This window comes from Chelonia mydas, chromosome 1 (genome assembly GCF_015237465.2).
Source record: "Chelonia mydas isolate rCheMyd1 chromosome 1, rCheMyd1.pri.v2, whole genome shotgun sequence".
Taxonomy (NCBI): domain Eukaryota; kingdom Metazoa; phylum Chordata; order Testudines; family Cheloniidae; genus Chelonia; species Chelonia mydas.
The window spans coordinates 223,598,212-223,870,858 of record NC_057849.1 but is presented as its reverse complement, the minus strand read 5'-3'; the positions used below and the strand labels follow the sequence as shown (position 1 = coordinate 223,870,858).

Here is a 272,647-nt window from a genome sequence, read left to right as displayed (position 1 = left end):
AATATAAAGGGAAAGGTAACCACCTTTCTGTATACAGCACCACACGGACAGAGAGAACCCTTTGCCCCCCCGCCCCTTCCAGCTTTGAAAGTATCTTGTCTCCTCATTGGTCATTTTGGTCAGGTGCCAGCTAGGTTATCTTAGCTTCTTAACCCTTCACAGGTGAAAGGGTTTTTCCTCTGGCCAGGAGGGATTTAAAGGTGTTTACCCTTCCCTTTATATTTATGACACGCCCCCCCCAAATCACAGATAGGGTGAAATGCTGGCTGTGATTTCTTCCTGGAGCTCTAGGAGAAAACGGAGTTAATAAGACACATGCACCTCTAAATATACTACCAAGTATATAAAGACTAACAATATTTTCCACATCTCAAGGACGATTTTAACCAGTTGATTCTGGGAAACTTTCACGGGAGAAAGCCACTTTGTTAGAAGCTCCTGAGATGTGTTGTATGTCGAAATCAAAATCTTGGAGAGCTAAACTCCACTGAATACGTTTTTTGTTATTTCCCGTGGCGGTATGAAGTCACTGTAGCGCAGCATGGTCGGTTTTCAGGTGGAAATGCTGTCTCCAAACTTATGGGCGTAGCTTTTCCAGAGCGTAGACAATGGTGTAACATTCCTTTTCACTGATTGACCAGTGGCTTTCCCTCTCAGATAGCTTCTGTATACAGTGCTATAAAATCTCTCCTGACCAGAGGCAAAATCCTTTCACCTGTAAAGGGTTAAGAAGTTAAGGTAACCCCACTGGCAGCTGACCCAAAATGGCCAATGAGGGGACAAGATTCTTTCAAACCTGGAGGGAGGGAACAAAGGGTTTGGGCTGTGTGTGTGATGCTTTTGCCAGGAACAGATCAGGAATGCAGCCTTACTAACTTCTGTAAAGTTAGTAAGTAATCTAGCTCGAAAATGCATTAGATTTTCTTTTGTTTAATGGCTTGTAAAATAAGCTGTGCTGGAGGGAATGTATATTCCTGGTTTTGTGTCTTTTTGTAACTTAAGGTTTTGCCTAGAGGGATACTCTATGTTTTGAATCTGATTACCCTGTAAGATATTTACCATACTGATTTTACAGAGGTGATTCTTTTACCTTTTCTTTAATTAAAATTCTTCTTTTAAGAACCTGATTGATTTTTCATTGTTCTTAAAATCCAAGGGTTGGGTCTGTGTTCACCTGTACCAATTGGTGAGGATTATATCAAGCCTTCCCCAGGAAAGGGGGTGTAGGGCTTGGGGGGGATATTTTGGGGGAAGACGTCTCCAAGTGGTCTCTTTCCCTGTTCTTTGTTTAGAACGCTTGGTGGTGGCAGCATACGGTTCAAGAACAAGGGAAAGTTTTTACCTTGGGGAATTTTTTAACTGAAGCTGGTAAGAATAAGCGTAGGTAGTTTTTCATGCAGGTCCCCACATCTGTACCTTAGAATTCAGAATGGGGAAGGAACCTTGGTCTAAATTAGCTGTTGCCACTCGAGAAAGTGATCTTGGAGTCATTGTGGATAGTTCTCTGAAAACATCTGTTGACTGCCACTGCACATTCAGAAAAGCTAACAATGTTAGGAACCATTAGGAAAGGTAATACCATGATCCCACTACATGAATAGAAAATACCATGATCCCACTACATGAATCTATGATGCACCCACACTTTGAATAGTGTGTGCATTTCCCATCTCCCCATCTGAAAAAAGATATATTAGAATTGGAAAGGGTACAGAGAAGGGCAACAAAAATTATTAAGGGTATGGAACAACTTGTATATGAGGAAAGGTTAAAAAGACTGGTATGGTTCAGCTTGAAAAAGAGATGACTGAGGGAGGATATGAAAGTGGTTTATAAAATCATGACTGATGTGGAGAAAGTGAATAAGGTTAAGGAAGTGGTGTTTACTCTTTCACATAACACAAGTACCAGAGGTAAAACAAACAAAAGGAAGTACTTCACACAACACACAATAAACCTGTGGAACTCTTTGCCAGAGGATGTTGTGAGGGCCAAAACTATAACAGGGTTCAAAAAAGAACTAGATAAGTTCATGGAGGACAGGTCCCTCAATGGCTATTAGACAAGATAGTCAGGGATGCAACCCCATGCATTCAGTGTCCCTAGCCAGAAGCTGGGAGTGGATGACGGGATGACTCACTTGATGTTGCCTGCTCTGTTCATTCCCTTTGAAGCACCTAGCATTAGTCACTATTGGAATCCAGGATACTGGGCTAGATCGACATTGGTCTGACCCAGTATGGCATTTCTTTTGTTCTTGAAGGTGCTTTGATGCAACATCTATGGATGAAAAGTTCAATGTAATAGTTAAGTCATTTCGCTGTTAAAAGTAAATAAGACAAGCTGAATCAGGGATGGGGGTAAAACAGATTTAAACCATTTGAATAGTCTGAACAAAAACATTTAGATAATGGGAGAGAGGAATGCAAAAAGATGCATGCAGATATAAAAAAAAAAATACAGAATGGAGGGGGAGAGAGAGTGTAAGGAAAACCTCCTTGGGAGCAATAATAAATTGTTGGGGGAGAAGAAGGGTTTAGAAAGTTTTGTTTATTTAACATTTTCTATCTCTAAACAAAGGGGAAAATTGAGTTTTTCCTAGCATTTGTGGAGGGGGCAATATCCTCTATCTGATCCCACCCCTTTCTTGACCACGCTCCCTTTGCATATCACATACCACTCTCACTTGTGTTGGAAAAGTTGAGAAAGATGCTGGCTGACTTCAAGTGAGTTCATCAATGCACCCATAGTACCGGATGTGCCCAAGTGAAAGCACTGAGGAGTGGAGAAGAGAAGGTCAAAAATACAGGAGTAAAGAAGCTGGGGCCATTTTCCACATTGTCCCCCCTCCTGTCCACTTCCTTACTCTACCTACATTTCCAGCCTTGCCTACCCATTTGTCAACTTCTCATACAATCATCATGATGGCTTCTTCCACAAGGCTTGCATGGTGCAATTATCCCAAGCTCATCTGCAAGGCCCATCCCTCCTATAGATCCAATTCTAACATGCTGCTTACAGTGAATCAAGTTGATTGGTATATAAATTGAGTATTGCTGCTCCCCTTCCCCTAACCGCCCCCTCTATGTCTGTCCTTAAATTAGTAAGCTCATTAGAGAAGGAACTTCCCCTTCTTTGTCAAAATGTTTCATTTGAAATGCTTTTTTTTAATGAAAAAACATTAAAGTGGAAATTTCTGCAGGAAAGGTACATTTTAAATTAATGTTTTCATTAACCCACTTCCCTTCCCTCCCTAACCCATCCCCAGCATTTTTCAACTTTAAGGTTTTTTTTATTTTTATTTTATATTTTTTATTTTATATTCCCCCCTTCCCCTCCCAATAAAAACAGAACGTTTGAAGAAACATCTTAACTGAAACAATTTTTTTCCTATTTTCATCTAATTTTTTCACTGGAACAAAAAGCATTTCCCAACTAGCTCTATTGGAATGTACTGGGCATTTTGTGAGCTCTGCCTTAAATAAAGAATAATGGTGTGGGAAAGCCCCACCTCCTGCCAGTAATAACTTTCTGATTTCACTAACATCTGTGAGAAATATCATTCCAGAAGCTACTCAAAGCTTGGCAGCTAGGCCAGCATACTGGACCATTTAATTTTTACAATTTAAAAATGGCAGACTGTGTGTATGTAACATCATTAGGAGTCACCAGATCGTGTCACACATTGTTTATATGAAACTGTGAAGGAGTTACGTTTTGGAAAGATGCTTATTGCTAGCTGTGGTGCAGTTCTTTTTAGACACAGAATATATTGCCAGAAAAGTCTGTTCTGCCTGAGTGTGTCTCTCTGTGACTGATATTACTTCCTTAGGTGTAGCGCTGCTGCCTACTCTACAAGCTGTAGTCTCACAAGCAAGCAGATATTACATGGTGCCAAAACTTTACAAGGGAGTCTATATGTCATAGCTGTTACCCCTACTCTGTGTCTGCCTTATCTGTTTGGACTGTACGATCTTTGAGGCAGGGAGTCGTAGCTGTTCTGTTTATGTAGTGCCTAGTGCAATAAGGACTCCATCTCCGTTAGGCCATAGGCACAGCTCTAATCAAGTGATTAATTTTATCTGCATGCATTTTAAAATTATATTGTAAAAAAAAAAATCTTCCCAAAACATATTCAAAAGCCATGGCCTAGTCAACTATTTAACATTAACAGAATGTGTGTAAGTAAAAGAAAATCCATTTTCCCGCAATCTGTATATTCTGCATTGCCAATATGCCAGTGTGGAGTCATTCAGTGTAATAGAGTACTCCAGGGGTTAACGCATGTATTTTGATATCAGAACAGGCTTTCTTTATATTTTCTTTCGTTCTTTATTTTTTCCCTCCCACCCTGTTTGGAGCTTTAAGCTTTCTAGTTAAGCTATTGTGGTGACTGTTAAACAGGTGCGTGCTTTACAGAGGGCCTTATTCTGTGGTTTCCATTGCAGTCTGTGGCCTTCTGAACTCCCCTTTGCTGCCTCCTTCCCCCTCAATAATTTTTTATGAATGATAGCTTTTCAGCACCCTGGGAAAAGCTTGTTGGGAAAAACACTCTTCATGGGGTGCAGTCAAATCCTACACATTTCTTCAAGGGAATTTTATGAAAGGAGTAGCACTGTGCTGCAGGTATGACGTATGTTTGGAGCCTTTCTCCTCCTCCTCTCCTGCCTTTATGATTCACTGTGATAAATCTTCTTTTTCATTAATGCCAACAGACTGTCTGTCTCTCTGCAGGTGCTTCTCAATTAAACTCTAGTTTGTTTAAAAACTTGAGCTTGTTTAGCTGAGCCCCTGTTGAGAGTTGTCAGATCCCAGAATAGGTGACAAAAATAGACTGTTGGAGCTTTAGTGTCGTATTGAAAATACTATTCTTCCAGCTGGCAAAGGGCAGTGACATCTCTTATAGCAAATCTGTAATGTTTGAGAAGTTCTGGGTGGAATGCTTGGGAGTTGTAGCTTGCAGTTCGGGGCTTTGTTTAATTTGCCTCTGGGGGGATTGTTTGTTTGTTTGTTTGTTTGTTTGTTTTCTTCCCCTTCAGTGCAGTAAAGAGAGAGATTCATTTATTAAAGTTTGCTTATTCTTAAAAATCCCCCCCCCCTCTCATTAGTACCCTAAAGTTGTATCTAAGAAATAAATTAAGACCGCAAAAAGGGCCTTTTTATATGCAAACCAAGCTTTATCTTATTTTACTGGGAAAAATTTATTGTCAGTGAAGATTGAGTCCTGTTTGTGATTCTTTTTTTTTTTTTTTTTTTTTTTCCTTTCAAACAGCAAAAAGGGAGGGAGGGGAAATTTACTTTTGGGTGATCTGATTTTTATCCTGCCCTCCAAAATATGTATTTTTAGCATTTTGAACACATGTAATGTCTGGAAATTGCTTTTAGATATTGCTTACCACAGCATTTTATATAACTGTAGAGGGTGGACTGGATGACTCAGGGGACCGATAATTGGATATGGAGCCTTTTCACCTCCAAGTCACTGGTTTCAATCTAACCCAAGTTGCTAGCGACCTAGTGGTTACCCTCAGATGGCTGTTTAGTGGCCTATCTGAAGTGAGTTGGTGGTCTCAGTCCAGCTCTGAGCGAACGGCTGTCCACATCACAGAAACCACTGTCACAGTTAGTACTAATTAGCAGCCTTGTTGGCAGTATCGGTGGTGAGGCTAAGAATTGAATTGGCCACTGAACTGTCTTCTTGCTCTAGAGGTGGTCTCTCCAAAATGGAGTTGAGGCATACCACTATCAAGGTATTGCAGCAGAAACTTGTGTTTGACCCTGTCTGGGTTGTACATTTTTTGTGGGTTTAAAAAAAGTTTGTCTTCCTCATTGTCAGTCTGGCACCAGTCCCTGTTTGTCCTTCTTTCTTCGCTGTAATCTGTTCTTCTCTGTGTTCTGTGGCCCTTACCTCACCTGAGGAGGTGGGACTTTCATTAGTGCCTACCAATCCCAGTTAGGCTGGCCTCTTTACACCAATACTAAATACATTTAGAAGAGATTTTTATTTTATTTTTTTTATTTTAGCAGCTGCACCATTTTGTAGTTAAGGTTGCTGCAAAACAATGTCCATTCTAGCCTGCTGTTTTTATACAAACAACTTTCTGAAGCATTTACTTTTTGGGTTGACACTTTCCATGTTTGATCTCTGCTGGAAGAAGAATTTTTTGTCAAACTTTAAATACGTGACTGTTTTGGAGGTGTAAAACAAAAAAAAATTTTTTAACCTTGTATTAAATAACCCTGCAGGAATCACTGTAACTAAAACATGGCTGAACTTCAAAATTACATCCAGATCTGTACATAGATGCATCTTTAGGCCTAGAAAGAATCCTACAGATATTAATGGGCCTCTGCACTCAGGTGGAAAAGTCTGTTGGCAACAATCCAGTTGCAGGATCAGGGCCTTTGTAGGTAAGTAGGCTGTAATGAACATGATTTGCTACATATGAAAAAAATTGCCTTGAAATATGGGACTACCCATGCATAGCTGAAAAAAATCCTACTTAAAAGAATAGTGTCGACACCAATCTAGCCCAAATGTAGATTTTTTTTTAATGTCACTTTTACCAAACTAAGCCCAACGGAAAAGTCTCTGGATTTTTTTAGGTTTCAATGAAAACAGCTTTTTCTAAAGAAACATCCATTTCCCTTCAGTATTTGGTGCCCAAATATGAAAAGTGAAACTGACTATAAACAAAGTTGACTTATCTAATTTTCATTGGCTAGCCTGAGAGAAATGCAAAAAGAAATGAGACAGATTTGGCAATTACCTGCAATATCTTTGGGAGACCTTACTGTATTAAGTCTCTGTATCATTGTAAGCCAGGGATTGTATGTAATTCCAAGGTGGACAGTAAGCACAGTCCCTCCAGGAACTGAGAACAGTGGGGCGTGATTAGCCAGTGGTTCTCAAACCTTTGTATTGGTGACCCCTTTCACATAGCAAACCTCTGAGTGCAACCCCCTTATAAATTAAAAACACACTTTTTTATATTGAATACTATTGTAAATGCTGGAGGCGAAGCGGGGTTTGTGGGTGGAAGCTGATAGCTTATGACCCCCACGTAATAACCTCACGACCCCCTGAGGAATGTCAACCCCCAGTTTGTGAACCGCTGGCTTAGGCAAATTCAGCTTATAACATCTCCAGAGAGGTACCATATACTAGTGCCAGAGATGGTTCTCCTATACTAGTTCATACTAGATTCTCCAGAGGCCAACAGACCAAGACAGGACTTTTGGATAAACAGCCTGAGTTTAAATGGACGCAGGGCCTTCATCCTGATCCAGCAGACAGGACCTTCTGTCCAAGGGAGGTGACGGCAATCCTTAGGGAAGAGTTGGAAAGACTGTCATCAACCAGGCCCCTTGTGGAGATGTGGGAGGGGGAGTGATCTCTAATCAGTTTATTAGCATGCTTGTAGGTTATTTTATTGTTTTAATATGTTTTCTCTGTCACGCTTTTATGTTTCAAATAAATGTGCTTGCTTAGAAAGAGCTGTGTGGTAACTTAAAACCGTGGACAATTATGTTGTTTATCGCCTCTTAGGAGAAAAGAAAAGCAGGCCTGTTTAGGCAGTGTGACTTGCTTACTTACAGTGTAGGTAGGGAACTGTGCAGCCAGGAAGAACGCTGGTCAGGATGGGGAGACTCAAGAGAGGTGACAGCTGAAGAGCCAGGAGCCTAGAGTGGGTGTCCTGGCTGAACCACAGAGAGGAAATACAGGTGCAGTTCCCCTGAACTGTGACAAATGTCATAAAGAATGAAAAGTACAGTGGATTTTTAACACTTTCAATTTTAGTAATCTGTGGCCGTGGTGGCCAAACTGTGGCTCGCGAGCCACGTGTGGCTCTTTTACCATTAAAGTGCAGCTCGTGGAGCTCCCCCTATTTCCCCCCCTTTCTCCACCTACCAGACTGGAAAGGGTGAGCTCGGGACCTCTGCCTTGCAGCAGGGTGGTTGGGTAGGGGCTTATGCCAGGTGGGGAGGGAGGTCTCAGGGCTCCAGCCCCACATGGAGCGTCTGCCGGGGCTCAGGCCTTCAGCAGGAGCATGGCTGAAGCCCCAGCAGGTGTGTCCCGGCTCTTGCACTTCTGAAGATTGTCGTATGTGGCTCAGATAGCCAGTAAGTTTGGCCACCCCGATTTAAGGTGTTGGTAGCAGGATAAAGAAATATTTTTGCAGTGTATGATTTATCAATTGACAGTTGCCTTTTAAGCTGTTGATGTAGTCTCATTATGTGAGCACACAAATGTGAGGGTGGCACACATGTAAGGCAGTTAATGGCTTGATTATGTAGTTACAGGAATATTCAGGCTGTCATTCACATAGAGGCAAACTGAAAGTTCGAGAGTCATAATAGCATCAGAACAAAAGATGATGGCTGGGTGTTCTGGGGGAAAAGTGGGAGAACTGGAGAGGAGGATGGACCATAGTGAGTAGGGGGCACAATTTGGGAAGAAAAAGAAGAAACAGAGTTCCCTGGGAACACTTTAGGACAACACTTTAAGGATGAGGGACAACAGAGAACCTAGGGAGAGGAGATGGGAGAACTTTTGGGATAAGGGAAATGAGGATCGGGGGGGGGGGCAAGAAGTAAAGGTAGGTCTTCGAGTAATTGCTCATGTGTATTCCACAATAGGTGTGCGTGCACCGGTGCCAGAAGTTTTTCCCCTAGCAGTACCCATAGGGGAGCGCTGCTGGTGACGTCTGGAGTGGCACCTCCATGGCGCGGTATAAGGGGTGCTGCATGCTACCCCCTCCCTCAGTTCCTTCTTGCCGCCAATGAAGGTGCGTCGAAACTGCTTTGCTCCAGCCTTGCTGTAGCTCATCCCCAGAACGGCTTGTTCGTTCAGTGTTGCTACCTGTAGGTAGTTAGTTTAGTTTAGCTAGAGTGCCTGGGCTGGGGCATGCCCTGTGTCCTGGGTTTTAAGTCGTGTGACGCTTGTAGGCAATCTATGCCCATGAGTGATCCGCACGCGGGCTGTTTACACTGTTTGGGGAAACCCATCTCAGCTATCGCTGCAAGATTTGCAAGTTGTTTAAGCCTCGGACCAAGAGAGAAAGGGATATTAGGCTCCGGGCTATTCTGATGGAGTCGGCTTTGACCCCGGCTCTGGCATACCGCTCCAAGTCGGCACTGGGCACCACGGTGTTGGTGTGCGGCGACCCTTCAGCGCCATCAACTAGTTGGCACTGCTCCCCATCCATGGGACATGCCAAGAAGGCTAGGAAGAGGCCTTCTTCACCACGGCACCAAAGTAAACCTGGGACAGAGGCTAGACCCATGTCGGGCAGCCCTCGATCCCCACCAGCCTCTAGGCCTCCGACTCAAGTTGAGCAGAGTAGCCAAACCCATTCAGAGCAGGCCTCCCCGGATGTCTGGATGCCCTCCATGCCAGAGGCTCTGCAGGCGGCCAGGGATGTTATGTCCATGCCGGTACCAGGAGCACCACCGATGTCGGCCCCGCACTACAGAGGCAAGCTGCTGCTGGGATCTCTGCAGTCGCCCCCGGCTCTGAACTGGTCTCGGTCGAGGGAACATTCCTGATGCTGTTCGCCAACCAGAGACTGTTCAGGTCAAAGTCCATGTGGATCTCCCTCGATGCCCACCAGGCTGTCTAGTTGGGTTCTGTCTGATCGGGACTGTCAGCAGTGCTCCACCTTGAGGAGCGAACACCGGTGGGACTGAGGCAGACGATGCCAAAGGTCCTCACCTAGGAGGGGCTATCACAGCTGGTCCTGGCACAAACATTGACATCGTTCCTGTTCGTTGTCCCGCTCCAGGACCCTGCCTTGGCACCGCCGTCACGGGTCCGCCCGCCAGAGCTGATCACGGAGCAGCTGTTACCAACAGTACTGGTTCTCCACGATCGCGGTCCCGTGGTCAACACTGCTCCTGGTGCCGCTGCTCCTCCCAGTCTGGGAACAGCAGCAGGTCGTATGTCAGCCCGGCTTCCCTTCGTAGTCATCCGTTGATGGGCTGGGCCAGCCAGGCCAAGCAGCCAGCTCTGCTGGTGCCACAGCAGGTGCAGTGGCACTGGGCCCCGTAGCTGACCCAATGGTTCCAGTGGGCGCCATGGCTCCCAACGCAGCCCCCAGTGGGGGCTCGCTTGGTGGCCGGAGCCTCGGAAGGACCATCGGCCTCCCTCTCCAGACCCTCGAGGAAGGAGTCGGTGGGACGTACATCCTTGGCACCATGCCCGGAGACCGACCAGGTGGTGGACCCTCCGGTGCCGGTGGACACGCAAAGTACCACGCCGGCCTCCTCACCCTCCCCAGATGAGGTGATTACGGCCCTTCATCCTGCAGGAGGACTTTAGGAGAACTCTTAAAAAGGGTGGCATCAAGCCTCCACCTCCAAGCAGAGGAGATGGAGGAACCCTCGGACTTCCTGTTTAATGTGCTGTCCTCCTTGGCACTGGGCAGGGTAGCCTTGCCTCTCCACGAAGGGGTGGCAAAAAATTCAAATGCCCTATGGCAAACCCCGCCTCTTTGGCCCCCATCTCTAAGAGAGCGGAACACAAGTATTTTGTACCAGCCAAGGGGCATGAATACTTATACACCCACCTTGCTCCCAACTCCCTGGTGGTCGAGTCAGTCAACCACAGGGAATGGCAGGGCCAACCACCCCCTACCCCGAAAAATAAAGATTCAAGGAGGCTGGACTCATTTGGAAGGAAAATGTATTCATCCTTGAGCTTCCAGTTATTGGTGGCAACCATAACTCCTGGGCCATTATGAGTTCAATCTGTGGGGCTCCCTGCTCAAGTTTGAGGACTCCCTCCAGGAGCGTGATAGGAAGGAGTTCAAAGCGCTGGTGGAGGAGGGCACAGCGGCTGCCAAGGCAACCCTGCAGACAGCTTCGGATGCAGCGGACATAGCCACGTGGTCCATGACCTCCACGGTGTCCATGAGACTGGCATCGTGGCTTCTGCTCTCTGGGCTGTCCAATGAGGTGCAGACCTCCCATTTGACGGCAAAGCTCTGTTTGTGGAACAAACAGATACAAAGCTGCATGGCCTGAAAGACTCCCACCCGACCCTCCAGACTCTGAGTCTCTATGTTCTGGCTCCGGCTAAACCTAAGTTCAAGCCGCAACAGACTCCCACTCAGGCCACCCACTCAAAATATGAGACTGCTTATAAGAAATCACGGGACTATAAGAGGCGCCCACAGAGGCAGTCTCGGCCTGCCCCCCAGCCTGGGTCCTCCAAGGGCAAGCAGGCAGGGAAAAGGTGGTTTTGACAGGTTGCCTGGGGTCGCCCTGCCAGTTCTCATCAGAGATTCACCCTCAATAAAGCTTCCCTTCTCCGATCGGTTGTGTGCTTTCATCCTGGAGTGGTCGTGGCTGACCTTGGATCAACGGGTCCTCAACACCATCTCCCAGGGCTACACCCTCCAGTTTACTTCCCCCCAGCCCAACCACCCCCCCACCCCCATCCCTCCGTGGGGGACCCTTCACATGAGGCTCTGCTCGAGCAGGAGGTGGGGTGGCTCCTGGGCCTAGGAGCAGAGGAAGTGGTACCGGGGGAGTTCAAAGGCAAGGGGTACTACTCCCACTATTTCCTTATCCTGAAGACCAAAGGGGGGCTAAGGCCCATCTTGGACCTCCGAGGCCTGAACCAGTACATGGTGAAACTCAAGTTCCATGTGGTCACCTTAGCCTTCATCATCCCTCACTGGATCCTGGGGACTGGTACACCATCCTCCATCTGCAGATTCCACATTCATATATTCGAGGGACACAAATGCTTCCTCCATGTCACGGTGGGGCAGGAACACTACCAATTTATGGTCCTCTTGTTTGGTCTCTCCACTGCCCCCAGGGTATTCACGAAATACATGTTGGTGTTGGCGGCCTACCTCAGACACTGGGGGTCCAGATCTTCCCCATCCAGATGACTGGTTGGTCAAGGGCAGGTCCCGGTCGCAGGTGTGGGATCATGTGGCGCTCCTTCTGTCCACACCACTTTGTGCCCCACTTTGGGCCTGTTGGTAAACAACACCAAGTCCATGTTAGTCCTGGTACAGTGCATAGAGTTTATCGGGGCGGTCCTGGACGCCTCGTCGGCCGGGGCCTCCCTCCCACCGGATAGGTTTGAGACCCTGAAGGGGCTCATGAACACAGTCATGAGGTTTCCGGTGACAACAGCCAGAGTGTGCCTCCAGCTCTTGGGTCACATGTCGACTTGCACGTATGTGGTCCGTCACACCAGACTCAGAATGAGGCCCCTCCAGCTCTGGTTGGCCTCGGAATTCTCCCAGGCCAGGGACAGGATGGACAAAGTCCTCATGGTGCCCAAGCCAGTGATCACCTCCCTAAGGTGAAGGGAGCTGTAGCTCACGAAAGCTCATGCTCAAATAAACTGGTTAGTCTCTAAGGTGCCACAAGTACTCCTTCCCTAAGGTGGTGGTCCTCCCCGAGAAATATGCTCCAAGGGGTCCCATTCAGGGGCAGGGTCCCGTCGCTGGAACTGGAGTCTGATGCGTTGGACCTGGGATGGGGGTCCCATGTGGGGAATGTTCAGACCCAAGGTCTGTGGTCAGCTCAGGATCTGACCCTCCACATAAATGTCAAGGAGCTCAGGGAGGTACTGCTGGTGTGCATAGCCTTCCGCTCGCACCTGGAGGGCTGGGTGGTCAGGGTCCTCATGGACAATGCGACCTCGATGTTCTACATCAACAGGAAAGGCAGGGCCAGATCCTCTGCCCTCTGCCATGAAGCCCTCAGGCTGTGGGACTTTTGTATAGCCCACGACATCTGCCTACAGGTCTTCCATCTGCCGGGTGCCTGGGAGGATCACTTGAGCAGGGACTTCTCCTCTCAGCATGAGTGGTCTCTCCACCCAGAGGTGGTGCGTAGACTTTTCCAAGTGTGGACCTGTTTGCGACTTGTCAGAACTGTCGCTGTCCCCGGTTCTGCTCCGGGGCAGGGGGGGGGGGAGGCGAGACGCTGATCGGCAGTGTCCTGGAAAAGATAAAGACAGACAAGGCCTGGGTCCTTCTGATTGCCCTGGCATGGCCCAGGCAGCATTGGTACGGGACCCTCCTGGGCCTGGCGGTCGCCCTGCCGTGGCCATTGCCATCCCACTCAGACCTGTTCTCCCAGGACCAGGGCCGCCTCCTCCACACTAACCTAGTGGCACTCTACCTCGGCATGGCTGCTCAATAGGTAGGGAGGAAAGGAAATGCTCGGAAGGGGTTCAGCACATCCTTCTAGAAAGCAGGCGGCCCTCCACACGCCGAGCCTACTTGGGAAAGTGGTCTCATTTTTCCAGATGGGCGGAAGAGAAGGGAGTTTCCCCAGTGGCTGCCCTGATCCAGTTTATTCTGGACTACCTCCTTCACTTTAGAGCCCAGGGCCTGGTGCCCTCATTAGTCAAAGTGCACTTAGCAGCCATTATCAGCCTTCCATCCACCGGTGCAGACCACATGGTATTCTCCCATGCTATGACCAGCTGATTCCTTAAGGGGTTGGAAAATCTCATCTGCTAGTCCCCCAGACCCACAGTGGGACCTAAACCTGGTGTTGGCCTGACTCACAGGCCCCCATTTGAGCCGCTAGCCACGTGCTCCTGGTCTCACCTGTCGTGGAAGGTGGCCTTCCTGATTATGATCATGTCAGCTACGCCAGTCTCGGAACACAGGGCCCTGACCTCCGAGCCCCCATACACGGTGTTTCATAAAGATAAGGTCCAGCTCCGCCCACACCCTTCGTTCCTCCCGAAAGTGGTCTCCACCTATCACATGCATCAGGACATTTTTCTGCCGGTCCTCTGCCCCAAGCCCCATGCGTCCAGTGAGGAGCGCTGCCTCCACAAGCTGGATGTGAGACGGGATCTGGCTTTTTACCTAGAGCGGAATAAGCCATTCAGGAAGTCCTTGTTCATCGCCTTGGCCGAGTGCATGAAAGGTCGGCTGATCTCCACTCAGTAGCTCTCCAACTGGATCACCTCTTGCATCCGTACCTGTTATGACCTGGCAGGACTCCCTCTGCCACCAATTGTGAGGGTGCACTCGACTAGGGCGCAGGCCTCATCGGCTACTTTTTTGGCCCATGTCCCCATTCAGGACATTTGTAGGACTGCCACATGGTCTTCAGTTCACATGTTCACCTTGCATTATGCGATCATCTCCCAGACCAGGGAGGATGCCGGGTTCGTCAGGGCTGTACTCCGTCCCGAGAGTTTGTGAACTCCTACCCATCTCCAACAGATATAGCTTGGAATCACCTATTGTGGAATAGACTTGAGCAACACATCTCGAAGAGCACCAGGAACGGAAAAGGTAACTGTCTTATCTTTGGAGGGGAGCAGGAATGGGCCAAAGAGAGAGGATGTAAGGGGGAAAGGAGAAGGGAGATTCTGTGGGGATGCATGGGGATAAAGTGTGGCTTTGGGGAAAGACAGGAAATACTAGAGGAGAAGATTAACAAGGGTGTGAGGGACGAGGACATTGGGAGGTGACAGAAAGGGAATGTGTTAAGATGTAGAGCTCTCCAAGGGCTTGCACAAGGAGAGGAGCCTGGAGGAACGAAGGAGATTTAAAAATAAACTGAAGGGCAAACTCAGCGCATACTCTGAAAAATGCTGCCAGGAAGCACATGACTGGAGCCATGGTCTTGTGGAATCAATGGGACTTTTCATGGTAGCAGGGATTCAAATCACAGCATCAGGGGGTTTAGATAAGATTTTCAGGACAGGGATCATACCTCATGATCTCTTAATGCTTGGGGTTAATGATACTGGGGGGTGAGTATGTCAAAATATATATGTGCATGTGTGTGTATATATAATAAATAAAGTCCCCCGCACTCCCCCGCTAAAACTAGCCAGTTTTGGATACTTACACTTTTTAATACCGCCTCACACTTGGTGTCCTTGCAATGCATCCCAGCCACTGGTTTTCCCCTGTCTTCTCACCAACCACAAGGGAGGATTAGGAGCTCACAGAGGATGTTCTAAGGTTGCTAGATCAGAGGGCAATGTAAACGGTAGGAAGAAAGTGGGAGAATGCCACAGGCAGGAAGGCAGTGCTCTCAGACAGGAAGCAGGACCAGTGCAAATAAGCAGTGAGGGAAGGGTACAGGTGATAACCTCCTCTCTTTCCTGCCTTTGGTGGGTGATTTGACCCTGGCCCAGAATGCTCCTTTCTAAGACACTAAGCTGAGAGTTTTCAGAGTAACAGCCGTGTTAGTCTGTATTCGTAAAAAGAAAAGGAGTACTTGTGGCACCTTAGAGACTAACCAGTTTATTTGAGCATGAGCTTTCGTGAGCTACAGCTCACTTCATCGGATGCATAGCATATCGTGGAAACTGCAGAAGACCAAGCTGAGAGTGGACTAAGCTGAGAGTGGAGGGCTTGTGGAACCCTGCATTGCCAGATGGCCAGGGCAGCCTGAAAAACCACACAGGTAGAGGTAATTATTTTTCACAAGTTGGAAATACAGAATTAAATCTAAAGGTTGTTTTGAGGTGGTTGTGTCAGCAAAGTAACAGAGACACTGCTGATCTTGAATTAGGTACAGCAAGGGAGGAGTTTCACTGTTGTTCCGTATAACACAGGCAGAAGGAGCAACTCTCTGCCTAGCTCATGGCTGTCTGTAAGGAGCTACCTCTAAATTGACAGAGCCAGGGGAGGCACATAGGAATGTCACTGAGGGGCCAGACTGTAAAAGAGACCCACCCAGAAGGGTATCCACAAATAACCGTTCACTGTGGAGGTAGCTTGGCGAAGATTAAGGTTTGTGGATAATGATAATTTGATTGAATGCACTCATGAGCCACCATTTCAGTACATTTCTCTATCGCAAAGGGGGAAAACTTGAAATGGAGGGAACTAGCCAGGCTGGTTCTAGTGCTAAAGTTGTTATGGATGGAAGGAAGAGGAGATCTTCAAGTAAATCCCAGTCCCCACCATTTTTCCTTATCCCTGTTTAAAGTATTACCAAATATGTATTTTGAACTTAGTATTGTAACCGCAGAATGACAGTGCAATGATAAGCGGAAACCAATATCCTTCTTTCCTTCCACTTAAAATAATTTTTGTCAAGCCATGAATCAAACCTCCTCTGTAACTTGCCATTTATTGGAATAAAATGGCATAAATGTACACACATCCCCCTGGAAAAATAAATAGTGAAAAAATACGAGTATTTGAGTTGGCAATTCCAGCACAATAATGATTTAATATGTAAAATCATCAAGTGAATGTTATGATTTTATCCTTGCTTTATTTACATAGTTCTTTCTCAGAAGCTTTATTCTGTCTCTCTCATCTTTAGGATAATATGCGGTATAAAACTACCGGACAAGGCCAAAATGCTTATTGCAAAATTATGCAGGTAGAAAAGTAAGGGCCAGTTTCTCAGCCGGCGTAAGTTGACATGGTTTACTGAAATCAATGGAGCTACTGATTTATACCAACTGAGGGTCTCTCCCTACATCTGCAACCATGCAGCCCTCTCCTTAATCGGACAAAATTTCCAGTGATTCCAATAGGAGATTTGACAATCAAGGGCTTCAGGGAAGGGCCCTTAGCAACAATCTTATCAAAATAAGTATGCCAAGAACAATCTAAATGAGATGCTTAGGAATGAAGGTAGCAGTAGGTATACAGTGTAAGGATAGTTAATTTCTAAAGAGCTTTTCCTCTCAGCAGTGGGAAAAGGGGTGAATTGCTAGATGTTCTACCAACTGTTTGAACCCTCTTTTGTTTAGTTTGGAGGAACCTTCAGATATCTGAAAAAGCTTTTATGTGATGTGTTGATATCAGCTGTTAACTGAGAAGTTACGTCTGGCAATTAAATGTCAATACCCACCAATGTAGTCAATAAATTCAGAGCACTGCACCAGTCTTTAAAGTTCTGTGCTTGAAATATTGGCACTAATGCCGTATTTATAGTTTTTTTCCCCCTTGGATATCTCTTTTTGGTATGAGCTACTCAACAGAAAAGGACCTACATCTGTCTGTTTACACCACCCTTGAAATTTCTGCAGGCAATCAAAAAAGTCAACCACAAATAACTGCCCGATAACAAACATAGTGTTCGGAGAGCCACTTACCCACCTGCCATTGCAGACTCTTCTTCAAGTGCTTGCTCATGTCCATTCCCTTAGTGGTATCTGTGCAGCTGGCTCTAGTGCCCTCTGAAGTCGCGTACATATGTGCCAATACAAGAGGCTCCGCCGGCCCTGAACCCTCTCAGTTCCTTCTTATTGCCTATAATGGTTGCTGGAATGATCCTTCTTGCTGTGGCAAGGCTTCTTTCCCATTGGATTGGACTCTTCTCTGTTCATATTTTGTGTAGTTGTTCTAGTTAGTGTATATAGTTCCTAGTTAGAGTTAGTGTATATAGCTGTGTAAATAAGTTATCCTGTTGCTGAGAGACTTTTCATCTCAGGGTCTGGGCATGCCCCAGTCCCTGGGCTTCAAACCATGTGCCTCTTGCGGCAAGCTGATGCCAGTGAGTGACCTGCACTCCAGCTGTCGAAAGTGCCTGGGGGAAACTCACGTTAAAGATAAATGCCAGATCTGCAGGGACTTTAGACCTTGTACTTGGAAGGACAGGGACATTTGGCAGAAGGCCATTCTCGTGGAGACTTCCCTTAGACCAGTCTCGGAGTCATGCCACTCCAAATCAACACCAAGCACTTCAATAGCCTTGCAGAGCGCTCCCCTGGCGCCATGCTCTCCATCTCTGGTGCCAAGGAAGAAGCATAAAAAGCAGCACACCGAGAGAGGGTGCTCTTCGGTGCAGAAGAGGGACAACGGAGAATGACCAACACAGTGAAACCCATCTCAGGCCACTCATCCTCCCCCAAGCCACTGATGGCACTGCCAACTCCAGCTAGAGCACTGAGTCTGCTTCATGATCCACCACCTCTCAGAAGCAGCCATAGTGCCAGGCATTAGCTGGTTCCTTTAACCCGGGAGGCTTTCCAAGTAGCAAAGGACCCGCTGTCTCTCCGGATCTGATTGACTGCATGAGGACCCCTATCAGCCAAGGCAACCACGGACAGGAGAGAACAAGGAGCGTTGAGCTCCTGCCCAGCACTGACCACTTCGGCACCGTCTAGGGACAAGCCCTCCATGATCCAGACATAGTGGTCACTGATCTGCTGCCAGTCCCCAGATCTCCAGCACCACCCGGAAGCAGAAGCAACTGCTCCGCCATGGTCTCCAATGGAAGAATCTTCTTCGGAGTACCAGTACCCAGTCTACACTCCACCAGACTTTGGTACCAGCCCTCTTGCTGGCACCTGGCCAGCAGGCCACTGGCCCATGCAGTGGCCATACTGGAATCCCTGGGGGTTTTCCCCCGGTCTGGGCCCACCGCTCCTACATGGTGGGTTCAGAAAGGCAGGCTGCTGGCCCTTCCTGTTCAGCACCAGAAACCGACTCCAATACCAACCTCAATACCGATGTCCAGGAGGTGGCCTCAGTGGATGTGGTGGAAGCAGAGAAAGAGGAGGAAGCACCACTCCGGTGCAAGCCACCACCTCCTCATACCCAGATGACGTGATTGCAGGACCTCGTAACCTGCTACCTTAGGATGATTTCAGGGCCCAACAGGACCTCCTGAAAAGAATTACCATGAACCTGGGTCTGGAGGTTGAGGAACTTAAGGAATCAGTACACAGCCTGATCAATATCCTGGCTTCAGCTGCTTCCTCCAAAGTGGCCTGGCCCATCAATGAAGCTGTGATGGGATCCATCAAAAGGCTGTGGCAGACTCCTCCTTCTCTGACCCCCCCACCCCAACCTCAAAGAGGGCAGAGAAGAAATACTATGTACTGGCAAGTTGGGTTCAAATACCTTTATTCTCATTCCCCCTCCCCCCCAGGATCCCTGGTAGTATTGGCAGCAAATGAGCAGGACGGGTAGGGGCAGTTGAGCACTACCCTCCCCCACCCCGCCCCCAAGAATAAAGATGCTAAGAGACTAGGCCTTTTTGGATGAAAGGTTTATTTGATGGGTAGCCTCCAGATAGGTATCTCCAACCAGCAGGCTTTATTGGGGAGGTACGATTTTAATCTATGGGACTCATTGTCCACATTTAAAGACTCCTTTCCACAGGAGTCGAGGAAGGAGTTCGTGACCATCCTGGAGAAGGGCAAGAGTGGGGCCAGGACCACTGGATGTGGCCAACTCAGCAGCCAGGACTATGGCATCTGCAATCACCATGATGTGTTGTTCATGGCTCCAGACCTCTGGCCTTCCTCACGAAGTTCAACAGTCTGTCTGGGAACTCTCCTTTGAAGGCAACTCCATGTTTTCAGAGTAGAATGACTCAAAATTTCACAGCCTCAAGGACTCAAGAGCCACCATTCATTCCTTAGGCCTTTACATACCACCAACTTCCAGGAAGCAATTTAGGACCCAGCAGCCTTCTTGGTTCACAGTGCCTCCCAGGCAGAAGCCCTGCAAAAGAAAGGGAGAAGGGTTACAAATGATGCCAACCTCTTCCTTCCACCTCAGCCTCCCAGTTGGGCTCTCACAGATACTCCTGTGTGTCTGAGGGCTTTATACCAGTCTCCACTCCAGACCCTCTCCCTCCTTTTGTTTTCGGACTGTCTGCCACTTTTCAGTCCAGCGTGGTCATATATAATGTCAGACCGTTGGGCCTGAGTACAGTAACAGTCGGTTACACCCTCCATTTTTTATGCACCCTGCCCTCCCACTTCCATCCCTGTTCAGGAACACTTCTCATGAGCATCTCCTTGCCCAGGAGGTGAAATCTTTCTTATGTGTGTGGGCCGAAGAGGAAGTTCCCCGAGACTTGAGAGGGAAGGGGTTTTACTCCTGGTATTTCCTAATCCCGAAGGCCAAAGGGGACCTACAGCCCATCGTGGACAAGTATCACCTCAACAGATATCTCAAGAAACTGAGGTTACGCATGGCCTCCATAATTCCTTCCCTAGATGCAAGAGACTGGTACGCTGCCCTCGACCTAAAGGACATTTATTTTCACATCTCCATCCTCCATGGCCACAGAAAATGTCTCAGGTTTATAGTGGGTGAATGCCACTACAAATTGACCACGCTCCCCTTTGGTCTATCGGCAGCTGCACAGGTCTTCACGAAGAGTATGGCAGTAGCAGCCTTCCTTGAGTGCAGAGGTCTGCAAGTATACCCATACCTTAATGACTGGCTGATCAAACGACTGGCTCAGGTACAGCACAGCATCATACAGTCCAGGCCACCTTCCTGGTAGAAAGCCTTCCACCAGTGCAATCTACTCGTTCAAGTGGAAACGTTTCACTTGGGCCTCCAAACGGAATCTCTCTCCATCTCTATCTTCTCTGCAGTCTATCTTGGACTGTATAGTCCACCTAAAGCAGCAAGGTTTAGCACTCTTATCTATTAAGGTTCATTTGGGAGCCATCTCAGCCTTCCACCCTCCAGTGAATGGCAGGTCAGTGTTCTCCCATGAGATGAGTCTGGTTTCTCAAGGTTCACTCTGACTCCCCACCCTCATGGGACTTAAACCTGGTCCTGTTGAGGCTCATGGGGGGTCCCCCTTGAGCCATTAGCATTGTGCTCCATACTGCTTCTCTCTTGGAAGGTTGCCTTCCTGGTGGCAATCACCTCGGTCAGAAGGGTCTCTAAGATCAAAGCCAAAATGTTAGAACCTCCTTATATGGTGTTCTTCAAGGACAAGGGCCAACTGAGCCCCCCATCTGGCCTTTCTACCAAAGGTGGTGTCGCACAACTAGGTCATTTTTCTTCCTGTCTTCTTTGCAAAACCTCACAAAAGCTCTGAGGAACAATGGCTTCATACATAGGAGGTTAGGCAGGCCCTCACCTTTTATATTGAGAGGACTAAACCCTTCCACAAATCCACACAACTCTTTGTAGCAATAGCGGAAAGGATGAAAGGGCTACCTGTGTCAAAGAATCTTGTCCTGGATAATCACCTGTATCTGAGTTTGCTATGAGCAGGTGAATGTCCTGACTACGACCAACATGACTGCTCATTCCACAAGAGCCCAGGCTTCGTCAGCAGTGTTCCTCACACAGGTACCAATCCAGGACATCTGCAGAGTTGCAACCTGATCATCGGTTCATACCTTCACATCGCACTACGCTATCACCCAACAGGCCCAAGATAACGCCAGTTTTGGGAGAGCAGTGTTACAGTCAGCACATCTGTGAACTCAGAGCCCATCTCCAGGGATACTGCTTGTGAGTCCCCTAGCATGGAATGGACATGAGTAAGCGCTCAAAGAAGAAAAAATGGTTACTAACCTTTTGTAAGTGTTGTTCTTTGAGATGTGTTGCTCACGTCCATTCCATTACCCGCCCTCCTACTCCTCTGTTGGAGTTACCGCCAAGAAGGAACTGACACTGTGTGGAGCCAACAGCACCCCTTATGCCAGTGCATATGCACGTGACTAGAGAGGGCACTAGAGCTGGCCCTATGGATACTACCAAGAGAAAAATCTCCGGCAACAGTGCATGCTGTGCTCACACACCTAGCATGGAATGGACGTGAGCAACATATCTTGAAGAACAATAGTTATGAAAGGCTAGTAACCATTTTTTTTTAAATCTTGTTTTGAAACCAAAAAAAATGAGAGAGAGAGTGTCTCATCTGAAAACTAACCTGAAAGAAGTAGTAGTAGTAGTAATACCTGGTATATCTATAGTACCTTTCATCCAGTGGGTCTCCATGTACTTTAGAAACGTTAAGGTCCTGGTTATCAGAGATGCTGAGCAGTCAAAGCTCCCATTGGTTTAAATTAGAGCTGTCGCTGCTCGGCACTTCTGAAAATCAGGCCCTAACTAAGACCCTAGCAAGGAACGTAAGCATGTACCTAACTTTAAATGTTTGAGTAGTCCCATCAAAATCAATGGGATTATATACTTGCTTAAATTAGGCGTATGTTTAAGTACCTTGCTGAATCAGGTCCAATGACGCTCAGCATTGTTGTGAACTACATAAGGAATATAATACATCTTCAGGTAAATATAGTGCTTGGGCTCCTGGCAAGTTACCAATACAGTTCTCAAATGAATTAAATCCTTCCTAAATGCATACTGATACATTAATGAGTAATTCCATTCTCTTATGGCAGTAAACTCCTTATGTTAGATACCCAGTGGCATCATGCACGACAAATGCACATTTGAACTCCTTTGCATCAACAGGAAGAACTGTCCATTCTCAAAGGAAGAACTTTTACAATTTAAAAACAATACTGCCTGATAATTAGGTCCATTTATTCCACTCTTCTATTTCAAGCAGCATAATGTTTATTATTAAATCTTTTTATTAAAATTGCCACACAAAGAACAAGGCATACACGTAAGAGTAGAGTTATTATTTAATGAAATATATACCGATAAATAGTTTTTCTTGGGGAGAAGAACTTAACTTAGGCTCAATACTGGCCGCCTAACTGAAGTTAGGACCATAAGTTTGGATTTACAGCTAGAACTACTGTTGTTTTTTCCTGACTGTGAAAAGGTACTTTTTCCATCAACAGGGATATTTATGACTTAGATTACTGAACATCCACAGATTCACATTTTTAAAGAATAAAGTGCTGTATTTGTATAACAAAAGATACAGTTATGTTGCATCGCGGATTGGGAGCTTCCTAAATACATATTGACACGCAATAGAATAGTCTGTTGGGTCTTTTTTCTCCATTTTTAATGCTGTTTCCAATAAAGTTTGAAAACTTCCTGAGTGGAAGATGTTGCAAAATAACCCAAGGCTAGCCAGGGATTTTAGTAGGGTGGCACAAATTGTTAACAAAATGATACTGTGCTATAGACCTGGGCTTGGATGACTATTTGGTTTAGGCAATCCGTTAACGCTTTTTCTTGGGCTTGAGAGAGAGAGTGTGTGTGTGATGTATCACCAGACGTTATTTAGAAATATGATGTATTCTAGGTTTAAGTACTGTCATTGAAAAAGAAATTTGGGTTGATACTCCACGAAACTACATTGAGTAGTTTGGTACCTACACTGTACAATGACTAATTCCCTATAAATGTCTAAAATAGAAGAGGCTCAGAAGAAAATTGAAGGTATTGAAATCTCAATTAAGAATGGAGCTATTTTAATGGGCTAGATGATTGTGAAAGCTTTAAGAACTCGTGTTGCCCTCAGATAACAAATATAAAGAACATCAGGTGGTTTGGGGGTCTCTGAGACAGGGGAAGCCAAACATTCTTTTCTGCCTGGATTACCAAAAGACTGGAGATGGATAATACTGGATGCTCTGCAACATGCAGTGGTATATTTTAATCTGAGTGTGTGGCCAAACAGAAGTTGTTTCCCATGGAATTTACATTGCTGCATAGAGACAGAACAGAAATCTCAGTATGCTTTTCAAGATTTTAAAATATTATTCAGTCTAGATGACTGACTGCCCTTTGGTTTGTCATCAGAGAATATTTATGACTGTCAAAGCAGGGCTGAGTTCCTGGAGACTGGATAACACGTGGCTTTATCCTGCCAGACAGAGAGTTCCTTTCAGTGGTCACATCAATGTTTTTTTTTTCATACTCCCACGGACACCACAACTTTTTTGGAAGAGGAAGAAGATGATGGAACACAGATGAGGGAAAGAAATGGCCTCAGAGAACTTGGATACATGGGAGTATTTTTACCCTTTGGGGTTTTTTTCTTCCTGAATTTCAATGAGTGACTTATTGGAAACTTCTCTGGGTTTGAAGCGTGTTGTTTTTATTCCACACACTAAAAGCTATATTGGGTTGTTTTGTTTGCTTTTGTTTACAATGAGGTAAGTTTAGGGCGACCATATAGTTTTAAAATAGAAAACTGATGCCTTCTGAGGGAGTGGGGGATGCCGGAGGACTTTACGAGCTGGAAATGTGGGTCATGCCAAGGACATTTTGTTACTGTGGGGAATGTGTGTGTTGGGGGAAAGGAAGGAGAGCAGATGGAAGCTGGTGAGAAGGTCAGCTTGGGGATGCTTTCCCTGAGTGTACAGTTTACTTGTGAGTCACTCTCTGGGCTTCCAGCCATTAGACCCCATGTCTTATTCCACTACAGCCATGTACCTGCTTTTATTTATTGTGACACATCTCACCTCCTCTCCCCACCTCCCTCCCTCCCCCCCACCGCCATGGAGAAAAAACAGTCTCTCACTCTCACACACATGGTATCAACTAGACAATGAAATGCACAAGATACAAACCCTCCACCCTTGCATTATCCTCCTGCAAATAGATGGGTTTTGTAGGATGCCTTGTGGGTCAACAAATTCAGGCTATTTAAGACCAGAGAGTGGAGGAATGAATTCCTGTATCAAGAACGCTTCATGGAAAATGCCCAATCTCTTGTCCCCTCCCATTTCAAAAAGTTGAACTTGGTCCCCAGCTGTGACTGTACTGTGTGTTGGTCGAGACTTTCGCCATTGAATTGTTGCAGTAGTGTCTGGAAGGCTCTCCGTTTAGGAACATGCTACTTTGGGATATAACAGATCCCAAAATCCATTGTGCATGGTGTGCCTGACGCTTTCATGAGTATATCACAGGATATGCTGTGGAACTGGGGATAGTCCATCACCAGGAAACGGTCAGTCTCCATTCCTTGAAAAGAACAGTAATGGTGCGGAGCCTTGTTGGATGATAGCTAGAGATCAGTGAGCAGGCTGACGGCACCTATAGGTTTTCGTACTAGACCTGTTTGCCTCCATGATTTCAGCCTTTAGAAGAAGAGTCCTGCAATCATTCACTGAAGATAGAGTGCCTCCAGCACTGGATTCCTAGATCAGTACCACCCTGGACAGTGCTACAACACCTGACAAACATTGGCATGTCTTCCGTGTTATGGCATGCCTCCTAGGAGCTTGCTATAGTAGCACCAGGTAAGGCATTTCTTTCTCAGATTAGGAAAGTGGGGGGGCTCTGTGGTTATCTTTAAAACTTCTCAGTTGTCTCAAATTAACATGACTTTAGCATTTGCCATATTACCTACACTATGTACACACAAATGGTCAGGTAATATTTTCCAGCAATGAAAGCCAAAACTACTATTTATGGATGATCACTATAAGGTGAAAGTAACTGCTTAATGATAATTCTATTTTTCTTAATTCTGCCCTATTCATCCCACAACTGCCTTGTCTTTTGCTGGAGACAGATCAAATTGCGAGGAAAAAAGCAGTACTGCTTGAAGCTCTGCCCACAAAATAAGCTCCATTCACTTGAGATACCAGAATGAGACACTGGTGTTGGTGGATTGTGGAGATATTCAAAATATGATCATGCATGGACACTGGTAGTCTTCAGCTTGGTTTCCCCTTGGCGGATTTTGGACACACAAACAGACTCTGCTAATTTGGCACTGCTGGGCTTCTTGGGTTTAGCTCCTTGGCCGTGGGGGGAGGAGTGTGTGTGGAAAGTGGTGTTATTCCCTAAGCCTACCCACATGTGGCACCTAAATGACCTGTCACTCAAGAGTAGACTGTGTAGATCTTCATAACATACTGTGCTTTCTTCCAAGCTTGACTCAGCAGTGAAATACTTAATAATGTAGATAGCTCAGATGCCACTGATGAAACTTGAACTAACATCTGAGGTAGAAATATTGCCATGTTGGTTAGACTCAGGTCACTTTTTAAGGGGTTTACCACACCCATAACTGCTGAAAACTTACTTTTTCTTTTGAAGTAACAACTGAGATTCTGGAGAGAAAAAAGGGAGTTTGGGAAAGGTGCTGTATTCTATAGCACTGTGTACAGGCCCAGTTTAAGATGTATGTGGATGGTGAGAAAGCTGGAAATAACCTTTGTGATAGACCCAGGCCAGCTGGGTACAGCAGAGCAGTGCTGTTGGGATCCAGGAAGTGGGCGGGCAGAGTCCACCCAGTACTAAAGGACCTCCCCCAGCCGAAGGGGAGGATCCACAGGTCTGGGATTCCAAATAATTGCGGGGGACAACTAATGAGATAATGGGAGTGGGGTCACAGGGCTAAACAAAGGGAACCAGACGGGGACACCGAGCAGAGAATCCCGGACAGTGCCCACTGCTCCTCGAAGGTGTCAAGGGAGCCAGCGGATGCCACCCAAAGGAACTCTGCCCGGATGCGTGAACGGACTGAGGAGCAGAAATAGGCCCCACAGTTGCAGGAAACCCTATCGGGCAACCTCCTCTCCCTGGTTTTGTAGATGGCCATTTTGGCCAGGGCTAGGAGGAAGTTGACAAGGAGTTCCCATAACTTTGTGGGGCCACAGATGGGGAGTGTGTAGATGAACAGGTGAGGGGAAAGTGCAACCAAAAATGTAATAGGATATCCAAGAGGAGCCAGAATAGGGGCTGCAACCTGGCACACTCCAGGTACACGTGTGCCAGGGTCTCTCTCATGGCACAAAAGGGGCAGGGGTCTGGGAGGGGAGTGAACCGCGCCAAGTACACACCTGTGCTCACGGCTCCATGAAGGATCCACCAGCTGACATCCCCAGTGGGTCTTGGGACCAGGGTGGAATATAGGCTGGCCCACCAGGGCTCCTCACCATCCAGAGGTGGCAAGAGGTCCTGTCACTTCATGTCAGGGTGGGACATGAGGGTGAGGATGTGAAGAGTGTGGAGCATAAGCATGTATAGGTGTTTTGTTGGTGTGGTCCGGAAACGAACCGGCTGCAAGTCGTGCAGCTGGCTCGCAGTAAAGGGGTGGGACGGCCTGGCAGGTACATGGGGCAGGGGCCCAATGGAAAGGTCCGGAGGGCCTGGGGTGGAGGGTGGGTGGAGCGTGCCCTCTCGCTGGACCTGGTCAAGGTAAACCCGAGCAGCGGGCAGCAAAGCTGCCCTCACCTCCTGAAGTACGTGCCGGGGAGTGGAAGGCCTGGAGAGCCCCATGCGCCGAGTGAGTGTCAGGGGATGCAGCCAGTCTCCCCAGTCATAGTCCAGGAGGTCTCCGACTCCCGTGACTTCTGCCAGGACCAACCTCTGGTGCACCGCGGGGGACTCCGCCACCTGCACACGGAGTTGGGGGTTGTGTAGCAGGGGCTCCACGACGAGATCCACCCCCTCGGCAGATGCCACAGACCTGGTGGCCGAAACCAGTTTCCAGGTCTGCAGGAGGTCCTGGTAGAAGACTGGCAGCCTGGAGAGGTCTTGTGGAAGACCCCTCGGATGGAGATAAAGGAGTTGCTGGTCATATCTGAACACTTGGAAGTGGAACAGGAAGGCGTGCAACAGTACACTCCACACTGGACTACCTGCACCAGAAAGGAGCCTCTGCAGGGCCTGGAGATGGAAAACGTGGACCTGAGCGCTCAGGCACTTCAGGCCCTGTCCTCCCTCCTCTAGGGACAGGTGACCAAGTGCAGTCCTGGCCAGAAGAACTCCAGAACTGACTTCCGGAGGTTGGCCGGAAGATCAGGGGCCGGGACCAGGATGTTGAGACAGTGCCGGAGCATGGACAGGACTAGCTGATTGAACACCACTGCCCTCCCTCAGAGGGAGAGGCACTGGAGTAATCCTGCCCATCTCTGGAGCCACTCTACCACCCTGCCCTCTAAACCTTGCCAGTTCTCCAGCAGAGACGGATGCGTGGCAGAAAAGTAAACGCCAAGATAAAGCAGCGGACCCGTACTCCACCGGATGGCCTGAAGCGCAGGTGGGAGGGAGCTCGCCTGCCATCTGTCCTCAACCACCAGGCCAGAGCTCTTGACCCAGTTGACCCAGGCAGAAGAGGCCACCAAGTAGATGGCCTGGCAAGCCTCCACCTGCACCAAGTCGCCCTGGTCCCAGATCATGAGGAGTATGTCATCAGCGTACACCAAGAGGACCAGTTCCCGCAGCACCAAGCCCATCAGCCTCCGGTGGAGGAGACAGAGGAAGGGCTTAATTTCCAGAGCATACAGCTGGCCTGAGAGGGTGCACCCCTGCCATACTCCCTGCCCAAAGCTGACCGGGTCAGTCAGGGTCCAGGTGAGCCTGACCCAGATGCTCCGCAGTGGCATACAGAACCTGGAGAAAACCCACAAACTGGGGTCCGAAGCCGAACGCTTGCAGAGTGCCCAGGAGATACCCGTGGTCCACCCTGTCGAATGCCTTGTCCTGATCTAGGGACAGAAGGGTGAATGACAGACTATCCCTACACCCGAGCTCCAAGAGATCCCAGACCAAATAGAGATTATCAAAGATGGTACGGCCTGGGACATTGTAGGTCTGGTCGGGGTGGACCACATCTGTTAGCACAGACCCCAGATGCAGCGAGATGGCCTTCACTACAACTTTGTAGTCTATGCTGAGGAGCAAGATGGGACGCAAATTCTGAAGGTCACGGGGGTCCCCTTTCTTTGGGAGGAAGGCGAACATGGCTCACCTGCACGACAGGGGGAGGACCCCGCTCTCCAAGGACTTAGCCCAGACGGTGACAAGGTCTGGGCCAAGGACATCCCAGAACACGTGGTAGAACTCCACGGTCAGCCCTTCCATGCCCAGAGATTTATTGGTGGGCATGCGCCAGAGGGCTTCCGAGAACTTGGCCAGAGTGCGAGGCAGCTCTAGCTGGTTCCAGTCGCCCGTGCTGACCGTCGGGAGTCTGTCCTAGAGTACTCTGCAAGCAGTAGGATCAGACGGATCTGGGGAGAAAAGGCCTTTGTAGAAGGTCCTGGCCCTCCTGCACATCTTCGCCGGATCCATGAGGGGGGTGCTGTCCTCTGCCAGGAGGCAGCTGATGTCCTTCTTGGCCCCCCTCTTTTTCTCCAGGGTGTAGAAGAAGTGGGAGCCATGATCCATCTCCCCAAGGAGGCGGATGTAGGGTTGAACAAAGGCACCCTGGGCCCGATGGCCCTTCAGGGCCTGTAGCTCCTCCTGCTTCTCCTGGCATGCTCCGCAGAGGGATGGCCCTCTGGGCTGGCAGCCCGATGCCTCTCCAGCTCTAAGACCTACCGTTCCAACTGCTCTGTCATCGCATCCCTCTGTCGGCTGGCGCCCTGGGTGTAGTTGCAGCAGAAGAGCCAGGCGCTCACTTTCCCGACGTCCCACCACTGCTGTGCTGAGGCAAAGGTGCGCCTCTGCCCTCGCCAGGCCAGCCAGAACTCCTGGAAGGAAATCACGAAGCCCATATCCTCCAACAAGCTGTTATTAAAGTGCCAATAGGATGGCCCCAGCCTCTCCACACAGAGAGAGGCCGTCACGGTTGTCAGGTGATGATCTGAGAACAGGGCTGGCCGGATGCTGGAGGAGTGGGTCTGTGAAAGGTGGAAGCGTGACAAGTAGATGCGGTCCAACCGGGAGTGGTGCAACCGATGGGCCTCCACCTGGACGAAGGTGAATGTCGAGACATTGTCCGGGTGGTGGTCGTGCCAGACGTCCACCAGGGAGTGATGGTCAACAGTCTCCTGGAGGACGTCTGTGGTAGCCAGGCACTGCTCGGTCCCTGAGTGATCCTGCTCCTCGAGGGTGGTCATAAAGTCCCCACCCAGGACCAGGCACTCGTGAGGATCCAACGAGCCGAGGAAGGCAAACACCCGCTGATAAAAGCGCAACTGTTCCAGGCCTGATGTTGAGGTGTAAACGTTGACAAGGTTGACCCCCTATCTCCTCCATACGGACCTGGAGGTGCAGCAGGTGGCCTGGCACAGCCTCGGCGACCCCCAGCACCTCGTGCTATAGGTCGAGGGAGAACAGTAGCCACTCCAGCGGTACAAACTGTGAGGTAGTTAAAATAGATCCTGTCCCCCCACTCCAGCCGCCAACTTGCTTCGGTGGCTGGATCTGTATGGGTCTCCTGCAGGGAAGCCACCGAGTATCCCCCCTCCCGAAGGAAGGAGAGCAGCTGGCACCTGTGGAGACTCATCCTACAGCCCCAGCTGTTTAATGTTGCAAAGATGATGGGTGCTAAGGGAGGGTTGGGGGGGGATCCTCACTAGCAGGGAAACTCACGGTCCCTGTTGGGCCATGCAGCAAACTGACACCTACCCTGTAGGTGAACAAAGAGTCACGGAAGCCACGGGCCCGCTGGTAGGCCAAAGCGGCCTGCCTCCCGGTCCCTTTACCCTCCCCCAGAATGGCCCTTATGGCCTGGAGGATTTGATAAAAGTCCCCCCAGAGCTGGAGAGTGAGCTGCACCTTGTGCCGGGACCCAAGGCGGGCCTGGAGAAACTGTTGTAGCTCCTCTGGCAGCCTATCAGGGGGGCAGGGTTACAGACCCCTGGCCGTCCTCTAGTGTGGCCCCTGTCAAAGTCCTGTGGGCTACCAAGACGGGCAGGCAGGAGGCGGACCCCTGACGTGGCTCCTGATATGCTGGTGCCACGCAGTCTGCCTCAGACCCTGGCTCTGGGCAGTGGAGGGAAAATAGCAGCCCTTAGGGGGTCAGGACAGGGAAACGCGAAGGCCGCTCCCTGGGGGTCATCTTCCGGGAAGGGGAAGGCGACGGCCCCAGGGGTGTCAGAAGCAGCACGGAAGGGGAGGGGGCTGGGGTCAGCATCAGGGGCAGGACAGAGGTCAGGAGCAGGGTCGGCGAGAGGGGCAGAAGTGGGATCATGGGCCCCAGCAGCCAAGCCACTGTGGGGCTGCATCTCTCGGCAGGGCTCAGGGGTCTGTGGAGTGGGAAGGGGGCCCTCGACGATACCGGGCTCGCACTCCAAGGCAGATGTTGTGGCCATGGCATCAATAGATGGGGAAGCAGCAGTGGGGCCCCTACCCAGGAAGGAGGATACCAGGCAGCAGACAGAGGGGGATGCCCCTGGTGACTCAGGTCCTGGCTATGTGGCACTGGCTGTCACCTCACTAGGCTTGGTGGCTGTTAGCAGGGGGCCATCTGCGGCAGCGCTGGTGGAAGAGTCCAGGGGTTCCTCGGAGGCAGGCGCAGAAGCAGCGGTTAGGGGGATGGAGCAAGGGAAGAGAGGGGCCGGGGTGAGATCACCCCGATCCAGTCCTGAGTGACTGGGGTCAGACCTAGGGCCTTGATCTCCGAACATGCAGGGGAAATCACCCCCACGCCGGGGACCTCCTTGCTGGGGCCCGAAGCGACACTTGCCTTGGAACAAGCAGGGAGTTCAGGGGGCAGGAGGGGTTCCAGCGGGGGGCCCCCCCCAGGGAGGGACTCCGGAGGAGGGGCATAGTGCTACCTTCCATTGCTGCCATGTCATCCCCAGCCAGCTCTAGCAGATGGGATGTACCGGGGGAAAGGCAGAAGGCTCGATGTTGGTGGTCCCCTTCCTTGTCTTTCAGGGGGCCTCCACATCAGATGGAAGGGGCAGAGCTCGAGCCTTCCGCTTGTCCTGCTTCCCCTGTACTTGGACCCAGCCCTCCATGGCATCACCTGTGGGCTGTCCAGAAGGGGTCGGGTCAGGGGGCAAGGGCGATGGCATGGGAAGGTAGCGGTGGGGTGGCATGAGGGAGGGAAAATTCCCCCTGGGTCGGGCCCTCTCCCACGCCCGGCAGTAATCCTGCCCCACCCTCCTCCATAGGCCCCCCCCCCCGAGACTGCACGCAGCGGGGGTGGGGCTCTCCCGCTCATTTGGGCATAGTGGGGGAGGTACCCCTAGGGCCCGAGTGAGAGCAGTGGTGGGCTGGGAAGGAGGAGGGGCGTCTCTGGGCACCAGGCAGCCAGGGGTGCCAGCGATGACGGGGCCGGTGTCCTGCCTGGGCTCGGGGGTCCCAGATGCTCTTCTGTGCCAGGCCAAGGGGCAGACCCTCCGGACATGCTCCATCGTCTCACAGAGGTAGCACCGGGCCTCCCCCGTAGAGTAATGTACCTGGTAGCAGGCCGCTTGGTAGGGGACCAGAAAGGACTCGTCGAGCTCCTTTCCGCCACGTGCCGCTGGCGGCAGTTGAAGCTGCATCTGCCGGTGGAACGAGAGGACATGATGGACGGTTTCCTCAATCTCAGCCAAGAGCTCTGGGACATTTTGGGTACGTCTACACAGCAATTACACACCCACAGCTGGCCTGGGTCAGTTGACGCTCATGGGGTTCGGGCTGCAGGGATGTAAACATGGCACAGATGTTTGGGCTTGGGCTGGAGCCCGCAGTCTGGGACCCCACAAGCAGAGCCCCAACATCTACACAGCAGCATTTATGATGGAGGGTGGGGTCTTTGCAGCCCAGTGAGAGAGGGCTGACAACTGACAGCGGTTTCCTCAAGGCAGAGCAGGAGGGTAACAGGGCAGCATTCGGGAGGAATGGAGGTCAGGAACAACCGGACGCCCAGGTCCTCCAGCAGGATGAACACGCCCCCCACTGCCAGGCCCTTCTCCGACGCCAGGAAAAAGACCACCTTCCCATACGTTTTGGAGGCTGCCATGATGGCCGTGGGCCCCACCGCCCGCACGTAGTCTCCACGTGGGGCGAGGCAGGCACCTGGAGGCAATGGACGCCATTCTTCCTGGTCAAGGTGGGGAAAGGGCCCCCAGCTGCCAGAGGTGGTAGCAGAGGTGGTGGCCAGGAGAGATGATGTAGTGGCAGGCGGGGGAGCCGTCGCCACCTGGGCTTATGCCCTGGGAGCTGGGAGGGGGCACCCGCAGAGCTGGTGGCGGGAGTAACGGGGAGGGATGCGGTTGCAGGTGGTGGGGCCACAGCAGAGGGGGCAGTCCTTGCCATGGAGGGCCTAGCTTTTTTGGTGGGGCCCTTACCCTTCTTTTTTCCCTGGCCTTTCCTGCCAGCTGGGGGGCTTCCCAGAGTTGGAGGGGGCAAGGAGCGCGGCAGCAGTGGAGTTCACCCTGTTGTCTGCCGGTGCCCTGGCGGGGGCAGTAGCAGGTAGTTTGGCAGCGGCAGTTGAGGTGAGAGCCACAGGGGATGATGGGGGGCACAGGTGGAGGAGGGGCAGTGGGAGCTGCCTGAGGGATCCCACCCACCTTGTCCCCTGCCATAATGAGCATGGATGGCGAACAAACACCGGAGGGGGGGTAGGGAAGGGGGAAAACAGGGCAACCACTCCTCCCCACTAGACTGCAGGGAGGAGAGGAGGGTGCCAGGAGGAGAGGGCTGGATGGGGGGGGGGGCTATCAAGGAGGGGGTTGGACTAGATGATCTCCTGAGGTCCCTTCCAACCCTGATATTCTGTGATTCTGTGACTTGTGGGGGTTCAGTCACTGACACAGGATGGGATTCCAGCTCCTCTAGCTGCAATAGGGGAGGGGGAGGTTATAATAGCATTGGGGGAGTGCAATGACACAGGGGTTCAAAAGAAACAGGGGAGGGGCACAAGTGCATGGGAGGGGGGCATGGGCACATGAAGCAAGGGGTTAATCAGGGCAGGGAGGAAGGGGGGAACAACAAGGCTAGAGGTAGGATAGGGAAACCAAGGGGCTAGCTACAGAGGCTGGGGTGGGACAAACAAACTGCAGAGGGAAAAGGGCGGGGCAGGCAAACAAACTAAAGCTGCTGAGGGCCTGAGGCAAAAGTGGGGGCAAAGGACTGCAAGGGGAGAGGGAGAGACTACTGCGGGGGATGTCAGTCCAAGGGGGGGGGTGGCGGCACGTGTGCCCACATGCACTTGCAAAAAAAAAAAAGGCAATGGTTGCTGGCTGTTGCTTCAGGCCCAAATGGTGAAAACAGGGCATGGCAAGCTAGGTAAGCAGCTGAGTCCCAGAGGCAGGAGCTGAGGGAGATGGTATTAGCCAGTGGGGATGGTGGAGGGAAGAGCAATGTTGGTGGTGGGGGAGGGGAGACACAGAGATGGACCAGGGGGTAGGCTCCACACCACAAGGACACCACCGCCCTGTGTCCCCACAAACAAAGTCAAGACCCCCACCACAAGAGCACAGTTCAAAAGTTACTCAGTCTATAGAAGGCCCCCTCCACAGTGGTCTGCAGAGACTCTGCATGCTCCCCCAGCAGCAGATGGTCCCCTTCTTCCTCCTCCTCAAGGCGCCAGCAGCTCCCAGGCAGCAACAACAGCTCCAGCAGGCAGTCTGATGGCCAGGCAGGAAGGACCCCTCGCAGGTGGTGGTGGTGGTGGTGTCCACAGCAGCAGTAGCAACCGCTGGGGCTGGGGTCCCTCACTCCCTTCCTGTGGGGAGCGGGCCAGCAGGAAGCCCCCAAGGGGCTGCAGCAGGAGCAGCAACAACCGGGGGGTGTCCAGTAGCCAGGTAGCAGAGAAGGGGAGGGTTGTCTGGCCTAGCCAGGGGAGTAGCCGCAGCAGCAACAGCGAAAGCCCAGGGCCTAGCACCACCAGCACCAGCTGGAACAGCAGCCTCCCGCCTCCCTCCAAGCCAGAGGGCTATAGGAGAGGAGTCAAGGGCTGATCTCCTGGCTACTGGAGAAGCAGCAGGTTGCTGTTCCCTGACTGACCAGAGCAGGGGCTGCTCCAGGGTAGGGTGGACACATGACTCCAATTAACCTCCAAAGCGTCAGATGAGGCTGTTAAGCTAATGTGAACACCTGACTCTAATTAGGGCCCCTCTGATACTATAAAAGGGCTGACTTCAGGTAGATCAAGGAGAGCTGGGGAGTCAGAGATGAGGAAGTGCAGCTGAAGGGCTGGCTAATGAAGACATTCTCAAGCCACTGGAAAGAGAGCCTTAAGGTAAGGGTTAAGAAGGCTTTAAGAGAGAGAGAGGTGGGGGAGCTGTGGGGAAGTGGCTAAGGGGCTAAGGGAAATGTAGCAACTCTGGCAGTGAAAGGTTGGCTGCTAACAGCTGCTGCCATTAGGGTCCCTTGGTCGGAACCCAGAGTAGAGGGCGGGCCCGGGTTGCCCCCAACCTGCCCCTACAGAATCCTTTCCTGGGAGGGGAAGAAAGGCCCCTGTTAGGACAGGAGGATAAACTATTCTGGAAAAAGTCCGTATGGACAACAGAGACTGTGGGAGTTCTCTCGCCAACCTCCTTGCTAGCTTATGATGAAAAGGGCTCAGTAAACTGTACCATGGCCCCAGAGAGAGAAGGGCTCCGTGGAGGGTTGCAGTGAGCCTCTGAGGCTAGCATAAACTGCTTGGAAGCATGGGACCCATGGGGACAAGGTCAGAATTCTGCCACACCTTGTATCGGGCTATCTGAGTGTCATTCATTTAACTTTTCCTTTCTGTATGGTGTAATGAGCCCTCTTTCAGGAAGGAGGGGTGCACTATGAAATCCAGAATAAGTAATGTTTCCATTGTTACTCAGCAAACTCTTAACTCTAGGAACTGGTTTTTTATCTGAGTTGTCTGCTACCCCTTGAATGAAGAACGGTATCCTGCTTTGAATTGTCAATCCAATGTATGTCATCCAACCTAACTAACAGAAACAAATCTCAATGAACTGGTGCAATGTTGACTTAAATATAGAATGACAAACCTGTGTGTGTGTTTGTGAAAATTAAAGAATTTAAAAGAGGGCTGATGGTGAAATAATCAGTTCTAAAGTGACTCTCCATTTTATTTAGATTTCCATGTTCATTTATGTTGTTTTCATGCATTTGGGGAGGAAGGGAGGGTTCCTCAGAAGTTTGTATTTCATTTCTGATTTTTTGGCAAGTTAATGGAGCTGGCTTTCAGAGCTCCTGAACCTCAGCAAATTTTATTTGGTTTAGGGCTGTCAAGCGATTGAAAAAAATTAATTGCAATTAATCGCACTGTTAAACAACAATAGAATACCATTTATTTCAATATTTTTGGATGTTTTCAAATATATTGATTTCAGTTACAACACAGAATACAAAGTGTACAGTGCTCACTTTATATTTATTTTTGATTACAAGTATTTGCACTGTATAAAAACAAAAGAAATAGTATTTTTCAATTTCATCTAATTCAAGTACTGTAGTGCAATCTGTTTATCATGAAAGTTGAGTTTACAATTGGTGTGTGTGTTTTTTACATAATTTACAATGTAAAATTTTAGAGTCTGCAAGTCCACCCAGTCCTACTTCTTGTTCGGCCAATAGCTCAGGCAAACAAGTTTGTTTACATTTGCAGAACATAATGCTGCCCGCTTCTTGTTTACAATGTCACCTGAAAGAGAGAACAGGCGTTTTCATGGCACTGTTGTAGCCGGTGTTGCAAGATATTTACGTGCCAGATGCGCTAAAGATTCATATGTCCCTTCATGCTTCAGCCACCATTCCAGGGGACACGCATCCATGCTGATGACGGGTTCTGCTTGATAGCAATCCAAAGCAGTGTGGACCAACGCATGTTCATTTTCATTATCTGAGTCAGATGCCACCAGCAGAAGGTTGATTTTCTTTTCTGGTGGTTCGGGTGCTGTAGTGTCTGTATAGGAGTGTTGCTCTTTTAAGACTTCTGAAAGCATGCTCCACACCTCATCCCTGTCAGCTTTTGGAAGGTACTTCAGATTCTTAAACCTTGGGTTGAGCGCTGTAGCTATCTTTAGAAATCTCACATTGGTACCTTCTTTGTGTTTTGTCAGATCTTCAGTGAAAGTGTTCTTAAAATGAACAACATGTGTTAGGTCATCATTTGAGACTGATATAACATGAAATATGTGACAGAATGCAGGGGACATACAGTTCTTCCCCACGGAGTTCAGTCACAAATTTAATTCACGCATTATTTTTTTAATGAGCATCATCAGCATGGAAACATGTCCTCTGGAATGGTGGCCTAAGCATGAAGGGGCATATGAATGTTTAGCATATCTGGCACGTAAATTCCTTGCAATGCCAGCTACAAAAGTGCCATGCAAATGCCTATTCTCACTTTTTGGTAACATTGTAAATAATAAGTGGGCAGCATTATCTCCGGTAAATGTAAACAAACTTGTTTGTCTTAGCGATTGGCTGAACAAGAAGTAGGACTGAGTGGACTTGTAGGCTCTGAAGTTTTACATTGTTTTGGTTTTGAGTGAAGTTATGTAACAAAACAACTACATTTGTAAATTGCACTTTCATGACAAAGAGATTGCACTACAGTACTTGTATGAGGTGAATTGAAAAATACAATTTCTTTTATAATTTTTACAGTGCAAATATTTGTAATAAACAATATTCAATTTGATTTCAGTTACAACACAGAATACTATATGAAAATGTAGAAAAACATCCAAAATATTTAATCAATTTCAATTGGTATTCTGTTGTTTAACAGTGCTATGAAAACGGCGATTAATCATGATTAATGGTTTTAATTGCGATTAATTTTTTTGAGTTGAGTTAACTGAGATTATTTGACAGCCCTAATTTGGTTTAAACCAAGAGTGCCTAACAATTTAATGTCAGAATCTCCTGTCTGACAGAGTGAACTGTGATCCAGTGGTATGAACACAGAACATGAAACTCTTGCTTGCTCTCTAGTCACAGCTCTTTCTTTGTGGCCAAGGACAAGTTACATGGGGGCGATTTTCACAGTTAGGTGCTCAACTCCCATTTTGAGTCAGTGGCAGCTAGGTGACTGCCATTTGTGCCCCTGAGAATTTCTCCCTTAAACTCTGTTACTCAGTTTCTGTATGTGTAATGTGATGCGGGGGAGAGGGGGCGCAATTAATAACTGAAGGGTTGTGGTGAGAATCCTGTTTATAAAGCACTTGAAGGATAAACAGCACTGCCTGGGTGCTAAATACAATTTGTTGGAAAAGGAGGGATAGTCTTGTGATACAGCCATTATTGGAAACAGAAGATTTGGGTTCAGTTCCTGGCCTTGGTACAGATTTCCTGTGTGACCGTAGGCCAGTCACTTAATTTCTGTGTGCTTGGAATAGCTTAGGTCTATGAAAGCATGTAAGTATGCAGCCTACTTTAAAAGCTAAATATTATGGAACTGTTACATTATTCTTAGGGTAATAATGTGCTGTGTCTGTTCTAGACTGATCTTTGTTCTTTTGCTCTTAGCTTTTTTTTTTCTGAAAGATAATGTATTTTAAAAACTACTTAAAATATTTAAAAGGAGAAACTCACAGACATAAACTATAAGGGAATCACAGTTCACATGACATGTCTGACATTGAAATAGGAATTGCACAATTGAACAGAACCTGAAAGATTCCAGAGCTGAGAGCTGGATTTAAAGTTTGGCACTGGTTTGAATGTCAAAAGCCCCCACTAAAAACAATATAAGATACTGTCATTTTGTTAGGTATCAGTTTCTCAAATGTATCGAAACATTAATTAGCCTGTGTAAAAAATGTAAAATGTCATCCTGCTCTTATAGAAAAAGCTGCTTGTAATTCTTTGTTTTGATTTCAATTAAAAATGTGTCAAGGAGGGAAATTTAGATAAGATCAAATTTCAAACATGTTCCTTCAAGGAAGGAGTAAAGAGTGATACTGACTATTACCATCTTTATATGTATAACTTCCAATGCCTAGTAAAATAATGGAACAAATGCTAAGATGAAAAATAACACTGTATTTGGAGAATAACACCATCAGCAGAAAGCACTGTCTTTATAAATAAATCGTTAGGCAAATATTTACTTTTTTGATAGAAATGCAAAATTAGTTAGTGAGGACATCCAGGGTGCATGAGTTTGTGGATAAATACCAGAGAAAGCAAAGATAGATAAGTAATTACATAAATAAGCATACTGTAGTGATGACTGACTATATAGACAATTGGGGAAGATATATATTGAGGTCCTGCAGGGATCAATGGTAAGAATGTAAAAACTGGCATATTGGGTCAGATCAATGGTCCATCTACCCCCCATCCTGTCTTCAGACAGTGACCAGTGCCAGAGGCTTCAGGGGGAGTGAACAGAACAGGGCAATTTAAATGAGTGATCCATCCCCTGTCATCCAGTCCCAGCTTCTGGCAGTCAGAGGTTTAGGGACACCCAGAGAATGAGGTTGCATCCTTGACCATCTTGACTAATAGCCAATGATGAATCTATCCTCCATATAACTTATTTAATTCTTTTTGAAACCGGGTATGCTTTTGGTCTTCTCAGTATTCCCTTGCAGTGAGTTAGGTCGAGTTACCCAGGCCTAACTTTGTAGTGTAAATAATGTATGGGTCTTCACTGTCCAGTCCCTTCTGCCAACCTAAAGGGCTTGTAAAGTCGACTTCTGTACTCCACCTCCCCGAGAGACGTAGCGCTTCAGGCGACATCCATGCGTCAACATGGGGATAGTGTAGACCCTGAGCTGCATAATTCGAATGAATTGGCCTCCAGGAGGTGTCTGGAGAGTACTTTCAACTCCACTTCACTTCAGCCAGGTACACAGGGAACAGCCGCCCCCCTGTTAAAGCCCCGGGAACTTTTGAATTTTCATTTCCTGTTTGATCGGCGTGGTGAGTTTGTCAGCACAGCTGACCATGTATGCTCAAGGTCACAAATGTGCTCCAACATGGAGCACACAGGAGGTAGTGGATCTTATTGCTGTGTGGGGAGAAGAGTTTGTGCAGGCAGAGCTCCAAATCAGCAGAAGAAACACTAACATCTATGCCAAAATTGCACAGGACATGGGGGAGAAGGGCTACACCAGGAACACATCAGTGCCATGTGAAAATAAAGGAGCTTTGGCAAGCATACCAGCAGACAAGGAGGTGAACAGTTGCTCTGGTTCTGAGCCACAGATATGCTGCTTGTATGAGGAAATGCATGCAATTCTAGGCAGCAACCCCATCACTACCCCAAAACATTCCATGGATACCTCCCAGGAGCTCCGGGTGACCTCGGGCAACAAGGAGGACATTGACGAGGAGGAGGAGAATGTGCAGCAGGAAAGCGGAGGATCCATTCTCCCCAACAGCCAAGAACTTTTTTTAACTCTGGAGCCCATCCCCCCAAGGACCACTTGTTGGCAGAGTGTGACGCTGGGGGAGGCACCTGTGGTGAGTACACATTTTCAATCAAACTGTAGGGCTTTCATGCTGCTATTTTTAATGTTGAGTCTGAATTAAAAAATTGGGATAGAAGTTAGCAGCAGCCACTCCAGCTATGCAGAAGGTGCTCTCCAAAAAAGACTGTTTATGTATCCACGGATGGCTCAGGAATCCTCCCTTGAGATCTCTAGGAAGCTTTCATGGAGGCACTCTGCAATCCTTTGCAGAAGGTTTCTGGGAAGGGCTGCCTTATTTCGTCCACCACAGTAGGCCACTTTCCTGTGCTACTCCAGTATTAACTTTTCTGGCATCATTGTGGCACGCAGCATTACAGCATAAGGACCAGGTCTGTACCCAGATGCCTGCAGCATCTGCTCCTTTTCTGCCTCTGTTACCCTCAGGAGAGTGATATTGCATACGGTCACCAGGGAAAACAGGGGAAATTTAAATGCTAGCCCTTAAACTGAAAGCAATTTGATAAGTAATCTGCCCCTGTTTGGTGAATTCTGGGTCACACAACCACACTTTCCCAAGTGTGCCAGGGTTGTGGTTGGAACGGATCACTGCATATTGCAGCCAGCATTTTAAAAAGGGGGCATGACACTTCCCTATTTCTCTCCCTTTTCCCCCCAAACCTGGTGCCGCTTTTGTAACAATCAAACTATTTGTGGAGCTTTACACTGGTGCCTGCCCTCAAGCACCATCCAGGTTGCTATGGGAAAGGGGGCTGTGCTGAGGTTGCAGCCATTGGTCCCAAGGATGTCTTAACAAAAGCTGCAGCACAAGACCCCTTGCCCATGCCCTGTGGCCTCACTCACCATGGCTGTAGCATCAAACCGACTCTTGCAGTAGCCAGTGGTTCTGCTTAAGTTGTGGCTCGCAGGGAAGTGCATTGAGGGGGTGTTTCTTTTATAAAAAGATGTAACCTTGCACCAGAAACAATGTTTGCACTGTCAATGCTTGTGCTTTGTATTTTTTGCAGCTGAAATCTTGTACGTAGGCACATCCTCCACGCCAGGACAGAGACTTCCCCAGATTAGAAGGTGGAAAAAGAAGACTCGGGAGGACATGTTCAATGAGTTGAGGTGCGCCTCCAAGAGTGACAAGATGGCGCTCAGTGCATGGAGGATTGCACTGTCGGAGAGCCTGCACAACGACTGCAAGGACAGGGGAGCATGCAGGGAACATGAGCGTGACATGCAGGACAAGATGGTGCAGATTATGAGAGAGAAAGCAGACATGTTGAGGCATCTGTTTGAGGTTCAAGAAAGGCATCTGGATGCTAGAGTCCCTCTGCAGCCTATGCTGAACCTGCTACCATCGTCGACAAGTTCCACATCTTCCTCCCAAAGACATCCTAGGATGCGGGGCAGAAAGTCCGGTATCCCTTGCACTCAACTCCAGGGGAGGGTACAAGGACCAGAAGGTGCCCATTCCCACACCTTTGATTGTTACTGCAGTGCAATTGTAAGCGAGCTGGCCTTGTCTCTCTTCCCCCCCGCCACTCAATGTTATCAACCCTTTTGCCCCAGGTTCTCTTACTTTTCTTTGCTGTCTCTCAGTGTTTGGGAGCATAATGAAAATTAATAGATTAAGGAGAAAAGGCTCTTTATTCATTCAGCACACAGCTGTTAGTGGGGGTGTAGTTTACAGGGGAGTACATGCAATGAAGGGGACAGCTAGGTAAGGAACAACACACAAGTATCACATCACTGTAGGTCATTGATGAAACTAGTTTTCAAAGCCTCATGGAGACACAGTGTGCCTTGATGTGCTCTTCTTATTGCCCTGGTGTCTGGATGCTCAAAATTGGCTGCCACGCAATCTGCCTCCACCCTTGACCCCACCGAAATCTTTTCTCCCTTTGTTTCACAGATATTATGGAGTACACAACATGCAGCATCAACAATGGGGGATAGTGCTTTCACTGAGGTCTAACCTAGTAAGCACACTACACCAACGGGCTTTTAAATATCCAAAGGCACATTCCAGCACCATTCTGCACGTGCTCAGCCAATGGTTGAACCGCTCCTTACTGGTGTCCAGGCTGCCTGTGTACACCTTCATGAGCCAGTGTACAGCTGAGCGGGGTCCATGCTTGCATGGCATCTGTGCGGGTAACCCAGGTTTAGGGGAAAAAAGTGCAAAAAAGGCTTGGTTTGTTTGCCGTTGACTTCAGGGAGGGAGAGAGGAAGGAGCATCATGGGAGATTAATGCCATGTTCCCATAACCACCCATGCACATGTTTTGGTCCCATGAGGCACTGCAAGCCCAACCCAACATTCCACTCTGCTCCATGCACTATGGGATAGCTACCCCCAATGCAGTGCTCCGTAAGTCGATGAAAGCCCTGCTAGTGAGGATGCGCTCCGCCAACACAATGTGTATAGTGGGGACATGCAGAATCTACTTGCTTAAATTAGAGGCTCAATATTGACTTAAATAAAATCAGCCTAAATTTGTAGTGTAGACCAGTCAACTGTGTTGTGTGACATGCTTCCATATGCCTGTTTTAAACCTGCTGCCTATTAATCTCATTAGGTGAAGGTGACCCCTGGTTTGTGTGTTTATGTGAAGAGGTCAATAACATGTCCTTATTTGCTTTCTCCACACCAGTCTTGATTTTAAAGACCTCTGTCATCTCATTTCCAAGTTGAACAGTCTGTCTTTTTAATCCCTCCTCATATGGAAGCTCTTCCATACCCCTAATTATTTTTCATTGCCCTTCTCTGTACCTTTTTCCAGTTCTAATCTATCATATCTTTTTTGAGATGTGGTGACCAGAACTTCATGCGATATTCAAGGTGTGGGCATACCATGGATTTATATAGTGGCATTATGGTATTTTCTGACTTATCTATCCCTTCCCTAATGGTTGCTAACATTGTTAGCTTTTTTGACTGCTGCTGCACACTGAGTAAATGTTTTCTGAGAACTATCCACAATGACTCCAAGATTTTTCTTGAGCAGTAACAGCTAATTTAGACCCCATCATTTTTATGTCTAGTTGGGATTATGTTTTCCAATATACATTACTTTGCATTTATCCATATTGAATTTTATCTGCCATTTTGTTGCCCAGTCACCCAGTTTTGAGAGATCCCTTTGTAACTCTTTGCAGTCAGCTTTGGACTTAATTATCTTAAGTAATGTTGTACTATCTGCAAACTTTGCCACCTCACTGTTTACCCCTTTTCCCAGATCATTTATTCATATTTTGAACAGCACAGGTCCCTTATAGAACCCTGGGGGACCCTGCTATTTACCTCTCTCCATTCTGAACAGTGATTTATTCTTACCCTTTGTTTCCCATCTTTTAATCGGTTTCGGAGCCATAAGAGGACTTTCCCTCTTATCCCATGACTCCTTACTTTGATTAAGACCCTTTGGTGAGGAACCTTGCCAAAGGCTTTGTGAAAATCCAGGTACGCACTAGATCAAACTTATCCACATGTTGATATGTTTATAGAAATCTAATAGATTGGTGAGGCATGATTTCCCTCTATAAAAGCCATGTTGACTCTTCCCCAACATATCATGTCCCTCTGTGTCTGATAAGTTTATTCTTTACTATAGTTTCAACCAGTTTGCCTGACACTGAAATTAGGTTTACTGGCCTGTAATTGCCAGGGTGGCCTTTGGAGCCTTTGTTAAAAATCAGCATCACTTTAGCTTTTTCCTTAATTATAGTCAGGGGTGAAAGTAAGTTGAGTGACTTACGCTGGGGCCAGCTCTGGCCCCAGGAAGGGGCAGGGCCTAGGGCGGAAGAGGTGGGGCTGAGGGGGTCAGAGCCAGCCTCAGTCCACCCTGTAAGGTAAGTGCCCCCACTCCCCCACCGGGGTAGCAGCAGCCCGGGGCTCCGGGGGCTATTTAAAGGGCCTGGGACTCCCCTGCTTCTACTGCCTGTCCTTTAATTAGCTGCTGGAGCCCTGGGGAAGCAGCAGGGCTCCAGCAGTTATTTAAAGGACTGGGGTGGCAGAGGCAGCTGGAGCCCCAGCGCTTTAAATAGCCCCCACTACCCCAGGGCTCTGGGGGCTATTTACAGGGCCCATGGCTCCCCTGCTTCTGCTGCCCTGGTCCTTTAAATAGCCACCAGAGCCCCACACCTGCTACCTCAGGGCTCCAGCAGCGGGGCTCTGGAGGCAATTTAAAGGGCCTTGAATAAAGTGGCAAGTTCCCAGCCTGCAGTCCTGTGAGTAGAGAGTTTGTTTTTGTTTGCTCTGAGTGGGCCCTTTACAGAAGGCTGACTCTGCTACGGTTATTCTAGTTAGTTAGTTACCTTACTTCACACACTGTTGCATTGACTTCAGTGGGGCTGTTTGCAAAATAAGGAGTTTACTCAGTGGAGTGGAGTGGAGCAGGAAGAACCTGTCCCTGCATGAATGAAATTTGAGGCTGAAACTAAAGCAGAAGGTGCAGTGAACACCAGTTCACAGAAATGATGCCAAAGGGCCTGAGGAGATTTAGAACATTGGTGCAGGAGAAGTTTGGGAAACTTTTCCGCTATTATACCAGGTGAGAAATAATCTGAAATAGATATTCAGTGGGCAGGAGACACCTGAAAAGCAGGAATAAGTTGAAATTAATGAAGGGAAAACTTAGAGTGAACATCTGGAAAACCTGCCTGACAGAGCTCTATGAGATTCCAATCCCGCAATTGGATCTGAATGGGCAGAGTCATGCGAAGCCCTGCTGGTATAAATGTGTCGCCACACAGATCCACCTGCATAACAGGTTAGACAAACACCTGTTAAGGATGGTCTAGATAATACTTGATCCTGTCTCAGTGCAGGGGGATGGATGAGGTCCCTTCGAGCCCTATATTTCTATGACTTTACGAATCCAGTTACTCAACATGGGCCTTAGACTGTGCAACAACCTTCCAAAGGAAGTCGCGGAAAGTCACTGCTTGGGATGTTTGTCTAGACTACACATAGCAGTAGTGTGGTATACTTCGGAGAACCATTCTGCACTGGACTGTAAATGACTTAATAGGTCCTTCCCCTTTGTTTTCTCTGATCTCCATGTCTTATGACTCTAAATCCATGCATTACTTGTTCAAAGCTCGAACAGCCACTGTGCTTGATAGCGTCTATAACAGTGGAGGTCAACAGAACATTTTAATTAAAATCTGAAACAAAGCACAAACTGTGAACATTATCTCAGCAAAACCACAAATGTCTTCCCTAAAGCTTCAGGATTTGTCCCCCCCCCGCCCTCCAAAAAAGCCAGTACAGTAATAAATGTAAGATGCTTTCCAGCTTGAAAGCTTTAGACAATAAGAAGTTACCAGAATATGGTTTTCAATGGCAATATCGTGAGGTGCATCATCATTTAGAAACCTAGCCAGCAGGCAACAGATTCATCATTTTTATCATAGGATGCTGGCAGTACTGCTCTCCAGATGTACCATTTGGCACATTAAGCAATTCTTTTCTTAGAAGGGGAACCTATGGTTTTGCCATGTACTGCAAAACACCAATGGAATCACTACATAAGCAAAATGCCAGTAATGGTATAGTGGTCCAGCCACAAGGATTGGTATGTTAATTTTGTTTTATTTTTTCCCAGCGTGTCATCTGTAGTACTGGATTTTGTGTCAGAATCATGGCTGGGCTGTCTAGTATCATATTTTTAAGTGCATTTTCAGCTGGAGGTTTAAGCTGGGGAACTAATGATTTTTGATGCAAAAATGCGCTGTGCTTAGGTCCATATTATCATTTTACCCTGATGTTAGACACTGGGCCAAATTCTGCCCTCAATTCCACCCATGAAACCCCTGGCCCAACATATGCAACTTTGGAAATGGTATCCAAACACCTCTGAAAGCCAATAGTTCACACTAAGACTGTGGCTTATACTTCTTGTTACTTCCTAAGAGCAACTAAGTCTTAAAATAAAGCTTTGGCTTATTTGTAAGTAAGAAGATAAAAATAATCACAGTATGCTGCATTTGCATTTGGAAGGCAATGATTGGATTCTCAGTTTCTCCATACTTTAACTCTAATGGATTATCAGCTGGTTTGACCTTGAAAATGCAGACTTCAAACCCTTTATTACTTACTTCATATCTACTGTATATCAGACTAGTTGCTGGACTTCGATTTGCCCATGTGGTGCCAATGTTGCAATGAGAAGGCTGAGAAAACTATTGTTGTTCTTTGAGCTGTGTTGCATTTATTATCTCTGGTTCACACTCAGGACATGTTTTCGTCATGTTGGCAGGAAAAATTGGGGAGTAGAGAGAGGAATCATGTGGTGCTTCTTCCTAGGACCATGCCTTGTGGCTGTACATATAAACAGAGGGGGAATGTTTTTTGGACTTACATCTTGAATTGCTTTGTTTTTTGGAGATGGAGAAGAAGGCAGAACTGCAGCTAGCAATTTATTAATTCTATTGTGCTGGTGCTCAGCCAAAATAGGGGCCTCATTGTGTTGGCACGGTACACGCGTAATGAGAGACAGTCCCTGCCCTAAAGAGCTTACAATCTAAATAGAAATAAAAAAGAGAGGAAAAAGTGTGGGAGGGGAAACAGGCACCACAAAATGATTCACAAGTCACATAGCCAGTGAGCAGGTTTTCTGAATCCCAGCCCATTGCCTCATCTACTAGAACATCACGCCTCTCAAATTTACATGTTTATGCCAGCTGTCCATTGTCCTATTCTCCCCCCATCCTGATCCACTCACCTGTATTACCTGAGGACTTGTTCAATTCTCATGGTGGCTTTCCACTGGTGTAACCCCATTAATGTCAGCAGAATTACTCCAGTGTAAGCGAGAGGAGAATTGTACCCATACTCTTCCAGTTAGGCACAAGAGGGAAAATCCTGGGACTTAGGATTGCACATGCCACTCACTCACAAGTTAAACCAGCTCTTCACTGTGCTGATCAATCCTGAGTGTAGAACGGGGTTTGGAGAGAGGGTGAGGATCTCAAATAAATGAACCTCTGTCTACCTCCCTGATACATTTTATAGCACCCTAACTTTACGTGATGTTTCAGAGCTTAAAAAGGCAGTGAGAAATGTGGTGCTGGTGGGTCAGATCCAAGGAGTTTGAACTTCATCCAGAAAGAGACAGGGAACCCATGGAGTGTTGCTTCCTGTCATAGATTCCTCTTGCTCTCTTTCTTCCTCCAGAGGTTGCAAGGGTTACTGCAGCCCACGGCTCTTGTAAGTGCATTAGAACAAAGAGTGTACTTCAGGAGGAGACTAGTGGGATCTGTCTCCACCCTTGTCAATGATCATATACATTCAGGTTTGTGTAGACTGATGTGGACAGCCAATCCATCTTCATGCTGATGGGCCCACCCTCTCCCTGCTGACAGCTCTGTTTTATAGGAGTTATCTAGGAGCTACCTCTGCACATCTCACAACCCATTCAATCTTCAGTTCCCTCTGTTAGGAAAAGGCAGAGCCTCCCATGAGATTATCTTTACTGCCCTAGCTGCCATATAGGGCAGCCACGAGGACCAGCATCCTAAACTGTGCCCCTAGGGGAAGGAAGAGAAAAGAGTTTGGTGGCTATGAAGTAAGTAATAAGTAATATGAAGTAAGAAAGAAGTAAGAAAGCACCCTGTAGCAGGGGCTCTCCTTCAGGATGAGGGCAAGACTGCTGTCTTGGGAGTGTCACTGAACTACCCAGCTCTGTGCGACTCCATTCTTTGTAGAAGCTAACAGCCAGAATTTGGCTCATTACGATGTTCATAGCAAGCGTAGCTAGCAGTGTTTTAATAAAAGGCTGGATAAAGATCTAAAACAAAATAAATTCCTGCATTGTGCAATTTAACCCTTGGATTTGTGACCCTAAATTGGTTAAATTATTATTTTTGTTATAAAATAATGAATACTCTGTATTGGGGAAACTTTCCACATGCTGATCAAGCTTTGCTCAATACAGTTGCAGCGGAGAGGGGGTTTCATTCTATTTTATGTAATATTTGAATATTTTAAAACAGTTCCTGCCACTTACCATAAATATCATCCCCCTAAAATTAAATGCGTATGTCATGGCACAGGCCCATCCATACATCATGAAAGTGAGAGCTAGTATTTAATGACATGTACTCATCAGCAAAAACTACCTTTAAAAAAAAATGGTGTAAATCCAAGTTTCTGCTTAATTGGTTTATATATGGCCTCTGCAGTTTGATTAACTGTGCAATTAATAATGACTAGGTTTGGCATGTTAGGTACTTTGTGCTGTTTTCTCTGTTCCATGAATTCTGAGAAAGAATGCAGAAACACTGTTTGTTGTGAGAATTCTCTCCCTCTCCTGTTGGTTTCAGTTCCTAAAGTATAGTTATGCTTTAAACGCCCAGGAGCAGGAACAACCAAAGCTTTGTTTTTCTTTGGGCCAGTAGAGTTATCTAAAACACTGGGAGTTTCTGAAGGGAGGCTAATCCCTGTTCCTGGGTGGCTGCAGGGGTACAAAAGGCACCCAGTGCCCATTTTTTTTAAAGCAAGGGAACCCCAGGGAAACAACGGTCGCCAGGGATTAATAAAAATGGGAGTTCCAAGTGGGAGAAAGAGTCATCGCAACTGGTTCCAAGCGAACTGCTGCTATGAGCTTTGGCATGCTGTTTACCTTAGAATGTGGGAACGGAATGAAGGTTTAATAAAGGTAAATCGCATGTTAAAAGTTACTTTCTAACTTTTTACTAGTTGAGTTGCTGAATGTATTTTTTTTTCCTTTTAGTTTAAATTCTGAAATTTGGGGTTACCCTGTTGAGGTTTCATAAACAGTATTTAAAATGTGTGTCAATATTTAGAAACCGGATAGGGTTTTCATATTTCTGTTTTGTATTATGTAAAGCCAGCATATCCCCAGTTGCAGGATTTAGGAGAAGTTGTTTTGTTTTTAGAGGAAGACTGGGGAGCTTAATAGAACTTTTGTGGGAAGAATTCACCTTTTGATGCAAACACATTAAATGTGATTCATGTTCAGACTGAAATGCTAATACAGTACACATGAGGCAGTTAATGAGGCAATGCCATTGGTACACTTTGGTTCATCAGAATCCTAGCATTAAAAATGCACTCATAGAATAAATTGTGTGTAGGTAATCTGCCAATATATGATTTCTCCATACAGTACAGCCTGCACGGGTTTATTCACTATATTTGTATAACACTCAAACAAAGAACCTTCCTCATTCTTCTCTTGGGACACTTTTCCACTGTATAAGACCTCTCAATATATGGAGGCTTTTCCTGATAGCTTAAGTTTTTCCTGTCTGAATTTCATCCCTGTCCTACTTTGTCACTGTTTCTAAGTGAATTTTAAAACCTAATAAAATGTGTCTTTAATAATAAGTCTGTAAAAACAGCAAGATCGGGTAGGTGGTGATTTCTATGCAATCTGAAAATAAATTGAAATACCAAAAAGAACAGGAGTACTTGTGGCACTTTAGAGACTAACAAATTTATTTGAGCATTAGCTTTCGTGAACTACAGCTCACTTCATCAGATGCATTCCTATGAATGCATTCTGATGAAGTGAGCTGTATCTCACGAAAGCTAATGCTCAAATAAATTTGTTAGTCTCTAAGGTGCCACAAGTACTCCTGTTCTTTTTGCGAATACAGACTAACATGGCTGCTACTCTGAAACCTGAAATACCAAAATAATTTGTTATGGTCTAGGACAACTAGTAGAACTGTTGCATCTACCGTACTCTATCACTGTGATACCTCCATAAAAGTTTACAAGCTATTCCAGTCAAAGCTAGTATTAAATGGACGTATTGGAAAATGCAGAAGTGCAAATGCTGAAACGAACCATGCCGTGAAGCATCCATGCTAAGCCATTCTATAAAGCCCATGGAAGGATATTTGATGCTGGTGTAATCTAGCTGTTTATGCTTCCCTTAGCTTGCTCTTCTGGCCCACAGGGGTATTGTGCTTAATAATCAAGAGAAAGGTTGATGAATCTTGCCTTACTCTCTCCTCAAATCTGACATCACATTGTATTCCCTAAAAGTAGCTAAAACAATAGCAGTACCCACCTTTCGTCTCTCCACAGGTCACCTGAGCGTCTGATTAGTCGTTTCCATCTAAGCTTTCAAACCTCTGTTTTTAAAAACAGTGATTCTATCTTGAGAGGTTTCTCCTGAGCCCACAAGGAGAGCTTCTGAAGTTTTTCCTCTCTGTTGACACCTGTGAAAGTTTTTTCCCACTACAGCTCAAACAGCTTCTGGCTAAAAGTCATTATCACCTGTTGGCTGTTCAGAGGCTTATGTAAGAGGCTCTCTTAGATAGCCTTCGTCCTGCTGTGAGAGGATGATTGTCCATATCATAAAGTCCAATGCCTTCATTTTCAGCAGAAAGTCCAAGAACTTAATGGTTGTGTTCTCTATTTCTTAAATATTTGAGAAGTCTGTCCAGAATACATACTGGGCATACAGTAGAACCTCAGAATTACAAACACCTTGGGAATGGAGGTTGTTTGTAACTCTGAACTGTTTGTAATTCTGAACAGAACTTTATGGTTCTTTCAAAAGTTTACAACTGAACATTTACTTAACACAGCTTTGAAACTTTACTATGCAGAAGAAAAGTGCTGCTTTTAACCATTTTAATTTAAATGAAACAAACACAGAAATAGTTTCCTTACTTTGTCAAATCTTTTTTTTAACTTTCCCTTTATATTTTTTTAGTAGTTTATGTTTAACACAGTATTGTGCTGTTCAGAATTTGCTTTTTTGGGGGGAGGGGTCTCTGTTGCTGCCTGATTGTGTATTTCTGATCCAAGTGAGGTTTGTGGTTCACAGGTCTGTTCGTAACTCTGAGGTTCTTCTGTATGTGGGAAAGCTGTACAGTTTATCCATTCTGTAAGAGTCCTATGCGTGCGTTACCTAGGGCTGTAAATATGGTGCTTTTTATGCACACTAAATTCATCCAAAACTTTTAAAGGGATAAAAGAGTGCTCTTTATTAATTTGCAATAATTAAAAAATAAATAAATCTGTCAGTTTTGAACACTTCAGAATGAAAAATTAATTTTTTTTATGAATCTGTTGTCATTATTTTGACCGGGGCTAATATAAATGTTAATATCTCTTGCCACTAAACAGTCTCCAGTTAATATTAACATAATACCAGCAATTCCACTGTGCACGTGTATCTCCAGAAGCATCACATATATTCTCTGGCATTTCCTCTTATACTAGTATATCATGATACCTACTGCTCCATTTATTTCTTTATTTGTTTATTTTATTTATTTATTTATTTTTAACATGCCAGTATCTTGGATCTTGTGCTATTGGGTTCTGATGTACACAGTTTCATTTGTCATTGTTAAGATTTAGCTGCAGCAATCCTCTTGCTTTAAGGGTGACTTTCACATTGAAGCATATTTTTTTAAGTACATACTCTGCCAGTATTTTGCTGTTCCCTGTATCGCTGAAGAAATTTGGGCCTGTTTCTTAGTAACACTAAGGCATCTTTACACCACACTGGCAGTATAAAGGTCCTTGAAATAGGTGTAAAATTACATTAACCTCCATTTGCACCTTGACGCTGCCAGGCACTATTGTAACACTATTTACTGTGGGTGAATTTGATCTAAATATTGGTATTATGTCAGCAGCTAGGGAGATGTTGTTAACTGTTAAAATCCTCCTTAAACTATTTTTTTAGCATAATTTGTTACAAATACCATAAACTGAAGAGTGGAAATTTGGTTTCTCCAACACTGTAACTCTTGTGTGTATGTACAGGTAGGTGGGAGTCTAATCTTTGTGTAAGGGGACTGTTGCCCCTTTACTAACATTCAGTGGGGGTGTTCTGGTTGGCTAGCTTCCAGTACTAAAAGGGGAAGGGTTTATAGGAAACCAGGACCCTGAGACTGGTAGTCTTCAGGAACAATGGGGAGAGGCCAACGCTCCAGGTCAGCCTGAATGACAGGGCGCGCAGGCTAATCAGGGAGTCAGGAGGCCAGGGAGGTCCCGTCCTCCATGTGAGCTGGAATTGCCTGGGTCAGACAGAGTGGGGCCAAGCTAAGGAGAAAGCAGGGGCCCGAGCTGAGCTGGGGAGTAGAGCTGTGCCAGATCCAGAGGGACCAGAAAAGCAGCCCAGAGAGAGCAGACCCTATCCTGGGAGCAGAGCTGCAGCCCCAAAGCCAGAGGCATAGCCCAGAGAGAGCAGACTTGCCCTGGGAGCAGAGCTGCAGCAACCAGAGCCAGAGGGGCCAGAAGAGCAGCCCAGGAAGCAGGTCAGTGCTGGGAGCAGACTCACAGAAGCAGCCTGCAGAGCAGACCTGTCCTGGGAGCAGAGCTGCAGCAACCAGAGGGAGAGGGGCCAAAGAGGCAGCCCAGGGAGCTGGAGGCAGAGCAGCAGCAGCGCTGAGACAGAGTGGTGGAGCTGGGGCTGGAGCAGTCTGGAGCTGGGTGCGGTGAACAGCTGGGGAGAGCGAGGGGGACTCTGGGAGCGCAACACAGGGAGACACCTCAGCCAAGAGGCTCTGCAGGCCAGGCTTGGATCGTAATCCCGACAGGGCGGGGGCGACACTGGAAAGAAGGGTCCTACCGCTTAGAGCCTGAGGCCACCACCAGAGCAAGTGTCCGACCCACAGCATCCCTGCAGCACAGCCAGGGCCTGAGAAGAAGGCCTGGGACTTACAAGGAACAGCCTGTGAACTGCCCTGGCATTCCAGAGACCCTGTTTGTGACGTTCCCTGCCACAGAGCGGGTTGATGTGTTTCCTTTAACCTTTCCCATTTTTCCTTTCTTCTTAAAATGAATTGTTGATTAAATAACTTGCATTTGCTTTAACTTGTATGTAATGGTCAGTGGGTCAGAGAAGTGCCCAGTGCAGAGAGAGTACCCCAGAGTGGGGACACCCTAGCCCCTAGCCCCCCTAGACCACAGCAGGGTTTGGGGTCGAGCGCCCCAGGAATCCTGGGCCCAGCCTTGTTGGGGTTACGAGGACTCTGCCAGACAGCAGAATGGAAGGAGAGTCCTCAAGGGTAGGGAGGCCACTGGGTAAAGGAAGTTGGAGCGAGGACTCAGATCCTTTCGCTAGCCCACTTCACCGGGGTAGTGCAGAAGCCAGGAAAGTTCCCCACAAAAGCGGGACTATTCCCCCGCTTACATTTGCATCGTGTTTGGAGGCCAGGAGGTTAATCTTTCATAAGTGCAACCTTCCCAGGAAAATTCTGAATATAATTCAGTTTTCTAGTGAAATACTTAGTGTGGAATATAATGGGAGGATAAGAGGACTATTTTGTTCAGAATGTAGTTTAACTAGAAGACAGCCCGAGGACTTCCTTGTTTAATCTACCTTATCTATCTTTTATGGAATATAAAAAAAAAGATCAAGGTAGAGCAGCTTGTACCTAAGCTTTTTTTTTTGTTTTGTTTTTTAAATAGGTTGAGAGCTATCAAGCTATTAGTCTAGATCAGAGAAGTTTGGGAGACAGGAAGTATGTGGTTTCATTTCAGTAGCTGAATTTAAGGTTATCTATATGTAAACACTGCTTATCTCTGAGGCCTGCAAGTTGTTTACTCATCTGGTTTCCTCTCCTTGTCAGAGCCCAATTTACTTTTCGGGAGTGGTTGGTTGACTTCCTGAGCAGAACTAGGCAAAGTTCCCAACCGCTTTATTCTTTTAAGGAGTTCAGATAACTTTCTTTTAATGGGATATTCTTTTTATGTTCATAAGGAGCTAGTTCTAGGAAACATTAGACACGAACCTTTTAGCTATAGCAGGTTGTGATGTGCTTCCATCAGACCACAACAGCTTAAGTAGGATTGAGTTGGGTCAGTACTTAGTTTGGTAGGTTAGACGACTCCGAAAAGATTCTGAGTGGATTTGGTGATCTAAAAGGTAGCATGTTCTTCCTTCTGAATCGGTACAAAAGTGAACAAATGCTTCAGGGGCCAATTGTTAATAGCATTGCTGGAAGTGCCACTTTTCAGATGAAATGTAAAACTGAGATCCTAACAATTCATGGCTGCCAAGGATCCCATTACCCCTCTTCCCCCCCCCCCCCCCAAAAAAAAAAAAAAAAGGCCGGTGACCCTGATTTTGTGTACAGGTACCAACCAGAATAATTACATTCTACCTACCTGCATTCCTTTAACAGGATAATACATTGCTCATATTCTCTGCTAAACTGTTGCTGTTTACTTTTGAACAATTTCTGTGTTTCACACCAGAGGTGATTGCATTCCAGTGATGTACACAGTGTTTAAAAGGGTTCTGTGTAGACAAAGATAATATAATACATATGTATAGCATGTGCATATATATTTGTACATATAGTATGTGGGTTCGTATACGTATACACAATATTACTAGTAATTACCTGTTATCAGAACCACTCAAGTGTTCCCTGTGTTTTAAAGGATAGTTCTAATCTGAAAAATGATCTGTAAAAATGTCACATTTTCCCTCAGATCATCTATTCCCTGTGCACATTCAGAGCCCTGTCTGCTTGCTGCCATGACTAAAATAAGTGTTCACTACTTTTTGATTCCTAGGAGCATTGTGATTATTTCACAGCCATCTGGCTAACAGATCTATGTATGCTCCAGTACCCCATATTGTATGCCAGGCATCTCAAGACAGGGACCTCAAAGCAGCAACAGGATGTCGGGGAGACTGCTACAGCAAAAATAGAGAAGCACTTCCAAAAGTGTCCTTAATTAACTAACGGTGTGTGTGGCAAATGTTGAATAGAGGACCCTTCCTAAAAATTTGACCACACTGAATACTAATTAACTTAAGCCAACCTGGTAATGGGTATTGCAGTTTTGTTTTCTCTTTGCAATTTTCCTCTTTAAAAAAAATAAAATAGGATTGATATCCAAGTTCCAGTTTGCAGTATTTCCTTTATGTGATGTAACAAACTGTCTCATTTTTTGCCTCTTAGTTTCTGACTAGGCCCACTGATACTCCTCCAATTAGACTGAGGCAGAGACCAACTTTTTGATAGCATTTATACAGTCTTCCGTGCCAAAGTTCCGCAGCTGCTTTGTATTTGATCTCTGGAATAGCATTTCCTAGAAATCAATCTTCAGGTATCCGTGGTGTAACTGGGACGGAGCAGGTATCCTCAGTCGCATTAAAACAATATCTGTGACTTCCGTGGACGCAAAGACTTGGAGAAAGTGGAGAAGCAGAAATTATGAGGGAACCCCCCCCCTCTCCCATAATGTTAAAGCTTCTGCGCAGAATGACAATTTTCCTGCAAAACAGAGAAGAAGAAATAACTCTTAACCTTCTTAAATTCTATGATCCTTTGAGATGATTTAGAGCAGTGAAAAATGGCACCGATAGCTTTTTATCCTTTGTAAGAGAAAAGGTTACCTTTTAACGAGGCTTGGGAGAATTTTATTTTTATTTTTTATAATTTTGATGGATAATATCAATGTTTGTTGTTAAGCATTTTTTGAAAGATTTTTATCAATTTAAATTTTCACAGTTTGCAGGAAATTATGGTGGAAGTTGTAGGGGTGGCCAATGGGGGCAGTCAGGCAACTTAATGACAGAAGGCACTGAAATTAAAAAAGTTGAAGCTTTGTACCTGTTAAAACACAAACCGTCAACTATACAGAGTAAATATCCTTAAGTCAAACTCTAGTAAGTTCTAAGCAGCATTTTTCTTACTTTGCCTATCTGTAAATTTTGATTACTATCGATAGAAATATTTTTCTCTCGTTTTTGTGTATATCGTGAAATCAACATTAACTGACATTTACCAATAAAAATCCAATCTGTCCAAGCTTGCTTTTAACTCATCTTGTCCTACTATGAGCTGGCACTGGATCACAACCAGGCTGATGCCAGTCTGACAGTTTTAAAAGAATATGTTAGCATTTTATAAAAGGGGAATTATTAAATTTGAAAGAAAATTAAAAACGGAGACCTACTCTTGTCGATTTTATGGCATGGAGACAGTAAAATATTGGCACACTCACTCAGTCAATTCCCGCAACAAATTAGCGAACTAAATTGATTTTAAAAAATGAGAGATTTATTTACTGAAACAATTTGTGTATTATTTTTATGGCACATAAGGATGGTAGGCACTTGAAAGGAGCAGCGCTTGCCCCATACAGCTAAAACTAGCTCAGTCTAACTCTTACACTTACAGTGATGGAGAGCAACAAATGGAGTGGAAGAAGAGATGGAAATAAAAGATCAGGGTATCAGTATTAAAGGGTATCCATATTAAAATGCTCATTGGAGTCTTTCCATTGTCTTCAATGGACATTGAAATGAGCTCTTACTTGGGTTTATCATGTGCACTTTTTGATGTTTAATGCTTTTAAAATATGAGGAGTTATTCCAAGGGAAATTGGAGAAGAGATGGAAGTGGGGGGGCTAGAAGGCATAGGGAATAACAACATTACAGAATAGAGCAATGAAGGATAGTGAGGAGAAGTATTAAGACCGATGCACCTAGCAACTAGGAAGAACAAGAAACAGGAAGACTTAGAATAACTCTTTTTAAATTTTATTTCTTCTAAGGTCTTACTCTGGTCCTATGGCTAAGGCCAGTAGAGAAGTGGGATACAATGTTAGACTTAATCTGCATGTGTTCTTTTAGGATGTAGGACACACTAGTGTCTACAAATCATACAGGAGTTCAGAACTTGAAACTGCAACCTTATGGTTTTAACTCAAGAGAATTCTGAGTGGAGTTCCTAGCTCTGTAGAATCTCTTTACCCTGACAACGTAGCCAAAGCGAACAATAAAACCAGACTACTTCTTGTGGTCAGAAAGAAACAAACAATTTGTTTTGATTGAAGGCTCCAGTCTTTGCAAATGCATAGAGTTGAGAGCAGCTGCATAGGAAATGCAATGATATGGACTGGTTCTTGCCAGGACAAATTACATTAGTTACAACTGACCCTACGATGAGGGAATGGCTTGAGCACCGAGAACAAGATTTATATTTGAGAGAAATATATGTAGCTTCTAGATACCAGGAAGACTAGCTGGAATTATCTACCTAAATAAGGTAAATTTAGGATTTTTAAGAAGTGGCTTGAGTATTTTATGTGATTGCCTGAGTTGATGCATATGATTTCAGCCTGGCAGTAATTTATATAGGAATTGCATTTATGATTGATAAATCTCTCTCTTTCCTGTCTATATGCATTTCTAAAGCCTCTTTCCCCATCGTATCTGATTGTAGTATTGACATGGTACATACTCTATACTGAAGGCACTGAAAGATAATCGTTGAAAGCTATTGTCCTGTTTGTCTTTTTAAAAGCGGTGGGGGCTACAGAGAGAGGGAGAGGCAATGCCAGAAAGCTGTAGTTTGTAAGAATCTTTGCCTCTTTCAACTCAAGTAGCAGTGGTTTCTCCTTCTAAACTAAAAAATGTACAATGTATATTACCCATTTTTAAAAAGTGAGAGTGAAATTCACCCCTGTACAGAGGGTCAACAACACAAGGCTTATTAAGTCCCACTTAAGCCCTATTTTGAGGACTTAAATGATGCATAGATTATGTGCTGTCCTAGCCAGAGCGGTGAAATTCACCCTATCACACTAGAGTGAGTAAATCTATCATACTGACTGATGACTTCTCTTTATTAATTAGTAGTAACTGGATCTAGAAGTCTCTCTTGTCCTTGGTTCCCTGTATGTAAAGCTACAGGTGTCTGTCTTGAGATGCTGTAAAAGGGTCTGATTTTGGGTCTCACCCAAAAATAGAAACATCCAAAATCTATCATGTTTTGCATCTTCAAGCCAAAGGTTCAGCACTTTTGAGATAAACCGCCAGGTAAAATAATTGTACTTTTTCTCCAGAGCGTTAAATAATGAATATAAAACTACACAATTAGAAGTACAATAGCTTGTTTTCATTAGTATGCTACATATCATGTTTGATTTAACATACAGTTTTTGTGGTTTGCCAGCATGTCAAACTTCAGTGCTCTTCCTTCAGTCTGGTGAACGTTAATGATTTCAAGACAATAGTTATGACTAATATTCTTCTGGAGTAGATTAAAAAAGACACGAATTCCCATGTCTCAAGTAGCACAATATTGAACATTCAACACTGTTAGGAATAAGTTGCATTGCTTTCCAGACCAAGAGGTATTGTAATTTTTATTTTACAGGGGGCAGTAAAGATCCAGGACCTTGTGCAACAGGACTCTCTCTTTTAAGTCATGCAAACAAATCCTTAGTTTATGTGTTGCATTACTACTAACATGCACAGGGGAGTTGTCCAAAGGAATTCCTGATACCATGGTATGTGCTTTACTCAGCTGAACTATTCTCTTAATGTGTATGTTTTGGGATACAGAACATTCTTAGACAAAGAAGTCCCCAAACCGGCAGTTAAGGAAGCATTAGTTATTTATTCGGGGGCCTATTGTCATCACCATAATACAGTCAGGGATCAGGGCCCCATTTTCCTTCCCCAGTGACAGTTTACAGCCTCATTTTTTTTTTTATAGTGGACATCCCGGGCCTTCTGTATAGAAGAAAATTACAAAGGGAAAATCCCCACTGGTGCTACCACCCGTTCTCCTACCGTCATGTACGCAGAGAAAATGTGACAAAGAGCAAATTGAGATGTATATCCTTCTTAAAATTGCAGAGGATGTTGAGAATATGATTCTGGCTAAAACTGAGCAAATAATCAAACTCTGGTGCAGAGAAGGGGCCCACCGAGTGATTTTAGAAAGAACTCTGCGATAATCCTTAGTTTAGGCATGGTACAAGGAAAAAAAAAATGTTAGTTTGGTGACTGTGACTCTAGTTTTTATTAAGTCATCTAAAATAATTAAAATGTAGTTAAGTATTATAAATGCTGAGTAATAAAAGAAAATATGTCAAATTCCCTGACTATGGCTAGCTAATAGATCCATACTGGAGACTGATAACTTACAATATGTGGTATCGTATTTGTTATTCTGAAGTAATAGTTCCAACAAAATAGCCTCATGGTGAATATATCAGCTTTCAATTTAGGAGAACAAGTGGGTCTTGCTACTAATGCAGATTCCATTGCATGCTGAGCAGGCTTATTAGCTACTAGGTCTGTTTGTGTTTACGTTATGTGTTGAAGGAACTTGCAGTCATTTAGTGTCTGCAGTATGGATTATAATGCTTTATGATTTCTGTTTTTAAATTGGCAGCATATACATTTAATTGAAGCTAAACAATGTTAGCTTGCTTCATAATTAAATCTGGGGTAATTACCTGCCTCCATTCTTGAAGGGAAATAACTCTGACCTCCAGGGGAGCAGAAGAAGGAGGGGATTATCAGGCTGTATTCGCTTTCTAGAGCAGTACCACGTAAAGGCAGGTGGGTAACCAGGAGGGCTGAACACCAAAACAGATGTTGGGCTATAATTCTATCAACAATATTTCTGTGCTGGGACAAGGATAGGGCTAAACTGAATTGGAAGATTTGAGTGGCCTGATTCTCAGCGGGTGTAAATCAGCACAGCTTCATTGATTTTTTTTTTTTATTTTATTTTTTTTAATTTTAACATGTATCCATTTACATTGGCACGGTTCCATTGTAGTCACTGGAGCTAAGCCAGTTTACACCAGCCGAGGATCTGGCCCTATGCACTTTTGCTTCAAGACGCGTTTATTGAAAACTCAACAATAAAGCCTGTTTCTCTGCTGCCTTGCACTTTCTGTAGCTGTATACACCAAATCAGAGTGGTAGCATTTAACTTCCTCTTTGTACCTACTTTGCAAAGATTGAAATGACAACATTAGGTGCAAGGCAGGGGAGAATCAAGTCTCCAACATGTGGAAAAGCTGTATAACATTGCAAAAGTACTTAGGCCTGCTGAGTGACTTTAATCTCATGACTGTACTTTGGCTTGATATTAATGATATGTCTGTCTGTTTGTTTACCACTATCTCCCTTGCCATATAAGATCTAAATCAAATGCACATACAGTGGACTTTCTGTTACACAGTAGGGAGAGTAGGAGTCCCTGGCCAATGTTGGCTTTGAAACTACAATATGTCAAGTGAGGCCATTTTATTTATTGTACATGGGTGGAGGCTAGAGCTGTGACTTAAGTCTTTGTATTGTCTGACTATGCTGGAAGAAGGACAGGAGCCACTGGATGCGGTTTAATTAGGTTGCAACTTTATTCTTAAATGTCTGGGAGTGCCCAGCAGATAAAAGCATACAGTGCAGGTAATTCCATAATCATTTCAATATATACATGGGGGGCTTCTGCCAGCCTTCCCTCTTACCCATCCTGGTCCCCAGTCAACCCATTTCTGGGACTTCACCATCCCTGCCCCTTGATTTTAAAGGTGGGGGAGGCTATAGAGGAGAAGCGGGTTGGCTCCCTGCCATACCAGTCATAGGAGCCATGAACACCCTCTGTTTCTGCTCCTTTAAAGAATGCCTCCTTTAAATCTTTTACTAATCCATTTTATCCAATCACTGTATCCCTTCCCTATGGAGTACTGGCACTGGACATCTGCCCCCGTGTTTATATAATTAGTTGAGACATCATAGCCTATCTCCTGTCCCAGGTTCGCCCAATTGAGTCCCCTTGCCTGTGGGGAAAGCGAAACCCCTCCCCACTTCACCTTGGCCAATCTGGTGGTGTGGGAAAAATTATTTTCCAGGCCCCTGAGAAAGGAGCGAATAGTGTAGTGCCCACAACAGATCCTGACAAAACCTAGTATTTCACCATTTCCATGGGTAGGTGGGTCCTGCTCTGCCTGGTCCAAATAGGAGGGCTTTTCCTGTTCTGGCATGGATCCATTTTGCTATCCCTTCTCTTCTGGTCACCTGGGGAATGGGGCGGGATGGGTCAGCATGCCCACACTGCATTTGAAAGTAGCTCCCGGGCTCTCTAGCCCTTAAAGTGGCACACACCTTTCTCAAGAAGTCCGACAACGACCCCCGCCGCTTAATGTGCGTTGAGGTCATTTCCAGATGCCCAGAGAGAGATCTTTCCATAGAATTAGTTGTAATCTTGCATATCATCGTTGTGTCTTGCGTTTCACTTTGCATAATTAACTGCATGTAAAGCTGTGACTTCTTATTTAGTGTTTTCTCAAGAATGGACTCTGATCATTTGTAGGAAATAATCTGCACTGTAACATGGACAATATAGTTGTACTTCTATAGAGGAGAAGAGGTTTCATAGCATAAGGTCTTTGCGGTAGGGACTCTGTTCGCTCTTTAGTACACTCTGCAGTGTAGAGCACTTTGATGGTGCCACAAATATGACAACAATAGGTGGAAATTTCCTCATAATTTTCTCTACTTTTACTCATAATATGGTTGTCTATGATTGGAAGGGTTTCCATCGTGGCATGGCTGGGCTGCAGATGTGTGTTCTGTCTTTGAAAGCTTGTTCCATGGGCCAGCAGGCGTTGTGGGAGACCTGGACTGAGGAACTATTATGGGACGAAATAAGAGTGTTAAACCCAGGTTCAATTCCCTTCTCCACAATAGGGCTTGTCTAGACAATGTGGTAATACACACTATGGGGAGTGATTTCTAAAGCACACTAGTCTGTTGCGCCTTAATTGGTCCACATAAACCCTGCTGGTGCGCACTAATAGTTCCCTTGTGCTCTCTAAACTAATGCTGTATGAAACAGTATTACAATAAAGTGCACTAGGGAACCATTAGTGTGCACCAGTAGGGTCTACATGGACCAATTAATGGACAACATGCTAGCACACTTTAGAAATCACACCCCCATTGAGCGCATTACTCCACCGTGAAAACAAGCTCTTAACCATTCTGTGTGATTTTTGGGCAGTTCACTTAGTCGCTGTGTCTGAGCATCTGTAAAATGATGATAGCATTTGCTACCTCACAGGGGCATTGTGAGGATTAATATATTAAAGATTGTGAGGCACCCAGATACTATAGTAATGGGGGCCATAGAAGTATCTAAAATCAATAGGTAATGTTGTTCTTGGCTAGAGTAGAGAGGAGCATCTTCCATTGCTTCCAGTGTCTTCACTTGCACAGCAGTACATCTGGCCAGTTGAGCAGTGAGGCTGACAGCTCATTAAGGAGTCCTGTCTAGTTCTCATTGCCCACAAGGTCGATGGCTGCAGTACAGGGCGTAATGAATAGAGGACGTGAAGTGGGGAAAGAGATATTAGCATGGAATCTGGAAAACTGCAGCTCTGACCTTGTATCCTGCTGGTTGGAATGTTGATTTCTTCCGTATTTTATCCCATCTGTTTTGAAGCTAGTTTGCATTAAGAGATTTAAAAATGCAAAACCTGTTTTCTATATTTGGAATATTTTGCACTTAAATTTTTAACAGCACAATTTACCATATGCTCTGTCTAGTGTACATAAAATAAATCCTGCACGTAAAGCCATAAATTCAGTTCTTTGCTTGCTGTAAAAAGATATTTAGATACTTTCCAACTTTGAAGGGAGAAACCAAATATGTGAATCAAGAAATGGAACAGGCAATGAGAAAAAAAAATCAAAGATCTCCCCTAACTTGTCAGTGGCCCTTCTCAAGAGGTTTAGGGTCTCATTGACTCAGATGATCTTTTGACCTGCTGAGGATTGATACAGTGAACTGGAAAGGTGAAGCATTCAGGACAATAGAAAGTATGTACGGAACAGGTCTGACATTTTACTTCCTGCTTGAGTATTTCTGATGTGCTCTGAGGCTGAAATTGTCAAGGGCATCATCTGATTTTTAAACCAACGTAACGTGGCGACCTACATTTTGAGAAGTCACTAATAATTTTGGGTATGCGACTACACACCCTGAAGGGGCCTCATTTTCAGAAAGTGCTGAGCACTGCCCTCTGAAAATCAGGCCCCCTTGAAATGTCTCAAGTTGGGCACCCAAAAAGATAGACAGCTAAAATCACTAGTCATTTATGGAAAGTTTAGGTAAGAAAAATCTGCTCACAAAAATGTTGAGACTGGAGATGTCCTTTAAAAAAATATTAGAGGAGATGGCAATTAGGTTGATGTGAAATAACTGCATGATACTTCTGCAATGAGAAGAATATGGCCAAAAGAGCTGAGGTCTGTAATTAAAGAAAGCTATGTCTTATTAACTGTGTTAACTTTTACCATTCAGCTCTTAAAAGGAAACAAAAAAAATGAAGTTTAGACTCTGTAATGCAGAATATTAACATCCACCAATTGACACCCTATAAATTAGCTCTTTGTCCACCCCTATAATTTTGTATGACCAAATATAGCTCAGATTGGTAATAATGCTCTGTAGGAATGACATTGTTGCAGCTCATCTGGAACTTCTGGCTAAGATGGGCCATGGGAAAGAAAAAGAAGGTGACTGAGGATGCAGAAGTGACTTGGTGCTTTTGCAGTCCTTCCTTTTCACTGAATGGGACCCGTGAAAGGACTTGTCACTAACAGAAAGACCCTCATACATTCTGTTTGAAAAAATTTCAGACTCCAAATAAGTCCGCAGTTTGTTTTCCCAGATTTATTTGGCATATGCACATTCTCAAGCTACAAGAATTTGATTTAATCTTTATATACCTTGATGTCTTACTATTTTACTGGACAGTAGATAAGGTATTAATTTAGTTTATATTTTCAAATATACATTGTTCATGTGCTGCTTCAGTTTTAATTCTTAGTATGATGCAAGTTTAAATCTTTCTTTGTGATCAGTTAAATTAATTGGTAAATCCTTAAAAACAGCAGGTTTTTCTTATTTCTATGGGTTGATTGCCCTATAGGATTAGGAAATTGATCCTTCATCTATATGGCTCTAAATGTGACTTTTTAGCTCAATCCAGTGTAAGAAAAGCTAATTCCAAGACAAAAGTAGTGCAAAGTGAAAAATTAGATTACGTCTAGACAGAAAACTATACAATATTTAATTTTGGGGCTTACAGGCAGCTGTAGTGGCATAGGAGCTAGCAAACAGAGCTGTAAACAGGGGAGTTTCAGTGGGAGTTTGTAAGGGGCGTTTGTATTGTGGTGCTTGTTTGGGGTTTGTTTTTGCTGTGGGTGGTGGTGTTTTGGTGTGGTTTGTGTTTCCCAGATTAACAGGGTTTAGGTGGGAAGGCTATGACCGATACAGAGGCAGCAGCAGGAGTGACTCATGAAGTGGAAGACACAATGAAGATGACTGGATGTGGAAGCTGCGGTATGTACATGATCCTGGAGGGGGTACCTGGTAAGAGTTTTTTCTGCATGAAATGCCGTCTGATAGAGCTGATGGAGGAAAAGGTCCGAGGTTTGGAGATGCAGGTGGAAAGTCTGGTTGAATTTAGAAAAGGGTTTGAGCAGATTATGGCGCAAAGACCTGAGGTATCTGAAGGGAAAAGCTCAGACTTGCAGATGGAAGCAGGACTGAGGAATTCTGAGGGGAGATTGGGTGAGGAAAGTGGTCAGTGCAAGCATGTGACTAAAAGAACCAGGCAGAGAAAAAGACTGGCTAGTAAAGGAGAAAGAGCTCAAGAACAGGTTTGCAGAGTTGGAAAATGAAGAAGGGGCTCAGCAGGTAGTCACTGAAGGTGGAAGGGCAAGCAAGAAGAGAAGAGCGGCTAGTCCTATAGGAAAAGGGGAAGAGTCAATGGAGACTACACCAAATATGAGCCCCAGGAGGATACAGGATGGGTTGAAAACGATTACAAGGGAGAATAGGAATGGAATTGCAGCCAGAGAGAACAGGGGATAGACTGGAGAATAGCACCATCACCAGGAAAAGGCAGGTCTATGTGATCGGGGACTCTTTACTGGGAAGAATAGACAGGCCTGTAACCAGAGCTGATCCAGAGAATAGACGGGTGTGCTGTCTTCCAGGTGCTAAGATACGGGACGTAGACCTGAGGTTGACAAGGATCCTAAAGGGAGCAGGAGAGAATCCCCTAATTATCCTTCATGTGGGAACAAATGATATGGCTAGATTCTCGCTGGAAAGTATTAAGGGAGACTATGCTAGGCTGGGGAGGCTTAAGGAAATCGAGGCTCAGGTGATCTTTAGTGGGATTCTGCCTGTTCCTAGAGAAGGGCAACAAAGGTGTGACAAGATTATGACTATCAACAGATGGCTTAGGCAGTGGTGCTATAAGGAGGGCTTTGGGATGTATGGCCACTGGGAGGCATTCATGGACAGAGCACAGTTCTCTTGGGATGGACTTCATCTGAGTAGGGAAGGAAATAGACTTCTAGGCACAACTGATTAAGAGAGCTTTAAACTACGAATTTGGGGGAGGTGTATGGGAGATGTCCAGGTAATCTCAACGCCAGATTTTAGCATTGAGAGGGAAGAAAACGACGTAAGAAAGGATACAGCCATGGGTAGGAGAATGTATATACGGAGGAAGGGCAGTATGGATACCATTCTAATAGGTTATACTGGCTGTAGAATGACCGTGCCTAATAGGGTACAGAATGTGAGCGAGGCCAAACAGCAAAAATTAAGATGCTTGTACACCAATGCGAGGAACCTAGGTAACAAAATGGAGGAACTAGAGCTACTGGTGCAGGAAGTGAAACCAGATATTATAGGGATAACAGAAACATGGTGGAATAGTAGTCATGACTGGACTACAGGTATTGAAGGGTATGTGCTGTTTAGGAAAGACAGAAATAAAGGTAAAGGTGGTGGAGTAGCATTGTATATCAATGATGAGGTAGAATGTAAAGAAATAAGAAGCGATGGAATGGATAAGACAGAGTCCGTCTGGGCAAAAATTACATTGGGAAGAAAACTACTAGAGCCTCCCCTGGGATAGTGCTTGGGGTGTGCTATAGACCGCTGGGATCTAATTTGGATATGGATAGAGCCCTCTTTAATGTTTTTAATGAAGTAAATACTAAAGGAAACTGTGTGATCATGGGAGACTTTAACTTCCCAGATATAGATCGGAGGACAAGTGCTAGTAATAATAATAGGGCTCAGATTTTCCTCTTTGCGATAGCTGATGGATTCCTTCATCAAGTAGTTGCTGAACCGACTAGAGGGGATGCCATTTTAGATTTGATTTTGGTGAGTAGTGAGGACCTCATAGAAGAAATGGTTGTAGGGGACAATCTTGGTTCAAGTGATCATGAGCTAATTCAGTTCAAACTGAACAGAAGGATTAACAAAAATAAATCTGCAACTAGGGTTTTTGATTTCAAAAGGGCTGACTTTCAAAAATTAAGGAAATTAGTTAGGGAAGTGGATTGGACTGAAGAACTTACGGATCTAAAGGCAGAGGAGGCCTGGAATTACTTTAAATCAAAACTGCAGAAGCTATCGGAAGCCTACATCCCAAGAAAGGGGAAAAAATTCATAGGCAGGAGTTGTAGACCAAGCTGGATGAGCAAGCATCTCAGAGAGGTGATTAAGAAAAAGCAGAAAGCCTACAGGGAGTGGAAGATGGGAGGGATCAGCAAGGAAAGCTACCTTATTGAGGTCAGAACATGTAGGGATAAAGTGAGACAGGCTAAAAGTCAAGTAGAGTTGGACCTTGCAAAGGGAATTAAAACCAATAGTAAAAGGTTCTATAGCCATATAAATAAGAAGAAAACAAAGAAAGAAGTGGGACCACGAAACACTGAGGATGGAGTGGAGCTCAAGGATAATCTAGGCATGGCTCAATATCTAAACAAATACATGCCTCAGTCTTCAATAAGGCTAAAGAGGATATTTTAGGGATAATGGTAGCATGACAAATGGGAATGAGGATATGGAGGTAGATGTTACCATATCTGAGGTAGAAGCAAAACTCGAACAGTTTAATGGGATTAAATTGGGGGGCCCACATAATCTTCATCCAAGAATATTAAAGGAATTGGCACACGAAATTGCAAGCCCATTAGCAAGAATTTTTAATGAATCTGTAAACTCAGGGGTTGAACCGTATGATTGGAGAATTGCTAACACAGTGCCTATTTTTAAGAAAGATAAAAAAAAGCGATCCGGGTAACTACAGGCCTGTTAGTTTGACATCTGAAGTTTGGAAAAAATTTTGAAGGAGAAAGTAGTTACGGACACTGAGGTCAATGGTAAATGGGACAAAATACAACATGGTTTTACAAAAGGTAGATCATGCCAAACCAAACTGATCTCCTTCTTTGAGAAAGTAACAGATTTTTTAGACAACGGAAACGCAGTGGATCTAATTTACCTAGATTTTTAGTAAGGCGTTTGATACCATGCCACATGAGGAATTATTAGTTAAATTGGAAAAGATGGGGATCAATATGAAAATTGAAAGGTGGATAAGGAATTGGTTAACAGGGAGACTACAGCGGGTCCTACTGAAAGGTGAACTGTCAGGCTGGACGGAAGTTACCAGTGGAGTTCCTCAGGGATCAGTTTTGGGACCAATCTTATTTAATCTTTTTATTACTGATCTCGGCACAAAAAGTGGGAGTGTGCTAATAAAGTTTGCGGATGATACAAAGCTGGGAGGTATTGCCAATTTAGAGAGAGACCAGGAAATCATACAGGAAGATTTGGATGACCTTGTAAACTGGAGTAATAGTAATAGGATTACATTTAATAACGAGAAGTGTAAGGTTATGCATTTAGGGATTAATAACAAGAATTTTAGTTACAAGCTGGGGACGCATCAATTAGAAGTAACGTACGAGGAGAAGGACCTTGGAGTACTGGTTGATCATAGGATGACTATGAACCGCCAATGTGATATGGCCGTGAAAAAAGCTAATGAGGTCTTGGGATGCATCAGGCGAGGTATTTCCAGTAGAGATAAGGAGGTTTTAGTACCGTTATACAAGGCACTGGTGAGACCTCACCAGGAATACTGTGTGCAGTTCTGGTCTCCCATGTTTAAGAAGGATGAATTCAAACCGGAACAGGTACAGAGAAGGGCTACTGGGATGATCCGAGGAATGGAAAACCTGTCTTATGAAAGGAGACTCAAGGAGCTTGGCTTGTTTAGCCTAACTAAAAGAAGGTTGAGGGGAGATATGATTTGCTCCCTACAAATATATCAGAGGGATAAATACTGGAGAGGGAAAGGAATTATTTAAGCTCAGTACCAATGTGGACACAAGAACAAATGGATATAAACTGGCCATTGGGAAGTTTAGACTTGAAATTAGATGAAGGTTTCTAACCATCAGAGGAGTGAACTTTTGGAATAGCCTTCCAAGGGAAGCAGTGGGGGCAAAAGACCTGTCTGGCTTCAAGATTAAACTCGATAAGTTTATGGAGGAGATGGTATGATGGGATAACATGATTTGGGCAATTAATTGATCTTTAACTATTCATGGTAAATAGGCCCAATGGCCTGTGATGGGATGTTAGATGGGGTGGGATCTGAGTTACTACAGAGAATTCTTCCCTGGGTATCTGGCTGGTGAATCTTGCCCATATGCTCAGGGTTTAGCTGATCGCCATATTTGGGGTCGGGAAGGAATTTTCCTCCAGGGCAGATTGTAAGAGGCCCCGGAGGTTTTTTGCCTTCCTCTGTAGAATGGGGCATGGGTCACTTGCTGGAGGATTCTCTGCTCCTTGAAGTCTTTTTAAACCACGATTTGAGGACTTCAATAGCTCAGACATAGGTGAGATGTTTTTCGCAGGAGTGGGTGGGTGAGATTCTGTGGCCTGTGTTGTGCAGGAGGATGGACTAGAGGATCATAATGGTCCCTTCTGACCTTAGTATCTATGAATCTATAAGCATTGACAGAATATCCACAATATCATAACAAACAGCATGACAATGCAATGTTACAGTATTCACACACATCTGCTTTCTGCTGTTATGTTGTTTTAAGTGATTTTTGTTGTTTTTACTGCCATCCTGAAGATGCTTGAATCCGCATCTTCTATGTCAGATATTTAACTTTCTATATTGATAAAGTAACTGAAGAAAATATTTAAAATAAATACCAGACAAATGATACATGGTATGTAGTGCATTGTAATACAATTGTAGTTCAGTTATGAAAATCTATAGTAAAAGGAAAGCTAAGATTTGGTTGCAAACCTTCAAAAATCAAGCATTTTGCAGTAAAGAATTAATCCTCCAATTTATCGAAACAGGACGTAATTGAATAATGTTAAGGAGGTACCTCGATATGCTGAGTGGCAATGGGCCCTTAAAGGGCAGATGGGGTCATTATAGAATATCACAGAATCTCTCATTTCCAATGTAATGCTTGATATGTGTTTTATAAATGATGCACATACAGAGTCTATGAAATGCAGCAACTTTACTGGTGGGTGGTGACAATTAGTTTTTACACAGCACACTATAGAAGTGTGGGAGAAGGGAAATTTATACCAATGAGACTGCAAATCCCACCCTTTGGACAATGCCATGGGCTCCTTGATCACACAGAGTAGATAACACCTCAGTTTTAGGGCCTCGCTTGAAAAGCCCTTGTGTAGTAAGCTTGGAAATGTGACCCAAGATTTTGAAAAGCTGGTGCCTAGTGCCAAGCTTCCAAGTTCCTGATGTGGGAAACGTATAGACTTAGAAGCCTATCTGCATGCGATAATTTGGCTGCTGGCTGGTTCTACTGCGGACTTGTTAAAGCACCTAAATATGGATTTAGGAGCCAATCTTTAGGCACCCATTTCTGAAGGTCTTGGCCTGAGTCTATATACTACATGGTGTATATTTCATGGAATATACTGGGGTGGCCAAACTGTGGCTTGTGAGCAACATGTGGCTCTTTTACCATTAAAGTGTGGCTCTCGGAACCCCCCATTCTCCACCTACCAGACTGGGGGTGGGGAGCTCGTGATCTCTGCCTTGTGGGGGTGACGGTGAAGGGGATGGTAGGGGCTTCTGCCCAGCATTGAAGGGGGTCTCGGGCTTTTGCCCAGCGGGGGGGAGGGGGGCATGTCTCAGGGCTTGGGGCTGAAACCCCAAACCCCATCAGGTGCCTCTCGCAGGGCTGAAGCCACGAGCCCTGGCTCCTGGCAGGTGCACCCCAGCTCTCAAACTTCCGAAGATTGTTATATGCGGCTCAAAGAGCCAGTAAGTTTGGTCACCACTGGCATATACTCCATGGTCATACATATGAGTGAGATAAAAGATACAAAGGTAGCACCTCTTAATTGTGACTATTATTGACTTTTCTGGTTTTGATCAGAATCCTGTTTGAATCTATTTTTAATAATATACTTAGCAAGTATTTGTAGCGTTTATATACGTTCAAAAGCATCAGTCAGTTTAGTTTTTATTTTTGCCATACCAGACCAGATGAATGAGTTATTTTTCTTGTCAGATGAATTTCCATTTTTTTTGTTTTTTTTAACTCCAAAAACACATTAATTCTTTATGGATTTCTTTAACCCACAGAATGGCATTGTTCTTTCCTCACTGAAATGTTAAAGTAATTTGTGGACTGGAACATGACTGGATGGGACACTATTTAGTTTCCAGACTAAAATCTGGCAATGGCCTCTAAATATAGTCCTCAACAGATTAAATCCAGCTGAGGCGCAGGTGCACTGAGGCTGTATGCCAAGAAAGTTTAGCCACTTAAATATTGCTGCCTATGAGTGTCATTAAGCTGAAATATTTTTGGTTTTAAAAGATATGCTTTTTTTTATTTAGGCAAAACAGTTGGTCCTTATTAAAACCACAGACAGTGGCAAAATTTTATCTAAATTAATCTGATTCACAGTTACAGAGGCATAAAACCCTAGGATTGTAATTCTCACTTTCCCCCACCCTGCACACTCAGACGTTTTTATAATTTTGGTGAGGTGGGGGAGAGACCCCTCTTAATTTGTTGCTGTTTTTTTTTTAATTTTGACAGCCAGTGCTTCCCATCTACACGGAGATCATTTATTTAAAATGTCAATTTAGAGACTATTAAAATACCACTCGCTCTTGCAAATAAGATGTCATGAAAACACTGTGGGTGAAATCTTGCCCCAAGGAAGCCAATGAGAGTTTTGCCATGACTTCAACAAAGCCAAGATTTCACCCTGTGTAAGCATTGAGGCAATTGGATTAGTATTGCATGCTGGACTACCATGGAAGGTTGTTTCCAAGAAATGCATTGGTTCATGTATCTGCCTGGATTTTATGTTCTGAAGCATGTCTGTTGGTTAAGTAGTATGTAGTGTAAACAGAATTGCTTTATGAGTAGGAAGTGCAGGCTGAAGTGCATAACTTGGTGATTTCCAGACATGTTACTCCCATGACAGACATGCATTTGTTACTGGTAATCTGTGATGAATGTTGTACTTCCCACAATACACCTGTTTCATTTCCTTTTCTTTCAGATAATGGTCCGGATAGGCATAATTTGATTTGTCTTGGGTGGGGCACAAATATTATTGAATTAATTCCTAAGATTATATTTCTGAAATGATTTCTGAGCATCAATGCTAAGGCATCTCCATAACTTGCCCCATTTTCTGTGAGAATGGAACATGGGTTTGCAGCCTCCCTTTCATGCATTATAAGAAGGGAGGAATTGCCACAGAAGACCTGGCCCGCAGCAGTTCCACCTGCTGGAGGTGAGGCTGATAACTGACGGAAAGAAAGGGATAAGCTATTAGCAGATCACCTCCAGCTGCCCGTCCTTACCCTCTCCAAAGTGTGAAAAAGCCACAGAGCAGACATTAGTGCTGATGAGGGCTGCAGTAACTTTAAATGCAAATCACAACTTTGATTGCCTTGAAAAGGGAACTTGCCAGGCATAAGGGCCATTTTCTACATTCTTGCCACTGTCTCCACACCTGTTGCTCCACAGGCACAGAACTGAGCTCCTGTATTGTGCCTACAGAGTGAAGGGAAGAGACATTGTGATCAAGGATGCTACTGAGAGTAACGGGGCGGGGGGGGGGGGGGAATAAGCATGGGGAAATAGTTTTACTTTGGGTAATGACCCATCCACTCCCAGTCTTTATTCAAGCCTAATTTAATGGTGTCCAGTTTGCAAATTAATTCCAATTCAGCAGTCTCTCATTGGAGTCTGTGTTTGAAGTTTTTTTTGTTGTAATATTGCTACTTTTAGGTCTGTAATTGAGTGACCAGGGAGATTGAAGTGTTCTCCGACTGGTTTTTGAATGTTATAATTCTGGATGTCTGATTTGTGTCCATTTATTCTTTTACGTAGAGACTGTCCAGTTTGACCAACGTACATGGCAGAGGGGCATTGCTGGCACATGATGGCATATATCACATTGGTAGATGTGCAGGTGAATGAGCCTCTGATAGTGTGGCTGATGTGATTAGGCCCTATAATGGTGTCCCCCGAATAGATATGTGGACAGAGATGGCAACAGGCTTTGTTGCAAGGATAGGTTCCTAGGTTAGTGTTTTTGTTGCGTGGTGTGTGGTTGCTGGTGAGTATTTGCTTCAGGTGGGGGGCTGTATGTAAGCAAGGACTGGCCTGTCTCCCAAGGTCTGTGAGAGTGAGGGATCGTTCTTCAAGGTAGGTTGTAGATCCTTGATGCACTGGAGAGGTTTTAGTTGGGGGCTGAAGGTGAATGCTAGTCCCCATGCTATTTCCCCATGCTTATTTTTCCTCCCTACTGTAACTCTCACCTTCTTTTCAACTGTTGGAAATGGGCCATCCTGATTATCACTACAAAAGGTTTTTTTCTCCTGCTGATAATAGCTCACCTTCATTGATCACTCTCATTATAGCATGTATGGCAACACCCATTTTTTCATGTTCTCTGTGTGTATGTGTGTGTATATAATATATATAACTTCCTACTGTATTTTCCACTGCATGCATCCTATGAAGTGGGTTTTAGCCCATGAAAGCGATGCTCAGATAAATTTGTTAGTCTCTAAGGTGCCATAAGTACTCCTTGTTCGTTTTTGTATTTCACACTGTACTGCTCTAGTACAATAAGTATCCTCTTTAAGGGTAGACTTCAGTGGAACTTCACGCAGGTGTATAGGTCCACTCATGCAGAACCAGTTGCAGAATCAGGGCCTAAATCGGTGCATTACGAAGATATTTTGTTTTCATGGTTCCTTTCATCCCAAACAATCCCAAAGTACTGGGGGATCACTTCATCAATCATGAATATTCATCCACCTTGGAGGTGAAAGTGCAGCACAGCAACACTACACCGCCATTGATTAGAAATGGCAAAGATAATGTATCTGATTTAAAGTACGTATGGAACTTAACAATAAAATACTTGCCGGAGTTAGATTTTGGTCAGGACAACACATTCAGCAAAGCTATTCCTGCAAAAAACAACATGAGATCTGTAATGACCACGAGAGATCAAGACCTCTATTTAATTCTCACCCAAAAGATAATACCGTCAACAGTCCAGTGCCACCTAATTCTGTGCCTGCTGGTGGGACACTAAGTTAGTGCTGACTTAAAAGGAAAAATACTATAGTGAATTGCAAATAGTGCTGGTTAGAAAATATATTTTTTCCCTTTCTTATGGAAAACGTCTACAAAACTGAACATTTTAAAAACTTTTCTGGGGAATTTTTTTACTTTTTTGATGAAATATTTCAGTTGAAAACCAAAATATTTCAAAATGGCATTGTGGTGCCTCATGGGACTTGTAGTTTGGGTACCTCTTATGCTCCCATTCTTTTCTAGCAGTTCTGTCTGTTAGGACTACATCTCCCATAATGCACTAGGCCAGGGATTACTACGATGCACCCTCTCCCCACACCAAGAAGGGAGAAAGTGGAGCATTCACAATGGTGCCTTATCAGAGTTGAGATTTTTTTGTACCTTTATGCTCCCTTTTTTCCTCTACAGACCAGGCTCCCTGGTTGAGCTACATCTTCCACTGTGCACAGAACGCATGTGGGAATTGAGAGTGGGTGATGGCTGGGGGGTTGGGGCTTGGGAGATTGAAACAGAGCTCCACCTCCCCTGGCCAGTCATTGGGCATGAGAGAGCTGAGTGGCTCAATTGAATCCCACTCCCTGTATGTTCAAACGTTCTTGGGCACATAACAGCAATTCTAGCTGCTGATAGCGGGCCCACCTGCCCTGTCCTATTGGTGGTGTAATTGCCACAGCTGGATTTCCAGCTCACTGTGGGTCTAAATGGAGCATCACCTTTAAGGGTCAGGGAGGCAATTTTCCCTCTGGGCAAGACTGACAAGACATCTGGTGCCCCCCCCCCCCCCGCATCCTCACAACGTCCTTGGGGTCTGGTATATGGTGAGATTAAGAGGGTTTTAATAAATAAATAAAGAGGAAGAGGGTAGTGGATATTGATAAATATAGTCATAACTTGTAGCCTGTGTCCAGAGCAGGTAAGAGGGTTAAAGGGGTCAGATCCTGGAGTAAGGCTGAGCACAGGACCCAGGAGGAATGGGTGGACCTTGTTAGCTTGTCAGGAGAGAGTTCTTAAAAATTCTTGCAGATTGAGGTCCCCATTTTGTGTACTCTCATCCCCCTTTACAGGGTGGTGGCTCACAGCATGGAGCTGAATTGGGAATTAAGTGGTAGAGGTTTGGCCATGAAGCTCAACACTCATTCCTGGTTGTCCCTCTTTCCCCTTTGCAGTGGGAGGGCAGTGAGATTCAGCAGTGGGCTAAATCATGAATTTAGTAACAGCGTTTGGCAGCACAGGTTAGGGGTTCGGTACCAATCCTGTTTTCTTGGTTGTATAGCATGAGGCTATTCATCCCCACGCTGGACTCAATTAATGTCTGGTAGTTAAAGTTAATGAAGTTGCGAATTGCCACCTTAAATCCATTCACCTGTCAGTGTCAACTTGTCCTGATCAGTGAAGTTCTGCCTGCATCTCCTCTTTTTCCAGTGCATTCAGATCTGCTGTAGTTTCTCTGACTTACTTCACTCTGATGTTTTAATATCCTATTGCTTGTTTTTTGGTATGTCTGTATTTCTGAGATACTCTTTCACCATAACAGGACCAGAATCGCATTCAGTATTGCAAATTCTGCCATAAAATAAAAAAGCCTATAAAATAAACAAGTGTTGGTCCCACATATAGTGCTAGAATAGTTTTCTCAAAATTATATTTGCTCCATCTGCTTATTTATTCCATTATTTTGTCACTGAATTATATCACAACTTTGTGAGTTTTAAGTGTATTTTATCTGCTGCTAACCTCCACTCACTCCGTGGTGCATTACTTTTTATTTCGCTTTTGCATAAATCTTGAGCTTAATCTAGCCAAGACACAGAGAATTTTTTCTTTTCCCTCCCTCTTAATGTCAGTGTGATATCAACAAATTTAGCACCACTTTCTTCACGAATATAATTTATCTATGACATTAGTAGGAAAGGTTTAACTCTCATTCTTATCGCATGCAACTACTGATCTCTTTCCTTCCAGCTAAACTGCTTCCAATCCTAAATACACATTGTCATCAATAACCAGCAGCCACTTCTTTATCTTTAGTTGCTCGCTCCTGACACCAAACTTAATGGCCTTGTAGATTAGGAAAGCTTTTGAACAGACATCACACAAAAGACCTAAGTCCTAGCTAACTTTTATGCTTGGCTTCCCTCTCTGTGAACTTCTACCCCTTGAAAAACATTCTATCTGAGTTGGAGCTTGATCCTTCTTTTGTGAATTCACACCATCAATTCTTGTTTAAATTACAATTTTCCAAGCATTCCCGTTCAGTTCCTGATTAGTGTTTCCATTGTCTTCTTCACTATTGCAGCCAAGCTTACGGTTCTGTAATTTCTTAGACCTTCCTTAATACCCTTCTTAAATAAAGTGTTAGAGTTTGAGCCAGCCTTGTAAATAATAAAAGTGGGAAGCACAGGTATGTGGGGATGGGAATTCATGCCTAAACTTGGTCCCTCCTAATGTGGACCAGTAGAGGATGAAAATGGAGTGATCCATAAGGATCCCTCCTCGTCTTCTTAAAGAGGATCATGTACACTTTTTCCAGTCCATCAGGTCTGACCCTAATTCTAAAGAGGTTTCATAACATATCTCTATATCTGTCATTCTTCTAGCTCATCTGCCACACCCCTCAGAAGTGTGGCGTTCACTTTTGGTTTTGTCCTTTTTAATTTTATCACTTTTAGGATGTTACTTCATCTTCTGACACAATCCTGATACAATAGTTTTACATTTTAACCCTTTTGGAAAAGTTACCCTTTTGCAGTTATAGTCGGTCCCACTTTGTGACAATTTTGTTGTTGTTTCTCTCTTCTCCAGCATTGATGGCTGCTGCTTACAGAGAATTTCCCTTTTCTCACAGGTTCTCCAGTCTTTCAGACCTTTCGGCTCTTTAATATATTCTCACTTATATTGGGGTAAGAAGTTGTATTTGCTACCTTTTTGCTTATGTTATTCCCCCCCCCCCCACACCCATGGCGGTGTTGTCATTTTAATCCTTCCAATTTTCCTGCACTGGAAGGAATGTAGTTTTTTGTGTAGGGGAATGGAGAGCTGGGTTTTATTCCCAGCTCCACAACTGACTGACTCACTGTGTTGCCTTCAGCAAGTCACTACATGTGTCTTTCTCAGTTTGCCCATTTTTTCATATGATTTATAACCTACCTCACAGGAGTATTGCAAAGCTTAGTATTTTATAAGGTGCTTTGAGAGTCTCATATGAAAGCCATTGTATAAATGTATGTAAAGATTTATTAATCTAATGCACAATGTAAATATTTATTAATATACAGTAGCTTTCACTGGCGGAGAGAGTTAGTCAAGGCATGTAGGTCTATAGCTAGCTGGACCTAAATGCTGCAGCCATCTCCCTAGAGTCTGTGGCTTTGTAGTGAAAATTCTGTGGCAACTTCAGATAAATTTTAAGTACTTTAGGTTTTAAAATAATTACATTTGAAAATGAATTATACAGTAGCCCCAGAATTCAGTTTTATATTCAATTGTTTGTTTTATATTCTCGCATTTCCAGTTTTTAACATGCCACTTGTTCTCTTTAGTTTTCAGAGTTAGTGCTTCACTGAGATGAATGGGATAGTTCACACCTCTTGTGGCTATTGTTTCAGGCTGTCTGCAAACTCAGGAAAACAGCATTGTGTTTGTTTACACTCAGCTCAATTTATGGAGGTTGTTTTTGCAACCACAAGGGCATGAAATATAAGATTTGTTTTTTTTTGTTTGTTTGTTTGTTTTAATGAAAGCTGAGATTTTTAGAGCACAATTCTGCAGCCAAGGATGAATTCTGCAGTAAATTCTAGTCACAAAGTGACAGACTACCTATTGCCTATATAGCTAAAGTTACATCAAAACTCTCATAAATCCACGTTTTCATTCACTTACTTATAATTTTTCCTCAAATTCTCATTTGGTGAAAAACCTTTCCACCTTTGGTCTGAACCCATACAGGAAGTTTTCTGCAAAGTCTGAGGAAAATCCCTTTGCTTGACTGATGGCAGAGTGAGGGGAAAGGTACTTTTTTGTCTTATCAAAGAAAATTAAGATTCTTTCTCTCCCTCCTAATTTATAATGCTGCAATAGTTGAACAAAGACACCCCAAATTTAGGACCTGACACAATAAGGATTATTATTGTTTATTTTCCAATGTGTTGTAAGCACTTAGAAAGAAATTATTCAAGGGATCATGTAGGAGTGGAGAAGAGTGGGTGGCAAAAGAGAGGGAGGACACATCAGTTGACAACCTTTTCTTTGAAAAATTTTGCAAAATCTTTACTCCAGATTCTCAAATACTGTATGCCGTTCTTTATACCATTTATTATTTGGGTACTTTTCTCTGAGGTAAAAGTAGGCCCATTCTTCTCTTTCTCTCTCCCCTTTTCCCCCTGTCCTATCATTCTTCTCCTATCCTCTTTTTTACTTACTTTTTCAGGCTCTTCTTTGATCCTCTTTTTGCTCTCAATACTCCCTTTTCTCTTCTACTTACCTCTTTTTTTTTTTTCTGAAGGGAATAATTTTGGAGATTAGTTTATTATCTTAATTTTCAAAGAACCCCAAACTGGGGATGAATAACAAAATGACCATTATTACTTAATTGTACAGGCAAATCTCTTCAGCCAGTCAAAATTGTCTTTGCCCTTAATAATGAAGAAGTTTGATCTTACCTACCTTGTTGGAAAATCTGATATTGACTCTTTACTTTAGGTTAGATAACTCTCTTCTCTTTGTTATCTTTGTTATTTATGTTAGCTGTGTTCAAATAAAGAATAAATAAAAAAGCCATATTCTTTTTAATGTCTCTTCTTAGAGAAATTTTTCCATACCTCTCGTCATTTTCTTAAAACTTATTTTCTGTGAAGCTAATGGTAAAACACAACACTAATGATTTAATTTAAGATGCTTTCCATGTACCATATCAGTTGTTTCTGCTAGCATTTTTTATGGAAGACTGTGGCCCTCATTTGCTTTCTTGAATTACTGTGCCAATTTGCTGCTTGTATTTAATGTTTGGACTGAATACGCACTTTGAAAATAAATCTAAGTAAATAAATTAATGAATTAATAGCAGCACTGAGTGGAGTCTGGATTAGAATGTGTCTGTGTAAATTTCCCCACACAGATATGCTCATTTATCTCTGTCTCATCTTGTAATGACCTCTGTTATTCCAGTCCTGGGTTCCTTTCCAGCAGAGATTGCCCGTTGTGTCGAGTTGCATGGAGGCTTTGTGATGTTGACAGAAATCCACTAGGTTGAAAACCATGAAACTCATTTTCACTTGTGACCTAAACCAGGATTTAAACTGAAGTCTGTAGTGGTGAAAAGCTAGACTACTAGCAAGTTATGGGTGAACTTCATATATCTTGGTTCAGATACGCATCGAAAAGTTTAACTTTTCAGAAACCTCTTTGATCCAGAAATTGCCCTTGAAGTCTCATGAGAATAATCTTTCTCGCCTGATTTATTGCACTTCTAGATTGTGGCTAGGTTGGAAACACCATAAAGATAGCCTTTTCCTTGGTACTTTTGGTTGAAATCAGGAAGTAGAGAAATACATTAAAACGAGAGAATAGTTTAACGTTTTGGAAACTCAAACACTCGGTTTATTTTGAGCATAGGTTCAAGTTGTCTGGTATTTACCCATTCTTACTGGTAAACTACAATACTATGTTATCTATCTATTATACAGTTGAACTCTCAAGGAAATCTATGTTGCAAAAATTGATCTGTCAGAAGAATTGTTCATGTTAAATGCACAACCTCATAGCATTATTGTACTTTATTTGCATTGATTTGGAAAACACCTTTTTTTCCATGTTCAAATTTTGTGCCTGCCTTGTACAGCACCAAGCATAGTAGCACTTAACAAGTAGAAAGATGCTAACTTACTAGTAGAGATACCACTGAAATCTATTTTTGCAGTTTTTAACAAAAAAAAATTGTTCATTTCACACATTTGAGTTAGTAGGTTTTCTTTTTCCTACTCATTCTACTTCGTCTCAAAGTTGATCTCTTGCTAAGGTGAGTGAATGGTGTGTGTGCGTGTGTGTGCGTGTGTGTGTTGAGGAAGAAGAGGCTGTATAATGAAGAAAAATGCAAGGTATATGACTACTGGAAGTGATAGTTCCACTGGATGAGACCCCCTCAGGTAATACACATGTGAGTCAGTTCCAATGCTCTAGGGCGGTAAAGTCAAAGTTTCTCTCACCAAATGTTTAAATTTCCTATATAAACATTGTGATGCATTGGGATATGTCTGAAAATAGTGCCATCTCCCACTCAGTATCCCTGAACCTGTGTAAAACCACACGCACTTCTCAAACACGACAAATGTTGTGACGTAACTGAGGGTGGGAGAGTGGGTATGGTTAAAATAAGGCTCAACCAAACCTTAACTGAAGGTGGAAAAAGTTCATATAAAGAGCCCCAACCCAAGGAGGAGAGAAGGTGCTAAGGTGCTCACCAACATGGCTCCTACTCCCCTTGACCACCACTCTTCAAATAAGGTCATGACAGCCTCACAAACAATCTCATAACTATTCACCAATAGATGCATCTCCCTGGACTTTCCTCACCTTAGCTGATTGTTAGAGATGCAGCAGCTTGGGCAGTGTCATCTACTGCCAGCCTCCACTTATTATCTTGTGTGAACTGGGGGATTTGATTCAAAATTTCAATTCAACTTCAGCAGGGCCTAGCAGAAAGGCCATTTGAGGTGCTGGGCCTCTTGTAATTAAGTGAAGAGGGTATCTGTGTAGAAGGAGACTGGCAGATCCTATTTGAGGCTTGACGTGGTGATTAGTGGTAGGGAAGCCGTGTTAGTGTTTTCCCCATCTCTTGGCTTCTAGGGTGTCCTATTGCAATATTTTATGGCTTGTCAGTGCGCCATTCATAAGTACACTGATCTAAATAATACCAAAAGCTTTGATAGTGTCCATGTGTCATCACCTCAGATTTCATAAGAGAACCATGGTCAAGCTTACTTAGCTCCTGGATGGAAGATCTTGCTGGTGTTGGTATTGGTGACTGTGACTGATTTCTGTAAAGTATCACTTATCCTTTTTCAATATTCTACCAGTGTCCCATCATAATGTTTGAGAGCCTTGTGTTCTCATCCAATCCTGACCATGTGTGGTATTTTTCACTGAGGGTAGGCTCGTTAGCTTTGGTGTTTAAAAAATTTCAGCTTGGGTACAGGATTTCCGTACTGCACCCTGGAGCTCTGTAATGTGTGCCCTAAAATATGTAAGATAAATAGAGAAAGATAAACTTACATTTCCCTTGTAATGTCAGTTTAAGAAGCTAATTTTCATTTCCTCCAAACTTTTTCTTAAAAAAATTGCTCTTGGTGCAGAAAGGTTATCATGTTTCCATGCCACAGATGGTTTTGTTTCAGTAGGTGGTGCAATGATCCTTATATATAGGAAAAGACTTTAAAAAGTCCCCTCAATTGCTCGTATCTTTGGCCTCACCCGGCTCCCTGTCAAGTCAATGGGAGTCTTTCCACTGACTTCCGTGGGAGTTGGACTGTACTCCTGGTGATCGTCACACTGACAACATGCCAAGGTCTTTATTGAATTGATGTACAGGATGTAATGATAGTGAGATGCATGATGTTTGCAGCATTGGCTAGATTGTTGTTTTAAAGATATAAGTAAGATGGGGGAAATCCTCAGGCAGTGTTACCTCTGGCTTCAGTGAAGCTATGACAATTTATGGCAGCTTATGATTTGCCACAATATGTTTTAAAACATTAGGCATAGCTACATGTCACTACATTGTGGAAATTTAAACAATTACTGAAAAAGCATAGAAGGGCAGAGTACCCCAATTATTTCAATAGTTCAACTAAGCTAATGTTATATTTTTGTGTTTTTCTTTCTTCCCAATAACATATATATGGGTAAGGGCTTTATCTGTGTCCAGAACAAAGAGGAGTAGTATAAAACAGTAGCTGAGGCAGCTTTAGTCCATTATTTGCATTAGCTGAGGCAGTAGGAATCAACATGAGGACTTTTGAAAGTGCTCAGCATTGGCCTAACTCTTCTCCAATTTAAGTCAATAGCTTTTAAATGGCTTTTAAAACTCCCACCTCAAGGGTTTCTTCAAGTAACTATTCTTCAAGAATTCAAGAAGTCAATGACATATCTTCTCCAAAAAAGCTGGTCTAGGAATGACTCTCCTCTGTTTTATGGTAAAATCAAATCCTGTCACTTTATGCAAACATGTATTTCACAGATCCATACAGCTCCTAAGAAGAAATCTTTAGTAATATAACTTGAGAGATTGATTTAATTTTAAAATATTATGAATACTGGTTGCGTTTTTCCAAGCAGCCTATGAATTCTAAATAATAGAAAATGGAAAATGTTGCTCACAATTCATCTTGTTTTAATCCTCGGGTGGATAATCTTTGAAATAAATTTTGAGCTGACTCTCCTGCAACCAGAAATGCTACAAGTTCTAGGGAATTCAACGAATTTCAGTGATAAATATTTTTATGTCAATAAAGCAAATTATAGCAAAAATATTTCTATTATAATGTGTCCTTTTTTTTTTTTTTTACAGTATCTAGGGTTTTTTAAATTATTCTGTTACCCTGACGTTAAAATACGGGAAAGCTAATATACTATGATTTTGCTTTGACTGCAGCAGAGGCAAATTAGGATCATAGGAACTGCCATACTGGATCAGACCCAAGGTCCATCTAGTCTAGTATCTTGTCTCTGAGAATGGCCAGTAAAAGTGGCCCTGTCTACATTAGAGACAAAAGATGATTCCTGTACATATCTTGAATAACTTCATTGATGCTGGTCAACCCACAACCTTCAGGGCTGAATTGAGTTTTAAGATCCATATGTTTTTGTCAAGGCAAAACTGCAGAAAAGGAAAATGGGGATTAAGGGCCTGATCCAAAGCCCAGTTAAGTCAATCAGTGTGTTTCCATTGACCTTGATATGCTTTTGACCATGGCCTGAACACACTGCTGCTTTCTTGTAAGTATTTATAAATGGAGGTTGATAGTTGTCTGTCGTTTTTTATAACTACTTGGTAGGACCCTATTTAAACAGTTCCCCTCCCCCTTTACCCCCCTCCTGACCCTCTCTTGCCTTCCACATTCCTCCATTCCATCCCTTCTCCTTTTTTTCCTATTTACTGCCATGAAGAGCCAATTTAGCATAGCTCAGCAGAAAGTCACTGCAGCAGTGGCTTCACCAACACAATGAGTAGAGTTAAAATCAAGGAACTGTTTAAAAGATGTTTTTTATGACCATATGAATATATTGTAACTGTAATAAGGGTTTGGAATACATCAACGCACAGCATAGGGGTAACCTCATCATTACCCGCCCGTGGTGACTCTGCTCTCGAGTGATCTCATTCCATAGCCTCAGCAAAAGTTCTGGCATGTTCCCTGTGCATAAAGAGGGAATGGAGAATGGCTCTCCTTTGAAATGCTAGTTTTATTTATATGAGAGCATGCCAAATACGTTAACAAGTGGCGGAGTGAAAACCCGAGTGAATAAACATAGGCAGACAAAACACGTGTAAATACATCTAGAATTTCAAGGACTGTCATTACTGCTTTGATTTACACCACAACAGTATAGGAGGAAAGGTTGGGCCAACGAGACTCTGATCCATTTATTTATTTTTAATTACTATTTTGTCATGGAATAACATTCTGAGTTTCTGAGGAACTATTTTATTTCTCAGTGTAAAGTAGATCCAGTTAAGGTGATAGGCCATGCTCTCTTGAGAATAACACATTGCTTTCATATACATCATGTCAACTTATGACAGCAAATCTTTAGAGCATTTTGCTCATTGTCATGATTATATGCACACATATCTATCAAATGTACTTCTCCCTCTCCTTATCCCCCTCAAAAATGGTCAGCGGAAAGAAAACTGTTGCTATGCTGGAACCAGACAGCTTGGCTGAGTGCTCCACTGGTTTTGGAGTGGTGCTCTCACTTTTTACTGAACTGTTAGACTTTGAGTGGTACCTTTATGATGAGTGAATAGCTGTGTGAGGGACTTTCAGACATTAAATCCCATCCAAGGAACCTCTGGTAGTAAGGGGCCTCAACATATACCCACAAGTGGTCCTGAGGGAAAACTGGTCTTTGGTTTTTATTTCCTGAAAGGAAGGATCGTATGGCAGTGTTAAGGCTTCAGGGCTGCATAATCAAGGCTCGGCATGATGAATTTGATGTACTGGCATCTATTCTGTATGATTTGTAAGACTTCCAATAAAATATGAATAAAAAAGAAATACGCCTCATATGTCTATATAGGACATATGGCATTAAGCTTTAGATATGGTGTTTTTCATGAGTTAAGAAGGATATGTTAGAACACACATAAGTGGCACAGTCCTATGAAAAACAAGTCAGGAGAAATGTAGGGTTTCAATCACGGCAGGTCCAATTTTTTCTGGTTTTGGGGGAAGCGGGTTTCCTTCAAGCATGACTGCACCTTTGAAAATTTGAAGCACCAGACAGCATCATGTTACTGTACAGAATATCATAAAGTGGGTAAGGTGTGAAAACATGCCAATAAATGTGTAAGGGGAAGGAAGATTTTTACAGATCAGAGTCAAGTTTGCCAGCTTTTCCCCACCACAAAACCCCAACATCCCTCTTCAGGAACTGAACTCAGAATATTACCTTTGGAAGGCTGCCTCTGCAAATCAGTGTAGCCAGGGTGAGGCTATTCCCCCACTTCAAGCCTCTTTATCAAACCAGTAGCAGAAAAAACATGAGATGGTTGCATTGTCTTTTTTTTTTCCTGTGGAGTGGGTTTTCCAAAAATATCAAAGTAGCCTGAATATCAGGAAAATGTTTGTCTCAGAAATATAAGTGGGGCAACTGTGTCAAGACACATTAACTTTTTTGAAGTTTGATCCCCTTCCCCCAAATTCTTTCAAATGAAAACTGGCAAATGTTACTTTCCAGCAAACTGTCCATAGATTTTCACCATGACAGGTTTGCTAGTGTATTGTTCAGTTTCAGGGAAAGTAACAAGCTAGGTAATGCCCATGAAACAGGTAGGCACATATATACACACACTGTGTATTTTAATGTTCATAAGAAGAAATACAATGAGTATGTTGCAAGATATTCAAGAGAGTCACCAAGTATTCATTCTGCATAACCTGCAATGAAGAGCTGAAGACAAGAATAGACTACAGACATATTTTCCAGAGAGGTATCAACCTAAACATTTAGATTATGTCACTGACTCACTGTGTGACCTTGAGCAAGGCACTTAATCTCTCTGTGTGTCAGTTTCCCCCAAACTTTTAAATATAGCCAACATTTTGTGGGGCTTACTTAATATTATTTCATTATGTATTTAATATCTTTGGTGCAGTTGTCACTGAGCTAACATAATAGGATCTATTCCCTGCCATGAGGTGAAAGCCCTGTGAGATTTTTGGATGTGAAGCATTATTGTATGTCTAAGGTCTTCTCAAACTTTGCTTTCTAAGTTTCAAGTTCACAAAAGGAGCTGTTAGGGCAGAATAGGAAATGAGATGTGGCTACGCAGTAAGGAGATATGTCCAAGGGGATGCTCATAACCACTCCTCACCAGCTAAGGATAGTTTATTGCCCACTGGCTTCAAGTTATTTAATAAACAGCAAGAATATAAACAAATAAAGGAGGGAAATGAACATAGTCTTTGTAGCAAAGGATGGCTGTAATTGCTGAGCCTGAGCATCAGCCACCCGTTGTTATGATTGGCAGACCACAAGGGCAAAATAGCTACCCAGCCAGAGATAACGGGTGGTGCACCCGGACCTTGACAGGCAGCTTGCACTGAGTGATGGTCTACTCCTGTACAGCGAGATAGAGCTGCCACTGGGACTGACTCCTGGCAGTCTCTACCAGTGAGTATCTGTTCCAGCTACACAAAAGAATGGCCCTTTGCTTTTCACCCAGCTCAGCCTAAGGTAGGGGGTGCAACTCATAGACTCAAGGGACCATTGTGATCTTCTAGTCTGACCTCTGCACATTGCAGGCCACAGAACCTCACCCACCCACTCTTTGTAATAGACCCCTAACCTCTGGCTGAGTTACTGAAGTCCTCAAAACTTGGTTTAAAGACTTGAAGTTACAGAGAATCCACCATTTACTCTAGTTGAAACCAGCAAGTGACCCATGCCCCATGCTGCAGAGGAAGGCAAGAAATCCCAAGGCTTTCTGCCAATCTGACCTGGGAGAAAATTCCTTCCTGACCCCAGATATGGTGATCAGTTGGAGCCTAAGCATGTCAGAAACTCCCTCCCTCCCAGTCAGAGTCTGAGGAGTGATATTTGGCACCGTCTGACAGCAAGCCAGACTGTGATTGGTTGGAAGTGGTGAGACGCTCTTGATCTATCTAAGGAACCTCGCCAGCAAACCCAGCCCAGCTGACCGCCATCCTGCTGCCCTGTGAGTCTGTGTGGAGGGTTGGATAGGTGAGGGTAGTTTAGCTGATTTTTTTTTTTTTTTTTTTTTTTGAAAGGAAGAAAAGATATTGGGCCAGATGCTCAGCTGGTTTAGATTGGTGTGCTCCATTGGCTTCAGTGGAACTACCCTGACTTACCCCCCAGCAGAAAGACAAAAGATGAAAGTGAGGAATACCAAGTTGTAAACGGGCTTGGTGGAGGGTTTGTTTCAAGAGTTATGTAAACTCCTTGGAGCGGGGATTGTGTTTTTGTAATAGGTGAGAGTACAGTATGTAGCATACTGGATCTTGGATTGGGCCCAATAGGTGCTAACACAGTACAAATCTGTAACGACGTACTTTACTTTACTTTGGAAAGGCTTTTCTTCCTGGAACCTTTTTTTGTGAGAGGATGTTACTGACGATCGCTTGGCCTTGCAGACTGCAGCTGAACATAGCATATGCACAATGCCATGGCATGATCTTAAAGCGTTCTTGTACTATAGGGTCTCTGCTTCTGGAGGGATATTGGATTTTACAGCATACTTACATATTTCATAGAAATGTAGGCTGGAAGGGACAGCAAGAATTCAGCAAGCCCAGCCCCCTGCACTGAGGCAGGACCAAGTAAACCTAGCCCATCCCTGACAGGTGTTTGTCCAACCTGTTCTTTAAAAAAACCCAGTTATTGGGATTCCACAACCTCCTTTGGAAGCCTATTCCAGAGCTTAACTACCCTTATGGTTAAAGTTTTCTGTCTAATAAATAACCGAAACTGCCCTTGCTGCAGATTAAGTCCATTACTGCTTGTCCTATCTTCAGTGGACATGGAGAACAGTTGATCACCGTCCTCTTTATAACACCCCTTAATATATTTGAAGTTTGTTATCAGGTCCCTCCCAGTCTTCTCTTCTCAAGACTAAACATAACCAATTTTTTTAACCTTTCCTCATAGGTCAGGTTTTCTAAATCTTTTATCATTTTTGTTTCCATCTCGTCTGGACTCTCGCCAGCTTGTTCATTCCTTTCTTAAAGTGTGGTGCACAGAATTGGATCCAGTTATACAACTGAGGCCTTAAGAGCCCTGAGCAGAGCAGGTCAGTTACCTCCTGTGTCTTACATACAACTTTCCTATTAATACACCTCAGAATATTAGCCTTTTTTACAACGGTATCACATTGTTGACTCGTATTCAATTTGTGATCCACTTATCACCCCCAGGTATTTTTCAGCAGTATCCCCGCCTAACCAGTTATTCTCCATTTTCTAGTTGTGCATTTGATTTTCCCTACCTGAGTGAAGTACTTTGCATGTCTTTATTGAATTTCATCTTGTTGACTTCAGACAAATTCTCTAGTTTTCTCAAGGTCATTCTGAATTCTAATCCTGTCCTCCAAAGTGCTTGTCCTCCCCACTTGGTGTCATCTGCAGATTTTATAAGCGTACCCTTCATTTCATTATCCACCTCATTAATGAAAATATTGAATGAATAGTACCAGACCCAGGACTGACGCTACAGCAGGGGTTCTCAACCTTTTTATTTCTGAGGCCCCCCCAACATGCTATAAAAAAAGCCAGGGCTGGCATTAAGGGATAGCAATCAGGGCAATAACCACAGGGTACAATGAGAAGCTAAGTTTCTCAGGCTTCTGCTTCGGCCCCCAGGTGGCAGGGCTCAGGGCTCCGGACTTCAGCCCCATGCTGTGGGTCTTTGGCTTTCTGCCCTGGACCCCAGTGAGTTTAATGCTGATTCTATTTGGCAGCTCCCCTGAAACTGGATCGTGCCCCCTCAGGGGACCCCGGACCCCCGGTTGAGAACCACTGCTCTACAGGACCCCACTAGATATGCCCTCCCATTTTGGCAGTGAGCCATTTCTAAATACCCTTTGTGTTTTGTCTTTCAACAAGTTGTGCACCCAGCCTATAGTAATTTTATCTTGACCACGTTTCCCAAGTTTGCTCATTATAACAAATATATTTATTCTAATACTGGTTAGAGGTGGGTTTTTTTTTTTTTTTAAGATTATAGCACTATATGCTTTCCTTTGACGGAAACAATTCCACTGATTCTTGTAGAAATTTTAGGACATTTTAAAGTACCCTTTGAACTGAAATCATGATGTTTCCCACTATAATAGAAGCCAAGGGCCTGATCTTCAGAAGTTCTGAGCACTCACAGCAGAACTGAAATCAGTGGCAGCTAAGTGCGCTCAGCAGATCTGAAAATAAGGCTTCCAAGCATGTTCCATTTGCTAGACCAAAGACAAGCATTTGTCAGATGTAACAAGACTCAACAGTAGAGCTGAGGGAATAATGGATTGTTTTGGTTTGGGCGCCATGGATACAGCGTGTTACAGACTGTATCAAGAACAAGGGAGGAAATAGTTCACAGGTTACGCCGTGTAAATTCTTGGAAAGAGAAGGTTGAAGTTATTCTCTTGTCAAGTGTCCCTGTTAGTTCTACCTTGTATTGCCACCACCAGGTGTTTAAAAAATCATGAATCAGACATCAACAATCATGAGATTAAAAATATTTCTGGTGTATGAGCCTTTAGGGTACACTCTGGTCACATTTTCCAGCTTTTCTCTGTAATCAGGATTCTTACTTTTTTAAATTGAGAGTTGAGATTTTCATGTATTCTCAAGACTCAAGGAGCAGGGCAAAATACCAAATATTGCAAGATTGGGCAACACTGCACAGCTACCCAGAGCTTCTGTGAGCCCAATGCTGAATTCAGTAGATTAAGGGCAATACCATGGAGTTCTGCAGACTTGAATGTATCAGTGGCTCAGTCTGCCTTTTAAAATGGGATATGGAGAAAGGAATTTATTATAATACATTGTAGTATGTTCTCATGGTAGAGCTATCATGTGTCTTCCTACTTTTAAAGAATAGTATCTTCTTTTGTGACTAAAGGCCCAACTGGCCTGGCTTGTCACAAGTCATAATTGCTATTCAGAAGTGAGCATGTTACATTGGATAAATTGAAATATTCACCTTCACCTCACCCGCTATCTTGAAACGACATCTAAATTTTAGGAAGTTTATAATGAACCTTTTTTGAATAGTCAGAGAAATTGTTAACGTTTTCCTTCACATTTTCCATTTTCATGCCTCTCTGAACTTCTGAATTCTAGCCAGAAGCAGAAGTGACAAAATACCATGAGAGGCTATTGTGAATGATGGGAGGAAACGGTGGGAGGGCAGAGAAAGGAAGAGACGAAAAAAACAAGCATTCAAGTATCATGGTTATTAGTTGTTAGGTCTTTTTCATTTCTAAAATATTTTCTGTTTGCAAGTGGTGGTTTAGGGCTAAGATTTGCCTCGGGATAAAGATCCCTCACACTTTGTGGGATATTATCTACCAAACACTTTCTCTATAACCTTAGCCTCTCATCAGACCTCAGTGATGTATTTTGCAGTTTGTAGATGGATGTTTGTGGTATTGTGGACCTAGAAGACACAACATGCAGAAACCTTTTTCGGATGACATCCCTAGAGAAAGTTAATAAACCACATGCAGAGCATGGTTGGGAAAGAGAGGGAGGAAGTTCTCCTCTGATCTTCCACCCTGTCCTTTTTTTGTTCCCTTATTCTCCCTTCTTCCTATACCCTCTATGGGGAGTTCACTTGACATGGTGGCTCCCAACAAATTGTGATAGTCTACAATTAAACAGGTTTGCTAGTTGGTTTTTTTGTTGTTGCATGCTTTCATGCTTTTAATTACAAAAAAAAATTAATGGGAAAATGGAAACAATGTGGTAACGTCTGCTCTTTATCCCACAGCTGCAATTATTTTAAATAAACAAAACCTTGTGTTTTGGTCCCATAGAAAGAATGTCTATTATTTTCTGTACACTAAGCCATCTCATTTGAATTATATTGAGGATTAGCCTGGGAAATGTTATGCAAATGGTTGAATTTTTTTATTTGATTTTGACAGTTCAAAAACCTTTTGCAGTTTACTAAAGCTTTTTTCCCATAATTGATATTACTCCTTCTTTTCTTTTAAGTCCTTGGAGGATTATGAACGTCAGTATTATATTAAGAGGAAGATGCCTTTAGATACTTTTTATGTAAGGGCTCTGTTCCAAAGGAACCAAACTCAGACAGGGATGTTTGAGGACACTAGGGAAGGGACATGATTAAAACAGAAAGGGAAGAAGAGGGGGGAGGGAGAGAAGGGAAGAAAAAATATTTTGTTTTGATGATTCAGAAAAACATTGGGCCATGATTGCTTTCCATGACACTCAGGTAACTTTCTTCTGACTTCAGTGAGGGCTTCCAATAAATGGGGTAGCATGTTGTCCTCTGAGAGCACTGAAGATCCATGTCTAAGGCTTTGAGGATCTATCCCAAACTCTATAACACTTATCTTCCCCCCCACCCCCGCCCAGTATTAATGTCACAATTATTATATCACTCAAGAGGGTCAAGTCGTAGTCTACAAAAGCGAATAGGGAGTTGTGCACTTTTTAACACAGGGTGTTGTTTATTAAGTCATATCTCACTGGCATCAACCAGGAAAAATTATACCATACCAGAGGGAAGCAATCACTAGCACAGCTAGACTCCTATCCCACATGTGGGGAGTTGTAAGGGGCAAATTTATGGCTTCTTTCAACTTAATTTTCCTTCTCCCTTGATGGCTCTTTTGTTCCTTTTACCGCAAGAATAAACTTCAGACCTCCATATTTGATTGTTTTTATCTCATCTCTTGGTGACTAGCTGGGAGAGATGACTAGTTATAAAACATTTCTACATTCAACCGGTGACCAGACTCTCACTAAGATGTCACATTTCATGGAGAAGCATCCAAAATGGGTCTACTGCTATGCAAACCATCTAGCTGTGGAGTCACTAATGCAAAATGTTTGGGATGACATTTTTGGCCAACTAACCATCACCATGCCTTATTCATGAAATCATTGGAACAAAACAGATGTGATGAACCAAATGAAATAGTTGTGTTTTAATCCATGGAGCAGTTTGAATGTTTAAATCCTTAATAACTCTTCTGAGCTGAAGAGTGGCAGCTACATTAAACACACACCTATGACCACTTCTTTTTCATCAAAATTTAGTCCATGCAGTCCTGCACTTATGGTGCTGCAGAGCTGCTTTCTGGACTTCTGGCTGTCATTTGTTAGTTCTGGGAGTTATCTCTGCTGGTCTTTTACTACTTCATGTCTTTGTTCAAAAGTACACTTACTGTAAATAAAAGTAAGATATATTATTATCCCATGTCCATTTCCACCTGTTCCCCCTCCCAACAAGCAAATAGCCTGCTGCTGGAGAAGTCAAATCTTTGACAATTTGGGCAACTGGTACGAAATACATGGAATAATATTTTCAGGTGGAGACCTTTTCACCAAGATTTTTAAGCAAAGGTGTTAAAGTTAGGCTCCTAAATCCTTTTTAGGCAACTAAATAAGTAATCTAACTTTTCCAAAGTACAGATCATCCAGCAACTCCCATGGATGGAGGAACATGCAAAATTTAGGCCTGTTAGTTAGGTGCCTAAATAAGTCACCCATTTTGTAAATCTGAATTAAGAGATTTTGGCATAAAATAAACCTGGCTATGAAGCAGTGGAAGTTTTCCAAAAGAGACTAAAAGATGGCATGGAAACTGGCCAAAAATTAGATCAAAGCAGCATTAGTAGGACAAGAAAGACGCCAGCAAGAGATGAAAGGCAGAGATAAAATACTTTTGCATATTTTATCCAAAGCCTTTGAAGAGCTGTACACAGGTGGGTCAGTATCTCTATTCTGATTTTATAGATGGAGTAACTGATGCAAATGATCAAATGAGGGTGATGAACCATTGGACCAAACTAAGAGAAGTAAGAGAAGTAATTGCGTCTCCATTTTTTGCTGTCTTCAGATCAAGAATGGATGCCTTTCTGGGAGATATACTTTAGCCAAACACAAGTTACTGGGCTCTATACCAGGGTAACTGGGTAAAACTTAATGGCCTGTGTTATAGTGGAGGTCAGACTAGATGATCTAATGCTCTCTTCTGGCCTTAATATCTATGACTCTATAAAATAATCAGTGTAGTTACAACTTGAGCACAAAATCAAGCTACATTGCTAAACCATCAAGCCCTTATTTGACTCAAAGCTGTAGCCTGGTGAGAGAGACAGATGGAAGTTAGATGAGCAATAACAGCAGTGATAGGAAATGTAAGCACATGTGCAGTCATGTCGTCCTGACAAGTTGTTCATAGAGTTAGAGGTTGCCAAGTGCCAGTTACATGTTTGTAGGGAGTTAATTTCTGAAATGGAATGTGGGGCTTGGTGCCCACTAGCCTTATCCAGAATAGTCAGATCACAGGTTCCTTAGAAACTGGATGGAGCATAGATAGACAGTTACTATTACAAATGAAATATTTTCTCTTCATAATAGATTTTCATTTAAAAATCTCCAGACATCAGCGATGCAGTTGGGGTTCTCAGAGGGTGCCCACATGCATGGGCCCTTAGACGCCAGTTTTCAACTTTAACCCAGTGGTAGAGACAATTCAGCAAAGAATTTAAGCACTTACTTAAATCAGGGGGACAACTCAGATGCTTAAGTGCTTTGCTGGATCAGGGCCTAAGAGACTTCCGCAGCAAGTCAGTGGCAGGGGCAGTGAATAGAGTCCAGATCACCTCACACTCAGCTCTTTGCTATAGCCCCAAAGCAATATTGTTTCTCATTTCTTTGAATTTTTTTGTTTCAGTTTCATACTTTGGGAGTCATTTTGTGGTACCTGTACTTCAATATGTGCCCTCCTGTAGTAAAAAGGACTGCAGTTTTAAACAACATTGCTCACATTCACTGTGCTTTCATCCACAACCAACCATTAATTCCTGTATACCCCTCTGCTTGGCGAGAGGGACTGGGTAATTCTGTAGGAATTAGTTTTCACTTGCATTTCATTGAGTTTCTGAGTACAGCTTTTGGCCAATTAGAAATGCTTTTTTTTTTTTTTTTTTTTTAATACTGTGTCCAGTGTACTTAGGGTTGTTGTTTTTTCTAAGTCAGAAGGTTCATTTCAGCAAGTGGAAAAACTTAGATTCAATTCCACTGTGTAGCTTTTCAGTTGGACAAAATGATGCCATTGCTTTATGTGTTATTATAAAAAGACCACATCAAAATATGCATGTGCCCCATAATAGCATGATTACAGTGTTAGTCTCATTCCAGCTGAAAAATATCACTAATTGAATATTAGAAAATGCCTTCAATTACATGCTCAGATGTCCACAGAGATATAGATAGTCTGTTAAAATACCACGTAAATTTGTAGTATGGCAAGCTTGGAATGTTTCCTGAGAAGGAAAGAGGGCGGCAAGAAGTATAGTCTTTAGCATTCATGGTGATATCACCTCATGCTGTGAGCTTATCAGATCTTGCAAACCAAATAGGAAAAGCTCTGGAAGGAAAACTTCTAAGGATCACCCAGATTTTGCAGGAAGTGAGAAGTGGCACTTTTCCAGTGCTGAAGCAGTGCCCCAGTATGGATTTAAAGTGGCACTGCACAGCTGGAAGATCCCTGGTTTGGATGATGTGTAAAACCAAGGCGCTGACCGTTTGTGCTGTAAGTTTCTGTGGCACTTTTTGACAGAGTTTGAGTTTTATTGCCAAATTTCAGTACGTGTAATTATATTCTGCCTACCTCAAATACCCCTATGGTTTCATTTGGAAACAGAAATAAATAAATAACGTAAAAAAATGCTTACTGGGCTGAATAGTGGAAAGAACAGGGGTGCGGCCATAGGGGTTGAAAAAGCAGATTTAAAAAAAAGAGAGAAAAAAAAAAAGCACTTTTGCCTGAAATAGCCTCACATTTTCAGGCAAACTCACAGCCAAGAAAAACACAGATCAAATCCAAAGCCAACAGGAAATTGTAGCAGCCCTAAGAAAGGCCAGGGAAAGTAGGGTGTAGAAAAATCACCATATGATATCATCAGCCATTGGAGATGGGAACTTCTGCAGGCTTGTAACTGTTTATGAAGAGAGGCTAGAGAAATGAAATGCTAAAATATTCCAGAATTTATTTTATTTATTTTTCTTTTGTTTTCTGAGAGTCCTGGGAAAACAGCTTCATTTTGATTGCCACCCTTTGCTTTTTGACTTTGAGGTCTCAAATATCCATTTTATGTAGCTGAGTTACTGTAGATACTCAGAGGTGAAATCCTGACCCCATTGAAGTCCGTGCAAGTTCTGCCATTGACTTCAAGGGGGTCAGGATTTCACCCTAGATTTCCAGTGGAATCATCTTACTGTCTAATGAAAAGTGAATAGATCCAAACACTGCCATTGGTAGAGGGCAGCACAGCCATAATGGGAAATAAAGCACTAGAATCTTTTAACATTGTGTGGTTTAAAATCTGTTGCTTTATTCTATTCAGTATTGAGTGTCAAACAGTACACATGGTAATGCATTAAGATTCAAACACAGGCGGTCAGATTGTGTTTGTCTATATTTAATTACAAAAACCCTTCATTCAAATATTGACACAGGGCTGACTTCAATCAACAAAAGCAAATAAACTCAGTCTCAAAGTGAGACTGCTTCAGGGGAGCAGTGGAAACTGTGCTGGTCTTATTAGTCCATGATCTCCTTCTGGTGATAGACAAAGGTCATGTGTCCAAGCTGATGCAAGAGGCTTCTTTACAAATGACCATGACCTTTTGTTGATGCAGCTGCAGACATTGGCAAGGGTATGTGGAATTGTGGTTGAGTGGCTCTTTTTTTACGTTTGAGAGTCCTAGAGCAGCGGTTCTCAATTTTATTCATAGGGTGGTCCACATTTTAACAAAGAAGTTGTCTCATGGTTCACCTCCCCTCCCATTTTTGATCATACTAGATACCTCTGTGGTAGCAAGTAATATCAGGAAGGTAGTGCAAATTTGGCTTTCTTTCAATTCAATTTTGCATTTGGAAATTTTGCACCTGGAGGAGTTAATACCATGTGACCAGGCCATTCTCTGCAGACCAGAGTTTGAGAACCTGGAAGCTCATGTGAGACAATCATTCTTCTGCCACAAACACTTTCTTATTGAGGTGTAGATATTTCTGTATTCTGATCTGTTGCCCTTCCTGTTCCAAATGTATGTGGACCATGATATGCAGTTTGGGATGTAATGTCATAAATATTATTGGTTTTATTTGTTACAGTAGCACCGAGAGGCCTCAGCCTGGCACTATACATGCAAAGAGTAAGAAACAGTTCCTGCCTGCAAGGGCTTACAGTCTAAAGAGACAACACAAACAAGAATAGGAGAGGAAGCAGAGCCACAGGGTGGTGAAAGTCCAAGGTGTCACAGAAGGTCAGTGTCAAAGCCAGGAAGAGAACCCAGATCTCCTAACATCTAGTCCAGTGCCGCGTACATTGGCGCTCACCTGATCTGTACAGGGTGAGGGTTTTTTCCTCAGTTTCAATATCTGATTGAAATTGGAGTTAATTGGCTAAATTTCAGTCCAAACAAGTTGAAGGTGGTGGTGGTGCATGACTGGGGGAAACATCACAGTGAAGGTTATAGAAAAGGACCTGTATTAAATATCCCATTTATTTAGCTATCGTCTACCCCCAAGGAGCTACTAAATACTTTAAATAATCTGTAGTGAAACCAACTCTCCAATGCAATCAGAGACCACCCAGAGCTGGGCCAAATACAGCAGCACCCTTTCCAAGGAGATTGGAACAGTGTTTTGGACTTTGCTGTCCGTAAGGCATGTACTGTGCTGGATATATAGACAGACAGACAGTGCATAAGAGACTTTGCATAGGTCTTGTGTGTTTGGCTTTGCATTTTTATAGCTAGATAGCAGTTTAAAAATAAACAAACTTTACATTTCTATTAAACCTGTGTCTAGATAACTGGCAGCCAGAGCAGTGTTGGCCTACAAGAGACCTTTTCTACATTTAAAACTCTGTGTTTATTAAGTATTTCAATTATGTTATTTAAAGGTACTTGCGTATTTGCACCTGAAATTTTTAAATTTTTTTCAGAGTAGCAGCCGTGTTAGTCTGTATTCGCAAAAAAAAAAAAAGTAGCTCACGAAAGCTTATGCTCAAATAAATTTGTTAGTCTCTAAGGTGCCACTAGTACTCCTTTAAATTTTTTTGTATCAATAAGTTCCCTTTAGCTTCAAAAAATTCTTTATTGAAATGAGCATTCAGAGAATTCTTGCTACGTTTATAAGGGCTTCAGTTTTACTCAAGCTCTCAATAGTACCAGATGGCTCCAGAGTAGTTTTGTTTTGGTTTAGAGAAAATGTAACCTTTGGTGATGGTATTCTACAGTTTTTTATCATTCTGTTCACTTGACAGGATTTGTGTTTTAGTCCATCTATTTCTGTCAAAAATTATATAACAGACTTACATTATTTTGCAATTTATGAATGAAACAAAAAAAATGAACAATGAATGAGCAGCAGTTCATTCAAAATGTGCAATATGTAATTCACTGTTTACTTATGGTTGCAGACTGTTAGGGACATGGAAGTGCAAAATGGTTCCACAGTCAATAATGAGTTGACTAACCCAGGAGAACAGCTCTAGGTAATTGAGCTATCCATCCTCTTTGAAGGCTAGTTTGACAGTTTTCTTTGGATTGTGGATAACAAACACTTAAAGTAAATTTCTAATGTCTCATTCAGTTCATTATCCTGTGCTTATTTCATTAGCCTGACGATCTGAGGCACAGGGTATTTCTCTCCTCCCTCTTCATCCTTTCCTTTTGGGCTGGTGGTGTGCAATTCATTTCTGCTGAATTGCTCTCGATACACATTTCAGCTAGTTTGAAAGTTAGCTGGTGTCCTTGGTACTAAACATGAAATACAATAACCCTAGTGATGTAATTTAATTATCCAAAGCCATATTGAAAAAAGCTGGAATCTTTCTTACCCAGTATGGGTGTAAGTTACAATTGAGTAAGCTTATTGAGGGATTTGAAAGACAGTCATGTGGATCAGACACTGAGAGTTCATACCCACACGAAAGTAACAGAAGAATTACAAAGCTCTGTGGGGCTTTGATTAATTGTCTCCAGAGTAAATACAACCTCTGAAAACAAAAGCTTTCTCTCATACCAGGCCCCAGAATTGGCAACTTTAGCACATTTTGTTTGTTCACCTCCAGGATGGCTGGCAGGTTCAGCCAAAGGAGAGAGACTATAAATTACAACAAAAAGGGAATTAGAAGATGTTATTTTAATCAGACTACTGAATGTCTTCATTGCGATGCTAATGTACAGTGTGCGCAATAATCAGTCGATGCGGTACAGTAGCTTTCAGTAGCAATGGAGGTATAATTTAGGCGCAGAATAAGAACTTTCAGCACAGTCCTACAGTTGAAACTATCAGCTAAATTGTGGTCTTCTTTCTCTTTACTTCCATTGTATTTACTTAAAGTTTCCCCTTGCATACCTAATAAATGTGAATGCTATTAGCTAGTCCAATCTGGCAATGTGATCTACTAGCCAGGACCACTGCACCTGTCAAGAGTCCAGTTTAAATCCCAATGGATATGGGGATCCACGCTACCAAGTTTTATCAAAAGATTAACATGAGCTTTGTCTGCAGTCATGTGCATTGTTTTATGACTCCACTAACATTCTCATCCACTAATGCATAACATTATTATGAAGGCATCAGTTGCAACTCCATATTTAAAAGTGGCAATTAAAACAGGACTAAAATCCCTCTTTTTTACAGTTTTATTGGTGAATGCAGTCTCACAGTCTATCTCACTGCCTCATCATGAGCTAACTGAGCTTCTTTGCAATATTTTTGATGAAATGTTTACTACCAACAGTACCACCAGTATTCTGAAATTTTGTGCTGCTTAATTCACATTTCTCTGAGTTTTTCCAAGTAAAGAACCGCAGTCTCCACTAACTCCCAACATCTCTGTCACTTTGTTTTACAGTTCAGGTAATTTACACATTTTTTTTACAGTTCAGGGACAAGGATTTACCCCTTAAGCCTTGATCTTGAGACATGTTGTGACATGATTGAGCCCTTAGTGGACTTTATTCACAAAAATAGAAAGATAGAGAGGAAAACATTAGTTCCTTTTCCCATATGAAGCAATGCAGTTCAGCAGACTCATGGACGAGTGAAACAGCAGGATTAACAGTCCATATAAAGGTTACAATTTTAATGAATTGAATTACTAGTTTTGATTGTACCACATCCTCTCCCATTTAATAGAATAGTTGTATTGAATGGTATTCATCTTCTGGCTGTAAGTTTAGTGCATATTTGTATATGGTTATACTTCTGCATTGTACTAGCTAAAATAAATACTATGGTGCCTTAATGCTGTACTTTCGTAGCATGCTGTACAGTAGTATGAGATATTGTTGCCTCTTTCAGCAGTTAGCCAATATTCAGGGTCTTGCAGGTTTCTCTCAGTTAGGAGGAGAAATGGATGATACACCTGAGGCATATTCTTTGGTGCAATCCTTTTTCTTTACAAAGAATGTACACAAAGTCCTGTTTCGCAACCACACAGACACACAGAAATAAACAATAGCGGGCAGTGTCCTTGCTCACAATTTCCAAGTCTGACCCTCCAGTCAGTTCTGTGCCCCAGTTCGGCCATCGGAACTATAATTAAAGCGCTTAATTACTCCTGCCATTTAGCCTGAAAGAAGAGTACGTAGCATACCTATCAGCTTTAATCACGTCTGTGATATTTTATAGATCAAAGTCCTGCTTGGCACTGGCCATTAACTTCTTCCAGAATAACAGTATAAAAGTCCTAGGCCTGGTCTACACTACAAAGTTAGGTTGACACAAAGCAGCTTACAAAGATCTAGCTGTGCATGTGTCTTCACTTAAATTTTGGCTCTGGCCAACATAAGTGCCCTGTCATGCCTACTTAATAGTGCCGCCTCCTCAAGCAGCACAGAGCCAAGGTCGATGTACTTAGGTCAATGTAGTACAAGTAGAGACACTGCGTTACTTATGTCGACCCTTACTATACTCCAGCAGCTGTCCCACAGCGCCGCACACTGACTGCTCTAGTCACCATTGTGAACTCTGCTGCCTTGAGGTCATGGAGACCAGAAGCTCTCCTACCCCCCTTTAGAGCCTCACAACTTTTTGAAATTCTTTTTCATGATTTCCCATCTTGGTGAGCACACCTAGCAGCTCTCCATTGTTGAATGCAGCTGCCCAACTGACCATGCCATCTACATGCTCCAGAAGCACCCCTGCCTGACACAGGAGATCCTGGATCTTCTGGGCCTGTGTGGTGAAGAGGCTATGCAGGCACAGTGTTGAAACAACTGTAGAAACATGGACATCTAAAAGTGAATTGCTTGGGAGATGCAGGAGGAGGGGTCCAACAGGGACCAGCCGCAGTGCCATGTGAAAGCTAAGGAGCTGTAGAAGGCATATTAGAAGGCCAGGGAGGCCAATAATCAATCCGGTGCTGAGCTGAAGACGTGCTACTTTTACAAAAAGCTGCATGTCATACTCAGCAAAGACCACCCCCCAGCACCGTGGTTGCCACCGAGAAGCCTGAGTAACAGGCCCCTATCGTGAACAGTGAGGAGGAGTTGGAATTAGTGGACGAAAAGGAGGAGTATGGGGGACTGGCAACTGTGGGATCCAACTGTGAAGAGAGCCAGGATGTGTTTTTGACTCTATTGCACTCCAGCTAGTCTCTGCGGTCGAGCCCGATGCAGGGGAAGGAATCTCGGGTAAGTGTGTAGTTTAATTTTAAATAACAAGGATGATCCACCCCACCAACCTTCCCCCCCCAAAAAGTGGCAGGACACATCTTTTGACTTATAATTAATATACTCATTCTAGAAGAGATAGTGGTACAACCAAGCTATCTGCCTTTCATTCCTCCTTTGCTTCATAGATATTATGCAGGACACAGCAGGCAGCTATAACCATTGGGGTATTTTTCTCCCTGAGATCCAGTCTTCTGAGCAAACATGCCAGTGTCCATTCAAACAACCAAAGGTTATTCTGCACCTGCTGAGCCAGTAGTTGAAGTGTTCTTTGGTGCTGTCGAGCTGGCTGGCTGGAGTGAGTTTGGCACACAAATCCAGGAATGTGGCCTTGCACATCCAAAAATTCTGCAGCCCCTGCTCATCATCCTCAGCCTGCATTATAATGCAATCCCACTAGTCAGTGCTTGTTTCTCGGGTCTGGAAGTGGTGCTCCACCATCTGCAGCTGCTCTATGAACTCACAGCCAACTCTGGAATTGGTCTTGCTATGTCCCACAGCAATTTGTCCTCCAAGGAATCATCGTGTTCCCCACGCTGTTTCTTGTGGCTCTGCAAATACTTCAGGATCATGTGCCCTGTGCTTCTGACACTCATGACGATAGTGTGGAGATGTGCAGGCTCCAGGCTTCTGTCAGAGATGGCAGACACCGTAGAGTCCATGTGGATTTATGGGATTTGGGGGGGGGGGGGGGGGGAGGGATACAGATGACATTATGGGATGGACATTATGCAAACTGGGAAGTTGACTCCATGTTCCGAGTCACCCTGAGTGACTTGTTTCAGCCGCATCATGCATTGCCAAAACTTCGCAAAAGACACTGTGCTGGATAGTGGTGAGTTGAACAGCATGATACCTACCCATGGGGCACCATACTCAGCATCGATACAAGCGCTCTTGGTGAGTACGTGCACAGCCAACACAAGGGCTAGGTATGCACGTGCACAAGCGATGTACTAACTGTGGCGGCTGTATGCCCTGTAACTTGAGTTGACATACGTTTGTTGTGTAGATGTGGCCTTAGCACAGTGGGGCTCTTTGAAAGATGAAACAATTTTTCCAAAACTGAATTCAGTGCTATTAAGGGGCATAAAAGTAGCTTTGCCTCCATTCTCTTTCCTCCTTTGTTTAATATCTCAATATTTTATTTCTCTTCCCACTTCTTTCTTAGTCTCCTGTGTCACTTAGTGCTTAAAACTGCCACCCTTATTCACAATTGACTTCAACAGAACTACTTCAGAGGTAGGTGTTAGCGGTGGCATGGAACCTGGAGGGAGGAGTTTGGATTTCAGAAGGGAAGAGTTTTGGAGGAGTCACCAGGCGGGCAGTCTGTTAGCAGATGGCTAGGAATGTTCAGCTGTACTTGGAGCAGCTCTGTCAATAGTTGCTTTAATAAAAAGCCAGTCCAGTTTAACGTGAATGGAATCCTCTGACGGTATTACACAGCATGGGGTATAGGAAATAATAAGGGACCTACTCATCAGGTGAAATTTACCCCTATGCAGAGAGCCACGACAAGGCCTATTTACCATGTAAGTCCCACTTCCAGCCTTGTTTTGAGAGCCATAGGCCAGTGCTAGCCTCAGGGCGTGAAGTGAGTTACATCCATAACATGAATTGAGTGCTTAGCTTTTTGAGGTGAGCATAGTGGCAAACAATAAGCCTTCTGCGGGTTCTGTGAAAGTTTGGATGTGTTTTTCATAGAAGATTTTCGACTTGTCTGTGTATCTGGTGCTGAAAACCATGTTTCTTAAGGTTAAAGCCTGTTTGATTCTTTGGGGATAATTAGAAAAAATCCTGGAAAATCATAATGGATTTTGTTTGTATATGTTAGCTGATCTTTTCAAATCTAGGACTGAAACTTCAGCTTTAATGCAACCTCTTGAAGCTTGTATGTAGTTCATTTGCTTTGGCAGGTCAGGGTTGTAAGGTATTGAACCTTATCTGTTAGTTAGTTAGGTGGTTATGGGCCTCTCTTGTAACATAAAGTATGGTGTTAGTTACCATATTGCTCAGTTACCATATTGGATAAAAATGTCCATGAGAGTGAGAAGCCAGGATTCCAAGGGCTTCTCAAAGTTGGGAGTTTTGGCTACATCTGAGACAGAAAGACACTTGAGCTGGATTCACGCTGACATTTGTTACTTATTTTCTCCTAGTTAAATGAGTTTTCTTTTCCAAGCCTGCAGTTCTCTAATCTTGAGCCTGCACTGCATCTTCAGTTATGCCTCGTTCCATCACACAAAGATAAATTACCAGCTTATTCCTCTGAGCACTAAATCCTTTTCGGATAGTTTTTGCAGTGGCAATTGCACAGTTTTCACATCCTTCTCCCTCTCCCACCCACTTCTGAGTTTATTTCTTCTCTGAGCCTTGCTGCCATGGCTTCCTTTTCAGTGGTTTGAATGCTGAGGCCTATGCTAGCACCAGCACCATTTTGTTTGTGTTCAGCAGCACTGTCTAATTATTTTTTTCTCTCTGGCTCCGGTCTAATTTCAGTCTCTGTTCACATTCTGGCTATCCTTGGTATTTAAAGATTTTTTTTTTCCCTCAGGCCATCTTGGAGAAGATCTGGGAGCTTGTATATAGGGCTTAGGACTGGCACTCGTATTCACAGCTCCACCACTGACCTGCTGCAGTCAATTGTAACCTTGGGGAACTCACTAGAGGTAAAAATGTTCAGAAACACCTTTTGAAAGCCAATGGGACTTGCACCCTTTATGATGTAGGAGACCGTTTACACTGAAGCTGCAAAGCTGCCTCCCAGCTTTCGTAGACAGACACGCCAGCTTTGCACACGAGGATGCGCTATATTAGCCTGAGTATGTACCTGAGCTGTGGCCCAGGCTCCCCCTGGCTACACTGCTATTTTTACAGTGCTACCTTCAGCAGAGCTAGTGCATGTCGGTCTACCCAAGCTGGGAAACACGCTCCCAGCTGCAGTGTAGACATATCGTTAGACACTTTAAAATGTTACCCTTCATCTTCTCAGCCTCAGTTTACCTTCCCACCCTTTATCTGTCTGACTTAGTTTGTAACCTCTTTTGGGCAGGTATTTTCTCTTCCTGGGTATATGTACAGTGCCTGGCAAAGTGCGACCTCCATTTCAAATGAATAATAATTAATAATTAATAATTCTGAGCAGATAAATGTAGTGCAGAACTAGAGTTCACTGTGAATGCAGTTGGAAAGTAGGCCAATATCATATGCCCATGTGATAACATGGCTTTTTAAATTGTATTTTATTAATGTTCGTCTAGCAATTACAACCTTTCACCCCTCCCCCACAAAATGGTCAAATCGTTATGAGTACAACACAAATATATAGGGTAGAATGGAATGTTTGGGTGGGATTATAGAGTACTGGACTGTATTTTTTTTTTGGTCATGTTGTTTGGGGCGGCATAAAAGTCTGACATTCTAAAGCGAGCACATCTTTAAAAGAAGAAATGTGTTGCGTGGGATGTCCCTCACCCCATCATTGCTGTGTCTAGCGCCATATTAATAGATTAGGTACAATATTTTCAAACATAAGGATTTCAAGTAAAGTTTCTAAGTACAAATGTATGTAAACACGGGGCCTATTTTCGAATCAGTGTTAAGCATGCACCAGCTTCATTTTAAGGGCAGATCTCTGTCGTTACTCTCTAGTGGGAGAGTGCCTTAGTGGAAGCTTCTGGGTGCTCACCCCTTATTTACATATCTAAATATGGATTCAGAAGCCTAATTGTAGCCTTCTATTGTAAATCTTGGCCTTCTTGAGGATCACTGGTTGGAAACTCTTATAATCTACACAGAACTGTGAGGGTATTGTCCTAGATTTTCATTAGATTAATTTGATCACTTGCATGTAAAAAGCAAGTGTAATACTGGCTTCTATTAGGAAGCTATCAGCTCAGGTTACGATGAGAATTCTGTGCAATGTTGTTTTCTCTTTTCTTATTCTAAGAGAAAGAAATAGACACCACAAATGTAGGCAGGCTCCTGTGGCAAACACCTCTTATAGGAGGTTTTTGATAGTTAACTCCAGGGCATAACTAACTGAATACTTACAAAACATATTGTAGTTCATACTAACATTTTAAAATTAGCTGTAGAGCTGGTCGGGAATTTTTTGAAAATGCCAGTTTGTTCAAACTACATTTTTTCATGGGAATGTACTAGGTTCAACGAATTTCAGATGGGAAAGGTTTCTTAGGTCCAGAATAGAATTTCTGGTCAAAATCAAAGAGAAGGAGGACTTGTATCTGGGGTACCATGTTCCCTAATGACTGGCCTGTAGAGTCAGTTTCTTTCTCTCTGGCCCAATGAAGGTTTAATTAATTTTACAGAGTGGAACAGCTCCAACAGGGGAGATTAAGAGAGACCCATCCCAGAACAGCCAATACCTTGGTGGTTAGAGCACTCACCTAGGATGTGGGAGATCTAACTTCAAATCCCTGTTCTGAATTAAGCAGAGTGGGGTCTTTAACCTGGTTCTCCCACATCCTAGGTGAAAGCCCTGACCACTGGGATGGGTCTCTTTATCTCTGAAAAGCTTCAAAAGGTCTTGTATTGTGCAAGATTCCAGTCTTGAAATACACACACACACACACACATCTCTGTGATCCTCGCCGCCACATCTTTCCACACTACATGATTCTGCTGTGCCAAACTGAATGCCATGTAGTATAACCATACTGAGCCCAGCTGGCTGGCTGCTAGGTTTCTGATTACAGAGCCATTTTGAGACTGAACTTAACCTACAATAGCAGAATTAATTGGAAATATTTGTCCAGCTAACTTCCCTTGTGGATTTTGTGCATTACTTGGTTTCCTCATTCTTAGTGCTTAATCGGTTATATCAGAAACTGTGGTTTAATACAGTTGGTTGGTACTATATAGAAAAGCAGAAAGGATCGAGTGTGGAGCCAATAAAATGGTTTAGTTTCTATTAAGTTTAACATTCAGCTAAACAAAAATTACCACAGATCTACACCCACTGTAATTTCTAGCAGGAGGGGCATATTATGCTGCTTTGACTATAGATTTTTGCGGAGGGGTTGATGGATGGCTGCCTGCCAAAAGCAGCTGCTTGTTGGGTCATTGGCATTCAATACAATGCCCTTCTTTTGGTTAAAGCGATATGCAACTGCTATTGCCACGCAAAATAATTGGCTGATTACCCTGGTGTAATTGCCAAGTCATCCTAATTGTGATTGTTCCTTGATCCAAAATGTCTTAGACTTGAAACTCGGTCATCTAAGCTCTTTAAGAGTAAAAATAAATATTTGTTTTGTTACTACTCTAAAAATAGGCAAACTGCTTCTGTTCTCTCTTTTAACCAGTTGTGCAATACCTTGTTTTATGTTTTAAGGCCCTTGTGCCAAGTTTTGCCTTAAGTGCTAGTGACAGAAATATGAAAGGTATTAGTAAATTATTATAGGATTAAGACAGAACATTGCTGGTGCACAAAAGACATGTTGATTCCTTGTACTGTAGAGATATACAGATACTACAATAAAATCTAACTTAGCCAAAAATGGAAGGGGTAAGAACAGATATACAATAATGCATGTTGTGGGTGGGGAGGTGCTTGTTTGAACTTTTGGACCTCAATCTTTGATAATACTCCTTTAAAGTTATCTAACATTCACTTTTATTTGATATTTAGTGAAAAGGAGTATTTTTTCTTTCTTCACTCATTGTGGAAAGCAAAGGACTTTATAGGCCTCAGTCCTGCTAGCTACAAAAAATAACAACAGAAGCAACAGTCCAGTTGAGGGTAAACACATAGTGGTATATTTGAAAAAAACAAATGTAGACTGTGCCATCTTGCAAGAGACCCTTCTACTAGAGAGATAACCATGAATGGTTATGAAAAGGATATCTTGTGTAAGGATCTATTATGTATTACGTGTACAACTAGATGATGAATTCTTTAGTTCATTGACAACTTTAAAATTCATGCGGGGAGGAACTGTTTTGGGTTGGACTGAAACCAAAGATTTTGAAATTTTTGGTGACTTGAAAAGTCGAAAAAGTTTTCATTTTGGGTCAAACAAAACGTTTCATTTTGATTTTCACTTTTTAAATGTTTGTGAATTTTTAAAATAAAAGAAATTTTGAAATGAAAGTAATTTCATACTGAAACTTTTATTGTCAAACATGTAGAGATTAAATAAAATGCTCTGATCTTTTTAGTGTTTTTAAAATGAACAAGTCAGTGAAATCAACATGAATTCATGAAACATTGTGTCGCCAAACCTGCATTTTTAACACACCAGAAAGAAAGAAGTTTTTGCCTGAAAAACTTCACACTTGGCAGCTACATAAAAAACCCATAGGGTCTTTAAACAAACAAACAAAACTGTTGCTGTTCTTTTTATTTATGTGCATAGCACCAACACTGTACTAGACTCTTTACAGACAAGTAAAATAAGGTCCAAACCTGCTCTTTAATATTTAAATTTAGGAAAGCACTTAAACGTATCTACATCCTTATTTAGGATGGCACGGAGCATGTGTTTAATGCCCATTGACTTGCATGGGACTTTAATAATCTGCTTAAAGTTAAGCAAGTGGTTCAGTGATGCCCTGAATAGGGATGCTTTCCTGAATTGGCCCAGGTGCATAAAACAGAATAAGGATGCTGAGGAAAGATTCATGATGGGCCAAATGGCTGAAATAAAACTAACTATTGTGAGACTTTGTGCCCATAATACAAATCTAGAAACTCCTTTAGGGAATCATTTACCGGAATAATAGGATGTTCTTCATGTCCACTAATTAAAGGAGGAGATTTAATAGTTCCAAAAGTAAGTTTAGGCTCCTTGACAACTCTACCAGCATCATCGATATTTGTTAAGTCAGTGATACAATTGGAAGGTGGTAGAAAATGAGGGAGTAACATTTTACTTTCCCTGTCACTGAAATACCTTATGTGCTGACTGGTTCTTTCGTGGGCAAAGACATTATAGAACAAGTTAAAAGACACTATGGGTCTGTCTGTCTTTCCTTCACCTTCTCTTTGTTCAAGTCCCTTCTCAAAATTCACTTCTTCCAAAAGGTTCCCTGCTCCTTTCAACAATGTACTAACTAATTTGGAAGGAGAAAACTGGCTCAGAAGGGAAAATGAAGTTCTAAAACTATAGCTGGGAAACTAATAAGACCATAAGTTCTGTGTCACTTGTCTAGCGTTCGGCTTTTATTGCCGTCCTTTCCCCATTTTCATTTCTATTGTTGTATACTTGAACTGTAAGATCTTTGGGGTAAGTACTTTGTCGTCTTTCTTGTCTATAAAGCATTGTTGTCACCCCGTAAATAACAATAATATATGCATATATCTCTATTTCTGATCAGTCTAGGAAAAATCCCCAGTCAAATCTTTAGTGGCAATTGGCTAATACATCACAGACCTTTTGTAAAGGGTGAAATCAAACAAATGTGGATTTAGATTAGAGCTAAATAATTTGCAAGAATTAATTTGTCTAATTCCACCTCTACCATTTTTGAAGCAGATTGTGGAAATTCTTATTTTTGTTTGTCAAGGTTATTCTCAATGTTATTTGTCTGAAATTATTCAGTTTTCTTCACAAATCTTCTTCCTGCCTGAATAGCTCACAGAGATTACACTGGAACTAGTGGTATATGAATTTCTAACTTTTCTGTTAGTTACATAACTCAGAGGGTATGGTTTTTTGCACCTAGATTGGACGATTTACATTGAATAGCACACCTTTTGAATGTTCCAATTGAACTTATAGTTTGAAATTTGCTTTCCACCAATATTCAAACATTCATGCTTTAAATGTCCTTCTCCTGGGTATTTGTGGTAGTAAAAATTTGAACTGTTTGAATATCTGTTGAAAGATCCACATTGCTTTTAATTTTTTAAAAAGTTGTTTTTTTTTTCAATAGAATTGAGAGGCAGGATTGAAGAAACAGAGATTAGAAAAAACTAAACATGTTTTCTGGATGCTCTCATTGCCCAGACCTTGGGCTGCATCTGAGCTGAGCTTGTAGCTCAGGAGGAAAGTGGAGGGCTTCAAGATAACTTTCGCTGCAATCACTGTGCCCCATCAGGCATCCTGGCATCATTGAGCCACACCCTGTTAGAAACTACTGAGACTTAATTGACTGAATTAAATTTAAAATTAGTTTATTGGCTGTATAGAGATAGATATGGCAAGAATGAAGATGCTACCCAGATCTCAATATTTACTTGGGCTTTTCATAGCCAATAAACTTTTCAAAAAACTTGCTACCATATTTAAAGAATAATGGGTAAAGGGAAAAAACACAAGGATAGAGTAGGGGGATGACACCTTACCAGGTCCAATATATAAAGAAGGCTTGGGATCGCCCAGTTATATTGAGCAAGTTCCTCAGAGATATTCAGCATGGTCCTTCATGGTCAGTCATAGTCACCATGTGAACGCAACTTTATGAGGTACTTCCATAGGATCTTTGTAGCCCATTCATTATTATAAACCTGAGGATGTAAAGACGAATGGATACCCATTTTTAAAAGTAGCCTCCAGACATCTTCAAATCCATGTCGGGTCTGGGCAATGAATTTTCTTCTCCCCATTCTCACCACTAAACTGGAAATTCAGAAACATCTCTGGTAGAGCAACAAGGGCTGCATGTTATACATAGGGGGCAAAACTTTCAAAATCACTTACGTCTCATTTTCAGAAATGATTGAGGCATGTATGATCTGAATTTCCATTGACTTTCAGTGGGACTTAGGCTCCAAGAATCTAAATCCCATTTTCAGAAGGGACTTAGGCTATGTCTACACTTAAACTGCTACAGTGGCATAGCTACAGCGCTGCAGCTGCGCTGCTGTACTATTTTCAGTGTAGACACTGTGTATGGCCACACAGCAATTAAACACCCGGGGCTGTCCTGGGTCAGCGGACTCCAGCTCACAGGGACTGCTGGGCTGTAAAATTGCTTTGTAGACATTTGGGTTGGAGCCCAAGGCCTGGAACGCCATGTTGGGGGAGGGTCCCAAAGCCTAGGCTCCACGCTGAGCCAAAAGTCTACACAACAATTTTTAACCTTGCAGCCTGAGCCCACGAGCCTGAGTCAGCTGACCCGGGCCAGCCACGGTATATCATGACTTTAGTAAGGCTTTTGGTACTGTGTCCATGACCTTCTCATAAACAAACTAGAGAAATACAATCTAGATGGAGCTACTATATGGTGGGTGCATAATTGGTTGGAAAACCATTCCCAAAGAGTAGTTATCAGTGGTTCACAGTCAAGCTGGAAGGGCATAACGAGTGGGGTCCCGCAGGGATCAGTTCTGTGTCTGGTTCGGCTCAATATCTGCATCAATGATTTAGATAATGGCATAGAGAGTACACTTATAAAGTTTGAGGACCATACCAAGCTGGGAGGGATTGCAAGGGCTTTGGAGGATAGGATTAAAATTCAAAATGATCTTGACAAACTGGAGAAATCATCTGAAAAAAACAGGATGACATTCAATAAGGACAAATGCAAAGTACTCCACTTCGGAAGGAACAATCAGTTGCATGCATACAAAATTGGAAATGACTGCCTAGGAAGTCATTGTGGAAAGGGATCAGGGGGTCATAGTGGATCACAAACTAAATATGAGTCAACAGTGTTAAACTGTTGCAAAAAAAGCAAACCTAATTCTGGGATGTATTAGTAGCAGTGTTGTAAACAAGACACACGAAGTAATTCGTTCACTGTCGTCCACACTGATTAGGCCTCAACTGGAGTACTGTGTCCAGTTCTGGGTGCCACCTTTCAGGAGCGATGTGGACAAATTGGAGAAAGTCCAGAGAAGAGCAACAAAAATGATTAAAGGTCTAGAAAATATGACCAATGAGGGAAGATTGAAAAAATTGGGTTTGTTTAGTATGGAGAAGAGAAGACTGAGAGGGGACATGATAACAGTTTTCAAGTAATAAAAGGTTATTTCAAGGAAGAGTGAGCAAAATTGTTCTCCTTAACCTCTGAGGATTGGACAAGAAGCAATGGGCTTAAATTGCAGCAAGGGTGGTTTAGGTTGAACATTAGGAAAAATTTCCTAATGGCCAGGGTGGTTAAACACAGGAATAAGTTGCCCAGGGAGGTTGTGGAATCTCCATCATGGGAGATTCCACAAGAGCAGGTTAGACAAACACCTGTCAGGGATGGTCTAGATAATACTAAGTCCTGCCATGAGTGCAGGGGACTGGACTAGATGACCTTGAGAGGTCCCTTCCAGTTCTGATTCTATGCCATGGGTCTTTTATTCTAGTCTAGACGTAACAACTCTCTACAGTGATGGGAGGGGCTCTGCCATTGCTTTAGTTAATCTTCCTGAGAGGCAGTTGTTAGGTTAACAGAAGAATTCTTCAGTTGTCCTAGCATTTCCTACACTGGGGGCTGGGTTTTCTTAACTACATCACTCAGGGGTGTGGATTTTTCACACCCCTGAGTGACAAAGCTGGGCCGATCTAACTTTTTAGTAGAGACCTGGCCTAAGTCTTCTAAGTGGAGCTGGTCAGAAAATAGGGAGGATTGGGAGTTTCTTTGGAAAAGTTTCACTTTTCATCAAAAAAATGAAAACGGGAAAAATTCAACTGAAAAAGTTCAATCTGAAAATGGGAGGAGGTGTTGCCTTGTATATTAAAAATGTACACACTTGGACTGAGGTTGAGAGAGAAATAAGAGACAGACTTTTTGAAAGTCTCTGGGTAAGGATAAAAGGGGTAAAAACCAAGGGTGATGTTATGGTAGGGGTCTACTACAGACCACCTAACCAGGAAGAAGAGGTGGATGAGGCTTTTTTCCCTGCCTCTCCTTCCTGAGCAAGCTGTGTCCTTCTATACCAATATTCCAGTCATGTGTATTATCCCACCAAGTCTCCGTGATGCCAGCTATGTCAAAAGCTGTGTGTATTTACTAGCATTTCAAGTTCTTCCTGCTTATTCCCCATACTTCTCACATTAGTATACAGACATCTAAGATACTGATTTAATTCCCCCTACCCCAGTTCTGTCTTCTCTCCCTTATTTCTGCTATAACAGCCCATGCTCCCCACAGATTCTGACCCTTCTTCCAGGTCTCTGTGTTTTTGACTTATCTGTGGGCTTTGGCCATCACCTGCCCCTGTTGAACCTCATTTAAAGTCTTCCTCACTAGATTAGCCAGTCAGTAGCCAAATATGCTCTTCCCCTTCCTCGATAGGTGGACCCCATCCCTGTTTAGCAGTCATCCTTCCTGGAACAGCATCCTGTGGTCAAGGAAGCCGAAGCCCTCCTGGCTTCACCGTCCTCACAGCCAGGCATTCACCTCCAGGATGCATCTGTCTCTGCCGAGAATCCCTACCCTTGACTGGAAGAACTGAAGAGACCATCACCTGCGCTCCCAACTCCCTCACCCTTACTCCCAGAGTCCTGTAGTCACTTCTGATCTGCTGAGGGTCATACCTCACAGTATCATTAGTGCCCACATGGATGAGTAGCATGGGGTAGTAGTTAGAGGGCCAGATGATCCTCGACAATCGCTCCATGACATCTTGGATACAAACCCCTGCAGGTAGCATACCTCCCGGGATGCCATGTCAGGGCCATAGCTGGGTGCCCCTGTCCTCCTCAGAAGAGAGTTTCCAACCACCACTACCCTATGTTTCCTCCTGGGAGTGGTGGCTGTGATCCTCCCAGCCTTGGGAGTACATGGACTATGCATGGTCCTAGATTACGTTAGACCATTGGGTACTATGCATGGTAGAACTGGGATATTCCCTCCAATTCAGTTCCTCCTCTCCCTCCCACCTCCTTTCCCTGTCCCTCTTCAAGGACCCCTCTCATGAGCAACTCTTAATGCAGGAGGTGCAGACGCTCCTATTGGCAGGGGCAGTAGAGGAGGTTCTACAGGAGCTAAGGGGCAGAGGGTTTTACTCCCGGTACTTCCTCATACTGAAAGCCAAGGGGGGTGGTCTCGGACTCATCCTCGACATGCGCAACCTCAACAGGTTCATGAGGAAACCTAAAGTTTTGTATGGTCTCTTTGGCCACCATTATACTTTCCCTGGATCCAGGGGATTGGTATGCCACTCTCGACTTGAAGGATGCATACTTCCATTTTTCGATAGTCCCCTCCCACAGTAGGTTCCTCAGATTTGTAGTGGGCTGCACTCATTACCAATTTACAGTCCTCCCCTTTGGCCTGTCAGCAGCCCCTTGAGTATTCAGCAAGTACATGGCAGTCATAGCCACCTTCCTGAGAAAAAGGCAGGTGCAGGTATTCCCGTACTTCGACGACTTGTTAGTCAGGGGCCGCTCCAAGGCACAAGTGGAACAACATGTCCGCATGATTAGGTCCACCTTTGACAGGCTGGGTCTCCTGCTGAACATATAAACATCAACTCTATGCCACACTGATATTCTGTACATGGTGGGAACACACTACCCCCCCGCCAGTGTTCATCCTCATAAAATGATTGTGTGGTATCCAATGCAAAGTTTGTCATGTCGTGTGTCTTTGGAAGGCTCATGATGCACTGAGCATTGTTGTTATAGTGATGTTTTAGTAACTGTTGTTACAGTAATGTTATTGTAATGTTATAGGTTATAATTTCATATATATAGCTATGAGGCTGAAAGTGTGTCCTCATGGCTTAAAGCAAGCCCAGGCAAAAACTCCCCAAGAGCAGAGGGGCAGTTCACACCTCATCAGGGCATGTATGGGACAAACCCAGCCCAGCCTAACAGGAACAAAAGAGACTGGCCTAGGCAACAACAAAGGATCTGTTGGACTCTCGAGTGAGTCACCCCCCTTCCTTTGGTCAGTTTGGGACTGCGATGAGATAGTGCTCACCTGACTCTGAAGGGTGGGAGGCAAACCCAAGAGGGAGGAAAGAACATGATAAAAGGATGAGATGTTTGCCATGCTCTTCCTTTCTCTTCCACCTCCATCTACAGACATCACCACAGAGTGACTGAAGCGCTGAAAAAAGGGGAGAGCCTGGCTGAAGTGCAACCAGCCAGCCTGTGGTGAGAAGCATTTAAGTTTGTAAGAGCACTGAAAGTGTTAAGATCAGCTTAGAATGCATTTTGCTTTTTTTTCATTTGACCAAATCTGACTTATGTTTTGATGTTTTAATCACTTACAATCTATCTTTGTAATTAATAAATCTGTTTTGTTTATTCTACATGAAGCAGTGCATTTGGTTTGAAGCAGGTCAGAGACTCCCCTTGGGATAACAAGCCTGGTACATATCAATTTCTTTGTTAAATTGATTAACTCATTTAAGCTTGCAGCATCCAGCGGGCATAACTGGACACTGCAAGATGGAGGTTCCTAGGGTTGTGTCTGGGACTGGAGGTATTGACTAGTGTCATTCAGTTGTACAATCCAAGGAGCAGCTTACATGCCAGAGACTGTGTGAGAACAGCCCAGGAATGGGGGTTCTCACAGCAGAGCAGGGTAAGGCTGGCTCCCAGAGTCAAGGACTGGAGTGACCTAGCAGATCACTGGTCCAGATAATACCAGAGGGGAATGTCACACCCACTCACAGAATAGAGTTTGTAGGGGCAGTGTTACGTTCAAGACAAGCCAGAGCTTTCCTGCCAGAATCTCATTTTCAGAGAATCCACGACATTATAGTTAGGTTCGCACAATACCCCACTACTACAGCAAGGAATTCCTTGAAGCTCCTCGGACACATGGTGTCTTGTACGTACGTAGTGCAACATGCAACACTGAGGGTCGGACCTTTCCAGGCCTGGCTGTCATTGGCGAATCGACCAGGCAGGGATAGTCTGGACAAGGTAGTCACGCTCCCAACGCAGGTTCTTGAGTCTCCCCAGTGACTTGAGTCTGACTTGAGTCTCCCCAGTCTCGATTTGCAAGCGGTGTGCACGGGGCTCTCCTTTTCCAGGCCATCTCCCTCATTGTGTCTGGTCACTGACGCGTCAGCGATGGGGTGGGGAGCGCATCTGGGGGAGGTCAGGACTCGGGGCCCCTGGTCCCAAGCAGAGCTCTCACTTCACATCAACGTCAGGGAGCTGAGGGCAGTTCGTCTCGCACGCCAGACCTTCCAAGCTCAATTGGAAGGGCGATGTGTGTCAGTTATGACAGACAATACAACAGCGATGTTTTATGTAAACAGACAGCGTGGAACACACTCCTTTCCTCTATGTTGGGAATCCCTCAAGCTTTGGGACTTCTGCATAGCCCACTCAATACATTTGGAGGCATCCTAACTTCCGGGATCTCACAAGGAGCTGGTGGACCATCTCAGCAGATCATTCCACAACTATGAGTGGTCCGTTCGCCCTGATGTGATGAACAACATTTTCCAATAGTGGGGAGTTCCCCACATTGACTTGTTTGCCACAAAAAGCAACAGGAAATGCCTGCAGTTCTGCTTCTTCCTGAATTACAGTCTGGGCTTGCTCACAGACACATTCCTCCTTCCCTGGAAGGACCACCTGTTCAATGTGTTCCCACCTATTCCACTCATCTACAAGGTTCTTCTCAAGATCCAGAGAGAAGGAGCCTCAGTGATACTTTATAGCACCGACCTGGCCCTGCCAGCACTGGTACACCTTGCTTCTGGAGCTGTTAGTGACACCCCAGTCACTCTACCCTTAGTTCCGGACCTGATCACCCAGCACCCTGGTCGTCTCCAGCATTCCAATCTCAAGTCTCTCTACCTTATGGCTTGGAAGCTTCATGGTTAAACCCAGTAGAGCTGACATGCTCAGAAACTGTTAGGGAGGTACTCCTTGGCAGTAGGAAACTATCCACCAGGGCTACCTAGCTGACCAAGTGGAAGAGATTCTTGATCTGGTGTTCACAGAGTCGTTCTTCTCTGACACTATCATCAATATCCTTTATCTTGGACTATCTGCTCCATTTAAAGCAGCAGGACATGTCAGTCTTGCGATAAAGGTTCCTGGCCATCATTTCGGCCTTCCACCCAGGAGTGGCAGGCCACTCAGTCTTTGTTAACCTGATGGTTGGTCATTTTCTCAAAGGGTCTTGACAGGTTATACCCTCAAGTTTGGCAACTGATCCGGACTTGAGAGCTTAATCTGGTGCTTTCAAGACTAGTGGGCCCCCCACTTTGAGCCCATAGCAACATGCTCATTGCTCAATCTGTCATGGAAGGTAGCATTCCTGGTCGTAATAACCAGCTAGGAGGGTGTCTGAGCTTAAGGCCCTTACTTCTGACCCTCCTTACACAATTTTTTAAAATAAGGACAAAGTGCAGCTTTGGCCTCACCCAGCGTTTCTCCCAAAGGTCGTCTCTCAGTTTCGTACCAATCAGGGCATTTTTCTCCGAGTCTTTTTCCCTAAGCCACATGCTAATAGCCGGGAGCAAAGACTCCCTTTCCTGGACGTTCGGCGGGCTTTGGCCTTTTATATTGAGCAGACAAAGCCGTTTTGTGATCGAACCAGCTGTTTGTCGCAGTAGCAGACAGGATGAAGGGCCTCACAGTGTCTTCTCAAAGAATTTAATTGTGGATCATGTCTTTTATCCGGGCGTGTTGCGATTTGGTAAAGACACCTGCCCCCACGCTGATGGCACATTCTACAAGGGCACAGGCCTCCTTGTCGGCATTCCTGGCCCAGGCTCCAATCCAGGAGATCTGCAGGGCAGCGACATAGTCGTCAGTCCACACTTTTACTTCTCATTATGCCATTACCCAGCATGCTAGGGCCAATGCAGCATTCAGCAGAGTGGTGCTTCTATCAGTGATTCCATGCTCTGTTTGTGTTGCTTTAACTCAAAAATGTCTTGTTAGTACTCCTTTGAACTTTCCATATATCTCAATTCCCTTGAAAACATATGCATAACTGAAAAAATAGGTATAATTAAGCAAAGTTATTAACTATTCTACATACTGTAGTTCTTAAAGTTAGAGCAGTGTGCCCACCAACAGATGGTAGCTTAGAGAGAACTTAAGAGCGCTGCTGTACCTCAATATTATAAGTTTACCTTCGCTTGCATAGTAGAGACCTGTGGTTTTGGGTCTCAGCTCTGAGGCTTCTGGTCTTGGTTTTGCCAGTTTGTGTGGTATAGCTACTAACTGTGTTTGTGTTTGTAGCCATGGACTTATTGTAGAATGGTGTCCAGGGGATGTACTCTGCAAAGTATGAAGAAAATAGGTAACACTGATTTTGAGTTAAGGGTACAGCTGAGCAATTTCGGAGGGGGCGGGGGGAGCCCATAGTAAATTCAGTGAAAAATTCATTTTGGGGGGCACTGAAGTTCAGCCAGAAAATTTTTTTTTTTAGTCAAACCGTTTCATTTTGACCATTTAAAAATGAAATGTTTCAACTTTTTGTTTCAAAACTTTTATACAAAAATAAAGATGGACAACACCAAAAAAAAGACCCAACGTGAAATGAAAAACTTAAAAAAAAAAAAAAAAAAGTTTCAGGTTGTATGAAATGTTTTGTTTGGTCCAAAATGATTTTTTTCAGATTTTTCATTTTGTCAAAGAAACTGAAAACAATTCAGTGTCAGTTCTAAATGAACGAAATTTGTTGGGGTAGGGGTGTTACATTTTGGCTCCTGAACCAAAAATGTATTTATTCACCCAGCTCTAGTAACATATTATTTTTTAAAAAAATGACCTGGAATATGGAGCACTTCAGGAGCAGCACCATCATTAAATTTTCATTCAGAGTTCCATTATTAGTTCTAAATTCACTTACCTTGTAATTTTGGCCAGGAAAAGTACTTTGGTGATTAGTTTCTGGGTAGACTAGAATTTTGTATTGTTTATTTAAAGTTTGAAGGCAATTGGTGAAACCATTTTTAAATTACAAATAATATTTGACCCAGATTCTAACTTTTAAAAAAAAAAATTTAAAAAGCTTAATTGCAAAACATTGCATATAATTACATATAATTAAAATCTATGACAGAGGCTAATTACATTTTTAAGAATCTTAACGTGATAAAAATATCTTATTCATGAGATATATTATGGATACTTAATGAAGTGTTTCTGGTATGACGCCAAGTTTATGAAGTTTGTTAACATGGAAAAGTTGCACGGGTATAACTTGAGGAATGAAACTAAACTGTTTACTTGGATTGGAAGTAGGAATCACCTTTTCTTCTGCATAGAGCTGGATGAAATTTTGAGGACCACCAAATTCAGGATGAATTCAGCAAATAGCTTTGGATGGAAAAAAATGGATTTTTTTTTTATGTCAGAATGATGCATTTTGAACATTTCAGAATGAAATATTCCAACTTTTCATTTTGAAACAATGCTTTGTTTAGAAATTTGGCTATGTATTAAAATAACATAAACAGCATGGGGAGGAGGTGACCAGCCCTCTGTGGAAAAAGAAGTGGTTCGGGACTATTTAGAAAAGCTGGACGAGCACAAGTCCATGGGGCCGGATGCGTTGCATCCGAGAGTGCTAAAGGAGTTGGCGGATGTGATTGCAGAGCCATTGGCCATTATCTTTGAAAACTCATGGCGATCGGGGGAGGTCCCAGATGACTGGAAAAAGGCTAATGTAGTTCCCATCTTTAAAAGAGGGAAGAAGGAGGATCCTGGGAACTACAGGCCAGTCAGCCTCACCTTAGTCCCTGGAGAAATCATGGAGCAGGTCCTCAAGGAATCAATTCTGAAGCACTTAGAGGAGAGGAAAGTGATCAGGAACAGTCAGCATGGATTCACCAAGGGCAAGTCATGCCTGACTAATCTAATTGCCTTCCATGATGAGATAACTGGCTCTGTGGAGGAAGGGAAAGCAGTGGGCGTGTTGTTCCTTGACTTTAACAAAGCTTTTGACATGGTCTCCCACAGCGTTCTTGCCAGCAAGTTAAAGAAGTATGGGCTGGATGAATGGACTATAAGGTGGATAGAAAGCTGGCTAGATTGTCGGGCTCAACGGGTAGTGATCAACGGCTCCATGTCTAGTTGGCAGCCGGTATCAAGTGGAGTGCCCCAGGGGTTGGTGCTGGGGCCGGTTTCGTTCAATATCTTCATAAATGATCTGGAGGATGGTGTGGATTGCACCCTCAGCAAGTTTGCAGATGACACTAAACTGGGAGGAGTGGTAGATACGCTGGAGGGTAGGGATAGGATACAGAGGGACCTAGACAAATTGGAGGATTGGGCCAAAAGAAATCTGATGAGGTTCAACAAGGACAAGTGCAGAGTCCTGCACTTAGGACGGAAGAATCCCATGCACCACTACAGACTAGGGACCGAATGGCTCAGCAGCAGTTCTGCAGAAAAGGACCTAGGGGTTACAGTGGATGAGAAGTTGGATATGAGTCAACAGTGTGCCCTTGTTGCCAAGAAGGCCAATGGCATTTTGGGATGTATAAGTAGGGGCATTGCCAGCAGATCGAGGGATGTGATCGTTCCCCTCTATTCGACATTGGTGAGGCCTCATCTGGAGTACTGTGTCCAGTTTTGGGCCCCACACTACAAGAAGGATGTGGAAAAATTGGAAAGAGTCCAGCGGAGGGCAACAAAAATGATTAGGGGGCTGGAACACATGACTTATGAGGAGAGGCTGAGGGAACTGGGGATGTTTAGTCTTCAGAAGAGAAGAATGAGGGGGGATTTGATAGCTGCTTTCAACTACCTGAAAGGGGGTTCCGAAGAGGATGGGCTCTAGACTGTTCTCAGTGGTAGCAGATGACAGAACAAGGAGTAATGGTCTCAAGTTGCAGTGGGGGAGATTTAGGTTGGATATTAGGAAAAACTTTTTCACTACGAGGGTGGCGAAACACTGGAATGTGTTACCTAGGGAGGTGGTGGAATCTCCTTCCCTAGAAGTTTTTAAGGTCAGGCTTGACAAAGCCCTGGCTGGGATGATTTAGTCGGGGATCGGTCCTGCTTTGAGCAGGGGGTTGGACTAGATGACCTCCTGAAGTCCCTTCCAACCCTGATATTCTATGATAACGAAAGGGTAAAAACACCTGGAAACCAAACAAAATGAAAAACCAAAAACATTTAATTTTGGATTGAAAGCACCTTTTGAAGCTAACTGAAAACTCAGAAAAAATGTTTTTAGTTTGGGTTTTTTTGGTTTCATATTAGGGTTTTTTTAATCCAAAATGAAATTTCTGTTTTTATTTAATCAAGAAAATTGAGGGAAAAAATCAGTTTTGGTTCAAAACTGAAATTTGTTCAGATTTTTCAGTTTAGCCCTGTGGTGGGGTGCCAATCCCATGCTGGTTCAGCAGCGGTTAATCCCACTCTGCGGGCCAAAGAAGCCACTGCCCCTCAGCTCTGCTGGGCATGGTCCAGCTGGAGCCTGAATATAAAAGGGAGCAACTCAGCTCAACTGGGACTGATCGCCGAAGAGAATGGAGGTGCATTGCAGGTTCCTGCAGAGGGACTGCCGACACTCCAGGATGCAGAGGCCAGCCAGACTGCAACAACCAATGACTCCCAGGCAACCGACGCCGCAGAAGGAGGAGAGGCCGTGGAACCCCCAAGATAACAATCTGCAGAGGAATGGATAGGAAGTAATCCAGGGGAATTTAACAAGAAACCGGTCATAGAACCGGGGTTTGGCTCAGCATGTTTCGGCAAGATCCCTGCCACCACCAGGGCCCTGGGTTGGGACCCAGTGGAGTAAGAAGGTCCGGGTCCCCCTACCCGGGCTGCTGCCATCCTGAGGTGGCAGCCCATCTCGCCACCCACCCCAGCCATCATGCCACTCCGCCCTTCTACTCAAGGGTAGCCCTATTGACTCTGGCCCCTAGGCCATACTGTCCTGATGAGGGGGCAGCCCTATGGATTGTGGTCACTAGACCACACTGCCCTGCTGCTCAAGAGTAGTTCTACTGACCCTGGCCATTGGGCCTCACAGCCCCGATGAGGAGGGCAACCATCTTGACTCTGGCTACTAGGTAACGCTGCCCTTGAGGGAGGGCACCCTACTGACCCCAACCATTAGACCATACTGCCTGGAAGCCAAGGGTGGTCATCCAGACTCAGCCGCGGGGATATAATGTCCCTCTATCCTCCAAAGGGTGACAAGGTGTACCTGCCCCATGACAGGCCCTCACACTGAAAAATCAGTTATTCACTCAGCTCTAGTTCTGTGTTTGTACAGCACCTAGTACAGTGGTTCCTGAGCTGTGACTGGAGCTCCTGGGCACTACAGTAATACAAATAATAAGATATAGTTTAACCAGTGCAAAAGGCTGCAAGGCCACTTTTATTTCGGTATAAAAGTGGCTGATTTTGGTTTAGCTTAAATCGACTGGTTTGATTGGCTTAAGCCAATCAAAATAAGCTCCTCTTGTACTGAAATGAGAGTGTCCACACAGCCTTGTGCACTGGTGTAACTGCCAATTTAAAAGTCAATTCAAATGTTTCACTGTAGCTTTCTCACATAGATAAGTCTGAAGTCCACGTGGCCTGGTGAGTGCTTTATACAGTATATGCAGGGCAAGGATAAAGTGGAAGGAAATTGTAACCTGGTGCATCATTCCTAAACCCTGCAGGCCACACAAAAAAGTCAAAGCCGGGGGCCCAGAGAACTTGAGAGTTCCAAACTGATGTGAGACAAGAAGAGCCAGTGATCTTGCGAAGCTTGTGAACTCTGAAGGGCTATGTCAGCTGTGAGTAGCCAGAATCCTATTGGTCTCCCAAACTGGGAGAGGCTGGGGGAGCCTGGGGTATTGTACATTCTCTAAGATCTGTGTTCAGCTTGTATTTTGTTTTAAAAATAAGGAAATTAACAGACAAAAAGTTTTAGGCTTAGGGTTATTATTTATAATAAGATCAGTGAGCATGATGCCAGTCCAACAAAGAACACTGAAGAATATAAAGTATTCAAAAAAAATTGAATAAGTGACCTGAGGAACACTAAACTGAGAGGGGTTCTTGCAGGTGTGGAGAAAGCCATTTTGATGTTCACAATGGACTTTCACATATTTGGCAGTATATAACATTAAGCTAGCATGTTATGGTGCGTAAAATTCCAGTGCAAGTCAATCAGAGTATGTCCTGTAGAATACTTATGGAACATGCAACTGTGGAATAAGGATTGGAAATTTCAAAACCAATGCATAACTGTGAAGTAGTTAGAGGCGAGCTGTGCAAGATGTTCACAATGAAACCAGAAACCACATGAAGCTTGCCTATTTTGAGGGTTTGCTGAACATTCAGAACAAAGACTGTGTTCACCGAAAGATTTGCTCAAGTTCACAAAGCCGTCAGCTGATGCTGGGTTCGTTCCCAAATAAATCTGGGCTCATTTATAGTGCTGTATAAAAAATCATATTAAATTGGGTGTTTCACATGGCTATGGTATTAAACCAGGTAGAATTCAGTGGCTTTGACTGAGGGTTGGTGTGATATTTTGAGTTCATTAGCGCTTGAAACTCAAAATGAAACTCAACGGATGCAAACACCACCCTATTCTGCCCCACAACCTGGAACCAAAGACAAAGTTCACAGGAATCCTGCAAATGTTAATGGCTGGATTCTGTACAGATCTAAACTGTCTGTATTTTAAATGAAATAAAACCCTGTTGTTCTTTAGCACTGAAGACAGAGAGAGAGTGTATGCGTGTCAGCACTGAAGTGTGTGTGTGAGTGAGAGAGATTTGAAAAATGGACCTGGCCTTGCATGTCTAAGCAGAGTATTCATTGTGTTGCGAGAGCAAGGCTTATACATAGAGCTGCATGATGAGACTGCCTGCCTGCATTACTATGTCTCTTACTGATAACCTCTGATTTTAATGTGCATCAGAATTCACCAGCAATTTATTTTTGAGAGGGGGGAACTATTTTGGACCAGGTTTTAAGAAGAGAAAGACACTGTTATAGGCCTGGTTTTTGTAACCACTTGCTCTGAGTTTCTTCTGTGAATCAGTAGTAAATTCAGCAGTGTTGCTCTATGAAAGGATAACGTTCCTCATTCCTTCCATGTAAGGAATTTCATATTGTAACTTATTTCCTGCACTCCATTTATTTTGAACCATTATTCGGCCCACTGCTCTGTATGTATTTAAATGAACCACAAACATTTATAGGACATTTTTAACATACACAGATCACTTTTTGCAGATTGTATTGTGGTAGGTATTTAGGGATCTACGGTTATATCAGTTTTGCCTGATATTTCATAATTATTCATATCCAGAAGTGCTATCAGCCATTACAGAGCATTAGCAGTGTCAGTATAAGCTCTCTTCACCTTCTTCAGTCTGGGTTTTATTTGAAAAGCAGACATGCAGTCCCCAGTGAGAATTAAAGTAGAAGCATTAGCTTGCAAAATATATGCCAATGAGCTAATGATTCTGACACTTCCACAATACGAGCTTTACATGAAGGCATGCAGACAGCAAAGTCTGTTTTTCTATCTCATATTTTTTTTAATGGCTAAATGTTTGTAGGAAACAAAATGGATTTATTTTGTTCAATCCAGGGTATAATATCAGGACTTATCCGGTTCCGGGCCCCAGGGCTTCAGACAACTAACAAAACACATCTTACTTCTGCTCTGCTAGTTCTCTGTTATGCTTTTCACATGCAGGGAGAAAGAGTAAAAGCATAACCCAACTGAATAAAGCAGCATGGCCTGCTATTCTTTGCTTATGAAGCATCACATGATAGGCACCAATTTAAGAAGAACCCCCACCTGTGGTATGTATGTATGTCACAATCAAGCAATTTCATATACTATAGATGGATGTTTATGTCCCTCTCTGGTGACTGGTAGAACACAAGAGTATGTTAAAAATTGTAGAGTTGCATCAAAGTATGTTTTCATTAATTTTTTTAAATAGTCCTATGATTTTATGCCACATTTTTTTAAAAAAGGATACTGCAACCGATGTGTTTTTTGTTTTGTTTTGTCAGGGACTGTAGCGTTTAAAATATGTTGCTTTGATATATGGAAAAACTATATTGAGGTTCTTACTGTAGAGTTAAAGCAACAGTTTGTCTTTTCGCTATACAGTCACTGTTTATATATGTATTGGGATAGGGCTGCCTGCCATGACAATGTAAAAAAAATAATCCCCTTTCTAATAAAAATAAGATGTTCTTTAAACAAGAAGTTAAAGGAAATCTATTCCCCTCTCCCTTGACCTTTCAGACTGTGATGAGCATTAGACCAATATTGCCAATTATTCGACAATCATGTTGGATAGATTATGAGCACTATATTACAGTTGGGATTTCAAATAGAAGCTTTTGACCGTAAGAGTTAGAACGAAGTATTGATTACAATGCATTTTTGTTACTTTTTCTACGGTAACTGCCTGGAACAAACACCTGGCATTCAAAACATTCCAGATATAGGAACGTTCCCGTGACTATAAATATTTTTTAGATATCTTGTACCCACTGCATCTAGCCTATCGTTGCCGTAAAGAGATAGAAAGCTGATCTGATGAGGGTAGTGCATTTGTAATATTGTTGAGCAATCTTTCTGATACTTGGACAAATCACTTCACCTCTCTGTGCGTCTCTTTGCCTTCATTGTTTGCATACTCTATTTCGATTGTAGGGTGTTTGGGGCAGGAACTTTCTCTGGGTATGTACAGTGCCTAGCATAACTGGGCCTCAATCTCAATGGGGACCTCTAAGCAATAATGTAATATAAATCAAAGTTGTTTGCTTGTGTTACAAGAGCCAGTACAATCAAGAAATCCACTTAAAATGCCAACTTTTGCAGAATCTATAATAATATTGGCATTCTTTTGCATCTTGTAAGTAGCTGACTGGATGTAGTATAAACATTACTATTATTTGAACATAAACCAAGTAATTACACGGTCCTCAGTGTTCAAAAGTAACTAGCAATTTTGCAGGCCCAATTTGCGACACTTTAAATAGGCCTGATTTTCAGATGCTTAGACATTTCTAAAAATCTAGTGCTTTTAAAAGTGTCTCAAGTTAGTACCCAAAATCATTAATCACTTTGAAAATTGAAATTAACATCCCTAGTTGAGTTAGTTTCCTTTGTGTATTGAATTTTCCACACCAGTTGTTGTGTTTTCATTATAGCCTTGGAGGAAAGGCATTGATATTCAATGGAATCTTTATTGTACAGAAACTTTATTTTTAAAGTGTATCCCCATTTGCTGCAGAAGAAAAACCTGTGGCACCCTTCTACATTTGAAGAGCTACTTAACTTTAAGATGAAATGGTTCTGAAGTGCGTTTAAGGGCATATACTTTAGACACTTTGTTTCTCTTTATTTTTATTCTTTTTATTGGGATTGACTAATGTTATTCATTAAACTAACAATTTCTCCCCTGCCTGTTCTTAAGTGTGACTTGTGACCTTGCAATCTGTGTATTTTGTCATCACAATGTGTTACCATGGAACTGATTTTGATGTCATGAATAAGGGCATTGTGAATTTCCACATTCCCAAGCATATTTGAGACATAGGTTTGGAAACAAAAATGACTTCACCAGTTAAATATTGTTAGATCCTATAGTATATCAAAGGTAAGAACACTTGTGCACTATATTCCTTTCCATAGAAGAATCTAAGGTTAGGAATTTCAAAGCAGGTATATACAAGAGTGACAGTACAAATGTCATTTCACAAGATTAAATATTTTGTGAGAGCATTGAACTCTAACCCCTCTGTCACTGTAGGAAAAAAATCTTTCATACTGTTCAGGCAGATTATTTAATATACATCATATATAAAGAGGGAGAAAAAATATATATAACAGCACTTGGCCCCCATTTGAATTTAACTCCTTGGCAACAATAGCTGCAGCAATGCAGCGTCAGGAAGCCAGACAGTTAAAGTAGTTTTCTGCTGAGATTGCAAACAGGCAGAGGGAGGGAAATGTAGCATTGCTAATATTGAAGTTGGGAGTTATATCTGAGCATTTATGGCAAAACAAAGGCTTACACATGCATAAAAGAGAAATGCATTTTCATTGTGTGGCAGAGCCTGTGCATTGTAGTATTAATACAAAAAGAGAACAAGTTCCTGTGGTGACCTGCATATCAGCTTTCGGTGAACAGGAGGTTAAGAGTACAGTAGACCCCTCAATACAGGCTGTTTCACAGAGTGTCATATTCATCACAATAAAATGGTTGAGAAAACTTAAAAAGCCTGAAAAGCCTTAAAATAAGTAAAATACTGCATTGAGTAAAAAGTGCTAGACTGACATGGACATTCAATACATTTCATTTTTATTTGTTATGCTACCAATTTTTATTTGCTTAGATCAGTATTAAAAGATTGAAACTTCACACCTACCTTGTATTTAATGCTCTGGCTCAACACCACTTAACCCCTGGGCACTGGCCAAATATGTCCTCATTAAGTGGAACTTATGCTAATACCATTTTGATTAAGCAGCAGTCATTGATATTCATTCTCATTTGGCTAAATCAGTTCCCTGGAAGACATCCCATTAAGGGTTTTCCTGATTAAGTGGAATATATAAAGTATAAATTCACTGAGACAGATTATGATCACTGAGACTGATGACAGATTATGATAATTATACCTTACGTTTATTATAGCAATTTTTATCCCAAAGACTCCCAAAGTGCTTTGCAGCAACGCACATAAAAGAATCACTTCACTTTCCACTGAAATATGACCTCTGGGATAGAAATGTAGTAACCAATCTACATCAGCAATGGTACTGAAGTGTTTTTAGGAGTGATTGTGTGGAATAATTTCCATATCCTAATTCCATGATCAATTTCTTTAGGGAGGCAGAATGCAGTTAGGTGATGTGAAATCTGGACTGGAAAGAAACATCAGTGGGAGTTCTGCCTAGACTAGGACTGCACAATCAGGCCCAGAGTGAACGGTTAAAAGTTGTATTTTTTGAGGTTGCTAGCATGTATCTGGATGGAGAGAACCAGCAGTTTGATGGTGAATTATGTTAGCAGTTTGTTTGATTACATTAAAATGATCGATTCCTGTCATAGTTTGTTGCAACATATGTCATGATGATTTGCCATTTGTTTTCTATGAAGTACACTAGGTGACACGTTAGAGAGCACCCATTATACAAGGATGACAAAACTTTATTGCATGGTTATCAGAAGACAATTACTGATAATGGGTAATTACCTTGTAATTAGTGCCATTACATTTGGGGTAGGGTACTTTTGTTTAAATTAAGCGTTTTTTAAGGTGCAGGCTGAAAGTACTGATTTCAATGGGAGTTAGGTGCCTAACCTGCTTACATGCTTTTGAAAATCCCACAAGGTGCTTATCTACATATTTAGGTACCTGAAATTTTTGAAAATCAGCCTGAAGTCCTTCTGGTAAATCTCTATCGAACCTCCAGAGAGGTACAGAATAGACCTGGCCCCGGACCTGAGCTAAAAGGACCTCTCTTAGAAGTGGAATGTTTCCTTGGCTGGTTCAATCCTTGGCCTTGCTAGTGAGACTACCAACAAGAGTGACAAGGTGGGTGAGATAATATCTTTTATTTGACCAACTTCTATGGGTGAGAGAGACAAGCTTAGGAGCCACACAGAGCTCTTCTTCAGGCTCTAAAGCTTGTGTCTCTCACCAACAGAAAGTTGGTCCAATAAAAGTTATTCCCTCACCGACTTTGTGTCTCTAATATCCTGGGACTGACATGGCTACAACTACGCTGCATACCAACAAGAGTGTCAGTTAGTACTAACTTTTATCTGAACATATGGAAATTTATTCAAGACTGCCAACTTTTTTCACTTAGGCTGCAAAACAGCATGTAGGTGGTAACAGCTTTTGGTTCTCACCAGCAAAGACTAGATTCCAAATGGTGATCTCGAGGTCCAAGGCTTTCTCTCTCATTACTAGCTGCCTGGTCCATCCAGTCCCCCATTTTATGTTACTGAAAGGTAATGACTCTGCTGCTATAAAATGAAACATCTATAAATATGTTCTTCACCTTTCTGAGTTTTTCAGAAGCTGTTCTACTTCGAAGGAGAAGATGAACAAGAGACAGAAGAGGATATTTCTAATGGTCAAAACCAACTTCAAACCAAAAGGCTGCTTTGGAGGTATGCTGTATAGCTATAATGTCAGTGTGGATCCCTCCAGTTGTAGATAAACAGCCATCACCATTCTGAAGAGAAACTACATTCTGTATAATGCCGATGAAACCTAACAGGTAAAACTGTTTCACTGTGACACACACAAGCTTGGTGTAAACACTGTTCAGTTTTATGAAATGATTGTTTCGGACTGTTTGTATGCCTATGCCCAGAATGCATTTCCAGTTACATGACAGCAAAGTGGAGTGTAAGAGACAAACTGAAAGACTTGAGAGTACTGCTGTAGGCACAGAGGCTTTTTTCCTGTTCTGCAATTTGAAGGAAGGTGGAGAAAGCTACATGAGTTGAATTAAGTATTCTGTGTAATATGACAATCTATAGAAAAATTACTTGAACAGTGATCAGGTTTAGAGGACAATGCCATAAGGATAGCAGAACTCTTTGACAATATAAGTTTCCTGTTGTATTGTTTGTTTAAGGGTTTGGTTCTGTAAGGTGTTAAACACTTTGGCCCCAGTGCAGCAAAGGACTTAAGCATATTCTTAATTTTAAGCACCTGAGTAGTTCTACTGAAGTTCTATAAAGCTCCTTAGGGTGATTTTTTTAAATGATGCTCCTCCCCTCATTATTAGGCCATAGGAGAAAAAATAATATATATATATATATATATATATATAGTATATTTGCAAATACTGCAAAACTAACAAATAATTGCCAGGATTTGTTTGAATGAGACCATGAATTCACATTGGCTGTGCCTGTGAACCCTGGTGTTTGCTTTTCAAGAACAACTACCACTACAAATGTGGCTTCTATTAATTTGGTTCAAAGAATTTTTGTGGAAAGTGAAAATGTTGGGAATACTTGTGTCAATATGCATTGGCAGGTGAATGTATGTACATTTGGACAGTGGCTAATGGAAGGGGAAGCTAGAGAGAGAAATGCAGCTCTTCCTCCACTGCTAAAAGCATTGGGAGAGCTCCTCCTGCTTTCCCTGGCTTGTGGGAGAAGAGCTCTCCTCCTTCACAATTTCTTAGCTGGTGTGGTGGAAACCCTGTTTCAGTCAGCTACAACCGTTGCATGAGTATTTGTGTGAGAAGTGTTAGTATGGCCATCCTGTTAGCTCTGTGTGGGTTTGGGAGTCGCCTCTTATGTAAGTTAGGTGACCAATCACAGCATATGAATAACAAATAAGAAACTGTCACAGCCAATAGGGTTGCGGCTCACGGGTTGGAAGAGATTTGCATAAACTAGTTCCTGAAAATATTTGACCAACAAACAAAAGTTAAAGTCTGCTTGTGGGTGGTTTGCAAAGAGAAAGAGGCACAAATCCATGGATTAAACGGTTCTTAAAAGTTGGTCAACTTCAACAAGCACAACGTTTTAAATGTGCTAAGGACCTGATCCTCAAGTCACTGGGGCCGTGTGTTGGCATAGCAGTCAGCCCATGTGCAAGGAATTTCAGGATCAGAGCTTAAATCATAATCCCAATTCTTCAATATTTGTAGAAATTCATTGGGGTGGGAGAGATTAATTTTTATGTCATGTATTAATTTGAATGAGAATATTCATTGTACAATTTTAATTATTTTGTAAAACTCTACTAAAGTAAATCTGACTAGGTTAGCACCCATAATAGAACAGGCAGGCAAATTCAAGTGAACAAATTTATGTTAACAGACACCAGTGTTCATAATGGTTAATGGCAGCGAACAGATATGTAGACCGCTCCAGGTAAGGCCATTTAAATAGAATGATTGTCCCTTCTATCCAATGTTTAGAGTAATTGAAAGGCATTGCATTAAATTTGTTCTCTGGCAGTCATCCTAGATAAACTGGCATGGTTGGTTAGTTGTGGACTCTACGGTATTTACATTAAAATAGCTTGGAAAATTAACTCTTTCTTCTTGCCCTGAGTGTGCAAACACAATCCCTTCCGTCTGAGTTTTTAGCTGTATAGTGGAGCATGCTGGTAGTTAGGACTTTCCCCTCTGCGATTCCTCCTTCTCAATGATGACAACTTTGTTTACCTAGAGGCAGCCTTCCAAGAGAACAAATTCCATTCTGTTTAAGGCAGTAGATGGATTTCCCTTGTACTGATTTCCTGGAACCTTCCATTACCTATGAAGTATTTGCTTTGTTAGCTAACTTTATGAGTTTACTTTATCTCTGCTTGGTACCAGAGTGATTCTGAAATCTTTGTTGAAGATGTGTAACAACGTGCTCCCACTACAACACATCCGCATTTTAACTCTGCATTTATTTGTCCCGGACCTTGCAAATAAAGAAACTTTCTGCCAAGTTTGGGCAAACGTTTTAAAAAGAAATATGAACCAACTCTCTCCAAGTTAGCAGAGCCTAATATGGTAGATCTGAGAAAGATAGTTTTTAATAATGTGACATTATTGCAGTGCCGCCTTAGAAGAGCCCTGTGCTCTGGCAACTTCTATGTGTAGCTCCTCTCTGCCACCCGTATTCCATCCCTGGTCAGCACGTGTTCTCATGGGTCAGAGCCACAGCATGCAGATGTTGCCACATCAATGTCCTGCTCAGATTTTACTGAACTTCCCATCTAAATCTTGGAATCTGAATCAGAATCCAAACTTCTTGTCACCAGTTCTCTCTGGGGATGCAGAAATTGTTTTAGGCCTGGTAAAAGGGGGTGGGAGGAAAAGCAAAGCTATTTTCAGTTACTGTCTTACTGTGCCTATTGATATAGGGAAAGATGTGTATCCGCACATTAGTTTTATAGTGACTGTGATGGGGCCTGGCTTTGCAAACTCTGAAAAGCCCACACTGACACACTTTTTATGAAGCCTGATTTTTCATACACTCCCTCCCTACCTTCCACAAAAAGAAACCAGCCCTCGGAAATTTCAAATACCATATGTCATCTCTGGATAGAATTTTTCAGGGAAGTTTGGGCAGGGGGGAGTAGTTTTAAACTTATCAAAGATGATTTTCAAAAAGGGAGCTCAAAGTTTGGCTGGTAACTCCATATTAAAACACCTGCCTGAATTTCCAAAGTCCTGAGCATTCACTAGCTCCTGTTCATTTTTTAGTTTCTTTCCCATTCTGAAAATTTTAGATACTTTATTTTTTAATCCCAGTTGACTTTTTGAAAATATTCTTAAAGTGTTTTTGGCTCATCACATATCCAAAATGGAGTAGACTATGAGCTCCACTTTTTGGTTGTTTGGTTGCCCCTGCTCAGGAGAATAATCTTTTAACGTAGTCGTGGCTGGCTGGTTGGTTGGATTCTTTTGGTTTTTGTTTTGTTGCTTTTTATGTGGGGAGAATAAACACAAAAGTACACAATCTAAAGAGCATATGATAGAACATACAGTGAAGTAGGGAGGGAATAGATTAAGTGTAGATTCAGCAGGGCAGATATACAAAGAGGAGGCACAGAAATGCTCCCCTTCTCCATCTTTCCCTGTTGACCTCTGATTCTACCCAGCCCAGCCTGGAAACAGGGTTTAGGAAGATTTGTGGCCTGGAACAAAGCAGCAAAGCAAAACTGGGAAACTGATCATCTTGCTTGTTCTTTTGCCATTTGGGGCTTTTACTTGGACTGGCTTGGTCTTGACTCTACATAGGGGCTGTGGGGCCAATTTGGAGAAACGTTCTTTAAATGCCTTATTTCTTTTTGTTTTCCTCCCTCCATCCCCCATTAGTGGTGCCTTTGACTTCACTTGTACAGGGTGGTTTTCATGTTGATTAATTTTTGAATAAAAGTTGATAAATCTAAACTGCTGCTGACTGCAGGCTGAGCTGCTAAGTCAGGTGCAGAGGCAGGAGGAGACAGTGAAAAGCACAGAAGGACATGAGTTCAGGAAGGAGTGTGGAGAGGGATCGGGAGGGACTGAGACATATGGTAGGGATACAGAAGACTAGAGGAAGATATGAGGAGGATATAGGAAGTCATAGTCAGGAAAACAGAAAGGACAGAGTCTATTATCAAGATGAAACATTAAGGGCTGGATTTTCCTGTCCACTCCACTTACGTTGCACTGCACCCGTGCCATGATAGAGTAGGCCCCAGCTGCTCAACTTCTGCTGCAACTAACCAGCGCAAGAACAGGAAGCTCTTTGTGTGTCTCCAGCGGTCCGCTGCATCTGAACAGGTGGGGGGTGAATTGTGTCCTAAGACCCATATCATTTAAGGTGTTTAGACACCTAATTCCCATTGATTTCAACAGGCAGGAGGTGGCCTAAATACCTTTTGAGGATCTGGGCCCACATGTTTAAAATTTTCACTGTGGCCATAAACCTCCCTTCTCCTCCTCCACCATCCATGACCACCATATCTGACTCAGGGATAATTCCCCAGCCCCTGCCATGATATTATAGATTTGTTAAAGTCTCCAGAAGGGCAGCCTAGTTTTGATGGCTCTCATAGCAGTATTTGGGGCTGGGCTATCCTCCTGCTGATCTTAGGTAAACACGAGTCTAATTTTTGCAACTTTTTTTTAAACGGGAAATTCACTTTAGTTAAACAGAGATAACGCTGACCATGTATTTGAGTCAACTCCAGCATGCACTCAAAAACAATTATGCTTTCTGTACAAAAATTGTACCCCATAAAAAAAATTCAACTTTGAAAATGGCTGACAAAGGTTAAGGCATCCAACTACTTCCCTACTATATAATTCTCCTATACTCACTCTCCTTTCACTGTCACCGTCCACTCAAATTTGTTTCCCTGAAATTTGCAAAAATATATGCAAATGTCAGAATAATAAATGACTAGGAGATTGTAAAATCCCACTTTCTATTTGAGGATTCCATTTCCAATCTGTTATAAAACTAACATATACTACTCATAACATTATTACCCCCTCAAAAAACCAATCTACACGCATTGGTTCCTACACAGTAGAGTTAACATTGTGTTTGCAAGCTTTATAAAGACTTATGTATACCAGCACCATATACCCAACACTCTTCATAACACAAAATAGGTGTAAAATCTTTATTAAGAAAGTGTAATATTGGGTGTTACTGTTGGAATATGTGTGTGTGTGTATATATATATATATATATTTATATATTCATGTAATATGTTATAGGCTATTAAGGCCTAGTGAATGAAGTATGCATTGCGTTTTGGCAGCTGAAGCCAAAGGCTTCACACATTTGCAATTTGAAGACAGACGTCGATCCAGAGCCCTGACTTTTGAGGAGGTGTGTGACGCCAGCTCCCACACCTTATAATTAAAAGCGGACCTCGATTGGCCATCAAGATTTCGTTCTAATCTCCAGACTCTGGTGCAGTATGAAAGTGGTGTGAATGTGGAATAAATAAGGTTTATTATCTGCCTGATCCCCAATCCCGTAGGGATGCCCCTGCTGCGGGTCTAACACTACTAGACCCCACTGAAAAACTCTTTCACTTGACGTGTTATGTATGTGAATACATTAGTATCGGGTATGTTACTTGGCAGTAGCACATATACAGGTCCCAGAGTTTTTGAGATTGCATTCTGAGCAGATTCAGCACAGATATTACTTCTCCTCTTAGGCACAATATTTTCAGTTATTTCCAGTTTATTTCTTATTTAAGCTTCATGTAAGCCCACAAAAGTGTGTTTAAAAAACTTTTCCTTTCTGTGTGAGTGTGTAAGCTTTATCTTTTGTGCTGTGATTCTCTGTTGACATTAGTGTTGGAGATCTGATGTTCATCGCTATTTTATATAGATCTTTTACAGAAGGGCTGATGCAGTGGAGAAATTATGATAAATATACCTGGCCTTTTTTTTAAACTGTAGTTTGAGATTTTCAAAACAGAGTAGACTATTTAGAGTGAAATTTTCAAAAATGAAAGTCAGTGGGACCTAAGTCACTTTTGAATATGGTATTTAGGCTCCTAAGTCACTTAGGCACTTTTGAAATTTTTACCTTTAGACTCTCAACTCCCAATGATTTGAATGGAAGTTGTGTTAAATCCCTTGGTCATCTTTTAAAAATCTTGGGCTGAAAGTCTGAACCAACCTAGTAAATCTCATGGTAACTCATTGTGTTTACTCGGCAGACATCCATCTTTGAATGTTAAGATCATTTTCCTTTCTGACTGAACTGGGGTTGATGGCAAGCACCTCACTGTTTTGTAGAGACCCCTGCTAATAGTGCCTGCAGGCTCCTTTTTTGTTTTTCTCAGGTGGGAGCATGGATGTTATAACATAGGGGTCTAAGTACAAGGGAGAAGAAATGGCTAAAAAGAGAAGGAGCTGCAAAAAAAGCAGCTGGAGAAAAGTGAGTCATCTAGTCTTGGCCTATGTAAACAAGTTTAGTTAAAATGAGAACTAACCAGAACCAAATCTTTTCTGAAGCAAAGGAAAGACCCAGTTTGGCAACCATTGCCTCCTACCATCATTGTGATACTCTGATTCAATCTTTTGCTCTTGGCCTCTTGCCAGTATTACTACCACTTATTATTATATGCAAAAGCTTACATGTACAAAATTGCAGCCACAGTTTTTAAAGGGCAGGTGGAGGTCCTTGGAAAAAGTCTCTCTTTGGGCTAGTTTTTCAAAAATGTGACTTCCATTTGTGTACATTTTGTGAGCACTCTGACCTGCACACAGAGGAAATGAATTCTAACACTTCTGTGTCTGACTTGTGTTTTGCATATGAAAATTCCGTCACTTACAGACTCAAGTGATAACGTATAGAAATTGTGCATGCACAAATAGAGGCCATGTGGAGGCACTTGTGAACAGTTGGCTCTTTATGTCTTGTATATGGTTCAGGTAATTTTTACCAAAAGGGCATTTGGAGAATGGAAGCAGCTTTTTAATCATTCTATTCCGTGTCTGCAAAAGTACTAAGAGTTAGGATGGATACTGCAAATTAAGGGTTAACTTTGTTACAGATGCGGGGAGTGGAGCGGGAGGACTGGAGACCCCAAAATTTAATAAGTGAATACTTAAAGATTAAAAATAGTGATTTAAAAAGAAAATGTTCTGTTTAAATGTTAAATGTTTTTAAAATCTGTAACTAAGCTATAATTATCCAGCTCCACTAGGGTATTCGGTGTATGAGTCATTGCTGCTTCTTTCAGATCATTCTGATTGAAGGTTGGCTCAAATCTATGAGATACCTCTAAAATGGTCATGCTCCTAGATAAGCCAATGGGAGCCCAGTGTGTGCATCTGCAGGCAGAAGTTAACCCAGGCCTTATGGTATGAGTAAAGTGCTTGGGAACCAAGAACTCCTGTGCTATAATCTGAATCCTAACTCCTCGTGCTTCAGCTTTTCCATTTCTAACATCGGGAATAATAACTACCCCACAGGCATGTTGAGCACAGAATAAGTAAATGATGCAATATGTTGTGGAGATGAAAATTAGAATATGAGTAGGTACTATGCTGACTCTAGCATAATCATTATGGGAAGCATAAAGATGTGCGGATGGAAGCAATTATTATCGAATCTAGTGTACTGCAGGTGGCAGTTGCTGTAAAGAGCCCTTCAGTCAGAATAAGATAATCTTATTCAGTGGTTTGTAGTAGGAATACAGTGTATTATTGCTACTTAGGAGAGGCTCTGTTTGACTAAGCAAATACCATTAGAACCAACTATTTATAACTGAACACACTTGAATAAGAAACATGTGGGGAATAAAACTCTTGTTAGTTTATTTGTCCTAACTTAGCTGAAATGTAGCCCTGTAATTATCTACTGGATGTCAGGGACAGAGAAACTGGTGACCGCAAACACACTTCCTCATTCCTTCTCCTTCCTTCAGGAGTGGTTCGGATCAGGTATTCAGCTGAAACTGCCAAAATGCATATTTTCTTACCAGTTCACAGGGAGCCATGTCCAAATATTTTTCACTTGGGTTCACGCTTCTTTTTCTTTTAGGAGCCTAGAAAAATCCTTTTATTAATCCACGTACCCGGTTAATCACTCCTCCCACCCCTACCCACAAGGAGAAAAATAAAACCACTAAAAAACTACTCTGTTACTGCACAAGAAAGTAACTCCCCATCCCTGGTCAAGAACAAGAGATATTCTAGATCACATAATATTAATACAAAACATCATTTCTGTGATATTTACATTAACCTACTGTTTGACTCTCCATAAGAGTATCTGATACCAGATGCACCGTTGTGCCAGAAATGTTGGAACAAAATGTGGTGGGTAGACAAACCTGTCGTGCTGCATTGCTTCTGGCCTATTAAAAAAAATCATTTATTGCACTCTGTTAGTACATTTACAGCAATGAAGTACATTATATCTAGCTAGTGATTATTGTCTGACTGTGAAAGTATCTGTTGAAAAGTTTATAATGGGCACAAAGAGAGTTCACGCTATCACACAGCATTGTTATGGGCCAATGGGACACGGTATATAGTTGATATTTGATTTTAGAAAGCTAAGGAAGATGGGGTTTACTGCACTGGACAATAAATTTACAGCAGGTCTTTTGGCATCATGCTTTTCAATAACCACAGTAAGTGGGTCTGAGCTTTGAATTCTAGTCCTAGCTCTCACACTGACTCCTGCTTGGGTCCCAAGCAAGTCACTTTAGCACTAAATTATGCATCCTCCTCCTCTGCAAGTAAACTGGATGGGGGGAGAGGGTTCAGAGAGCCATTTTTTATCTTCAGTTTCCTCACCTGTTAAATGGGAATAATGATATTGGCCTCCTTTGTAAAGTGCTGTGGGCTCTACAGATGAAAGGCGCTATGTAAGCGTTATGTACTGTGTTATAGCACTTCTGCCCAGGGGCAGGCATAATTTGGTTCCTAGCAGTTGGAATGAAAAGCAGTAAGGGATGACCTTATAGGAAAGTCCCATAGGATTTAAAAGGGACACACCAATAGGGTTCTTCAGAAATTACAGTGCTATGGAAATTCCTCTGAATATCTGTATAATGGAGAAAGGAGAATCTCCTTTATGAATAATCCCCTCTATTCGACAATGGTGAGGCCTCATCTGGAGTACTGTGTCCAGTTTTGGGCCCCACACTACAAGAAGGATGTGGAAAAATTGGAAAATGTTCAGCGAAGGGCAACAAAAATGATTAGGGGACTGGAACACATGACTTATGAGGAGAGGCTGAGGGAACTGGGATTGTTTAGTCTGCGGAAGAGAAGAATGAGGGGGGATTTGATAGCTGCTTTCAACTACCTGAAAGGGGGTTCCAAAGAGGATGGATCTAGACTATTCTCAGTGGTAGCGGATGACAGAACAAGGAGTAATGGTCTCAAATTGCAGTGGGGGAGGTTTAGATTGGATATTAGGAAAATCTTTTTCACTAGGAGGGTGGTGAAGCACTGGAATGGGTTACCTAGGGAGGTGGTGGAATCTCCTTCCTTAGATATTTTTAAGGTCAGGCTTGACAAAAGACCTGGCTGGGATGATTTAGTCAGGGATTGGTCCTGCTTTGAGCAGGGGGTTGGACTAGATGACCTCCTGCGGTCCCTTCCAACCCTGATATTCTATGATTCTATGGTTGTCGCATCATCCCATGGAAGTCTGTAGTGGGGATATAACTGCCATTTCCGAGGTTCCCTTTTTCACAATGTAAGAGCCACAACAAAGCCCTTAAACCCTCTCTGTGACTATTGAGTATCATTAATGTCAACATTCTGGTGTAAAAATAATTCATTAAGAAACAAGTCTAAGTCTTAATAACATACCATCATTTTAACATGTTTGGGTTATAGGCCAACCTAAAATCCAGTGGCAGGCTACAGCCCATGCAGGTTACTGGATGTAGCTGATGTCTGGGTCTTTAACAGTAGGGATTTTAACAATCTGGTGTGTTCAGGAGAAGACACATAAACTAAAGCAACATGAGAACACTCTCTGACAAAGTACCTAGAAAAGAAAAGCATTAAGCTTATGTTAGAATGCATTTGAATTCCACAATACTAATTAACCGTTTACTTATTAGGATTAAGTTTATTCACACAGCACAAATCCTTGCAATGGAAATTACATGTAAACCACATTTAAGAACAGTCTTATTGTCTAAGGGGGTATTGGTCCAACTTCCAAAGATATCCTTGAATTATTTCTGTGGTGAAATATTTCTGTGCATAGTGCCCAAGGATATAGGGTTAAAGGAAGAGACAAGAGTCAGGCTGTAAAAGGAAATCACTTAACCAGATCTGTACTGGCACAAGCTGCATCCATCCCTGACCATAACTTAGATTGTAAGCTCTTTGGGTCATGCCTGTCTTTTTGTACTATATTTGTACAGCACCTAACACAATGGGCTCCTGGTCCATGACTCTGGCTTCTAGGTGCTACAATAATACAAGTAATAAATAACCATAATAATAATAAACAAACATGTTGGATAACAAGGGGTACACCAAGAAATCCAAAGTAATGCTAGAAATCTAAAGAAAATAAACTTAACACTCAAGAGCGGTTCATGCATATAATAAAATGTCCTGATCTTTCTTTGGGATGGTGAGGGCTCCTTTTCATTCACAGCTGCCTGAGTTAATCATTAAGACCCTTACACTGTAATCCGGTCTGCATGGGGTGAGGGTGGGAGGCGAGGCGGGAAACCCTTGCACTCATGTGGATTCAATTGCAGGATCAGGACTTAAAATACTGGCGTTTTCCAGACTGCTAGACAAATGAATGCTTATGAATACATATAAAACAGGAGCGGGAGGTGGAAAGTTTGGATCTAAATCCGAATATTCCCAAAGTCAGTAGTGTTTTGGATTTGGTTTGGACCATCTATAAAATAATATATGCATACCTTCCAGTCTATAGTTTAAATTCTATTAATCTGGATTCTCATTTATAGTAAGGTCCCTTTACACCACTCTGCTGGTGTAAATGGGTCTTCAAGTGGGAGTGAATTATACCAATGTTAAGGCCCCTTTACATGGACTCTGCAATGTAAAGGGGCCTTCGTGTAAATAAGAATCAGGCCCTGAAGTCTCCAAAAGGTTAATAAGTGGTGCATCACTATCACTGAAAACAAAGTGTATTATGAACCAATGCTTTGTCCTTTAGCAGTTAACTTTGAAATTTGCAGCAGTGTTATTTCTTCTGCCATGGCACCCTGTGGAGCTGTTCACCACTACCAACCATGAATTAAGTGAAAACAGCAGGCTTTGTTCTCCATCAAACAAAAAATAGTGTGTGTGTGTGTGTGTGTGTGTGTGTGTGAGGGTGACCAGATAGCAAATGTGAAAAATCGGGATGGGATGGGGGGCAACAGGCGCCTATATGAGGAAAAGCCCCAAATATTGGGGCTGTCTCTATAAAATCGGGATATCTGGTCACCCCAGTGTGAGTCTGTATATAAATGTGTATATATCTATATAGAATCAACTTTGCAAAATGAACGCATACATTTTTTTTGAAAGAATGAAATGAATAAAAGAAAGTCCCAATGCCATCCTCCCATGTCAGTAAGAGACCTTCCAGTTTCTTGACACCAGTTCAAACACCAAAAGGAAAATACTTGCCAATTTTGTGTATGTCCGTGTTTTGAAATGAAAGCATTCTGAGTTTGCAGAAATGCAAACAGGGGCTTGCAGTTGAGGAAGAAAATCTGCATTTGAATTTCTGTGTGCCCTGTGTGTGTTCTGTATGCAGTAAATGTCTGGCAAAATCAATACCATGAACTTCCAATATGGTACAAAAACTTTCTCCCTCTTGTACTTCCATGTTTGCCCCGGCAATAGTTGGATTGTATATATACGCTGCATCCTCTTTTATTGCTGTGATTCTGACAAAAGAATGCTGGGTGTTGGCTCCTATACTTACAGTTCCAAGTTCATTCTGGGCACTGTCATTACAATAAATACCTCTTAATGATCAAAAGCGGAACGGGCAGTCATCCTGTCCAGCTGTGACAATTGCCATGTTTGCTAATTGTTTCAAGCTTCGGAGAAGCAGATTTCTGTGGATCTCAGAGATTTCAGTTCTCAAGAATTGAAGCACTGATATCTTTTCTCCATGACCAAAAGGAATACATAAAATCAAGTTATTTCCAAGGGAAGCGAAGTATAAAGGGAGCATTTTTTATTCCATGACTGTCATCCCATCCCCAATATTATTTTGTGTTTTGGGCTTGACCAAATTCACAGTAAAATGTGGCTGGAACCGTATGGCTTCCAGTAGCTTCCACTCACAACTTGTTTTAGGTTTGTTAAAAGATTTACAAAACCTTTGATGAGATTCACGTACTCTCCAGATTTGTTGTAGAAATGTAATTATTATAATTTACTATGAAATTTTCATACAACTCTGTTAATAAGTTTCTCATGATGTAGTTAAAAGGTGCAGTATTCTCTCTGGTATCTGTGGGCAAAATTCTGCTCACATTTACCCTAGTGTAAACCCAAAGTAAATTAATTTGTTTCAATGAAATTACTCTGGGTTTAGTTTACACAGACTTTGGCTATATATCTCGTTAGAGATCTTAAATATTACAACAAATCATATTGTCTAGATTTAGACAGAAAGATACTAATGGCATACATATTGAGGAGATTATTTCTCCTCTAACCAAAGTGTTTAATGTTATAAAAGTTTTTCTTAGGTCCTGATTCAGCAAGGTACTTAAATATGTATGTAACTTTAAGCGTGTGAATAGTCCTGTTAACTGGAAGTCCTTTGTTCTGTCAAGACCTACAAAGTCCACAGACTGCTTGTATGTTCTTCATTATCCTCCCATGTTCACTCATCTACAGTATACATAGAGGACTCTGGACTATATTAATGCAGGGACCTTCCGTTAATACCTTGAGCCACACGCATACAGCGTACCATTCAAAAGGAGGCTTTAATCCAAATGGTTATTGCGCAAGTTTTTAAGTGTCATATTTTAAAAAGAGTTGATCAGTTAACAAAAACAAAAGAAGAGAGGGGCTAGAAGGGGGGAGAGTTACGTTTTAATAGAAATGTGTTTCATGTTTTGTTTTTTGTTTGCTATACAACATTAATGTAGTAAACAAATTAAACTTTGTTCTTAAAATTCTTTAATAACATACAGTATTCTGAGCTCTGCCATTGCAAATTACTGTAAACCATGTTGTGTCGCTGGGAGCATTCAAACCTCCTATTGTCACAGCTGTTTGACATTGAAGTACTTTTTTTTTTCCCAAGAAAAGTTATTCGTAAGCTGTCTGCTTATGTGAACGCCTTTCTTAATAGGTTTGATGTCATTTTGTGTGTGTTTCAGTTCAGTATGGGCAATGGTGCTTTCTGACCAAAACACACTTAAACTGTTTTTTATTCTGTACGTAGAGCAAAGTCGATGCGTTGTTGTGGTCAGCCCCTGCTTTGTGCTATATAGTACCTTTCTGGACTCCCCACCCCAAATGAGCAAAACTTTTATAGGATGATCTGACACGTTATATTCTGGAAGTCAAATCCACAGTAGAAACATCCAACGTGAAGAATAGCCGAAGTAGCTATTTAAAATAGGGGGTGGGTGAGAAAGTGTCATTTTGGTCCACTTTTTGGGGTGGCTGGTGTTTATAATATATAATTTTTTTTTTACTCAGTGTAGTTCACAATAATTTAAAATACTCTATAGACATTTAAACGATATACAATAATATAACTTAATTGGATTCCTCAATTGTACTTAACAAATACTATTCTAATATATTTACAGTATGTAGTACCATATGACTGTGCATTACTGTGCATGGGAGCTTTATTTGCTTCTTGTCAAGAATGAGCTGAAAGTACAGTATATAATTATTGTTCAACAACAATACCCATGAATCAAAAGGGAAGTTAAATAGTATGGCATGGTTCTGGCATAACTGGGGGCAGCCACTTCGATGGAGTTGTGCTCATTTATTCAAGAGCTGGATTTAGACCATGGGCTGGGATTTTCATAAGTGATTTTGGGTGCCTCAATTTCTGGGTGCTCCATTGGAGACTATTTAAAGGGGCCTGATTTTCAGAGGATGAGCGCTCAACACTTGAAAGTCACGTCCCTTTCAGGGTCTCAAGTCCATACTCAAAATCACTGGTCACTTTTGAAAATGTAGGCCCAAAAGTTTAGGAATAATTCGTAGATGACTCTTTGAAAAACAAAACTGAATGTCCAGATTACAGTAACTAGATAATATTTAATCCATATTTCCTGCCAGCCAGATAGTGGCATTTGCTACAAATTACACTTGCTGTGTGTTTATGGGAGCAGTTTTATTGCAGCTGGGCATATCTGGCTCTTGTAGTTAAATTCGCTATGATTTACAATACTAATCTGAATAGAGATTTTAAAAAATTATTCCTTGTGGGGAAAAGGGAATGTGAGTTGGGGTTGAACAGAGGTATAAAGATTCAACTTCTTTCTTAACATTCCAAATATTTACAGGGGAGTGGGGGTAACATACTGTTGCCAGCCATAGAAAAATGATGACATTTAAAAAGTAACCCAGACTAACCCATCTGCAATTTATTAGCTTTGTGTGGTACGCTAATGAAGCCATCATGAGCCAGAGATTGTAGAAACATGGAGTTCAGCTACTGTATTTTATTAATTTCCTGGCTTAGGGTGAGTATAAGCTCTTTCACAATATTAGTAATGGGCAAGTTTGTGCTGGGAATTATTAGGATGTTGTAACTCTTACAAAGAAAGTGTAATTGCTTGAAAGATCCTGCTATGGCATTTCTCTTCAAAGCAAAACCTTTAATACCTGTTGAAGCATGTCTTTGTGCCTTAAAACTACCCATGCCAAGATGAAAACAGGTGCTCTCTGCCTCACCTCTGAATCTTAATGCTAGTTCTTATTTGGGGATGGGCAGGAAACCACTGTATCAAGCATTTGTAACCACAGTTTTGCATGATCTTATTGCTCAATTCTGATCATTGCTTAAGGCCTACAGTAATTGAACTCTCTAGTAGTGGAGTGACAGTAGATCAGTAGCATTGAAGAACTTAGGGAGAACCAAATACAAAAATCATAAAGTCAGAGTTCCAATAAGCTTACATTTAGTACAGAATTAAGACATAGCTACCCGTTAGTGCTTAGAATTTTTTGATACTATTAAAAACATAAATAATAATTTGTAATGTTCATTCATAGAGTTCCAGTGTCACTGGCAGCTGACGTAATTTTGCAGACTTTATTTTTCAAACTGATAGTGGAGTTTTTCCATTTTAATATTTTTGCCTCACTATTAGTCTTAGTTTTTGATATACCTGCTTTTTTTGGAATTAATATTTTTGCAGCAATACTGCTGTTTTTGTTTTTAGTGAAAGTTTCATTGTCTTTAAAAAAAAAAAAAAAAAAAAAAAAGTCTTATTTGCACAGGGTTTTTTTTTTTTTTTGTAAAATATGAAAAAAGTGTCTTTTCTTTAACCCTCCTGGGATCTGTAATTCAGTCAGCTTCTCTGATAGGTATAACTTAAAAATCTAATCGGAAAACTCTACAACACCCAAATTGCAGTAAAAAACAAACAAAAGAAAAAGTTGCATGTGTTTGTCAACGTCACCTTAATCCTGTTGCCCTTATTTCCATTGCAGTCCCAACGGCCAGCCAGCCCAAAATGCATCATCCGTAGAAGTATAAGTGGTGGGGAGAGATTTCTTTTCCCAAAGAAAAGTAGATGTGCAAAATGATGCTGTAGTTGTCTGTCATTGTCCACTTTCTTCACTTGTGGTGATTTGTTCTGTTTATTTAATCAGAGGCCACTATTTGCAGGTGAACACCTCTGTCCGCTCACTGCATGTGTTGCACTTCACAAAGCAGCACCAGTGGAATTTGCAATTACACTGCCACACTTTCGTGTACTGGTGTGTGTTGTAGCCCCTTCCACAGCACATCATGTCACACCCGTCTGCATTAGGAGATGTACGGTTACAGAGTCGTCCCTGGGTACCAACGCTCCCCGTGGAAGCATCTTCCTCACAGTAGTTGGGCGACTTTTCGATATACACCAGATCCGTTTCCATTGGTTTCTGATAACTCCTGATCTGCTTGATTTTCAGGAAGGTTGGCTGTCGTAGCCGACTGGCCCGTACCACCTCCACTTGTACTGCAGCATTATACTTTTCTTTCAAAATATATCCAATCTCTCTGAATTTAGGAAGTGTGGTCCAGCAGGTCTTAGTTGTACAGGAACCTGAAACACCATGACACTTGCATTCCAATTTCATTCGCTCTTCAAGAACCTGTATGTGCATATATACATATTATTTTTGGAGAAAAAACTATATTTAAATTTGACTAAATCACACTGTTTATAATTAATATTTATAAAAGCTGGTTGAAAATTTTTCTATGCATTTTTAATAAATATTCTTTTGTTTGCCACAAAAACTTGTTTTTAAAAAGATTTTGTTACATTTATTATAAGAAATTTTATCAGAAAAATGTTTCTTTTTCTGCTTTCAAATAAAATTTTGAAAGTAATTTTTTAAATTTTGAAATCAGTATGGGCTTTTTTGTGGGGGAGGAGGGAGCCTATCATGTGGCTATACTGACCAAAAAATTCATTTTTGAAAATGGAAAATAATAAAAGAAAAAAATGTAATGATAAATTGAGTTTTGAAATGTTGATTACATTTTTTTCAAAAAGGTTAAACAAAATAGGATTTTTAATATATTTTGATCAGCTCTGATAGTCATTGAATAATTTATGTGTAATTGCCATGGCCTCTCTGCTCATTACATACTTAAAACATCAAGCTATATTAGATATCTACCTACTGACCAACCAAACCCCTATCACATCACGCTCAGTTGATCTAGCCTGAGACCAGGCAATGGCTGCCCATAAACATGGTCCTTGCACCATGCGAAGTGAGATCCACAAAGGGTCCTGTGAAGCTAAGAGTCAAACACAAGGATAAACAGGAATGTTATTTTTATTATTAGTTAATACTTATGTTGCATTAGTGCCTGAAGGTTCCAATCCAGGATTGTGGCCCCATGTGCTTGGAAACCTATCCAGGGCTCAATTCTGGCTTTCCCGCAAGCCCCAAGCAAAAGGCCGCATGTTCTTGTGCCATCCCTGGAGCAAACCCAAAGGCAGATTGTGACTGTCGGACACGTTTGGCCTCCTAAGTTCACCCTGCTCTGCAGTCCGAGTACCCTTTGCCTGGTATGTATGTGGCACAAGATACTTCCCTCAGTGAACCCGCAGAGCTATACACTACATAGCTCTTTTTGGGCGGGGGGATAGAGAGAGCAGATGCGGAGCTGCTCCCCACACCTTGTGCAGGGTTGCGGCCCACAGAGGCCATTATGCTCCCAACAATTCTACTCACATATTCCCCTTAAATCCTTGGTGCAAACCCAGCCAGAATCTGTCCCACAGTCGTCATCAACTTTTCATGAAAATCTAGACCTAATAATAAAATAAACCCATCTTTCTCCCTTGTATGTATGCAGCAAGGATGATAGTCAAGAAATATGAGCTCCCAAGTTCCACTGAAGCACTAGTGCAGCCCATCTCCTTCAGTGGTTTCACAGCAGATCCCAGACCATGATTGAAATGGGCAGAGGATAAAAGGCCCGAAATCTGAGTACAATAGCATAATGAAGCAGAGGGGAAGCAAAAAGTGCTTACTGCTTAAGAATAAAGGCCTTAAAATAAATGCAGTAGAACTTTGGTTAGCCCTGCAAATAGAGGGCACCCTCCTGAGTTGTTTGAGTTTCACTTAAATTGTATGTTTTCTTTTTCCAAATTTCTGGGGTTTCATTATTAAAGAGAGTATCTAACTTTGCTTCTCTTCTGCCAACATATCGTAGCAAGCACAAGCGGGCTAAGTATCTGGTTCAAAAATACCTTAGGCTCCTTGAAGCCAGCCATTTACCAGGCTCAGATTGAGTCACTGTCAAGTTAGCCCTTCATTCTTCTGATGTAGATAAAGCCGATTTCCAAGCAGTTCACTGCGTTAGGCTAGAGGTTCTTCCAGCCCTGGGCTCCAGTCTACTTTGTGTGGACATTGCATTCTTAGGGCAAGGGGAGGGGTTTTGCTGGTGACCTTGGCCAAAACTTCTCTCTTTACCCCTTGACTGTTGGACAGTGTGCCCTGCACAGACCTGAGTGCCTGCCCCCTCTCTCCTAGAGGCATCAGCACTTCATCGGTGCTGGATGTACATGTTTTGTGATGTGTTTTGGGATCTTTCCAAATGAAAAGCGCTATATAAAGGGCCTGATTTTTTTTCAAAGGCCCTCAATCCTGACTCCAATTTTATTGTATACATTTTGTACTTACAAATAATCTATTATCGTTTAGATATATATACACATCCATTAAAAAGGAGCATCTATCACTGCTGTAAGCACTGGTGACAATTCCTAAATATGAAACCAGAAACCAGATCACTCCTGAATCCCAGCTTCAACCATTAATCAACATATTCACAGTCATTAGCAATAACCCAGCAGCAAAAATCATACATAAACGGTGGACAGAAATGGTACTTCTATTCTATTCTATTCTATATAGATTTTATACCACCCTCACCTTAGGTCACTGTAGTATGCGAGTGCCTTCCAGTTATGCATTAAACATCTGTCACAATGATTCGTTCTCTCTCTTGTTCTCTCCCCAGGGGGACAATTATCTGTTTGTTTTGCTTTTAAATGTATATGCTGCTATATTGGAGAAAGCAAGGTACACAAAGTGCACCTTGCACTTGGAGCAGAAGGTGGTGAGATTTGCCAGTATTCTGAGTTCCTGTGAGAGTTTGTGTCATGGTCTCAGACCTGCACTAGCCGCCTGATATGCACAGTGGTGCTAACTCTTGCCATTTTATCATTGTTCTTGCAATATTTGGTGTTTTACGTGAGCCCCAGGTTCTGGAGTAATGTAGTTATACAAGAATCTCAGCTTTCTTTTAAAAAATAGTTTCTAGTCCTTATGATTGTGGAGAAAACTTGAAAATGTAACTCTAAAGGCTTGAAAGCCCAGAAGAACCCAAAATGTATGTATTCATTATTTTGAAGCTAATCTCATGCTTTTGGGGGAGGGGATGCTGGCTCATGCTTTTTGAATGGTCGGGGTTTCAACACTGTGTTCAGGCCCAATGATCAGGTAGTTAAATTGCTAAATGCTGTAATGTGTGCCCACAGTTATTTTTGGGTGCAAAACTTTGCCCACAAAATTGGAAGCCAGGGAGCCTAAGGCTCAACCAAAATAATATTTCTTCCCTTTCCCCAGGTGGCTTGTGTTCAGTATTCATATTCATTAAGAGCCCAGTTCTCACCTTTGCACATGCTGAGTAGTACCTTACTGCTTGAGTATCCTCACTGGCTTCTAACTTGGAACATAAGGTACTACCAAACATGAGCAAAGGGGGCGGACCTTGGCCCAGTGTACTCACTGTTGTGACTGAAGAGAAACTGACGTTTCTCTTCCTATTTTTCCCTCTGATTTGGTTTGTCTCAGCAAAACTCCCATTGTAGCTCTGACCCTGAACCTTAAAGGTACTTATTTACTAAGATTTAACACACCCTGCCAGGTTGGGTACCTGATTAAAGATTAAAAATCATTAGCTTGCGTGACTCTCTCCTTCAGAAATTCCATTTGTCATATGTCAGGGCCTCATATCTAACCTTGAATAGTTTACAGCAAGATCTACTTCCCAAACCAAATTCCCATCACTTGACTTGCTGCCTCAGACTAATATTAGAACATTCTTTAGATCCACTTTCTATGGGCAGTCCCACCCCAGCCCCAGTAGGGTCTTGCCAAGTAAAATTTTCTAAATAGTACTGCTATTTTATGACATGAATTGTGAAATATAATGGGAAAGGTTTTTATTCTACAGATTTTGCACCAATTTCAATAATATACTAAAATGCAATTTTGAGTGTTGCCCTCCTCAAGTCAAGTAGACAAGCCTTAGAGAGAGAATTATTTTCTGAATGAATAAAAACCAAAATAAAATGCAACACCCTTCCCCCTGCCCCAGCAAAACCAAAACCCATTTTGTAAATTTCAAATCTAGGCCCAAGTGCATTATATCAGATACAGTTTCTGTACCTATTAAAAATCCTATCTGGATAAAATATGAAAAACAATAGTAATATTTTGTGTGTGTGTGTGTTTTGGCTTGGCCTTCCTGGTTTGTGTTTTCCTTGGTGGAAATGCACATTTTTGGACCAGATGTTGAATGTAACAAAACCATATTAATTTTAACTGCAGTATCAAAAGAAATAGAAAACTCAAACAGCTTTTCTATCAAAAAGAAATTGACTCTTGCCTTTGGTAGTACTCATCCGGAGAGAAATGGATTCTGATTCCATATACTAGTATATCATCGCTTCCCCTGAGACTGGAGAGGGTGGGGCCATTTAAGCCTATTGCGTATGAGGTAGGAATGGGCACTATTTATAACTTTATCTCTGAACAGGTCTGGATATAGTAATGCCATCAGATTGCCAATCTCAAGGAGCATCCGTGAGATGATTAGAGAGAGGTTGTAGTACGGTGCAATGGTTACTGCTCTATGGTGATAACTTGAGGCCCCTAACATTTTGTTTGTTAATAGCAGGTCACAGGACTGAAAATAGCATATGTAAGCAGAGTAATGGTCTATGTCATGTCTCATATATTCTGGCATCAGCATGAAAAATATGGGTATTTCAGCCTGACGGTTGTTCCTAATGTTTCTCCGGTCAGAAGCAGAGCTGTCCTGAACCTTCATCTCCCAGCCAAACAATACTTATATTTTGTGGTATGGGAGAATATAAAATCCAGTCCACTATCTCTACCCTATACCCAACAAGACTTCCTGGTGAAGATGGTCCATTCCTCCCTCCCCTCACCCAAAGTTTCCTGTTTAGTGGGGGAAATAAGAGTGGAGTCCAAAAACTACTGCCCATCAAACAAGGGCTGTTCTTGCCAGGGCCATAGAAGGATGGGCCATAGAGCCTTATCCACCAGATCCTACAACTGTTTCCTGCCCTTGCAGATTGGCCTCTCCTGGAGAGTTTCCCCAGCAGGTAAACAGAAAATACCTTCTGAGGGAAAATATATTTCAGCTTTGAGCAATGAAACGAACCAAAATTTTCTGAAATTCAATTTTTCAATGACTTATTTCTAGAAAATTCAAATTTTGAGGGGGAACTCCTCCCCCCCCCCCCCCCCCCGCCGCATACACACATGCACACACAATTCTGTTTGAAGTTTTTCATTACATTTTGTGTGTGTTATATTTCAATCACCTATACAGCTGGTTGATTTTTTTTTAATCTTTTGACTAAAAATTTAAGTAAAAATAAATGGAACAGTTTTTAAAATATTGTTTGGGAGTCTGTTCTATTATTTTGACTATAAACCACAATCCCAGGAAATAATGACCATATTATTATATGTATGATGTGTGTACACTACATACACTGTATAGTAGGTATGGGTATAAATACTAAAACTGAACCCCCACAAACCTTTGTCAGTTTCTAGAACTGAATGTTTTTATAAGTTCTGAAATAATTGGTTTTTCCCCCCTATGTTTTTCCTCTTTTGGTTCCAAGGAAAATGGCCAAAACACTGGGCAGGAAGCTATATTTCCATCTAATTAAAGCAAAAGAACTCCCCTTCAAGAGATTCTGAGCCAAGGTTTTCAGACTCAAGAAATACACTCAAGAAATTACACTTATGTTATGTAAATATGGATAAGCTTTAGCTGTCCATCTGACCAGTCCAAGTTGTAACTCTGAACCTTTTGAAAGTTGGATTTATATCTTTCTGCAAATGAATCTGAGTGGGGAAAATAAGCTACTAAGAAGAATTACCGAAGCCTTTTTCCTTCACAAATCTATTCAAAATGGATGTCTAGTGACATAGTTTGACTCCTATAGGGGAAAAAATGTATCCTCAAATGATGGACCCAATTCTAAAAGTCATTGAGGGTAAAATTTTCAAAAGAACCTAAGTAATTAGGAACCGAAGTCCCACTTTCAGAAGTGTGTTAGGAATCTAAGTCCCTTAAACTCCTAAGTGCCTTAAATCATTTTTGAAAATGGATTTAGGTTCCTAAGTCACTTATGCACTATTGAAAATTTTATCTTGAATGCTTTTCTGGGAACTGCTTGGCACTCTCCGCTCTCACTGAAAACACTGGGAATTGAGAGTACTTTGCATATCTCAGGAATAGCACCTTGCAGGTCTGGGCCTTCTATTTTGGGACATAAACATTACACTTAACATATGGTGCTCTTGTCCTGAGGTAACACTTCATGTTAAAATTGTTTCTTTAGATACTATATATTCTAAATGATAACCAACAAATACTCATCGGCTGTGCCACAGCCAAATCATGTCAGCCAAAACCCCTCCCAGCACCACAGTTCTGTGGTGCCAGGAGCTGTGAGAAATAGTTGTCATTTATACAAAAATGTCCCAAATAATTGAATAATCTGTTTTAAAGAGACACTGAACATTTTTTGTCCCTCCACACTCATTCTTTCAAGTATAAAATACGATGTCATCTTCCAGGCATTCAGAAGAAAACCTATTGACATTACAAAAGATTAAATTTTGGGATGGAGCTCCTGGCATTCAGTGTTAGTGTGTGTTTTCTGGAAGAAAAAAAATAGCTCAATATTTTCTCCACATAACCACAGTGACTGACTAGTAAGAACCTAATTGATTGATAAGCTGTTGGAAACGTTTATTTTCATCTGTCTGGTAGAAGCAGTGATCTGTTACCAATTGATCTTCCTTTCCTATTTTCTAATTGAGATGTACCGTGAGAGTTGGTCATTGTTTTGACCTTTTAACAAAAAGTTAAGATTAATGACACATGTTCCTAGAGGTTACTCTTCCTGAATTCCATAATACAGCTACTTCCTAAAATACATAGTAGAAAGCTGCATCTCTCATAAAATGGCATCAGAAGTTTACTGGATTTTATCAACGTTTAATTTTTAGTTGTTATATCAAAGTTTTGTCCACAAACGACTTTTGTAACCCCTCAGATTTGCACCAAGCCTTTTAATGATTTCCAGCCTTTCATAGTAACACTTGCATTAGACTTCCAGGTACAGTTTGGGAGGTAGGGGCAGGAGGGGTTCAGATCGTTCTGATCTATAGCAGTCATTTCAAAAATTACACTGAAGTTAGGTACTTCAGTATTTTAGACACCTCAGTGCTGTGTTATAGCAAAGCTCAGGTCTTCCATCAGTAGCAAATTATTATTTCATTAACAGTCCTAGGTATCTATTTCTTCCAAACTGCACTGATGTCAACTTTGTCTTGTATAAGAAAATTCACAAACTTGCTATTAGTTTGAACAATACTTGGAAGTGCAATGCAGAGTAATTAGAAAAGTCCAGCTAAAAAACCAAAATCCTGAAAAGCCCAAATATCTGCCTCTTTCAAGGGCTATCCTATTAGCAAAATATTATAGGGTCTACTATGGTTATGGGAGCCAGAGCCATTTAGCTATGCATGAAAGCAGGTGTGTCACTCCATTAGGGGAGTTGGAAGCATTCTTGGAAGACTCCACTCACGTAAAAAGAAAAGGAGTACTTGTGGCACCTTAGAGACTAACAAATTTATTTGAGCATAAGCTTTTGTGAGCTACAGCTCACTTCATCGGAGGCACCACTCATGTGTAGACTTCATTCTTCTCAATGCTGCCTCTGGGGCCTAAAATGTTAACCAGCCTCCGCAGGAATGCAGCCATCCAAATGATGGAATCCTAGGTCCTGATCCAAAGCCTATTGCACTCCATGAGAGTGTTTTCATTGAATTCAGTGAGGGGTTGGATCAGGCTGTAGGTGGGGAAGGGATTCCTTACACCCTTTCCTTCACAATGATTCTGTGGTAGGTAGCCGTACCACTACCCAGACAGCCATTCCATTTATCTGACAGTGCTACAGAGAATGGAGTGCATAGTTGGCAAATTCTGAAGGCAGAGAAGATAAGTGACATAACCGATTACGTCTTGTATTACTTGTCTTCTACTCATGTTCAGAGCAAGGGATGGTTTTACTCATATTGGTTCTTAATAGGTAAGCACTTGAGCCATGAAGATCATATCCAGGCTTCCTCCAAACTTTGAGAGGGATTGATTCTATTCCATGTTGCCGTCCAGAACAATCGAGTAGAGATGGATCTAGCTTCCCAAAAGTCCAAGGGGGTTAAGATTCAGTGTTACATTTCTGCACTAAGCAGGAGGCCAGTGATAAGTACGCTATTTTATTTCTGACATTACTGTGAATTGGGGCCATGTGAAAGAAATCTGCAAGTGGGCAAAATTTGCTTGGTTTCAGACTTGTTACAAGTTCAAAACTCAGACCAGGTTCACCCAGATTCCCAAACAAGGGCCAACTGTCAGGTGATTACAGGCCAGACTTCAAATTCACCCTCTTACCTCTCCCGCTGGGTTCCCAGAAGGGATCTTTTATTTCAGGTTGAAGACATGGGAAATTCAGTGGTTTCACAAGACAAATAAAACTCATCCATATGGACTGAGTTTTGCTTTGACTTGAGTCAAACCCTGAACAAAGAATGTCCAGGGCATAAACCCCAAATGATCTCTGAACCGTCTATGAACCAAAATCACCAAGCTTTGCACAGTTCAACCTTGAACATTCATCTCGTTGTCATAACTCTGATCTTATTTATAAAGAGAGGCCAAAGCCCAGAACCTTTTCTCGAATCCCCTTACCTGAAGTTTAGTGGTTCAAATTAAAAAATTGTTTTAATTAATTAATTTAATTTAAAGGATCCAAACCTCTTCAGTTTATCTCTAGTTGTTTTAAAATTATATGCTATATTAACTATTAAAATAAAAACATATAGATACAAATTTTTATTAAAGAATCTCCCGAAAAAGGGTAAATTAATCCTAAAACAGTATTTACGAACATTCATTTGAACTAAACCACTTTGACAATATTCATAACCCTTTTTATACATTGTCCACAACCAGTCATGCAAGTGATACCTTTTGGGTTTGCGAGAATGTTTGCAGAAAGTGAAATCCTCACAAATACTAGTGCAAATGTATTTTCCTGAAAATTCTTTCCAGAAGTATTCACGCGGTAATCTAGGAAGTTCTTTGGTTACTTTCCTCCTGTTTATGAAGTTTCACCTTATATTATTATTTGCTTAACTAGAACAGGGGGTGTGGTTTAGTGAAGAGAGCAGTAGACTGGATTCTGTTCCTGGCTCTTGCAATGACCTACTAGGTAACTTTGAGCAAATCATTTCAGCTCTTTGCCACTCACGCCTTTTATCTGTCTTGTTTATTTAAATTGTAAGCTGGCAAGGCAGAGATCATCTACTATGAGTGTGTAAAGCACCTAGCACAATGGGCCCCTGATATCAGTTGGAGACTCTAGACAATACTATAATACAAATAAGTACTTTACTTCAGAAATTCAGTGACTAGCTTTATTATTCTGGGTGTACAACCCAATAAATGTCTTCCGAGATACATTAAGTGCTGAAGCAAAGAAAAGAGACAACCAGTTCCAGACTAGCAGCACCAATTGGGCCAGGAGCCATGTCCTGGCTGCTCTCCCTCCCCACACTTGCCAGTCAGGACAACTTTCACGTATAGAGATCTACCCTTTTTAAGGATACCTTCCATCATGCACCCCAGGTGATTTGCCTCCCCCATTCCACCTATGGCATAAAAATGTCCAGTGCTCCCCTGTTCAGGAATTCCTGGCTTCCATTCCAGCACTCTGGATCATCGCTCCATTTTCTCTCTTTCTTTTTCTTTCATTTATATAACGCCTTTGATTTCAATGCATTTTACAAACTACAGCCATATTCTGCCCTCAGCTTTTGTACAGAGCTCCCATTGCAACCCCTGAGAGTTTTTTGCATGGATTGAGTGCTATTATGTCTTTCAAAATACAGTATGTACAGGAATTGCATCAGCCTCCATCAAAAATGAGCCACCTCTGGGATGGAATACAACACTAGTGCGCAGCACACAGCAAAAACACACAACTGTTTAGGGAAGGAAATTTGTAAGGAATAATGTCTGATTTTTTTTCTGGTCTGTGATAGACTGAAATTCTCTTTCTGTACAGTACAACAGTGGTTCTCAACCAGGGGTCCGTGGCCCTCTGTGGGTCCGTGAGCAGGCATCGGGGTCCTCCAAGCAGGGCCGGCATTAGACCTGCGGGGGCCCTGAGCCCTGCCACCTGGAACTGAAGCCGAAACCTGAGCAACTTAGCTTCGTGGGCCCCCAGGCAATTGCCCTGCTTGCTACTCCCTAACACTGACTCTGGCTTTTATATGCAGAAAAACAGTTGTTTTGGCACAGGTCGACCATAGAGTTTTTATAGCATGTTGGCGGGGCCTCAGAAAGAAAAAGGTCGAGAACCCCTGTAGTAGAATACATAATACAATTTAATTCATACAGAAGCTACATCTTGGAAAATCAGTACCCTTATTTCTTAGGCTGAAAACATTTTAAAAAACTTTAACAAAATCTCTTTTGAGTGTGGTGATGTATTATGAAAAAGGGCATATTTTAATTTTTAAAAGGCAAACTTTTGGAGCTATGGAGTTAGATCTTCAACTGGCGTAAATTGGCATAATTCCATTAAGTTTATTGTTTCATTGGCAAGCAGCTAAATCATGATTGTAGACATTTAAATGTGTGTCTTCTTCCAAAGATTAGGTAACACTTGTCTAGCGATCATGTGGTTATATACACTCCACCAATGTGAAATTGACTGACAGTTATGCATTTGCTAGAAAGTATGTATTTGATTAGAGGCATACTTGAAGCAGCATTTTGCCTTTGGGTGGAATGAGTAACAACTGGAGCTGTTGGAGTTCAGCAACATAGAAATCTTTCTATGTCCCACCACAATCCCCTTTACCTTTTGCTAGCTTTTTTCCAAGGAGAGAAAATGCAAAGATTTAGCACTACCAATGACAATTCCTGCAAGATCATGCCTAATTTCAAGAGAGCTTGGAAGGGGGCCTAAAGAACTAGAAATGGTTAGAGGCACATAAACTGTGGAGTAGTTAATTGAGCTTTGATATAAACTCATTTCTGAATCTATAAAACATATATAGGCATTAAACACGATCAGATAACTTTGAGATGGGCGCAGAATGACAATCTTGAAGGAGGGTGAAGACTGGGGGCATTGCTCGCTATAACCAGCCCCACTTAAGTTCAGTTGCAAATTAAAAGGACCCCCCACCCTCCGGAGAGCATGTTATCCCATCCCCTCCCCATCTAGAATACCTTTCTTCCAGCCTCATTGTTGTGCAAGTTCATCAGCCTCCGTGCATTCTTTTTGATTTCTCGGGCATCAACAAACTTCCTGGAGAATTCAATGCCGTATCTGATATCCGCAGAGCAGCCTCCCCATTTCCAGCCCTCCTCCTGGTTGTAGTAGCCCTGTTTCTCTCGGTCACAGCCACAGTTGCTGAGGTTGCCCTGGCTGCAGGCAGCAGTGACAGCATGTGCAACCCCAGCAGCGGTAATGGCATAGGTGAATGCTGCTTCCCTGCTTCCTGTGGAGAGAAATCAACAGCTGATGGGTTTGGAAGAAGGCAGTGTCTTACTACAAAGTACATACATTATGTACAGCAATACATTAATTCAGAAGCAGGAGGGTAGCATTGTCAGTAGCCCATACTCTTCCTTCTTAAAAGTTATGTATATGTTTAAGTGTTTTGCTGAACTGGGGTCTAGTGATTAGTTGCCCACATACCGTCCCCGCACCGTACAGGTCCCAGCCATATAACGGTCCTGTTTGCCTATGTTAGATTGAGGTACATTTGGCAGTGGGGGCTGCACTGTTGGAGGCAAGATAATTTGTTAAAGTATTTCACCAGGATCATAAATGTTGTTTATCCCAGGTTTGTTCACTGAGAGGAGGCCATGGAGGTTGTGCAGATTTCAAGTGGGTTGCAGGCCAGTCATTGCTGGGGATGTTTATAGGAAGAGAAGAGCTGCCGCTAATTCCCAGAATGCTGGGAAAGTAGTACATTGTGATGGCTTAAAAATACCTTGCCCATTAAGGTGGAGAGTGTGTCATGACAAGAGGATAGGACTCAAGTGGAGAAGGCTGTCCATACATCCTTATTAGGGTGAAGGTAGAGTTGGTCAGTGATGTTAAATATAGATTATAACCTGAGATGTAGATTTTAGAGTGGTGGTTTTTCTGGAAGCTGGATGGTCTGTTGTTCTATGTCTATTGTTGCTGACTTTTATTTACTGTCAATTTTGCCTTAGTAAAGCGGCAGCCTTTCGCCACCAATCCCCTGAATCCAAATTCTGTTGGACCTTGGTGCAGTGTGTTATGGAACTACTAGCATTTTGGAGCACTAGATACAGAGTAGATTGATTTCAATAGGGGCCGTGTAAAAGAATACTTTGAAATCGCTGACGTGCTGTAGTGCAAATACTGTCTTAATCCTCACAAAATTTAGAAATGGCGTTCGTGGTATCATTACTTGTCCTAATTAGGTGATTAAGTCTCTTGAAACTCAATATATGAAAAGAGGCCTCATCACTTCAGCGGACACTGAAAAACAAAAATATACAGATGACGAGAGTTAAATTAAAATAACATGAAAATTGCAAGACCTATCCAGGAAAGCAAAGACATCCCATGATTTAGAATTCATTAAAATCCCAGTACTTAGACTAAATGGTCCCCAGTTGCATCTTGTAACGGGCCTGGAGTGCATGCATGCATCCCTGCACTACATTTCAAGACCTTGACTGGCAGCTATGTCAGGTGACCAAGCATCATGTGACGGCAATCTGGTGATGAGGCGTCCTTTAAGAGAGAGCTGGCCCAGACAGATGAGGGAAACTTGGGGTCAGAAAAGGGACTCTGGACCAACCAGGTAGAACATCTGGTGGGAGATACCTGCAGGGAGCAGGAGCAGAAGACTTGTCTGGGAACGGTTTTGGGTAAGGCTAGGAAGGAGGTTTTGGTTTTGAGAGGACTTAAGGGCTGTGAAATCTAGTTGGAGGAGCAGGTGAGCCTGGGGAAGAGGGCTGGAAGACTTGAGTTGAGCTGAGCTGTTCTGTTTTGTGAAATAAACCAGATTCCAGGAAGTGGATACACTTGAGCCATTTGAGTCTGTGTACATTTTTTGGGGAGCTAAGTAGGAGAAACCAAGGTAGAAGGCCTTATAACCAGACCAGGTAAACTGACCCATGCACACATCCCACTGGGCCAAATTACACATTGTGTATATGTTGGTCAGAAAATGTGTCAAAGAATTCTGACTGGCACCATTCCAGTATTCAGTGGGTGTGTGGAATGAATGTAATGAAGACAGTGAATGGGGTGTAGCAGGAACACCAAAATGGGAGGGAATGATGCTGAGAGGAACCATGCAGGCCTGTGTGATGGGGGAAGGATGTTAGGGTTGTGCAGGCTGGAATGGCAAGGAGGGTGAGGTGCTGGGGGATGCGGGCTGGTTGAGAGAAGATTGCAGGATGGTGTACAGCCTGATTGGGAAGTTGGGCTGGGTTTTTTCACAGGTGTTTACTTCTCTAAGAGGGCCTGATCCAACTTCCATTAAGTCCACCAAAAGATGTTCTCTTGGTTTCATTTGGAGTTGGATTGGAACACTTTGTACTGCCCTATTGTTGTTTATAACATTTCTTCCTCTGATTTCTCTCTGTTCACATTCAACAGCAAAACTTCTACCATCATCATTTTCCTCCCCTTCTTTGGTGACTAACCCCTATAGTGCTACTGCAGAGGAATTTACAGCACGTTACTGAAATGATTTAATGCCCGTACACAAAGCTTTGCCTGTTACTTTTTGACTGACCTAACGGATACAAAGCAAAACAAATCTTCAGGGGGAAACATAGAAATAATCTCATAAACTGTTTAATTTTCATATTAGGATTTACAACAGTCCACTCCTAGTGGTTCTGAAATAGCACACGCACAGTGCATTTTTTTTTTTATTCATTCATTTCAGTTATTCATATGCAGCTTCCTGAAAGCACCTACAACTTTGGTAACGTCAATGAAGTTTAAGGGCACATAGCAGCGTACATGATGGGGGCCTACATTTGTTTTTGCCCCTTTTAATTGTTTGCTCAATGTAATTAACATAAGAAGAAAACTGAATGTTTGTGGCGGGTTTCAGTTTTTTGGGTTGTTTTAGTTCATTTGGTTCTTTCTAGTCATTGCCAGATTTCTGATACAACATAAAGCAGAGAGAAAAGGAGTATTTATAAATAGGTATCCGATGACGTGAGCTGTAGCTCACGAAAGCTTATGCTCAAATAAATTGGTTAGTCTCTAAGGTGCCACAAGTCCTCCTTTTCTTTTTGCGAATACAGACTAACACGACTGCTACTCTGAAACCTGTCGTAAAGTAGAGAAAAAATCCTCCCACCACCTGCGTCTAATCTCAGAATATATAAGTATTAGATTTCAGAGTAACAGCCGTGTTAGTCTGTATTCGCAAAAAGAAAAGGAGGACTTGTGGCACCTTAGAGACTAACCAATTTATTTGAGCATGAGCTTTCGTGAGCTACAGCTCACTTCATCGGATGCATACTGTGGAAATTGCGGAAGACATTATATACACAGACACCATGAAACAATACCTCCTCCCACCCCACTCTCCTGCTGGTAATAGCTTATCTAAAGTGATCATCAAGTTGAGCCATTTCCAGCACAAATCCAGGTTTTCTCACCCTCCGCCCCCCCACAGACAAACTCACTCTCTTGCTGGTAATAGCCCATCCAAAGTGACCACTCTCTTCACAATGTGTATGATAATCAAGGTGAAAAAAACTTCAAATCCAGAGTCCAGCGAGAAACTGCTGAATTGGAATTCATTTGCAAATTGGATACTATTAATTTAGGCTTAAATAGAGACTGGGAGTGGCTAAGTCATTATGCAAGGTAGCCTATTTCCCCTTGTTTTTTCCTCCCATCCCACCCCCCCCCCCCCCGACGTTCTGGTTAAACTTGGATTTATGCTGGAAGTGGCCCACCTTGATTGTCATGCACAGTGTGGGGAGAGTGGTCAGTTTGGATGAGCTATTGCCAGCAGGAGAGTGAGTTTGTGGGGTGGGGGGTGAGAAAACCTGGATTTATGCTGGAAATGGCCCACCTTGATTATCATGCACATTGTAGGGAGAGTGGTCAGTTTGGATGAGCTATTACCAGCAGGAGAGTGAGTTTGTGTGTGTATGGGGGTGGGGGAGTGAGAAAACCTGGATTTGTGCTGGAAATGGCCCACTTTGATTTTCATGCAGGTTGTAAGGAGAGTGGTCACTTTGGATAGGCTATTACCAGCAGGAGAGTGAGTTTGTGTGTGTGGTTTTTGGAGGGGGGTGAGGGGGTGAGAGAACCTGGATTTGTGCAGGAAATGGCCCACCTTGATTATCATACACATTGTGAAGACAGTGGTCACTTTGGATGGGCTATTACCAGCAAGAGAGTGAGTTTGTCTGTGGGGGGGGCGGAGGGTGAGAAAACCTGGATTTGTGCTGGAAATGGCTCAACTTGATGATCACTTTAGATAAGCTATTACCAGCAGGAGAGTGGGGTGGGAGGAGGTATTGTTTCATGGTGTCTGTGTATATAATGTCTTCCGCAATTTCCACAGTATGCATCCGATGAAGTGAGCTGTAGCTCACGAAAGCTCATGCTCAAATAAATTGGTTAGTCTCTAAGGTGCCACAAGTCCTCCTTTTCTTTTTATAAGTATTAGAGAGAGGCATGGGAGCCTAGCAAGGAGATCCTAAAATGTAAACTCATCTTTGTGGCTCAAGACAAGTCAATTCATCTCTCTACCTCAGTTTTCTGATCTGTAACCAGAAGAAGGTAATATGTACCCCACAGAGGAAGAGTTGGGAAAATTTTTTCAATCAAAACTTTTTTTCAGCAAAAAATGCAGGGTTATGTGTACCAAAACATTTTGCTAGTTCATTTTGATTTTGCCAAATTTTTTTCCCTTCTGGGAAAAAAAATCCAAAGAAATCTAAACATTTTGTTTGAGAGATTTTTGAAGCAAAGTGTTTTGGATTTTGTTTGTTTGTTTGTTTGAAATTACTTTTTGTTTGAAAATTTCCTTTAGTTTTATTTTAACAAATTCAAATATATTTTAAAAAAATCTCAGAATTTTGCTCAACCCAAAACCATTTTTTTACCTTTCAAGCAAATCTATTTTTATTTTTGAAAAGGAAGAAGGAAGAAAATATGATATTTTTTAACTAGATGTTAGATTTTCCCTATCTTCAAGATCAGAATACGCGAGAATGAGGCTGTGGGTCATTTAGAGATGATGTTTAACAGTCCCAGGTTTATAAAGCCAAGGGTGATGGATTTGAGTACTGCTTGGGTGATATTTTCGTGTTTACTTACTCAGAAAATAATTTTATCATTATTTATCAATTATATTGCGGTGCGTGTGCAGTAGAGGCAGGGTGCTGAAATGGGGGCAGGGAGGGGGGTAAGGGGGCATGGCCCTCCCACTTTTTGAAAGTGAATAGGCCTGGCCCATCCTCTTTTCAGAAGAGGCCCTGTCCCTCCCGGCCAGGCTGGCAGCTGTAGCCCGGCCAGCTGTGGGGTACCACTGACCCTCTACCTGCAGCCCCCGGCCTGTGTCTCTGCCTCATGGCCTTCCCTGCCCACTCCAGGGCAGGAGGGTCCGCGGCTCCCCACAGCTGCCAGAGCGCAGGTCTTACTTGGATCTTGCTCCGGCTGGGGGCCCACAGCCTAGCCATGATAAGAGCCTAGGGTTGCCAACTGTCTAATCGCACAAACCCAAACACCCTTGCCACGCCCCCTGCCCTGCCCCTTATCTGAGGCCCCGCCCTCCACTCACTCCATCCCCGCTCCCTCTGTCACTCGCTCTCCCCCACCCTCGCTCACTTTCATTGGGCTGGGGCAGGAGGTTGGGGTGCAGGAGGGGGTTTGGGCTCTGGGCTGGAGGTGGAGCCGAGGGATTCACAGTGTGGGAGGGGGCTCCCGGCTGAGCCTGGGGCAGGGGGTTAGGGTGTGGGAGGGGTGCAGGCTCTGAGAGGGAGTTTAGCTGTGCGGGGGCTCAGGGCTGGGGCAGGTGGTTGGGGCACGGACGGGGGTTTGGGGGGCGGCTCTCGGAAAGCAGCCGGCATGTCTGGCTCCTAGGCTCAGGGGTGGCCAGGCAGCTCTGCGCGCTGCCTCTGCCTGCAGGCACCGCCCCCGTAGCTCCCGCGGTTCCTGGCCAATGTGAGCTGCAGAGTCAGTGCTCGGGGCGGGGCAGTGTGCAGAGACCCTCCTGGTTGCCCCTGCACCTAGGAGCTAGAGGGACTTGCTGGCTGCTTCTGGGAGCTGTGTGGATCCAGGGCAGCTAGGGAGCCTGCCTTAATCTCACTATACCACCCACTGGACTTTTAGGGGCCTAAATCTCCCGGATTGGCTTCAGGAGCCAATCAGGAGATTGAGGCCCATTCCGGGAAACTCACGGCCAATCCGGGAAGGCTGGCAACCACATAAGATTTTTGAAACAGAAGATATTGTGAACCTCATCTTGAACATTAGTTTAAGCCAGCATGTTAGCAACCTGCTCAGCTCTTGTGATCATCAATAATCTTTTATTATAAAAGGTAAATCAGAAAATAACAATAAGGTCATCTCATTAATACTTTGGTTAGACTGTCCCAACCCCTCACCCCCCCCCCCCCCATAACTCTTAATCAAGTTATATGCCCACCAATTCGACTTTAAATAATGGTTGTTACCCTTGAGTACCATCACTTTCAACTAAAACAAGGTTTAAAAAAATGCTTTGTCTGGTGTCAAGGAAGAAAAGCCAATTCCTAATTGAATTTTGAAAACATAAAATGCAAATGGAAATGGTGTTATCTGATAGTTCAGCTAGAACATGTCCCTCAGCACAACCTAAAATGAATTTAATCTTTTTAAGCAAAGGCAATAGGAGGTGGGTACCTCTTGCAATTTACCAGGGCATGTCAGATTTCCACATTGGGTCAATACCATTTGTGTGTGCGCATCTACCAACATTTGCATTCTAACTGCAGATTTTTAAAAAAGTATAATTAAAAAATTGCAAATATAACACACTATCTTCTTACTTTCAAATGATTTTAGGAAACAAAGCCTGATAAGACTTCAGTTCCCCATTATAATAAGTAAATCCTGGTCAGACAGGGTAGGGATGTAGGATCAATCCACAGCCAACTATTTCTGGCAGGTAGGGTGAAAGCAGTCTGTCTATTCTATGTTGGAATCTTGGACCAGCCTATAGTCCACACCTAATTTATGTAATTTCTGACTAATTTTTAGACTGCTAATAGAAAAGGAGGACTTGTGGCACCTTAGAGACTAACAAATTTATTTGAGCATAAGCTTTCGTGAGCTACAGCTCACTTCATCGGATAGCTGTAGCTCACGAAAGTTTATGCTCAAATAAATTCGTTGTCTCTAAGATGCCACAAGTCCTCCTTTTCTTTTTGCGGATACAGACTAACACGGCTGCTCCTCTGTAGACTGCTAATGTAGCATTAAGGTTAGTATGGTCCACTGTGGAATTATTACAAGTTCAATAATTGCTATAGTTTACTGCATTTGAGCGTACATATACATCGCAGCATATTGTCACAGTAAAACCACTCTCAGCAAAGGCTCATATAGACTAAATAGATATTTTGATCATTCACGTGTGGCTGCAGGGTTTTGAGTTTAACTGTTTCAGAGTTACAGGCTGCTGTAACTGTTAACTAAGGCTGTAGAGCAGACTCATTAATCTCTCTAAGTGGTGTCAGTACTTTTTTTCCTAAATATTTTTATTTCATACAGCATTCAGAGATTTGTTTCATCTGAATGCCACTGAAAATAGGTTATTTTAACTTGAAGTATTAGACTATGTGATGTACACTTTTTAGCTAGTAATTTTGTTAAAGTTGGATTAGCCATGTTAGAAGAGGTGTGTACGTAAGCTCGGTAGAATTCAATTTTTACTTTTTTTTTTTTTTATAATTTTGATGGCGAACATCTCTGTTTATTTTTTAAAGCAATTTTTTAGAGCCACAAAATTCTGGGGTTTAAGCATTTTTCAAATTTTTATCTTTTAAATTTTTCACATTTGTGGGATGTTATGGGGACCAGGCTATGGGAGGATGCCAGAAAATAATTATTTTATGATCGTACCTGTTGAGATTCAAAAAGTTAAAGCTTCATAACCATTAAACTGCAAGTTGTCAACATCACTTGTCAAAATACACAAACATTCTTAAATCAAACCCTAAAAAGTTCTCAGGCCGCATTTTTCTTAGTTTGCCTATCCATACATTTAAAATATTGTCAATGGAAATATATATATATATATTATATATTTTTGCTTGTTTGTGTGTGTGTATAACCCACACACCTCCTGGGTGTAGTGTTCTGTCCCATCTAGTGGCACTGAGACCACTTAGAGAGAGATTAATGAGTCTGCTCTACAGCCTTAGCTAACAGCCATATAGCTTTTAGCTCATGCAGTAGATGCTCATGCACTAAGCTCTGGAGGTCCCAGGTTTGATCCCAGTGGCCGGGGTCTGTTGGCATCACATGTGCATGCTGAAATCCATTTTTACCGACATTCACTCACAAAAATCAAATCCTTCCAAGCCTATGTATACATATTATACTAACAGGACAATGTTACTAAACAAAATTAATTTCAAAATATACTTGTGTAATCTACAATGCAGTGGTACATTCCTGTTAAAGTCAATTGGATGCAGTACTAGACCTGGGTAGAAGGTTGATTTTATTGCAAAACCTATCCTTTTGCAAACGTCTTCCCTGCCAGATGAAGGCCAAAGAAGAATCCTTTGTAATTTCTTATGGGCAATGGATATATCTAAAAAACTAAACTAAAATTAAACAACAGCACCCGAGGAAGGGATGGATGGAGATCTTTGCAGGCAAATTGAGTGCATTTCATAATGTTATGGTTGATGTTTTATTTACCATTTTGAAGAGCACACTGGAAATTTTGAGAGAGAATATTAAAAATTTCTTTCTTTGAGCTTGATCCAAAGATCACAGAAGTCAATGGTAGTCATAGAATCATAGAATATCAGGGTTGGAAGGGACCTCAGGAGGTCATCTAGTCCAACCCCCTGCTCAAAACAGGACCAATCCCCAACTAAATCATCTTTCCATTGTCTTCAATTGGTTCTATATCAGGTCTTTTTGTCTCCTTGCATTTTCAGTAGTTTATAAATAGGACTAATTCAGCAGTATTTTAATCTAAAAGACTGACACAAGGATGGATAGAGTTTCTTTACGGTTGCTATTTGGTACCTACAACTCTAACTTCAGTAAGTAAATGATTAAAGCATTTTCAGGCTTTAAGGAATTTCTAGCTGCCTCTGAATAACTTTTAGCAAACTTCACCTTCTAACCTCAAAAAATTAGGAAAAAGAGAGGGATAATAATATATCCCCTTAGACCGTGTTCCCCCTTTTCTCTGTGAACATGTGCTATATCACCACAATCAACCACAATATGGTCTGAATGTGACTTTAGAATGGGCGGGCAAACCTTTTGGCCTGAGGGCTGCATCAGGTTTCTGAAATTGTATGGACGGCTGGTTAGCAGAGGCTGTGTCTCCCCAAACAGCCAGGCGTGGCCCGTCCCCGCCCTCTATCCGACGCCCCCGATAGGCCCCCAGGGACTCCTGCCCCATCCAACCCACCCTGTTCTCTGACGGCCCCCCGGGGACTGCTGCCCATCCACACCCCTGCTCTCTGTCCCCTGACCGCCTCCGGACCCCTCGTCCCTAACTGCACCCTGCTACCCCATCCAACCCCCCCCCTCCTTCCTGACTGCCCCCCTGGGACCTCTGCCCCACCCACCCTCCCTGCTCCCTGTCCCGTGACCCCCCCCCCCGGAACCCCCGCCCCTGACTGCCCCCCATGACCCCTGCCTCCATTCAACCCCCCCGTTCCCCACCCTCTGACCACCCTGACCCCTATCCACATCCCGGCCACGACCAGCCCCTGAGCTCCCCTGCCCTCTATCCACCCCCCTGCTCCCTGCCCCCGGCCCCTTACCACGCTGCCTGGAGCACTGGTGGCTGGCGGTGCAGCTGCACCAGGACAGGCAGCCACGCAGCACAGAGCACCGGGTCAGGCCGCGGCTCTGCAGCTGCGCTACCCCAGGAGCTCACAGCCCAGAGCATTGCTCCAGCAGCACAGTGAGCTGAGGCTGTGGGGGAGAGGAGAACATCGGGGGAGGGGTCAGGGGCGAGCCTCCTGGGCCAGGAGCTCAGGGGCCGGGCAGGATGGTCCCGCGGGCGGTAGTTTGCCCACTTCTGCTTTAGAACCAAGGTTAAGGGAAACAGCTACACAACAGCCAAATAACTCAACATGGTAAGTACTATATAACCAATTTGAGTCAGCAGAATATATACATATTCTTTATTCTGTTCAAAAGCCAGATAGTGCTCTATATAGACTTGTAGAAGACTAACTGTTTAAGAGTTAATTTCAGGATGCCTGACTTGTGATCAAGTGAAGAACAGTTGAATTAAGGGTGCACGTTGGATCTCTAAGAGGAAGATCAAAGCCACTCAACAGTCCTCATGCCACTTTATGATAAGGGTCATATGACCAGGGTCAAGTTTACAAAGGTTATACCCCTGTCACAAGTCAGTATCCACTGAATCCCATGATTGCTGTTACACCTTCCCTTTCTAAAAAGCAATCACATCAAATGAACTAGAACTTGAACTGAAAAAAGCCCTACAATTACAAATGAATACTGCCAACTAACAAAACACACAAAGGGAGACCTCTACAGTGAAGGTCAAGATAGGTGACCCCAAACTTCCTGACAGATGAGAGGATTATTTTGCCTCTTATTATATATCTGTCAATAACCACTAACTCTGAACCTCAATGGAGTTCTGATCGTATGGAAACTTGTTCTCAGACAGACCTGCCATCTGGAGCTTGTTTGCTGCTCCTGGTGTTTTTCATTGTCAGTGACTGGGTGAGCATGTGTTACTCCTGTCAGTGCACCATGTCCTATAGAGCTTACCTTTAACACAACAAATGAACTTGATGTGGGATTGTATAGATTGTATAGATGTTACCTGGACAGACACTTTCTGTTTGAAATCTAATATTCTCTCCCAGTTGCAATATGGAGTAACTGTTTGACATTTTTGTTTCAGTATTTATTTTTTTCCAGTTTCTTGGCATATAGTCTTTTAAAAACTACTTTAGTGTTAATTGTCTGCAGGTATGTCAACACACTTGAAGGTGTAATTTCCAACTCGGGCTAAAATTAGCAGTGTAGTCAGGGCAGTGAGAGAAGCAGAAAGGGCTAACCACCCCAAGTCTGTGTCATGGGTTTCAGATGGGATAGTACTCAAGAGGACTAGCCCATTGCTCCTCCCATGCCGTCATATTTACACTGCTTTTTTTTAGCGCACTAGCTCTCATCGAGCTAGCGTGTGTGTGTACCTAAACTGGAAATTATACCCCCAACTCCAGTGTAGACATACTCTGTTTCAGAAAATCTTTTAGATGATGATATTAAGAATTTGATCTTTTGCCCAAGAACTCTGGAGCTGGTGATCTTAATAAGGCATTCTGAGGTGTCAAGTGACGTTTTAGGCATGCTAAATATGGATCTCTTGAATATATCAGGCACTTTTCTAGTCAAGGTGTGTGTTACATTGCACTACTTTTGCTGTTCACTTACTTGACTGTGCATGGTAAGGACTTGAAGTGTGGTGTGCTTGAACTGATAAATCAAAAAGATTTGCTATAATGAGCCACTTGAAAATGCAGTCCAACATCTGTGAGTAACTTATCTTGAATCCTGTGTCATGCAAATTTTGATACTTGATATGCAACAGCTGAAGTTAAAAACATATATATATCAGTAGTGGTCCTTGGAGACTGTTTCCTGTTTATTTCAAATAAATCCATCCTGACTTTGGACAAATGGCAGTCAGAGTTTCATGTGGTTTCAGTGGGTCTTTTGCATTCTGTTCCTTGTATTGATTGCAGATTTCATGCATGGGTGGGCACTGCGAATGATGCGTAGTAGTTCAAACCTGAGCCTGTGTATTATTATGAAATGATGTCCTATGTACAGAATTGCATCCTATGCAGCATTTTCATCTCTAGAGTCCCAACACATTTTTATGCTTGGAGGTGCTGGGTTTTTCTGTTGGCCAGCCATCTAGAATTATTCTCTCAAGTTCTTGTAAAATTGGGTAATTTTGTGTTGCTCATTTGGGTTTGTCAGGCTTTCTTTTAAAAATGGGTAATATGTAGGTAATATTTACTTCACACTTCTCTTCCTGCAGCCCCTTGCTTTCACTATTTATAGGTACTCTTGGAAGTATGTCCACTGTAAGAACCTGCTTTTTATGCCTGTTTTTTCACATTTACTGAGTACTTTTCCAAGTTCATGATCATTTTCTAATCTTGGGGTGCTTTTCACAATTGCTTCTGTAATATGGCTTTCAACAATTTATGGTCTGTTTCTAACGCAAATAATTTGCCTCTTAACCATATTCAATAAACTGCTCACAACCAAAAGCTATTGTCAACATTTCTTTTTTAAACCTGTGCATAATTCTGTTGTGTTTTAGTCCATGCATTGGGAGTTTGTTATTGGGTGGATTTTGTTCAACAGCTCATGTGAGCTAGGTGAATTGGCTATGAATTTAGGGTAGGATTTTTAAAATACCTAAGGGAGTTGGGTGCTTTAAAAAAATCTCATCCTTAAAATACCGACATTCAATCTTTCACTTGCTTTTGCAAATTGTTCTTGTTAACTCAGAGCTAAAAGACAACCTATGTTTCATTCCTACAATAGAGGTAATTTGCAATGCAAAGTTTTGATCCAAAAAGCACTGCCGCTTTTCTTTGTCAAAGGTTTATCAAAACATGGTGCTAAGCACTCGTTTAAATGAATGAAAGGGTCCATGACTCAAATAATATACAGTGCCTAAAGTGTAAGAGGAAAGATTCCAAATGCATTGTACTATTGAGAACAGTCTGTGCAGAGTGTCCCAGTCACACTCTGCTGTGTTTTTACAATGCTGTTAATACTTTTAAAGCATAATTCGTGAAGTAATAGTTGGAACAGGGAAAGACTCCTGTGTGGCTTCTATTCCTGGCTCTACTAATGACTTGCTGTGGGGCGTAATATTTCTACAACTACCTTTTTGAAAATGACTAATGATTTGAGATGCCTCAATTTTTTGGTTCCCCACTTGAAACATCTGATGTTGAGAGTTAGAAAATGTAAGCCTTAAAATACTTTAGAGAGGGACAAGGTAATATCTTTTATTGGACCAGCTTCTGTTGATGTGAGAGACAAGATTTTTCTCTTACACAGAGCACTTCTTCAGGTCTGGGAAACATACTCAGAGAGTCACAGCAAAATACAAGGTGGAACCGATTTTTTAGCATAATTAGTTAACACATATTTCAAGGGACCATTCAAGGTGAAGTGGCCCCTTAACACCCATCCAGTCACTGGGGAGGAGTGGGGGGAGAAAGGGGGTAAAGGCAGCTGGTGGGGGGTTGTTAGTGTGTTATTGTAATAAGCCATAAATATTGCATCTCTGTTCAGTCCATGATTTTTTAGTGTCTAGCAAAGTTATTAATTTAAACACCAAGACTTGTCTTTTGAAAGTGTTGAGCAGGTTTCCTTTGACGTTGAGGACTGATAGGTCACACATAGAGCGATCGCTTTGCAAAAAGTGTTCACCCAGAGGTGATAGGGTGTTTTTGTTTTTTTATCATTTTCCTGTGTACGTTCATTTGAGAGTGTAGTGATTGGCTGGTTTCACCCACCTAATTCTTATTGGGGCAACTGGGGCATTGTAAGCTTGAAAGTTTGTCTCTCTCTCCAGAAAGTTGGTTTAATAAAAGATATTACCTCACCCACCTTGTCTCTCTAATATCCTGGGACCATGGGTGGCGGGTATAATAGGAAAGGGGAGGCATTGCCTCCCCTAACACAGCCGTCTCTGACACCTGGGCACTGTTCCCCCCTGCCGCCGCCTTGTCCCCTCCCTGCTCTGACCCTTCCCCGAGGCTCCCAGGGCTTGCTGCTGCTGGAGTTAGAGTAACAGCCGTGTTAGTCTGTATTCGCAAAAAGAAAAGGAGGACTTGTGGCACCTTAGAGACTAACCAATTTATTTGAGCATGAGCTTTCGTGAGCTACAGCTCACTTCATCGGATGCATACCTTTTCTTTTTGCTGCTGGAGTGAATCTTCCTCCTCTCCTCTCCTCTCCTCTCCTCCACCCCATCCCCTTCCCCCCTCTGAGGTCCCCGCAGCTGCCAGTCACATCTCTCCTCACCCCCCACTCACTGTGGGGCATGGTGTGTGTGTGTGTGTGTGTGAGAGAGAGAGAGAATGCAAGCAGGGAGTCGGGGGGGAAATGGAGGGGAGAGTTAGGAGGCCCTGCCACGGAGGGGATCCCTGAGTAACTTTACACAGTGACAGGTTTCAGAGTAGCAGCCGTGTTAGTCTGTATCCGCAAAAAGAAAAGGAGGACTTGTGGTACCTTAGAGACTAACAAATTTATTTGAGCATAAGCTTTCGTGAGCTACAGCTCACTTCATCGGATGCAGTGAGGTGCCACAAGTCCTCCTTTTCTTTTTACACAGTGAAAAAGCCTTCCAGGGACCTAGTAGCAGAGATCACTGAAACTGTTAAAGGGTTTAAACCATTAAAGTGGTAACGAAGCCATTTAACAGGCATTTGCCAAAGCCCAGGAAGCTTTTGGCCGCTTTCAGCTGGCTTTTATATTGTAGGAAAATGTGTTATTGGGGTTACAAACAGTTTCCAAATGATGACCCTTCAGTTATTCTCGGTACCCAGAAGAAACAGCTGCTAACCTGGCTCAAGGAGGAGCTGACATAGCCAGTGAGTTTATTTCTTGATCTAGTCGTTTTATTCAAACCCAGTTTAAGTAAACGAGTCTGGCAGGGAATTCTGTGTAAGAAAGGTGAGTAAACTACTGCCTTGATGCAGGCTGTCAATGACCAGCACTTTTTCAAAAGGAGAGATTAGGCTTCAGTTTGGCACAGGTAGTCTGGCTTTTTGTCTCTCTCTATACAGCATACACCAGGGGTTCTCAAACTGGGGCTCGGGACCCCTCAGGGGGTCGTGAAGTTATTACATGGGGGGGGCGTGAGCTGTCAGCCTCCACTCCAAGCCCCGCTTTGCCTCCAGCATTTATAATGGTGTTAAATATATAAGAAAGTGTTTTTAATGTATAAGCGGGGGTCGCACTCAGCGGCTTGCTGTATGAAAGGGGTCACCAGTACACAAGTCTGAGAACCACTGGCATACACTGAACTCCCTGCCACGCAGAGGAGAATCTGTCTGGCTTGAACTATACCTGTTGCCTGTTCAGTTCCCTTGGGGAATGTTTAGTGCTTTAAGGTGAAAAGGGGAGAGGGTGTGTGGGGGGGTAGAGGGCAGCAGCAGGATGAGGAGGCGAGCGGCGAGCCAGCTGCACAGCAGGTGGTGGTGGGGGTCAAAGCGGGGGGTGAGGAGGCGAGCAGCAGGTGGGTGAGCTGCAGGTGGGCGGGGGAGGAGGGGAGAGGAGGGAGGATCTCAGGGTGTGGTGTGAAGAGGTGAGTGGCGAGTCAGCAGTGGGTGGGGGCAGGGCCTGGGGCAGAGCAGGTACAGAGTGTGGGCGAAAAGAGGCAGGACAAGGAGCTCGCCTCCCCCAGGGGAAGTTTCACCCACTGCCATGACCAGCGCGGCTACAACAATACTGCATACTAAAACACTTTGATATTCGTAAAGGGACTATGTAAAGCCAAATGTTGTAATAATAATAAGTAATAAATGTACTAACTCATTCAGGATCAACAGTGCTTACAGTCCCATGAGTTCTCTGTGCATGGAACTTCCCTTTTTGCGTGGGCATTTCACACAGCAAAAGCGGAGAAAACAGCATTTAAAAATCGGAAAATCTGGTTCTAATATCACAAAAGTTGACAGAGAGCCTCGGGGCAGCAGCAGTACTTTTAACACCATTTTTTACAATAGATTAGTTTTCAGCTTGGCTGTGTCTCCTTAAAAACCCTGGTGCTCTGTAACAGGGCCATGCTCATGAGACTCACAAAATCACTGCAGTCAGTGGGAGTTCCATGTGTGACGGTCTTGCAGGATCAGGCTCTTCATGAATAAAAACAGTCCAGGTTGTTTGTTCTACTTTACCATTAATGGAATTTCATTATAGTGGAGTCACTATGGACCCAATTCTTGCAAGGGGCCGAGCACTGTCAACTCCCATTAATTTTAATTAGGACCTCTAGCCCTATCATTGGCTCATGTTGTACGGACTGTTGGCTATGACAAGTTTAATTTTATTTAATTTAAATAATGAAATAAATATTGTAATAATTAAAACAATAACAGTGAAATGAGAGTGATGTATACTGGGCAGAATCTTATTTTATGTATTCTTCACTGCCGTTTGCATGATGTCATCTTTTTCTGTATTATGTTATGTCATGTGTAACCAGGATAACAAATTCCTTGGGGCAGTGGTCATGTCTTCATTGTCTTGTAAATCACCATGCACACCTGGGCGCTTTCTGCAGAAACATGTTAAATAATAACAGCTTTTAAAAGGATCGCTGAATTAGGGATAGTTTTAAGTATTAAACCGCAGTTTCTAGGCACACTACTGTGCGCTCAGAATGGAATGGCAGCTCTAACATTGAAATGCCTTGTTTTTGTGGATTTTGGTCAGATCACTAGTGTTACTTGAATAGGTCTGTGCAGTGTCTTTTAGTGGTCCAGTACAATTGTGTTATCATTTGTATTGCACTAGCACCCAGAGACCCCAACTGAATTGCTGCTCCTGTGTACTAAGCATTGTGCATAGAAGAGACAGGCTCTGCCACAAAGAGCTGACCATCTGCATAGACAAGACATACAGGGGGTGGTAGAAAGAAAATAGTATCTCTGTTTCACTGAAGCACAGACATTAAGGCTTCTATCCAGCAAAGAAAACTGTGTGAGCACACCGAGCTGTCCAACTGTATGATTCTCTTTGCGGGATTGGGGCCCAGCATCGCTCAGAATATCAGTAGTAGAGCTGGGAACTGAAGCCAGACTTCCTGAGTTCCAGTCCAATGTCTTAAGAACAAAAACATCCTTCCTTTCAGGAGTAAGGCTAATTGAAGAGAAGAAGAATGGGCCAGTGGTTAGGGTGCTAGTCAAGAACTTAGCAGACCTCGGTTCAATTCCCTGCCTGCCGCAGTCTTTGTGTGATCTTAGACAAGTTACTTAGCCTCTCTGTGCCTCAGTTACCTATCTGTAAAATAGGGATCATAGCACTGCCCTACCTCCCAGAAGTGTTGCTAGGATAAATACATTGAAATTGTATGGTGCTTAGTTTCTTGGCGATGGAAGCCATATAAGTTCTTAGCTGTGTGTGTAGTTGCCAAGAGTTTTCTAGAGCCCATAAAGTCTTAGACAAAAGTGAACAAATATCTGGTACGGATCATCAGTAAATAGCACAGGAGTGTAAAGGTGTAGTTAATCTGAAAAAGAGAAATGCCTATACTGTCTTAATGACAATGTCATAATAATGATATACAACATGGTCATTAATATTGTCGAACTGTTATGTTGTTATGCCTCCTGATTATTTTGTCCTCTTTTATGCTTTCAAAGTGCACTCTTAGACTTCAAAAAATTGTCAGTTATGTAACAAAATGCTATCACCAATTTGCAAACCATTTCTCCCCACCTGAGAATTTACTTTTAGCAGAAACATATCCTTTGTGGATAAAATCAGATATCCACAATAAAAGCTGTACCATACATTTGACCTAAGCAACTATTTGTTCAATATTTTCATTAATGATCTGGAGGATGGCATAGATTGCACCCTCAATAAGTTTGCAGATGACCCTAAACTGGGAGGACAGTTAGATACACTGAAAGGTAGGAATAGGATACAGAGGGACCTAGACAAATTAGAGGATTGGGCCAAAAGAAATCTGATGAGGTTCAACAAGGACAAGTGCAGAGTTCTGCACTTAGGATGGAAGAATCCCATGCACTGCTACAGACTAGGGACCAAGTGGCTAGACAGAAATTCTTCAGAAAAGGGGTTACAATGGACGAGAAACTGGATGAGAGTCAATCGTGTGCCCTTGTTGCCGAGAAGGCTAATGGCATTTGGGGCTGTATAAGTAGGAGCATTGCCAGCAGATCAAGGGACGTGATTATTCCCTTCTATTCGGCATTGGTGAGGCCTCATCTGGAGTACTGTGTCCAGTTTTTGGCCCCACGCTACAAGAAGGATGTGGAAAAATTGGAAAGAGTCCAGCGAAGGGCAACAAAAATGATTAGGGGGCTGGAGCACATAACTTATGAGGAGAGGCTGAGGGAACTGGGATTATTTAGTCTGCGGAAGAGAAGAATGAGGGGGGATTTGATAGCTGCTTTCAACTACCTGAAAGGGGGTTCCAAAGAGGATGGATCGAGACTGTTCTCAGTGGTGTCAGATGACAGAACGAGGAGCAATGGTCTCAAGTTGCAGTGGGGGAGGTTTAGGTTGGATATTAGGAAAAACTTTTTCTTTAGGAGGGTGGTGAAGCACTGGAATGGGTTACCTAGAGAGGTGGTGGAATCTCCTTCCTTAGAGGTTTTTAAGGTCAGGCTTGACAAAGCCCTGGCTGGGATGATTTAGCTGGGGATTGGTGCTGCTTTGAGCAGGGGGTTGGACTAGATGACCTCCTGAGGTCCCTTCCAACCCTGATATTCTATGATTCTATGAACTGAGACATTTTAATGGAATAATCCAGTCAGGAACAATCCTAGCTGTTTTGCCAGTCATGGTGGTAAATGTTTTCATCCTCTTCCCCCTCCTAGTTCCCTCCAGCTCAAAAAGACACTCTAAGGCCAAGTCTATACTTACAAGCTTACAGAGGCACAGGTTGACCAATACAGTTGTGCTGCTGTAAGATCGCTCATGTAGCCACATTATGCAGACAGGAGAGAGCTCTCCTCTTGACATAATAAAACCAGCTCAAAGAGCGGCTGCAGCTATACCTGCGAAGGGTGACCAGATGTCCCAGTTTTATAGGGACAGTCCCTATATTTGGAGCTTTGTCTTATATAGGCATCTATTATGCCCCATCCCTTGTCCCAGCTTTTCACACTTGCTATCTATTCACCCTATATCGGCGGGAGAGCGTCTCCTGCCAACATAGCGCTGTGCACACGAGCACTTATGCTGGCAAAATCTATGTTGCTCAGGGGTGTGATTTTTTCACACCCCTGTGGGACAAAAGTTTTGCTGACATCAGAGCTAGTGTAGACATAGCCTAATACCTTTTTTATCCTGGATTGCAGCAAATGGGACACATTTAGTCTGGCAACCAGTGTGAAGCAGCAGAATGGCTCTTCATCCTGGTGCAAGATTCTAGAATCTAACACCTTATTGTATGGTGTAAGTATTTGTGTGCGTGCACTGGCCTGTGCCCACACATTCTTCTTTTAAGTCCTATGAAAACTAGCACAGTCCTTGAAATGTATTGATTTTGCAAATAAATCCTTTCATAAACAGTTACAATGGAATTGCAATCACAAGGAAATCTGGTCCTCTAGAAAGTTTTTGCATATGAGATACTGCTGATTTCAAATGGGAGGCCTGCATTTCCAGTATACAAAGTTAACCCCATTTATAAGGGAAGTGGTTTCTTTTTAGACATATAGTGCATTATACCTCTTCCACTAATTAATGGAGAGGAACACTCTAGAATAGCTGATTAAAGAAAGAAAGGCTAGTAATCTTTGTTACAAGTTGTTTGCATTGGGTTCAGCATACTACTGGTGTCAAGATGGTCTTGCCTATTGAAAAATTTCTATGTCCCCAAAAACAAATGAAAAAAAAAGTTATTAATACTAATTTTAGAAGACAGTGGGAGTCCTTGGACAATTCTGTCTGAGTAAGGACTGAAGAATCAGTCCTAAATTGTTACATTGCATTGGTAGAAAATTATAGGCTAGGAACTTGTTGGAAATCTACTAGCGAGGGTCATGCAACCCAACCAATATTCTGTAGAACAAATTTGAGAACAGTTGAAATGGTGAAGGCTGGAACTAAAATTCATCGTAACTGTTTAGAGATTTTGAGCACTAGATGTGAACTGTTTCAATTTCCTTTAGGGTTCTTCCACAGTGCACACATTTTTGGATGAAATGTCATGCCTTTCTACATATGCTGTAAAGGAAAAAAATCTGCTCTGTGTAAACTACATAACAGAGGTCTGCACAGCAAAGGTGTAATATAATGAGAATGTAGAGTGATAAGATGGTTTTATAGATCTGGCTAATATATTGAAATGGTAACTTTTAGGATTAACCAGCATAACAAAGAAGAATTGTTCGAGGCATATGGCCCATTTTCTCAGAGGTAGATAATTACTGTATTTGTTGTAGGTATGTGTATTGAACATATCATTTTGGTGTCATGTAGTTAGCAGTAGGTGTTGTAGAAAAATTCATTTTGGGTCAGAGCTGTTCTGATTTTTGCACCTGCTCAGAATCTAGTACTTTGTGTTTATAGAATTTAAATGTTTAATTGGGTGTCATTGAAATTTTGAGTTAACTCCTGGCAGTAGTTAAATTTACTGCAGTATCTGGAGTATTACCTATTTGTATATAAGGAATGGGTAAATATCAGTATGCGATAAACATGAGTGATTCTTATTTGCAATAAGACCTCTTTATCCAGTCTGACAATGTGAAGGAGCTTTAAAGTGAGTGTACATTTAATTGCTACAGTGGTGTAAAGGGACCTCTGTGCAAATGAGAATTTAGCCCCAAAATGCTGATAGCATCCATTCTATCTTAATATTTCTACATTATCCTGTATTATATTTTGTTTTGGAAAATAGAAAATATTAGATTAAAAACAGAAAGGTCCTCTATTAGTCTTAATAATTAGGATGAAAAGGTTATGCTCCACACAGTGACACTTATTTTAGTAAATTTTCCTAGCTTGTCATATTATAATTCTATTCTATTCCACCTAGGTCTGAAAAAGAATAAATGTGTCTGAAAAGAAAAACACTATGTCTGCCCAGCCATGAAATTTCTGAACTAGGTGGGAGGTAAGTACCAAACTTTTAATGTAAAAACTCACGCTGGATTTCAGCTCTAATCCTACAGTAAAAGGATGTGATCAGGAGGTTCTAATATAGTCTTCTAAAGAATTATAAAATGGCATTTCATTCTGAATAACTTAGGGATATTTATCTTTTTGAGCCCATGCTATCTGAGACAGATATTTGTTTAGGGTGTTACCAGGTCTTATTTTCTAGAATGTCACATGTAGTGATGGATGAATATGCAACAAATAATATATTTGAATTTAGCTTTTTTTTCTTTTATAAATAATGAATGTATCACAAAATTCTCAGATGTTGGTGTTTGAAATCATTCTCAGATTTCTTCAGTGACTAATTCTGCAGATTTTTCATTAACAGTGTGCTGTGAATAGTCAACTGGTTACATAAGTTATATGCTATTGTTTCTGTTGCCTGGTTGGATGGCTTATATAACTAACACAGCATGACTTGCAAATTTTACAAATGAACATACAATGTGAATGCCCTTACATTTGAGCTTTAAATTTGTTTCTCTTGAGAATTCATTGTAACTAAGTCAAATTTTGTGGAAAGCAAGCAAGAAAGGGTTTTGAATAGGGTCAAATCAAAATTTGCTTTCAAATTTGAACAAATATTTGTGGAAATGTTTTCCCACTTTAGAAAAATAAATATACCATTTTCTCTGTTTAAAAGAATAAATGTACCATTCATTACTTTGAAAAGTTCTGAATTTTGGATAAATACACAAACGTTTGGGTGCTTATGCAGTCCTCTTGGTTTGCAAAATGGGTCTGGAAATCTCACGAGCAATTTTTTTTGCAGTACAGTACACTCACATTTATCTGAATGGCCTGGAGGACATCCAAAACTTAGATAACTGGGTGTTCAGATAGACGGAAGTGCTATTTTGAGCAGCAGTTTCACTGCATGTAGGCCTATGTTCGTTCGGTCTTGTCTTTGCTACCGGGGAGATCGATGCTGCTGCAATTGTTGCAGCAGGTGTTGACTTAGCAAGTCTAGTGAAGACCCACTAAATCGATGGTAGCGCGCTCTCCGGTCAACTCCAGTACTCCAGCTCCCTGAGCAGGGTAAAGTAAGTAGATGGGAGACCGTCTCCCATTGACGCAGCTCAGTGAAGATACCGGGGTAAGTCGACCTATGCTACTTCAACTCCAACTACGTTATTCATGTAGCTGGAGAAGCGTAACTTAGATTGACTTACTCCGGTAGTGAAGACAAGCCCTAAATCACTTAATAGCTTCTCAGTTAGTCTCTTAGCATCTATTAGTGCTAATCAACTGTTTTGTACTTCTAATGCTTAATACTTTGTACTTATTAAAGAGTAAAAAAAACTTTGAGTTATTAAAATACCAGAATTGTATGAAAATTATATCCCTGGTGACTTTAATACAATTCTGGTATTTTAATAAACTCAAAGTTGTTGTTTTTTACTTTCATAAATACCAAGTATTAAGCATTAAAAGTACAGAGCCATTAATTCACACTAAGAGGGTAATTGAGAAGTTATTTGGTGTGGTTAACTAGCATAGATCTATATGGAGGACACACTGTGGATTTGGATAACTAGGATATTTGGATAAATGGGAGTGTACTGTATTTGGTCCTGACTGGACTAGAAAGTGAGGGGACTCAGAAAACAGTTGTTTGAATATTTTCAAACTTAATGAAAACAGATTGGGTTGCCTCTTACTTTATGTGGACCAATATGCCCATATGCAGTCATTGTTTCAGATCAGTTGTATACGTTTTTTAATTTATTGTGGCAATATCTAGGAGTTCTTGTCATGGACTAGGGCCCCATTGTACTAGATGCTGTACAAACACAGAACAAAAGGATGGTCTCTGCCCCTCTTGTCTTCTACAATTTCAGTAAAAGACAAGAGACAAGTAGATACAGAAGTTATGAGTTAACAGTCTTCAGACTCCTTTAATCCAGGCATTAAACCATTTGAAGGATGAGGAAATAATACTCCAGTCTGCATAGAATTACCAGATGTTTTCAGGAGGAATATCTCAGAAGTGGAGATGAGGCTTGCTTTAACCAAACCTCAGCTGCAAACACCCTAGAACTTCAGGGTGTTCAGACTTGAGGCATGGACCCAGTCGTTGTGGTTTGACCCCACCTCTCACCAGAAATAGTACACCCAGTCCATTTCAGTGATATACTAACAATTAAATAATTGGTTTTATATTAACACCAAACTTCCAGCCACTGATTAAATAACCATTTTTTAAAAAGTTTTAGCAAGTGTCTCTATTCCAAAAACCACCATTACAATTAGAGATGGCACTGAATCAAAACTCCAAACAATCTCAACAGCCCCGCACTTTGGCGACATTTGTCTCCAGATCTGAACTTTGCAGCTGACCCCTCTCTCGATGATGGGCCAAACCAAAAGCCAGATCTGAACACCACTGAACTCTGGGAAAGTTCAAATCCATCTTTTGTGGTTCAGGTTGATCTCTAATTAAAACAAACCAGTTTGAAAGGCAAATGTCTTAAAACCAAAACAAAACAAATGTTTCACGTGAAAAGTCTGGATTAGGCTACATTGTACCAAGTTGTGTTTTATTCTCTCACATGATGTAATGTTACTCTGTGTACCATAAAGTGACAACATGCTATAAAAAAACATTCAAGGCAATCACTTTGAATTTAACTTTGTACAAGGTACTGTACACATGGAAATAATCCATGCTGTGTAAAGACCTGCAGACAGCCTTACTTGGCTCTCAATTTTGGGCATAATCCGTCGCCTTTCAATATTATAGTGTACATCCCCGGTAATGCAGTATGTCTGGGATCCTGTAAAAACCCAATTTCTGGCCTTTTTTGTGTGACCCTTATGCCTCATTATGTCAGTAGTATGTGGAATATTGCCACTAATCCCTGAAAACAAATTCAAAAGTGTTGCTGTGGAAAATCCTGTTGTGTAATAGGTCAGGGAAATCCCAGCAAACTCTCCTGCTAAGAGCTTCTGTTTATATTGTAGTTAATATTACAGTGTCTGTAATAAAGCAACACAGTTGATCAGTGGACAAGAGAAAAGCAAACAAAAGAGAAGGGAACATGGTTTCGGCATTACTGAAGTGCTGAAGTAAAAGTAAATCAGAGACAGAAAGGAAAAGAAGAGAAAATGTTCAAGCCTCACTGCTAATGTCAGAATGTCACTGTGCACCAGTAGCTAGAAAAAGAATTTCTTGGACAGTAAGAGTTACTCAGAGAATGACAGCACAGAGATAGAACAGTGAGTATACAGTAATCACTAGTTTCTTTCCCTGTGGCCTTTGTTCTATCCCTCTATTTTTTGTACATGCCTTACAAATACCAGTAATAGGCAAACTTTGTGAAGTAGAGTTCTGTCTTTATGGATACTGATCCAGAGTATACAAACTTCTTGCCTACAGAAACTAGGCTGGAAATCTCATTAGACCAGGCTTTCTCATGGGATTTTACAGTAGTCCTGCTCTCAGGCAGGGCACAAAGTTCATGAGCCCAACCCCTTTCATGGTATTTCTTCCCTCCTGCTAACTGTTCAGATAATAAGACATTACATTTATACAACACCTTTCATTTGACGATGTCAAATGTCAGAGCATTTTACAAACATAAATTAAGCCTCACTGCTCCCCACTTAGATTAGAATTATCATCTGATATGAAAGATGGGGAAACTGTTGTTTAGAGAGCTGAGATGACTTGCCCACGGTCGCACAGGAAGTCTCTGGCAGAGCTGGGAATTGAACCCAGGTTTCCCAGTCTGTGGTTCAACCATAAGACGATCTTTCCCCAGATTGAACCAGGAAGCGCAGGAGCAGGTGAAAATGAAAAGGTAGGAAAATTTATTGAACATCAGTTCAGTTTGGGTGAGAGATTGAGACAGAGAGGGAGGAGAATTATTTTATTTATTCAGAGCAAGTTTAATCAACCTTTAATCAAACTGATGATGCTGTTGATCTTTACCCAAAAGCAACTTTTACTTCAAACTCTTCTCTACTGGTCACATCATGGTTTAAAAGATAATTCCCTAATACTATTTCAAGTTCTTTTTCTATGGAATTCTATAAAGCATACTAATGAAAAATAAAGCAATATTGCAGGTCTTTGCAAAGAAATTGAGAAAATCCAATCATCACAATGTTTTCTTCTTCCCTAGTCTTTTATAGTTTATGGGGGGAGATTGCTAATAGCCTACATCTTTTTAAATTGTCTTGAGAAACTAGGAAAAAAGGAAGATGGGGAATTAGTACATGCCCAAGTCTTGTTCATGTTGTTGTCCTAGTTATATTATGACATTTAGGTCAAATCAATGTGGAATACAAGCAAGATCTTGCTTTGTTATAGCTACAGAAAATCTAAAAATGTGTTAATCGGGGAATATAACCCTTAGAAGAGTGGGGGGGGGTCTTCATTTACCACAAATGCTGATATATATAGAGAAGAGAAAACCAGTACACATTTGAGGTAAACACCATGACTTCTATTAGTCGCCTATCACAAGGTTCCACACATTTCTGCTTGGGTTATTGGTGTTGGTAACCTTCCACAATGCTGACTTCCCCATCAATGCTACGCCTATGAATGTCCTGATTCTAAATACTCCCCACCAGTTAACCATCTGTTAGTGCCCTGAACTAACCCCCTTACCAAATACCCCTCCCCAATTGCCCTGTACTGATCACTACCATTTGTTGAACTGTCCCATAGCCATTCACCATTACTGAAGTTCTCTCTCTCTCTCAATTCACCCTGAGTTGTAACAGCTTAAAGGCTTCCATTGTAAATATGGAAAACAGTCTCAACATTAAATGTAACAGTATAGTATAACTGATGGACAGGTTCATGTTTCAAATACATTTAATTTAGATTGCAACTCAGACCAAGTAGCAGGGGGAAGCAACTTTATTGGTTGGTGGGTTCTGTGGCTGCCCTTTCAGTTGAAGTGTATGTCAGTCCCTTGCCAAAGAGGAGCTCAGTCTGGTGCTAATTTTGAACTCCCAATTGCTTTTAAATTCTTAGATATCAGTGGTGGGTTGTTTTGCTATTTTTAATCTGCACTTAGCTCCGGGGTTGTGGCATTTAATGCTTTGTCACAAAGCCTTCAGATTTAAGATTTCTTTTCTTGTGATTTTTGGGTCTCTGAAGGTGTATGCTTACTGTAGGTGACAAGACCATTAACTGAGGGAAAATGTCCATGTTTGGCATATGGAGTGTTTATGCACAACCTTATCTGAGGGCCAAATCAGCCCCTTGAACAGCGTACGGAGAGGTGGCAAAGCCTCATGGGTAGCAGTCAAATATGGACATTAAAAACAGAAGGTGGGGGAGATTTTTAGAACTCGCCACTTTTTCTCCCTCAGTGGTTTGAAACCCCTTAATTTTGCGGCAGAAGCAGGATCGCCACTCTCTGTGACATCATTCCCCTCAGAACCCACAAGATAATGCTGACCCTGTCAAACACGACCTTGCATGGAAACCTCCCCTGAATGGGATGGAGGTTCAGCTGGATGAGGGCAGGGTTTCCTGCTGTCGCAGGGAGGCAGAGGAATAGCTATAAAATATTGCCTATGGGTAAAATGCGTTCCTGACTTTGTGTTTATATTGCCCAAAGCTTTTAAACCTGAGGGCAATTTCTTTTAAATTATTAATTGATTTCAGAGCCAGTCTGCATTTCTTGTATGAATAGCTGGAGATTCCTCCTCCCTACCCTCTGTGTACTCATGGGGTTTCTGGGGTGCAAACAGTTTTCCAAAGAGAACCTGCCCATCCAAACACAGCTTTTACCTAAAATTTGGTTGGAGTTCTGTCCCTAAGCATTCTCTTATTTACCCATCCCCAAATCCTCAAGATGCCTCTGCATTTGAGAGAGACTAAAAGTTGTTTCCCAGGCCCACCCACAAATGCTAAGGTCAGTTCTGACCAGAGTCAGACTCTGAGTTCTGGTTAGAGTGTACGGGGCAGAAACTGACAATTTCCACCAGCTGAGAATCTCCTCCCAAATTTGTTAATTTGTAAACTCCAGTTCATCAAGATATTCCTATGGATCAAAGAATTTCAGCATGTGCTTAAAATTAAAAATATGCTGAACAGGGATGGACTTCAAGTGCTTTGCTGAATTGGGGCCTTAGAGGATAGAGCAACCCTAAAAGCACAGTGCATGTCTCAGAATGCAATGCAATGCAATGCAAGGCTTATCTTTTCAGGTGTTCTATGGCACTGCCTTCTCATTCTCTCTTCTTTTTTTTTTAGTTTGATTTGATTATTGTTCCTTTATGTCCCTAATGATAATAATTTGGATGTCATGGTGATGGCTATACTGTATATTATTAAAACAGAAATAAAATAAAGGTATGGGTAATCGAATCTCATGCTGCAGAGCCACACAGAGTGTTAGCTAAAAGGAAGTGCAGGGCTCAGGAAGGAAATTCTGCCTCATTAGAGAATAACATACTTGTCAGTTCATTTTGAGGACTCTTTTGGATTCTACAGAAGTGTCTATTGCTACAGGCAGGCTAGCAGGCTGGATGGATCAGTGAGCTGATCCTGTGGTAAAATGGTAAAACATTTGTTCGTAAACCAAAATGCACAAGGCATATACACAAACACCTCTGATGCAGTCATTTTCTTTGTTTCTCTTATTTTATTTAAGAAAGGAAAGAAAATGCCTTATGTCAGACAAAGAGGTGGCTGAAAAGATGAGTCTTGTGTATATGTAGCACTTTTTTGCATTGTATTACTATTCTGCAACATGGGTATAAATTTATGCTGCATTACATTGTGTTTTTCATACTATTTCTAGATCCTGCTTAGTGCACTTTGATTGAAGAACGTATGGTTTACCAAATAGGATACATGTGAAACAACAGAGAAGAAAAGGGAGGATGCAACACATGCAGTTATGAGTTATAATGCTATGTTTAGTCTTTCCTGCCTGATGTAGAGGGTTGGACTGGATGATCAAACCTATCATCTATAATTCTAGGGAAGAGATTTTGACAACCTAGAAACCACAAGAGTAAAGCTTAACTGATTTGTAATATCATTAGTATCCCCCAAACATGCATAGATTTTAATTTATTCATGTATTAATTATTTACCTGCATTACTTTTTATTTTACCATAAATTGTTTTTCTTACAATAACATCAGTTACCATCTGACTCTGTGAATATGTATTTCTGTAGAGAAATTAAATTTAATGTTGTTAGAGGGATTTTTTTTATTTTAAGTTTTGCCCAGACTGAAAATATGAAACTAAATCCGTATTTCAGCCTTCTACTTTGCAACGTTTAGAGCTAGGAATCAGACTGAAATTCAGATCTGCGTTTATATTCTGGACCCACTCAAAAGTCAGGGGTGTTCACAACTCCCATTGACTTCACTGGGGCCAGTATTTCATCAATGGGGTTTTGGTTGAGCCCCATTCCTACATAGAGAGAGAGTTGGTGGGATACGTCTCTGGACTGGAATATTGATATAGAGAGGTATAGCTTGTTGCGGAAGGACAGGCAGAGTAAAAGGGGAAGAAGTGTTACATTATACATCAAGAGTCTGTACACTTGTTCTGAGGTACAGAAGGAGGTGGGAGGAAGACCAGTTCAGAATTTCTAGATAAAGATAAAGGAGGCAAAAAAGAGGGGTGATGTCTTGGTAGAGGTCTACTATAGACTAACAAATCAGGAAGAGGAGGTGGATGAGGCATTTGTAGAACAAATAACAGGAATATCCAAAACACAAATCTGGTAATAATGTGGACTTTACCTAGACAACTGTTGGCAAAGTAATACAGCAAAACACTGAATTTCCAATAAGTTCTTGAAATCTATTGGGGACAAATTTTTGTTTCAGAACAAAACAGAGGGACAGCCATTTTAGAGTTGATTCTTACCAACAGGGAGGAACTGGTAGCGAATCTGAAGGTGGAAGGCAATATGGGTGAAAATGATCATGAAATGATAGATTTAATAATTATAAGAAAATAAAGGAGTGAGAGAAGCTGAATAAGGACAATGGACTTCAAAAAAGAAGACTTTGACAAACTCAGAGAAATGATAGTTAAGATTCCCTGAGAAAAAAAATCTAAGGAAAATAGGAGTTCAGGAGACCTGGCAGTTCCTCAAGGAAACAATATTAAAGGTACAACTACAAACCATGCCAGTGCAAGGAAAATATAGGAAGAATAGGAAGGGGCCAATATGGCTACATTAGGAGCTCTTCAATGACCTGAAAATCAACAAGGAATCCTACAAAAAGTGAAAACATGGACAAATTGCTGAGGTAAAGAACAAAATAATAGCACAAGCCTGTAGGCACAAAATCAGAAAGGCTAAGGCACAAAATGAGTTACACTAGCAAGGAACATAAAAGGTAATAAGAACAGGTTCTTTAATTACATTAGGATCAAGAGAAAGACAAAGGAAAGTGTAGGTCCTCTACTTAGCAGCAAAGGACAGCTAATAATTGACGACACCAAGAAGGCTGAGGTGTTGAATGTGTATTTTGCTCCATTCCTCATTAAAGGTGACCAGATACTTAACACAATTAATATTAACAACAAGGGGGAAAGGAACACAAGCCAGGGAAAGAGCAGGTTAAAGAATATTTAGATAAGTTAGATGTATTGAAGTTGGCAGAAATTGATTAAGTTGATGAAATTCAAACTAGAGTACTTAAGGAACTAGCTCAAGCAATCTTGGAACTGTTAGCAATCATCTTTGAGAGCTCCTGGAAGACGGGTGAGGCCCCAGAGGACTGGAGAAGGGAAACATAGTACCTATCTTTAAAAAGGGGAACAAAGAGGACCCAGGGAATTCTAGACCAGTGAGCCTACCTTTGATACCTGGAAAGATACTGGATCGAATTATTAAACAATCAGTTTGTAAGCACCTAGAGGATAATAGGGTTCTAAGGAATAGCCAGCATGTATTTGTCGAGAATAAATCATGCCAAACTAACCTAATTTCCTTCTTTGACAGGGTTACTGGCCTAGTGGATAGAGAGGAAGCAGCAGACGTGACATATCTTGATTTTAGTAATGCTTTTGACACAGTGCTACAAGACATTCTCATAAGCAAACTAGAGAAATGTAGTCATGACGAAATTACTATAAGGAGGGTGCTCAACTGGTTGAAAGATAGTATTCAAAGAGTAGTTATCAATGGTTTGCTGTCAAACTGGGAAAGTGTATCTAGTGAGGGCCCGCATAGGTCAGTCCTAGGTCTGGTACTTTTCAATATTTTCATTAATGACTTGGAAAATAGAGTGGAGAGTATGCTCATTAATGACTTGGAAAATAGAGTGGAGAGTATGCTTATAAAATTTGCAGAGGACACCAAGTTGGGTGGGGTTGCAAGCACTTCGGAGGACAGGGTTAGAATTCAAAACAACCTTGAGAAATTGGAGAATTGGTCTGAATTCAACAAGATGAGATTCAATGAAGACAAGTGCAATATAGTGGTCTTAGGAAGGGAAAAAGAAATGCACAACTACAAAATGGGGAATAACTGATTAGGTGGTAGTACTGCGGAAAAGGATCTGGGAATTATAGTGGATCACAAACTGAACATGAGTCACAATGTGATCCTGTTGCAAAAAACCGCCAACCCCATTCTGTATGCTGTATGTAAGTGCTGTATGTAAGACATGGGAGGTAATTGTACCACTCTCTTTGGCCTTGGAGTACTGTGTCCAATTATGGGTGCCACACTTTAGGGCCAGAGTTCAGAGAGAGAGTTCAGAGGAGAACAACAAAAATCATAAAAGATTTAGAAAACATGACCTCTGCAGAAAAGTTAAAAAAGCTGGGCATGTTTAGTCTTGAGAAAAGAAGACTTGGGCGGAGGGGGTACCTTATAACAATCTTCAAATGTGTTAAGGGCTGTTATAAAGAGGATAGGGATCCATTGTTATCCATGTCCACTGAAGGTAGGACATGACACAATGGACTTAATCTGCAGCAAGGGAGATTTAGGTTAGATATTGGGGGGAAAAAATCTAATCATAAGGGCAGTTGAGCTCTGGAATGGGCTTCCAAGGGAGACTGGGGAATCTCCGTCATTGGAGGTTTTACAGAACAGGTTGGACAAACACCTGTGTATGTTTACTTGGTCCTGCCTCAGCGCAGGGGGCAGCACTTGCTGACTTTTTGGTCCCTTCCAGCTGTACGTGTCTATGATTTTATATAGATTTATATATATATTGTTTATTGTATAATTAGATTAAAATGTACATTAAAGTGGCAAAGTCAAGTACGGGAAAGAGAGGAAATGTTGCCTATGCAACATTAATTCAGTCCCTTTGTATTTATGCATTAATTACACAATTGCATATTATTTTTTCACCTACCTCATTCAGATTGAGGCAGACCCCTGCAATAGAAAGTTTTTATCCTGAATGGTTAAAGTTGGCAAAGTTATATGCAACTGGAGATAGGGTCTTCCACTGGGAGGTGACAGGAAACCTTAACTATAGGCCAGCTTCCAACTCTGCCTATAATGCCTCTCTATACAGAACACTGATCTGCTTCCAGACACCTTCCACTAAAGCTAGTCTAAAAATGCAGTAGCTGGAAAATTGAAATTTTCCTTTCAAATCAATTCAACAAAACATTAAACTGCATTGCCCTATTAGCACATTTCCTTATGGGAGTTGTAGTTTGAGCCTCCATTCTCTCCTACACACTAGGCTCCTTGGAGCACTACATCACCCACAATGCAAAGCGGATTTCCCTCAGACTGAGCTGTGTGAGGCCTCATGGAAGTCACATGACTTTGGGTGCATCATCTGAGATATAGTCTGGCTAGGGAGCCTGGCCCATAGGGAGAATGGAGACATCAGGCTGCCAAACTACAACTTCCACAAGGAAAAACTCAATAATGGGAAAAGGCAATTTAATGTTGAACTGACTAGATACAAAATGTTGTGGGTCAGTCCAATAGACCAAAATAAAACATTTCAATGTCAGGAATGCCAAAATGTTTTGTTTTGATCGAAAATGTCACAATGAAATGTTTCAGTATTTCCTAATAAAAATTTTGCAGAATTTTCCATTGAACAAAATTTCAGCTTTTTGTTCTGATGTGGAATGAAAACAAATATTTAATGTTTTGAATTTTCCATGGGATGGATATTCCAAATGTTGCTCAACTCTACCTTTTACCACTTTCTAGTTGCCTGAAATTCATACAATGCTTATTAAGTAATTATATGAACAATTTACTACTGTGTTTAGAACCAGGATCTCTTTTTTTTAAAGCAAGAGTTCTGCCAAAGAGCTAAATGTGCAGCTGTTTTAATGAAAGTCAATGCAATTTTCTTTGAAGACAATCTATACTTTTCTTCCAACTCGTGACCTTTGAAAACAAAATCTATTGAATTTCAGTTTAAATAGCTATTAGTATCTTACCAAAATTCATTGCAGAGGAAGGCAAGGAACGTAAAATAAATGTTTATTTTAAGGATCAGGAGAAAATGATTGGTCTATAGAGAATTCCATTATAGGAGGGAAGGAGGAGAAGAGAGAGAGAGAGAGGAAAAGACGATGATATGAATGAAGCCAGATGAGCACAGTTTCTAATAAAGTCAGCCAAAACTTTACTAATAGTGAATCACTTCTTAAAAGTGATACTGAGAATTTCAATAATCCCTTTTCACTCATGGATCTCAAAGTATTTCATAAATATTAATCCAGCCTCACTAACACCTTGAGGTTGTCATTTTACAGATTGGTAAACTGAAGCACAAAGAGATTAATACTCACATTTTCAAAAAAGATTCACTAAATTGTGAATCCTCAGTTTTGGGGTACCCAATTTCAGATTCATGGGGTCTGATTTTCAGAAATGCTGAGCACTGCAGCTCCCATTAAACTTCATTTGGAGGTGGGGGTACTCAGCCTGTGGGGAAAATCTGGGGATAGGAGTCTCAAGTTGAAATGTGAAGCACCCACAATTAGTGGACACCCTTCAAAAATTTGGAATGTGATTTGCCCAAAGCCACAGGGTGACTAGGTGGCAGAGCTAGAAACACAATCCAATAATCTTCACTTCTGTTTGCTAGACAGTATCTCCAACTATTGGATCATCCACCTGGACATGTGCCTTTACGGTTTTAAAATCCTATATTGAACACTTACTCTCTCCTCTAAATAGTCTCTGTGAAAAATTACCTTAATTTATTGTGATGTTTGTGACTAAATGCTTAAATAACAATCTGTTTCAAAGTATTAAAAAAGAAGAAAATCTTCCAAAATTTAAGAAGCCTGAGCCTATCACTCTCATTATGGCAGAATAATTATTTCTCAGTGGTAAAAGATAAGGGATGCTTTTCCTTACATGTCCTAGAACCTTTCAAATGACAACTACTTCCAAGTGGTCTATCTTATTACTAAAGTTTAGGTACCTTGTCGTTCAGCTGCTTCCGTGAAAGAATACCCATCTTTTTCTGCCAGAAAGGGTGGATTGTTTGTGTCTCCTCTTAAACTCCCTCCAAGACCATATAAATCATAAACAGGAGTAGCCTCCTCTTTTATCTTATCTTTTACACACAGTCTAGTTTTCCTTGGTGGTCTTAAATTACACTCTAAGGAGAGTCTTTATGCTTACGAGAAGGCTTAAAGTTTGCAGCTGGCCCGCTTTACACCGATTTACTATTACTTGAGCAATTAAAATAAAGCAGTGGGTTCACTGTTCTTTTGGGTGGGAAAGTCCCTCTTTGGTCTGACATACTTTCTACTGCTTTTTAGGAGTCCAAAGGGACAGTCCTATGGAAGGTGCCTGCCTTTACATGGTTGAAATCATATGTCCCAGTAATATACTGCAAACACAATTGATCCTTATTCATCATCTGCCTTTGTTTCTGCGCCCAGAGCAGAAATGTTGATTAGGGAAAGAAGTGCGTTTTTTTGAGCCATCAGTAGAAGACATTGCAGTGAGTACTAAAGACAACTTTATGTTTTTCCTGCAAAATGATGACACTGAGAGTCACCCCAACTTTTATTTCTGTTTCTATTCAACAGTCAACCCAGTCTGCCTGTCTCTGTTATAAGTGGTGTCTCTGTTATAAGTGGGGTCTCACTATTTTTTGATTGTCTAATTAAAAGAAGGACTTCTCTGTAAACATTCTCACTAAAATTATGCCAGAGTTCCAGAATTATGTATCTTGTAGTATATAGACTGGAGTCCATTAAGAACTAGAATTTTTTCACCCACAGCTGTTAAATTTGTCATGTTATTTATGCTATTTTCTATTTGAACTAAACAAAATACTGCAAATACCATGGTAAACATCAATTTTTGTACAATGGCCCCCAGTATCTAGCTGCCGTTAAGATAACCATGAACTCGGGTTGAAGATTTGATTGAGGCTGGCACCATGTTGTTTTCTGGACGCTATGAATTAGCGGAGATTTAAATTGAATGAATATGCGCTGCATGCTTTTATGCTGACATTTCAAATATTATAGTTTTGCAGATATCATAGAGTTGAAATGTATGTGATTTCTTAAGAAGACACCTCTTGAGGTGAACTATGGGAGCTACTTGATATTACCAATTCAGATGTCAAGTTCAGATTGTTGAGACCAAGTTCCTTACTGATGGTTTGCTTGAATGCTAATAGGTTGGACTCCCACTCATCTGAAGATAAGAAAAGATCCAGATCAATGTTGCAGACCAAAGTTCAATCCAATCCCCAAATGACTGACAAATGCCTACATCATTATCGCGCCTACCTCTATGTTAAAGATGATTCTTCTCTTTCTTTTGGTAAAGTCTGTCCTACTCTGTATTACATTAAAAATTATCTAATTACTGCTCATTTTCCCCTCCAATTTGTTTCCAGCTCTCTGATTCTTTTTTTCTCCCCATGTCCTTTATGGACTTTAAAGCCAGAAAGGACCATCATGATACTCTAGTCTGATCTCCTGCACACTGCAGGCCACAGAACTTCACCCACCCATTCCTGTGATAGACCCATAACCTCTGGCTGAGTTACTGAAGTCCTCAGATCATGACTTAAAGACTTCAAGTTACAGAGAATCCACTATTTACATTACTTGTTTTATTGGCTTAAACACAAATACATAAAGATAGATTTTCTTACAATAAACATACAATTAATCTGACATATTAACGTGTATAAAGTATAATGAACACATAAATAACCATGTAAATAAGAAAATAAAAATGAGACTGAAACAGAGAGAAAGAAATGGTACCAGGAAAGGAAAGGAAAACAGAAAGGTAGACGTTTGAACACGTTAGGTCAAACTATTTGGATTCATTTACAGTTCCTCATTTAGTGATTTGCTGATAGCACTGTAATACAAGTGTGATTGTAATACATTTCTATCAGTGCTGACTGTCCTCATATATTGGAAGTCTTCCACTTTTATGAAAAGGCATGGTTTTCATATTGGCTAGCTCTTTGAGAGCACCATTGTACTGGCTGCATGTGTCTAGGCAATGGATTTCTTTGTGGAAAATAATACCATTGACTACTTCCAACGCTCTTGGTAGGAGTTTTTATGAACGTTTGGCATGTCAGTTAAACTCCCATCATAGCCAAGAGTAAAGATTACAAAATCCATCTGCAGGCCTGAATCCAGAATTAAATCAAGCTTATCTATGGCTTGCATCCAAAAATAACTCACTGGCTGGCACTCCTACAACATGTGTGATAACATGCCATTCATTTCCCCACACTACCAGCTCTTTGTTGACACATCTTGAGCCCACTTTCTGTATTCTCTTTGGAGACCAGTGTACCCAAAACAGTTTTTTTCCTAAACTTTTTCTGAGATCCAGTGTGGATTTAATCACACTGAGTCCACACAGCCCCCATTTTTCTTACTGGTCTCTTCAGTGCAGCGCTTCTTCCCCTTTCTCCCCTCACCCACAATTTGTAATTGTGGTCATCTTCTTAAATATCTACTGTATATATGCTAATATTCTGCATTGCTTTGTACCCATTTTTGCCCAAGTGGCTTACAAGATTTGGTTCATCTGGCAACATTGGTCGGCAATAAAATCCGGGCCCGGATTACTTGGTCCTTAAAATCCTAGAGCGTTTCCTTTTATATATTTATTTTTAGGGTATGGCAGAAGATGGGTGAGTGATGTGTGCGTGCATAGGGGTGTGGGGGATTCTAAACACTGCAGACATTATTATTCTCTTAAACCACACACTGCAGAGAAGCTTAATGTCATCTCACAGGCATTCTTTCAAGATGTCAGAGATTCACAAATCCACAAAAGTTAATAGATGTAAAAAGCCTTCCAAATGCCCTGTAATTTGCTGATTCTTTACAACCATTAGGTGGCTGTCTCAATCATTTGAGTTAGTTTCCCCCCCCCTCCCCCAAATCTCAAAGGGTTTCCTTGAAATATATTCAGAGATGTGAAATACAGTCAGATGAACAATTCTAAAGCCAATCATTTTCCAGGTCTGGCACAGGGGTCATCTGCAGATCAATTCTGACATCTTGTCAGCTACACCCTCCACAGACACTTTCATCTTCCAGCCCTCATTTTTGCCCTGGATTTAGCCCTGATAAGAGAAGTAATTTATGAGCCATGTAATACTTAGAGTTTCAGAGGGAATGGTCAATACACAAAGCATTAGCTTGCATAATCTTCTTTCAAAGAACTACAGTAAATCTCAGTTTTGCCATTTACTCTGACTCCATGCTGCAGAGGCTGCCCTGGCTTCCTCTTTTACTTCCAGGTGTTGTTAATGATCTATAAAATCTGCTCTTGTTTAGATCCTAGCTTCGTGAGACATTGCCTCTATGGCCATGCACCGTTGTGGCAAATGAGTCTTCTAGTCTGGAGTTCCCTTCCACCAATGATCTGATAGAGCCACGGTTTGTTAACCTTTGGGGCAAGAGGCTTTTCCTTGAAATAGGTTTGGGTGGGATGGGGTTCTTTTGGGGATAGGTCTCAAATAAGGAGGCATTCATAGTTCTGAATAATACCAATCAATGAATAATTCACTGTCTAAAAATAGCTAATTGGATCATTCCTGAATCAATTGGCACAAAAAGGTGGTGATGTATAGCAGGAGGCAGTAAGAAAGATCGGAACATCAGCCTTCAAGCAGTGGGTAAGGTGATAGCAGCCCAAAAGGGGGTCAGATGCAGCCATTGTTGTGAGAATGGGAGGGAGGGGATTCAGCGAAGCTTGATTTGCATGTGGACGAGTCCAGGGGGAGGATGTTGAGCAGAGTAGGAGGTGCGTCGAGTAAAGTGGGTGTGTCAGGGCATGAGATATTGGCTGGAGGATCATGGCTTTGGAGAAGGTCACAGCTATAAGTATACAAAAACTATGCAATTACTTTGCTAATTCATCCCCATGGATCACCCTTGCTAAATTCATTGCTTCTGCTACCAGACTGGGTCACTTTGTCATTTGTCCCTAACTGCAGTAACAGATCCATTCAAATCTGAATGCCTCAGTTGAATACACAACAATTATGTTGAATTACACATCATTTTTCCCTTTGTATAAACTGTTTGCAATGTTCTTAATGCAATTGACCAGATCCTGGCCCTGATATTTCAGTGATTTCATGCTATACATCAGTGAAAAAGAGTGGTGGAGCCAGCCTAGCCAGCTGCATTGTAGAATCCCCAGGTGTCTTAAGCTTCCAAAGTTGGCTCTGTGCCACAACTTTCTGGCCTTCCCTGGTACATGCGTCATGCCGGAGCATGGCCAAAGGAGAGGCATGTCAGGAGCGCACTGGCACGCCAATGATCCCCAGCTGCTGGAGAAACCTGTTGGGTGTCTTTGCAGCCAGGCATAAATTAGAACAGCCCTGATTCTGCAACCCCATAGGGAGCTCAATCAGACCCAAGGATCTGGCCTGGTATTTCTGTGTCCCTCATTTAAAGTTATATTACCTGGGACGCATACAAGTTTCTGTACCTAGCCATATTTTTTGTTTAGCATCTGGCACAGTAGGGCCTCTAGTTGCTACTCTAATAATATAAATAAATACATGAACAACATGGAATTCTTTACAGGCCTTGGTGAAACTCATCTGGTCCAGTTTGCAGGGGTCATATGGACCTTTTTCATCGGTTATAATTCATGTAGTTTGACACTCCTCCCATTTAGCCTTATGTTTTGGTTTCAAATAAACCTGAAATCTCAAAGCAAAACTGCCAAGTTTCGTCTGAGTTTGTGTTAAACCATAAGAAACCCCACCATATTCCACATCAGTCAGTTAAGAAGTGCTTGAAACCACCCAGGTTCAGTGAAAAGTTCACAGAGCTAATGTACGTTTTGGCAAATATGGCCCAAGGTTTGGTCCAAAAATCCGACCATTTTTTTCTGGATTTTACATAGCTTTAACCAAAGACTGCCGCGACATCTGTTCATCCTTAAGCAGAATAATTAGGATATTAAGACATTTTTCTCATTTGTATAGAAATTTTCCAATGAAAATGGCTACATAATTCACAATTAAAAGACTTGTACAGCTCCCTTATTCATAGTAAAACTTCATTGGCATTCAGTCATACTCATCTGCAAGTTCTCAAATAGTGAATATGAAAAGGGATGTCAAACCCATCCATGGAAATAAAGAAGAGGATTCTTGCCAGTCACCAAAAAGGTGGCACTGACAAGATTCCGGAAGGTGCTTGCTCTTTTCCTCCCACCTGTGTTTGGCAGTAAAGTCTGGGAAGAAATATCTGTCTCCACCAAATGTTTAGTGACTGCCCAGAATTTGAGTTAAAAACTTGAATTCATGGCTTTGGGTTCTGTCTGCACCTCCCTTTTGCCAAAGTCTGCAAACAGTGTTAAGTGAGCTTCAGGGTGAGAGGTATAGCACTAAAAACACCAATGAAGAGATTTTAACATCTCTTTCAAAACAAAGCACGGATACTCTGTTTAAAGGCAGACAATAAAATATCAATTTCTCTGCATGCACCACCGTGACGCTATTGACATGAACTCTGACTTTATAGATCATTGTTGCAACCAGGGTCCTATGGTTGCACCAGGTCTTGTACAGAGGAGGTCAAGTGGGGTGTCTATGGAAAGGTTGTAGTTTGCTGGTTACGATTATGCTGTCTGTATGTGTGTATCATTTTTTTGTTTTAAGTTATGAATATTGGCTATGTACTTGTATCTCAATGTGTTTGATTCTAAGTAGCCTCAGTGAAGCATTTGGTCAGCTTCTGGAGGAGAGGACTATTCTCAGTAAGTGCCCAATCAAGAAACACTTAACTGACAATGGACTTTGGGAGACGCCAATCTACATCTGAACTTTCCTGGGAACGTTCAAATTAACATGTAAACAATGGTGTCGGCCTGCAAAAAGCTGAATCATTCATGGACGTGTGACTTGCCCAGGTGGCTACAAACTCCATCTTGTTGCTGTGATTTGGACAGGAGAACAAAGGGGTTTCCGCCCACAAGAGAGAGACTATAAAAGGCCTTGGAAACCCCTCCATTTTGTCTTCAGCTGGCTTAACAGGTGGCCTCTCCATCCATAAGAGATGCCTGAAAGAAACTGGAACAAAGGACAGTAACTACATGGGTGTGAGTGATTGCTAGACCCAGACTAGGAAGGAGTTCAGTCTGTGAAAGAAGCTTACTGGGACATCTCTAAGGGTGAGATTTACCTGTATGCGGTTTCTTAATGTATTAGACTTAGAGTTGCATGTTTTGTTTCATTTTGCTTGGTAACTTACTTTGTTCTGTCTATTATTACTTTGAACCACTTAAATCCTACTTTTTATACTTAATAAAATCACTTTTTTTTGTATTATTGAACCCAGAGTAAGTAATTAATATCTGGGGGGGGCAAACAGTTGTGCATATCTCTCTATCTGTGTTATAGAGGGTGGACAATTTATGAGTTTACCCTGTATAAGCTTTGTACAGAGTAAAACGGATTTATTAGGGGTTTGGATCCCATTGGATAATCTAACGCATTTCCTTGCTTTACTTACAGTTTTTGTAATCTTAGATGCTTATTTCAGGTAGGGTTTTAGGAAAGGTTTTTTTCCTGCCTGGTCCCTCTCTCTGTCCCAAGAGAGCCCAACAAAGAGAGAACAAAAAAAACAACCTCCCCCCACAGATTTGAAAGGATCTTCTTCCCTTATTGGTCCTTGTGGTCAGGTGCCAACCAGGTTTTTTGAGCTTTTTAACCCCTTATAGGTAAAGGAGGGATTTTATGCTACCCTTAGCTGTATGTTTATGACAGAGGTAGTCTCAGCACACCAGGTGACAGTCCCAAGGGGGTCTTTGTGACTGAACCGGTCATAGCCACACCACCTTATTTGTATTACACTAGTGTCTCCTGTCCCTAACTGAGATCAGGATTGTCCCAGACATTGTACAAACAAACAGTAAGAGAGAGTTTCAGTAAGAGTTTCATAAAATTGCAAGGAACAGAAATAAAATATACAGAAACTGAGTGCCCACGCTGAGCTTTCCAAAGCCATGCAAGAGATTTAACCACATATCATCCATTAATTTTAATATCTTTAATTTTAAAGCTATTTTGCCTCCAGCACCTCTTTTAAAATCTCATCCCTAAATTTTAATCCTGAGGTGAAAGTCAAAGAAGATACAGTGGCTACTCCTGGGGGAATTCTGTGCCAACAAATTAAAAATTCTGCACCAAAAAATAAAAAATTGTGTCCACAATATTTTAAAATTCCACAAAATTCTGCATATTTTATTTGTCAAAATAATGCAATGTAATCACTCTGGTTTCAATTATGTCAGTAATTTATTTAAACTACAATACAATGGATAGAGAATGGGAGTGGAGAGCAAACCCTCTTGCCTAATAGTAATGTAGCTAGGTTTAACCCTTTATTTCGAGTTATTAGTCAACAAATATATGCAGCCAAATGCTCAGGGTTACAACACAGGTAACTGAAGAGCAAGTGAGGGCAGGGGAATCAAACTCCCAATTTATATTGCTACTGACCATCTCCAGAAAGGTCAGTAGCAAACAGCTCACTGAGTACATTTTGATAAGAAATATTTTCAGTCCAAAAATGTAGACCAGTTCTAATCACTAAAGCAGTATAAGCATTTATAGAGCCATACTGTCTTTTACACCACTCTGGCAACGTAAAGGATCCTTAAAACTTTTACATGTATTTTATACTCCTGAGGGAATTCACAAAGACAGTGGGAATAATTCAGTAAGCAGGCAGGCTGCTACATTCTGCTCTGCCTGAAGGGACAGAGCCTACCCCACACCTACTTCCTCAGAAACACCCCGAAGCCCTACCCCTCCGCGCCGAGCATGCTGCAATAGCGAGTGAGAGGGACAGTGTCTCTCTCTCACACATTCACCCCCCTCCCGGTGGTGATTTACGCCTCTACTGGCTGCTCCAGGTGCCCAAACCAACCTGCCTGCACTGCCAGGGTAGGGCACATGACCACTCTTGAGCTTCCCTTTGCTTCTCTGCTAGAAGTAATTTTTCTGTGAGGAAGCAAAGAAATCTGCAGGGGACATGAATTCTGCACTTGCACAGTGACTCAGAATTCCCGCAGGACTAAGTGGCACTATTAACACATTTTCCAGTCTCAGAAAGTTTCCTAAAGAACAATGTATTAATCAATATTCACACATAAAAAAGTTTAAATTTTCAGCTACATAGAAATTGCTATACTGGATCAGATCCAAGGTCCATCTAGTCTCCAGCAGTGGCCAGAGGAAGAGCCCTGTAATAGTTTGATGTGGGATAATCTCTCCCCCACATTATGCTTCATCCTGGTCTCTAATAGAGATTGTCTTAAGCTTTGACACATGAGGTTTTATATCCCTTCTAAATTTTTGTTATCATTTATTATGATAGCTCTGGTTATTCTTGATAGTCAAATAAATACCCAATCCCTTTTTTAATCTTGTGAAGTTCTTGGTCTCAACAGCTTCTTGGGGCAATGAGTATCACAGTTCAACTACATGCTCTTTGAAAAGTATTTCCTTTTATTAGTTTAGAATTTCCCAGCTCCTTAGTTTCATTCATTGTCCTTGTTCTTGTGTTATGAGACAGGGAGAACAGAAGCTCTAGAGCATTTATTATTTTATGTACTTTCATCACGTCCTGTCTTAGTCATCTAGTTTCTATGATATACAAGCCCAATCCTTTCGATTTCTCTTTATATAAAAGTTTTACCATGCCTTTGATCATTTTCATCACTTTTCTCCAAATCCCCTCTAGTTCTGCAAATCCTTTTTTGAGATGGGGTGACCTGTACTGCACACAGTTGGCCTGATGAGACTGCACCATTGATTTATAGAAAGGCATTATGTTTTCCATATTATTCACCATCCCATTCCTTCTGCATCCTAGTACCATGTTTGCCTTTTTTGCCTCCAGCTGCACATTCAGCCAAGGTCTTTGTTAAGATGTCTACGGTGATACCCAGGTTCCTTTCTCAAAGGTGTATGAGTAGTTTGAATGTTTCCTTCCAATGTGCATTACTTTGCATTTATTGACATTGAATTTCATTTGCCATCATGTTGCCCATTCATCTTGCTCGTTTAGATCTCTATGAAGTTGCTCGTATTCTTGTCTGGCCCTGACTAACCTAAATAACTTTGTGTCATCTTCAAAATTTTGCTACCTCACTACTCGCCCCATTTCCAGATGATCAATAAATATATTAAACAACATGGGACCTAGTACAGAACCTTTAAGCACCCCCACTGTTAACATTTTGCCATGATAAAAACTGACCATTTAATCCTACTCTTTGCTTTTGTCTGTTAGCTAGTTTTTGCTCCATGGCAATACTTTGCCTCTCACCCGATGACTACTTAGTTTCTTTAAAAACAAAAAAACAAAAAAACAAGGAGTACTTGTGGGCTATTATCAGCAGGAGGAAAATAAACTTTTGTAGTGATATCACTAAAGTTTTTTTTTCTCCTGCTGATAATAGCCCACCTTAATTGATATGCCTCGTTAGAGTTGGTATGGCAACCCCTATCTTTTCATGTTCTCTGTGTGTATATATATATCTTCCTACTGTATTTTCCACTCCATGCATCTGATGAAGTGGGTTTTAGCCCACGAAAGCTTATGCCCAAATAAATATGTTAGTCTCTAAGGTGTCACAAGTACTCCTCGTTCTTTTTGCTGATACAGACTAACACAACTACCACTGAAACCTGTTAGTTTCTTTAGTAGCCTCTTGTGTAGGACCTTATCAAAGGCCTTTGCAAAGTCTACAACAACACTACAAACAATTTATTTAGATGTGTTGGTCCCAGGATAGGGGAGAGAGACAAGGTGGATGAAGAAGAGCTCTGTGGAGCTTGAAAGCTTGTCTCTCTCACCAACAGAAGTTGGTACAATAAAAGATATTACCTCACCCACATAAATAAATTATGTCAACCTCTTCTCCTCTGTTCACCATTTTACAATACATTCAAAGAATTCTAAGCAATTTGTGAGTCACAACTTTCCTTTACAGAAACCATGCTGGTTAAACCCTATTTTATAATGATTTTCCAGGTGTGTTGTTATTTTGTTTGTAATTATTATTTCAACTAATTTACTAGCTTCAGATGTAAGGCTTACCAGTTTATAATTCCCTGGATCACATCTGGAGCCTTCTTAAGCCATTTTCAGATTTTTTTTCTTCTTGCTTTTACTTTTATTGTACATCCTTGTGTGCCCCTTCCTTTCCTTTTCATTGTTCCATCTTCATTCTATTGCTTCAGCCACGAGTTGTTCCATCTCTTCGCTTTCATGCTCCATTTATGATTTCTCTGCTCTCTCCCTCTTTCTCCATGTTTTATCAGTTTCCCCTTTTCTCCCTCTATTCTCTTAATCTTCCTCTGTCTCTCATTCCTTCTTAAGTCTCTCCCTTCCCCACTCACTACCCCCCTTCATTCCTTTATCTCTGTGCCCCACTCCCAAACTCCTCCCCTGTTTCTTTCTTGACTTTCTTAGTCAGTCTCCTAATAACACTCCTCTAGTCTATTCTATCTCTAACGCCTTTCCATTCATGTTACCACTCATTTATACCCACACTTTGCCACACAATACACACACACTTTGCAAGATATATACCTCCACACTCCACCAGGCATGCATATGTGCTTATATGTGCCTACCCTGCCATACATTCTCTCTCTCTCTCTCACACACACACACAATCTGCCACAAACTCTGCAAACAAGGGCCATCTACAATATTCTCCCTCTAAGCCAGGGGATAAGGGCACATGATATCCAACCCCAAATCAAGGGAGATGACCTAATATTCTGTCATCTGCCCAACTGAGGTGTAGTGCACCCTCAGGTATCTTCTTCCTTCACCCCAAGTAGAGGGGAGTGACTTTTCTCCTTCCTATTGAACTACCTCCCTACCCCACCCCCATCAAGGGGGGAGGAACAATGTTTTTCTCTCTCCCGACCTGTGTTGGGCTGAAACTGAGCTGGGAGGGGACATATGGACTAGAAGTAGCTGCAGTATCAGCCAACTGGCAGGAAAGGAGGGTTGAAGGACCTCACCCAGGGTATGTCCACACTGCAATCAGAGGTGTGATGGCAGAACATGTAGATGTACCAAGCTAGCTCTGGTAACAATAGCAGTGAAGGTGCGGCAGAACGGACTTCCATACAGGCTGATTGCCTGAGTATGTACTCAGGTCCAAGGCGGTCTTGCACAACCCAGTGCCGCCATACATGCTGTCACAGCTTTGCTGCTATTGGTACCCGAGCTAGCCAGATGAAAGCTAGCTCAGATATGTCTACATATGCTACAATCACACCTCTGATGTGTGTGGCCCCAGAGTGAGCAGGATGGAATGGAGCTGGTTGGCCAGCTTGGCGGGAGAAAGAGACGTCCAGCTCAGTAGTGAGCATTGGGCTTAGATCAGTGGCTTTTAACCTTTCCAGACTACTGTACCCCTTTCAGGAGTCTGATTTGTCTTGCGTAGCCCCACATTTCACCTCACTTAAAAACTACTTACTTACAAAATCAAGCATAAAAATACAGAAGAGTCATAGCACACTATTACTGAAAAATTGCTTACTTTCTCATATTTACTATATCATTATAAAAATCAATTGGAGTATAAATATTGTACTTACATTTCAGTGTATAGTATATATAGAGCAGTGTAAACAAGTCATTGTCTGTATGGAATTATAGCTTGTACTGACTTTACTAGTGCTTTTTACGTAGCCTGTTGTAAAACTGGGCAAATATCTAGCTGAGCTGATGTACCCTCTGGAAGATCTCTGCATATCCCCAGGGGTATGGGTACCCCTGGTTGAGAACCACTGGCTTAGATAAACTGTCTGTTTACATTAGGGCAGGGAGGCCTGGTTAGCATTTGCCAGGCATATTGTCCATTTAGATCTACCTTTGCTAAATAACATGTCATCTGCAAAAGTTCCACCTCACTGCTCACCTCTTTCCCGCGATCCTTAATTACTGTTAAAAACACTGGTCTTTGTGGCATCCCACTGTTAACTTTTTGCCATCCATTCTTACTGTCTCTCTTACACATTTCTGATCCACTCTCTAACCATGGCCACAAAGTCTCATGAGGGACTTTAAATTCTGACTTCAGATAAATTTTGACAGCTAGTGGTTCTTTAGCCACTGTTTTGTTGACATACACAAAGAATTCTAGCAGACTAGAGAGGCATGTTTTTTTCCTTACAGAAGCCATCCAGACATATCTTAACCATATCACATTACCCTAAAATCATTAGTATTACCCTTGAAAAGAAGTAGGTTTTTTAAAGTGCAGTTTTCAGCTGTGCTGAACAGAAAAAACTATGGCGATTAGCAAAGAACAAAGCAAAATGACAAACCAAAAGTTGCTCAAAACTGGAGATTTAAGGTCTCATACCTTTTCCCAGTCTTCAACTACTAGGAGCAAAATTACACAGGGCTAGAAGCACTTTCACCAAAGACTAAACACTGATGCTCCAGTCCAGCAAAAGCATTTGAGCATGTGTTTATCTTTAAGAACATGAGTTATCTCATTGACATCATCAGGACTACTCACACGCTTAAAGTCAAGCACATGCTTAAAATGCTTTGGTGAATCAAGGCCTGAGAGCATAAACACACAGCTCTTTTTCAGTGCAGCACTTATTGTACTTGGCACATATACGTTTCTAGAAAATCTGTATTGAGCAACAGCATCTGACTACTTGCCATGGCAGAGGGTGGGGAGGGTTGATAAATTGGGAACCCTCAGGGCTTTATCAGTTGGGCTTCTGAATGCTGCAGCTGCCCCTATGTGCGCTATTACCATTAATTTCTTAATTCAAGCCCCAAGTTGCAAAACCATCACATGTCCACACCCCAGTTTAAGTTCCAAAGCACAAGTAAATAGATTGATAGGGCTCAACAACCAGATACTCCTGGTTCAGCCAGAACAAAGGAATTAAGTAAACACATGTTGGCATTGGCATAGTCTGACTCCTACTGCCTCTGGCTTGGCAAAGGGTAAGCAAAATATGACTAATCTAATAAATAAAATAGAATTGATACTGAAGAAATTCTACAGGTGTTGAGTCACGGGCAGCTTCACTATCAACAGTGTATCATGATTTCACCATTGAACAACAGATGTCAGTGAGGTAGCAGAAAAGCTTCCCCTTAAACATTAAAACCCCCAAACCACTAGCATTTGAAGAGGTTCAGCCATTTCTCTCTCCTCAGTAGGCAGCAGCAAGGAAGTGCCTGTGTAATTAGGTGGCTTGATGTCATTCTGGTGCAATTAATGTTAAGGATAAAACTCAAATTACCCCCATTACTTGGAGGTTTGCTAGTTTGAGGATTGTCAACCTCTTTCCCGTTCTGGAGCCCTTCTTTTTGTGCAACAGTGAGAGAACTGAAAGATTATGCCAGTATCCAACAAAATTACAGCCGTGTTTTTCTCATTTTGCATGACCAGAAAATTGCTACAGGTGTAAAAAGGACTAAAAGAGAAAAACTTCTTTCTCCAGATGAACTTAGAAATATGTTACTACAAGTGTAGAAAGAAACACTGACGAGTGAGATTGCATGAATGCGAAACTACTTGGAAAGGATAAGTCAACCAGTTCAGACATAACAATACCTCTTCATCTCTGCCCTTCCCCGAGCCAAACTCAAATGCAGCCAAACCTTTTCTGAGCTTCAGAAAAGTTCAGATAATAGTTTCTCCCATTTTTCTCTTCTGCACTTCTGTGTTTTTGTGTGACATGGAAGTGCCAAGACACACTGAGCCAGGTCTTCAGCTGATATTAATCAGCTCCACTAAAGTCAGTGCAGTTATGCTGGTTTACAGCAGTTTGGGAAATAGCCCATTGTGCCCATGAGATTTTCAGCCCTGCATCCAACTCAAAGGCTTTGCATAATTGTTGGGTGAATATTCAAATCAATGCTTGTTTGAACCAAACATCAGCTTTTTGAGATTCACTCCTCACTAGTGTTAAAGGAAACGCCTTACCCCGCAAGACAACCCAAGCACCATATGAGTAGGATGACCAGATAGCAAATGTGTAAAATCAGGACAGGGGGTGGGGCGTAATAGCCTCCTATATAAGAAAAAACCCAGACTATCAGGACTGTCCATCTGGTCACCCTACATATGAGCCCTTCACTCCTCACATGGGCAGTGCATAAAGTTATGTCATTCTTTCACAGTGTTACAAAAATCACTGATTGAACACCACAGGCCAAATTCGACTTTTGGTTCCCCCATGTGACTGACCACCCTTATTAAAATCAAGCACAGATATCACCGAGAGAAGAATTTGATCCAAGGAAGATATTTACAGCTACACAAAGGAAGGTGATTGTAGTATTTTCTGGGACGTGTGGGACTATATGCTTTCTTTCTAGCAAATATTGATTCAATGAAACATTGTGATAACCAGACACAACAAACCAGTACTCTTGCATTTAAATAAGAAACTGTGCAATTGATGGTGCTAGGGCAGCTTTTGAGAGACAGATAAAGGGAAAGATATCTGACCAGAATCCTGAGCTGAGCTGAAGATGACAGCGACGATGTCAATGTTGGAGATATAGAGAGTTATTTTGTAAGATCTCTCCTCATGAAATAATATCACACATAGAATTGGTGGAAAGTGATAACACATGATACTGACTATCCTGTAAGAGTTTGTTAGGCCATGGTCCTATATGCCAAGTAATTTTTTTTAAATATTTTTCACTTCAGATAATTTGTAGAGTCATCTTCACATGATAATAATCTGAGCAGAATATTTATGCATCACTGCTCTGTACTGGATGGAGCTGATTTTAGTTCCATTCCCACCATTACTGTGGAATTCTGACTGGTCATAGCATGCAGCACAGTAACAATCCTGAAGTCCTAAATGCCTACAAAGTTGTTATGAAATTATGGGATGAAATTGACTCAGGTTACTGCTGCCCATACAGAATATTCTAGTCATTATCACATGTGGAGTGGTCTGAATAATGAAAGACTCAACCTAGAAATCTCTACGCGTTTTTCAGCTACTACAAAATAGGGTTAGATAAGATCAGAAAAAGTGCCACTGTTGTTCTGGAGGGTGCATTGGTTTATTTTGTGTGGTGTGTAAATGCCTTATAGCATTACATCTCTAAAGCACTGCAAGGGGAGAGCCAAAAGGCGAGCAGTCCCAATTTATTATTATTATTATTATTAACACTATTTTAAAGAATCCCTTACCTACTCGAAGCTCTTGTCCAAAGACTGTTTTCTCTCCCAGCGCGGAGCAGTTCCACCTGCCATAGCGGAACTGATATTGGCATTCATTGATTCCCATCTGTGCCCCTTCTCCGATCACTATGATGGCATCAGGGCGGCTCTGGCAGATCGCTCGTTGCCGCGGGGCCAAGCCTGGGATTTTGTTGCAGATTATATTTGCTCCTAAAGCCACCACAGATGACAAAGCTCTGAAGAAAAGCAGAAAGAGGCATTAGAATTTAATTGAGACCATTAACTCCATTTGTTCCACATTGCAGTGTGGCTCACAAGGCAATGGGCAAACAGCAAAATGTTTGGAAGTTTGGTTCCTATAATTATGCAGACTTATCTCAACCGCTTTGGTCTGGCAAATGGGGTTGAAAATCTTGCAAAATTTCCAGGAATTCCTGGTTTCATTTGGGCCAGAAAGCCCACATGAACAGCTTCGTTCATGGAATATTGGCAATTCTGCATCTGTTCCCAGATAAAACCAGGAAGTAAGGAGAGGTGAAAAGTAATATTGAAAAACATAAGTCAACATGTCATTGAACTTTGTAGAGTCTCAAAGGTTCAGGTTCATCTTGAGTGTTGTGCTTAGGTTCAGCTTCAGTATTTAATTTACCAGAGCTGTTCACCCACCTCTAATTTTAAACCATGGAATAAAATTTAGAGAATGACTTTATTCTACCAACATTGTTGCCCATTACTATTAACTTAAAGTACTGAGTGAATAATGGAAATTTATGAGTATTAATCAAGATATGGCACAAAATCGTATTTTCAGACCTGGCAAACGTCTTGGACCAACATGCTCACAAACATGCAACATCTGTAACTGAAACTTGTGTCTTTCTTATTCTTCAATATATTTTCAGAGCGATAGCTCATGAGTTACAACTCATTCTGAAGACTGCCTTTACCTTGCATCTGCCCAATGTAAGCCAACTAACTGTTTAAGTTTGACAAGATTTCCAGTTTAGGCCATACATTTATCATTTTCCAGTTCATTTTTCAACACCTTTATCTGATGCATGTACAGCATTTTTTTAAAAAATAAAACATGGGATAAAATTTTCAATATGGACTAAGTGATTTCGGAGCCTGTCTCATTTTCAAAAGACTTATTAAGATTTAGGCTCCTAAGTCACTCTTGCAAATGGGACTTACGCTCCCAAGGGGCTTAGGTTCTTATACCCATGGGCTAGAATTGATGGCCAGGAATGTCCAGACTAGTTGCCATGAAAACATTCTAGGTTATGCTTCTTAAATTCAGAGCCACACGAAGGAGAGGGTAAGTGGTGCCTGGAGGCGTTATGCCTGTTCCATGCCCCACCGCACCTAGACAAACTTCCTCTAACCTAGTAAAAGCTGCTGGCAGAGCTAGCCAGGCCCACTGCCCTATCCCAATGCAAACTGGAGTGCTGGGAGACAATTCATGGCTGCTTCCTCTCTGGAAGTTTCTTCATACTGCAGGGAAGGAGCTCTCTGTGCCATTTACCAAGCTAGCTCACCCAATAGCTTACTGTGCACTGAAAAAATGTTGGTGGTCTCAGTTCACTTCCTAGAAGACAAGTGTATACAACAAACACCATTGCTGACCATCTCCGCAAAGTACGTGTTCCACCCCCGGACAGGGCTGAGGCACTTGGATGTGGCCCATGAATCACAAGATTTGAAGCTGCCTCCTATGTGGGTCCATAAAAGGGTGAACTTGTTCCCCCACCACCTTGCACACTCATTCAGGGCAGCAACAGTGTAGCCCTTAATTAGAGCTGGTCAAAAAATTTCTGACAGAAGAGTTTTCCACAGGAAAATACCAATTTGACAAAATCAAAACATTTACCAGTAACGTTATTGATTTAGTCAAAATTGTCAATGACAAATTATTGAAACATTTTGTTTCTACAAGGTTGAAGCATTTTGTTTCAACTTTATCATTTTTACTTTTATAATATAATAGATAATATAGTCAAAAAGATAAAATTGAAATGAAGCACTCACCAAAACAAAATATCTGAATTTCCCACAGAACAGAGATTTAGAGTTTCAGCCAGTTCTACCCTTAATCTTCAATTTGGCAGAGCTTTCTAAATTGACATTCCATTAAATTTATCCACAGCTTTTATATCTGGTTGAATCATTTGAATTTTAGGATATTAGAGAAGAGTTAATGTGAGCATAGTGTGCTGTATTTCCTTTTTAAAAGAGATGTGTCAGAAGTCCAAAATTTGGATCCAAATCTGACCCCTCCCAAAGTTTGGGACATGAAGGTTCAGACTGGGAGTTTTAATTCACTGGTGCTGGGGCCCAGACACAAAGTTTAGAATGGAACCAAAAGTTCCCAAAATTCTGGCATATTCTGAACCAGGTTTTGGTTCTGGCCTCTCTCTATTTAACTAACAATATAAAATCTTTAAATGTGTGAGTCCTTAAATCAGGACTTGGATGTCTTTCTAAAAGATATGCTGTAGCTCAACCACGTTATGGGCTTGATGCAGAAATTACTGGGTGAGGTTCTCCAACCTGTGTTATGCAGGAGGTCTGACTAGATGATCGTTTGGTCTCTTCTGGCCTTAAAAATCTATGAATCTGTGAAAATTAGAGAAGAATTTGGGTCATAGTGAAGAAACCTGAATATTTGGTTTAGGATTCAGGCAATTCTCAATACTACATAACAACTAATCCATTTTCTTTCATTGTTTATAGGGCTTTTCTCCCTCTGATTATCATGACATGCGATACTGGTAAGTACAATGTGTATAGTATGATCATGTTGCAGAACAAAAAGGCTTAAAAGGAGAAAAAATGTATTGCATTAATAACTGGTGAATTATGGGCTAGAAACATTTGCACTTTGTTTGTTGTGATCACTTTAAAATGCTGGGATCCCTTTCTGAATTGTATCAATTGCCAGGTCTTGTCCTTTTATGCCAGTCAAGTGGCAATAATGAAAAGGCATTTTATATGCCTTGTGTACCGTCAATCACATGAAATTCCAAAGTGTACACATTTTAACGTGAAGGACATTAGTGGGAGGCCACTTCCAGTGACTAACAAAATGCTGTTGTATGAATTTCCAACTAACTAAATCAATAATGCAACTACATGATGGATCACTACTAAAACCACAGTTGACTGCAGGGGGCTTCATACAAGGGCTTTGCTTTAACGTAAGACAATGGGGGGAGAACAGCTTTCAAATGTGGTTCTACTCTGAAAATGGCTTATTATAAATAGCATTGACAAGGTTCCATGTTTATTCATCCTAATGACTCCAGAACAAATTTGCTCAGTTTACAAGTATTTAACTGCCAGCTCTGCAAACTCAGTCTGGGCCCTTGTCTACACAAACTAGGAGGGTCTGAATCGTAGAGCGTTCTACCATGTTTTGGGCTAACTGCCTTATGTAGACCTGCTGGTGCACTCTAAAAGGTACCTAATGCACATTAATGCAGTCCTGTATGAAACGGGACGACATCAGTGTGAACTAGGTACCTTTTATAGTGTGCCAGCAGGGTCTACACAGGGCAGTTAGAGCATGTTAGAGCGCTCTACAATTCACACCCCTCTAATTCACACTGCAATGCCATCTTGACAAGTCCTGTGATCTTAAAGTCAAGCCGAGCTTGTGCATCATCACCTGAAATAAAGATTCCACAGGCCACATTCTGCTTTCAGTTACATCTTTGCAACTCCATTACCTTTAAATTATATAGGTGCAACCTGATTGCATTTAGGCAAGTTACACGGTTGTAAATGAAGGCATAACATGAAGACATTGGGGTTACACAGGTGGTTCCACAATAGGAATTTAGTCAACAGTTCTGCTGATGGTGGGTGAGTGTCCAGTCAGTGCCTCCTAGACTGGCTCTGGCTGTCTTTGAGCCCTACAGTAGAGATTGTGGGCCTGCTGTAGAATTTTCCCTCCGGTGGGCTCTGTTTCCTCGGTTATACCGGTAGAAGCAGTCCTACACACAAACACACACGCTATATAGTATGTGTGTCAATGAGAGCTGCAGCACTTCTGAATATCAAGTCCAAAGGGTGTATCAATTTGCGGCCTCAAAAATGACGGCACCCAAGATTATAATTTGGATCAAAGTCAGCTATGTATTTACACAAACGGTGAAATTCTGGCTGCATTGAAGTCAATGGAAATGTTGCCAGTGACTTTACAGGGCCAAGTTTTCGCTCAGAGAATACTATGCATGTCTCGTTAGCCAAACATTTCAGATTTTCCTATAATCTTGGTGCCTCCATTTTTGAGTGGTCGACTTGAGACACCTTTTGAGACGAGCTGAGTCCTTAGCAGCTCTCGTTGACCTCATCTCAATTTGGGCACACAAAACCTGAGGCACCCAAAATCAAAGGACAGTTTTGGCCATAGCGTGTATGCATGCATTAAAGATATGCATTGGTTTCACCTCACTTCTATCTGGTAGTTTGAGCGTGGAACTGACATGCAGAACTGTATTCCTTGGTCAGCTACTGACTCCGTGGCAAACCTTAGGCAAATGACTTTCTTCGGGATGGCTTAGCTTTCCCATCTGTACAATAGTAGAATCCTATCTGCCTCACAAAGGTGTTGTGAGGCTTAATTAACTAATGTTCGTGAAATGGCTTGAGATACTGTTGATGAAAGGCACTATATAAATGCAAACAATAATTACTGGGGGATGTGGGGGTGTTATTGGTAGTACTTCCCAAGGGACTTGCCCTCTCTTTTCAGCCTAAATTTACCAGCATATCCCTCAGACCTGTTGTTAGCTGTTAAATTGTTACTCTAATTTATTGCCAAAAGAAATGCTGACTCATGAAACTGAGATTTTGGAAAACTGTATTTATATTAAAGAAATGCACCCAAAAGTCTTTCATGCTTCCTCGTCTGCTGTTTCTTATGGCATCCCTCAGTTTGTGCGTTTGTCACACATTCTAAAGGGCTGTGTTGCACATTTGGGCTTTGACAGGTTAAATGCTACATCTGTAACTGGATTGAGAGTGTTTTGCTTTATAACAACTGTCAAAAAACCACAATCCACATGCCACATTTAGCCATTGTCTGCCATCTAATCTTTCCTCCAGGAGCAGTAGTCTTACCACAAGGAAATCCTGAGTGCAGTGCTTTGTTCAGATTTCTGGTGTAACCATACAGTACGGTGATAATGTGTGCACAATTCTGAGTTCTACATTTGTTCATCAATGTGAAATACCCATTTAAGCAATATCAATGGAACCACGTGGCATCTCTTAGAGATTAATAATAATTAATTCACAGGGAATTGGTTGCAGTGATTTTTTTATTGTTGTAAGTAAAGAGAGGTCAAAACCAAAACTCTGACTCTGAATCTGGGTTTGGATACAAGTTTAAAGTTCAAACCTACAACAGGCGAAATCTAAACAGGGCATGGGAATACCCTGACGTTTGGGAAGGTTTGGATTCACATCAAGAGTTTGAAACCTCAAGTTCAGGGTTCAGATTTTTAAAAAATCAATCTGCAGTCATAACTGTTCCCCCTAGACTAGATATAAGCAAAATATTCTTAACAAAAGGAGGGGTGGTTTGTTTTAAATTGCCTTTTTTTCAAGCATATAAAGCAATGTTTCTAATAATTCCAGTTTTTGTGCCAAATGAGTTTTGTTACCTACCTACCTCTCCCCCACACTGCTTTCATAGTAATTTCTCACAAACTTTTATGCAAAACTGCAAAATCATAGCATCTTGAGCAAGTGAATTTTACAAGCCAGTCATAAAAATATTATGGCCCCTTGAAATTTCACAGAAATTTGAGGGCTGAAAAAGTATGTGAAATGGAAAGCTGTAAAATTTCATGCAAAATTGTGCAAATGTTTCTGAACAAATTTCAACCTCTACCATAAGCATTTGCTACCTACCATAAGACAGATTTACTGCTGTTTTGTATGTTGCTTTCTCAGTCCCCTAACCAGCAAACACACGTAAGTGTTTGTCTTGTGCATGTGAGCAGTCTGATTGGGGTCAATGGGACAGCTCACGTACATAAAGTTAATCACATGAATAAGTGTTTTCAGGATCAGGGCCTTTGTCAGAACTATTCTGGTAAATATAGAAATCATATCCATCCATCCTTACAGCAAAGAGAATGAAAACAAAATAACTACCACCTTGTCAAAGAGAATGTCTTTTACTGTTATTAGTAGAACCTGAATTGTTACCATATGATAAAATACAGGTAAAAATATGTAAACCTTAAAGGTGTTCCCAAGCCTTGAAATACAGACCCGCGGGTTGGCTCTGACAAATAACTAACCAAAGTAAAAATCAAACAGATACAGTAAACGGTCCAGGAATTTGATACAGATATACTACATCTAGTTCATGTTTACCCAATACACTTCTGTTTAAAAAAATCTTACTTTTTACCACTTTTTTCCCCCAGAAAATATATGCTACTGGAACAAATGGCATTTGACCCCAAGTCCCAAACAAAGGGTGATATCAGGGTGCACTAACTTCCTTTGTGATGCTCCTGGGGCAACTGAATTCAACTCCAAGTGAATCTAAAGCACCAGGCTAATTTGGATTCCTTGCTGCCTAGCAGTACAACACACAAAACTTTCACTAGACCAGCCTGACTGTATAGTCTTTGATTAGATGCCTTTCTGTGATATCACCTCAAACTGTGCTGCTTAATATTAACCTTAAGTTGCTGTTGGGTAGGAATACATTTTCAGCATGGAATGAAGAGATTTAGCCACACAAATCCCATTAGAAGAGGAGTTGCATGGCTAAAATCCCTGTGCACTGTACTGAAAACTTACCCCAGAGTGTCTGATAAAAAGCTCTATAATGGAATCTTTGTTAAAAAGAACCACTGACATATTTTGTGGTGACATTGTGACACATCTGAAACAGTACACCCCTACTGAATGGTTTATTTAATTAAGAATTCCTAAGTAAATATTTTGAGCATGCATAAGTTGCAGAAATTGGCAGAAGCTTTCCCAGCTCTGAATTCCATCTGCATATATTTATGCTTTCAATTTTGTTTTCCACAGCAGGCTTCAAGAAATCATTGTTCTGTGCATGTGATATTGAAATGGAAATCAAATAAGCCTGCTCAGTTCTGCCCTGCGGTGCGCTGATCCCTGCTGGAGCTCCAGCTTGATTCTCGAAACCGGTGCCATCGCAATGTTATCGCCTGCACTACACAAGAGGGAGAGATTTTTAAGTGAGTGCAAGTGATATGGCCAGACAAAAAAAATCTCATTTAAGTAACATCATTCACCTGCCACTGCAAAATGGAACTAGTAGGGTAGGTAGACTTGAGGGATGAGTCACGCCGGGGGCAGAGGTGAACAACATGCCTGTGCAAGGGGGAAGTGGGAGTGAAAACTCTCTGGATGTTCCTGCTTTGGTTACATGCAACAGATTGGTTGAGAAGGGCAGAGCACTGGATTCACTCCCCTTACACACCAGCCAGCCAAGCCGAGCTGGCAAGGGCTGTTGCAATTAGACAGGCAGTAAATTATTGCTCCCTAGGAGGAAATAGAGGAGAAATTGTATCTCAAGAGGTGTGCCTCTGAGTCACAATGCCTCCGGCGGTGCAGCCGATGCACCCCCGCTTGCTGAGGGCTTCACCTCAAGTCACAATCTATGCCCTAGCAATTAGCAATAGTTCAAATAAGAGGTGGAATCAGGTCCCTTGCTTCACAGACTTCTGGATGATTGCACTTTACAGAATATAAAGTCCATGTTTGAATGCACTATCATTAGGATCCTAGCAAATGCATTGCAAAAAAGTCCATATTTTGAATATCAAAAGAAACATTCCAAAGGGTAAGTTTTATTAGACCACAGGGAGATGTCAAAGTCCTATCGCTGTAGGGCAGATTCTGCCACCATTGCTCATGTTAAGTAGTGTATTTTACTCCTTAAATAGTCCCATAGGGCTAATTTGTGACTTGGACTATCTGTTCATGCAAGGGAGCGAGGGGAACTAATAACTGCCCTTGCAACCTTGTGCAAGCTACCCAGAACTCAGATGTGGGTGCATAAGAGTAAGGGGGTATCCCACACCCAGTTACCTCCCCACCCCAAGCAGGTAGGCAGGGAGTGGAAAGAGCCTGGGCTCCACCTTCTTAACCACATATGATCTGGCAGAAGGGGTTTTGTAATTTGTTCCTGGTATAAACCGGCAGTAAATTGATAACTCCCAGAGCAAGGCGGAAGTGGGGAGGAGCTCTGATTCAGAGGCATCTGAGTCAGCGTCGCCTGGGGCAGTGCTTGGCTCTGTGCCTAAAGTCATAACCTAGGCCATTGCAATCAGTGGTGTTCTTCACCCAGTGTAAGAAAGAGTGTCAGAATCTAGCCCTGAGTTATTTATAACACGGGGCTGGATGAAGCACTGGATAGTACACTCTGTGACTAATCCTGCCCTGAGAAGAGAATGGACTAGTTTATCTTGCAGACATTATCCATCTCTAATTTATTTAAACCCAATCTCTGCTAGGCGGGTGTCAGGTTGTCCTTCAGTTCTCTGTTAAATGAAAGAGTGGAGTGTGTTCTGGTAATTTTTCAAAGCCTAGCAACTGGGTCAGTTTGGACTAAATGACTGCTGGAGGTTGCTGTTTCTGTGCTGATACCAGTAATGCTGGTAGTCTTTACTTAATGGCATATTCCTAATGCAGTAGAGGCTCTCTTGTTCTAAACAGTGGCACTGTTTGTTGTGCCCCCCAGCCTCTGCTCTAAGATCGCATTCCAGGCAAGATTGCTGCTTGCTTTATATGCTGACACACAGGAGAGAGGGGGTGTAAGGTCCTCCCCTTGTTTCCCTGAGCAGCTTACATCGTACTGGGAGAAAAGCAGCCTCCACGGTCCCCCTCCCACGTAAGCGGGCAGGGAGTGGGTAAACAGGGGGAGAGAGCGGATGGAGTCTTGATTCCACTCTGCAAAATACATCAGCCATCACTGCACAAGTATAGCCCAGACCAGTTTAGATTATTCTGCAGGCATAGACCTCTGGCAGATTATTTCCTTGAGTAAGGAGGAATCAAGAACTGAATTTTGACTCCCAGAGTCACACATATCTCTCTGATCTCTTCCAGAGTCAGTCAGCTAGGCGCTATCGTTCCTGAAGCAGACTGTCAGGTCACAGTCTAGGCCTCAGATTGGTTGGCTTCTAACCATTCTAGCATTTGGTTCAAATGCAATGCTGGATTCTTTGTTATTCTAGCCTTCCCAAGATTTTTCTAACACTTAAGAAAACAATATTACATGGCTAGCACCATTACACGACATTATCGGTGGGTAAGCACAGCCAGGCAGAGTCCCTGAGTGATGACACAGGCACAAGGTCATTTAACCACCAGAACCACATCTGTTGATTGGGTGCAGAGGCAGCTCTGGTCCTGCTGCTAGTGATGCAGATGTAAACAGTGTCAGTCTTTCCCCCATGCAGATTGCACACACAGACCCTCTTCTGCATTGCCTCTCAAAGATGTGGAGAAGCCACAGTCTTAGTGGCCAAGCAACACCCACTCATCCGACCAACACAGCAAACCTCTTGTAGCACAAATATTCTCTCCTGATGGATACGGCTAATAAAACAGGCCTTTTTGGACCATCCGATATAATATAATTTGCAATCAAATTCTACAAGATGGATGAAAAAACCTGTACAAGTGTGCTCAGTTTCTATGTTAATACTGACCAGAAGATTGTCTCTTGCCCTAAATAGCTGGGCAGGGAAGTTTAGGAAATAGAAGACATGTCCATACTCCCCGGTGCAGCCTTTGCAGGACTGCTGCTACTCCAGCCATGTAGGTGGATCAGGAGTAGGAGAGATGTGGTGGGGAATGCTGGAGCCAAGGATTTGCACCTACCCCCCATTCCAGTGCACCAGCCAACAGAGCGGAGCCAGCACAGAGCGGGGAGTAATCTGTCCCCTTTTTGTTATAATCAAGGCCTCTAGTGATAACTGTTATTGAACCAAAACTCTTCATGTCGACTTGTATTGTAAACTCTTTGGGGGTGAGAAAGAGTGTCTGTCTGTTCTGTGTTTGCACAGCGCCTAGCACAATGGGGCTTTGCTCCATGGCTGGGGCTCCTACGTGCTATGGTAGTACAAATAGTAAATAATAATAATTAATAACGACATAAGTGTTCTATCGTGATACCTAATGAGACAGACTTTGCTACCCTTACTGAAACTGAGTAGTACTTCACTCCGTGAACAGTCCAATTTACTTTAGTAATGACGACTTGTGAAATAAACTGCTACTCATCCTAAGTAAGGGTCTCAGAATCTGGCCCTACATAAACAAATAATAATAAATGTCAAAAATGTACATATCTAAGGAGCTGGGGCAGGTCAGATTCACTAATGCTGAAAAGAGTCCTGGATGAGAACTAGAATGTGTTAACATAAGGTTAGAACTGGAACTAGCCCAGGCATTCATCTAGAGATGCTCTCATGTTGTTATTAAATTCCTTTTAATTCAACATATATTCTGTGTCCTTTCCAACTCCCACCTCCAAGACATTTATCCATAGCTCATTATTTTTACAAGTTCACCTTAAAGAAAAGTCTCATAGAATTTAATAGAAAGTTATAACCTTTCTGTTTGGTTTGTTTTTAACCATCCTATAAAATAAAAGCCCTATAGAAAGGATATAATTTCCTATTAAATTGTGTAGGACTATAGTGGATTTCTATAGAATCCTGTTGGTTTCATTCCTATTAAATTCTGTTGGATTTTTCCAATGACAGAATATCTCATATATTTCTCAATGAATGTGATAAGGGTTCCCAGGAGGCTGCAGAGTCTACTAAAAAGGGCATTGGACTGGGAGTCAGGAGACCTGAATTCTATTCTCAGCTCTGACACTGATCTGCTCTGTGATCTTGGGCAAGTCACTTTGCCTCTCACCAAAGTGTTGCGCATTCCAGCCCTAATACAGTAGAGCATGTGCTTAACTTTAAGCATGCAAATCAGTGGGGCTTAAAATTAAACACATGCTGAAGTGCTTGGCTGGACCAATGCCAGAGTGCTCAGCACCTTTCAGGATTCAGACCTATGTGTCTATCTTTCCCAGTGTAAACTCTTCAAAGTGGGTCTCTCTTATGGTTGGTGTTAAACAAAGAACAGCATTCATCCCTTTCGACCAGTAGTTCTCAACCCGTGGCCCAATCAGCACACAGCTGCCACCCATGTGACATCCTCAGGGCTATACAGGTAGTATACAGTGTGTGGATGCGGCCCACGTAACACGCAGAGAGCTGTATATGCAGCCCACAATGATAAGTAGGTTGAGAACCACTGTTTAGACAGAAATGCATTTTTTTAAATTGAATCAGCCTTGGGGAAAAACAATGGACTCAGTTAAAATATTATAAAATCACAAAAGCTGGAGACTATTTAAACTACACTTCTCCTCAAGAGAAGGAGCTGTGTAAAAATATGACAAGATAGTCAGATCTTTGAAGGGGAAGGTACATTGTGTTCCCTTTTTTCACCGAACTACAGGGCATTATTGACAACCAGAGACTGCAAAGGATGGGGAGGATATAATGCTAGCCAGTGTGAACCATACAAATCACCGCACATGGAGAGAATAGCAGTGGAAGTTGTTATTACATATTTGCACACAGTCTTTCAAAACCAAATAAACACAAAATTCACAGCGAAATGTCAGAGGGGAGGCCATATTTAGGGAATCTTCTTCATGGGTTGGATCCTGTGGTACAGCAGAGTTAGGTCATCATGAGCCAGAGGGTGAGACAGGGCAAGGTGGCTGTATGACACCTTTGCAGCTCCCTGTTCCTTAGACAGAGCTCGGGATCTGGCCCCAGATCTTCTGGGATTGTCTCAAATTTCATGGTGCAATGGAAGAAATTCAATCCAAGAGTTATCTCAAAGATATAGCCCTAAATACATGGTATATTCATATTGGGGCAATGGCCTGATTTACTGCAGCTGAACACAGAGAGAGGCCTGTTTAGAATCCTTGTGACTGCAGCCAATAAATGTATTTCATCGCTCTGGCTGAAAAAACAAATACCAATTATAGAGATGTGACTGACAAGAATGGAATAACTGCCTCTTATTTCCCACTCTGTCCAACCTGTGCTCAGACGTAGTGGAGAGGAGCCGCAGCAGGGAGCTGGTTGTGGATCACTGGTTCAGGGCTGCTTGGTGCCAGCATAAGCTAGAGCTGCCTCTTTTGCAGGGACCTTATGCCAGAGGAGGATTGGGTGCAGTGTAACTCTGATCTGTCATACCCCGTACCCTCCTGTCCCATTCATGCCACCCTCCAGAACACACTCAACGTGGCCTTCCTTCCCCTTGCCCATGGGGGTAGAAGGCACAGCTGCCACACGAGGCAGCAGAGCCACTTCCACTAGATTTCTTTGAGTGGAGAGTTCACCTAAACAGAGGGAATTATCTGCTGTACTGATTTCAGAGCGGTAGCCGTGTTAGTCTGTTAGTCTCTAAGGTGCCACAAGGACTCCTCGTGGTTTCTGCTGTACTGACTATCTCTGGCAGCATTAAGAAGCAGACATTCCAGCCCAATTAAGAGAGATGTAGCCAATTACTGCCTCTATTTAATTAACCACTGCATTACTGGATGAAAGATGGACCAAGTGGGTTAAAGCTGATTTTTAAAATTCATTAATATGACTTTCACAATAAAAATAAGTATATTTACTGTAATTAATGGCCTCAACACTGCTTTATCTTATCTACAGGCATAATAGAGAAAAAGAAAGGGTTGAAGCTGAAAATAGCTGAGAGGAAAGAATAGGGGGCTGAAGAAGAGGAGCGGAAAAGAAGAGGTACCATTTGTCCTTTATATTGTGATGAGCCTTTTTCACACCAGTGTTAATGCTACCGTTAGCTGAATAAAATGGGCCCCTGCTCAAGTATTTCCACTCTGCGGGGGAGGGTCCTTTTGCCCCACCCCAAATATCTTGAAGTTTAATGTTCCACTACAAGTAGCAGGTGATTTGTGCCAGTTATGCAATAATTATGTAGCTATTTGCTGCTACTCTGGGCTGCAGCATCTGATCTGATTGGTAGGGCTGACGGGGAGGGAGGCAAGGTGAGCTGGGAGGGGCAGGGAGAAGAGAGAGAACAACAAAGTGCACGGAAATATGGATCACATAGCCTATGCTTGAAATGCAAATAAAAGCTTCTGATGTCTGCTAGAGGGTATAACTTGGCAGGTAGAGAAGAGATCATTAATTAATATTTAAAATACAAAACTCTTATGTTTAACAATCCTATCTGAAGAACCTTTTATGTATTAAACACCCTAGTTTCTAACAGTAAATAGAGTCTGGGCAAATCTAAACCAAATTTTGGTGAGGTATTGAGTCACTAGAATTACTTAAGAGAAAAATGTTTGCCATTGAGCCACAGCAGAATCATTTTGTAGGTGTTTTGATCTCATAATATTTCAGATCAATCAAGCTAGTGATTGGGGAGGCTCCTCTGACAAGGGATATGTGAACTGGTTCAGAGAAATTAAGAACCTTTTACCTCCAGTGTCACTGAACCTTCCTTTGTCTCTCAAAATAAAGTAAAAAAGAACCTTTATTAAGGTCTTGAAATGTTGGGATGAGAAACTTTATTTCAGTTTTGGACTCTGACCATGACCAACAGTGTGAAAAATCTCATCAGAGAGCTTGGACTTGTCTATCCCCGTTTAGTAGACTCAAGAGATTCAGATAGTTTGGATTAAACAGTCAAACTATTGGGAACTTTTTTGGATTCTCTCCTTCACCAGTTTTAATGCTGCAAAGATAGGAGTCAGAATGTTATCATTGCTGGATATTCTATTCAACACATTGTGCACCTTGTTACCAATACCATTTAAATAAATACTTCCAGATTTAAACCAATGTTTACATTTTTCTAATCAATGTCAAAGCATTTTATTGTTACTGAAGATTAAACTGATTAAACTGTCTGGATACTAACGTCTTACATTATTCCATAGGAGTGAAGTGCACCATTAAAGTCAAGTTTTGCCAGCCCAAACATGAAAGGCTTAAGATGCATTCTGTAGGTTTAAAAGTTTAGCCTATGGCATCTAGGCCTGAGATGACTGTAATGGCAGGACACAAATGGTACTCTGGAAAGTGTCACATTGAGATATGGCGATACTGAAGAGCTGAAGTTAAATGTAAGTTTGAACACTGGGTTTTGATTTCCCTGAACCCTTAATCCCTAGAATGGGTCAAATTTTCCTCTAAATTGTTCATCCGGGTCAAATAACCATTGAACAGCCTAGGAGGCACTACCCATGCGATAAGATTAGGAGGTCATGGGTTCAGTCCCTAACCTGGCCCATTCACCCCTGTCACAAATCTACTGAGTTGGCAGACAAATCTTTGTGATGAGCTAGCCACCCATTCAGAGGGTCAACAGAACTCCCACTTTTGGGGGAAATTTGACCGTGAGACTGAAGCTGCCTGTGCAGAGGCCCACCCCATGAGCACCCATAAACTGCAAAATCACCATTCAAAATATATCCTCCCCCAGTAGCTAATGTCTTCCAAGTTGATTCACACCACTCAAGAACCTTTTATTCTTACTTTTCAGGCATCCTAAAGAAAAATATTTAAAGAATGTTTTAATGATCTGTGTTATAAAGGAAAAAATAAATGCAGTGGGTGTACATCATGTTTATTTGTTCAGTAATTAACTTTAGCAAATAAAAGTGAATGTTCTGAATCCTTTCACTAAAAGCTATTATAAAATAATACCTTAATGCCATGTCTTAAAGTATACGTTAGACTCTCTTAAACTGACCTCTTGTGTTTTTCATGCTTCAAAACTTCCCCCACCCAAGGAAAAAAAAATCCACAGCATTCTTTCTGCATTACATAAGTGCTAAGGTAAGTAAACCACCTTGTTTTGTTTTATTGTTGGGTGTTTGGAAAACTACAGCCTCATGCAGGATCTGATAACTAATCCATACGGTGCATTACACTGACAATAGAGTCCAAATATCACAAATCAATTCCCAATCCCCAGACAGGAATCAGTGTCTTTGTTGTTGAACAGAACAATACAAACCCACCGTAGCCCAAAAGTCAGGTCTTCTGGAGCTATGGAATGTCTTTATGGCATACTTCATGCTAGAATTTAGACGATGGTGGATGATTTTACATGTAGTAATTTTTGAAGATGTTGCTGTTTGTCTGAGAGATAAAACAGAAGCCCTGGTCTCTCATGGTGTCCAAGTTGTCCTGGCACTTTTTATAAGAGTAGTGCTGTTGCAAAATCAGGTAATTACATTTGACTACCCAAATCTCCCTTAGTTTTTAACTGTATAATGTATTCTTCATTCCCTGTCTAAGCTGTTGTGTATTACTGCTGTGCCCTGCTAAACAGCTGACATTTGTCACTCCAAAATTGGATGCTTTTACCTGGGAATTGGTATGAGCCCTGGCTACAGTTTTGTCTATGACTTTATGGCCAAATGGGAATACCCACAGTCTGTAAAGTTAAGTGCAGTCTTTGCCATTAAGTATAAGTCTTTGCAGAATCATGACCTATGTTTGTAAAGTGCTTCAGAATGAAAGACTTCATAACTCCCCATCAGACAGTTCCCCTGATGGAAGGGAATTTGCCAGTGGCATAAAGCTGTGGAGTTGGCACCTGAGCCAGCTGCTCTACACCCCGGCATCGGGGAGTGATGGAGTAGGGAAGGGGGGGCAGCAGAACCGTGCTAGGCCAATCCTCTACTGGTGGCTACTGCAACACACACCAAGGCCAACACTGAATCAGGGCTCCAAAACCAGTGCTCTGATGTTCCTTGGAGCAAAAGCAGGAGAGAATGAACCCAAAAGATATGGAATGAATTCCCACCCTCTCCATCCCAGAAAACCTCAGTCAAATTGTGCTCCACCACACTCAAATGGCTCAACCCTCATCTGGAGAGTGGTTGGAACTAAAATATTCTGCAAAAGGCAAACCCACAAACCTATGTCTATCGAAGAAAGGCCTCCTTTTCTTCTCAGTGTTTAGTCTTTCCAAATTGTTATAATGGAAAAGAAATATTTAACACGTCCTTAATCAATAGTTTCATAAAGCTTCCGACATGGGCAGAGTTAAAAAACAACAACAATACTTTGCAATTAGACTGCATTTTGCTACTGAGGATCCCAAAGCTCTTTACAAATGTCAGTGAATGAATCCACACAGCACCCATACTCCTTGGAGATAGGTATAAAGATACTTATTTTACTGACTGGAAACTGAGGCACACAGAGTTGGTGACTTCCCCCAGCTCCAACAGCAAATCTGTGGTTATAATCCCATTCTACCACCAATCTCATGATGGCCATGATGTTCTTTAGCCACATGCCCATCCTTCCTCCATTTAAATGGAAATACTAAATAAAGACTGCAAGCTGTTTAAGGCAGCGGCCATCCTCTATTCTGTAGAGTGCTCAGCGCAATGAATCCCTAATCTCAGTTGAGGCATCTTCACACTAGCACAGCATAAATAGTAACAGTGGAAAATAGTAGCAAGAATAAATACTTCCCATGAAATACACTCAGAGGCAGTGACTCTTAAAATGAAAAAAAAACAGAAGGGGATGTTAATGTTACAGGAGCATAACATATATCCGTCCACTGAAGCCACGAGAGAAAGAGAAAAAGACCACAGAAGACTCCCAGAAATCAGAGATGGAAGAGACCTTCTAGATCAAGCCCAAACCCCTGCGAGGATATAGATGTAGCTATCTGACAAAGGATGTGTATTGTAACAAATATTAAAGTGATGTCCTACAGAGCCTAAAAGGTCTAAGCATGACACTGCGCAAGCTTATCATTATCACTTACGAGCTGACACAAAAATCAAGTCTTATTGCCGTCAGCGTAAGAAAAAATATTCCCAAGCTCTGAAAACTGAACTCAGTTTAAGTGCTGGTTTCCAACAGTCTCCCCCTATGCCAAAGAGGTGCACATTCCACAAGTACCTTATGAGCTCTTGATGAGTCTTCCCAGTTAAATAAGATATGGAATGAATTCTCCTGGGTCACTTCTGAGAGAGTGAGAGCGAGAGAGAACTTGTTTCCCCGCCATCCCCATTCATCTCAGCCTCTTTCTAGATCAGCGATTCCTGGTCATATTTCGTTATGGTCTTAGTGTTGTTCAGTAAGAATGCAGGTTCCACCGGGGTTATCTGCACTGATTAGCTCTTATTTTTCTGTTGCCCACCAGCAGTATTACGCTAGTATTTTCAAACCATTTCTTCTTGCAAACTGTTGTGGCCTGACTTAAACATTTAGATTTTTAATGACGATTGTGTCTACCCACACTAAGTACTGTGCTCCCTGATTGGTCAAAAGAGCCACCAGATCACCATTTAAGCCCTACAGCAAGAGCAGCATTGTGGCTGCTCAGTGTGTTCTGTGTCTGCAGCTGTGTCAGACCTGCTCCCGGTCCAGCCCTTGCTTCATTCCTTGCCTGCTCTGCTCCAGCTCCAGTCCTGCCTGCTTCTGAACTCCTGATTCCTGGCTCTGACCCCTGGCTTGTCTCCTGATCATGACTCCAGTTTTAACCTTTGGTTGAGTCCTGACCCCTGGCTCTAAGCCTCAGCTTGTCTCCTGACCACACCTCCAGTTCTGTCTGCTGATTCTGCTCTGAAAATTAGGCCAGACTCCTGCTTTGACCACTAGGTAATTCTGCATGAACCACAGTGTGTGACATCAACTGATGCACAGCTGTGGGCATAACCAAACAAATGAGCAGATACTGCACGTTTAGATGAAGTTCTCTGGATCCAGTGCTCTCAGCTCAATCAATCGCCACATTCCCTTAAATACTTCCTACTTCTAAACAGGGCTGGAAGGTTTATTTGGTCTTAGACACTGCATGGCAGGGAGGTGCATGTACTCCATCACATTTACACTTGTGTTATCTTTCTGAATGAGTTGTCACATTACTAGACTGTCAATTCTGGAAGATAACAGGCCAGATCATCCAACAAACTAAACATTATGTAATCGTTACCATGGAGGCAATGTGCTCTGGTGGATAGGGCGCTGAACTGGGAATCTGGACAGCTAGGATCTGTTCCTGACTGTACCACTGACTTTGTGTGTGTCATTGGGCAAGTCACTTCCCTTGTTCTCTGGGCCTTTGTTTCCCTCCCAATCTCTGTTTCATCTGTCTAGACTCTCTTCAGGATAACAACTGTCTCTCACAATGCATTCATACGGTGCCTGTCACAACGAGGCCGCAGTCTCAGCTGGAGCTTCTATACAAGAGACTAATACTAAGCTTCAGCTGATGTATATCATCAACAGGTTGGCAGCATAAAAGTAAGGCAGTACTAAAGAATGAGGTGAATATCTCTACTTGTATTTTAAATTGCATTAATTATGCTTGTTAAAATTCTGGCATTTTTTTTAGAAAAAAGATCTTGAGTCTATCTGCCTCTTTTGGTTTTCTAACTGTCCTTTTGTTTTCTCCTGACTGAGCGCAACAATCCCATCCTAAACTCTCTCCTTAGTAACCTGGCAAGTCTGACAACAAACTACTTTCTTCAGCCTCGCTGACGTCATGTCACGGTTTCCAGTCACAGACTTCATTAAGGTAATTCTGATGGACCAGCCTGGGTACCAGAAGTTTAAAGGGCTCCATCAAGTGGCCAGATCTTGAGGACTATATTCAGATTAAAATCAGTGTTAGGATAACTTTTAGCCCACATCCCAGTACAAGAATCTGCTTGACCTGGACATTAGTCTGGCTATTCTACTAAAGATGGCCGACTTACAGGAACTAAGATCCTAGAGGTTCTTATTTGACAAGCCGCCTATAAAAATAATGTAAGTTTAACGTGGTTTAATGAATTATTCGAGTTAATTCCAATTAGCGATAACTCTTCCCCCCTGCCATCATAGTCTCAGGTCAGAATAAGCAAACAGTATAAACTGGTGGAATGACCCAGCAGGAGAAAAAAAATCTTGGTCTTCAGACATCAGTGTTTGTAACAAGAAAGTAAATGAAGTTAATGGAATCAGAAAGCAAACTGAAACCTCCCCAGCTGAGGTTCAACCCAGCTCTATGGCCATGGATGTGGGGTCCTAATGCATTCTCCCCACTCCCTCCAGCAGCCAGTCTTACTACCTCTCCTCTGAGCAGCTGTGCTAGGGCCCTTTATTCAGCAGGGATTAGATGGTACCCTGTAGCATGTGACACCCACAATCTTTGAGTGTTTGTGAAGGAGTAGCAGCCCTAAAGCCTGACATCCTCTATCTACAAGACAAGTACTGTACCGGTAATGACTGTGCAAGTTTTCACTACATTGCCAACCCTAAGGGCCTCAGCCACAACCTTGAGGTATTATCTCTAAGGATGATTATTCAGTCTCTGTGGCCTGTGTGCTGAAATGGCCAACAAGGGTGGGAATTTATGCCAGTTGTGGGGGTGGCTTTGTGATGTAGATACCTGTCCAGTGGGAACTAAACTCAGCTGGATGACCTTCAGGGGAAAGGTTCTATAACCTATCATCCCAGGCCCACCTAGGCTCATCACTCTCACTGTCAGTGTATTCTGAAATATTCTGTATCTGATATAAATCTTTTCATTTCCCTCTAGCCTAATTCAGTCAAGCTGTCTTGCAGGCTGCAGCTTTTATAAGCTGATTTTAAAAGCCAGAAATTGCTGCATTACTTTTTTCTCCCCACCAAAGAACCATTTAAATTCTCTCTTTAGTTACACCCATAGGTCTCCATTCCCTCCAATGAAGGACAGGATCTGGCCTGCTCTTTCTTGGTGGCATAACTGACTGTAGAAATTACAACATGCTCAAATGTCTTTATCTAAAATATATTTTATTATAAGCAGGCTTATGGTGTTAAAGGCTAGGATCTAACTGAGAATTTATAAGTAGGATATGGTCTTCCCTAAACTGCAGTGTGAAATCATCAGTTAGTGGTTTTCCATCAGCTATGTGGAAAAACCCTAATTTGTCCTGTGAAAGCTTCTATTTCCTCCATTAAACACAACGTAGTTCTTTTTCACCCTGCAAAGGCATCCAAATATGTTACTTCATTTATTGAATTGTTGATGCAAAGGAGTCCAATGTAACAGGCCAAATCTATGTATCTATTCATGTGAGTAAGGCCAGCAGGATTAAGCTTCAAAAGCAAATGAGATAAAATAAACCAATGTGTGAAGTCATTAGAGTAATACCAGGGAAGTTTGGCCAGTGACTCCAAATCAGAGACTCTTAATTATCAGACTTTCTTAGGAATAAATTAATTTGTTAAATTTAACAGTTCATATATTTAATATTGCAAACAGAAAATGATGTTAAAGCAACCTGTCATTAACAGATCTGAGTGAAATTCACCCCCTGTGTAAAGAGCCTATCCCAGGTCTATGTACCACTGAAGCCTCCCTTTAACCCTGTGAAGGGAAGCCCCTTGTATTATGCTATGCATTGTATTACTCTTTCTTGCTTTCAGAGATTTATTTTTATTATTAATTTTTTTCATATCTGTTTTCATGTGTGTGTGGCATTCAGAGAACCTTGATAGGAGAGGGGTATTTAAGAGGTTTGGTATTATGTTCACTGTTTTCTACATTGTCATACTGTATTTGTCCAGGAAAGAACAGAAATAAATCCCTACAACAATACAACCATCCAGAGCAGAGTATAAGAAGCAGTTCTTTGTGAAGGGGAATATACTGCAGTGAAGTAGAAAACAGTAAACACTGACTCCCACATTACTAGAGTTTCAAGAATAACACACAAAGTGTTAGAACTTTTCACTGTAAAATGTAAACCTCCTAAAATGTGTCATGTAGAAACCAAACAAAGCAACAAATGATAAAAAATATCAGCACCATTACCCCCTCCCCCCCCCCAGAAAAGTATCCTATGAGCTACATTATGTGCAAAGCTGAGTGACTTATGGAAAGACCACCCACCAGCGTAAATAGAGCAATGTTTTCTTTTATTGTAAGATCCAGCGATGGGTGAACTTTCTTTTTTGAAGGGGCTACAAGAACAATTCCATCACATGATGATTCTGGAGGAACTGGCACTTAATTTTTTTGCCTCTTCCAAGGAATTGCTACTAATCCATACTCCACTATGTCACCCCCACTGTAACCTTTCCTTATGTACACTCCTGTTACCTCTTTCTCTCTCTGTCACTTCTTCTATAACCCATGAGAAACACGTTGATTTACAATTCTCCAGCAGCTTGTTGTTTCTAAAATCTTTTTGGCAAGTACACCTCTACCCCTATATAATGCAACCCGATAGAACACGAATTCGGATATAATGCGGTAAAGCAGCGCTCTGGGGGGCGTGGCTGTGTGCTCCGGTGGATCAGCGTGTCTGGCTCCAACACGCTGCTCTGAGCGGCATGTTAAGGGTGCCAGGCCTGGGCCGAGGGGTTGGATAAGGGGCAGAGGGTCTCGGGGGACAGTCAGGGGACAGAGAGCAGGGGGAGTTGGATGGTTCGGAGGTTCTGGGGGCGGGGTGGTCAGGGGACGGGGAATGGGGGCTTTGGGTAGGGCGTGGGAGTCCCGAGAGGCCTGTCAGTGGGCGGGGGTGTGGCTAGGGGGTGGGGCAGTCAGGGCACAGGGAGTGGGGGGGTTGGATGGGTCAGGGATTCTGAGGGGTCAGTCAGGGGTGGGAAGTGACTATTAATAATGGAAATGCTCGAGGCCAAAGCAAGTTCAATATAACGCGGTTTCACCTATAACACGGTAAGATTTTTTGGCTCCCGAGGACCGCGTTATATCGGGGTAGAGGTGTACATAAAAGGTTGTTACAAGGAGGTGGGAGAAAAATTGTTCTTCTTAACCTCTGAGGATAGGACAAGAAGCAATGGGCTTAAAGTGCAGCAAGGGCGGTTTAGGTTGGACGTTAGGAAAAAATTCCTAACTGTCAGAGTGGTGAAGCACTGGAATAAATTGCCTAGGAAGGTTGTGGAATCTCCATCATTGGGGATTTTTAAGAGCAGGTTGGACAAACACCTGTCAGGGATGGTCTATATAATACTTAGTCCTGCCTTGAGTGCAGGGGACTGGACTAGCTGACTCCTCGAGGTCCCTTCCAGTTCTATGATTCTATGATTTGTAGTAAATATAAGTATCTGTACAACCCAGATGGCTCAGACAGTAACTTTCTGCTCCTCCATGATACTACCTTTCTACTTGGCTTTCTGTATCTGTCCCCTCCCTATGACTCACTTCCACAGCAAGGATCTCACCAGCACACTTGTGCTGCGACATCCATTAAGAACTCTATTCCCACTCCCCACAAAGCCGTTGAATCAATCCCCCATATAAATCTCACATAACAACATTGGGGCTTATTCTCCACCCCACTCCATCTACTCCATGAGCTATTAACGAGACACAAGAGGCCAAGGAGAACTTCCCCTGGTACAGGAGCAGGGATGGACTGATGTAAGTGGACCCATGTTGTCCCATCTTGCAAGCTTAAATACCTTTGTGGATCTGGGACTGTATCTTGCTCCCTTCTCACTCTCTTGGAAAATGCTCAGCTTACCTCTCATCGGTTTCAATAAGAGCAGAGGGAACTCAGCTCTCTGCAAAGGCGCTCAGCAGGCGCCTCTGCATTGGGCCCTTTCTCTGTAGGCGCTGGGAGCTGCTATAAACAAACGTTCAAATGGACTGCACTATACAGTTGCTCTTCTCTGCTTTGTCCCTTATAGTGAAATAATCCTTATAATTAATTATTTTTATTGTAAATTTTTCAAAGGAAAAAACCCCTATACAAATGTGTGTGCAATTCATTTCTAAAACAACACAGAATCAATACATTACACCGCCCAGGTTCTGCCACCCTTACTCACACTGTGAATTGTCCCTTACTCTGTGAGGCGCCTCATTGAAATGACTCGGGCTTCTAGTGGAGTCAGGGACTACTCAGCATGAGTAGAAGATGCACTACCTTCCCCTCCAGGAGAGCATTCTGATGTTCTGTGTGCATTGTAAGCCACTTACGTGCCTGATCCAAAGCCTATTGACATCAGTGAGAGTCCTTCCATTGAATTCAATGGTTTTAGGATCAGGACCCGTATCTGTAGAGTATTTTGCATATTGTCACTATTGGACTGACAACCAGATTTCACAGTTTCCATTAAAAGATGGGTCTGAGCCATGGATTTCAGAACTGGATTCAGATATGAATCCCAACTATCCTAATGTCCAGGGCACTTTGATCCACTGTTCAAGTTTCGAATATCACTACTTTTTAATGCTGCTTTTTGTGTACTAATCTTCATTGGTTAGGCAGAGGGTGGCTTGTCATAAAACGTGCAGTCTAAGAAGAGAAGAGAAAGGCCTTTTTCTATAGCTAAACTCCTCTATTTCTGTTTCACACCACATTCTGCATTTGAATAACAAGCTGTAGTTTAATCTCAGAGATGCGCTGACTTTTATGGTTTAGCTTTTGACTTTTATGTAGTTTGCAAAAGTGGCAACGTTTATTTTCTTTCAGAGGAGACACCCTTCCCCCGCCTCCAGTCAATCAGACAGGTCTCAAATAGTGAAGGATCTGGAAGAATATAGTTCCCTCACTAAAACAATCTCATAAAATAGATAGGGCCTGATCCAAAGTCTATTGAAGTCCGAATCTTTGGGGCTTTGGGTCACATCCATAGGAAGTAACTGTGCTCACTGAAGCATGTGATAGTAGTACTCCAGGATAGTAACATGTCACTTATTCATGTGCCTAAGAAATCAGTGGTGATACCAGCTCTCACTACTGGTACATGATGGTCAGGGATGGTGCTCCTGTCACACTCAGGTAGCTGCCTGCATATACTCCCTTACAGCCTTCCCTTTCCGCTCCCTATTCAATTAGTTCATGGGACAGGGATTAAGCAAACTCCTCTGGTGCTGGAGGTTGACACTGCAAGAGGTTACTTTGTATTGGCAAGTAGAAAGTGCAGACCCAACTCGTAGAAAACAATTTAAAAAATGAACAGCACCTGCTAATCAGAACTGTTGGAGAAAGGGTGTTCCCCCTCCTCCCACTAGCCTCCCTACCGAGAGCAGAGCTCATTGTGTAGGCACAGCCAGTGTGGGTGTTGGGGTATATACTTCTTGTGAGCAGAGGCAGCTTGGATGGAGAGAGAAGGCATGTCCCCTGTGTAAGCAGAGCCAGGGAAAGTGGGTGTTATAAGAATGGCCATACTAGGTCAGACCAATGGTCCATCTAGCCCAGTGGCCAATGCCAGGTGCCCCAGAGGGAATGAACAGAACGAGCAATTTGCAAGCGATCCATCCCTTGTTGCCCATTCCCAGATTCTGGCAAACAGAAGCTAGGGACACCATCCCTGCCCATCCTGGCTAATAGCTACTGAGTTATGCCATTTACCTAAATGTGCATCAGGATATAGGTGCATGTATGTGTGTGAGATATCCTGAAGGCTTCCATTGAAGCTGATTACTTCTGCAGGGCTTCTGTCACATGGATGGCCAGTTGAGACAGACTGTGAAAGGAGGAGTCGAAGGGCCAGATTTTCCAAAGAGCACAGGGACAGATTTCTAAGTCTATCTGCAGCTGTGGGCAGATTTTCTAAAAAGCTCCAATCTTATTCAGGAAGCTAAATAAGGACCAGCATCCCCCCTTGTGATAGCTTTGACCAGATCTTTTAAAGAGTTCAGAACCCAAAGTGCTAAGTTCTTGAAAATCTGACCCTAATTGTTTATGGTTCTGAGAGAGTGCAGGGTTCTAACATAACTGCACTAGTCCAGATGCGGTCAGAAAAATGTAACAAAAACCAATCTGTAGCGGCAATAACACACGCCGGGATTTGCAATATGAGTGCAATTACAATATGTTACAAGTGGTTGATGATGGCACTCAGCTTTCTGCTTCTTGACACACAAATCACCCTAGCTGTAGGCTCAATTCTACAAGGTGCTGAGTAGTCTGGCCCTAATCCAATAAAGCACTTAAGCAAGTTTTTAACTTTAAGCACCTGAGCAGTCATGTTGACTGCAGCTGTAGTTACCATGTACCTACCATTAATCCACGTCTGCTGGGGCAACTTCTAACAATCCAGTCCTACAAGCAGCTCTTCTAGAACCACCAAAACACACACACACATATTTCCCTAAAATATTGAATTTTCCAGCTCAAGAGGTAATACTCAGTCCTGGACCAATAACAGGTTTAAGGGCTAATATCTCACAAAGCATCATGGCCAGAAATGGGTACTTTATCATGTTGGATTGCTGGGAACTCCCTCCTACCCCTTTCAAAGATATACTGCCTTTATTGCCAGTCTTGGTACACTGTGCGATATTGCATTTTAAAATTGTGGCATTATCAATTACAGGTAGGCTGCTTTAGATCATTTTAGAAGTTCTTATTTGAATTACATATTGTCACTCCCTTTGTGGCCTGTATAGTTGGGGCTGGCTTACGTTTTAAAAAATGTAATTGTGTTTGAACATGATGGTAAACAAATGAGTTAGGTAATGTAGTCCAGAATAAATCACAATCAGCATTATGTAGCTGGGACCAAGCTTAGCTGGCATGATGCTGCCCTAGATTTTCCTGGTTTGCACTGATCGCTAAGTCATCAACATGGCGGCAGCTAATTCAATTGCTCACAACTGGGCTCACACACAAGACCAGCCTCTGAACTTGTGGTACTAAAAACACCTGGTTTTACAGGAAGAAGGGGTGTGAACAATAGTAACAATCAAACTTTTAAAAACTCACTCAAGCATTTCTGGAATATTCTTTCTATAAACTGTGCAACGTGCAGAGTACATCATGATGTGGTAATTATATTGGCACCAGTCTCCATAAGTCTCTGGTGGCTTTGCCACTCATGAACAGGATCCCATGTATCATATGGTTGTGTGGACACATCATCGCAAATTAGTGGTAAATTGCTGCCTAATTGTGCTCCAGAATCTAAATGTTTATTTTTTTAAAAAATTAAGTCTCGAGCCTTTCAAAATATCAGTACACTGTAACTGTTTCAGTGATATTTACCTGAGCTTCCAGACAGCCCAAAATAACAGTTCTGGGTAAAGTGTGGGCTGCCCTGTTTATATCAGTTGGGTGTTCATCCTGAAATCTGATGAAACGGTCAGTGTTGTTAACTATTTCGCTGCTAATAGTTTTAGCAGAAATCTCCAGGCAATGTGCTCTTTTCTCATTGCTGGATGAATGGGCAGATAATGGGGTAGAATGGAGAGGGGCCAATAGCTGCTGTAGTTGTTGAGGTAGAAAAACAAGGAATTCAAACCGTGCTCCCTCAGATATAAAGCTGTCTCTGTTTCCTGTGCAGGAGCGTGAAGGAAAGAGGAGATATAGCCCCTCCCCAATACCAAAAGTTCCACCTGCCCCTCCTAGATACTCAAAACACCACCTACACCTTCCCAGATGTCAAAAGCCACAATTATACCTTATCCACCTGTCCCCAGAAATCTTCTGCAATGTTTTCACTACAGCCCATTGAAAACTTGGAGCAGCACAATGTGAATTTAATATCAAAATAAACATGTGGAATAATCTATTAATTGGACCGCATGTCCCTGTCACATATATCTAGGCACCCTGCCACATAATTTAACTCCACCTGGGATCTTGTTCATTGGTAACATGCCCATTCCAAACCTATTCCAATAAAATCTTCATACCACACGTTCATGTATTTCCTCCCTTCCCAATAGCAGAGATGGGCCTGAGCCACAAAGCTCAGAGGTGATTCAAACGTTCCCAAAGTAATAAGACTGTTTGGATTCAGGGTTTTGGTTCAGACCCTTGGATGCAAAGGTAGGTCCAGAGCTTTGGAGAATATATGTTAGTATATGTGTCGGGGAGACACAGAGAGAGAGAGAGAATAGATACAAAAAACCATAATGACTGTGTATGTGGAACTAATAAAGAGAGAGCTATGTACTAATAACATTCCAATATTAAGTTTTTTCCCCTTGTATTCTGCAGGGTGTTGGGCATAAAATGCTGGTTTTTCGGCTGGTTGATGAGAGATTTGTCTGCTAGCTGTCATGCAATTTGAACATTCCCTTGCCTCTCAGTAGTTAAATTTTGTCCTTTGCAATTTTCAGATTTCTGACAGAGCTGCTGGTGACAGTTGTAATAATATTCTGTAAAATGTTGTGGTGATGATTCTTTGAATGCCTTTGTGGTTTGCTGTCCAGAGTTATAATAACCTCTACTCTCTCTGTATGCCCAGACATATGTTCTCAACTTGGAAGCACTGTAGTTAGCATTTACTCTTCTGCCTGGCTGAGAGCACGTGTGTGAAAAGTATGTGTTGCTGGGCATGTGACTGTGTCTATCTAGGTGTCTATTGCCACGTTATCTGAAATCTGTTTGCCTGCTTGTCTGTGCATACATCACATCTCAGTGAAAGTGAAAAGTAACAGATTTAGTCAAAGAGAGAGAGTCCTCTGACATGGATGGGAAGGTGGTTTCTGACCCTCATTTGACTAAGCTGGGAAATAATTTACATGCAAGAGATACTTCATGTGTCATTTCTCTGTCAGTTTTCATTTATTAGAAAGAGAGAGATTGGGCACTGTACTCTATGGACCAGATCCTCATCTTATGTAAACTGGCATAGCTCCACTTACATCAGCTGAGAGTCTGGCTGTCTATATTTTAAGCAGTTTGATGCAAACGCCTTAGAAGTACAAGATACAGTAGCCAAAGGATCTAAACATTTGTTTGTGCATATATATATATAATCATATTTGTTCTCAACAGGAGATACTTTTGTAAATCAGTCCCATAATGTGTATATTGTAAACAAATATAACTGGATACAAATCCTGCATTTCTAGCAGAGCTGTATGATACTTTTGCAACAAAATCTGAAACCAGGCAAAAAAAAATTGAGGTACAAAATTCACTTAGTCACATGTGCAATTTTCCTGAATCTTTCTTCAGTCTCTGAATTCCCTGAATCAGTGTATGTATGGAGAAAAGAGAGTGTATGGTACTGGACTTGGGTTTGTATCGTGCCTGTCATACTCAAGGTGTATCTCAAAGTACTTTACAAAGCAATCAGTTAGATACAGATAGTGCATTGATGCTGTGAGAAAACACAGTGCTATGTGCTGAGCAAAAGCTCAGATACATGTTTAGCAACTGGAACTGAGTTAACTGAGAAGGGAATGTTAGCTAAAACATTGGTGATTTTTAAAAGCACAGGGAATAAAGTACAATAGGATGTCTAACTTCCACCAAGAGAGTTATAGAGATGTGCAGAAGGAAGCTCAGTTTAACTTTGAGGAGAAAATCCCTAATAGTGCAGCTGATAATGCGACACTGTATTGCAATGTTAGTCTTGTATATGAACTCAAGTCTTAGTGGAGGGGAAAGCCGAGAGATCTCTCAGTGAGTAGACCATTGTCAAAATGAATCTTTTGTTAGGAACAAAAACTATGTACAGAAATGAAGTAACAAACTTTGTTCCTCTGTGTATCTGTAGCCTGCAACTGCTCTGTCCTTGGGTTCTCTGTTTCTGCCCCCAGCAAGAAGTGTGCCATAGGAAATCAAAGACTGAATAGCGTGTACAAGATGTGTGGCATCTCTACAGTTCCTGGAGGACCTACTCTATAGCACATCTTCCCTTTTTTTAGATCCCTCTCAAATTTTCCTTACTGAACTAAAACACTAACAAACGATAAATCTATTAACTGACTAAAAGGCCCTTAAAGTTGCAATACCATAACCCTAACATATCTCGATCAGTCTCTTAGGGCGTTTCAGCAATCTTTCCAATCAGCTGTACTTGAAACCTTCCTTAGGCAAGTCCTAATTTGTAACAGACCATTTAGTCTTACAGTCAAAAACAGGGTCAGTCTGTGAATTGTTTTCAATTTGTATGTCTGCTCTCACTTCACTTATCTTGGTCAAGTTGTCAGGTATCCTAAGTAGATGCTTACGAGTTCCTTTGTAAGATTTTGCCTTCATCTGTGATTGCTGCCTATGAGTGAAGTGACTCTTCTTTGATCTCTGTAGCCTTGACTGGCCAGTGCCCATCTTGCCAAATTCTCACTGAGTCTTTGTTTTTTATCTGTGGAAAGGTCTTGCTCTTTTATTGTGATATTTCATCTGACTGTACATTCCCAGTCTTTTCCTCACTGTCGCATACTCCTCAGTCATCCTTTGTTTTTGTCCCATATCTAGTAATTGAGTATTTATATGTCCGTTGTAGAAGATTTTAGCAGGTGACTTTCCACATCACAGTGGTGTAGCTCTATAGTTGAGTAGTGCTAAATATAGATCTTCTCTTGTATCCATTGCTTTTCTGAGCAAGTTCTCCACTATATGTACACCACATACAGCTAATCCATTATCTTGAAGAAATCTGGGACTAGATGTCTCACAATGAAAGTTGTACATTTTAACGAAGTCCAGGAATTTCTTAGTCTTGAACTGTGGTCTGTTGTTAGCTATTACTGTTCTGGGAATTCCATAATGTACAAATACAGACTTAATGTGCTCAACAACTGTTGCTGCTGTGATATCTTCAAGTGTGACTGCTTCTGGGAAACTGGTAAAGTTGTCCATTATAACCAGGTGGTCACGTCTTCCCCTGGTGAACAATTCTATTCTGACTGTGTCCCACTGAATTGTAAGTTGTTTATGTGGTACCAATGGTGGCTCTTCGAGTGACTCTGTATGTTTCCACTTATGGGTACTGTGCCGCTTGCAGTGCCTTATGGTAGAACCCTATTTTAGCAGGGTCAGCTAGAGCGTTCTTGCACCCCAGCCTCTCCCCTCAGCATATTGATGCACTGAGAACGAGACTATATAGGGAGGGAGCTCTTTCTCCATCTCAGTGCCTTCCAAGCACATGCCAGGACAGGTGTGAATCCCTCTGGTTTTTTCGAAGCTGGAGTCTTGTATGCTTCTAGCTAGTGAATTAGGGTTAGTTTATGTAGTTAGTCAGTGAGCAGTTTTGTTATTTCCCTGGTTCCAGGGTAGGGGTGGAACCGAACAAACCAGAACATCTGGGGTTTAAGGGCTGTGCTTCCTGCCCAGTTGTCTTCCCAGGATCGGACAACCCATTGCACTTCCTGAAGTGTGTGGAATAAGGCCATTCACTGTCTTGGTGTTCAATCTGTCAGACCTCCACCCCCCCAGAGCCCGTGAGGGTAGGGAAACTCATTTGCAGCTCCTTTTGCTCAAGCAAGCCTTTGAGACTAGACCCTCTGCACCCATTCAGACTTTGGTTTTAAGTTCTAAAATATCAGCCTAGGCCCTAGTAGCCTCAGTTGGTTCCAGTCAACTGCAGGGTTCCAAGAAGCCACAGCTTCTGTCAGGGCTGGACATGGCTCCTGCATTTCCCTCAGTCAAATCCACAAGGCGATATATGTCAGAGCCAAGGGTCCCGTGATCAGATCCCACTGCCCCACTTCTAGAAGAAAAGTCGAGGACCAGTTCAGGTATCGTCGGTGCCACACCTCGTGCCTCAGAGTGATCCAATCCTGACGTCTCTCCTGCCAATGCAGGACCAAGGTCAGTTCTAATTGCTTCTTCCAGATCCTGGAAGATGGATGCAAGTGATGCCTCTGAACAATGGCCACCAGCACCTTCAAACTTGGATGCGGCTGCACCAAGAAAACAGAAACATAGGAACAAGATGGCCAGTATTGGCAGTGCCAGTTACCGCACATCAGAACTCTTGGATCTGTACAATTTGGTTAGGACCACTACTGCTGTTAAGCGGAGACCTGTTCCACTTACAGTTTCAGTAATAAAGGAGATGCATTCACATGTATCTTCAGTTCCAATTATGTTCAAACCTTTAGATGTGCTGTCGTTTTCTGAGCCAACCTTTATTTTTGTTCCAGAGAGTTTTGTCATTATGGCAGCCCAAGCCCAACTTTTGGCTCTGGGACATCTCTTAGATCCAGGTGTGAAATATATGGCACATAAAAGAAAGTAGGAGTCTTCAGTTCCAGGGTCTCCTTCGTTGTCTCCTGCTGCAAAGAAGAGACCAGATCCCATTTCTGGATCTTTCCAAGAACACTTCCTGCTGCCGCCTTCTAGGACTCTGTCAGGGTCTCCACAAATAGTGGGATCTCCATTCTCACCTCCAGATTTGTTGCTATCTCCTATATCCTCTTTCCTCAGATCTGGATCCTTTTCAAGAGAGGAGGATAGAGAAAGAAAGCAAAGACATGTAGCAAGGTTCGATCCACCCTTCAGCCCACCCCCTTCTGGTACATTTCCAAACCCAGTTTGTTAGGGAGACTGGCAGTCCTGGGAACCATGGCAGTTTTGGGGCCATCTCAAGACTCTTCAATTAAACCGCATATGGATGGAGAGGTATGTCATCTGCAAAGAATATGAGAGCCCACAGATACTCGGATCCAATCCCTTTGGATTCAGTGACACTACTGAAGTGGCACCAGATACACTGTCTCTTGTAGGGTAAACAAGACAGTCTCCAACTTCTTAGAGTATTAACACACTTTTTATTCAGGCAACAAAAATAGTACTGCCACTTTCCACAGTTGCCAATAACGCACCACACTACCCTAGAACAGCCACACATTGCCTTGTTTAACAGTCTGCCTTTCCTCTTAGTGGTTGGTTTGTTATACACATTATAACATTTTCCCCTTTTAAATATTTACTACACAACTTACCAAAATCAACAATAATGCATTTCAAATTGCAAATAATAAATAAATAAATAAAATAGGCACTCAGTCACTGATACACTGTATAATCTTTTAAAATAGGTAGGTGGACATTTCTCCCATACAGAATGCCTCAATTCAACCTCTGCAACAGGTACTATTGACACCAATGTTGTATTTCTCGGATCAATGTTTGGTTCAAAATTGTTATTCTGTGATGTGGTACCTTGAACAGTCTGTCCAAGAGGTCTGTCTGAATACTGTCCCTCCAGACTTCCAGAAACTGATAATGAACCTCACTAGGCATTCTCAGCAATTCCATTGCCGCTGTACTAATGTCTCCAGAGTTAACCACAATCCTTTTTCCTCAGCTTATTCACAAGTCAGAGCACAACCTTACTATCCTCCAGAATGACTGTGTAGGAGACTGGTCCTGTGATATCTTGAATGGTCGCTGGCATCCAACTGGAACCGGGACCAATTTTTTTTTTAGTATTAAAAGCTTCTTCGACAATAAAACTACACTTGTTAGCATGTTTGTCATGTTGATGCTCCTGCTCGTGTTCCCCTTCCCCCCCCCCATTTTTGCCAGTAAGTATGGATGCATAAGGTATAACCTTGACCTTAGTTTTCTTCCTATTAACATGTTTGCCGGGGACAGGACTGTGCTTGATTGTGGTGTTATCTGACAATTAAACAGGTAACAAGACACTTTCATATCTGTAGTACCTCCAGGTATTCTTTTAATACTCTCTTTAAATGACTGAATTGCCCATTCACCTAACCCATTTGATGATAGACTCATAGACTTTAAGGCCAGAAGGGACCATCATGATCATCTGCTCTGACCTCCTGCACAGTGCAGGCCACAGAACCTCACCTACCCACTCCTGTAATAGATCCATAACCTTTGGCTGAGTTACTGAAGTCCTCAAATGATGATTTAAAGACTTCAAGTTACAGACACTCCACCACTTATACTAATTTAAACCTGCAAGTGACCCAGGCCCCATGCTACAGAGGAAGGAGAGACTCCCCAGGGTCTCTGCCAATCTCACCCGGTGGGGGAGGGGAATTTCTTCCTGACCCCAACTATGGTGATCAGTTAAACCCTGAGCATGTGGGCAAGACCCATCTGGGAAAGAATTCACTGTAGTAAGTCAGAGCTGTCCCCATCTAGTTTCAACATCACCGGCCATTGGAGATATTTGCTGCGAGCAGTCGCAGATCAGCTACATACCATTGTATCCAGTCTTGTCAAAGCATTCCCTCCATAAACTTTTCAAGCTCAGTCTTGAAGTCAGTTAGGTTTTTTGGCCCCACTGCTCCCCTTGGAAGGCTGTTCCAGAACTTCACTCCTCTGGTGGCTGGAAACCTTCACCTAATTTCAAGCCTGAACTTGTTGATGGCCAGTTTATATCCATTTGTTCTTGTGTCCACATTGGCACTTAACTTAAATAACTCCTCTTCCTCAGCCTTCTTTTGATTAGGCTAAACAAGCCAAGCTCTTTGAGTCTCCTCTCATAAGGTAGGTTTTCCATTCCTTGGCTCATCCTAGTAGCCCTTCTCTGCAACTGTTTGTTTGAATTCATGTTTCTTAAACATGGGAGACCAGAATTGCAGTATTCCTGATGAGGTCTCACCAGTGCCTTGTACAATGGTACTAACACTTCACTATCTCTACTGGAAATACCTCACCTGATGCATCCTAGGACTGCATTAGCCTTTTGCATAGCCACATCACATTGGCGGCTTATAGTCACCCTATGATCAACCAATACACCCAGGTCTTTCTCCTCCTCTGTCATTTCCAACTGATCAATCAGTAGCTCAAAGCAAAAATTCTTGTTGTTAGTCCCTAAGTGCATGACTCATCCCATTTCTATTACTTCAGTTTTCAAGGTTATCCAGATATTCTTGTATAATATCCCAGTCCTCCTCCATATTGGCAGAAACGTTAAATAAGATTCGTCCCAAGATCAGTTCCTGAGGAACTCCACTAGTAACCTCCCTCCAGCCTCACAGTTCACCTTTCAGCATGACCAGTTGTAGTCTCCTCTTTAATCAGTTCCTTATCCATTTTTCAATTCTCATATTAATCCCCATCTTCTCCAATCCCCATCTTCTAATAATTTCTTATGTGGAACTGTATCAAATGCCTTACTGAAATCCAGATTGATTAGATCTACTGCATTTCCTTTGTCTGAAAAATCAATTATCTTCTCAAAGAAGGAGATCAGTTGTATTGTAGATAGCTTAAGCTACTTCCTCCTCCTCTTATTCTTCTTTTTTTTTTAAACTGTTGTCCTCCTCAAGTAGGTGAAGGGTAGCATGGCTATGGCATTATATCATGGTTCTGTGTGTCTGATTTCTTGGTTTGGTTTCAACACATTCTGGATGTTCCCAGTTAATCTGCAAAAGTGACATTTTTCATTTTTAAATCTACAGAACATTGGGTTGTGATTGCATTTACAGCAGTAACATTCTCTGCTAGTGGATTGGATCTGTTTCCCTTGGATTGGATCAGGTTGCCTTGCAATTTTGTATATAATACCTTGTGTTTCCTGCATGCTGTTTTCATCACCCCAACTCCTATGGCTTGTATTTGTAATCCTGTACATTTTTATTTGCAGATTCCATAGCCTGGGCCAATTTCAGAGCTGTTTCAAATGTTAACTGTGGTTCATACAGTAATTTCCTTTGCATTTTGTCATCATTAATGCCACAAATTAATCTGTCTCTTAGCATTTGTGTCAGAGTCACACCATAATTATGATCTTGAGAGAACGTCCTCAGTTCTGCCACAAATCCTCCTACTGTCTCCCTAGATTTCCTTGACCGAGAATTAAACTTAAATCGTTCTAATATTCCACTGGGTATTGGGTTGAAATGTTTTTTTAACAGATTGACTAGTTTAAAAGTCATTAAAAGTTTTATCTCCATACTTTTCAGGGGTTAACAGGTCTCTCATTAAACTGTATGTCTTGGCCTCTACACTGCTGAGTATGATAGCTTTCTTCTGACCTTCACCTGTAATATCATTAGCATTGGAAAAATAAGATAATATTTTTCAGTATCTTCCCAATTTTGGTGTTGTGGATTGAATAGTGAAATAGTCCCAAATTTTGCAGCCATTTCCCCTGTCTGTAAGGGTTTTTAGGCCTTACTTACAGATAACTTCCCAGACTTATTTCTTTTCCTCTTTTTTCATTCTTGAGTTCAGCTGCACTTCATCACCATAGGTTATAGTGTAAACCAGACATACTTGAACTTCCTGAGAGCATTAATAATCTTTTTATTCAGGGAATGTGCATATAACTTAGCAATAGCTCCACAGATCCTCACTTTCCACAGTTGCCAGTGGCTCACCACGCAACCCTGGAACAGCCATACATTTCCTTGTTTAACTGTCTGCCTCTCCTGCATTGGCTGGTTAATTATACACATTATAGCACTGTCCAGGGAGGAGGACGAAGAGAGAGCCCCTCTTTCTGAAAAACTGACCTCGAGCTTGAGCTGCTGACAGACAAACAACAGCCTCCTCCTTTTCCAAGCACACTATAGAGTTCCAGGATCTGGTGGATCGATGATATCCACCTTGAATCTCCCTGCAATATCAGTCGGAGAGACTTCCCACCTGATATTTTATATATTAGGTGCTGCAGCCAAGAGTAGGATATCACTCTCCATCCTGGATGGGTTATTACAGCTGGCCAAAGCGGTATGGTCCAGCCCTGCCTCTTGTCAACCGATCTCTGAGAAACAAAACAAACTACATCAGATACCTTCTGAAAGGTTCCCCCACTTCCATACCCTACCTCCATGCCTGACTTGCTGGTGGTGGTGGCTGCCAGCTAAAGGGCAAGAATCAGACAACCCCACCCCACGGCAGGTGATAAAGAAGGGGGGGAAATGGATTTCTTGGGGAGAAAGGTGTTCTCATCCTCATCCCTCAGTCTGAGGGTAACAGATTATTGGGTAGTCGTCGCCTGTTATCAATTCCATCTATAGGAGAAAATGTTGTCCTTCCTCCAAGATTTACCTGCTGACAGGAGAAGGTTGGTAAACATCATCTACTGGAGGGTCAGAAAGTAGCTAAACATTTCTTAAGGACCTCCTCTGGATGCTTTGGACTCTGCTGCCAGAGCATTGGTGACCATCCAGAAGTACACATGGCTTCAGTTCTCCTCGTTAGCTATGGACACTTTAAAGCAGAAGATCTTTTTAGTGAAAAAAACTTATGAGTTCTTAAAAAACTCAAGAACATGAGATCAATGCCCGATCTCTGTGGTTGATCCCTTCTACTTGAAGGAGGCCCTCCACTTCCTCCTTAGGGTATCAGAAGCAGCACTACCTCCAGCCTTCAATGTCCCACTTCTTTTCCAGTCAAAGACATCAACAACCTGCCACCTCCGAGTCATTACAGGAGGAGGCCTTTCAAAGAGGGTTCCAAACCCTAATAGTTCACTTCTTCGTCATTCCTCATTCCAAAACACCAAGCCTCAGTTTTGACAAGATAATAGCAAGTCTGGATCCAGACAACCAGCACCTTTCTACCCCTTTCTTTGGAGACAGGCTAGCCCACTTCTTCAACATGTAGAGGCAGATTACATCTCATCAATGGGTCTTGGAGATTGTGGAAACGGGCTGTGCCATAAAATTCAAAAGATTGCCTCCCCTCAATTCCCCTACCTGTCCCTCTTCAGGGACCCCACTCATGAGGCAATTCCTCTGGAAGAAGTAGAGAAGTTGCTTCTGATAGGAACAGTCAAGGAAGTTCCAACTTTCCTGAGGGGTCATTGTGCTGAAGAAAGGGTCTGATGTATGTCTTCCCTCCTTTTTCCCTGATACAAAAGGTAATAAGGCAGATACCTCAGGACAGAGCTAGGATGATACTCATTGCCCCGATTTGGCCACGTCAGTAGTGGTTCACAGATCTCCTTCAGCTGTCTGGGGGAGTCTTTATGTGCCTCCCTCTGTCTTCAGATCTTCTGTCCTAAGATGAGGGCAGGACCTTTGACCCAGACCCTCAGTTCCTTCACCTGATAGCATGGGTGATCAGACTTTGACTGTCTGCACATAAGCAGACATGTTCTTCACCTGTGCAAGACTCTAGTTAACGCTAGAAAACAGTCCACTAGAAACTGTTACTGCGATACAAATTTCAAGCACGGCTGCAGAGCACATCTGATCCTCCATTATCAGCTTCTATTCCTTTTGTTCTGGAATACTTGATGTATTTAAAACAATCCAGGGTTATCTAATTCATTGTTAAAGGTACATTTGGCATCCGTCTCTGCATATCATACTTTAGTTGATGGTAGATGGCTGTTTGTTCATGCTTCAGTTAAAAAGTTTATGAAAGGTTTATCAAATATGTACCATCCTGTTAGAGACCCTGTACCTGCTGGGGACCTCTATCTGGTGTTAACCATGTTGGTGAAATCTCCATTTGAACCATTGGCTGAGTGTTTGTTTAATCATTTATCTATGAAAATAGCCTTCAATTATTGACGTTACATCAGCTGGGAGTGAACTGAATGTCCTCATGGCTGATCCACCTTTTGCCTTTTTTCCCTAAGAACAAGGTAGTCCTTAAACAAGATCATTGGTTCTTACCAAAAGTGGTGTCTGACTTCCACATTAATCAGTCTATTAATTTACATTTTCCCCCTAGGCCACATTCTAATAAAGGAGAACCTGTCCTCCGTAAATTGGATGCCAGAAGGGCTCTTGCCTATTATTTGCACAGAACTAAAAGCTTTTGTGAACTGTCTAGACTGTTTGTTTTGTGTGCCAAGAACAAGATGGGGCATATGGTTTCTTCCCAGACTATTTCCTGATGGATTAAGCAATTTATTGCTGAATGTTACACACTAGCAAAAGTTCCTGTGCCTCCTTCAGTTTGGCCACATTCCACTAGAGCTGTGGTGACTTCCTTTGCTTTTCTGAGGCAGGTGCCAGTTTCTGAGAACTGCAGAGCCGCAACCTGGACGTTGGTACACACCTTCACCAAGCACTATGCTCTGGATTTGACTTCTAGGGTGGATACCGGGTTTAGCAAGGTGGTGCTTCTGTCTTTATTCAATTAGAACTGTGTTCCCACCTCCAGGTTAGTCTCAGCACTGCATATCAATCTATCCCATATGTGGGAGTATGCATTACCATGCCGAGAAGAAATGAAGGTTACGTACTTGTAACTGGAGATGGCTCAGCATCAGTTTCATGATACTGAGGAGGGCTGGGAGCAGGACGATCAGTCACAGCATCTGTGGAGAGTTTGATGTCTTTCAAGTGGTCAAAAAATTGTAGCACTGGAGCTGATGTCAGAATGTATGTTAAATCATTGTACTCTCTTTCATGCTCTGGCAACCATGCCCATTCGGTGACCTTGTGGAGATTCATAGATTCCAAGTCCAAAAGAAACCATTGTGATCATCTAGTGCGTTTAGTCTGACCTCATGTATTATATAGCCTGTAGAACGTCCCCAAATAATTCCTAGAGCAGATCTTATAGAAAGATAGCCAATCTTGATTTAAAAATCGTCAGTGATGGAATTGTTCCAATGGTTAATTACCCTGACTGTCAAAAAATTATGCCTTATTTCCAGTCTGAATTTGTCTAGCTTAAACTTCCAGCCATTGGATCATGTTATACTTTTCTCTGCTAGTTTGGAGAGCCCATTATTAAATATTTGTTCCCCTGTAGATACTTATGCATTGTAATCAGGTCATCCCTTAACCTTTGTTAAACTAAACAGATTGAGCTCTTTTAGTCTGTCACTATAAGACATGTTTTCTAATCCTTTAATCATTTTCATGGCTTTTCTCTGAATCCTCTCCAATTTATCAGCGTCCTTCTTGAATTGTGGGCACCAGAACTGGACACAGTATTCCACCAGTGGTCAAACCAGTGCCAAAATCAAAGGTAAAATAACCTCTTTATTCCTTCTCAGGGTTCCTTTGTTTATGCATCCAAGGGTTGCATTAGCTTTTCTGGCCGCTGCATCACATTTGAGAGCTCATGTTCAGCTGATTATCCACCATGACCTCCAAATCTTTTTCAGAGTCACTGCTTCCCAGGACATAGTCCCCCATCCTGTAAGGATGGCCTATGTTCTTTGTTCCTAGCTGTATACATTTACATGTAGCCATATTAAAACGCATATTGTTTGCTTGAGCCTATTCAGTGACCTTCTGGAGGAGATGTCTTAGTTGAGCTGTGGGACCTGTACAGTCAGGTGTGAACTTGCTGACATAATTCCACATACCTAGAAGCTTTTGAATTCCCTTTTTATCTCAAGATCTTGGCATTTTCAGTATTGTTTGAATCTTTGATTCAGCAGGCAAGATTCCCTTAGAAGTCAATCTCTTTCCCAGGTCTGATATTTCTGTTGTTTGACCTTATTCAGCTTAAGGTTATTAGCGCTCATAATTTCCAGTACTCTCCTCAGTTTTTCCTGATGTTCAGTGGCCATGCTGTCCCAAATGATTATGTCATCAGTGTGTACTTTCATGCCTGCTAGATCCTCTATCATCTGGCTTATTGTACAGTGAAATACCTCTGGAACTGAACATATTCGGAAAGGCAGTATTAGGAAGCAGTATCTGCCAAAACATATGTGGAAAGCATGGATTTTGGAGCTCTCAGTGTCTAGAGGGATCTGCCAAAATCCTGTGAGACATCTCATTTGCTGAAGAATTTGGCTCCTGCCATCTCAGACAATAGTTCGCTTCTTATGGGTCAATGGAAGTGTTCTCTTTTTTATGTTTTTGCTCAGTTCCTTAGGGCCAATACCTAGCCATAGTCCCATGCCTTTTTTTCTCTGCAGTTACTAAGGTGTGAACCCAGTCCATTGTGTTTTCTATTCTCTGAATGATACCATTTGCTGTCATGTTTTGCAGCTCTTTTAACCTCTTTCTTAAGGCTAGTGGAACTTTTTGTGTAGCATGTACCACAGGTCTGCATCTTCTCTTACCCCTATCTTGTATGTCAATGGGAGGCACCCATTTACGGTGAATACATCTTCATATGATGCTATTAATTCTTTCATATCTGGTTCTGGTGTAATCTTTTTGTCTCTCTGTGGTGTACTTCTTCTTAATGAGACCAAGCATCTCACACATGCATAGGCCCAAGACGGATTGCTTGTCTCTGCATACCACCACTGACTTGCTTTATTGTTTTCATTCTCCTATCATAGAATCGTAGGACTGGAAGAGACCTTGAGAAGTCAGTCATCTAGTCCATTCCCCTGCACTCATGGCAGGACTAAATATTATCTAGACCAGTGGTTGTCAGCCAGGGGTAAGTGTATCCCTGGGTCTATGTGGAGGTCTTCCAGAGGGTACATCAACTCATCCAGATATTTGCTTAGTTTTACAAGTCTACATAAAAAGCACTAACGAAGTCAGTACAAACTAAAATTTCACAGACAATGACTTGCTTATACTGCTCTATATATTTTACACAGAAATGTAAGCACAGTATTTATATTCCAATTGATTTATTTTATAATTATATGGTAAAAATGAGACAGTATGCAGTTTTTCAGGAATAGTGTGCTGTGATACTTCTGTATTTTTATGTCTGATCCCTATGTCTTGGTGAAACTTGGGGATACGCAAGACAAATCAGACTCCTGACAGAGGTACAGTAGTCTGGAAAGGTTGAGAACCACTGATCTAGACCATCGCTGACAGGTGTTTGTCTAACCTGCTTTTAAAAATCTCCAATGATGGAGATTCCACAAACTCCTTAAGCAATTCATTCCAGTTCTTAACCATCCTGACTGTCAGGAAGTATTTCCTAATGTCCAAACTAAATTGGCCTTGCTGCAATTGAAGCCATTGATTGTCCTATCCTCAGATGTTACAGAGAACAGTTTTTCTCCCTCCTCCTTGTAACAACCTTTTATGTACTTGAAAACTGTTACCGTGTCCCCTCTCAGTCTTCTCTTCTCCAGACTAAACAAACCTATTTTTTGCAGTCTTCCCTCATGTTTTCTAGACCTTTAATCATTTTTGTTGTTCTTCTCTGTAGTTTCTTCCATTTGTTCACATCTTTTCTGAAATGTGGCGCCCAGAACTGGACACAGTACTCCAGCTGAGGCCTAATCAGTGCAGAGTCGAGCAGAAGAATTACTTCTCGTGTCTTGCTTACAATACTCCTGCTAATACATCCCAGAATAATGTTTGCTTTTTTTGCAACAGTGTTACACTGTTCACTCATAGTTAGCTTGTGATCCACTATAACTCCCAGATCCCTTTCTGCAGTAATCCACCTTAGGCTGTCATTTCCCATGTTGTATGTGTGCAACTGATTGTTCCTTCCTAAGTGGAGTACTTTGCATTTGTCCTTATTGAATTTCATCCTATTTACTTCAGACCATTTCTCCAGTTTGTTCAGATCATTTTGAATTTTAATCCTAACCTTCAAAGCACTTGTAACCCTTCCCAGTTTGGTATCCTTCACAAACTTTAAAAGTGTACTTTCTATGCCATTATCTAAACCATTGATTAAAATATTGAACAGAACTGATCCCTGAGGGACCACACTCGATATGCCCTTCCAACTTGACTATGAACCACTAATAACTACACTCTGGAAACGGTTTTCCAACCAGTTATGCACCCACCTTATAATAGTTCCATCTAGGTTGTATTTCCTTAGTTTGTTTATGAGAAGGCCACGCGAGACAGTATCAAAAGCCTTACTAAAGTCATCTGCCGCTTCCCCCCTATCCACAAGGCTTGTTACCCTGTCAAAGAAAGCTATTAAACTGGTTTGTCAGGATTTGTTCTTGACAAATCCATGCTGACTGTTACTTATCTTCTGGGTGTCTGCAAATTGATCGCTTAATTATTTGCTCCATTATCTTTCCAGGTACAGAAGTTAAGCTGCCTGGTCTGTAGTTCCCCGGGTTGTCTTTCTTTCCCTTTTTGTATATATTGGCACTATATTTGCCCTTTTCCAGTCCTCTGGAATCTCTCCTGTCTTCCATGACTTTCTGAAGATAATCACTAATGGGTGAGATATCTCCTGTGTCATCTCCTTGAGTATTCTAGGATGTATTTCATCAGGCCCTGCTGACTTGAAGACATCTAACTTGTCTAAGTAATTTTTAACTTGTTCTTTCCCTATTTTAGCCTCTGATCTTCCCTCATTTTCACTGGCATTTACTGTGTTAGACTATGCCAGAATTGTTCCTCCTTTGTAGTCTTTCACAGACAGACACTTTTGACTCTTTCACTTTAATGTGCTCTTTACCTACTCTTTATTTCAGTTTCTATTATCACATTTACATATGCCTCAGTGTCTATCTTGTATGTTACACGTGTGCCATTTGTGCACATTTTAATTAGCCCTTTTGAGTTTTCAGTGACCTCCATTATTGTGCTTAAGAACAGCTCTTCACTTGAGAAATACCTTTCTGCACTTCATACAGGCGCCTTCTGGCTTTCTTTACACATTTTAGCTTAATGGATGGGTTTATTACAGTTTTTACAGATTTACCCAAATTCTGGGCATTTCTTACACTCATGTTGGTTGCCACATCACTGGCATTGTTTCTGTGTTTCTCTCCTTAGCCAATTTAATTTCTGTGAACTTTTCCCTTGTTGGCTTAATTATAGTACCTACAGTTATATACTCTCTGCCTTTCTCCAGGCTTTTTATTTGTGTTTGTTTTTTCTGCTATTTGGGATATACATATCGCCCTTTCTAGTGACAGATCCATGTCCCTTTCTATTGTTACGCCCCAGGACAATCTGCTCTTTAATGAGAGAGTCTTTAAGTATTCTATATTCACAGGACTGACAAACTCATCTATTGTTTCCCCTTCATTCTGTGTTCTCATCCCGAATGTATATCTCTCATAAGTAACATTTCTTTCCTAGAGATACCACAATCCTCAAACATTTTCATTATTTCTCCAAAGCTTTCCTCTCTTTCTCATCTGTCCCCATCCACCACCTATATGGAATGAATTTTAGACATCTAGAGCTTCTGTGCCTGAGCAATCTTTTACTCATCCTCCAGTTTATTTGCCTTAGTGTCTTTCATATGCAGCTCAAATGGTTGTCTCTGCTGTTTCCAGGCATACTTGGCATTTTCCCTGATTCTCAGAGCTGGTGAGGGGAGTTACATACAGTTGCACAGGCTCTGTAGCAGACATTTCAGTGGGTCTTCCAGCACATCGTGCCTTCCAGACCTGTTACCATGTACCATCTTACTGACAAGTGGACCAGTGCCAAGATAAACCCTTTGTTATTAACAGAACTGTGTGCAGGAATGAGGTAACAAACTTTCTACTGCTCTACATAGCTGTACCCTGTGACCGTCCTGTCCTGGACTTCTTTGTTTCTGTCCCCAGCAGGAAGTGGGTCCCAGGAAACCAAAGACTGCATGAAGAGCATACAGGAAGTGTGGCATCTCTATACTTCCTGAAAGACTTATTTTATAGCAGAAGCATCACCACATTTTACAACAGTGTTACCACAGACATCTTGCCATCACTGCAGAACCTTGCATTATTCTTGTAATGGTATGAATTCACTTTTACCCAGGCACAAAATCATGGCTTCTCCCTTGTGACCTAACCCTCGACAACTAATCTCTCATTTCTTATGATGATGAAGATTTATTTCATTTATTGTATTGGGAGGTCTATAATAATAAAAGGGGCACCTATCCAGAGTACCGAGAGAGGTTGGGGCCCTCTTGTGTTAGATGCTGTACAGACAGATGGTACAAGAATGTCTCGGCCCTAAAAGGATTATATTAGATAATCCTGACATTGCTACTACCTCTTCATGCAGGGTCTACCCTTTCCTTGTCTTTTTAATCAGAGCCCTTAAATCCTGCAGCTGCAGAGTTAGACACAGTTTGCACAGAGTGCAAAAATCCTCTGCCCAAATGCACAATGCTGGGTTTGGTGCAAATTTTGCCAATTTTTTTTTCATTCATCTGTTACTTTTGTGCTCCCTGCGTTCCTCTCTCATTTCCCCTGCCTGCTACAAAGGGAAGTTCTTGCTGACTTCAGTGGATATGAGCCGTACCTGACTGAGTTGGCCACCTGAGTCGCACGAAGAAGCATCTCAGGCAGTAAGACTTCTGACCAAAAGACCCCCTTTCTTTTTCAAGCAAAACAATGATTGCCCTGGAAGCTGAACATGCCAAGAGCTGTCCACATGTCCCTTGCTGCCATTTTGAAGCCTCTTTCACTGTCCAGTTCCTTTCCTGCTCCCTTCCCCTTCAGCGTCCCATTCCTTTCTGTCCCTCTACATATGGGCTTCCCACTCTTTCCCTCCCTCTTGAATGCCCAACCCCATGCTGCCTCTGTTCTCGTTGTTATCTTCCATCCATTCTTCCCACCCTGTGCTGAACGTGCAGCCCCTGTTTCCTCTCCCACCTACCACTGTCTTCCTACCTGCACCACACCCCACCACCAGTATGCCACCTTCGCTACTGCAGGTGCTTTAAATTGGATTGGATTGTAAGTTCTTTGGGCAAGGCAGTTTGTTTCATGTACAAAGACAATTGGCATTTGATAAATAAAGGGCAAGGGGATGCTGGCAAAAAGAGACAGTTATGAGGAGTAAAGAGTAAGGGGCTGAAGGAGAAAAACTGAAGTGTGTAAATGTCCCTGTTTCCTGAAGGGGCCAGGCTCCCAACTTGTCAGTAGGGTGCAGCCCTTTCAGCCCACTTGTAATTCTCTTTCTAGTGTAAAACTAAATTTAGTCCGAATTTCGGACAGCAATTAATCATGTGCTTATGTCCAGCTCTATGCAGGGCACCACTTCAGAGGCTGCTTAACTTTAAGCATGTGCATAAGTGCTGTCCTGAACAAATATGCAATTAAATGCTCTCCTGAATTGGGGCCTTAGTGCTTATGGAAGGAAGAGAGTTGAAATTGGCAGCTGCAAACTGCTGCTGAAAGGGCAGTTGGGCTTCTGAGAATAGGAGGTGAGGAGAAAAGAACCCCAAAGAGACCAGGGAGCCTGAACAAGAGAGGTTAATTTTTTTAAGTGATTAATATATTCAGAACTGTAGAAGAAAGGCTTATTTAATCTGCTAGCTCTTTTCCTTTCTCCTAACGTGAACTATTTTTCATAGTAGAAGGATACATTGCATGAACCCCCTATAATTGTTTAAGATTTTTCTGAAAAAGAAGAAAATAAAAATACATTTAAAATGAATGCTCCATAATCTAATAACAATAAGCCACACTGAGGTATGCATTTTTAGGCAACTGATGCACTTCTTGGGTGGTAGAAAACACTAAGTCTAAAGCTTCACGGCTTTACTCAAAGCATGTATGATAACCTGCTCATGCACACCTTTTTGTGTCTCATTTCCCCTTAACTTTGGAAACTGAAAATACATACCGATAATGGATCCTAACCAGGAGACTCCAGCTTAACAAACGCCCCCTTGATATCACAGCATGCTTCTCTTTTGCATCGGATAGAGAAGACCCAAGCAGAAAACTCTTTGCCCAGAGTAACTTACACAGACAAAGTAGTGTTTTAGTGCCAACACAAACAAATTTAAATTACCCCCTAGAAAAAAACCACAATCACCTCTTACTGCCTCTTTCAGCTAGAAGGAGCTGGCTGCACTACTGTACCACTTCACATTAGCCCGGACAGGTCAGCATGATCCTACTTCAGCCGCAATGCTGTCTATGTGCTTCCCTCCAAATCTTAACCCCAGGGTCCCAAGGTATTTTATGAGTCCAAGTCTATTGTTAACATCAGTACATAGTCAGAAAATGTGTGAAGCTCACTTTCTATTAAATGTGTAACTCCAATTCCAACTTCAGCTGTGCATCAGGGAAGGATGGCCCAGGGGTTATGGTTTTAGCCAGAGGTCTGGGTTCAGAACCCTAGCCTATCCTGTGAGACTGTGGCAAGTCTCTTGTGTTATTCAATCCCCTCTCTGTAACACGGGGCTATTAGTACTTCCTTACTCACAGGGCTGTTATGAGGATAAATACACGAAAGCCTGTGCTCAGATACTATGGAAATGGAGGCTGTAGATAGAGTGTATATTTTCTAAAATCAGCTCTTCGTACATCTGCAAGCAAAGATTTAGCTATCTGAGAGCAAAACAAGACCAGACAAATACAAAAATGGAATCTTCTTTGCTGTAATGAAAATTTCTCTGCTGAGGGCCCAGATGTGAACTCAGCTATATGAGATAAAATTTACACCCAGGTGCAAGCAGAAACAGCTCCTATTGGTGTCCAAGGGAGAATATCTCCCATATGTCAGGGCTCAGTTTGGACCAGTGGTCTCTGTGTGTCACCTACCATCTTCTAAAATCTGGTCCTGGGCTTGCATCCTAAATATTTAAATAATGAGAACTGTACACCTAAATGACTAATTCATGCACTTAAAAACAGCACATCAAAGAAACCATGTAGACAATATAATGTTGTTATTTTTTAAATGATTCCAGGAAACTCAATGGCTCGGGGGACTGGTATTGGGATATGGAGCCTTTCATCACTGATGCAAACATGGGCCAAGTCAGTAGTGACCAAAAGAATTGTTACCATTTGGCAAATGTTTTGTGGCCTAGAGTACTTGAAATGAGTTGATGGTCTTAATCCAGTTCCCAGCGGACAGTTAGCCACATCACAGAAACCACCACCACAATTGGCACCCGTATTGTCACTCTTAGCAGGTTGGCCAAGGATTAAATAAGCACAGAGACTGAGTTACCCGCTCATGCCGAGAGGTTACCCCTCTAGGTCATGGATGAGGCACAAGGATGAGGTGGAGTGGGGAAGCTCTCTCACTCTCTGCTCGTGCCGTACTGCTTTTGTGGGTAAGGAGAGGAGTTCAGGCTCGAGGGCTGTGAATCAGGCACCCTTCACGAGCATTAAAGTCACTTACACACATACCCAAAAAATATTCTTTAAAAAAAAAAGTGAACAAAAACTAAGAAATGTTCAGGATCTTTGTCTAAAAATTCGGGAGCCAAGATCATTCCATGTGCAATTTACTGAAGTCAAAGAAGTTACACGAGGGATGGATTTAACAAAATGTCTACAAGCAGCCTTTAGGATTGGTACATGGGGAGAGAAATTCTTTTCACTGCATTAAGTTTTGTCAGTCATCACTTTAATTATCTCCGAAGATGTCTTACAGTGGACATAACCTGTGCCAGCAACTGTCATAAAGCTAAAGCTGACTTCTTAATTACTCAGTAGCGACTAAGGGGCTATCATGTAGGCAAAGATATTATACTCCTTGGAATGCATATTTATGTGACACTAAGAAAGGGAAAATAAGGATTTAAGTTCCCACTAAACGAATTTTTACTTCCACTAAGGTAAAATGTTTTGAACAGTATCTAACCCAGGAGCATGATTCATCATTACCCACATATGACATCTTCCTCATTGATTTTATATGTTAGTATATATTTACAATTAACGTCTTAATGAAGAACAAAACACCATGGACCAAATCCTGCTAATTTTACTTAGCCAAAATTTCCACTGGGTCAGAGCTTACACTATTTGTATTATAGTAGCACCAAGGTCAGGGCCTCACTGTGCTAGGGCATGGAACATATGCACAGGGAGAGCCCTACCCTGCCACAAACAGCTTGCAGTCCAAACAGGGAAAACAAACTGGCACAGAGAGAGATGAAGTGATGTGGTCACAGAATAGGCCCTTGACAGAACTGGAAATAGAACTTAGCCCATCCTCCGTACCATGCTGTCTCTTTCTCACGTCTGTCCTTATGCATTTAATACTCTCACTGAAGTCAGTGATTGTTTTACTTGGAAAGGACATAGGGTTCAATTCTGGAAGGTACGAAGGGCCCCAATTCCTGTTCATGTCAGTGGGAGTTGAAGGGGGCTCATTATCATGCAGGAGGTCCTCAGCACCTTACAGCACAGGGCCCTTACTAAGAACTGTAGAAGTGGGATTTATATGAATGTTTTCCACTGTGTAATAGCTGTCATCTATCTGCTGTTGCACACACAGCTTCTGTGCAGACATACAGTGAGTGAGACTTAGAGGTCAAATAATGTGGTGCAATGTCTGCATGGTTTTTAATGGCACCCACGGTAAAATGGAAGGCTCAGGACTCTCAAGGTGTCAGATGCTTAAAATGTTGCAAGTCAGTGGCATTTCTTAAATGAAGTGGCAGGTCCCACTGATTTTTATTTCACTCGTTTGTTTACACCTGAGCCACTGTTCGAATCGGGGTGTAAGTGGGAAGAAGGGAGGGAAGGTCCAGTGTTTATTCCAGACCCTTGCTTCACTCTGCTGTTGGTTGAGCAGAGTAAAAAAGAAAAATAATGAGAAAAAGCTGTCTTGTTCGCTATATCCATGTACAGTGCCTAGCACAAGGGATCGCTGACGGGCGGGCCTCAAGGTGCTACTGCAATACCAACAAATTAAAGATGTCAACAGTACCGTCCCTTTGGTCCTACACTGAATGAATTTCATAACAGCAAGATGACAATACTTGAGGCTGTGGTTACCATAAGAAAATCATACCCATGGGAAGATTAGTGGCACCTGGCTGCACCTCATGCCTCTAATGCCCCAGGGGTGCGATTATCTCATCAGATGTCACCTGCCAAGTCTTGTTGCTTAATTATTCAGCTGAATAGTCTGGCCTTCATGAGATCTTGTGTGAGTGTGTGTATGCATTTACATGCACACACGCAGGTCACGGGAAGCATGTTCTTTAATACTAGAGTAAAGACACTGAGCTGAACCCTCAGTTGTGGTCAGTAAGTGAAGCTGTTTGGGGGAGCTGCAAAGTAGCCATGTGTGGTTTCACAATCATAGGGCTAGTTCTACAGCAGGCCTGTCCTTATGGTTTAGAGCAGTCTCAGAACTACTCTATACTACGAAGGATTTCAATGTCTTCCAAAGGGTAATTAGTCCAGCCAAGGCTTGCCGGGGCTCAGCACACTCCAATCATGGCTTCTGCCACCCTGGGCACAACTCCCCAACAAACCCTGAACACCTACGGAAATCCTCTGCTGCCCATTTAGAACCTTTACCCTTTCCTCAGAGATGAGGACTTGGCTACAGTGACGCTTGCATTTATCACCTCCAGACTGGATTGCTGTAACTCGCTGTAGCTGTAGGTGCATGAGAAAAAGGCTCCAATTTGTGCAGAATGCAGCTGCCTGCCCTCTTCCACTACCTAGGTTGCTATAAGTATATCGCCTCTATGCACCAGTCCCTCCATAGGTTCCCAGTCCACTTCCACTGCAAGTTCATGGTGGCAGTCCTAATCCTTAAAGCAATGAATGGAGCAGGTCACAGCTACACTAGAGACCATATCGCTGTCCACACCAGGCCAGCTGAACTTCTCAGAACAATGCGGATTGTAAAGCACAAGACAAGACTCTGGTAAGAGCCAGAGGTAAGGCATTCTTGGTTGAGAGGATCTGGCTATGGAGCAAACTTCCAGAGGAGATTAGGTTAATCCAGAGTCTGATGACCTTTAGGTCACAGTGCAAGAACTTCCCCTTTGATAAATCTTTTCCAGCATAACTAGAATGACATTAACGACAATAACCTGACCCCAGCCCTATCCTCCCAAAGCAGAGCTTCCCATAATCAGAGAAGGGAAAAGAGAAAAAGACTCCCTGAAGTCTGCTAGGGACTTTGCTTTGCCAATCTAATTAACGTGGGACGTGCTCAGATAATAAGGTGATGGGCACCAATAAAAGAAAACAAATCAAAACTCGAACGCTAACGATATCCCCTTTAGGAATGAAGATGAACTTAGCTTGGGCCAGATCTAGCCCATTCTATTTATACAAATACCTAGTAATGTTAGGTTTATTATATTAAAATTACCCCTCACAACAGGTCTGGTTTTAAGGCAACAATAGCTGAAACTCAGATTTAAGTCCCATTCTCCATCCTTAGCTTGCTTTGTGGTATGACAATATTGATCATCATTCAGTATTTTAAGTCATACAAGTCTCTGGGACTCCCTTCACAGCAGGTTTGTTTAAGAACACCATTTCCCTTCTCTGATTTCCCCTGAATTTATCTTCCTGTGTCATCCAACTTCAATATAACTTTTTTGCAGAAACTTGTGCGGTAACTGTGTTTTCTTTTTTTTTTAAAGTTTAGAAAAGAAAGAGAGACAACAAAAAACTGATCTCATGGTTGAGAGGGTTCTTTTAACCAAATAGTCACATGGCTCATTGGCATCCTGCCAGTGGAGTCATGGGAGATTCTGCCATTCCTCTCAAAATTCTTTTAACCATGTCATGTCCATTATTCAGTCCTATGCTATCCATCTTGCATGTGATTGTCATCTATTGTGAGCTAAGCATGACCTGACTATGTCAATACTCGGATGGGAGATTTCCATAGAACAGCTATGTGCAACAGGATATATGCTGCTGATAGCATGTGGCCACTCTTCTCCCTGGTTTAGTGCTGTACCACTGCACCAGCATGGAGGTGCCGTGCTTCCGATGAGACATGGAAGTGCAGACCCAACCACTTGTGGTCATTAATGATTCCTTGGATATCTTAGTAAAAGTAATGACTTAGCAGTTATATTGCACTTTACATTTTCAAAGCACTGGGGAAAAGCACTCTATTAATTCTAAAAACACCCTAGTCAGTATTACCTCCATGTTAAAGATGAGGCAAACTAAGGCACAGGTAAGTTAAATGACTTGTCTTAGGCCACAGTTATTCAATGGCTGAGACAGCATTGGAACGCAGAACTTGTTGGTTCCTAGGCCAGGACTTAACCCCGTAGGCAAAGTTGCCTCTATAAGGACATTAATCTCATCATCTTTGCCAAATTCCAACCCAGGTCATTGTATCTGGGTTTTCCTAATTTCTTCCTCCTGTTTCAACTGGGGATAGTCATTGTCTTCAGTTCTGGTCTTAAGTGGATGTGCAGTGGCGTTGTGTGCTATTAATCAACTGTTGCACTCCACCCCAGTGGTGGCTGAACTGATCCTTGCCAAGTCCACATGAATGTTGGATTAATTCATTTGAGATCCTTGAATGAAAGACACTAATGTTAATTATTAGTAGCATTTTATAATTATATCTCAATTCATCCAGGCAAGAAGATCTAATATCCAGTTCCAGGCCTGCCATGCGTTAAGTCATTATAAATGAAAGACACCTCAGATTGTTTTCCATGCCCCATTGTTTTCCATGCAGACAGACACTAGTTATATCTTTATGGCTTGTCCTTACTTCCAGACTTGAAGGGTGGACTGCCCCACAATGCCTTGCACATAAAGAACAAATGCCACAATGCTTTTGAAGTGTTTTCAAAAAAATGCACTATTTTCATGTCAGCTCATACTGGCTCCATAGGCCATAATGATTATTTCAATAGCCCCAAAACTGATTTGGGGTTTTGTCTGACATGGAGGAATAGCCTTCTACTAATGTTGCCTTGTCTGTATATTCCTATTCCGTAATATGGTAGCCTGTGTCAAGGCTATCCTGGAACACTAGAAGAGCAAGAATCATGCTGACATTGGCTCTGAGTCTTCTCTCACTTCACCACTGTAAGCTTGTTGACTTCATCAAACGTTACCCTGATTCACTTCATTGGGATTTGGATCAGGCTCTAGGTAGGATCAGAATTAGGCCCCGGATGTTAAGACGACACAGTGTAAGGATATTCCATAATTCTGCACAGGTTCATTGTGATGTGACAAATGGCCTCCCAAGAAGCAGGTGTTTTCCTGAATAGTTTTGTTATTCAGTCCAGGAATAGGTCAGCAGGAGGGAGTTAGGCACTAGCATTTCCCATACCTTTTGCATGGGATTAAACCGCAGAAATCCCATTAAAGATGCTGGCAGTTTTGTGGCTGAATTCCATGTAACACTCTGAAAATGAAGTGTTCCCCCATTGAGTTTAATGGCAGCTTTGTGGCCAAACATCTCTTGTAATAGGCTGAAAATTTTAGAGGCACAGTAACAGTCACCACTGGACATGGTGCCACTTCACCAGGGTCAGTTCTTATGCCACATTTAGAATTTATGAGGCTAATGTGTGCCTTCAGTTACACTCTTCAAATCCCATTTGATGTCCTTTTTTTGGTTACTTAGGCCCAGATCCTCAAAGGTGTTTAAGCACCTACGTCTCATTGCTTTCAAGGGGAGTTAAGCACCCAAATACCTTTGAAGATCTGGTCCTTAGGAACTTTGGGCCAATCCTGCTGCATAGGGTTTCTGCTGGATTTGTGCACAGGGTAAATTTTACCCTTTGTGAGGCTTCAGCTACCACTTAAATCTGTTCTATGGTCATTGGTTGAAAAGAAAATGAATATCAAAAGTGCAGTTGATAGCTGGATACAAATTGTCTCTTCTGCTGGTTCAAACTGTTTCCTGGACAAGACACATTAGCTCTCCAAATGAGGCCATGTCTTCACTGCCAAAATCAGGTGTGTTTTACAGTAAGAGAACTCGTGCATTTTAGCTAGTTCACTGACAGGTTTCAGAGTAGCAGCCGTGTTAGTCTGTATTTGCAAAAAGAAAAGGAGTACTTGTGGCACCTGAGAGAGTAACCAATTTATTTGAGCATCGGATGCGATGAAGTAAGCTGTAGCTCACGAAAGCTTCTGCTCAAATAAATTGGTTAGTCTCTAAGGTGCCACAAGTACTCCTTTTCTTTTAGCTAGTTCACTGTAAATCCTAGTGGAGACAAGGCTTTGTAGTTTATAACCATGAAGTAGCTAAGTGAGGCCAACCATGGACGAGGCTATAATGTTGACCTTACCTAGCTGCAGCATGCTAAAAACTACCAGCACCATGTCTTCACAAGGATTTTACAGCAAGGTAGCTTTCAGGCTGTGTGACGGGGTGTACTTGCCCCACACTGGACAGGAAGGGAGAGAGAGCCATGCCCCCTCACCTCTACTGGGAAGGGTCCAAGTGCTGGCTCAGTATAAAAGGGAGCAGCCCAGTCATTGTAGGCTGACTGCTGAAGAGGAAGGATGCGACTCGCAGGCTACAGCCTGGGAGCAACTGGAGCCCCAGACCATGGGAGCCAGAAGACACCGAGGCCCATGCAGGCGCCTGGATACCTGCAGACACCCAAGGGAGGCTGGAGCTGCCAGGAGCAATGCAGGCTGAGGAAGCCGGAGGCCCTGAAGATGTCCAGACCATAGCATCATGAAAAATGGTAGGAAGTAGCCCAGGGGAACTTGACAGTTACTGAACCAGATCTTGAGTCAGCATGTTTCAGCCACATTCCCCGCTGACTCAGTGGCACACACACTAACACTGCCAGGGCCCTGGGCTGGGAACCGGCGGAGTGGGAAGGCCTGGGTCCCCCTACCATGGCCGCCACACACCCCCACCTCAGGTGGCAGCCCACTTCCCCAACTCTAGCCACCAGGCTGCACAGCCCTGCTGAGGAGGGCAGCTTTATAGACTCTAGCCACTAGGCCATACAGCTCGAGTGGGAGGGTGCTTGTATTGACCCTGGCCACAAGGCTGCACAACTGGGTAGAGGGGGTAAATCATACTGACTGTGGCTATTAGGCCATACAGCCCAAGTGAGAGGATATTGACTTCAGCCAATAGGCTGTACTGCCCTGAGGCTAAGGATGGACAGGCGGACATAATCGCAGGGCCTTGACACCTTTATCCCGCCCCAAAGGGAGATGGGGTGCACTTCCCCTGTGACAGGCTGTAAAGGAAACACCCTTTTGGAATTGGAAGCATAACCTGAGAGGGAGATGTGAAAAAGATTATTCAGTGCTTTATATAGAGGACTGTGGTTTTATCCTACCAATTTTTAGGAAGAGAGGTAGACATAATGATCAGGATAGAAGACATGGACATTTTTAAAATTAAATCTGCAGCATTGTTTTGTATCCAGAATGTGGATTCCCCCCTCCCCCCATGTTTCCATTAGTGGAAATAAAAATGACAATGCATGGTTTTTGTCATGAGTGAATATTGCTGAATATAGAGGCCCATTGCAAACCCAATCTGACCCTCCACATTTGGGGCTGGAGGGGAATCTATTATTTTACCTTTGGGGAAGAAAGGAGTGGGGAGGGAGAGAGAAAGAACTGCATGACCCTTGGGGGAATTAAAATGCTCACTGAGAATCCACTGGCCTTGTCTTTTGTTTGATTGCATTGTTTTGCCTGAGCTCCTGATCTCTATTAGCCTCCCATGCAGCCCAGGGCTTAACTCTGCAGCTTTCAATTACAAGTTTGACTGTTTCATTCATGCCAGCTATTTGCTAATATGGCACAATCCAAATATCTCAAAGAACATGGAAATTTTTGCAAGAACATGGAAATCTTGGAATCCATGATAGAGGTCTAGGCTTACTTTAAATTTTATTCTAAGGTTATAATAGGGAATCTCTGTTGTTTATTTTCCACATAGTGCATAGCTCTCTCCTATTAGATGCTCTAGCCAAAATTATAAAATGGGTCTGCTTAAATATGGATTTGAGGGTAGTGTTGGGTGGAGCTATGGAGGCAGGCAGGGAGGGGAGGAGAGGCAGCCAAGCAGCAAGGAGAATTGAGCAGACAGATGGACCGTGAGCAGCTGCAAGCCATCTGGCAATGAGTTAGCAGGTGCAGGTGTACCTGCCAGCCTTGGGGGAGAAGCTACCTCTGCATGTTGGCCATACACTGAGGGCATAGCTACATGCAAAAGGGTAGGATGGTGAAGAAATGGGCCTGCAAAGTTAGCCCAGGGTAACCTGCTCTGTACAGAACGGTTCCAGAACAGATGCAGTTGTTTTGATCTAACAGCTGTTCACAATGTTCCTTTACAATGACTTGGGAGAACTAAAGAATTGTTATATTTTGGGAGTCAGGAATCTGTTCTGACAGTAGGTTAATCCCAGTTATAAAGCCATGTATACCCAAGAACAGAAACTAACCTGTGACATGCTACCTTTGAAATACCATACTGCTGGACAAATCTAATGGTTTTTGGTTTTACCATATAAACCTCTATTTGTCCAGTCTAGAGATAAACCTAACCCTTCTTTGTTTGGCTTCCTGACTTTTCTTCCAAAGTATTTTCTTTGGGAGGATTTTCCTTCTTTATTTTATATGCTAGCATCTTTGCATTAGACCATTTTCCCTGCTCACCTGAATAATTAAAATGATTTTGTATTTATTTGAATATGTCCCCAAAGCAGCCTGTGTAATAATTTCAGGATACCATCCTAGATTATGAACAATGAATGTAGACACACTCTTTTCTTTGTTATTTAACACTTGCCTCTTTTGATTATCTACTGTTTCTGTTTTGTTAGGTATCTATTAAAAGTCTAAAGTCTGGATCCATAACTGAATTTCCCTGAAGTTCAGAATCTGGGGTTTTGGCGTAGATTATGACAAAGAGAGGGACCAGTCGTAGATTTACAATCTGGCTCCAAACTTCATCAGAGCAACAAGATGTTTAGTTTGGGCCTATCTCTAAAAGAAATGGGGGCCTCATTTCCAGAAGCGCTAAGAACCCACACTTCCACTTTCAGATTCAGCTGGAGCTGTTGGGTATTCAGCTTTTCTGAAATTAGGCTTCATATCTCTATGTGACAACTTTAATGTGTGGGAACAGTCCATTAAAACAAACCAACCAACCTCACATTGACTTTAACACTCTGAGGGACATGCAAGTCTTCTTCAGCCATCTTGCTCACAAGAAAGTATTTATTGTAGTGCGTGCTAGGAAACTCACTCTCTTCTGATGTGTGTGCTAGGAAAGGCCACTCTCTTCTCATGTCTAAGACAACATATCCCACAACAACCATGCAGTATGGAATCTCATTCAAAAGCCTCTTATTATTTATCATTTGTATTACAGTAGTGTCTAGAGATCTCAACAGAGATCAGGACCCAACTGCGCTAGGCACTGTGCAAACACCTAGTAAAAGACAATCCCTGCCCCAAAGAGCATATAGTCTAACTAGACAAGATAGACAAAGTATGAGAGGGGGAAGCAAAGAGGTGAAGTAACTTTCCCAAGATCACACAGCATCTCGGTGATTGAGCTAGGAATAAATCTAAATCCAGTTCCCTATCTAATGTACCATGCTTTGTGTGCATCTCCCTACAAAGCTACACAGAGCAGATGAAAATCTTTAGTGACCAACGGCCCTAATCTTTAAGGGTTCGGAAGTATTATTCTCCTATTGCTACATGAAAAACCAAGAAACCCCCTTTAACCCATCCCCTTAGAGTATGTAGTAGCCCCAGTAGCAGAGGATGTGGAATTACAAACTTTTAGGGTAGCAGAAGGAGCACCATCAGAAACATTAACTAACTCATACAGAGGCAGTTTTCTCTCCCTACATTATGAAACCAGCCAGCACTGGGTGCTGCTCACTAATGTAGACCGTTCTCTTTTTTGCTGTTTTTAATGTACAATCAGCATGAAGGCTTGTTCTGTTACTCTATGTGTTCAAAAGGGTAATTCCCATTCCCATCAAATAAATCTCTGACAGAACAAACTCTCCTCGGATGCCAGTACATAGCCCCATGTTCTACAAGCTGTAAGAAATGAATCCCCAACCAATGCATTCATCTTGCCATACGGAAGATGAACAGTGAAAAAAATTACACAGCTGTTACCTCCAAACGTTAGAATACAACCACTTTATTTTAGAAGATGCTACCAAGGAACGACGTATATCCCCCTTGTAGGAAAAGGTGCCACCTTGTATTATGCTTGATCTTCTCTCTTGGACATTTACACTAATCAGATTGATATTATTAAGAACCAGCTTTATGTTACATGTTTCATTTATCATGGTATTTCCAAAATCTGTCTACCAGCAGCTTAGTTTTATTTGAGTTGTGTTTCTTTTTAAATCATAAATTCTTTCTGGTCACAAATGTTTAGGATCGTGCAGAGGTCCCAATTATTCTGATACATGCACACCAAGATAACAACTTTGCCACAGCGCATATTCACCAGACCCAGATTTATTTGCTAAGGTGTCCCTTTTCTGACCAGTTGTGGGTAAAACTAATTGCAACCTACTTTCTGCTCAACTAACCAATGAAACCATATCACTGAGCCTACAGTGCACTAAAACACATTCGAAATACACTATTTGTTCTGATTACATGGTTTTTGTTTTGTGCCTTTATGCGGTGCCCGCCTAGAAACAGGCAACCCCCCCCCCCCCAAGTCTTCGTGAAGCCAGAGTTTTGCACCCTTCAGTACAAAGTATACAATTCTCTTGTCAACAGAAGCAGTCATATTCTTGTGTGCATCAGAATAGACTAGAGAGATCCGTAGGGAAATGAACCTCATCACTGGCAGTCCCTTAGCAACGGGAGAAGCAGCCTCCCTACACAAATGCAAACGGAAAGAGACCCCAGTAGGTAATACTCCAACAGCCTCTACCGTGCTTTAATCTTCAAACGCTATCATTAGTAAACCAGAGACATATGTTTGTCCACAAGATAAACAACACAAATCCAGTAGGCACTCAACTAACTAACCTCTCTCTATTTTAACTGTCAAAAAAAAAAAAAAATACCCCGCAAGATATCACAACATGTCAAGGTTTCTCACACTTTACTGGACGGGAAGAGTTTAGCTGTACAAAACCCATTGTGCGGGGCCCTGCACAGAGGGGCAGGCTAACTAATACTAGCACGCATTTGATGGAAATAGAGGAATTTCAGGCGTTTAAACAGCATTCTTGCTGGGGACGGGTGGAAAGGAGGGGAGCGAAGTCTTGCTTGCACACAGATGTGTGGATTGCAATTACATTCTTGTTTAGTCTGAGCAGCTTTCTTCTCCGGGACACAAGGCTGCGTTCAGATGGATTTATTAATCAAGTGACGTGCTTGTTGATTTCGGCTTTGCTTTGGTATGTGTCACCTTCTGATCCCTTTCCTTTCTGCTCTACTTGATTGCAATAGGGACCAAAGCTCAGATCTCGCTCTAACTCCCCAAGTCCATTGCAGGCAGCGGAACAAGTGACCTGACTCACAGGATGAACTGGGGATGGCACAGGGAAGGGAGAGGGCATTATTTATCCCCAGCAAATTCTCATGGTCACAGATGAGCGCTCAGAAGATCTCCAAGTAGTTAGCTCTAAATAAAGCATGCCTTGCTTCCCTTGTATTCCCCCTCAGCAGTTGCCTTAGTATTATTATTATACTTCTATAGCTTTTGCATTCGGACCTTATAATTATGTCACACAGCAAGGGAAACCGCCAGCATCCCAGCATCTGGTGTGTGGTTTAAAACTTTTGTTTCAAGATTTGAACTATTTATAGAAGGAAAACTTTGTAGGATAGTAATTTCCTACGGTTTTGAGAAAAATATGGCTACGTTTATATTAAAAGGGTTTTTTTATTTATTTATTATAACTTTTGACCTTCTGGAAAAGAAGCCAATGCTGTATTTTATAAGCAAATGGTTACCTACCAGGAGACAGGACCCGCATGGGAAAAACAGAGAGCCTTAGCTATTTGGTTTGATCAATAGCATCCAACTAAATTAAACCGAATATGGTTCCATAAATCAAGCGTCTTCGGAAATCGGTAGCCAGGGCATGTGCATTTCATTAAGAATTAAGAATGCAGAAACAGACATGTTTCGTTTCTTTTGATGGGTGTGTTTATGCTTTCTTCTCTTCCAGGGTGGGGAATTCTGTTTTTCCATGGACTACCAGAAACTAGAGATATACACTCTGTGTGTGTGTAAACGGAAAGAGGGCAAACATATAAAAATTATACATGCACACACAATTCAGGGGCCAAAATTTAAAATCCATATTCGTGGCATCATAAAGAAGTAGGCACTGATCAGGACACTGTAAATATAAAGTGAGCGTGAAACAGGAATCCTGAAACAGGTTTTCCTTCTTAGGCTGAAGGTGCAGGTTGAATAGCTCTTGAACGGACTAGTACCGTCTTTGGCAAACCTCGCAGCCTCCCTGAACCACAGAGCCAGGTAAGCCCGGCAGCTGCCTACCGAAACGTGCCTACTGCCGGGCCCGATCCTGCATTCTTTATATTTGACGTGTCAAACCTCCAGTGAAGTCAGTGGAGTTCAAGGTGCTCAAGGAATGTAGAAGGACCAGACCCGAGAACTGTCCTCGGCTACTTCTGTTCTCCACATTACATGTGGTTAGCACCCCTGTGGCGTTGGGCGATCAGAGGCACTTGACATTTTTTGCCCTCACCCAGGGCGCAGTTAGTTTCTAGCCCCTTCCACGTGTGAGCCACCTGCGGGATGACTTTCAGGAAAGCTAATGGGGTCCTGAGGTTGATTTTTTTTCAGTCAGAAACACCTGACAGGCTAAAACCAGGGACCGCCAGCCAACCTGATGGGAGACCTTTAGGACCACCAGCGCCCGCACTCACTCCAGAGTGAACAGGGAGCCAAGAAAGCACCTATGCGATTACAGGGATTTGATTTAAGGACCGAAACTATTCCCAGTCCCACCCACCCTTCCCCCTTCCTCCTCCGAGCACGGGAAAGGGTTCGGGAGCCCGGTCTAACTCCTAAATCAGACCAGAGAGAAGAGAAAAGCATCCAGTTAGAGCAACGTAGCGGTGGGTGCATTTGTCCAACCTAGCTTTGTTTTCACTGGCTTTGATGAGTCCTGCTTTATTCTCTACAGATGCCCCGGGCTGTATAACCTCACGTCTGTGTGTGTCTTCCCTTTAAGAACACAAAGAGATATTGCCCTCCCGGAGGGTTTTGCAATGCCTCTGGGAAAAGCTGGACCCTATGTCCTTTCTTCCTGGGAGGTCAGGTGCGCTTCCCCATCATTCAAGAGCTGACAAAATGTCACCTGCCCACAATAACGTAAAACACTGGGCGAGATGTGGTCTGTGCTCTGCCGGGTCTTAGGTAAAGCCGCATCCCGCGTTGGGGAGAAAGGAGCAGCTTCTCCGGCTACCTGGCTGCATACGCCCCCCTGACAGAGTTACAACATCAGCATCATCACACATTTCACAGACCTGCCACAACGCTAGGCATCCCGGCTCCCTTCGGTCAGATTGCCCCCAGGCAGCTAGCGGGGTCATTTTAAAGCGTATTAAAAAAAAAAATCTGGATCACTTACAGGTAACTCCCACTGGTAAGGATGAGGAAAATCTGAGGGTAATACACTGAGAGTAAAACACTGCGAGATGAAAAAAGGAGCATGGCTGAATCCCGTTTATACGCTTGGAGTTCGCTTCCTTGGGTATTCCTTCCTGGCCCCCCCAGATCGTTATTCCCCACCCGTTTTGGTGTCAGCTGTGGCCTTTTGCTTGAATCTGAGTTGGAATCCGGTCCCTGGGGCGTGGGGGGGCTTGTTTGGGCTGGTTGGTTTGCAGTGTTGTGCCTAGTTTCCCCCTGGTGCTAATGCTGCTCCCCGCGCAGCGCATCGGCTGCCGCCGCCGCCGCCGCCTCCGGCTCTGGAACGCTGCCGGGCATGTCCCGGTGGCCGGGCGCTGCGAGCGAGTGGGTTCGCCTGGTGGAATGAGGATGGTTTAAGGGATTTGGAGGGCAGAAAGTGCCTCTCTCTCTCTCGCTCTTTTTTTTTTCTCTCTAACTCTCCAGAGACTCCAAGCTGCCATTGGGCAGTCAGTCCCTGCAATCCGCCTCCCGTGTTGTGTTGTTTTTTTTTTTTTTTAAAGGGGAGGATGACAATGGAGAGACACTGATCTCGCCAGAGCCCTGCGTTCTAGCCGTGTGCGCGGCCTGAGCCCTCCAGCTGCCTCTTGCTTTGGACGCCGGCCTCAGCCGCTGGATCGTGTATTTTAAACAAATCGTCCGCTCTGTGGACTGCAGGCTGCGCGCTCCGGTGCCGCGTAGGTGGCACTATTTCAAAAGCTCGTGTTTCGAGGATGCTGAAGGGACTGGGCAGCTGGAAACGCACGACTTAGTTTGGTGAAATCGGTTGATTATGAAAGGCTGCCCCCCCACCATCTGAAACACTGCGAGAGAAGCTGGTGGAGGAAAGGATCTGTTGTTATACCCCCCCCCCCCGAGTTGCAAATTACACATTAATTCAAAGGGTCCTTTCAGAAAGCGAATGTTTATAGAGTTGCCCGAGTGAAAAATAATCAAACAGATAATCCTTTGAATCCTAGTGTTTTACCGGCTTGGAGTTCGTGTGCGGGGGAGTCGGAGCAAATGAAGTAGCTTGTTTGGGGGGTTATAGTCCTTTGCCAACATGCCTGGTATCTCTGAGCGGCTCAGGAGGCATCTTCACACGCACCGCTCACATTCCACATAGAATAAGATTTTCTTTATCAGAAGATGAAAGTTTGAGGAGCAGTTGCCCTTGCTGTTTAGTTCCCTCTTCCCTGTATGACTTGGAGGCAGTCTACTTACGTTCTCAATGTTCCCGCTGTTGACTACATTATTATGTTTTCATAGGCTTAGGTAATAAAGAGTATTTACACCTAACGTGTGTCTCAACAGATTGCAAAGTCAGTCAGTAACCAAGACGTCAGTGATAAGTTTGTGATGAACAATTACTCTCGCTTTTTGCGCTGTTGGGTGTTTCCCTTATTTGGAAAAATCATGGGGCACTGTATTTGTTAGTGAGGAGAGTTGTGGGGAAGAAAGACACGTTAGCTTCCAAGAATTGGAATTTGAAAAGGAGCCCCGAGAGAGAAATATGTACAGCAGGCAATTTAGCATAAATGCAGCGGAAATACACCAGGTCTCTCATCTTTATAGTTTTCTTTAGTCCACATGTCAATTGTGTGTTTTCTCATGTTAGTTCCCAAATAATTGCACGAGTTTTCTTTAACTTGGGTGTTCCAAATACCGTGAAAGCATCTCTTAACAACGTGTAGCCTAATCTCTTTAGGTGTCTGTTATGCAATACAGGAATCCTCCAAACGCCGTTAAGGTTACAGACTGTCTCTAAAATGTTTACATTTTCTCTACCTATATTATCAGAATGGTTAGTATTTTTGTTGTATTTAATCATTTTCATCTACAAGTTCAATATCACCCGTTAGTATAATTAACATTATCTGGAAAAAATATAATCTTAGGGAATAAGGGGAAACGCTTTGCATTGTTCAAAGGGTTTAAAGTTTAAGTTGGATCCTCTAAGTTGTCATATTTCTTTGTAGTACATACATATATGCGTCCCGCTCTCCAGCCCACTCTCTCATATACATATGTATGTGAGTAACGATTTCCTTACGCGTAACTATGATAAATGTAAATCAGAGTTTATAACAATTGTTTTTTATTTTATTTCTAGCATTCTTTTACAGATTGACCATTCAGATACATTTTAAAATGTTTACCCTTTTAAAGAAGAGTCAGATCCATGTTTAACAGTAAACCTTCCCAACTTGGCACTGCAAAACCTCCTGAATGAGGTTGTAACATTTCACCTGCATAGCTGAACTAACGTGATTTGCCCATCTGTAACTGTAGAATTAGGACCGGTGTTATCTATAGCGTTACAATACATGACTAGATTAACGCTCTAGAAAGCAAAACGAAGTCATGCAATTTATTCTTTTGAAGTGACATTTTATTACGGAACGGTAAAACGAAGAAAGAAGTGGAATTAAACTCCATAAACTTGGGGGGTGTGCGTGTGACCGAGAGATGCATTTGCTCCTACTGTGTTTACAACACCAGTTTGTTACAGGGAGGGTATTCGGTTTTTAGTTTATACGATTATAGTATCAGTAACCCCAAATACGACATTTTTGAGCATGTACCAGTTGTTCTCCCACAAACAAGCATGCTCTAAGCATACCAGAGCCAGAACAGCAGTGAAATGGTTACCAACACCATCCTAGAGAATGAGCCTGACACGGAGCCTGTATTGAATAAACTATTTCCCCTCTCTTTTATCTGTCTACTCCGAGCGTCAGTTTCTTTCTTTTGACAACTCTGCGTGCAAAATGGGCCAAATGTCCAGAATAGGTGTACATCAAAACCTGGCAAAACCTTTTAAAGTATGTCTGAAATGCACAGAACTGATTTCTTCACCGAAATAATATTCATTTCGTATGTTCTGCAGAAGTTAGAATATGGTGCACAACAAATGAGTTGTCTAGGATTTGCAGTTGCCTGGCTGGCAAGCCATGTGAGAGGCACAGACTGCCACCTGTGTCAATAATTTTTTTTTCCGTGATGGCTAGTATTGAAATCAGAATAAGATGACAACATTTCATTTAGCCTTTGTAAAGATTCTGATTGGAAATTTCGAAATAGTCTATGGGATTTAGACCCATTGATTTTACATGGAAGAGGTGTGTCTAAATCCCCTAGATTGCTTTGAAATGTTCAGCCTCTGACTCTAGTAGTTAAATATTATAAAAGTTTAGGAGCTATCCGGTATTTGGACCCTTCTTGGAATTGCTGTTTGGACTAGCCCGGAGATTACGTGCTCTCTGTTTTAGTTATTTATTGAAATCTGGTTATTTCCCTTAAAGTATGCATTTTAATGTTCTTTTCTCTTTAACAAAACATGAAGCATCAATAGCTTCATTCTTGCTGGCCAGACCTAGTTATCATCGATCAAACTTTATAGGATTTCCAGAGCAGCGATGCAGTTTATTTTCATTTACAGCTAAGGTGCATGGAGTCCAAGTGCATTGAAACCACTTGAGTATTTATCTACTAAATAAAACGCAAAACCCTAGAAAATAAATAAAATGAAAAGCCCAAATACCCATGTGGTTTCTGTATAAGAGGAAGCATTTTATTTGGTGTAGTTACAAAATGTGAGCTGTGGCCAGTTCCCCAAGCAGTGACAGAGCGCAGGAAGAGGATAATAAGCTAAAGGTTTTTGCATCTGCTACACCATCATTATGTTCCATAGATTAATTCAACCAGGGAAAGCATTGTCAAAAAATTTCTCTCCCCCATTCCGGGACACCTTACGCAGAGGAAGCTCCCACTGACTGCAGGATCTGACCCACGAAGTCTATTTATGTCCACGAGTGATGTAATTTAGAAGAGCACCCCCAAAGAAGGCGCGATTTCGTTGTCGTTTTCTGTATACTGCCACAATAGCAAAACAAATGTTCAGACATAACCATCCTTCGGGTTTCTGTTCATTTCTTTTTCATCATGTTGATCACATGCGCTTAAAAGGAGAAAAAAATAATCTCCTCCACCCTTTTCAAACACATGCTTGAGTTTACTAGACTAACTAATGGTGAAAAGACAAGGGTGCAACATTTAAAGATCATCAAGACACGCCAGACTATATGTGCCGTATGCAGTTGCGAGGTGACATGAAAAGCCAGCACATTATAGTTTCATGCTGTGACCTGGTTAACAGGGCATCCACCTCTACAGGGGGAATTGTCTTCCCAGAACCTATCCAAGTGGATTAAATGGCTCCACTGGATTAAATAAATGGCTCCACTGTGATCAAATAATTAAAGGGCTGTCGACCTCCTCTCTCCCCCTCTCCATGTTACTCTGACTTTCCATTCACAGTCAATTTTGTTTTCTTTTGTTGCAGTGCTGATGCTTAAATATGTTCCTTACCTGTTCTCTGTGAGAGAATAAAACGAAAGGAAGCATCACATTGACAGCACTGGTTCCAATTTAGCCCAGGGTTCCATCAGTGGACTCCACCTTTACAAAGCTTGTATCTATTCTTCTTAGACTTTACCTTTTTATTTGCAGCGGTGGGACAGCTATTCTTTTTAATTTGCATTTCTTCTAACAGTGTCTGTCGTTGTGCAATTTTTGAGGGCAATACTTATTTGCAGTATCTGACAATATTTTAATCCTGGTTGAAAACTGAAGGAAATGCTTGCTTAAATATGAGATGTTTTAACCTGCCAGACTTCAGGGGTTGGGGTTTTTTTATTTTGTTTTTTGAATTCGAATCTCAATTGAGGATAAAACGTTGGTTATTCCTACGTTTGTCTCCGGTGCTGCAGATGAAGTGTTTGCCATAACAATGCAATATTGTTTAAAATGTGAATACCTCAGAAATCTCCCGATGTTCACTCTTCTGATTTCCTGTATTAAATAATTGGCGAAATAGTTAAGGAGAGGACTCATTATTGGTTCTTAATATGAAGTAATGCTTTACCTCGTGCCTGTCACTCTGGCAAAACTCAGTCAAGTCACAGAATGGAAATGCAGTCAATGGCAATTTTGCCTAAGTGAAGGCTGCTGCATCGGAATTATACCCTCTTGTCCTAATTACAAATGCCAACTTCTTTGTTAAATTAAAAGCGCTGACACCCAATTTCCACATTTATCACTGGGTAGGCAAATGTGTATTTGATGCTTCCTTTCTGAGGCTTAAAAGTTTGCCAACGTCCTCTCGTTATTGAAGTGGATCTTTTGCAACACTTTATTCAGGTTTTAGTATTTTTTTCCATAGCAAATAAAAGAACAGCAAAATATAAAATCTTTGCTATGTTGACAAAACAACACTCGTATTCATACTGCAAATTAAACCCAAAAGCACTAGAAGGCAGACTGCTACTTTATCATCCCATCCTTTCCTTTCTGTGCAAAAACCTGACTCCAAAAAGGTATCATTACAGCCAAAGGATATAGTTTCAACAAAATGGTAGTTCCAGAGCTTGATGAAAGAGGAAATAATTGCATCCCACATGTCTAGCCTCGAAGTAGCCCGGAATCTCAGAGCAAATTTCTCTGCTATTGTTCAGGGAAAGTGAAATATCATCATCCCCTTCAAGGAATGGTGAAAGATGTGGTGGTTTCTATACGAGCTTTTACAGTTCTTGCTACACGGTAGTTTTTAGTTATAGGGACAATTAATCAATGTCCTTTTGTTTTTGTTCTGAATTCTCTTTTTTTAAAGTTGCATGTTTAATGTCTAACAACAAAGAAACCTGCCCCTCCAGACTTTACCATGTTCCAAATCTTCTGTTCACTTAATTATAAAGCCACTATGCAAATGAATCTAGTCTAATAAAGTCATTCCCTGGTACTGCAAACTATTTGGTCTTGTCTTGTCTCTTTCGCTGTGAGAGATCTCTTTCTTTAGCTATCTGGGCATGTATAGTGTTCTCATCGTTGTGGTATCTAATATCAGACTACATATGGGGCCAAACCCGTTCCTCATTTACAAATGTGTAAATCTAAACCTTAAGGATGACAGAAGTTAGCACTATATTATATGATGACAAAAATTGGTTAGCTATAATAAAAAGCTAAAACCAGCTTTTTTAAAAAAAGCTAAAGAGCTTCACAAACAGAGTAGGCTTTCAGGAGAAATCGAATATATATCCAGCAGATACCCCTGGGAAATAGTACCAGCTAACTTTCCCCTTGTAGGCATATAGGCCAGTGCAGAAAAGATCGGTTAAAGACAAGGGGCTGTTCCGCCAAGGCAAGACCCGTAGCAAGGTGAAAGAATCTGAATGGCTGGGTATCTGGGTCCCGTTACGGTAGTGTCTGAGGGGATAGTTCAAACTCTTTCAGCTTCGTGTTGTTATTTTCAAAGTTTTCTGATTGCTGAGTGGAGCCTCGCTTAACGTACACTCGCCTTCCCCCGACCTGAAAAAGAGCTCTGTGCAGCTCAACAGCTTGGACTTCTACCAGCAGAAGTTGATCCAATAAAAGATATTATTCTCCCACCTATATTGTCTTTCTAATGCACTACTAACGGGCAATCTTACATGTATTTTCTGTGTCCCGCCACATGCAGTTACTGGAGTTCTGTACGCTGAATACATTTTAGTAAAGACAACACATCGTGTGTATCTGGTTATACAGACACCTGCGAATAGCAGGGCTATTTATAATGGGGACCTGGGAAAAAACGAGCTTCTGCCCACTCGGGAAACACTCTGGAAAGCCAGTCCATTGGGCCACATCTCTTGGCTTTCCTATCCCACTGTAAATAAGGGCATCCTCTCCTCATGCCAATTATCTACAGCCACCTGCTTCCTTCGAGAAGGACGTGGCTAGCTGGGTGATGGGAGAGTGTAAGTTAGCAGTACCCGAGCTAGTTATTTTCCCATCAGTAAACTGGCCCCTTTGAGCTGATTTTTCCCTTGTGTGATCGTAATGCTCTGCTATTCTGTTCACTTGATTACGGATCCCCCCCCCGCCCCCATTCCTTCCAGTCTATGATATTTTGCCCCTGCAGAGTACTGCTCTACTATCTGAAGCTGCTCCGCTTGCAGGGAGCAATGCAAAATATCATGTTAGGTAGGTGGTGTGGCTCTATTTAAAAAGTCAAGCGTGTAAAACAATATCAAAGGAAGAGGAGGGCAAAGGATGGCTGATGTAGTTTGTGCTCCAAAGCTGTATCACGTTATCGCTTGCAGGGAGGTGGAAGAGGGTGGACGTCTTTTACCAGGAGGCACTCTACATTATGCTGGATTGTGGTGCAGTGCTTGTATGACTGTCTCTTTCTAAGTGCACTCAGTGCAATTATCCTCACTTTAATATAATTGCAGCTTCTCCCTGCTCCCCCCCCCCCGCCCCACACACCTGTATTGATTTCAAACTGAGTAGCAAGAATGTTCGGATTACAACCCACCTTATGCATTCTTGATCATTTAAAAAAAATCCCCCAGCTATGCTAAGGCAGGATCTTTTAAGAGTTTGCAGCTCGACAGGTAAGAACTCGGCTGGGGCTCAGGAATGTGGAAATACAACTCAAGTCAGCCTACTGCGAGAGCAATATTAATAAGGGCATACAGGTGAATGAGTGAGAGAGAGAGAGAGAAACTTGGCAACTAAAATAACATAGTGATCTAGATCATTGTGGTCAAACAAGAAGCAAACATTTGACTCCCCAATAGCACTGCTAAAATTTGGCCTGGTATAGCTGCAGTTAATGAGCAGAACACTGCAGCGACAGCCCTCGTTTCCTGGTGTGGTTCAGGGTTGTTTTACCAGAGAGGTAGACGGACCAGTTGTCAAGTTAATTTCAACACGTCTGTGTGATGGATAGAGACGCAAATTGTGTCTAGGCCTGCATTAAAAAAAAAAAAAAATCCCTGAGAGCAGGTTCAGACCAGGGATTTTCCGCCCCCCCCCCTCTTTTGACTACTTAAACTCTGCCCTATTGTCTCATCAATAGTGGCTGAGCTAACTCCATCAGCTTTCTGAGGGACTGTATGCCAGAGCTAATATTCAGATTCGATTAAATAGTCCAAAAATAAAAGAATCTCTCCTCGCGGCCAAGCTGGTCCCTGCAGACTGAAAGTCACTGTAGCTTCTATTCGCCTGTCTCTTTTAAAGCAGTGGCATTCTGACTAGAATCACAACAAGGCACTTAAAAGAAATACACATTTTCACTGTTCTTTTGCTGATGGATGTGAAACTTCAACACGTCTTCAAACACAGGGGGAGACAAACATCACACACTTTTGGCAAGATATTTTGTTCACAAGTTTGATCCAAAAACCAGAGTATTAGTGAGGACAGTCACTTACCCTAATTTGACATAGATGACTCCAAAGCATAGAAACACGTAGAAAATCCACTTTCGAAAGTTTCTGTGCATGATCTAGAGAATGGACTGAGCCATAAAAAATGCACAAAAAGTAGAACTGATCGCTGCCGATTAAATCCCAGTCAAGAGCATTTCTGAGGCTACCCAAAAAAGGAGCCCGTCGAACTGTAAAAACTCAACAACGTTCAGACAAGATTTTTTTTCTAAAACCATGGTGACCAAAACGGACTCTGATATTGGGAGGGGACGTGGTGGGGGGGAGACGGGGACTGGACAGAAAGAGTTTCTCAAAAAGGCAAAACAAAAACCCAGGACAGCCCGTCTGAGAGAGAAAATGAGCAAGCCCTGATCTTGATCAACTACCTCATAGAGCCCTCAAGTTCAATGTGTTTTTACTTGTTCTGACTTCCCCAGGTGACACCACGTATCTTGCAAGCTGTGGCTCCAGGTAGGAGGAGGATCTCTTTCACTCTCACACTTTCACTCTCTCCTCCCCTCCTCTTCCGCCCCCCCCCCCCCCCGCCGTGTGTGTGTCAGACTCTACCGCATCTCATCCTTCACACACACATGTGTAATGCAATAAAGCAGTCACTAAAGCATTTGTCGCTCGTGGAGCAGTGTGGCTAGCTTATTTATTTTGCAAAATAGATGGTAAAAACGTATTTTTTAAAAAATCGAAGAAAGCCAGCTTTCCATATCTGTGTATATGTCGTTATTTGCTGTACAATATAGTGTGTGTCTATATCTGTATTTTGCTAGACACCTGAATGTGTGTATACCTGTAGACACGCCTGTCACTGAATGGGGTGGTAGTTATATGCAGTCTTGCAAAACAAGAAAGCATTCTTCCTCCTTTAAGAAATACCCAGCTTCTTAGCGAGATTTAAGTTATCCAGTTCGGTTTGCCTCAGGGTGCATAGAGATTAATACTTCTCAATTTATATTCAGTCATTGATACTCGAGCCTGTTCAGACGTCGATTTTTTTTTTAATCTCACTGGTTTTGAGATCTGTTCCAGTTACTCCCACAATCTGTGGGAATGTTTGTTCTGATATACCGTACTATATGTGTATTTGTGTCTATGCATATATCTGTAGGCATATGCATATATAAATAACTCACATACATTCTCATCTGTGTGTTTGTGTAAGTTATACATACCTACACCTATGCATATACACACATGCACGTATAATTTTAGTAACCGGAAACCTATAAAGCTATCTGCACCTTACAACGAGAAGCAGCGAAATACACACCGATACAAATGTAAACAAAAGCAGGCAGTGACAAACAAAAGCAGATAATGAACACAAAAATGATTGTAAGCCATCTTCCTTTGCCTGAGAAAACCTTTTTGTAAATGCATCAATCTGCCCTGCTTATATATACTGCAAAACTGTATATCGTTTTCAAGATGACCCAAAAAGATGAACTAGTTAATAATGTCTGGATTTTCGTACCCTGAGCCACAATCAATGGTAACCCCATTCGCACACCCACTTGGCAGATCTCGTTAAAACCCCTCAAGAGCTACTGAACAGAACATCTATTTTGGGGGAGGCATGAACACAGCAAGATGCTATGCACTGATCGCAGAAAGGGAGCAAAGTGAAACAAGAAAAGGAAAACCGTGCAGTGGTATTGATTTTCCGTATCTCACTCGCTCCCGTGGAGTGAGGGAGGAATGACAGACCGGGGGTGAGCCTGCTAACTTTTTTCAGGATTGAGCTCAATTATCTCTCGCTGCTGACCAGTAAAACCATTCTGTCTTTTCCCCATGCGTGCCTCACGTTTTATTCTTTAATAATCAACGAGCTGGCTATCGTAGGCACCCAGCCCTCCCCCCAGACCACTTCTTATGCATGTTTCCTTGTACGTCTTTCTTTAATGCTATTTTTTAAATATCTTGGACAATCTTTGCCTTATTGATTTTCTGACATGCTCTCTGTAACTGGTTTAAGTTTATGTCTTCACAAAAGAGAGCACGGTCCCTTTTTGAAAATACATAGGGGTAAAACCATTTTCGTATTCTGATCCACACAGCTTATATCTCATGTCCTAAAATCTTCAACCAAGAATTGTTAGGAAAACGTCCTTCAATCTGCATTTTCCCCCAGGTTTTTGTAACCCTCAGACCTTTTCAGAACAGAACTGTAGTTCGGGACTCCTTTCCCCCTCCCTCTCCAGGGTTTTAGACCTAGGCTTTCTGCTGGGCATGTTTCTGAACGTGGTTGAAGTAGGTGGAGCTCTGCGGTAGATGGGTGGTCCACACTGGAGATGCGAAAGTCCTTTCCTTGCTTGGACAGAAAACGTTAACACGTTTTCTAGAATAACCCGTGATGACTGAGAAAGGTAATTGAGCTGTTCAACGGACTGTGGCAGGAGCAGTGATGGTGAAAGTAGATATCTCGCAAGAATTTTGTTTCCTAACCCGTCAAAATGCATTTAGTATCCTTGGGGGGCAGAGGCTGGGTTGGATGCACGTCGCCCCCTGATGGAAATAAGGCAAAGATTCTGCTTTTCACAGGGCAGCATCCGCGAGCTATGGGATAACACTGCCACCTAGAGGAAGGAAGTATCCAGCGGAGCAGCCTGAGTGTTGACAAGTTGTCTATAAACAGGGCCTTTAGCCTGAGAAGCGAACAAGAGGAAGAGAAAAGAGGGAGGCAGGAGGATTAAGCTTGGAACTTCCCCTCTTGCTTAGCTCCACACCCTTGACACCTTTTGTCTGTGACTTTTGCTGAGGGTGTGCATGGACCAAGAGGACTAATTAGCCAGTTTAAATAATCAGCTCTAAATAATGGGAACAGTAGTTCCTCTTCCTCCATTCCTGTTTATCACTCTGCAGCCCACTCCCCGCCCCCAATTCTGGGTGGACAAATTAAAAAGTTAAAAAAAAAAAACCCCACCCAAAGCTCATGGAACCATTTAAAA

General features: G+C 42.4%; 1 protein-coding gene and 1 long non-coding RNA gene across 4 annotated transcripts; one reads left to right on the top strand and one right to left on the bottom strand.

Moving 5' to 3' along the window:
- The first annotated feature begins 34,383 nt into the window (after positions 1 to 34,383).
- Positions 34,384 to 181,108, top strand: LOC122463857. Of its 2 annotated transcripts, none has more exons than XR_006287506.1 (4): positions 34,384 to 34,467; positions 125,879 to 125,973; positions 173,910 to 173,987; positions 180,805 to 181,108. It is a non-coding gene; the product is annotated as an uncharacterized LOC122463857 (long non-coding RNA). The 2 variants fall into 2 exon arrangements; XR_006287517.1 differs by lacking the exon at positions 34,384 to 34,467 and adding an exon at positions 125,285 to 125,389.
- Positions 138,831 to 270,102, bottom strand: WNT7B (Wnt family member 7B). 2 transcript variants are annotated; one of them, XM_007058251.4, is made up of 4 exons: positions 269,691 to 270,102; positions 201,676 to 201,902; positions 153,109 to 153,380; positions 138,831 to 142,094 (listed from the first exon to the last, which is right to left on the bottom strand). In XM_007058251.4, exons 1-4 carry the CDS (start codon positions 269,759 to 269,761, stop codon positions 141,615 to 141,617), a joined length of 1,050 nt encoding a protein of 349 aa, XP_007058313.1. In that variant the 5' UTR covers positions 269,762 to 270,102; the 3' UTR covers positions 138,831 to 141,614. The 2 variants fall into 2 exon arrangements, with proteins under 2 accessions (XP_007058313.1, XP_037770293.1); XM_037914365.2 differs by lacking the exon at positions 269,691 to 270,102 and adding an exon at positions 261,395 to 262,316 and having other exon boundaries at positions 138,841 to 142,094.
- Positions 270,103 to 272,647: the final 2,545 nt, after the last annotated feature.

Coding starts and splice junctions, on each gene's coding strand:
- WNT7B (XM_037914365.2), bottom strand. CDS start 261,477: ATGCTCCTTTTTTCATCTCGCAGTGTTTTACTCTCAGTGTATTACCCT. Junction 201,903..261,394: donor CTTACCAGTGGGAGTTACCT/GTAAGTGATCCA, acceptor GCTTTTCTTCAG/AGCTTTGTCATCTGTGGTGG. Junction 153,381..201,675: donor TGGACAAGAGCTTCGAGTAG/GTAAGGGATTCT, acceptor TTCTCTCCACAG/GAAGCAGGGAAGCAGCATTC.